Source organism: Eleginops maclovinus, chromosome 18 (assembly GCF_036324505.1).
Source record: "Eleginops maclovinus isolate JMC-PN-2008 ecotype Puerto Natales chromosome 18, JC_Emac_rtc_rv5, whole genome shotgun sequence".
Lineage (NCBI taxonomy): Eukaryota > Metazoa > Chordata > Actinopteri > Perciformes > Eleginopidae > Eleginops > Eleginops maclovinus.
Genome location: NC_086366.1, coordinates 11,436,903 through 11,673,922, shown reverse-complemented (window position 1 = coordinate 11,673,922; position 237,020 = coordinate 11,436,903). Strand labels below are relative to the sequence as shown.

Here is a 237,020-nt window from a genome sequence, read left to right as displayed (position 1 = left end):
GAAATAGAGTAGTTAAAAATGATTGGCCCATTGTTTATTTTTTCTTACGTTTTTTTCAGATATTTAGCTTTGATTGTAACTTGGTTTAACATGACCATTTTAAAGATAAATGTTGACTGTAAGTATCTTTTGAGCCATCTAGTTTTGGGTAAAATACCATACAATGAATCCTTCTTTCAAAGTTGAATTATATATTGACCCCACTTCAAGTGGGGTGTGAAAACAAAAGTATTTAACTGAACTTCTTTTCAGTAATATAGAGCTGTTTAAAATACACTCCACCTTCAGTTTAATAAGTAAGAATAAGCATTCAACACGTACAGATTTTCTTCTTTTATTATATCGCAAACAATAATGACAACCAGGTATATTGTTAACAGTTTGCTGAGTGAAGAGTGAGACCAGTGGTGGAAACATCATGAGCTCTCCTGGAGGAGCTTGTTGTGCAGTCTGAAGCTCTCGGCTGTTTCACAGGAAGGTAACAGAGGAGAGGTGAGCAAATGACCTGCAGACATCGTATCTGTCGGTCCCTTCACACCAGACCACAGCACAACAGGGATTGCTTTAGACCTGCGGATGAAGGGGATTTTCTTCAACACTTGCCTACAACAACACCAACACCAACAGCAGCAGCAGCAGCAGTAGTAGTAGTAGCAGTGTTGTAGCTTTTTCCTCTGATTCTTACAAAAGAAGCAGAACACACATCGTCCTGACCTTTAATTAACACCTTCCTTGAGTAAAACCAAGGAATTGGAAAACGTTTTTAATTTACATTGTATGGTCTGGCATGTCATAGCGTGATCCTAAGGAGAATAGCGTCATCATCAACAACAAAAGGAGGCTGATTTCTCAAGCTAAACCAGATTGTACTGACACATCTCCATTTTTGGCTTCTGCTAGAACATTTAACATATTGGCATCTTCATTAGTCATGCCAAATGTACTAAGTTAGGTCAGAGAAAAACGCTTGTAGAAAAAAAAAACCTTAAAGAGGGGGCACACATCGAAGGGAGACATGAGTTATATTCCCTGAAAGAGAGGGCTTGTCCTTTGGGACATCCTAGTCTGCCACAATCCCATTGCATTTACAGAAGAGGAGATAAACCTCCTTCAAATAGCATCACACAACAAAACCAACAAACAGAGCTGTCTGAACTCATCACGCCAGCCGAACCGGTACACAGCAATGTGAGAGGAATAGTTTGAGATTTGGAGAATCGGTTTACCCGCTTAGTTGCCAAGAGTTGGTTTTTAAGAGATAATTGATAACACTCGTTGTCACTCAAGCTTAAAAATAGTTCAAGTCGAGACATAGTCACATAAGTTTGTCAGCTTATACAATTTTATTTTATTGATGACATTCCCCACCCCTATAAATACTACCTTATGTTCACTATTTTTCTTCAAGACATTTACTTTCTGAACCTTTTGGTTTCTGTGATGGTATTCTGTGTTAACAGAGCCAGGCTAGCTGACCCATCAACATTTCAAGTAGTTGTGCTACGCTAACTGACTTCATACGTACAAGATTTTCCAGCTCAATGTCATCTGAATGTAAGGAGACCTTTCAAACGGTTTTAGGTCCACAGGTAGGTTTTTACCCCATAATCATGTAACACTTAAAAATATGTCCTCACATTTGCAGACAAGACTGTTTTCTAGACTTGATTCACTGATATGTCTAAAGCGGATGAACAGATGTTTAGCATATGTTTTTACATCAACATTTCCTCCTTTATTTTTCAATTTGAACTAAAAAGATAGCCCTCACCAATCTTCCACAATGGTGGAGTGGTATCAATAATCTTATCTAGCCAACTCTAAGCAACATACCCAATAAGCATATCTCCTTAAAATGTAGAGCTCTTTTAAGTAGTTTCTGAGCTCAGTATTCAAACCAATCGGCCTCTGATCCAGTATTTAAGCCTTTTAAAGAACATTGTTCCGACAGCTTTGCCTCTGGTGCAGATTCACATGCAGCGGTGCTACATCAACAGGTCACATTAGACTCACAGCCACTAGCAGGAGCTTTAGCAGCAGATCAACACATCCGGTAGACACAGGAAGAGGAATACGTGGCAAAGAAGCGAACATAAGGACATCAGTTAAGCAGTGGATTCTTTATTAGCCAAGAACTGCATTGGAATGAAAGGGCTAATCAGAAATTAAACGTTTATGCATTTATCAACATCATTAAATGTCATTGTTGTCTTTGATCATCATTAAAGGAGCAACGATTTAGTGAAAACAGGGATGTGCAAGATTAATGAACCACCTTGTCAGCTACAGTTAGAAGCAAGATGTTTCATTTTTCATCCTCCGAGGAGAGTGGAATGATTTTTTTCTACAGCTTGGACTGGTTCGGTTATCTTCCAGTCTTTTTAGTTACAGCTCCACAAAGATCAAAAGCTGAACATTTGAAGGAAAGCCACTTGGACAACGTTTGCATACATGTGAGATGGGTTTGTCTGCAGAGATCCTAGCTGCTCAGGCTTTAAGCATTTCCTCGATATGCAGGAGCTTCTGCTGCCTTTTTAACCAGCCAGGAGTTGTTCCCAACAATGGCGCATCAGACCGCTCTACAGACAAACACAGCATCCACATATCACTAAGCATGTCTGCTAGCGTTTCCTCACTAAACCTAAATTCCCATCCAGTTCATCCTTTAGTGCGATAATACAAAATTGCCAAATCCTAATAACAAGCTAAATTTACATTTCATATTTTCACAGAAAACTGACTTTTTTTTTTCTTTTTTTTTACTCAAAACCATTTTAATTGTTGTTATGCAGAACATATCTTTCCCCCTCAGAAATTAGAGATCTTTGCACATCCCAGATATCTAACCCAGGGGGCTCACTTTGACTCCTCGTCATGCCTTCAGGTTTCCTCTTTAGCGGGTTTACTTTACAAAAGGCTTCTGTTTGTAGGCTTCAGGTGCCTTGGGACAACTCACCATCTTCTGACTTTACATAATTCCTATGATACATCGAACCCTGCTGAGACGTAGGGGCTCAGGGGACTGGGAGTGGCCAGAGGCTTCAGTTCAACAAAAGTCTCACATGCAAGGTCACAGGAGATCTGTAGGTCTTTATCAAGTGCTGGAGATTAATCCGGAGTAATCTCTTAACTCTTCAGGTGATGCTGTGACACCGACAGCACAACACAAACAAACCTGCTCTCTACGTCGGGCTTACTGTGAAAACTAAGTGCGGTTATTCACAAAGCCACTTTTTACTTCGCTGCAGATTCATTAAATGGGATAATTTATCTAAAGCCTAGCAGTGGTTTGTTTGCCACCCTGACAAGAGTACAAAGCTTTTTTAAAGCCCCCGAGGTCCAAGGACAAAAGTTTGAAACATTCGTATATACAGCCATTAAAATATTACCTAGTTCCACATGAAGAGAAATGGTATGCACACTTGAGAAGTGATGTTATAAAGCTACAGATTATTTCAATAACAAAGCCCCACAGACAATCGCATCCTATCGCATCATATATGCCTTTTCCAGCCTCGTCTTTCCGAGGTTTCACCAAGCTAGGCACCAACAGACTACAACAGTGAAGGAGAGAAATAACAGAACAAAAATCCTAAATAAAAAAATAGACAAAAAATAAATCTTACACATAAAGACACTGTCATTTCTTAAATTATCGGTTTTTAGTGCCCTACATTTTACACCCAGTCGAAAAACATCTGCCTTCGGTTGGTCGGTAAGGCTGCGTGACCGACGGCCAGCCTCGTGGTAAACCTATGGTACTTCTAGACGTTATGTAAATTTACAGTATACAATTTTGGATTACCATGCAAGAATACTTTTTTGTGTAACATTTAATAGCTCGATCTACATCCAGGAATAATTTACATAGAAGGACAATAGTTATTGGACCAGAGAGCGCGAAGGGTAAATAACCATGGTGTAAGTGCAGCCGGAGGAGATGATGTGCGGGTTAGGTGAGGGGGGAGGGGGAGGTTGGATGAGAGAGGAGGTGGGATGGCAGGAGGAGAGGTGGGATCCAGAGGAGCTCCTGGGAAATTGGGGGTGTTGGTCCAATCCTCCAAGGTCCAAATCAGCGACACTCCCACACCTTTACTGTTTGATCTACACTCCCAGTGACCACGTAGGGAGCAGTCTTGTGGAAATCTGCGGGGGAAACAAAAGATCATCAGAATAAAGCAAAACGAGAGAAACACCTTTAAATCAACCTCTCACTGTACCATCAAAAACCAGTGGTACCCTGAGTAACAGGGTTTCCTCTACACCATAGCAAGTTAATGTTAGATTTTTTTTTGAGACCAAATTCAATTCAAAACCCGATTGTATTTTTGGTTCATACTGGCAGAATAATGCAGAAGTGAGGAATGAAAATCCTGTGCCAGTGTTTAAATGGGTCAAAATATATGGACAGATGACTATGTGTAAGAAAACACAGCATGTAATGTCTGAAAAGGCTCCAAACCTCTGAATCATTGCTCAGAGCTCATGTTTTTTCCAGCAAATAAATCAAATGGTAGTTATTGATGGCTTTTTTACAGTCTGGGACTAAATGAATGATCAGAATTTGGTAGATGTGATTAACAATGGGGAATTTATCTTTCAGAGCCAGGAAAAAAAAACCTGCGTTTATTTTAAAAAGTGCAACACGACTGTGGCGAGACTTAGGAGAAGCGCTTGGTATTGTGCTGTTTATACACACAGGACAATGCTTTGTGGAAGACAGGGGAAATAATATTTGTTTCCAATGGTTTCAAACAAAGGTGCTTTGTTTTTTCAACACTGCTCCAGAATGCATCACATCAATAGCTCACAGCGATATCCTCTGCGGTTGATGTTGGATTTAAGAGGACTGGGTTTCAAACGGCTTGCCAAGGAAAAGTTGGCGGAAGAGCTCCTCGAGAGAGTAACGGAGCCTTGATCTGCTGAAAAAGCTGCAGAACCAGGAGGGGGAGGCGGGAGAATCCTGCAGCGATGTCTACCTCTGAAAACCCGGCTGCCAGCTCCCCTCAGGACGCTCCACAGACTCAATACAGGGGCTTCCTCACAATCATTCAACCTTTGGCTAAAGCAGATATCTGTGAAACCTGCTACACTGTCCAATGAACGTGGACTCCTGTTCCTGCTGCCCCTCCGGAGACCAACTGGTTAAACAATAACAAGCATGGAGCTCATTTTTTAAAAATGTAGTAATGGAGGAGGCTGCTTACCCAGAGAGGTAACAAAGTGTTCGTGGGCACCCAGGGTTTTCATGCAGCGCTTGTTCTTGTAGTCCCAGATCCTTAAGGTCTTATCATCTGCACAGGTCACAATGAACTTGCCTCCAGGGTGGAAGAGGATACCACGCACCCAGTTATCATGGCCAACCTGTGAGGGGCGAAAACGAACTGCTAAAGACACAAGCTGCAAATTCATCTCTCCTATTGAAGCTAAAGATTCTAACTGCGGATTTAAACAAATGAAAAGGCTTAGTGTTAGACGGTCCTCACCAGTGTCATAAGGCACATGCCGATGCTAACGTCCCACATCTTGATTGTTTTGTCTCTGGAGCCGGACAGCAGGAAGGGGCCTGGCTTTCCACTCTTCTTGGTCTGCGTGGGAACAAAGAGGGAACACATTAAGCAGCAATAATGGTGCAAAACGTACATGTAGTAGATCATAAATCACTAAAAATAGAGAAATAAAGCACACTAAAAATCCACTGGGGGAAGAGAGATGAGCTAACACCGCATCATGAACCGCCAAGTACTGTGAACACAAAGATGTTTGTACGCTGTGCCGGGCAAACTGGAACTAACCGCCATTACATGCCCGATAGTTTCAACAGCATCAGTGGACACAGGCAGGCTGATGTATCCAAGCAATAGCTGGAGAAACTGTGGAGCTGTGTGTCACAGCTTTGATTAGTGCAGTGTTTTGGTGTGAAAGCAGAAATAAAGCAATGGGGAAATTGGTCATCCATTAAATGTTCTGCATCTTAATCTTCTCTATCACATGCACAAAGCAAGATCTCTTCTTTGACCAAACATAACCTTGTTTTGTGAATTAAACATCAGGATGTTTCATTTATTCCCTTTTCTAACTATTATATTCATCCTTTAAGTATGTACATTTTCATTTGTGTTTGAGCTCAAGATAATTCCAAATACTACCTGTACTAGTTGTCTTGTAATGAACATGGGGCTTTAAAGTTTATTAAAAGGAGCAAAACCAAAGAAGATACCAGTGGGTGTTTTGGGAATGTTTCTATAAACAAAACCCCAGAAATCAGCTTTTGAACAAGTGGAAGAGTTTATACTGGGCCAACTGCTACAAGGGCAAGTGTAGTGTTAATGTGACAAGGCTAAAATTGGACAGACTTGAGATCACAAGGCATGAGGAGGGAGTCTGCTGCCTAGGGGCCGCGCTGATATACGCTCAGATTATGCAAGCACTCTCATTTCAAGAGGTTCTGTTGATGTAGCGGTCAGCCTGAGCCAGGACGTATGACACTCTTCATGGATGTCATGTGACGGTGTGAACCAGCGCTCGGTTCTGTGTGAACACAGTACATGACCATAAGTTGACCTGTTGGGATGAATTAACTTTGGTATGAGCATGAGCTCTGTCACCACGCTTCTCAATCGGTTGATAAGCAGGTTAGTGTTCATGTCTTTCTACTAGTGAACGGTCAGTCAGTGCCCTTAAAATGGTCTGCTACTGGTCCGCTGCTTTAGGGAGCTAAACACACCGGACATCACCTCAGCATTAGTCTGACATTGTTACCGTGAACTCTCCAGTGTACATTTTCCCACCCTCTAAATAATACTGCGGCGAGCCTGGTGTCAGTTCATCCTTACTTATAGAATCTAATCGTGTGAAAGATGTGCAAAGACCAAGGGACCTGTACTGGGATTCCTCCAAACCCTCCCGGTGTGCAGATGTTTCAGAGGAATCAGAATCAGAACGAGGTGTGAGCGGTCCTTTACCTCGGAGCCTGTGGCCTCCTGGATGGTGGGGTAGGCGCTCTCGGGGGCCCAGGAGATGCACTCCACCACATGCTCGTGCTCCCGCAGCTCAGCCTTGCAGTCTTTGGAGGCCACGACCCACACACGCACCGTCTGGTCATTGGAGCAGCTGGCGATCAGTGTGCCGTCCTGGTTGGGCCGCACCATGCGGACCCACTCCCTGTGGCCTGTGAAGGTCTTCACACAGTAGCTGATGAACAGGAAACAGTACAGGAATTAGCATGTTGTCAGAGTGGATGTGATTCATTAAAAACACAGTGGTTTAGACGGTGCGTACCCAGTTGCCACCTCCCACATTTTTATGGTTTTGTCCCTCGAGGCAGAAACGATGTGATCTCCATTGGGCATAATGGCTACAGACGAAACATTGTGGTCGTGTCCTGGAAATCAGAAAAGACAAAAACAAGTTCTGAGTAAGAGCCAGAACCATTCAAAAGCTTTTGGAGCAACCGCTCAGCATTTAGAGCTACCGCAAAATGTCATGCATCATTTCAGATGGCAACACCCACCTGTCCTTCTTTACTTTCAACAGACAAATCACACTCAACCACAATTTTACACATCTTCAGCCACCAACAGCAGCAAAAACGATGGGTTTGGTCGTAATCAGCCAATTTAATGACAAGTGAGGCAGCCAATTTGCCGGGGTTGTCTTTGTTCCAGGGAGACTAAGAGATGCCTAATTACTTAGACGCTGGGCCATATTTAAGCTGCTAAACAGATGAAGACAACAGTAAGTGTATGCTAAAAGGCCAGCTTAACTGTATCTGTGTGTGTGTGTGTGTGTGTGTGTGTGTGTGTGTGTGTGTGTGTGTGTGTGTGTGTGTGTGTGTGTGTGTGTGTGTGTGTGTCACATGCCATCAGGCTACAATAAGGGAGGGAGCTACACAGAATCTGGAGCTGAAGAGGATAATTAAACTGCTGCCCAAATCAGCACTAATCTACTTCTCCAGTTAGTCTCTTTTTTTTTAAGATGTAAAAGTAAATGGAAAAAGGAGGGACATGGTTGATAAATGAAAGTGAATGGAGACCGACAAAGATCGGTTTAAACGAAGGCTATAGAAAGCGATCTCTGCATTCAGACATGGTTCCTGCGCAGTGTGACCACCGCTCATCTGCCAGGAGCTCACACCCTACCTCCCAACAAAGAGAGAATCTGTTGCTCACTTCCACAATATGCAGGATTTACTATACCAGCATAAAACGTAAGAATGTGCCAGAGCACCTCCTGTCTGTTCGCTAAGTAGGCTTATGTATTTCACTCGCATTCATTCATGTCTGGTTCACAGTCAGACATTAATGGGCACTTCTATCAGACTTATGAAGAGGAGAACAAAAAGCTTCATATTGTTTGGGCTGCTGCCGGCTGGTTGGTGGGGGGTCTTCCCACAATCTCAACGAGGAAAAAATCTTTAAAATCTGCAGGGGCCTGGGGGCACATGTACACTGCTGCCATCATTTACTTGGCAATTATGGTGTGAACATTGGGAGTGTAAGGAGAACACCCTGAAGATATGACCAATGTAGATAGGCTTATTATCACTCTTGAACCAATTTATTCTACAATTTAAATTACGTATTTTAGGGAGAGCTGGATTCAAGGGGAGAAATAATCTGTGGGCAGGAACAGATTCAGCCTCATCATCAGCATCAAAATGTGATAATGGACGACATGTGAGCACCTGAGCCCCTCACACATGACTAGCTACACTAATGATGCCATGGCATGGAAACGGAGCATGTTCACGTACAGTAGGTAACAAACAGCAGCAAATGGTAGCTGTGATGCGTAGCTGCAGATTTGTGCTCATCGAATTCAATCGCCATACAGAAGAACAGTTCATCTTCCTACCATGCATGGTCCTGATGCACTCGAAGCCCTGGAAGTCCCACAGCTTGATAGTCATGTCTGCAGAGCAGGAGGCTAGCAGTCTGCCGTTCTGGTCAAAAGAGATGTCCTGCACCGAGTCTGTGTGGCCCTTCAGTGTGCGCTCAAAGTCTCCTGTCTCGTAGTCCCAAACCTGGAGAAAATATTCAGACAACAGCTTTACAGACACCTGTGTAAGATAGCATAAACAATTCACTAATAGGCAGAGCTAAAATCATAAAGGGTTGTTTATCCCAACTGGATCCTTTTCAAAGCCCCAGCAAAGTCCCCAAATGTCATAACATCTGAGGCAGCATGTCTCCCGCTTCTCAGCTGAGCAATCAAGCAGTCAATAAGCTGAGGAGAAGAACCAAGCTGTCCAGAGAAGTCATATTACAAACCCATAAAAGACACACACAGGCATCAGTTTGCAGACACACACACTCTTTAAATATTGAGTTACAAAGTGTGTGTGCCATTGCTAATGGCAGGAGTGCATGAGCAGGGCTAGGGTTACAGTACGGCGAGCAGTGAGCCTTGTGTTCCAGCCTGAGAAAGCTGTTGGGTTTAGGGATCTATCTCAAACAGACAGACTGCTGTCACCGAGGGATAAACCCTCCTTGGTTCCTCTCTCGGGGAGGGGGTTTTTGGGCAGACGGTGACAGGAGACCCTCTCCTCCCCCCTTCTCCCCCAAAGAAAGCTACAGACAGTGCAGATGGCCACGAGGTGCAAAGTGCAAGGGGGGGGGCTTATCCTGGAGAGCGTCAATGCAGTCGACGTGTGAGGGTTTACACACACACACACATACTAAACAGTGTTTAGCAGCATCCAAAACACACATAATCCATCACCTACCTGTAACTGTGCGCTGCGTGCCTGGCACTCCCCCATCAATAAACACTTGCCCTATCTCATGATTATTAATGCTTTACATTCTTCCAGAGGAAAAGCCTTGGATCTTGTAATAATAATAATAATAATAATAAAAGCTTTCTGTGTATATGCCATTTGCAAAGTCAGCAGTTAGAAAGCTGACACCCCCGCTCTTTGCCTTTATCTAAATGAACCTATCCTCTGAGTGAGCAAGCTCATTTCCATACTGGGAAGCGATGGAGCTGAACTGAAGGTAACATCTTGCCATGCAAAGATCTGCCACGAGAGCAAAGAGATCGAGGGAAAAGGGGGGGGGGGGGGGGGTCAACTAAGAGAGTAAGGGTCAACATACACAGAGGAATAAGCAGGAAAGGGTTAAAAAGAATAATGGGTTGACTATGGAAAACAAAACATGTGACACTTAAGACCTTACATAAATAAGGAAAGGCAGGCAGGCTTTAGCCTTGTTCCAGAGCTCTGTCCTGGATCTGATATTAGTTCAGGCATTAAAAAAGTAAACTAGCAAGGTAACTACTCGACAACTATGAGCTACATCAAGTAGCCACAACGTGTGTGTGTCTCAGCATACAGAAATAACAAATCAAACCCTTTCTTGGACCAATTAAAGCCCTTGCTGCAGATATCAATGTTCTCATTCAACTCACAACAAAGCCAATAAGTGTTTGGCCAAATGTCAAACTACTTTTTCAAGAATACTGCTCCAGGACAAGAAAAAAAGGCTAAAATGAGCACCATGTCAGGCTGAATGAATTAATGAAACAAAATGGCAGTTCAGTGTGATTATCAGGCAGGGCAGCCTCACAGGCACGGAGATGGAGAGCCTCTCAGAGAGCGAAAGAGTAAAGAGCACAAGTTTTGCTCCTTAAAAATTTAACAGAGCTGCTCAGGAGCAGGAAAGTAGGACAGTCAGGCCAGGCCACGGAGACGAGGCAGCCAGAAAAAGAGGTGTGAGAAAGCTGGGCTGAATTTTTAACCAGAGCCCAGGCCGGCTGCGGGGTAGATGGCTCTGACGATGGGTAGCCATGGTGGGCAGCTGACGCTTTAAGTGGAAGATAAATGAGGCAGGATGTTGGGAGGCAGGGTTGCAGTTAGAGGGGGGGGGGGGGGGGGGTTGGAAAAGGAAGAAGATGCCAACACGGAGAGAAGATCCCTGCTGTGTGGGTGTAGCCGAGGAGATGTACATGTGTCCCTCATTGTCTCATGAATAAAATATACAGAACAAACAGCTCTACAGAGTATTGGCATTGTGCAGTGAGGCATGGGAGAGCGGCAGAAAGAGCCTGGAGACAGACAACAGAGTTTATATGGGGGATCTAGGGATACATAGAGAGAAAACACACATGTTATCAGGGCGTGTCCGGCAGGAAGCTGGAGCAGTGGAAGCTTCAGAGCGAGGCATAAATGATGAAGGAGGAAGAGAGGAGCAGCGTTAAGGAGAGAGAGTAGCAGCCTGTGTGCTGAGAGCTGCCATCACCCTTGCGCTAAATTAAAAAAATACCACACTCTTGATTTTGAACTGAATCCTATTATAGTGTGGAGGAAGGTGTGAAAACAAACAAACAAAGAGGACACTGCAGCCTCTAATGTGTTTATTATTGCTGACCACACCCTGTCTGAATTCATTTTGACTTGGCCTCTGTTCAAACAGGAAAATAAGAAGCACAAAAACAGGCCGACTTTTTGTCTTTGTGATCATGGACGTGCCAGCTTTAGTCCAAACATCTTCAAGGAAGCCATAAGCATTCTCAAATATTACCCATAGAGCCACAGCTGTCTGTGTAAGCCGGGCTTGTGTAGATGGAAGGCGTCACGCACTCAATAATGGTCTGTAGACATAGTTCATACACTGGTACACTCTCAGACAATTCTAGGTTATATTAGAAACACATGTTCTTCTGTCAAACAGGATGGTATGGTTGCTAACAGTAACAACAAGTTGTCTTGTGAGACTTCAGTACATAATGTGCACTGAGGCTCAAATAAAAGGTCACTGAAAGTGTTATGTGACATCATGCGGTCAGACTCTTGAATATAGCTCAGTTGCAAGAATAGCAACAGGATATTCAGCTGAATTTCTTTTCCCTGAGAAAATGTGCAGCACAGGTAAGACTATTTAGAAATAGTTTGACTTTGGTAAGAGATGAAAGAAAGGGAGACGAAATGACATCCACAGAACATGTTCACTTTGAGAGGCAGATGAATAGAAACTGACAAATACATGGAAGTCAGTTTGCCTGCTAACAGTCTGGACAACCAGTGGATCCATCAGCGGGGAACTCCAACAAGATGAGCTGATGTTTAAGAATAGTCTAATCATCAACAGCTATATCAGGGTTTTCTTTAAACCGGGTAACAGGGGCGCTGCGCCCTCTCACTTTCATCTTGCGCCCTCATACCAAAATGCTGATTTCCCTGTAACATTTTTAAGTGACGCCAGAAAATAATATTTCTGTTCGTCCAAAACGGTATAACTCCAGAAATATAAAAAACTTGTCAAATAGACCACAGAGACAGCTTTGTTTTTTAACAGAGCTCTGAATACATAGGGGATCGATGTGGCAGCAGCAGGCTTACACTGAAACTGAGATTTCTGAATTAGATTTATTTTACGGTCCTGTTTTCTGTTGAGGAAGTAAAGAAACCGTAATGCTGGATTTATTCGTTGTTTGCGATGCAATATATGACTCAGCAGCTTCAAGACATGAAGAAACTATTATTTTCTACTTCGCTGTAATGCATTATTTTGGCAGGAGTGGGAAGGCCGAAATTTAATGCAACTTTGTTCTGTTAACTATAGAGGTTAATGTGGCTATGCTAACTATAACTACACAACAACTTTACATATAATGCTTTTTTTTTAAAAGTCATACTGGGGTGAACAATATCCTAAAACCCAGATAAATGACAAAACGTTGTGTAAAGACAAAGAAATGTTTAGAGGTCAAAATGAGGAATACAGTAAAAGCTCCAAAGCCTCATTTGAAAGGCCTTTCAACTCATTCATGGTCCGACCATTGATCCCCCCCCCCCCGTGGCAGTACTGACCTTTATTGTTGCGTCCTCAGAAGCAGACACGATGACACTGAAGACTGGGTGGAAGATGACGCGGGTGACGGGACTGCGGTGGCCACTCAGCGTGTATCTCTCTGGCGGGCGTGGGATCCACTCTTTGGGGTCGCGCTTCATAGTGACGGGCCCACCGAGGGTGATCTCCTCCTTCGCTTCGTTCAGTTTGGATTCAAGCTCCATCACCTGCCGGGGGGGTGCAGGCACCGGTTAACAGTTAAAAGTAAAGAAAGACACATGGAGGTAATATCAACGGGGAGGATACGGAAAACAAAGGGTGATAAGTTAGCTGAAGTCTGTGTTTTACACTAAGTGTTTAACAGTTGGATTATTGATGAAACTTTATGTTGGTTTGAACAGTGGATTCATCAGTACCGTCATGAAGCATTCACAAGACTACAATCCCCACGAGCATCCTTTCAGGAGAAAACACCCACAAACCTTCTTTTGTAATCTGATGACTGAGGTCCATTTCTTTTCCAAAAGGCCGGCGTACTTCTTATCCAACTCCTCGTTCTGTGGAGGGGGGAAACAGAAAAAAAAGTATATCAGGCTTACATGCAAAGAAGGCTAATCAAAGTGGGGGGGCTCAGCATAGTCGTGGGGGGGGGGGGGGGCATGCTGAGGTCTTTGGCTGTAGTAAGGAGCAACAGGGAATTATTTACACACCCCTCACAGTCCAACACTGACTGCCAGACACCGCCATCCTACTGTACTACACATACATACTGCACACACCCACACACACCCTAGTCCTAATCCTTCTCACACAGGCTAATCTGCAGCAGACAAGAAAGGCTTAGGCAGCTTACAGCCACACCCCCGGTACAGGAGCCAGCGGTACAGGTTAACTTGTGGCCTGACTCCACCGGCAGGCTAACGCCACAAGCTGCCCGCTAGCTTTTACATAACAGACGGAAGGGAAGGCGTATTCAGGCCGTCTGTTGCTGCCAACACACAAAACCATGTGGAGGCATTTAATAACTGCCACTGAAAATAAACTGGGGCTGCACACTAATGATCTTTCCCTTATCAGTTTATCTGCTGATTATTTTCTCCATTTGTTGACCGGTCCTTTGTCTCCTCAAAAAGTAAACATTGTGAAAACAGCCCTTCAGCCTTTCCCAGAGCCTATGGTGTTATACTCCCTAGCTGAAAAAAAATATTTCTGGCTTATTTATGATTTAAAACAATGAATAATTGGTTAAAACACTTACCAATTCATTTTCTGTTATGATAGATAGACAAGTACTTTATTGATCCCAATTTGGGATTTGTTTTACATTGCAGCAGCATAAAATGACTTAAGATTAAAAGAAAGTCATTTTAAAAGACTCGAAAAATTCAACCAAAAAACTGTAATGAGCTTCTACTCACAAAGGTCTGGAACTCTGATTGAAAGCTGAGTGTTCACAGAGTGCTCCCTTAAAAATAATACAAACACAGGGGACCAATAATGAAAGCAAGTAAAGTGATATTCTATACCCATATACACCAATTCTAAGCGTCATGGTGGCTGTGTGTACAACACTGCCTTGAGGCTGTTCCTGATTTCAAAGCATCAAGGACCTGCACTGACAGAGACCCACGAGTGTCAGTGAGGGAGAAAATTAGTGTTGTGCTCCAATTTCACAGCTAGCTCCTCGAGCCGCGACTGGAAACAAAAGCAGTCCTGAAGGTGTGAGGGACTGCACGTACCACCGATGCTTATATTCAACACTTCTCAGTGACAACGGGCGAGTCCTCAGACTAACGGGAGGTGTATGGAGGGACAAAGACAAGAGGCACTGCAGTGAAATGGAGGAGAAAGAAAACCGAGGCAGAGAAAGAAGCCCAGTTAGGAAAAGCCTGCCATCATCTAATCTGCCATCTGCCTGGAAACTCTGCCCAACACACACAAAGATGGACACACACATTAGAAGTGCCAGAATGCAGCCTGCCAGTCTACTGACAGTGGATGGTATACGTATGTGTGTGTGTTTGACAGCATGTAGGTGTGTATGGTTTCTTTTATAGGGCCGGTAAAAGATTTAAGCATTATGACTCCCATTTATTTCTCCCACTGTGAAAATAAGATTGTGCACAGAGCGTCAGTTAGCATCCTCCTTAAACTGATACCCAAAATGCCAACAAGGGCGACGATAAAGAGGATTAAATTCCCTCTAAAGACAATCTAAACGGACCTGAAAAATGTTAAAGCACGCCGCCTCGAGGAAAATACTAAAAACGACTTGCTTGGTGTTTAGCATGGTGCTGCCAAGGTGTGTGTGTGTGTGTGTGTGTGTGTGTGTGTGTGTGTGTGTGTGTGTGTGTGTGTGTGTGTGTGTGTGTGTGTGTGTGTGTGTGGCTGAGGGCTGATACCCAACAGGGTGCACCTTTCCCTCAGTGCCATTCATCCATTATTCAGCCTGCTTCCACAGAGAAAACGTCTGGAAGAAGAACGAGTAAAGACGGAGGAGCAGGGGGTGGGGTGTCACGTGAACACAAGGTGAAAAAGGTGGTGCTATAGAGAGGCAGAGAAAAAAAGACTCTTAGATGAAAGAGTCTTAGATGAAGAGGGGTTGAGAGGGATCAGTGGTGGCATTTCAAGCAGGAGTGAGAGGTAATATATATCCAATGAGCTCCGGAGCACCTGAAACTTTGGAAGCATGGGAATCAAATTAAAGCCATTTGTTAAAATGTTCAACATTCCCAAAGCTGTTTTTGTTCTTTGGCTCTTAATTACAGACCAGGAACCATGAGGTTTAAGAGTGGACTGCTATCTTTAAAGTGTGACTGAGCGTGTTCACAGCTATATCATCAACAGCGTCAGAATCACTTTATTAATAATTTCCTACATTGTAAGACAACGGGATATCCGGGCTGAACAAAGCAGCCAATGATTCAAATGTTACCTGCCCTTAATTTGACTAAGCGTGTCTTTCAGATGCTTAAGATCCTAATGAAGTTAACAGCCTTTATACTATACTATAAGTCAACCTAGTTGTGCTTCACAGATTACAGATAGCTTCTGACTGCAAAGCATTGCATGCAAACATTAAATATATGACTCAAATATGAGTATGTATGCGTCTACAATTCATTCATAGCACTAGTTTGTACAGGGTTAACCTAATACATGTATTTCCAATATCCTTACACCTGCCAAAATGCCAACAAATCAAATCAAGAATGTAGACACAAATATAGTGCTTTTAAAAATGCCATTTTTAACAAATAAATGAAAGCAGTGGATGAATTAGCAGCAGCAGCATGTAGCATAGATCCCCGATCAGACTGGACCAACATAATTGGGCGCAGGTGCTCCCGGGCACACACGTGAACATGTTGAGTAAATGAGAAAATAAAGTGGAAATCAAGGCATATTGTTTGTACAAATTGTTCAAATTGGCTGTGCGGATGTGTGTGTCCACCCTTAATATACTCACATTATCTAATTCCGCCTCCTTCTTGAAAGTGGAATATGCTTCCTCATATCCATTGGAACGTAGGTAATCGGCTATCGCCCGATTTCTGAAACAGACAAAGAGGAGCCTAATTAGTTCTCCTGATTAACAGACAGATAGTTGTTAAACTGCCACGAGAAACCAGCAGAGTAATGCACTTGTATTTAACAGTGTAAAGACAAAGAGAGAAAATTAGCATGTTCAGGAAACGTGTCAGACATGGTGTGCATGTTACCCATTCAGACTGTTATCACGGTTCTGGCTGTAGAATAAAAATGCTTTGCATGCATAAATGTAGTCTAGCACTGACAACACACACACACACACACACACACACACACACACACGTCTGGCTTCTATAATGAGCGCTTGTTGCTTTGGGCAAATAAAAGGGAAGGGATGACTCCCCATGGTGTAGATAAGGGGGAATGAGAGTCAGTCTGTACCCCAGCATTACCTTCATAAGAGAGAGGCAGACAGGTTTTGGATAGTACTGCAACAAATGATTATTTTCACTTCATTTTAAATTATTCTGTTGATCATTTTCCAGATGAAAGTCTAAAAAATGTGTGTTTCTTAAAAGGTGATCTTTAAAGTACAATTTGATACAAACAGATAAAGGGAAATATTTCTATTTAAAAAGCTGAGAACAGCATTTTGTTTGCCTTTACAAATTATTCTTATCCATACAATGGGCTAGTATTTTCCTGTTGTTTGACTTCCAATAATGGACTTATCGTTGTAGATCTTAGAGAGGCAGGATCATCGTTGAGAATTCAGCTTCTGAGTATTTCTATTTTACTCCAATCCCTATTTTTATTTGCAGATAAACTCAGGTAGACATTTAAAAAAAGACACCACACCTTTCAGAAAGCCGACACAGACATGGCGGGGATGGGAGCAGGGGTGTGTTTCTGTCCTGCTATTTCAAATATGTGCAGAGAGATGTTGAGATAGGACAGACAATGCATGAGACAGCAGAGCTGAAGGGGAGGAGAAAGGAGGCCATCTTCACTCGCCCTCTTTTTGTCTCCTGGCCTGCCATAAGGGACAACCCACACCCACACACACACACACGAACAGGTTTTAGTGGTTTCAAGACTGCACCTCAGCAGCAGCTCAATGAATCAGGAGTTATAAGCTTTAAGTCTCAAACCCGTTCATTCCTAATTAGTTTTTTGTGAGGGGGGAGAAAAGAATCCAAAATGTTCCACTAAGTCTATAGTCTATAGTTCATGCCATCTTTAATAACTAGAGTAAGAAAATCCCTTGATTCAGGCATGCAGGGATACAAATAATCATATATCAACTTGCAGTTGAATTGAATAGATATGATTTTACAGATATATATCTGGCTACTCTTTACGGTTTACCAGTGGCTCTTCCTATTCAGGCTTGGGACATTTCTGGGCATCAAAAAGGAGCCCCCCCCTCCCCCTGTGTAAAATAGTTTTTCTTTTTAACTTGTCGTTACAGTTTTGCAGTTACATACTGGGCTTGCCCAAAAATGACTTTAAAAACACTGGAAAAGGAGGTCAAGAGCACAAATAAAGACACTGAATTCTTGAATGTTTGATACAAATGAGATTTTGACCCTATTGATTGAGCATTTCCTTGATTCCTCCTGTGTTTGCGTGCTGTAGATCCAACAACTAATGCCAGGAGGATCCAGACAAGCTGTCAGCCATGCAAGGCTTTGAGGGGCCAATAAGGAGGGGCCGGGGGGTACAATCTGTCAGCCCAGCCTGTGCCCCCTGTGCCCTCTCAGTCAGCGTTGAGCACTGAATCCCCAGTCTCCCTCTGCCCACCTGAATCCCCATGACAACAGGAGCAGGCCTTATTACAGCTCAAGGTTAGCAGGAGGTTATCTTCTCCAGTGACAGCCTGCCTGCCCCACGTCTGGAGAACCAGAGGGAAGGGCTGGGGGAGTCTGTCTGAGGAAGTGTATAAGCAGGTGAGAAAAGCTGCGGGTGAGGCAAGCTGAGGCACCGAGGCCCCTTTGATGTGGCGAGGGTGTGTCAGGAGTGTGTGTACGAGCAGGTGTGCTTCTAACAAACACAACAATGAGATGTCACACCAGCGTGTTACAGTCTAATTCAGAGGACGGGTATCAGCAAGATCACCTGGCTGCCAATATCCACAATGTCCAAACTCTCACTGCTGCCAAGATTTACAATTAGAAATTATGGAAAGTCTTTCATCGGTTCTGCTGACGTCAAGTCCTTCTACCCAGAACATGGACAGAGCAGGAAATAAAATCAGTTTTCAGGGATTTGAGGGGATGCATGTAGCTATTTGGAAAATACAAGCAAACAAAGGGAATAATTTCTACAGTTTATTGGAGGACGCAGAAAGAGAGTGCATGGTAGTAAAAAAGTTGTTTCGATGTAAGGTTCCCTCCTCACTTTCTATATTGCGTGGTGTTGTATGTAAAACACAGCGGAGCACTGTATTTACGTAGATCCAGAGGATGGGTTGTAGTCATGAATCATTTTCAAAATATTTCAAGTGTTTTTTCATGGTGCAAGAACAATACGGCTTTCACTAAATTATTATTCAGCTGAACCTCACTTCACCCTGTGTGTGGAGAAACCAAACAAAGAACACACTAATGTGCAGTTCTCAATATACCAAGTCCCCAAAGGCTGAGAGGAAAACGGGGGGAAAGAGGTGCACTAATGTCGACAGAAGGGGAGCAAACTGGCTGGTTTCCATGGTTACTGGCAGCCCACAGCTAGATGACGTGATGAGGAGATAGTGAGAAACAGAGCAGGGTGAGTACATGGACAGAGAGGACGGATCGGAGCAGGGGAAGGAACAAAAGAAAGCTTGAAAGCCCATATAGTGGCTGAAACCTCAGTCCGTTTCACTGAGGTCAAAAGGCCTTCTCGATGGGGGACTCACTATTCAAAAGTACAACGGAGAAAATAGGTGCAAGTCATGTTGTGTCATTCAATAAAGTCTAAATGAGTCTCATGTGTGTATGGATGCTAATTGTTTTTCTTACCAATAGTCGACAGAACATGTTAGGAGGGCTGCTGTGGCTGAAGCTGCAGCCATTACTGATACAAGAACAGGTTGAATCTATATATATAATTTATCGCCAGCTGCAGTTTATGGGCAAAACAACCCGTCTGGGAGTCAGCAGCACATCGGACACATGTAGGCACTTTACCAGTAAATCTCCACCACATCGAAAAGTAAGGCAGGGAGGATTTTAGCCGTGTGTCTGCCTGGAAGAGCGTTACTCTTTCAGGGTTTTTGCTGGTGAAGTTAAAGCCTGACATTATTGAAAAATCTGACAAAAGAAGTCAATAAAAAAAGAAGTTTAACAGTTATCTAATGAGTTGATGGTTCTGATTGGCTAATCATTTGTCCAGCGCAGCATTCATTGGATCAATTCCTTGTTCTACAGAGAAAACGCTGTTTCATGTGATGGAGCCAGGCGCTACAGCCGAAGAGTGAGGTGGGCAAATTCAAATGTGGGGATCCAGAGTTGCTCTCTCATGTGCTGTGAAGCCTTAATGGAGTGAGAGTGCCTGTGACACAAACAGAGGGAGAGGGCGAGACGAGGGAGAGATGCATGACCACATCGTTCTGAGAAGAGGGGTGAGTCAGCCATCCAGCATGTCTGCCAGTGACATCATTTCCTCCCTTTTCCTGCCCCATTATCATTCACTGTCAGATCCTGTTTAACGATGAGCAACACTTACTCACAGAGCCGCCAACCGTTCTTTAATTTCACTACATTCTGTATTAGGGATAAAAAAACGTGGCCAGTTTTAGTGAGTCAGAAAATAACTGTTAAGCTGTTTGAAGTGTGCGGCATGGGCTATAAATCAAGAACTCCCGTTTAGCTCAAAAACAGATTAGGCTGTACCTGGTGGTGGCTGGGCCATTCTGTTTCAGCGGTCAATGGATTATGATCACACATTAACCCATGTCTGTGGCATGGCCAACAGCACAGTCCAGTGATAACAGAACAAGATCTCAGTTGCATGGCTGTTGCTGTGTTTGCATTGAAAACAATAGAGTGTGTTGGCATCAGTCTGACAAAAGCACAACATCAGGGCTGTTACTGACAATTATTCTCCAAGTGTACATTTTTTATTAGTCATTACATAAGGTAGAAATAATATTAAACGTCCCTCTGAGATTCCCCAGACCAACAGCCTTAGCTTTGAAACCATTTCAAAGCTAAGGCAGATTTATTTTGCCTTGGTGTGAATCTCAGTCAACGCTCATTCACTTTAATGGCCTATTAATAACTATTTTTAAAAACTGGACAAAAGTCACTGTGCAACGACACTGCAAATATGTTCATGCCGAGCACCACTTACGATACATTAATTACAGTTTAGCTGGAAAGCCACCTACTCTGCCGAAGTGTACGAAAAGAGACGTAACTCTCCCCAGAGCACACAGCACTCTCATCAACTACAGACATTCCATTAATGCTCTAATAAATCAGAGAGGGAGAGATTCAGCTCGTCTGGCCAGGCCATTGCACTGTGCCATATATCTGTCTATGGCCACAAACCTTACTATTCAGTATTACTAGACCACTCGATGTTTGGGCCTGTTCAATGTTTTGAATCTGCTGATAAATGTTTATTAGGAAGAACCTGAAGTCTCTGAAAGGTCCCCTGGCACATATACAATTGTCCTTCTTATGGATTATTTCCAGACATAAACGGTTCTTTTGGTAATGCAAGGGAACTGATCTTATTGCTCAAAGTAGTAACAGAATAGCAATACTACCACCTCCAGCATCCATTCACACCTCCAGCACAGCCATGACATGGTTTACCAAAATACATGAACTTTTTCAGCAATATTATGCACTACTGCTGAGAAGGTAGAATGTGTTAAAGTTAAGAGAGACATATTTTCCAAAGTAGAGGGTGTGTTGAGAGAAGAAGCAGGACCGTGGAGAGCTGGAGAGATGATTCCTCTGTTCTAACAGCTGAGTACTGAACAGCTGATAACTTCCGAGAAGCATTCCACAAAAATCATATGACAGCATTGCATAATTGCAGAGTAACAGTTGCATCTCTGTGAAAACTGTAACTAAAACTGTAACCAATCTACCATAACTCTTGCTTGACAGAAGAGGAATTCCATGCCTTCTTTGCCGAGACATGAAGCCTGTCTCCTGAAGGTAACAACTGCCTGGATTAAGCAGACAAAGATCCCAGCATATCATTTCAAAGAGGAAAAAATGAAAGCGAAAATCTGGTCTATCCTAAATGTCGGCCCTTAACTTGATTCGGAATTTTGTCAAAGCCTCTTAGAGGGCCGATTATTCTACTGTGGTTCATTTCAATGTGAAACAGGTAGGCTGTCAGGGAAAGAAAGCAGTCTTCTCTTATACGAGTTGCGAGCACTGCAGCGGGGATCAACTCTTAAGCCAGAAAATACTTCAAAGGGGAAACTCTCCCAGGGATCCACCAAAGACTGAGCAACCCAGGACAGTCTTTGTACTGAAAGCAGAGTCGACACAACAGCAACTAGTCTCAACCAAGGATGAGTGTGCGCAGTATGGTCTCAGATCAAAACGCAGCATGGTCAACTTACAAAATACACAAAGAAGTCACACGCTTATTTCTATAATGGGCGTGAAGCATGGCATGAACACAATTTCTGTCAGATGGTGATGGAGCTTTGTTGGCCAAAGTTTGAGTAGTTGTGCGTACTTTCTTAAATCCCATCATGGTGTGTCATCTTCAAGCTTAGATAGACAGAGATACGTTCAAATAGAAAGAAATGTTTGAACCAAAACATATAACCTCTGAGGAACCATTTCTTTTCAATATCTCTGGGTAATTCTTGTCATTTGAGGCAGGGCTGCAAGTTATTACGTTTAAATAATTCATTTATCTTCCCATTAATTTAGTATTCCTTACGTTGAAAATGCAAAAAATGGTGAAATATTGCCGTTATAACAGTTTATTCTGCTAACCGTCTGAACTGAAGATTATTCAATTTATTATCCTACCGCACAAAATAAACAACATCATGACATTTATAAGCTGGTACAAGCAAATCAAGGCCATCTTTTCTTGAGAAATGACCACAGACTTTAATTGGTTATCAAAACAGTTGCCAATTCGTTCTCTGACTGCTGGAAAACACTTGCTTTAATTTGTGAACATGTTGCCAGAAAGGGGTGATGTATAGATAGAGAAAATCAGTACCCAACATACCACTAATGATGCACACAATAAAGCTGTGGATGACCGAATGCTGGATTATGGCCATTGTAAACTCCGTATTCTGTGTTCTGAGATTCAGGTCCTCTTTCTAAAACCAGGGCCTTTCCATATGTGGGACGGTGAATAATTGATATTGGATGGTGGGTCCAGAACACAGACACGGTTTCCCTGCCAATCCATCTGTCTGTCAGTCCTGAGGCACAATTCAGCTCTGTGCTGATAGACCCCCTGCAGATGCATGCAGCCGTGTTCACCACGCTGAGCACCAGCAGAGAGGCTCGGGATCTGAACACGTGAGACTAAAGCCTCGGTTATACCATCTCGCATGGACGGTGGCACGGACATTAGTTGAAAAGGAATAGCGAGTAAACATTTGATCTTTTTTACTCCCTGGTGGCTCCTTAAATTTCTCTTTTCTTCCACAGATGTGTAAAGTGAGAAAATGTTGAAGGGCCATGTCTGATGGTGTGAGACTTGGCTGCACCGACCCTTGCAGATGTGTGTGTGTGTGTGCATGCAATGGGTGTGACAGGTGTGTCCTTAAGAGGAAAGGGTCCAACTAGGGAATAGTTGATGCCATCAGTGCAAATCTTAAAAGAAGTTTAGCCTTTAATCCACAAATCTTGTAACTAACACTCAATCACCAAATTGTTGACCAGTTTAAAGCTGGAAAAAACCCTGAACAACCCTTATTTCAGAAGCTTTCCCTGTACAGTTCTATACTAGAGCTGTTCTTTGTTTGAGCAGCCTTTATGTGTTCTGAATGGTAGGAGTCTTGACATTTGACCCGTTATGTCACCACATTGACAGCCAGGGGAAGATGGACAAAAGAACAGAAAAAATAAAAATCACATGCACCATCTTGTAACATGGAAAAAGCTGTGGGGATTTTCTTTGTAAAGAAAGAGAGTTCAAAAGCAAAGGCCCATCTGCACACAGATGCCTCCAGGTCTTGCAGGGGAGCAGATAGTTTGTGTTCTGCATCTATTTTTATTTCACGCCAGCGGGGACGAGTCCCCTGACCCAAGCAAGAAAAACAAACGCGCTTTTCATTGGATATGCTCACAGAAATAGAGTTGTTGTGAGGAGGATGCTGCGCAATCACAACATCTGACTGCAGTGCTGACAACACAGAACCAATTTAGGAGAAAAACATTATTTCTCTTTTTGAAAAGGTGTGGTTTCACATTGGTGATAGAATTGTGCAATTTCTGGCTGATGTTAAAGAACAGGTCAAGGTCTATTGGAAAGACAAAAACAACAAGGAAGGATGACGCCTCTTCTCTTGTACTAATTTCATTTAGATTTATGATTTTTTTCTAGAAAAAAAGGAAAAATTAATGCCAAATAAAAATAATTGAGGGCAAACTTAACAGGAAAATGAGTGCCGGTTTCCCTTGAGTCACTTGATGACTTTAAAATGTGAAAGCAGTGACCTGAATGCAATGGAATCAAATCTATACGTTTGCTGCCTGATGGTAGACCAAAATGTGACAAAGAAAGGAGGGGTCCCAATGAAACAATCTCGTGAATAGCAGACAGTCAACTGCTCCCTGTTAACGCTGAGTTTTCAAGCTGACTTCCCAAAAAAGAGGCTGACAGTTTGAAATAATTTCTTGTAGAGGCACTTGTGCCAACAAATTCAAAGAGAGCACCCACAGAGCCAAGCGAAGAATGCAACAGATGCTTGAATGTGACTGAAGTGCTGTGAGGGTCTCACACCAGTTTCCTGCGGGCTGTGGGGCCGGAGACTTGTGTAACGGAGAAGAAAAGAGGGGTAGAGTGGGGGTCCGTGGCAGCTTCCTCTGAATAGCAAATAGCATGATAGATTAACATTCCAATAGCTCTCTCCATACCGACAGACCCCGCCCCCAGTGCTAATCTAAAAACACAGGAACATAGTGAGGAATGCTAAGAGCCCTGTCATGTGAGCGCTGAGGCATTTCTCAATGACAGCACAAGACGGGGTGCAAACATGACAAACATGGGTGTCATCTCATTTCAAGTGAGCAGCAAACACCTTCATTGTATCCGTTTTAAAGCTGTGTCATTTTGACATGGCTTGTTAAGTGGAAGGGAATTATTAAGCAGCAAAGCTCAGCAAGATGATTCCATCTCCCTCTCATGACCTTGTATCTCACAATGTGCTGCCTTAACTTTTATCCTCCACCTCAGGGGTTAATTACCAAGCCCAGACTCAGCAGAGCCAAATTACAGTTCGCTCATTATCAGTCTCTCTCACTTTCACCACTCGCTCAATATAGCACAGAGCACATGTGCAGATATTTCTTTGTCTGTCTGCCACTTTACTGGATATGACAGACAGTTTCCAGGAAGATTTTCTGAGATCGTTGGCATGTGGTTTCCCCGTGGAATCACTCTTGAGCCGTTTCCAAAAAAACAAACGCACGAAGCTTGGTACAACACTTTGGATCCTTGTTTCTTCCCGTGTGTATATTAGGGCAAAGGTGGCCCTCTAAGCTTCTCCAGAATGTCACATAGGGCAGACTGTGAATACTGAACATTTTCAGGGGTTTGTGGTGTAGATGGAGGATCAATGCATTTGTGCTCCGAGACCTCGGTGGAGCTCAGGACCCTTAAACCAGTCATTGATTCTTCCGGAGGGGTACTTGGTTGAAAAAATAAATGTCCTTATTTAAACTTATACCAGTAATCAATACACATCCTTCCCTAAAAGCCAATAAAAGAGTATTTCAAACAGAGGAGGCTTTAAATAATACTAACAAAATATCAGTGGTTTCGAAGTAGAGTTGGCTTTAGCTTAGGCACAGGTATAAAACATACCTCTTGGCACAGTCCCACATCACAGCATTAATTGAGCTGTATCATACTGTCACTAACGCTCATGTCTCTGGGCATCTTCAAGAAACATCTGGCTCAGATCAGCACAACAGCAGCTTAGCTTGTTTGACCCCCACATTTGACTGGATCAGCCAGAATAACATGCCACACGTGTCAACAAACAGAGATGTCTGTAATGAATCAATCTTTGTAGTTTACATTCTGATACAGCGTGGTAATAAAACTAAATCTTATTCTTGGAGTGCTCGAGTAAGCTCATGGCTTAAGCTGCCAGCCACCAACTACAATAACAGCAGAACATGTCTGGCAGGGTCAATGTGTCGCAATGTTCCACTTATTTCCCCGAAACTTAAATTGTAGTACATTTTAAATTGCTGGAACCCACATTTTTGTTTTCTTACATAAAATTAAATGGTGATTTGGGATTGCGAAACACTGACAGTTGTCCTAACATAATGTCTGGCTTAGAATTTAAAATGAATAAACGCTGCATTTATTATTGCATAAATGTTACTTTTTAGGAACTTGTGTATCATCTATAACTAAACCGATTCTTAGCTGCACCCCTAAAATAAATATTGCTCTTGTGAAAACATGAGTGGCTTTGAGAAAAGCAACTAACGATGTTGAAGACCATGGTTGTGCTAGGCAGCAGTGTGTGTGTGTGTGTGTGTGTGTGTGTGTGTGTGTGTGTGTGTGTGTGTGTGTGTGTGTGTGTGTGTGTGTGTGTGTGTGTGTGTGTGTGTACATGAAAGTGAATCTAGTATGCAGGGGAAAGGAGAAATGCAACAGATGTACAAATTATAAACAGTGTATACCCATTCATCCAAACACTCCAGAGATCCTCACATCTCAGCCACATGTGTGTTGGTGACTTACAGTTCATCTCGTTGCCGTTGTGACAGCACCATGGTGACGGGGCGGTGTGGGCGGGGCCGGAGGGATCAGTTGGTAGAAGGTGAGCGTTGTGCAGCTGCTCCCCTCAGTCAGGAGATGAGCTGAGCTGATCCAAGCAACACGGGCTAATGAGCTGCGTACTCCAATGGCGGGCAGTTGGTTTTGTCCAAACAAAGACTCAGACTGAGAGAAGGGGGAACGCAGGAACCGGCCCCCCAACTGGCTGACTCCAGGGACGAGAGATGTGGAGAGCCTGCAGACCAGTCACCAGCCGACTCTACACTGCATCTGCAGAGGAGAGAGAGGGAAAGTCAGCATTAGGTATGCATGACAGATAACATGAAGAGTGGGTGCAGGAGAACATGTTTATAGGTCAGGAGTGCTGCATGTCTGCACCAGCTTGCATGCAGATAAAACGGATGAAGAACCGGTCAACAAGGGAATAAATAACTCAAGCACAAGATAAGTCAGATGAGGATGTGACTCCATCAGCAGGCCCCATCAATCACACATTTTATAAAAAGCTCCTCCTTTTCATAAACCACTCCATTTGCTTTGCAGCAGATTCCTTAATTATCTTTGTCTCATGTAGGGGGGTTTGGGAAAGAAAATGGACTTGTTTACACCAACCGACAGCGTCATGTTATTGCTTTCATATATTCAACGAAAAAGTTGCAGCTTTGGATGTAAATGTGACTAATTAGCACAGTGCAACAGTTGAATGAATATAATTGGATTCAAGCCCGGGTGAGCATCGAGAAGCAGCTGGGTCATCCCTGTGAGTCCAGCCACTTGACAGCGAGGCCTGAGAGGCATTGCTTTCCATACACACCAGTGCCACCACACACGTTATACCAAATGGCGTTGTTTTCTGGAAGGGATATGAAAGAAAATCTTAACTAAAAATACTTAAACAGGCCCCCGATACATCTGGGTAATAGGCAGCATTTCCCTCTTTACCAAAACTTCAGAGTTTAGATAAATCCAGATTATTTCAGTAAAAAGTTTGTTTTGAGAATGAATTTTGAACTGAATGAATTGTGAAAAGCTTCCCATCTCGTACTGTCATGTCACCAGTCTGGTCTGAGACCTATGCTCTGTTCTTGCAGCACATTCCTTTCTCAGTGAACACAAGAGCTGACCCACATTCTCTGAGCAACGTACTTCTCCTCACAGGTCACCGACAGGAAAGAAAAACAGGACAGAGCGAGCAGGCTCGAGTAACGGCCGCTCTTGTCTAATTCCCTGACCCTGTCGCCTCATTACGATTACTCCTCATGAGCCTGCTGGCCTGACTGATGAAATCACTTCAACTGTCAGCCAAACATTTATTAGTGTTGGTGTGGAAATGTTTCTATTACCATGAGTGGAGTATTGATGTGAGGAACTATAAATGTCAACAAAATGCAATGCGGCTTAGAATAATGTGATGAAGTTTATTACAGTGCATAGTGGTCTTGAAAAGCACTTTACCAAAGCAGGTACCCCCTAGAATACTAACTGGGAAATACAATAAGCCTCTTAGTCTACTGGGATCAGCCTAAATCTCTGCCAGACCAGTTAACAAAAAGGTAAAAACAAAGCCAAGTTAACTCCTAGAGACCTGCAACAAACTGCAAAAAGGACATCCTGGCACTCATGTCGAGGCACATGTATGTGAAAGGAGAAGTGAAGGACACCTCTGGAGAAGGCACGAGGAATGGAGACACAGCAGGAAGTTGCGATGAAGGAAAATTCACACATTTCTAATTTGAGCTGATGATGCAGTAGTGAAATTACCACTGGGGAAAATTACTCATTTTCACTCTTGCTTCTGCATGCAGAAAAAGAGCATGGCATCTAAGGACGTATATGTATATAAAAACATAGCGCTCGTATATGGAATATTGAGCCCATTCAGCTGAATTTAAAAAAAGGTAAAACAGTTGCGTTTGCTCGTGTTTTTGCATGTGTGTCACTTTGACATTGTAGAGAGCAACCTCACAAAGCCGACGGCGGACCTCTGGACCTGATGTGACAGCAGTCCAAATGTCTGCTTACCTCTGACCTCCGTGTGGATCACAACGTGCAGGGGGATTCTGGCATCTGCCCAACTGCTCTGCCATGCTTCACAGCAGTACGACAACACAGTAAGACAGGGCACTGAAGCTAAAAATAGTCCTTTATAAAACTCCAAATGGAAAACATCCATTAAAAGGCCTTCAACATCAACCTGTAAAATAGCTGTGGTGTGTGAAATGAGGACACACTATATATTGATACTTCCCTCTATACTGCTGGCAGCTGTCATTGCTGTGAGTCTTCATTAATGTGTTGGACTCCACTCTCTTCAAATCTCATTTGTGGTCTCAGTACTGAGCAAAGTGTATGCTCAAACACATGATCAGGCTAACTGGCTCAGCACAAAATGCCGTTGTGTCTTGTTGGAAAGGGCTACAGGCTTGGTGCATCCATAAATCTGCCCAGTGCCAGTTAATAATGGTTATGTGTCTTCCTCCCATTGATTCTCTTGTCTTTGTGTAGCAGCAGGAACAGGGCCCCTTGCAGTAATGCAGCAGACTGCTTTGAGAGACGCCTTTTCATTTCCTGATGAGTCCCAACAGCTTATCGGTTGTTAAAATGCCACATTTAATGAATAATGAATAACGGAGAAAATCCTGTCTTTCAGTTTAAGAATGCAACAACCAAACGCCACACCCATTGTATCACTGTCTTTTGTTTGTATCTACTGAAACATGAATTGGACCACCAAATATAATTTTTTTGTCAAATCCCTCAAACCAACACACTGGAAACTTAGAAGACAAGACTAAGTGTCAGCATACTATTCCAAAAAGGGTTTTCAAGAAGAAAAAAACCTGTTAACTACTCAACACTGAAAAAAACTAAATGTGCATCTGGTCCAAGTGCTCAATATAAATAAAATGTTATTACCATGGCTCCCACAAACTGCATAGTGGTATGACAGAAGAGGTATGTGTGCAACACATGTATAAATCCTCTCTTTTAGGTCTGACACAGCAACTCACCCTTAAGGAATGAAATGAAAGAGAGAAATAAAAACACGGTCAGAGTTTGAGGTCTGACTGATAGTGTATCTCAGCAGCCCATTGCAAAACATAGCCCCAAAGCAATGCTGGAAATGCTGACAGTCACCGCCTCACCGTCACCTGTAAGTCAGTTTACTGCCAGTGTCATTATGTCAGCAAAGCATCTCAAACAGCTGGAATCTGGGGCGTCTTCATTTTTTGTCGGTGACTTCGCCTTCATGTGACTTGTGTCCTGGGAATGTCACAGAATATTTCTTGACTGTCTTTTTCAAACCAAACTATTGACCATGGGGAAAAAACAACTAAAGAAAAAGAGGCTTTGTGTGCTTTTATTGTGATGTTTGGTATCTTATGCCAGTTACTTGAATTGTCACACATGTGACAATAAAGTACCTGTAATTTAAAGTTGGTTTCAGCAGTGGCTGCAACTAGGGATGCACCGATTGCAAAAATGTCGGCCGATACCGATGTTAAGAATAACATTTTTGCCGATGTTTTACTATGTAACCTGTAATGGTAGCACAATGCAGACTAAGGCAGTCTATCCCAGAGAGAGTGGGGGATACGTGTGTGCATGTGTAAGCGAGAGAGAGGTTGAGCGAGCCATAGTAAGTTTCTGGAAGTTAACGGGGGTAGCAGCAAGTATAACAAAGTCACATATATATACGACGGCCTCCCAAGAACACTGAAGAATGGATTTAATTTACCGATCCTCCAGACACCCGGTACACGGGGCAGAAGTCCTACCTACAGTCCTACAGTCACTGTTCTAATCCTTTAAAATTATGCTAATGCGACTTCTCCCGTTCACGTAGCAAAACATAAACATCGGCGACTGCCATCGGTGATGTCACCTTATTTTACCGATGTGCTGATGGTGGTAAATAGGACTAACATCGGCCGATGTCTCACCGATGTATCGGTGCATCCCTAGCTGCAACTCTATTCAAGTTCTGAGTAAGGTAATTTTGTGGCAATAAATGTCCCTATCAAGAGACAGCAACCCACAGAGTAATTGACATGCTCTGAATGCACGTTGCTGTATCAGCCGGATGAACACGGATCATTTATTATGCCAAGCAATGAATTAGGTAATGTGCTGCCGCTCTGTCATTAGCCTGCGCTGTGTAGAGGTCTGTTCATCTCCAAATGTCCGAATTCTTAAACCACCAAACCTCTCTCACCAACGGGACTAAAAGGCTGAGTATTCTGTAAATCATCTTCGGTTTCTGTGAATGGCTGTTCTTGGTAAAAGCACTCAGACACAAATCATCCTAAGAGCTTTATCACTAACTGAGTGAACATCTGGCTCAGCTTTCAATCTGCAGCCGTTACAACCCGCTAGGTGCCCGGGACGGTTTTGAGTGTTGGTGACAATCAGATAACCTTAAATAACACAGCCAGTGACATCTTTGTTAAGAGGCTAACAGAAAAGATGGGCTATTAATCAACAACACAGCAGATCTATGGAGCTAAATCAGGGTCATAAGTTTTGATCATTCAACAAAATACTATTTATTTGAAAGTTCAAGTTTTTATCCTGAACTTTGAAAAATAAATGATGTATTCAAACAAAAAATCAGTCTTTAAATTATTTTTTCAGGTTGAATATTGTTTTGATTCAGTTCAGCAATTTTGGGGAATAAAATATTTATTTTCATAATTCACTTTGATACATATTTTGATATTTGAATCCTTATTTTTTTCAGTTGCTGATTTTACGTTTTCAGTTTCAAATCTCGTTTTTCAGGTTTTACATTTTTTTCGCCTTCAGACTGTTTTCACTTTCAGATATTTTTCTATGCTTTCAAACTTGTGGCACTTATGTTGCTTGGGGGGCGGGGCTTACCAAAGAGTTTTTGTGGCATTGTAGCACAGTTTATTGCTCTTATACCACTATTGTTGCCAACTACGATGCTCAGCAGCTTGCTTAATGGAACTTTGACGCTGGTATCAGTTTTGTTTACAACCAATCACGGGAGAATTGTGTATAGAAAGTGTTGAGTTATATTTTTCACGCTACTTAACATCCATGAAGGCAACATGACATAGGGAGGGCTGTCACTCAAAATGCCAAACTACTGTTTGGTAAGCCCCGCCCCCCCAAGCAACATCAGTGCCACAAGTTTGAAAGCCAAAAAAAAAGGATCTGAACGAGATTTGAAACTGAAAAAAGAATCGTTTTGAATCTGAAAACGTAAAATCAGCAACTGAAAATAATAAGGATTCAAATATCAAAATATGTATAAAAGTGAATTATGAAAATAAATATTTTATTCCAAAAAACATATTTCAAATACTTATTTTTTGTTTGAATACATCATTGTGTTTTCAAAGTTCAGGATAAAAACTTGAACTTTCAAATAAATTGTATTTTTTGGAATGATCAAAACTTATGACCCTGATTTAGCTCCATACAGATCACGGTAACATATGTGATCAATCTGTACCTTGTGCTTTTGCTAAATTGTTTTAAAAAACGTCCATGTCAACAGATCTTTTCATTTGTAGGATTTAATTCAGTACTCACAGCTTTGACTAATTCTCTAACACAATGGCCACCAGACAAAAAGTACCAATCCTTCATATTGACAATCCAATGTAGCCAATGAAATGATCAGGCCATCCTTAGCTTTGTTACCTGACGTAAGAGCCCTATTAGATCAGAGCCCACATCCAAACACGGAGGGGCAACAACAGACTGAATAGGAAGTCAATCTATCGCACTGCATACACAAGTGGGAAAAACACAATGTTCACTGTACATGTGAGAGTAAAGTACAAGATCAGTTCCACACAGTAACCATAATATGCAAAGACGTTACTGTTTTGAATTATTAAAACTCTCTATTTAGATAGGAGGTGAGCTTAGTCTGAATCTTGTTCATATCCAACCTTTCAATTATTCAGGCAACTATAGCAACCACTATAACTGGTTTGGGTATCATTATATTCAAAAGTCTTTAGAGTCGGTTGCCATTTACAGACGTTTTCCCACAATGCAAGCGATCATTTGTAGTTTGACTGGCAGTTGCTGCTGGCAGCGGGTCAGTAATGACCAGTCAGCTGGAGTCCAGCGGGGGTGGAAGGTCAACCTCTGGGAAGGAGAGACTGCCCTTCAGCCTACCACAATCACACTTGTGCTGATCATGTCAGTTGACACAAAATAAAGAGGCCCTCTTGGCAAAACTGTACATTCTGCTCCTTTCAGGCAACACTTCAGTTTCTACCAAGATGACATTAATGAAGAACATCCTGCACGATCTGTGGCTTTGCTTTACTCTCCTAATGTTGGACTGGCAATACGTGCTATCAAAGCAGATCTTGTGATGGCTGAAGATTCTACAATCAGTGCTGTGTGACTGTGTTTCCATTGCTGCCTGCAGTGAATAGAGACTGGCTGGTGGGATGGACTTGCTTAAATTAACCTTCGATAAGGACTGACAATGAAAGCTTTCAAGTAATATTTAAGAAGAATTAAAAATGCCTGTATTTTGTAAAGAAAGAGAGTTGCTGTAATCATATTAGCTATTTTTTCCAATAAGTCAAAAACAGATAATGGTTTTAGTAGTTCACTTGTATTTCTACATCATGCTCAGTCTGTACATTATTAAAACACATCTGGCGTTTCTCTCACAGATCACACTTCTTTTTGTATAGCTTTTTCATTTATCACTTCCTTACATTTCTAAATGAAAATGCTTTACAATTTTGTTTGCAGCAAAACCATTCATATGCTGATTGGTCAGACAGAAATAGAACTACCTTTAGTAATTACTGTTTGGATGACCTGTGTTAAGCTATATTATATACCAGGGCTAGATATATACTATGCTATTAGATTAATGAAGGCATAACCCAACATTGAAATACAGGGAAAAAGACTTGACTTACCACAGGTGGGAAGATATTCCTCAGTGATGTAAAAAATAAAGACTGCATCAGCGTTACTCCAGCAGAATACATTGAATAACCCATAAAAGCTGATTATTGATTATAGGTTGTAAATGTAGATAGCCCCAAGGATTTAAGGATCATATTCATTTTCAAGATTTGTCAGTCCAAGCCCAAATACTCTTACCTGAGAGAAAAGCACTACAGTCAACTTATTCAGTTTGAATACTGTTCAAATTATCCAATATTTCCAGTAGATCAGATCCGCTGCAAAGCAGTCCGTGCAGGCGGGGCTGGGAAAAATAAAACTCACCCAAAGATCCCTGCCCAACCGACTGCTCTAATGTTATATCCGATATCACGACACGGTTCACATTTACGAGGGGAACTCGCTAGTGGGATTCACTGCACACCCATGTGAGCCGATGATTTGCATTCATGCCCTTGGAGCACAAATGTCTGACCCGAATCACTCTATCATACATCCACACAATGAGAGAAAAGAAACGTGCAAACTGAAAACTAGGCAGGCAGTTGAGCACTGTGTAGACTCAATAAATATAAACTCATCGTCTGCGATGTGCTCCACCCTGATTTTCCAACACTGTGCCAACAAACCGCATGAAGTCGCAGAGATGATAGCAGCTACAGCTGAGCATCCACCAGTGTGACAGCGACACAGGGATCACACTCAGAAGCATGTCATGTTAGAAAACTGCAGCAGGGTTGTGTGATGTTCAGTTACACTTGTGTGCACAGCAAATACACAAACCAGATGACGGATATCATCTGATACAGCAGTTGTGCGAAGCTGTGGCGACTGCACAGTCACACAACAACATATCCACCCACAATGATGGCAACAACATATTCATCAGAGCTCACGTTAGATGCCAGTGGTACCGTCGTGTGACCCTCTTTATATTTAGTTGTCCGGGTTTTTGACAGGCTGCACCAAGGCAACCCTAAACGATGCTAATTACTGATTATTACTAACTTGCGAAGGACTCCAAATGCAGCTGTAATTTACGATGGCCCTGACATCTCATACACTGCCATGTTTTCACATCGATGCCTGCTGACAATTTTGGTCGACATGACGACGGTGCCAGCCGGTGTCTCAACGTTATCTATGGCCATTAGCTAATGTTAGCTAAAGTTAACGTTAGCTAAGTTAGCAGTCACAAAGTTAGCTCGTACATTCACTGTAACAGAAACCACAGGCTCGTAATATGCACTCACGCTCAAATGGCCACAATTACCTTACACAGCAGCTAACGTTGGTAGACAAGTGCTCAATATTGTTTGTTTATCTGGACTCAAGGATAAACTCCGCTGACAAGGTACCTGCTGCTCCAGTCCAAGCGGCCTATCCGCCATTTTGAGACATAAAAAGGAGGTGCAAAAATTACAGCCACATCGTCATTTTCCCCACCTAACGCCAGATTCCTTCGACCCTGACCGGCTTCACAAGTGAAAACTATTTGGACTCACCCTATTGTTCTTGCCTGTGAATATCCTCAGCCGTCTTTAACGGTAACACGACCCGACAGGGCGTGAAATTTCCGCTCCAAAATATGATCTTGTGATGTGGAGGTAAAGTGTGCCCGTCTTGTCTCTCCGCCGCTCCTCGCTTGTTTTTTCGTAGGCTACCGCATTCGCCTTCAGACAGGAGCGCGCACGATGGTCGCGTTCACGGTCTGACGGGAGTGCGCACGCCCTTGATAGAAGAAAAAAATATTTTCAGTTTTTAACTCCTGCATGACTTCTCAGTAGCCCTGCGTTTAGAGCAACAGAAGTGCTGTAACTCATTTTTTGGTCAACTACTGTACTGTACTTACTGCACTTTTGAGGGACTTGTACTTTACTTGTATATTTCAAATTATTGCTACTTTGTTCTTCTACCCCACTACAATTCAGAGGTGAAACGTTTGCTTTGACTCCATTACATGTATTTAATATAGCTTTAGTTACTTTGCAGATTTGGATTAATGATGTAAAATATAAATCACACTTAAGACTTCAGTTACACCTGGAGTAAAATTCACAAGCTACCCTGCAGTGTACAAAGTAATTCAATTTCAACCTGGCTTTAATAAAGTCATTCTTATCTTAATTAAAATAGGCTGCACCTTTACCAGCTTTGATAACACTGTAATGCTTCAATATTTTATCAAAACATATCATATAAATTGTTCTTAGAAGATGGGCCATCCTGAATAATGACTACTTTTACTTTTGGTACTTATGGTATATTTTGATGTCAATATTTTTCTACTTTTACTTGAGTAACATTTTGATTGCAGGACTTTTACTTTTGTACAAAATCAGAGTACTCTTTCCACTTCTGAGCTACAGACATCATTTATTATTAGGAGTAATTTAAAAGGTGGTATGACTGATTCAGAAATGTGCCATTATTGGATCTATTTCTGTACAAAGAGGCTAGTATTTTATTCTGGAAATGTACACTATGCTGAATGCAATGTACAGAAAATAATAAGGAATTTGTTTCCTGTTCAAATAGTCAATAAAATAAATGTTCAAGGAACGATTGCAAAGTATATACACTTGTTTCACAACCGGCTACTAGTATGAGTTATCAAACCCCAAACAACACTATATTCTTAGTTTTATTTTATTCATTATATATAAAAGCAGACTCAAACCAAAATATAATAAGATTACTTTGTAAAGAACAACACACATATACCGCACATCAGGGGAAGCCGGCTCAAACACTTGGCCTAAGAAGCTTTGCGCAGAAGAAATTTCAGCTGAGAAAACATATGAATTTTCTTACATTAAATGCAAAATAGTGGGCAGCAATTGGGGATAGATTCAATTATTACACTTTCTTACTCGCCACACAGACCTTTGAAAGATCTTTTACACATTAAGAACCCATTACTGAAAATGAAAAGAATAGCTTTTTTGTCTGCATTCAGTTGCCAATCTGGTTAATATGCATATTTCATACTGGCTTGTTTTCCAACATTAGGATTGCAAGTAATTGCAAATGGTTGGGAAATTATTTGTGAAAGAATACACTTAGTTTTGTCCTATGTACCATACGTTTTCTTATATTTTTTAATATCTGAAGCTAATGTCTAATAACATGAAATACCATCTCAAACAAGTTAACAGCTGAACTAGTCAAAACAGAAATCTTAAACTGAACTGTAGTGGGGTGAGCATAACTAAAGCCCTGTGTTGAAAGAGCAACAGAGAATCTCTGCAGAAAATATATACCTTAAAGTACATAAACAAATAACTTCCTGCTGTTAATACATGTATCAATAGGGTCAGATAATGTTCAACAGGTAGCATTGTTTGTAATTTTGGGACATGTGACTAATACTCTGGTGGGAAAATCCAATTACCTATTGTAGTTTGTCAAAGTCACCTGAACCCTGTGTGTATTTATATGTAACTGCACTGCAACATCTCCTGTCATTCAGGTCAGTGCATGTCCTTTGAAAAGAAACAAATGCAGGTGTGCCACCTTGTGGACTCCGTTAGTATTACTGTATAGCAAGACGTGAGCCAGGGAACTAGTAAATAAAAACAATTACCAGGAACCCCCCCCAAAAAAATCAGTAGGTATATTTTTTTATAAATTATTCAGTTATTACCCAGTATCACCCTGGTTCCATTGAGAAGCATGGAAAATAGGAACAATACACACCACGCTGTGCCATCATATTTTTCAGAGTACAAACACGATATTAGTAGTAATAACTGATTCACCCAGACTATAGAGATCACCTTTTGTTTTTAATACCACTCTTTTAGTTTCAGGTAATTCGGTTTGTACAGAAAGGAGTCCATCAGCAGTCTATCTTGCATGTCTTCTTGTGCCAAGTACAAACTGCATATTCGCAAAACATTTTGCAAAACAATCAGCTGCAGCACCATCTCTCTATTGCTTTAATCACATACATTTAGACACGGCAACAATTAAGTAACAAATTGCCATGGGAGGGAAACATTGCATGTATACAAGCGCAAACCTTTCAGTCTTTTTTTTGGTACACATTGAGGCAGCCCTTCTTTCGCCCACTTTTGGTTGTGCCGTGGAAATGATCACATATCCAAACGGCACGAGAAAGTGCACTAAATGCTGCTCAATGAACAGACACTCCTGGCTGGTTTTGATCTCAGTTACACATGAGAAGATGAGCCAATAATGGAAAACAAAAAGAACAAAACACCCAGCAACAATAAATCAGTCATTACTACCAATGCTGAGCACCTGTCTAGTGATGGTGAGTAATAATTTCAGTACCAATTCAGACATAAACAGATTTGCAACATTGGTGGCCATGAATGTTTTAAGAAAAGAGGCGTCAGCCATCCAACAGGTTTACTATGAGTAGAAAAATAAAACATTTGGAAAGCCAATGTTCGCATAACCTCTATCCAAACTATGCAGCAGCAAAAGTAGCAACAGCCTTGGCCAATAGATTTTCTGTTGGACTACACAAAGACACACACACTGTCACACATACAAACATACATGCACATATTCTTTCAATGTGTAAAAATAGAAGATTGAACACAGCTAGTATATAGTTAGATAAATGTACTGCTTAAAGGTGGACGTTTTCAAATCTGTGTTTTCCATAAACAATCAAGTACCTGTCTAAATCTGATAGATTTATACATCTTTTCTCCACTTCTATACATTTTCTATAAAACAGACATGGCTTAAATTAATTAATTATTGATGATCAACAGGCCTAAAATACCTTTGCATTTCTCCTGTGCACTTTTACAAAATCCATGATATACTAAAAAAAAAAAAAGGAAAACTGAAAAGATAAAGAATTCCAGCAAATGAAATCAAACCCGTTAAAGCTCACTACTGTCCCACTGTATTGTTTTGCTTGCTTGGAGGAACATGAACCATAGCACACAGCAGGCACCCACCTGGGATGTTGCAAGTATAAATGACAGAAGGATTAAATGTGCTAACCATCGGGGATGTGATGGGTGTCTGTTGTAAAGAGGCTCAAAGAAGCCATGAAGGGAATTTACATTCTGAAGCCCTAGTAGAAATATTTCAAATGTTGTGACTGTTTTCTGGTCTTAGTGCACAAAAATACCCCTGAGTTTTAGGACAGGGTAGATGCTTTATCATTTACAGCACCTTTGTGGGGGGTGGCTACATAACCGGGGGTCTATGAAGCTCTTTTGGGAATGGCGGGGCAAAAGAATATGGTCCTGGGCTAACAGTGCTGTGGGAATTTAGAGCTGAGAAGAAGCATTATTGGGGTTATACGGTGCGGTGGATAAGGCTCAGGTTTACAATGTCATGGTCATCCTTGGTCACCCTCCCCTGCCTGCAACCACTCTTTTATATGAGGTCATAATTCTAAAGCAGCCATTGCTTAAATGTGACTTCACATCACCAGGTTCTTGGGCTGGGGATTTTTCAGATTGCATGTTACATTGACTTTAGGTTTGTACTTTCTCCTCCTTCCATTCCTACCTTGTAGGAAAACTCCCGCTCTGTATTCCTCCTTCCTACAGTTTATACAGTTTGTTCTCTGGTCTTTTCCTGACCCTTCCCTCCCTGTTTATTTCAATGCTGATTTAGACCGCTCGGTTTCTGGGTCCACAGGCTCAGTGACATGGCTGTTGGGTCACGGCTCTCCCCGCCCCCCCATAGCAGAAAGCAGCTGTGTTGAGGGCGTTGTACATTAATCAATGGGAATTTTGTCATCCAGTTCCAGTGGCCTGTCCTCAGTGGGCTCTTCGATCTTCCCCAGCTCCTGCAGCTGCTGCCGCCTCTGCACCTCCGCCTTCAGGTTTTCCAGATCCTTTTGGCTGTAATGCAACACCGAAAAACAAAATCAATACATGACTTCCTGAAGAGGTTTTGGTCTTTTGTTTATCACCCAACTCCGATATGTTATTGCCACTTAATTCTCGAATGTATTAAACGCTTAAATTATTAGTAATTTAGAAGAACATCAATATATTATTTTATAATTGCATTTTTGTTTCAAGTAATATTTTAACGCAATTCCACTTCAGGGTCTTTAGTCTAGAGATTTAAAGTTTTCTCCTTTTTTTCAGACCACATGAGTAGTTACAGTGTTTAAGTTAGTTATTTACAGACATTACCAGTGACTTAGTAAACTTGGCCCTGGTCAAGTTCAAAATAACATTTGACAGACATTAATCATTACTGGCTGAACCGTCAAAATAAGGTATATAAAAGATATGGGAATATGATAAAATAAGATCCAATATAGAGCTGCAAAATTCCTAACTTAGTGTTTAATGTCAGATTGCTGCTGCGTTTTAAGATAATTAAAAAGGCGCTGCAGGTGTTCAGGGCATTGTGTACCTGAGCGGTATGAAGATGATGCCGTTGATAATGTTGAGCTGTTCCAAAACACTGGCCATGCTGGGAGCCGTGAACTGCAAAACAGGAGGAAATTAAAACATGACATCGCTGCTAAATGGTGGCGATGAAACAGATAGAAGCAACGAAACACGTCCCGAGTCGGTCAAATGATTTACCTTGAGTGGTGTGATGCTGGCGTTGGAGCCGTTTTTGTAGATCTCGTTCATGGTTCTCTGCAGAGCTACAGCCTGCTGGGTGAGATACTTCAGGTACTCGGAGCTCTCCTTAGTCTTCTCATGTGCCTCGCCCATCTGGGAAGAGAGGATAACAATAAGATGATATTACTTCATCACAATTTACATAAAAATGTGTGAAAGGCGATGTGTAGTTGTGTGGGGCGCACCTGGTTCTTGTAGATGGTGTAACCCTCCTTCTCATGCTGCAGTGCAGAGCGGAACTCAGCTTTGCTCTCATAAACCCTCGCAACCAAATGATGGCTGAAAAAAAAGAAGATAAAACCCGGGCCACATAAATAATCATGTCAGTATAACTACTCTATGCATACAGACGATGAATCTTTGCCCACCTGAGGGCCACTTTGAGGGACCGGGCTCCATGGTACTTTGTGTTGATAGTCAAGGCGTTCTCCAGGAATCTCAGCGATAAATCATACTCCATTACTCCGTGCAGCACCAGACCAATGTTACTCTTTGGAAGAGAGCAAAGACCAAGGAAAGCAGTCATTTTAATTATTTATTTAAAGCTTTTGTTTTTAAGGGCTGGGTTTACATTTCTTTAAACTGAACACATTTTGTCGTTGAACATTCAGTAAGGTTCATAAATCCTGAAATCAGTTTTAATGTATGTCTTTTCTGCTGGCTGTGTGAACTTTACCACAATGTCTAGACTAGTGGACACCTAAAGGCTACTGCTTTAGGCTCAATACTAAATGTATACATAACGTTTTTAGATAGCGCTCCTGGTTAGATGGTTTATTTAACATTTAGCATTTGTAAACTGAAAACCAGCTCTTGAACTCTGAGAAATTTTTCGTGTTCGGTTGGAATTATTTACTTATTCAGTATCAACTACTTTAGAAGCACTTATTTCATTCAGATCAATCTTTATATAACAGTAAAGACAGAACTCACGTCTAGCAGCGCCATCTCGGGGTGGTCTTCCCCAGAGACCACCAACATGAGGTAACGGGCACGGTAAAGCAGCTTCAGGGCGGTCGACAGCTGGCCATTGGCAAAGCAGTACAGAGCCAAGTGCATCTGGGAACAAACATATAGGTTAATGGATAATGAATCATCTTTAGCAAAGAGCTCCTAGATTTGGTGTAATAACTTACATATTCTTGAATCGTGTTGGGGTGCTCGATGCCCAGGACTCTTTCACTCATCAGAACAGCCTTCTGCTGGTTACTGAGAGCCTGTGGGTGAATATAAAAAAGTTCATTGGCGACATAAAATCAAAGGAACCCACAAAGTTAGAGTGATTATATACCAGCCTACCTCAGCATGGTCTCCCATGATGTAGTTAAGGCGTGCCAGCAGGCGCAGGCAGGCACAGATCTCCACATGCATGGCTCCGTACACATTGTTGAAAAGATTAAGAGCCTCGTTGATCAGCTCACATCCCTCCTTCAGAAAACCTGGACGTGCAAAGAACATACAGAGTTCATAAAGCCTATGTTTAAATTTGGTCAATCGGAATCAAATGTGTTACCGAGTAAGTTTACTCTAGGAATTTGCTTTAGTGAATAATGTTGCATACATAAATATATTGTAAAACTATAATATAATAAAAAGTGAAATACATTTTAATGCATGATTCCATTTTTCAAAAGAAGACGTGTCTTGATAGAAGCTTCTTTGACTTTACATGTCTTGATAAAAAGATGCTTTGATCTAAGGTTTTTCTCACGGCTCACCTTGCTGCACTTTGGCCTGGCCACTTTGGAAGAAGTGGAAGGCATCTGAGGCTTTGGGGTTCACATGCTTCACAACCGGGAAAATATTCAGGATGTCCTCCTCTGTGAAGGCAGGCTTGTGGCGGCTGTCAAAGTTATACTCCTTTATGAGAATCTAGAAGGCACATCAAAAGTAGAAGATATTTAATGAAGGCCATTTGGTAGTGCCGTCCGGGATCATATTGCACAAAGAAAATGTGACTGTTACCTGGATGCCGGTTTTGATGGAAATCTCTCTGAGCAGGGTGCTTTTCTGGAGGCCGTATTTCTCCACCACCAGATCCACACTTTCACTAAGCAACAAAAAACATTTAATTTGTTATAAATAAACTAGTGAAAAACATAACCTAAAAGAGAGTTTTCACATAAGCTTTGCATCAGAAGATAGGGCCCTCACCACTCAATGGTGAAGTGATAGTAGCTGCTGGCCTCGGAGGCGATGTTCTTCCACAGCTCGCTGGGTGTCAGGCCTGCCCACGCCGTGTTGTCTCCTCCGCCTGGGACCCTGTTGCGACGTTTGCGGCTTTTGCGGCGTGACACCAGCTCGTCAGGAGGCAGGTGGGCGACAGCGTCAGGGAAGGAGCTCAGGAAGCAGTTTAGGAAATGGCTTACAGCGGCAGACAGGGCAGACAACTCCACGCCCTGAGATGAGGAAAAATAAAATGAATTTCTCTCCTTTATTTATCACTCTGTTTTTCCTTTCTTTTGTTGGTGCACAATATATATGAAAACATTTCAATCAAAATACAAGTAGATATATCTTTTAAAGATGAATAATAACGTCAAATGTTACCAACCTGGAGGTATGTCTTGAAGATGTGTTTTGCACATCTGGTTATCAGCTCAGTGATTCCTATTCTCTAAAGTATATTAAAAAACAATACAAATATTACAATGAAAACCAACAAGAATAAAAGTAAGTGATCTTGCAGGTTAGATTAAGACTCACATAGAAGTGTTCCAGCTGGGCTTTTGCCGGGGTTTTGTCCACAAAATCCAGGACGGTGCCCAGATAGCGAATGTTGATGCCTCTCTGGTGCAAGGCCTCGGTCAGTGTGGCTCCATCCATGGGCAGAGCGCTGTGGTCCAGACAGTCTTTAACCTGGTCATAAAAAACACATTTACTGGCATAAAACTCAGATAAACAACAAAGGAAAAGAAAGCCCTTTATGAGTATCAGTGGGTGTCACTGACCAGTGATGGGATCTGACAAGAAATCAGGAAGGCTGCAGCGTCTTTGAGAAGCTGCTTCTGCTTCTGGATATCATCTGCAGCGTCCTCTGGGAAACGTACTCCTGGTTCAACAACACATGCACACATAATAAGACCTGCTATTCTCCAGTAAAAGAGTCATTAACTCATCAATTCGAAAATGGACAAAAAAATGTACATGGGCAAGGAGGGATTTAGATACTGACATAATCGACAGTTCAGGGAGTACAAACTAATGATATTAAATAGTTATCTTTGAAGGTTATACAAGTTGTTTCCTAATGTATTAAAACATCAGTTTAAATGTGAATGTAAGCATAACTTTGAATCAAATTAGATGACCAGTTCTCGGCTTAAAATACTGGTTGACTAACATATGATTATTAATCGTTGTGCTCACCTGGCGAGAAGATGTCGGGGTTGAAGCGAATGTCAAAAGATGTGTTGCTGATTGAGCCGACTGCCTTGCAGGCATTCAAGACGACCTCACGGCTTTTGGGATCTATTTTTAAATCAGGATCACGTACAAAGAAAAGATGCAAAAATGTTAAAAGTGATGACGACACATTATGACAACACAGTTTAGTCATTATAAACATGGAAACTGAGCACCTTCAGGTGATTTTCAGCAATGAATAGTGATTTAATAAGCATACTGTAGACACCGTACCCACCACCCTTTTGAAGTGATCAATAAACTCAACATATAGTAAGTACATAAGTACTCAACATATAATCAACAAATTAGGTCAGTCAGATTGATGTGATTAAGTATAAATCGATTAACAGCACACAAATTATTGAACATGAGATCATGTTTGCATTCCAGTATACTTCTTGATTAATGAACAGTTATTAATTTAATTAGGTCAAATCCCACCGCAAAGGCACGACAGGCTGGGACAATTAGAGGGGCTGATTGGGGCCAACACTCTCCCCCTGCAGGCTGAGGACAGACAGGGACAGCTAGCCTGGTGGAAAGAATTCACTATAACCCAGAGCTTGATATATGTAATGTTCTACTGCTTTATAGACACACTTATTCTGTAAAGTCAGCTGCATCAATAAAAACAGTTTTATGCTTGATTATAAGTTCTTGATCTTTTTCTATGCAATCATCCACCAGAGTAGCTATCCCTGCGTGGTCCTGGCCTTACATTTTGGGGGATTTTTAGACGTACCAATACAAGATCCATCTTCAGCAACTAAGGTCTGTGCCAGCTCTTTGGCCTGAGCTAATCCAGGAATACTTTCCTCAAGCTCCTTACCCTCCAATGGGCTCTTGCATTCCCCATTGTGGGTGGCTGCAGGCTCTAGAGGCCCGTTTGTGGTGGGCTTTGAGGACTTTTCTTCACCGTCGATTGCTGCCTGTGGAGCAGCAGCGGTGTTGTTCTCCGTCTGGCTTGGGCTGTCTGTGGAGGCCTCTGTTGCACTGGGGGACTCTGATGCTGGGGTCTGGGTTGTCTCTGCTTTTTTTTCTGTGGGCTTTTCAGCAGTTTCTGTGATGGCGGGTACATTACTCTTAGCGTCCTTGTTTGCTTTGTGTTGCATGAGCTGTAATGCGGCCATCTTCATGAAGAGAAGGTATCTGCGAAGGATGAAAAGATTGTAAACACATGTATAAACTCTGCTGATGATAGAAATGCTAGGATACCCACAAGGAGAGACGCTTACCTGTGCTCAACAAAAGCCTCGATGAGCTCTTGGCGTAGACAAGCCAGGCGGTGGCGGTGTAGGCGGGGGAAGCCCTGGCGCTTACTCTCTGGAGACAGCTCCTCTCCTTCCACAGGCAGGAAGTTGAGGTCAGGAGGGAAGGTACGGAGAAGGTCCAGGATGTAGTGTCGGCCATCATTTCCGGTAATTCCCTTACATTCGACAGAAGAGCACAGCTCCACTGCCTCGTTCTTCTCGTTCAGCACATTGTGCCTCTGGACCTAAAACATAAACCCAGCAAAATCTAATATTAACTTGTTGGAGAGACAGAGGATCTAAATACAAAGTATTGATGAGGCTTAATGTAATAAAAAACAGTCTTTAAAAGGCTGATGACATTCTACATCTCTGTAAGTGTAATCAAACTTGTGTGCCTTTCCACTTGCACAAAATATACAAGCTCTTCATTAAATATCACAGTGGTGTAACTTACCTTGAGTGGCCGGCTGGTCTTCTCCAGCAGCTCCAGGTATTTGCTGTGAGACACAACCGTCTTTCCGAAGTCGATGGAGCCGTAGATGACGCTCTGCTCCTGCTCTCGCTCCAAGATACCCGGGATGATGGACTGTGCGGTGACCCGGTAGCCTCTGTAGTCCACCACCACCGTCCCCAGAGTGTACAGACCCTCCACATCCACCGCCCCATATGCTCGGACTCCATTCAAGTCATTGGTGGGTGCAGCGTGAGCAGCAGCATCTCCACCCAGCTCACGATAGTGGTCCCGTACATCGAAGCCCAGGCTGAAGAAGATGTTGTTCCAGATAAACATCTGCATGCGCGTCTCCTCCCCTGGGTTGATGGCCATAACGTTGCCATCGATGACTGCCATGGCTCCTCGTGTGGCAGCTGCTGCAAAGTCACTGTGGACCTGCAGATGGAAAAAAACCAAAAGAGTAATTGGTAAGTGAGATAAATCTGTTACACATTACATTGAGCATTAACAGAGTGACACAGCAGTTTTTCTGTTCCAGTATCATCTGGTTGATCATGTGTTGATTGTGTACCTTGAAAATGGCCCTCTCCCTCAGCAGGCGTTCAGGCAGGTTCTTCCTGGGCAGCTCTCTGGTGGTCTGCAGCTCCTCGTTCCAATCTCTGGTCTGAAACAATCAGCACAAAAATGATTTATACTGGAAGGACTTGACATTATTTTTTATTTGCCTGATTTGGTGCCATCTTCAGATGTGCCCACCTGTCCAGGTATGTGCTCCTCGTAACCTAGACGGGAGGTGTAGGCGTCTTCAGCTCGAACACAGTCCATAGCGTGGTCTACCTGCGGAGCTGTCCAGCTGTACACCTGGAAAGGCGTTGCTATCCTCTCAAACGGATGCCTCTGGACCCTGCAACAAAAACACAGCTTAATCATTTAACAAGGCATCCTGTGTGGGCTCCTTTTGCTCTTGTTGTAGGCAGTTCTTGCATCATCACAATTGTGGCCAAATGAGTGTAATAAATGGGGTATAGTTTTTGTATAGGACTATGACCTTCAGGCCAGGCCTTAAGTGTAAACTATTTTTGTTATTTCATGGTCAAAAAGTTGATGAATGAAGATTAGAATAGAAGCACTTTGAAAAGAAAAACAACAAAAGAGGACAAAAATAAAAGAGACAGGAAAAGGAAAGAGAGGGTTAGTCACGCAGCAAAATTGTGCATATCAGACATAAAACCAGGCTTCTGCGGCAATGCGTCATCTATTAGTCATAGATACGTTTTCATCTCACAACAGGGGGTGAGCAATGACGTCCCAGTAAATTGTTGAAAATGATTCGGTATAAAGTGAAGCTATTAACTGGCAGGAGTTATACAAAGTAACAAATTAACAAGCAATAGAGTTTTTACCTTTTCTTTTGCAGGGCAGTGAAGTTCTTCTTGAAGGCAGGGCTTATCTGGCTCAGCAGCTCCACCAGAGAATGGCTCAGGAAGCTGTGGTTGGCTGGCTTAGGGTTGAAGGTATAGGTAGTAGATCTGGAAGATACACAGACACATAACCAATATTCTTCAAATTTTCATGGCTTGTAATTATGGCTTCTTTGCATAAACAGTGTTTTTTTTTTTAGCTTTAAAGGTTAAGTCTCCAGTGCAGGGAAAACATAAGATATGTATTTTGACTGACTGGTTGAGGTAGAAGCCGCGGGTCGAGGCAGTGACGCTGATGTGACGCTCCTCCACAGTCACCATGTACAGGTACATCAGGTCACCATGCATCTTCCTGTTTCCAGGGGGGGGGTTCCAGCCGCTCATGGTCAGGACTTTCAGGCACTGCATCGGCTGTGGAAGCAAAAGAAAATACACACGTGCAACATGAAGGTTTAACACACTGACACAGACTGTATCATCACAGCCACATATGCACTTTGGTGTGAAAGTTGATCAAATGTAATCCTGCGGTGATTTAATCCTTATAAACAGATGTTTTATTACACTGTAGTCAGTGAATGGGTGGCAGGAGAGAGGTCTGTGTGAACACATTTACATAAGGGTGTCAGGTCACCCTTTTGTCTTCATCCCCTCAGAGTGTAGGTGTGGGATTTCCTGCCTATATGAAGGCCTCTGGCACAGGAAGTGTTTCACAATGTATGCGAGTACATTAGCAATGTAAAACCAGATCCATTGTTAAGTGCTTCTGCATCAGCTTCGAATAAACCAAAACGTTTCGATTGTAGGAACACTTGTAGGGCAGAGCTCACTGCTTCTCACCTTCAAGTCTTTGTTCTGGGGCTGGAGGGGCACTAGGGGGCGATCTTTGCTGCCTGGCAGGATGTGCTCTGGGGGGGTGCAGTCAATCTGCTCCAGCTCGTTGCCCTTTTTCTTTCGCTTACCACTCTCTGCAGTCACAAAAAACCCAGCCATGTTAACATCTTCAGTCCGCCTACATGTTGCAACAGTCATAATACTGTACATTAAAAGAGATTATTCAGAATCATTTAAGTGGGGTGGTATGAGGTTCTCATCTCTAGTCAGTGTATTACCTACAGGAAATCACAGTCGAAGAGAGTGGGTTATTTTAGCCACCTAAAATAATCAATATCTGTTTCAGTGTAAGCTATTATAGAAAATGTTCAACGCTTTACTTTGCCATTAGGCAGCCCTTCCTTATAGGGGACTGGAGCTATTATATGTTCTCTGCAACGCATTAAAGTGAGCCTAGATGAAGGCTTACTGATCTGTTGTAACGCATTGAAAATATAGTGACAGGATGGGCCATTCTTTCAGATGTCTATAACGTGTTTTGCTTCCGACTATCAAAAACAGCTGTACTTTGCTTTAATTCTGTGCTGGTTACTCCTGTCTGTTTTTCCAGACCGGGGGGCAAGCTGACTGCCATGTACTGTAGGATTATTACCTCATAGAACCACACTCTAAACAATCCAAACTTCCCCTTTAGATATCACGATCCAGGCTGATAAACATGGCCGTTCATGCACCCTGAATGTCCCACACGGTGCCATACCTCCGAGGTCTCCATCAGTGAAGACGCTGAGAAAGGAGAGGGAGTTGCAGTCCACTCCGTTGTAGGCGTCTGACGGGTCCAGACTCTTCAGCAGGTCTCTGATGTGGCGCACATGGATGCGGGCCTCGCGCACTGTGTAAGGCTCTGGAGAAAATAGAGACACAAGAAACCAAGAGTCAGGCAGTGGCAACGCGAGGGGTTTGATAAGAAACAGAACAGGCTAATGGAGAATGTAATCCTAATTCAATTTGTTCAGCCTTTTGCCAGCAGCTGCATATCAGTATAAGTTATTTGTACAATAACTGTGATTAAAATCTCTTAAACATTCAATCAATGTAATAACAATTCAACCTTTCCAAGCTCTGAAGTCATCTTTTATTTAGCACCACAATTGTATCACAAAGCCAAGTATAAAGAAAAGTCTCTCACCTTCCACTACTTTGAGCAGTGAGCCCTCCTGCAGGCCCTCGATGGACTTGAGCTCAGCGAAGTTGTCCAGCACGTTTCCGTCGAGCTGCAGGGAGAAGCAGGTGCGATGGCAGGTGTCCTCCCGGTCCATCAACACCTGATGGATCTCCTGTACCATTTCCTGAGGAGATACCTGACGGCGGTAGGGGAGGGAGAGGAAGAGGAGTTCAGCTTCAGGAATACATGCAGCTTGAGATATACAACCTGCTTTGGAATTTTCTTCCTTGAATTCTACCTCAATGGGAAACATTGCTTGCATATTTGTATTGCTCGCGCTGCAACGTAACCCGGAGTTCAGCATGAAAACAGCTCTGAACCAGTGCAGGTGCATCTCAAACGTTATGCTACGTCCAAGATGACTTTGAAATCAAAATGTCTGACCTCTTATTAGAAAAAGTACAAAGGAATGCCACAGAAAGTCGGAATTCATTTGCATAAACTCAACTTCCTAAAAAATACCAAAGGCAGTCAAACAACAATAGAAGCATACCTTTTTAATGGCAAACAAAGAGGAAAGACCAGGTATATTTGCCTTTATTAAAGTAGTGAAACCGGTTTCGGGGGTTGGAAATTGTAACTGAAATCCTATTCCAACCTCCAAACTGTCTGGAGACTTGCATTAGATTCATGGGTTTTCTAATATAATGTGGAAGAAGAAACATGGCGTTAATTGTTTCCTTCTCTTTCGTAACAGTCGACAGGCAAAATGCAGAAAAAACCCGATTTAGTTAAAAAGTATTTTATAGAGAACACGCACATTAGGTTGAAAAAAAGTGAGAAGGAGTTTAGAGCGACAATAGCACTGAACACCTGGCGTGTTGACCGGCTACTTGAGAGGAGGTAATCCTTACCTGCAGGTCAAATGGCTCCGTTCCAGGCGCCTGGATCTTAACAGTGAAGCCCGTGTCCTGGATCACTATCACTTCCTGTTCGTTAGAATCCTCGCCTCCGTCCGCCTCGCTGTTTCCATCATGCTTTGATTCTGCCTCCTCTGCATGATCATGAGCCCCGTCACCATTCATTATGGCTGTATCTGCAGTGTGTCCTGCAATGGATAAGACACAAAGGGTTGCATGTAAACTTTACATGGTGTGATGGAGTTCAATTCAACAATCCTGACTAACAATGCAGTTTATAATATATAATATCAAAAAGCATTATTCAATCATGTTGCCTTCCTCTGAAAAATATTCACACCAGCCACAACATGTTCGGCTCTCTAATCAGCACAGTCTTGTCATACAGCATAGTATAAAAGTGTGTAGATGCTACACTTGTTAGTCACTGAAAACAATTTGGCTTAATATCTATGGTCGATATATTGTGCATCACCAGTAACAACACCAGTAAATGACCACAAGAAGGGTTTTGGAAATGTTCTACAAGTTTACCGATGACATTAGCTTGTAATCTGATTAACAAGGAGCACCACCGAGCAAGCAACCTGACCAATAGCGAGGCTGCCAGGCAGAGTCCAGAGTCTGGAGGACCCGACCATAAAACGTATAAAATATTTATGAACGACAAAGCTCAGGCATGGCTTGCTAGTTTTCTTACAAACTAATTTCACAAACTGAAGAATAAGCAAGATAGGATCTAAACTCTATTACTCTCCTCACATCAATAATCGTCAGTCCAAGAGTAACTACTCTTAAAAAGGTTCTCACTAGAAACACAAAATCACTAATGATTGTATCAAAAACATTTGTCAATTAGTAACCAGGCGTTATTTTTGAGCAGATCCAAAAGGAAACACCTACCTGCTGAAACCAACACTGTTGCGACACTGAGGGGAGTTTAGCCAGGGAGCCGTGAGGGATTGAATACTAAAGATTTCAGCATTCACAGAGGGAGTTACTGGTCACTTGCATGAGTTGCAAATTTAGTCAGCAACAAACCATTAGTGGCTGTCCTTGCACTACTATTGCATTAAACTTTCTAAACAATAGTTAAAGACTCTTTATAAACCTAAGATGATGTGAAAAACTGAGCTGTTCGATGATCTCACTATAAAATCTAAGCATTACATTTTTTCAACTTTTTCAGAGTAATAACAGTTGAGGGTGAGAGGCTCTGTGTTCCAGGGCAGAGCATGTGGATGTCTCACTGGGACACAGCTGCTGGCAGCCAGAGTGTCCTTGCTCAGCCTCAAGGGTAAACAGCGTCAGGGTCGTTGGAGAGAAGGGCCAGAGGGAGGGGTGGAGTCTCATAACTGGACCAAGACCCCGGGTAGGAATAAAAGGCACTGAAAATGGTGGAGGAGCGGGGGAGGAAGCACAGGAGAGAGGGGAGACCGGCCACGCTCTGAATAACAAACACAGCGGCTTCAGAGCAGACATGCAAGTTCATCGTGTTACAAACAACACGAGAATGTGGGCTCGCTGCTAAGAGTTTCAGTGCAGCTGTCGTTGTTTTCAGTAGCAGCACAAAAACGTTTAAGTTTTTATCAGTTCTGAACTGTTTGTATCCGAGGTTGAAACAATGTTAGTGGATTACTTAATCAGTAATTCTTCTTGTTAAACCTGCAAGCACCATGCAAGGCATTTGGTGCTGAGCAGGTCGTGCACAGTGGGTTTTTAGTGCTGCTCTGCAAAAACAGCTGCCTGGCTAAGGCCAAAACAATGCTTTGAAATTGGCAAGATTAAAACAAAACCGGGAGTGTGGGCAGGACAGCAAAACCATGGGCTGAAACTCACTATAAAGTCATCACTGTGAGCAAGCCCTTTCAAATTCTCACTAGATACAATTGTATTTAGGCTATCAGTAATCGATTAAAGCTGCTTAAAAAGACCATCTTTTTTTGTTTTGTTGACTAATTAAGGAGTTGATTTATTTGAAAACTCAGTAAAAAAAATACTTTCTCCACAACGAGTTGTGCAAAAGCGGCAAATATAAAGCCGTTTTTTTGGTAGATGTTAAGTTGCTAAAATTCACAAACAGAAAGGGGTGAGTACAAAGTGCCAGATTTCAGACTGTGATTGATGAAGCAATCCAGCAGTCAATGTGTTGCAAAACTAAAATCCTTTTGCTCCACATTAATGAAAGAAACCTTCAGTAGAAAGGAAGGGAGAGAATGGCCTGTGGATGTTTAACAGTGAACAGGACTCATCTCATGACTGCTATTGTTTCAAATGGAGGGAAGTAGAAATGCATTAAGCTTTTTCCTTGATTCATTTCCTGTTGAAATGAGACATGGTAACAGTGAGACTGAATTTTATTCTGACATTTCTGGGTATCACTTTTGATAAGGGATATAAGTGGATATCTAATGAATATTAGTTTTGTCAGGTACAATTGAGTAAGATGATAACAAGATGTTTGTCATGCCATCATACAATCAAACAATTGTGATTAGACTGAAGCCTTCCAGATTAAAAGGTGTAGGGAAACGTAAAGAATCAATGAAACAAGGACACAAAGACGGATAACGGGCAAAAACTAGCCAAAATAAATCACTACAGCAAGGGTAACACTGTAACTGACCCATTTGTCCTTTCCCTGAAATCCAACTGCCACCTCATAGCAATTACTCACATGATCTCCTTTCAGAGGATGTAACGCTTTTCTTTGGTACGCACTTCTATGGAGAAAAACAAAATGATAAATCTAGCGAGCTATCTATCCACTCTGCTACCTTTGACATGGGGACCCTGGCTGCTGCCATGGCAACATTACCCAGCCAGACAACCCTGAAAACAGCAGCAACACAACACACAAGGTCCGTCTGCAATCATGTGAGCTGCACCACAAGCTGCCAAACTCCTGGTGGACGGACAGACCCTGAGTCATGTCTCTGCAAAGGAATTAAAAGCTACAAAGGCTGAATAAAAAGTATGTTTGACATTGAAAATTAATTATTAAATTCTTCAATTTCAAGCAATGAGTGATACTAAACACATCCCTGCATGCACCTTGTGACATGGGGTTACTTGAAAATGTTCCCTCATTAAAAATAGGATAAAAATGTAAGGTACCGCTGCTACTAGGGCTGGAAAAATGAAAACGAGAAAAGCAGAAAATATTCATATTTTAGAGCTTACAGCAATTTCTGCATGAAAAATTGCTTCAAGGAACAATGGGTAACATAATGGTAACTACTCGTTGCTCTAATGCAATCCCAGGCTGTGCACGTCTTTGACATGGGGTTACAGGACGATGTACACAGTAGCCATGAGTGTGGTGGACTGGTGAGGTAGATATTTAGCCATTAGGTGTTCGTGCCAGGATGTCAGGGGGATTCCTGAGATTATCTAAGTCCCTCTTCACTCAACAGGAGCAATAAGGCCTTTGAAACCACTAAAGTGACCCTCACCTCGCCCTGTCGCTCTGCCATGTGCTGCTGGTATGTGTTGTAACAGTTTCATCTGTGCACTGAAAGTCCAGTGTATCAAACATCAATCCAGCCACTGTCTCTCATATATGAGTTTTATAGGAGGCCACAAGAAGCAGCTATCATTTTAATTATCAACTCCTCGGTTTCCTTATTAAATCACTTGGGCCATAAATGTCAATGTAAAGTGCAAGATGATGCCCTCTGGTTTATGTTTTGTGCAAGCAACACTTTAAGGCTAAACAAATAAAGTTATTATCACATCAGACAACGAAATTCTGCACAGTTGAAAAGCTGGATATCGAAAGAGAAGTTGAGGCATTTTGCTTGAAAAACTAAGCTAAACTGTTAATTTTTTAATGAATAAACAAATTGTTTAGGCTCTCCAATGCAGCATACAAGGCTCCATGTGGAATGACTTAAATACTGGACAGCACATAGCTTAAATCGGTAATCACCAAGCCAAATAAAGAGATGAATTTTTAAAAATGCATTATCTACAAAGCAGCACAAAGTCATCCTTCACAGGTAAAGCAGCGAAGCACTCATGCCTGTGTTTTCCAATTAACTAACACGGACAATTCAAGGTCCCACATGTGACACACGTAGACAATCATGCTGCAGCAGCACTGACTTTAAGTGCTCCACAAGTTGTATAACATTAACTTCACAGGCTGACAGTCTAATCTTCTTCTTTATTCGAGTGCTGCTACTCCGCTACCACTACATTTATCATCCAGTATACTCACCAGCTTACACGGCTGTTCATGTATTATTAGCGTAACCTTCCCTCACTGTACATGCACCATCATGACTTTTTTTCTACAACCACCAGCTTCCGCTTCCCGGTCAATAGAGGGACACTCGATCTGCTCTACCCCGGCAGGGAGGAGAGAGGGGCCCGCTTGAGTGTTGCGACCAACCGCTGGATACTAGTTCCAACTAACACCTCTTAACGTTTACGTTTAAAAAAACAAAAGCCGCATAAAGGTAATGCATATAACACTTAAGTTGCTGGAAACTTATATAAAGTGCCACCGTGTATATGAACCCCCCTGTGATCATACGCAGTGTGCCGCTCCACTGAAGGTGACCTTCAGTTCATTCATGCTGTTACCGAACATGTGTCGATACGAGCTAGCACAACACGAGCTGATGCCCTGTGAAACGTTGACAAATCATATGATATGCAGACTATTTTTTTTTTTATCAGAAAATAACTTGTTTTCAGGGTGTGTGCTCTTCTTCTGGGCATTAAGCGATGCGCAGACTCAAGAGAGTGACTGCTTGCTAGTTGTTAGCTAACATTAGCTGCATACTCAATGAGAAAGCTAATGCTAACATACCGGATAACTTGGGATAACCTGGTTTCCTTGCGGTGTCAGTCTGAACTTGGACTGCATGCTTACAGCTATGACCCTTGCATGATTAAAGTGTAGGATACCGAAGTTGCTAGCTGGCCGAGTACAGCACAGATGACCACCAGACAGTTTAGCAGATGCTACTAGGTGCATATCAGATGGGGAGGGGAGGGTGGGGGTTGCATCCCACAGACCACCACCTTGAATTGGGACTGAGGACTTTTAAGTCACATAACAAAGCATGTAATTAAATGTCATTAGCTTTAATGGATGCTATGCAGAGACATTCAACACGACATTTAAGGATACCACAGAAAAATCAGTTAATGCACATCTGATAATGCACAAAAATCAGATAAGGCTGGCTAAATGAAGTTGTTCTTATACTGCGTGTTATATGATGCGAGTTATCAGTGTGTATATATAATGCATGCTAGGTTCTGTAACTTGAGTAAAACAGGCTCACCACAGCCGCAGGGATCCTTCAGATGTGTCTTGCTGGCTTCTTTGCCGTCCTCCTGGGCTCCATCCCCGGCTTCATCGGCAAGATCAACCGGATTACAGTTAGGCACTGACGCCGGGATGTCATCTGTCTTGCTCACCATGGTCGGCAGTCAGTGTGGCAACAGAAACCCCCCAGCAGCTTAGCTTAAATACGTGAGTCTGTGGAAGAAAATACAAAAATCTGCTTCTCTCCGGCTATCAGCAGGCTATGTGGCTACATGCGAAGGGTACAGGCTTACAAAAACAAGTCTACCGAGGAAGGACAGTGCTGTACATGGTGCTGATGATCACACGTGGTTTTCTCCTCTCCTCCCCTTGACCTATTTGCCTTTGCGTTACAATTCCCCTCCCACAGAGCATGGCGCTACGGAAAGCCAAATGAAACAAATCGTTTTTATAAACTCATTTGATTTTTGTGGGGGAAATGTAGATTTTATCTTACGCACTTGAAGATGAAATGGCAACAATGGCTGAGTAGAAAGACAACTTTCAACAATACTATTTGTGACCATTGACAGTTGCATGTCACGAGCTGCTAGCTGTTAACCTCCATACTGTACAGTGAAATCTACAGCTCACTGACCACATTAATAAAATACAGCTGTGGATTAACCTGCTTGGGCATATATATTGTGCCCTTTGTGCAGTATGTACATATATAATAGATAAGTAGAATATAATTGTTCCCACAGAAAGTGTTTCTCTGCCTAATCCCTGCACCATAATAAGGTGAGATCAATCGATCCTTCAAAGATACATCATGTCTATTATACCCTTACACACAATGTTAACTTCAATACTTAGTAAATGAAATACTCAATATAGTTTTTACAAACTGGAAATGTTGAAGCACTTCCATCTATTTTGTCCTCCAAAAACAAACAAATAGTGTCTCCCAGAAGGCTCACATCAACATTGACCCCTTTACTTTGTTCCTATCATTATAAAATGAAACAGTACAGATAAATCCATTCCTCTCCAATGTAAAGATAAATTTGCTCATGAAACATACTTTTTGTTAATTTATTAAAGAGGACATTTTGAAGGGTGAAAATACTCCTTCGGGAGATAAAAGCTGTAAAAAAAAGTGGTAGGCTACATGTTAGATATCTTAATGGCAATAAGACCACTGAACTGCTGTAGAGAGAATGGGAAGAGCTCCATAAAATATATTTTGGTACCATTAACTTTGACGACCCATGTTTAAATCATGTAACATTATTTTGTTACGTAATTTGCATTTGTTGTTGTCCTTATGTATCCAGGTGATATAGACTCCAACTTCCTGAACTTCAGGCTCTCCAAAAAAGTCAATTAAATATCATAAGAGAAGTATTGCAATAAAATCCAGCTCGACATTAGGGCTGAAATCATTGATTGTTTGAATGGGGTTACAGCTAACATTTATTTTAATTAACTATTTATCATTTGGTCTATACAATTTCAGAAAATAGGGGAAAATGCCCCAGTGATATTTTTAAATGTTTGGTCAGTCCAAAAGATTCAAGATGAAAAGGTTTTAAAGTCAAATGCACATAAGCTACAGTGTAGAAATGGCAATGAAAATCTTAAATCCTGAGATCCTCCAACAATGCAACATAGTTATATAAGACATAAAACAATAAAAGAAATTCAAAAATAAATATTGCAAGAAAAAGTCTATATACATGTTCATATTTAATATATAGTGTAATAAACCAAAAGAGGTTAAGTTTTATAAGATAAACAACAAGGAAAAGCATTAAATCATGATTTAGAGGCTGAAAACGGATTTTTGTATGAACATTTGTTTCACTGATTAATCAAATATTGGCCGTTATATTTACGTCAGATTTCCATGAAACGTCAGATTTCAATGAAAAGGGAAATAATAAATCAATTGAACCACTTACAAAAAAAAGTTTGAATTTCTCTAAAGAAATTCAAACTTTAAAGCAACAATAACGAGCAGACAGCAAACTACACAATCCTTCATTTTAATCCAATTATGTGTACAGTAGATCACTATAAGGAAGCTAACACAGTATATGCGGTAATCAGTCAACAGTTTATGCTCACACAAGGACCAAACCACCATTCAACGACCCAGAGCAACGTCTCCATGTTGGGTGCATTATTGCTAGAGACCACATAGCATGTCAAACAAGATGCTTCATGGTGCCGCATTAAGTCCACAGAATTTTTTCTCTAAGATGCAAAATAAACTGATTGGACCTCAGCCAGGAGAGGAAGAGCTGCTGACATTTGTTAATACTATGAGGATTAGGGTTATTATAAAGGTGTTCAGAGAGATGGAAGACATTAAAAAGAAAAAATCAGGTGGTGACGATTTTCTCTATTTAGCTGAAATGTTCATGACATCCTTTTTAAGGCATCACACCCTTCGTCTTCATTTTAGTTTTCGTGTTGGGCCTCTTTGGCGCTTTAGCATTTTCCCTCAAAACAGACAAACAATTTCTGGAGCTGCATTCAGCAACCTGCATGTTGATGTTTAATCAAAGTTGTTACATAATACCAAAGTATGGCTAAAATGTGTGACATAAGGGTATGCAGGACGTAAACTTACTATGAAGAGAGGTGATTGCACAGTTAAATCTACCTGCCGTTTGTTAGGATGATGTGGAGTGAGGAAGTCTAACAGTCTCAGTTCAGTATTTCTGTTAAAATAAAATTAGTTTTCAACCAGAAAGCTTTGTACTTGTATCCCCTGCCGTCTCAATAAACTTCAGGAAGATTAGTGCACACATTCATGCTAATGGGTACCAGCTGAGAAGAGAGTGAAAACCTTTGTAACATTGGCATTTTCGCTAAAAAGCAGACAAAAACAGAGGTTTAGTAGGCTACATTTTCACCCAGGCAGTCTCATGTGGCATAAACATAAGCCCATTTGCTTAAAACGGCTGCACATGCGGCATTGATTCCTCACTTGAATATGGCTCCCATAAACTGTAACATATAAATTAATCATTAAAAGATTCAGCAGTGACAATCAACAGAAACGATCCATTTGACAATCAGAAAAATATTAAGCAACACATACTGAGCTCAACTATTACAAAATACAAAGTTAAACAATCATAAAATCTAATTTTATACCCCAAGTGTCCTTAAACTGGCTGACGTGACATACTTATAATATAGAAATATATTGATATATTGCTTTGTTGAGGTTACACTGCTTAAACATAATGCTAAACTTTTAATCAGTAGCTGCAGAAGGCGAGAAAAGCCTCACAGCAACTAAACACAACTAAATGCAGGAAGGCTCGTTCAAAGACACTGATGCTAAAGTGAGTCATGGCTCAAGAATAAATCAACTGTGACATAACTTCAAAATAACTGAGGTGCCACATTACACAGAGTAATAGAGTTTATATGCAAATCCCAAAGAGTCTTATAAAAGGGTTTCTGAAACAAAAGGGCACAATACTTTAGTACTTACAAATGTTCCACACTGCATTTCTATTATCCACAGCTCCCCTATTATAAGGCATTCATTACATAAGGATATTGAGTGGACAAAAGAAAATAAATAACATAAAAAGTATGTCCTACATTAAAATATAATAGTTTAAAGTGATCACTTGATCTTTCCTATACTGCTTTGTTTTCAAGTTGCTATTTGCCCATTGTTACGCTAGGGGCCACTATATGCATGTGTTTTGATAACACACTCACACTGCCTGCCCTCATTTACAGCATACAGTCACTGTATAGGTGTTCCTCTTGGGAACTTGTGTAAAATGTAAAAAGGAACAGAATGCCAATAGAACACGTCAAGCCCACTTTGGTTGAAAACACACCTAAACCTGCAGTCAAGCTCGTGATTATCTGTTTTGCCTGAGGTGAAAAAAGAAACCTCAACAATATAGCCTCAAACACAAACTAGTTGAAGTAGTAGTGCTGTGTGTGTTTAGTACACACACAACACCTGAGTCTAACGCATGGTCCAACACATCACAATCTGTTTATAGAAAGCAGAAAAATTAAAGCAGCGATCATGTGCCTCTGTGTGTATATTTTAATAAACAAACGGTCTAAATATTGTAAGACGTAGTTTGCACGTGGCCAAAATAACTGATTTGTCCTCTACCATCAGTATACCATGCTTACAGAAATGCAAATAAGACAGGTTTTGACAAATGATAAAAGTGATTTCTTTTTAACAGCTGCTTCACATTAAGTTGTTCAATTACTCATTTGTTTTCATTTTTCAAATAGACCTAGAGTCTTATATAAAGTATTAATTGATTTACGGGCCCACAACAACGACTGTAATAAGTAGAGTTTAAATTGTAGCAAGGGTTAGTTTAATTGCACCAAGGAAAGCTAACTGAAGCGTAATTATCTGCAGTTAAAGTTGTGAACAATGATTTTAAACAGTTTTAACTGTTGGCAGGGCTTGTGTCAAAGTCTGTTTCTACAAAAAATAGTGTTTCCTGGACTGTGCTCTTGGTTGTTGGGTAAACTTTAACTTACAGACATAGATAAATGGGCCAGGTTAGGCTAAACAACAGGTTCTGTTTCATTTTAAAAAGAACAAATTGGTTGGGGATATTGCTGACACAACACCCGAGTTGTGTCCGTATAAACAAATTGTCATGGAAACCTACCAGCAAGGTATACGTTCAATAAAGATAGAACTGATCGACTGTTTCCTTGGAAGTCATTGCTTGTAATCGACTGTCCTCTGTATTTATACTCTTAATATTATCACAGGAACACACCTCCTTTCAGTCAACATTTTTTCACAGGGAAGGCTCAAACATACCAGAACAGATATTTCAGCTGTGCCTCAGTCAGGGGCCACACAAATGTTTGGTCACATGTTTGATTTATGTTTGGCCTTGAAAGCTCACAGCTGGTTGGGCTTGTAGTCCTCCTAAAATGGCCACTCACCATCAACATAGATCCAAAAGGGGTTGATTTGAAGTAAGGCCCCACAGTATACTGAGCATGTGACGCAAGTGTAAACAGATGATTCATCTAAGACTGACTTAAAGTGACACTTTCTGAGTTTTCTTTGCAAGTTATATAAGGTTATTCAAAGTCCATTTTAAAAAAGTGTCTACAATAAGCGTAAGATAATAATTAATTAGCTAAAACCACTCGCAGTATCAATTCAGTCAAGGTGCAGAACAGTTAACAGCATTAACAGTCTCACAGGATCATACAGTGATCAAACTGCAGTTTAAAGTGCGGGTCTCAGTACTCGCTAATCTGCCTTCGTCTCAGCAGCAGGGGGCGCTGCCGCTGAAGACAGTAGTCTGGCAGCTCCACCCTGAGGCTCCACTGGCCCTTCACCACCTCCTTCCTCCTCATCCTCCCTCTCCGGCCCCAGTGGAGGCTGTCTTTGTGCCAAAGTGTGCCTGGAGCGGGCCCTGTGCCTGCGTGGGTGGAGGAAGAGTGCAGGGTCTGGCATGGCTGTGGGCTCAGCAGGGCCCGTCACTTTCTCTATGGGAACACACTCCCGGGAACGCTCCACTCTCAAAGACGACCTGACGCTCTTACGCTTGGGTTTAACCACGGGAGAGGAAGGGGAGGCTCCTGAAGGCCTCTGTGGAGAGACAGAGATCTGCTCGGCACCGTAATGTGCAGCCTGACTGTTGGCCCTGGCGAGGAGTCCCTGCCTCTGCTGCATTCGCTGGTGGTGCAGTTTCTGCCGGGCAGCATGCAGCTGGAAGGAGAGGTACGCTGCTGCCTCTGTTTGTTTCTGCAGCTCTGTGTTCAGGATGGTTGAACAGTGGCTCCGGTGTTTGAGCTCCTCCAGGAAATGGCGTTCCTTTTCCTTGAGATTGGCTCTGAGGACTCCCACCAAAGACCCTTTGTGACTCAGTTCCTGACGAAGCTCTCCTATAGTGCACTCTTCCTCGTCCAGCCGGCTTTCAACGTCCCAACACCGGTTCTCCAGCAGCTCCTCCTCCTCCTGTAATTCTGACACACAGAAGGACCAGAAATGCAAACATTTAAAAAAAACCTGTAGGTCTAAAAATAAGAGTTCCTATACGTGTGAAACTGAACATATGCCTACATTTGGGCTTACATAAATATATTCTGTACCTGTTTTTCACCAGAGCTGAACAATTACACAGGAGCAAAATAAGTTCAATGCTCTATCCACAACCTACTACATTGTACAACAAAATCATCACTTATATATACAAACCATAGACAGCAGCACATACACAGTTCAAACACTTGTGCGTTACCATGGAGCAGTAGGTTACTTATCTCCCAAAACTGAGCATTTGTCTGGCCACACAAGCTCTAATCCCCGGGACGTATTATCATAGAGGCTCAAATCAGAGATTGTCCAGATCATAGATGCCTGCTGTTCTAAAAAACAGATCTAAACGTTGGAGTCGCTGTTGACTGTCTCTGGACATTTTCAGCTAAGAGATTACTTATTTTAAATTGGAGGGAGTGTGAACCCTTGTGGAGCTGCAGAACATGGTATTGCTGTCTTTTGAATGTCTTTGCATAATGTCTGATAAAAGGGATTGTCCAGATCATATGCTGACTTTGAGTCACTCTATAAAATATAGAGTAGTTAACGAGGCCAAGTCTGAGTATTTGGGATATCACCAAATTGCTCACAGTTTGAGAAGGATGATCTAAAAATAGAAACATTTAGTTGCATAAGTGCTGGTTAGGAGCTGGAAATGACACATTTATGAAAGTGTAATCTCTATCCCACTCTAAAATGACAGACAGCTGGGCAGTATTTCATCTTAATACCCTTCATGCTTAGGGATTTGTTTTAAAAGGTGGACTCAAATGCCACAAACTCTTCTTTCAAATGAATAAAACAGTCACATTGTATCACAAATTATTTCTAAAATACTTTGGACCAACAACTCAAAAAATCCTTTCAGTTGGACTTTGCATTTCCGTTTTCAATATCTGAATAGATTTAGCATTATGCAAGGGGGCAAATGCGAAAACATAAACGTGTAAATCAGTCAACAAAGTGTAGGCATACTGCTCCAACAATCAATAAGACACCTTACTGTCTTTTATATATATATATATATCTGATACATATTACCAAATGTAAGTCCAGTCCAACTCCAAAGTCCACTGGCTTAATGCTATAACATCAACTACATTTCTCTAAATAAAAAACACCACTTTAGGCCCCCTTTACCATGAACTTCAACCTCACCAATGTCAGATTTAATGCTGAAGTCTGCTTATTATTTTTGCTTCTTTTGACAACATTTGTGCTCTCTGACAGGCAATTCCCCAGAGGAGAGGGAGGTGTGAATGTAAAGCAATCTCAGGGCTGACTTAGTGGAGGATTACATCCACAGGAGCTGGCACTGATGCTTCTGCAGATAGAAATAGGTCAGGTTTGCAGGGCAGGAGCATCCCAAATGCTGCAGGGAAGTTTGGTGAGGCATGCAGGTTGAACTATGATCCATCTTAGGATTCATACATGGATAAAAGCTTTGAGTTTGAAGCTGATTCATCTTATGCTTCATGGCATTTTCCCTTACTCTAGCTTTCTCTTATATAACTTTTTCGTTATTGTACCAAGTGTAAGTTTTTCTGTGATTTTTCTTGTATTTCCCATATCTATTCTCAATCTCCCCTTTCTCTTCCAGAATAAATCCTCTGAGGACCGATCAGTCTCAGGTTTTCTGTCACCCATCACCACACCCAGGTTGAGCTCATTTGCTAAGTATAGACTACAGTACTTAAAGTGATCTTAATATCCTTCCATACGTCTCCTCCACGTCTGCAGCTGACCGCATCCTGCCGCCTTGTCTTTTCCCCTTAATCGCCCTCTCTGCTACCTTTTAATACCACTCTCCTTCCACTTCTTCCTCTCTCCTTTCCCTGACTCTACGTCTCTCTTGTTCTCAGCAAAGTCTTGTAAATGGACCCTCCCTCTGGGACGACAAGGAAAAACGAGAGCAGGGAAAGAAAAAGAGGATGGATCAATTTGTCAGGGTGGGAGGAGAGCAGAGCGCCGTGCTGTATTGATGGATCTGGGGATAACCTGTCCTGGAAAAGGAGATGGGGTCTAATAGCTCAGTAATGCAGCCAAACACGAACCCCCCACATTAATTTCTACACACACACACCACACACACACACACACACACACACACACACACACACACACACACACACACACACACACACACACACACACACACACACACACACACACACACACACACACACACACACACACAGCCTTTTGACTTCTCTTCCCCTGCTCTGTCTCTAATTTGGTGTGACAAAATGGTGACTGCTGCTTCCCTGCATCCGAACACCACAAACAGTCTTCGCTGCTGTCTGTCTGGGTTGACTGAATTTAAGAGAGATATTGAATTATTGTGAATATTTTTGACTGATGTTGCAATTTATTTACAATATTGGGGGAACTTATATATATATAGTTTTGATTATTAACCTAATTTTCATTGAAAAAAAAAATATAAAACATATCATGATGTGTCAAAAAATCTGTACCAAACCAATTCCAGAAATTCATATAAATGTTTCCGCCCTTAACATTTTTATAGTGCTTAACCAAAGAAACACAGATACAGCCATGAGAGACAGAGACAGGGAGGCAGCGTGTGCGGAGGGAGGAGGGTGGCTGACAGGGATCTATCCCCTCGGGAATGGGAGGGTGGAGAGGACAGACGGTGGCAGAGAGGGCTGCAGCAGGCGTCGGGTTGTGGTGGATAAGGGGTTGAGGTTGAGTGCAACGAAGACAAATAAACCCAAAGAGATGCAAACATGTCTGTTTTTCTGTGTTAAGTGCAGAATTAGAGCTAATTCATGAAGGAGGTGTGTGAAGAATATATGGGCATTATAGTGGGTTTTTTAAACATACCTATTGGATTTCTTCCTGGAGGCTTCACCTCTAGATCACTTGTCAACTCTGGAAAACAAAAAACCACAGGTAGTTACATAAGACAGAAATATATAAAAAACACATGAAAAGCTTAAATGAAGACGCTGAGATGTGTTATTAAAGCTGTATGCTGATGTTTTTCTGTGTGCTGCATAACAGATGCTTAAAGCAGTTTCCAGCATATTTTTATTGGGCTCATACTTAATTTATGAAGCTAAATCTGAAACTTTACATCAAAGACTGAAGTCCTGTTAAATTACTTGTCACTGTCTGGGGGGAAATCTCACTTTACTGTAACCTCAATAAGACATACAAGCATTATTAGCATTCCTCCCTGAAATCAATATTCACTTAAATACAAACTCCTGGCTGGGCAATCTGTTTCAACATATGGATACAACTCCTAAAATGGGACTTAACTGTACTGGAATCACTTTACCTTACATTTCTTAACAAACCAATATTGTATTGCATCACAGATAGGACATCTTTTTTAGTGAAAAACAAACATTCATAAAGTCATATTTCATATGCTCCCGCATGCAGGAAAAATAAAAACAACATTATGTGAGTTTGCTCTTTCTTACATGATCATCCTGTATTTATTTGTAAAATAAGCCTCTTTTTTGTTTCTCTGCCATGATAGCTAACAACACGTTTTTTTTAAGTCACATAGGTTAGGATATTTATGTCTATCCTGATAATGGAAATTCCCCACAACTCATTTACTTTGAGTGTTTTGTATCTTAATCTGTTAAAGTCATACATCGTCCTATCCCTCATTTCTTATAACATTTGTATAAAAAGTTTGACTTTCTTTTGAATATTGTATCATGTACTTTGTGTTTCTTCTGAATAATGATGTACTGTATGTCATGCAACTATTTGTCTGAAAAACAACACTCAGCAGCTTGCTTGTCTCAAAGCTCGATTGGACAATAAATCCATGATTGTCAGACTTGTTTTTTGTAGTGCAGGAGGCAGTGAGAGAGCTCAATGAGAGATCCTCCTCCAATATGATTAGGATTATCCAAATACTAAATGATATGATATCTGGCATTCTGGCATTTTTAGATGCTGAATGGATTATATCTCATGTCAGTGCATTACATCAACTAATGGTTTAGGTTTTTTGAGAAAATAATGCAGCAGACTGGTCTATGGTGCTCAGTGTTTCGAAGGGTTAGATTGTCCTTGATAAAAAAACATTTGGCTTAAAGTCTCTGACAGGTTGTCTGACTGCTGGTCGTGACTGGCCTGTCGGTCATTTCAAATGTCATCTAGGACTGCAGGGAAAACTCTACATTCAGCATTTAGCTCACACTCAAACAACAGTGTTTCTGTGTGTGTGCTTCCAGTAACTATTAGATTAATCCAGCATGGATTAGATCATTTCAGAAACTTTAACGTTCAATAAGCCATTCAACTAATTAAACACATTCTTTCAATCTATGAATATCTACTAAATATCTTACTTAAATCAGACTCTAAAAGAGCACATGTGTTATACCCAGCATCTCTTCTCCTATTGTCACACCCTTTCTCTCTGCAGTCAGCTTTACACGCCCACCCATGCAGCTGGCATGAAGAGATGACGACAGATAGTGAAGCAAGGGCGGATAGAGGAACTCAGACAGGCGGCGCTACAAAGACAACCTGATTGCTGTTTATGTAGTGAATTGATTGCAAAATATGGGAGACTTTGAGAGTTCCCGTTATCTATCATTATTCTCTTTCATAACTGCCACATATCAATCAATCTGAAAAAACAACAGCATTCTATCGAAATAAAAATTGTAAAAATGAGAAATAACGATATAAGGACGTCAATAATTTACAGTGAGGAAAAACCAGATTACTAAAATTAAAATTCTAACTATGAAGCAAAACAGACCATACTATGCAGAGATTGACAAACAAACAAATAATGCTTTAATAGTTATTTATTAGAAAAGAAAAAAAGCTTAACATTAAGCCAGGCAAGAAATGTAGGTGTTGACTTGAGGGTGAATTAACTGCAGAAAGTCGACTACTAAGAAAAGGAGGAGCTCAGCACATCCCGAGCGTAGTATGCTTGGTGGTTCTGGCTTATCTCCTACAGCCTCACTAAGCATTCAAGGTTCTGTTTCATGGTTCAACCTTGAATGTTCAACCATATCTTGGATGATAAACACACACACACACACACACACACACACACACACACACACACACACACACACACACACACACACACACACACACACACACACACACACACACACACACACACACCTCATTGATTCCTATGATGCACAACTAACACATTATATTAAAGAAAAAGAAGGAAAAAAAATAATAGAAATTGACTTGCTTGTTGTTCAAGGAGAGAGAAGTATAAGAGCCTTTAAGTGGATGAAAAGGAGAGTTGAGGACATTATAGACAGTCAGCGGTATAGAGGCAGAGCTAATGTGCACGGCAACATGGTCAGATCAACCTTGCAGTCTCCTTCCAGGCTGCACATTATTGAGCTGGCAGCAAAAGCTGACCACACCTGCTGACTGCACTATCCTATCACAAGCACCTATAGCCCCAATACTGTCCAGCATTACCTCATTTTATATCTTGGAACTTCTTTAAACAGTAAAAAAAAGTGAGATAACTACGGGTTATATCACCATGTTCTCAAAAGTAATACATCTTCAAGTAGGCCCCTCTGGGACTTAAATGCCTAGGAATAAATACTTAATCTGGGAGAGAAAAGTGATAGGTATAGTCCAGCACTCTGAGATTTAGTCTATTCTGCCGACTGTTCTGCACGACCATCAGACCTCAACAACATCCGTGCTTAATAAGACACAAACCCAACAACCAAATGTACAATTTAAAAACGTTTAATGTGTAAAAAACATCAGCGATAAAAAGACTAATACAGTGTACACTACTTTTACAATTAAATGGTCTATGAAGTAACAGAAAGTCTCCCAAATGTTCTGGCTTCACTGTCAACTGTGAGAGAAACAGCAAAGTGCGCAAATGCACAAATTACATTGTGAAATAACAATCAGAAGTACTGAAACAAGACTTCACTGATCCACGTTAAAGAGGCCTTATAATGCTTTTTGGGGTTGCTCCTTTCATGTTGTGTGTTATTTGGGTTTTTGTTTATGCAAAAGGTCAAGAAATGCTCAAATCCCAATGCTAAAAAATTAAATGATAAAGATTAGAAAATAAATTCATGCCAGAGGAAGTTTATCTCCCACACAGGAGTTTTTACTTGGTAAAAACGTTTTAACGTTGGTAGGGTTGTAGGACAGAGGGTGTAGTATGCTGTACTAACCGCAAAGCCCCCTGAGACAAATGAGTAATTTGTGATATTAGGCTTTATAAATTCAATTTGATATGATTTGAATATATATATATTTTTAAAGGGGCAAAACACAATATACTGTGGTCATTTAATCTTAATTTGCAGGCAAAACATACACCCCCCTGCAAAAGCTTTTAACAGATAGCCATTTTGGCATGATCATTTCATAAGAAGGTTTAAAGATGCTCTGCAGAAAGAGATGTGGTGTAATGATGTCCCTGCATAAGAATCCCATAAAAACCTTTGAGGAGTGTGGAAATGAAAGGCTGTGTTAGATAGAGTGCAGATTCAGGATTTCAGCTGCTTCATGCTACAGATTTATATTTGTGTTAGAGGGATTTTTGAAAGAAATATGTTGTTTGCTACTAGGAAAATGCAGTGAACTCTCTTAAGAGATCTTTATTGATCGAAGTATTTTATTTAAAAAACAATTGTCTTTCTGAAGGTCAAATTTGGCCCCATGGAGATGATGCACTCATAAACATGGATACAAATATAAAGAATGTGTTACATCAATCTGTGTTTGTGTGTTGAGTCCCTTTCTCTCCATGCATCTATCAACACCACACACACACACACACACACACACACACACACACACACACACACACACACACACACACACACACACACACACACACACTTATTAACGTGCACAGTATTTATTATTTTTGGACCAGATGTGATTATTCAGCAAAGCTACAAAGCGATTGAGGGGGTTGTTTTCTACAAAACTGGTGACATTGGCTTTGAGCCAGCTCACCCTATCCATCTCTATCACACACACATTCAAACACAACACACACAGATACACACACACATATATATGCACACAAACCCCTTCCCCCCCTTGCAACCTACTCCCCCATGTATTTGTTAACCACAATCCTGTTCATATGGATTACTAAAGATACGGGATCTACGGATTAACAAGGATGGATATGTTTAGGTTCATCTCTCTGTGTGTGGATTGTCTGTCTTGTATGTGTGCATGCATGTGTGTTCATTTATGTTGCAATCATGGGCAGGTTTGATTTAGAATATGTGACACTAATAACAAAAGTATAAGGAAAGCATCAAGGGAATTACTTAAATGAAATAGAACATCCTCGCTATTAAAGTAAAACAAACCTGTGTGTGTGTGTGTGTGTGTGTGTATGTGTGTGTGTGTGTGTGTGTGTGTGTGTGTGTGTGTGTGTGTGTGTGTGTGTGTGTGTGTGTGTGTGTGTGTGTGTGTGTGTGTGTATGTGTGTGTGTGTGTGTGTGTGTGTGTGTGTGTGTGTGATCATATGCACTTGCTTGCTTGATTAAATGGATGACATATCCATTAGGCCAGAAACAGGAAATGATGCAATCTACAGGAATTGTACCATGACATCACCATGTAGCCATTGTTGATTGATGCTGCACAAACACACACATGCACGCGCACGCACGCACACACGTTCACACCACATACACAAACAATGAAGCCTGTAAGCAGATTTAGTTTCTCTTCTTATGAAAGTGACAAAAACTGCATTGCTGATTGTTACTAAACAGTAGCTTATTTTCCTTACAAATGTGGTCCATCAAATGAAGATGAAATAATGAATAGGATAGGAATATATCTGGTGCAGGCTTAATGGATTATGGAAAAGTGAAAAAGAAACTCATTAGAAAAGGTCAAAAAGCTGACTTCTATCTCATAATACATCAGGACTGTAATTAAAAATCTCTGTAAATCTCCCCTCAGAGGGTCAATGAGAGGTGTCCTTGCTGATTATAGTAGCAAAAAAAGACACCAAAGGAATCCTTCACTTTCATGTGGGCTCATTAGTACTGAAATTATTAGGCAATTAACTTCAAAGAATTTCAAATAAAGAGGCCAAACACTAGGTTCTGGCTTCTCAAATGTGCTCGAGTAATGCAAGTAGGTTGAACATGTCAAATTGTTGGGATTGTTTTGAACATTAATAATAGGTAGTTGCAGTCCTTGGCGGTAAATCACTTAAGATTGTTAGTTTATCCTCACAGCTTATTGTAACGCACCAATAAACAATGTAAAAATGTTTCAAATGTTTTTCTTTAATCTTTATGACAGCCAGTAGGCTAAACACCTGCGTAAGTAGGAATAAGTCATATTGAAGTACTTCAAAAACTCAACTTGCTCCCCCATTCACACACACACTAACAGCAGAAGCAGTGTGACCCTCACCTGAGCATCGCTTCTGCAGGGAGAGGATCTCCAGGTGGAGGCCGTGCAGTAAAGTGAGGTGCTCCTGTTTGAGAAACACGATGCTCCTCTCCACACTCCCGATCTGCTTTGACAGGCTGCTCTCATCCCCCATGGTCGCGTCTGTAGGAAGAGAAAATCAGAATGATAGGACTGGTAGATGTTTGTGTTACACCAGCATCCATTTCAGCTTGTCTTCAAAATACTACCTTTTCAAATTCAACAATAAACTGTAAAGCTGCTGAATGCCACATTCCCAGACTGGGAACATTGCTTATGTCAGCCACAGAGGGAAGTTCTTTATTGAGGTCATGTGGGAGCTATAAATAAGGTATTGATGATCAGAGAAATCAGCAGAAATAGGAGAAAACATGCACTCATAATCAGGATGCAGCTCAGTCGACAATTATGGAGCCTTATCATTAGCTTTATAGTCGATGCAAATATCTCTCCTTACCTTTTAATGTGTGTTAAGTGCCAAAATCGACTAAATATGGTTCGCAGCTGTTATAAGAGCGTCCTCGGATCCGGGCATGCTGGACTCCACTGCTGCTCCAAATCCAGTCGCCTGCGGCATTCACCCAAACACATGTTATCGAAAGCCTTAAAGTGCTTTTCAGCCGCATGTGACGCCGCTGCATCAGAGGACAGAGAGGCTGGAGAGCTGCGTAAAAATGCAAAACCAGCTCGCTGCATGGCACCGCGCTCCTCCGGCAAAACCGCTCCCCGCTGCAACACCGAGCAGCATCAGTAAGAGGAGGATTTCGTCGAAACACAAAAACCCAGCCGGTAAAGTGCGCAGCTCATTTTTTCCTAACAACGCGCACCTTATTCTTCTTTCTCGCCCCCAGCCTGAGACATGTACTGAGGCTGAGCTGGGAATAATGAAAACAAGGCTTTCAATAAGACCGTGAGCAGAACCCGCGAGATCATCGTACGACACAGACTAAAGACAGCTGATTGGAGGAGCAGCCCCCCCGCCATTATCTGCACCTTCACCCCGAAGAGGATCAATACAGAGCAAGGGAAATCCAATACTGTTCTAAGTCACTGGAAAACGAAGCACAGAATTAAAAGACAAAATCATACAATGTGACCTGTAAAAAACGTTTTGTTTTACTTTATTGTAATTCAGTCGATCTTTACATTCTGGCAGTGATGGAAAAAGCTAAAGTAAAAGTACAAACACTATTGACCTAAATTACTCCATGTCAAGTAAAAGTCCTGATTTCCCCAACAAATTCTTAAAGTACAAAAGTATTACCATCAAAATGTACTTATAGTACAAAGAATGTACTAATTCTGCAGAATTGAACTGTTCACATGTGGTTATAATATTATCCTGTTTTTTATTTTCATATAAGAGTGGTTTTATATGTACGAAGAAACTAGTGATATATACAGTAGTGGAATAAAAATACAACATTTGCCTCTGAAATGTAGTGGAGAAGAAGTATGAAGCAGCCTTAATGGTAAACTTTAAAAAATGACAAATAAGTCAAAAAACAAGTTATCTACAATACTGTAGTAAATGTATTTAGTTAGTTTACTATAAGGAGTATGTTTCATTTCATGGGTATGTATTATTCATACATATTTTGACTTAACTCATTACATTAACTTAAAATCTGCAGTTCTTACAGACAAATCAACTTCACTGAAAATCTTCTGTGTGTGTAAATGAAAGAAAAACACATTGTTGTTCTTGTGTTTATTTTTTGTGTGTTTACATCGAACAAAAAATATTAATACATAAACATGTAAATTGGAACTTTAATTAAAAAACAATCTGCCAAAAAAATAAAAAATAAAGCTGTTATATTTACACTTCAAGGCATCATTCAGTGACATTCAATGCTCTGAGGAAAGACGATGATTTTGCTTTCCCAACCTCAGTGGGTCTCGATTGTTTCAATATTCGGATGTTTCAGGTCTTAGGCAATGATGCACAGTGTCAATAGTCTTCACTGTTATGAATTTCCTTTTTTCATACTTAGCAATATTAGACAATATTTCACCAACTACCAGAAAGAACGTAAGAGAAGCACATAAATGAACAAGCAACAACATAAATCTGATATGATTTGTTGGGTGTGATAAAGAATCTGATTCTGGGAGATCAATGCAGTCAACATTCACTGTGTATAATGAGAAATAGGAGGGGATGTGGCAACAAAACTTCATAACTGCTGCCACTTTCTCCTAAAATGTTCTTGTATTCACTACCCACAAATACAACACCATATAATAATCCTGCGGCCTGGGCACAATCATAATTTAAGGCTCAGACTTCACTACTATATTTTATCACAACATCGTGTATAATTCCAATTAAAATACAGTTTTAACACGTTCACAAATATCAGCTCAATTGTAAAAAGGAACTTAAATTTCACCAGGTGTCTTCACTACAACAAAGTAAAGCTGCCTGAAGCATTTTGAAGAATTGAAAAAAACGAAATTGCAAATGGATATTCACAATATAATTTACAAAGGCAGTTACTTTTGATCCTAATATCAATTACTACAACAATAATCCAAGTTTAACTGTCTCCCTCTCAATCAGTGCTGTATGTTTAGTGCATTTTGTAAGCTATATTTACAATTTGGGACTTGTTTCTGAGTATAGCATGATCCTGTCTGTAATTATGTTTGTAATGTGATTGGACAGGCTGGATTAAGCGGTTTGAACATGATCAGTTCTAAATGACTTTGAGCTTCCTCCATCGGACGTTAGTTAATGTAAATATAAGACCAAAATCGGAACAGTGCCTGCGGACAACACGACTCACGCAATCATGTCAGCTTCACTATAATCAAAACATTCAATAACTTCTTTGAGTACAAATAAATTACAAAAATACCCCCAAAACAAGGATTTCACAGAAAAAACCCACTAAGCAGACAATTAATGGTTTCCTCGAGGACTGTGATGCTATGACGAGTGGTTAGAGCAGCCATGTGTGAGGTTTGCTGTAATCACAGATCTCAGACCAGGATTTTTTTCTGCATTTCTTCAGGCATATTAACAGGCAGGAGACCCACATCTACAAAGATGTTACAAAACAAAGACACCTCTGATGTTCATCAGAGGGGATGTGGAGGAGTGTGCTGTCCCCTAAAGGCCAAACGAAGAAACACATCTTCTGCCCGTCTGAAAACTCCTACTGCAAATCACTTAACCACGAATGCCATACATGCAAACTATACAAGACATTTGTGTCAGTATCTCGGATCAATTCTTATGGTCTTTAAGCTTGTTTTATTTTTATTTTACGGGTTTCAAGAGTGTGAAAAATACAGCAGACATCCTGTACACTGACTAATGCTGGACACTGATGGCCTGTTTAAGTCAACATTTCTTTGATTATATTTTAAGAATGAGGGTTGTAGTAGAAATAAGTGTATAATAACAGTAAATCCCTGCTATTTATCTTTACCGCTCACTTTTGTCTATTTTTGTGCTGCTGTAAACCCCCAAATCAATAAAGGTTTATCTTATCTACAACTTATTTTTTGCTGTTTGGTTCATGATTTCTTACTTATTATTAACATGATTTAATATAATTTGGCAAAATCATTACGATCTTAAATGTTTGGCTGCAATATAACAAGCTGAACTGCATTATGTTATCAATCCTGATCTGTTTTGTGTACACTTCAAAGTATTCACCCATAACCCTATTACTGTTTCTATGATATCCTCACAGAGAAATGCAGTTTTCCTGCTTTAAATACACAAAGAAATGACAGCAAACTTATTTGAGAATGAGGCGCATAATGTTAAAAGCCTTCTGAGGTAGCAGGCAGTTTTCTGTAGCAGTGATGTGTTGGAAAGAAAAACCTTTGCTAAGTGAGATGTCAATGATAACCCACAACAGTATCATATAATGTATAAATAAAATGATTAGATAGTTAAAATATTTGTACTTGTTTTTCATCTTTTCTATGGAAATATACGTGATTGTTGGCCGGTTTGTTTTATGAACAGTGCGTCTTCACTTCAGCTAGATTTAAGAACAGACTCAGCTTTAACACCATGTGGGAAATAAGGCGTTGGATGTTGTTTTTCAAGGCATTACATTAAAAAAACCTCCATTTACCATTAGTGAGCCACTACAGGCACTTAGAGATGATTGAACCCCACACAGATACACACGCCTACATTTTAACAACTAAATGTAGTTTTAACATAATGGCCGTGTGTTATCTGTGTTTGATGTAAGGCCATTTACTACTTGTGTGCAGTTACCTATACAGTATCAGAGATGAAAAAAGATCTCCCAGCTTTAAGTAAATTACACACAGGCTGCCGAATCTCAGCCACAGGGCGTTAACATACAGTAATGAGTCTGTGTATTTATCGTATCCTTCCCCTCTTTGCTACATGTCCTTCTCTTTCTTGTTCTCCCGGGTGCTGCTCTTCAAAAAGTCGCTCCTGAGTAGCCGACAGAACAGCACAATATTCATGACCGTCATGATGGCCATGCCGACGCTGCCCAGTGTGTAGGCCATGAGTGGCACGTTGTCCCTGTTGAGCACAAGCCAGCGGGTCATCCAGGCCAGCGTGTTGATGCGAAACACCACGTAGGTGCCCAGGTTGATGATGCTGTTGACCCGGTACAGGGTGCCCGTGGTGTTGCCGGCCATACGCAGCATTTGCCTGAGGTGGAGGAACACCGAGTTTATCTCCACCATCAGGGCCACCACGGAGAAGCCAATGTAGCGGTAGGACAGCACGGAGAGGCCGAAACAGGTGATCACCTGCGGAAGAAGAAGAAGAATAAAATGTGTTTAATTCATAACACACATACTGATAATGCATTATAATCTTTTGATAGCATATTCTTTATAACAATATAAGAAGCATTTTAAAATACAGATAATTGTTAACATACAATTGTGATACTTGATAGAAAAAGTAATAATTTATAATGAGTTATGAGTTTTCATTATATAAAAGTTAGTGATATAAGAAGGTCACAATGAATTATATGCATGTTTATGGTGCATAGTAGACATGGGCACATTAAGATGCAGGTATACTACTATTTGGAGTTTTGAAACTGACAAATTTAACTTATCATTTCTAACCTGATTCTCATAAAATATCACATGCATTTTTGTTAACAGAGAACATTGGATAAAATAAAAAAATAATCTAATATACCTAAGGAAATCGTCTTAAATTTAGTTAAAGTGGTACATTTTAATAGGGAAATCATTAATAATAATCAAATTTGAGTCATTTTTTACTTTCACTTTGACAGTATTTTATGCAATGACCAGGTGGAAGGACACCACCCACATAACTCATTTCTGCTGAGCAGTGCTTATGAAAGAGTGTGCAGAGACAGACATAAAAATCTCCACAAGATGGCAGAGGCATCGGTCAAAGGCAGTCCGACACAGAGGTAACTTCACCATCACTGTCTACTGACTTTAAACTGAGGGATCATCATGTGTGACAGAAGTGAAAGTTGCCGTCTCAAACACTCACACTGCAGCTGTGTGCACGCCTAAAATGTGGCTGACAGAAATGTGTTTACACAAAAACAGGCCGTGCAGCCAACACTTCACAGGAGACGGCACCAACTCTCCCCTAAACATTCATCAGCTTCATTCACACTCAGAGCACGCTCGCAGTGCCACAATGTACTTTTTCTACCACTTTACAGGAAGACAAAAACATCTGAGTAAAGTCAAAAGTATCCAGGATTTGTCTTTGAATGTATTTTGTTTCAAAAACTCAAATGCTTTACTATTAGATGCACAACAGCTTAGTTCCATCCAACAATGTCCCAAACATGACTTAAAAATAAAAGACAAAAAGGGTTGGAAGTAAGTAGCAGGAATAAGAAAGAGTATGTACATATAAAAGAAATACAACAGAGTGCAAAATTAAATGCTGTACAAATACTGTGTAATACACACAGGTATATGTAAGTGAAAAGTCCAAAACTCAAAGACTTTGTTTAATAGGACATAAAACAGAGAAACAGGAAGCCTCCATATGTGTGAGGATTACAACAGCAGATATTTCAAATGTATTCATTAAATGTTTTTCAGTCAGCTAATTCATTAGTAATGTAATAGTTGCAGATCTACCATCTGTGTTGCCATGTTTCAAAATCAGGGGAGTGAATTGTGGAAGTGAGGATAATGAAGAGCGTACTTGAAGGAGAGAGCAGAGGAAGTCATGTCTTTGGTTCGGTTATTAGTACGGGTCATGGGACCCACAGTGAACTTTCAGTCATGGCTCCGTTTGAGGAGCATCTTGTGTTTGTGTGTTGTGTTCGATTTCACTGGATCCCCCTCCCTAATGTCAGTCATGCGATACACTTACGTGCGACAGGTCAGTTGAGGAAAGTCAACAGTGCAATATCTTGCTACAAAGCAGTCATTCTAGTAAGATTTGTTTTGGCAACCAGTGCCTTTATTTGAGTGACAGCTATGAAAGGGGGAATACAGGCAGCACATGGTCTCGGGCCGGATTCAAACCCGGGTCCTCAGCTCTACTAACTAAGCTATACGACAGCCCCATTCTAGTCATTTTTATTTACAAAGCAACATCAACATTCACTAATATCTTCAGGGGTATTTAGAATCTGTACAGCAGATGTCACCCTCTGTCCTTACAACCCTCGCCTACACATAAATAAAAACAACAGACATCGCATTTGTTTAGCCTCATTAAAAAACATATTGTCATTGTGCATTCTTCTAATGAATAATACAAAATGTGATTTGAGGAATGGCCCTGACCCACACACACACTCAAAATAATCACACTAGCAATCAAAGCCTACACCTGTTGTCAGGTTATAATGACAGTGATGATGAACACTTCAATGAACACCTACAGTGTCGACAGTGAACGCACCACGCATTGCAAACACAAACCGGCTGCCTCATCAAAGTCAGCGTGTTGGGAGGAAAACAGTTATGTCAACAGAACATTTGGCTTTTCAAAAGACACACACACACACACACACACACACACACACACACACACACACACACACACACACACACACACACACACACACACACACACACACACACACACACACACACACACACACACACACACACACACACACACACACACACACACACACACACACACACACACACACATTCTCCTGTATCATGCACAGTGGTGGCCGTATAGGTGTCAGCATTAAAGGTGATAAAGATGCTGAGTCTGAAAAAACATGAACATGGCCATGACAAAATGAACTGGAACCTAATCACATGTCTGTTGATCTTTGCAGTCAATTAAAAAATTATTGACTGGCTTTGATTCCAAAACAATTCTTAAATAAACCAATTTGACTGATTCAACCATTTAATAATGAGTGTTCCTTGACTTTTATTTAGCTTAACCACACTAAAGAAGTTGGACCAGCAAATGTTAGTTTTTTCTTTAAAAGGTGAATATTAAACACCTGATTTGATTTGGATTGCACTGAAATTATGTAGATTAAAATCCCAGATTAACCTGCATAGCGTCAACTTTTTCTTCTCAAAGAAAATACCACCTCACACTGAATATGTGTCTAACATCTTAACAAGCAAACATAAGAGGACTGCAGACTGCTTTCCGTTTACATGCAAAATACCTGTAGTAAAAATAACGCAGGAATGAGTGGGGTGTGTTATAAAACCATCCATCCATGTTGGTTCAACCCCAAAGCAAAAACAATAACTGCATGAACTCTTAGACCCTCTTCTGTTACCCTGAACGTGCGATAACACGACCATACATCCGGGTTAACCTCTATAACATTTAACATTATTCAACCACAGCCACATCACAGTTTAGTGTGGCTCATATCAAGTGTTATCTGACCCGGGAAGATAAAAGGCGATAGAACACGGGAGTAGGAATGTCATAACTACCTCTTATTCAACGCTAAGATAAGATGATAAAGACAACTTAAGTAACAAAGGATGGGTGATACATCATAAGGAAGGAATCCAGGGAAATCACAATTACCTGTATACAAAATATAACTACTTAATAAATATGATACTATTGAGATTCCCTCTACTGAAATGTAATATTTTAAAAACAGGATCTTCTTTTTCTCTGCTCTGCACGTGTTTCTAGTTTATTGAAGGTAATGTCTCTTTTAAAGACATTTATTCGTTACCTAATCTTTGCATAAAGGCTGATAGCACTACATCTCACAGGGCCCTGCTATATAACGCACAATAAAGTTAGAGCCTTATGTCAAACACCAGTTCAGTAACATATTACCTATTCAGGGCTACCAACAATAAAATGAACAGACCATAAAATGTTATGTGGACAAAAGGGCCAACTGTGATTTAATCTGACCATACAAGGTCATCTTTAGGTAACAACGACCCAACATGGTTATGCAGACTTCAGATCCCAGCAGAAATCCTGGTTTATCTCTCTGCGAAGATACAAGAGGCCTTTATTATCGATACATTAAAGGAATATTTCACCCAAATATATATCCATTTGTATATCAACACTCATCCTCCAATTTGAAAGAAAAATAAGAAGAAATAAATTGGGAAAAAAAACGTATAGATTAAAATCAATGGGGGCCATGTTTTTCACACAATCTGGTTACAAACTCTCCAAAACCTTTTGCAGTATAACCCATGTCTCATTTATAAAATAGTATTATGAGTTATGGGCTCACTACTTCACAAATACATGCATTTTCACTAAAACCTTTTCATTAAAAACCCTTCTGCATAAACAGCATTGCACATGCGCGCTACTCAACCATGCAAGAATGGTTAATATTTAGGTGTTTTGCTCCATGATTTAAGGAAAATTGTGTAAGCAATAAAACAGCCTATATTTCTTTCCTTTCAGAAAGGTTAAGAAGGAATTTTTTATCAAAAATCAAAGAAAAGAAATCAAACATGCTTTTCGTTTAATTTAGGAAAATACAGATATGAAGACTTCAAACACTTGGCAAACCTTATCTTCTAATCTGGACTCTGAAATTATGAATGTAAACTATTCTCATGCAGCCTAGTGTCAATAAACTCATCAACCTGCTGTTACAGAGAGTAATGAGGGCGGGGCTTAGGTGGGAGAGGAGCAGTTTTGTAACCTTTGGACTGCACTTATATACCTCCTGTTTAAATTCAACAAAGCTTAATAACAAGGTGGTGTGGTGTTTGTTTCATGCTTCGTCTCCCTTTGGGCTCAATTACATGTTCTCTGCACCCTGGTCAGGGACCTGCTCGTACCACTTTCAGGGGGGAAACACTGGGCGCTAAGACAGTATGAACATAGTATGCAAGCATGCACAAGGTAGTTTAGAGATATTTCCTGTACAAACAACTAATGCGTCTCACAGAAGGAGGCTAACATGATGTGCCCATGAAGCACCTTATGTGATGAGTGCAGGCCGCAACAAGTTATCTCACATACTGTATACGGGTGGTGGTCTGTATGTGCAGGTAGCATTATGATTAGCGTCAAGGAGGTGATGGGTTTTTTTGCGCTCAGTCTGTCTGTCTGTCTGTCTGTTTGTTCGTTTGTTAGCAATATTACAAAAAACGACTAACCTGATTTTAATGACACTTGGAGCAAGTGTGTTTGCATGGACCAAAGAAGAACCCAATTTATTTCAGAGCAGAACCGTAGAACAGAAGGTATGTTTGAATTTTGTAACACTTCCAATTGGGCATTTGTGCTGCATGGATGTGCTGTCAGATAATCTGAAAAAGGTGTTCCCGACTAGGAGAATACGAAAACTCACCTGAAAGTTGTCTCAAGTTCAAACAAAAACTCAGAAACAGCCATGAATGTTTTGTTAAGCTCAGAGCAAAAACATACAACAGAACTCCTTTGTAGCATAATTTTTCTTTTCACATTATGACTTAAAGCTCATGAACGTACCAATTTCGGAAGAACATCCTCCCCACTCTGGGATCATCCAAGGAGCATGTGAATGCACCACCAGCTTTGCAAAAATCTGTGCTCTCCAAGTGCCAGTCTGATAAACATATTTTTAAAAGTATGGTAGTATGACCTCTCTGTCGGGATAGGATCCGCAGGAAGCTGCAGTCAAAGCTGAGCGTCATAAGTCGGATGTGGATTACATGTTAAACCCATACAAGGCCTTTCCTCCCTCTCCATCTCTTCCTTTCACCCCTAAGCTAAACTTTTACAGATTTTAGTTCCACACACACATTTGTACACTTCTCAAGACTACTGATGCAGTGGAAATTCACATCCCATGCATTCTTTTATAAATAGGCTTTCATATTTCAAATATAAAATTTGCTTGTCTCAATGTCACTTGCTTTTTATTCCAATAGTCAAATCAGGGACAATAAAGGTCATAAAATGACCTCAATGTGAAACTAGTTTCTCTGTCTCCGTCTGATAACTCTCCGACTCTCTTAAAGCAGAATTTCAAGATGAGCACCAGCAGCAAAGTATGTAGCTTGACATTTTTTACAATGGATAAAGGGAGTGGTGAATGATAATGGAACCAGTCTATTACAGCTTGTTTGTGTATATGTAAGGTGTTTTCAATAACTCCACCTCATATATTTCAATGCCAGCATATCCACAACCACATTTGGCAGGTGATAGTTAAAAGTATTCTTAACATTATGTACATTTGAGAGTGAATGTGTGTGTGTGTGTGTGTGTGTGTGTGTGTGTGTGTGTGTGTGTGTGTGTGTGTGTGTGTGTGTGTGTGTGTGTGTGTGTGTGTGTGTGCGTGTTTTGAGAGCACATGAGGAGCAAAACCACCAAAGATAGTATCAGCAGCAGCTTTTTGGGGGTAATTTAAGCATTAGAAAAAGCAAACCAAAAATATAAAAAGTACGTCACCATCTGCACTCATACATGTACGAGAGCATCCGTGTTTACTTTCCACCAAAGTTATTATTGTAGTACTTGAACTGGAATAAAATTGTGTCAACATGCACCCTGCATATAAAGCAACTAAAAGGCAAGAGGGTTTTTTAGATAGAATAGAAGAAAAAAAGGTGTAATAAAAGGACACCATTAGAGAGTTACATTCCCTTAAAATACAATATTGGACAAGCAGTACTTCTTTAATACAGGTCTTAAATCAATGGGAAATGACTCATGGGGAGGAAGCTAATAGGAAGCTCAATAAAGAGATAATAGCCATCTGATGATGAACAGGTCGGAATGCATTACTAAACTATATGAGAAGAAGTAGAGGAGATGATGAGAAGGCTGGAAATATGAGACAGTAATGATTGCAAGCATACAGAAAGTTTGAGGTCACACACAGACAGACAGACAGACATATACAGACAGACGGACAAACAGACACACACACAGTAGAAGGCTGAGGGATGGTGCTCATAACTTATATCATGCGACCTGCATTAACTCCCGTCAGCTGACCGCAGCACAACTGTGTCACTGTCACAAACATGTGGTCAGAAAGGTTTGCCAAACTAAGTTACATAGAGCCAATATAAGGTATTAGCATAGCATGGGGTTTTATTTGTGAGTGTACCGTAGGTCTGCTCACCCTGAGAGAGCGTTCAGCCTTACATGAGACATCAGGGAGAGGCTACGTGGTGGTAATAGGTGTGTTTAAGTGAATTGTGGTGACTTGTAGTATTCAGTCAGTGGGTGGGAAGGGAGGAGTACTGGTTTCTGTTGCGTTGTTAGACTATTATGTCTTGGCCAATATCTCACTGCTGAAAGTGGCCAAACTAACATTCCCAAATGCTCTCAAGAACAGTAAGCTCTGGAGAACTAACTAATGACTTTTCCAGCAAAAGCAAAGCTAACCAGCTGGTGGATCCAGCTACACATTTACAGATATGAGTATCACTCTTAGGCAATTATACAAAGTAATACTTTTTCGATCATAGCACTATCAAAGCCAGGATTCTAGGAACTATTGGGGTACAAATAAATGGAGGTAGCTTAGATTTTCTCTGAACCAACAGAATGAAAAAAGGACTCGGTTATGGTTAACTTCACTCATACAGATGTTCAATGTGAGGTTGTTTGTGCACTCTACTCTCATGCTTGTACGCCCGCCCACGCTGCTTTTGGATTCATACGCACATACTCTGGTATTCCCTCTGCCTCTGGATCTCAGCCAAGTTTGCTCTCTATCTTTTTTATGCTGTCGCCATCAGGTGTGTCACTCCTATGTTTCCCCACCTAGCTTTCCAATTGCGTAAACTCCCTCTGTTTTCGCAACCTGCTGATGGACGGATGCAATGACAAACAACATTCCTGGTTGTTATGCCAACTGCAAACAAATGCCAACTCATTTTTGGGGCACCCTTCCTTTCCGGCCTCTTTGGAAAGCATGTCCTGGTGTTGATGAGTTTGTAACACAACTGCTCCTTCCTTCAGTCTACTGTACCTGTCGAATGAAGACAATGTTAAATAACCTGCTCTGCTCTGTTCAGGGTGGTTGGCACCTGTATCTGAACAGTTTATTTCTACTTCACGAGGATAACCTGATATTCTTTGCCACGATAAGCACAGTGATGATATCAGAGTGTTTGCCGTTAGTGCCCCAACACACTGCCCTCTTTGAAATCCTATCAAGATTCACCAAAATCATCAGTTCCTTTGTTGATTGATCAAACTTTCATCTTTGGTTCTTCAGTCTTTACAGTCGCAAAAACGGTTTCCATTAGTCAAAGAGATATTTCTAGAAAGTGTGCAACTAAAATGGTTGCTTTATGGACTCTGAAATGCACATGGTAATTAACAAATTCAGAAATAATCCCTGTGAAACTAGCATTTATCTTCATGTATACTTTACTGCTGTATTTATTGCATCATGTCCTACATTTCCCACATGACACATCACACACACACACAGATTCTGAAAGCTCACAGCAATGTTCAGTCTTGTTATAGTCCACAGTGACTGTTGAGTGTCTCAGAGCTGGATTTTTTGTGGATGATAAAGAGTCAGGAAGCTTCCCCCATCAATCTATGCATTTTGTTTTATTTGTTTGTTTGTTGCTTTTGCTTTAGATAAGTATGGAGTGTTTCCAACACAAAAACAATGGACAATGAAACGTATCAATGTCAGATAGTACCATGAGAAAAACACAAAAACAAGATATAATACAACCAGAGCATGGAGATCCTTATTGGTTCGGAGCCATGTGAGGGGGTGGTACAAGCTGCAGAGAGTGGGTGGACGAGGGGGGATGGGGGAGATGTTTGGAGCTAATGCTACGACAGGGGGGGTTGAGAACAAGGCAGTGTGTGTGATATGGAGTGGAGCTGCTGAACAGAAATGTTTTAAGGGGGTGCACGCATTTGAGGGACCCCTCTCAGGAAGCAGGAGGTTTAGTGTGTGTGTGTGTGTGTGTGTGTGCGTGCGTGCGTGCGTGTGTGTATCTCTTGGGAGCCTGAGATTCATGTGGAGGCCAGATGTCTGTCCTCCTGTTAGGATACGCACCAAAAAGAGGGGTTTCTGGGGTTCCCCGCCCAAAAGATGAGACTTTTGAAACACACATCCAAAGTCTTGTAAACAATCACATTTTCATTTTGCAAACTTTCTCTCGTAGGCCATACTCATCCTCGCTATATGGCTTAAAAAGTGTGTCTTATTGTTCAAGGACTAACCCTAAGCCTTAATAATAACTGTATATCTTGCAAAATGTCAGCAAAAACAGCGGATGTTACACTGGAGATTCCAGAAAGCAACCCTCTTTCCACTGGCGTAACACAAGCACTTGGGGCCCCCCTGCAGGTACTTAGACTGGGGCCCCCCACCGCCAAGTGGGGGGCCCCAGTAAAAAGACACTACATTGTAGTGTCTTTCAAAATTGCGGCCGGCCGCGGCCGCTCTAGTAGAAATCTAACATGCTGTCGGCGGCCGCTTTGGGGTATAGAGGTAGGGGGCCCGTTCTCATATGAGGGGGGCCGGGGCCCCCCCGCCTCGCGGGGGCTGCGGGGGTATACTTTACGCCAGTGCCTCTTTCCGTGTGGTTTCTCGCACCAAAGCTTCAGAGCCCACAGATTGTGGATAGCTGGAAATATCTCTCTGTAGGCTGGCTAGCAAAAACAAAAACGTACTATACATACTGAATTAGGGTTGTCCCGATCCGATATTTGGATCGGATCGGCCGCCGATATTTGCAAAAAAATGCGTATCGGCCGGCATGGAAAAATGCCGATCCACAGACTCCCGATCCAGTTTTTAAAAAAAAGTCCGTGTTTTCCAGCGCACCGATTTAAATAATCCATTCCACTTTTTTCTGTGTTGTTCCCTAATATCCGCTCCGCATTTTCCAGCACACCAACACACGAGCGCATCTCCTAACCCACAGGTGTCCTAACCATTAAGACGGCCATTTGAAGTTACCGGTAAAGATGTCGGCTGTGTGGGATTACTTTACCCTAAAAGACGAAAAAGATGAAGAGGTGGAGTGCAAAACTTGCCACAATAAAGTCAAGCGTGGTGGTAGAGCTGTAAGGCATTTTAATACAACCAATCTTATTAAGCATTTGGCGAAATACCACCATAAACAGCATGAGGAGTTTTTAAAGAAAACAGAAGAAAAGAAAAAGAAAGGTCCAACACAACTTACTCTTGCACAAACGTTTGCAAAGCGTGACATACTGCCACTGAACAGTGCTAAAGCCCAGGGAATAACACGAGTCATTGCCGAGGAAATCATTCTGGATGACGAGCCATTATCTCTCGTGAGTAAAGTGGGATTTGGACGCACCATCCAGCACCTGGAACCACGGTACAACATGCCCAGCCGTCATTACATCCTTGAAAAACGATCCCCCTGATTCACAAAGATGTTACAGATTACATTACCAAACAGATAGAGAGTGCAAATTATTTGAGTTTCACAACTGATATATGGAGCTGTGATCACCGTCCTTTGTCTTTATTAAGTTTAACTGCACATTGGATTGGGCCGGATTTCACCCCAAAGAGAGCTGTTTTACATGCGCGCGAGTTTAGAGGCTCACACACAGCGAATGCCATCACAGACGCAATGGAACATATGCTACGTGCTTGGAAGATTGACAAAAAGAAGGTCCATGTAATTCAAAGAGATAACGCGGCCAATATGAAAAAGGCAATGGAACAGCTTGGAGTGCCCAGCCTGGGATGTTTTGCGCACACCTTACAACTCGTTGTCCAACACGGTCTATTGGCACAGCGAGCTGTAAGCGATGCCATCGCCAACGGGAGAAGAATTGTGACCCACTTCAAACACTCCCCCAAGGCCTACGCGGAACTCGAGGATGTTGAAGAAGAGTTGAATGTTGAACCGAAGCGTTTGCAACAGGACGTTAAAACCAGATGGAGCAGTACGAAGATGATGATCGACAGCCTTGTGCATTGTAAGCGGGCGCTGCAGGCCTATGTATCGGATAGCGACAGCAATTTGCCAGTCACATTAACAGGCAACCAATGGTCGCTGCTAGAGAAAACGGCGACAGTTCTTAAACCCTTTCAAGAGCTGACAGCCCAGGTCAGTGCAGCCTCCGCCACAGCAGCTGATGTTATCCCATTTGTCCGTGTCCTGACACGCTTTCTGGACAGTGAGAGCGAAGAACACCGAGGGATTCAAACCATGAAGGCCACATTACTCGATGCGGTTCACACACGTTTTGACCATGTGGAAACGGAACCCCTCTATGCCGTGGCAACAATGCTAGATCCACGCTACAAAGACAAGTAAGTGCTTTATAATTATTTGAGAATGTTATAAGCTTTAGTACAATATTGAAAATATTTTACTGTACAGCGGGCATTTATTTCTTTGTCAGTATTTCAGTAGCCTATTGTTTTGTAGGTGTGATGGGAATGTATTACAGTGGAAACCGCTTATAGTGGTCACGGATATAGTAATCAACCGCTTATATAGATCAAAAGGCTTGGGAAAGAATAATTTCTATACAAATGCTGTTTAAATAATTCTTATTAATCAAGAAATCCGCTTATAATGTTAATTTTTGGCCATTTTATGAATGTCAGACTTGAAAAAAAAATGCACCGGCGGCACAGCAGAGCCGACGCACAGCGCAGAATAAGTTACGTAGGCTACTGTATTTGAGTTACAGTGTCTGCGCACTGCGCAGTACTATAATTAAACTTGCATGATAATACAATTCAGTAAATGCTGAAGCTACCGTTTCATTTAATTTTTCTCATTGAAAAACGATACAAATGGCATTTAGATGATATTCTGCATAAAAAAATAAGTGAAATACCTGTAGGCCTACGTAATACAAATTTGGTTTTAGTAATCAACCGCTTATAGTGTTCAAATTGGCTCTGGACCACGTGATCACTATAAGCGGTTTCCACTGTATTATTATTAATATTATTATTATTTATGGTTATATAAGGTGATGGGAATTTATTATTATTAGTCTAGTGTTAATATTCTTATTTGTCTTCAGTTATCTGATGGGTGAGGAAATTAACATCACTGTTGATCATTTGCTGATCGTTTGTGATCTATTTTGTGTGTTACTGGTTGTCATTTACCATTAATATGTGGAGACTGACTGAAACAATATAAAATAATTGATACATCTTTATTACATTACATCCAAATGTTAAGGTTCCTCACTGCTACCAACCTGGATCAGGCAAAGGAGGCACTAAAGGTAGAGGTGATGAAAATGGAACAAGAACTGAAGACCATGCCCTCTGGGGAAGGTGTGGCTGAGGCTGAGACAGCAAGGCAAACACCAGAAATGGAGGCTGGAAGCTCAACCAGCAGCCTGGGCAGCTACTTTGACGAGATACTGGAGGAGAGCGGCACAGCAGGTCCGTCTGAGCAGCAGATCACCCCAGGGGCACTGTTTCAGTTGGAGAGCTACCTCAGTGAGCCTCCACTTGGGCGTAAGCACAATCCTTTTCAATACTGGAGAGACAATCAGGCTCGACTACCCACCCTGGCAGCAACAGCAGCCAAGTTTCTCAGTGCTCCTTGCACCAGCGTTGAGAGCGAGAGGCTTTTTAGCGCAGTCTCACTCATCATTGATGAACACAGGAGCAGGCTGACACCTGAGCATCTTGAAATGCTCGTCTTTGTAAAAAAGAATCTCCCCATCATGCTCGGACTGCAGCCAGGGCATACAGTTGAAGGGAGTGTGTAGATTGAGATGGAGCAGCAAAGTGTGGAGGAGATTGGGGAGTAGAAGTCATTTTTGTTTTTAAATAGTTCACAATATTATTTGCACTGATTGTTTTTAAAGCCTTGGTTTACACTTGTTCAAGAGCAGAGTACTGATGCTGAGTTACTAGACTATTTTCTACTCAGGTTGTTTGTGTGATTTGCTTTCTTAATACAGTTTACAGTATTATTTGTAATGTAAATGGAGACTGCTAATGAGCCTCTTTTATGTCCCTTTTCTCTCTCTGTCTCCACACTAATTCACTGATTTGGCTAATTGGTGCCCACACTCTTTCAGACCCAAACCTGTCATTACAGTGTCACTACATCACACATTTTATGTACAGGGACAGCAAATGTGTGTGTCTGTGCTCTGTCCCTTTGGTGTATGCTTGTATTTGTATGTGCTGTCCCTTTTGTGAGTTCAGCCTGTGTACCTCTCTGAGATCATTTATCTCGTCACATAAGTACAGGCACCCAACGTACATGTCTTTCACTGTATTTGTGAACGTGCATTTGCACTTTACACTGGAAGTGCACGTCTGTGTGACTGTTTGTGTTTGAGTTTGTGTTTGAGTGTTGCAGGGTGCGGGTGTTTGTATACTGTACTCTAAGAGTGTGAGTGAACTGTGTACAGTTTACAGTATTATTTGCACTTTTTACTGTTAATTGATGCCATTTCTGTTTGTTATTTATAATTTTGTCAATTTTGTGTTTATCCCTGAATAAACAGGAAAACTCTTTTCAACATGAGTCTGACAACTAAGTTAGTAGGCTAAATAACTTTAAACTTTAATACATGCTTGGATAGGCCGGTATCGGTATCGGCCGGTATCGGTATCGGATCGGAAATGCAAATACAATATCGGTATCGGATCGGAAGTGCAAAAACCTGGATCGGGACATCCCTATACTGAATGACATACTTTTATAAAATATCAAGAGACCCCAGCGGTTTTACAACACAAAACTACACTTCTATTTGACACTCAACAACATGTTTCCCAATGCTCTTGTCAATGCAAGATCAACTACTGGAGGAAGTGCAACCATGAGGAGACAGGCCAACTGAGCTTCGGATATGACAGAATAAACATTGCCACTTCAACGAAGGAGCCTTCAAACCAAACAAGGCTTTAAGGATTATAAATTTGGCAACTACAGGCTATGTGCGTGTACTGCAGCCCTTACATCTTACGTTGGTCTTTAGATAGCCAGCACCTAGTGGAATAAAGCAGCTGGAACAACGAAAAAGGAATAAGTGGAAAGGCAAAGAGACAGAAACAGGTGCACAGGATAATCAGGTTCTGCAGAGTTGAAGACAGGGAGCTCCGAGGCATTCCTTTGAGATGTGGTGTCCTCATGGCAGACAACCAAATACAGTATGTTCCTGCTGCTGAAAGTGACATTCCGTGCTGGGTATGTGAGACGGCTTGACGCTCCTTCCACAAATATCTATTTTCATGCCTGGTAAACTGACACATGTAAATCATAATATAAGAAATATGAGGAGGTCTTAAAACGGCTGCCAAGGCTTGCAGGATGTCTAAAAAGCTCCTAATAAAAAGGTGTGGCAACAAAAATATTACTGTCGCAGAAGCTTCTAGGTTTGTGCAAACAAACACATTAACCTCAGGAAATGGAAATAATAAACAGTTATGTTTTTATTTCCTGATTATTGCAAATTATGAAATAGCAGAAAGCAGATGAGAACTTTATTACTTCCCAAGGGTGTGACAGAAATTGAAATAATTTGTGTATAAGAGCCACTTGTGCCTTCAGATACACGTATTCCTTGAAAGTAATTGGAATAAGGATGATGAAATCTTACACAACTAAATCCATGTCAGTAGTGGAGAGAGCCTATTCTGCTTAAGATTTGGAGACCATGAAGATGTGATTGGTAACAACCCTGATCCAAGTATAGCTGATTAACCCCTGCAGCCCTGATCTGTTTTTAAAGGAGTGTTGTCCTTCGCCCCTTTCTGCAAGGATAATTTAATACTGCCTAATCCGATAGGGATGAGAGACATTTGAAGAAGGAAACCGCAAACATGCTGCAAAACTTCCAACCCCTTTGTTAGGGTAAAGGGAACGCAGAAGAGCAAAACTAACACTCCAAGTTTCTACTGTGTATTATTAAAATACAGATAGCTAAAAAAGTGAACATTGGACATACTGCTTTGCACATAGTTGTATTCTTCATGGAACAATTATCAGCCCTTCTGGCTAGGATCCACCTCTTCTGGCTAGTATATTTTTTATTCCAAGCTCAGTATTTCCAAGAGTCATGGGCAAACGTGGCGGAAACAGACTCAATATGGGGAATGCCTTTTTTTTTTTTTTTACAAAACTGGCAAACAAACCTTGGTTTAACATTATCCATATGCACTGTAGTAAGTACACCTCAAGCAAAATGAACACAGTTATTTTAACTTTATATTTATGTTTGACAACACATGCAATAGGTACATTTTTCTCCGATCCCTATTTCCGGCAGAACTATCAGGACTTCCTGTTTTCCAAAGGAAGCACAAGGTTGTGGCTGACAGGATCTCATCAGGCATGAGTGACTGTGGCAGGACCCACATGCTCCTCAGACAGAAATAAGAAGCTGTAATCTCCACTTCCCTCCATAAGACAGAAAAAAACGTTCTTCCATGGAATGTTTGACTTTATTATTTCTCCTCGTTGTCGACATAGGGTAAACCAAACTGCTGTTACCCCTCATGCTTTTTCACTATATGCTTTTTTAACAGAGGAAACCCTCAGTGCCAATACAAAAATGGAGATGCCGAGAAAATAATACCAATATATGCTACTGAGCAGAAAAACACTAGAGAAAGAATTGAAGAACCAACAGAGATCGAGGTCAGACGTGAGAAATATTCCTCTTCTCTTAATCCTCTAACTTTAAGGCTGCCTTATCGTAATTATCACTATTTTGTAACTGCAACTAAGATTTACAACTGGTGTAACCACAGCTGTGAAATTCAACATTATTTTTAAGCTTAAAGAGAAATAACACCTTATCAGTTTGTCAAATGATCCATAAAGTCATCAATTCTTCTCTCTTATGAAGCACCTTGTTTGTTTAGTCACACATGATGTTTGCTCAGTAAGAACATATTAATATACAGTTGTACTGTACTTTTAGTTAACCAATTCATGTCCAGTTATTGTTTCAGTCAGTGTCATGTCATGTGTCCACGCAAAAAAGTAGATTCTTCCCTTTTAATGTAAGTAAAGCAGTTTCAGGGGTGAGATGAGTTTGCGGCTGAAACAAGGATGAGATTACCTAGAGATTAACCTCTAAAGATGACCAGCACACTTACATTTGTAGCATTAAAGCCCTGGCTTGGTTCTTTTGCTTTGACATTTTAAAAAGGTTGAGCGTCATTCAGGCAGCAACCATTATAGAAAAGAATGAATGATTGTCTTGATGGTGGTACAGAAGGGAACCAAAGCAAGTATAGAGAAAGAGCGACATAGATATATAGAAAGCCATGTCAGGAAGAAGAAGTGTCTGTCCATCCCACACTCTTCAATCTGAGACCAGCTGGCCAAACCAAAGCATCCATTCAGTAGGCTTCCAGGAAGTGAAAGACGAAAAAAAACTAGATTTTAGGAAAAAAAGACAATACAACTCTCCTCTGTATTGATGCCACCAACAACTGGAAGGTTTGTGAGTTTGTTTCCACAACTAATCCTGACTGACTCTTAGCGTTTTCACCAGTGAAACAGTTGTTGCCACTCTGCAAAAAGTGATAAGGTGCATCTTAAACATTATTTAGAAACAAAGGACCCCTCATGACACTAACAGGCTACAATAATTAATCATCATCAGATTCATTTCAAGCTTTCAAGTGTCTCGCAACATTGAAAACTCAGTTTGGCGATCCATCAAGGAGGCCAAAGTCAATCATTCAAAAATGTGCTGTTTCTTGGTAAACAGCACATTTTTGAATGATTGAACAATGTACGATAATCGGCAAGACCAGGAGCTCCAGAACAGCGCCAGAGATAACTTGTTGGGGTTAAAAGATGTAGTACGTTTTTGTACAAGTTCGGTAAATCTATTACCCCAGGTACAGATTTGTGCTTGTTGAAATAGTGACAACAAGCACATTTCACGTATTAGGTCTTTTTTTTTATGTCAATGCAGTGTGTTTGTTGCAAGGAAATCAGGTCTTATGACACCACTATTAGACCACCAAAACCACTAAAAACATGCACTAGTTCATGAGATTTTTAGCCTGTTTCCTGGCAAAGTGTCAGCCTCAATTTGAATGTAAACAGCCCTCAGTGTTTGTGTGTGAAAGACATTCAAAGACATTCAAATCAGCATGAAAAATATGTACCATAGAGTTAATTTAAAATGCATAGATGTTACTCTTAAGTTTTATTTATCAGGACTCAATTTTAAAGAGTACGTTTACATAAACTGTATGTCAGCATTTTTATAAATAAAAACAACGAAGTAATTTTACCCATGTTTTAAGCATCTGGAAGTTGATGAGCCACGTCCTTCTCTATCCTAATTCTGCAGTAGAACATTTCTACATACTTTAAGTTGAAAACTAGCTTACATTAACATCAAAGCACATGCATAAATTGTGGCTGCTAAAGTACAAAACATGAAAATCTTCCAATAAAATTTAAACAAACAGCTCTCAAGAGAAGAGCAATCAATTACAATACCAAGAAGAGAGCATGGCAACAGAGAGCAATATACACCATCAGCATGGTGTTGGATGTAAGTCAATCATCCATATGCAGAGAGAGAAAATATTCATTGTAGATGTGGTTCTATATGTTCACTTCAGGTTGTTTTCCCTGATGTTCAAAGGCAGGAATGGGGGAAGGGTAAACTTATGTGACCCTGAGGGAAACAACCCCCAACAGACCAGCCTGCTGAGGTTCCCTATGTCATGAAGATGATGGGTCAAATGGGAATTTCCTACAAACTGTGGTTAAGTGGATGGCAAAACACTAAGAAATAAGGGTGCAGTTAATCTTTTTCAAGGCATGACAGAGGGTTGAATGCTTGGTGTGGGGGCTGTCACACTGAAAAAAGTGTCTCTTTGTTCCTCCCTCACTTGCCCTTTGTCACTAAACAAGAAAGACGGGTATTTAGTTTATCCAATGCATGTGCTTCAGACAGGTGTGTTGGGGTTTTGCCAGTTAATTTAACTATGCCGTGAGTACTGTGCATTGAATGCAAAGGAAGAGTAAATCAAAGTACATCGTTTCTCAGAGAGATGCAAAAGTTAAGTTTGGTCTGCTGTCAGTGATGGTCAAGGTGAAACATTGTTAGGTTTGTTTGTCTCTCAGCAAGAATACAGAACATCTATAAGCTACATTTTCATGAAACTTGGAGGAAGGGTCTAGCATGGGCCAATGGAGAACCCATCACATTTTGGAGTAGATCCTAATCAGAAAATGGGTAATGTGGCCTTGGTGGAGGTTCTAGTTCTAGTTTTGAACTGTGACAGAAATGCTTGAAAGACCTACCACAACATGGTGAAAGAGAAGCTCCCAGGAATGACTCAGCTTCTGGTTCAACACCATGTCCAGGAAATCATAGATGAAGTAGCCTGTTGGAAAGAGAGCATTTAGCCGACATTAATGACATCTTTAGATTTAGCAATTCATTTATCAGCCAAAGCATGATTAATTTGACAAAAGAAACCTCGAGCATATCAAGTCATTGGGGGGGGGCACCCTGCTTCCATGACGACAGCGACAGCAACCACCATGCGTCTTGAAGAGAGGCTATTCATATCCACCCCTTCCCCACCACCAGCCGTATCCATGGTTACAGCTATTCACAATGTTGAACAATGATGAAGTGGTGAGGAAGGGGATGAAGGGGTGAGAGGGCGCTTTGGAGGGACTGGATTTATCCTCATTGTGTTTGAAATTTGACACCAGGACCCTTTTGAAATGTTTGGATTTGTCTCACCATACATAAATGTAGTTGCTTGTAGGGAGGGAGCTCCGCGTCGAAGAGGTCTCTTTTAAATAGCTTGTTTTTTGATTACCAGAGTTTATGTTTGGGTCAAGTTTAGCAATAAACAGTCAATTGGAGCAGCATTTGACTTAAATAAAAGACTTCATAAATGAACACCTCTTTTCTTGCCATTGTGTTTTTATATGTATTTATTCATTACTGTATGACACCTTTGTATTTAAACATAAAAGGTGAAACAAATAATGACTTATTCCTAGAGCATTACTCTTTATGTACTGCGACCCAGGCACGATACCAATGTGAAGCCCCTTCTCTGCACAGCTAATGTCTACAAAGAGAACAAAGGAATTAGAAGCTACTTGACTTTCCCTTGGCTAACAAGCAAAACCTGAACAGTAAAAGTTTTCAAGTTAAATCATCCAAACTGAATACATTCAGGGTTTTTACATTAAACCAGTTCGAAAACCCGCGGGTTTCAGGCAGATACAACATAAAGTCTCTGTTGGAAAAACCCAGTAAAGTACAAGAAACAGGATAAAGAAACCCGTTTTAAGCCTGATACTGGAGTTACTGCAGCCTCGGGCTTGTAAACATCGTATCAATGTGGCTTTTTTTCATTTTCACATAAGATCATAATAATTCATCCGTTTGAGTCATTTTAAAGAAGGAAAAAACTCAAGAACATTTGATTCCCGCTTCTTAAATGTGAATTTTGACTTCTTTTTCACCTCTCTGACTGTAAAAGGTTCAAAGGTTCAAAGGTTTTATTTGTCATATGCACAGCAGATACAGTGTATATGTTGGCAATGAAAATCTTATATCCCAGGCTCCTCCAACAACTCAACATACATAGTGCAAATAAGATAAATAAAATTGGTGAGTTATGGAAAAAACAAGACATTTAAAGATGTCATTTTGGGCTTTGGGAAACAATCACACATAGTTTTTTCTGACATTTTATAAAACAAACACCTTAACAATTAACTGAGAAAAAAGATATAGCTACAGATTCCTCTACAGCAAAAAAAAGAGTTTTGGTTGAACTCTTAGTATTAAAAGTAACTTACTTTTATATTCAATGGGTAAAACACCACAATGTGTTATACAAAGCAACATGGGGAATGTGGTGAGTATTAAAGGCCCATGACAAAGGATCACACACTTCTGGGCTCTGCAAGACATTGTTCTCAGCATTGAACAAGGTCTTCATTCAACAAGTGGAAAATCATTTATGGTATGTCATTGCAAGGTTATCAGCGTGGTATCCCAGCGAGAACAGGCAGAATTCACAAAGCTGGTGAACAAAATTCCTCACTACAACTTGCTGAGGCTTCAGAATCACACCACATCTCCAGTGGGGAGGGCCGGGAGAAAAACTCCAATTGTTTTCCATGAATAACTCCCCTTTCTGTAACCACTGGCATCTGACAAGCACAACCCGCATAAATTAACTGACTTTTTGCCCAAGTTACAAGTGAGGTCACGTGACTGTACGAGGTTACACCCGGTGCCAACTAGGACTGATAATAATGCCCTCCATTGATCTTCACACATTAACACTGCCCCTTGCTTTGCCAGCTTCCAGGGCTGGGCTTCCTGAAAGAATGTCAAACATCCTGGGAATCCTCAGGGAGCTCTTGTTGACCGGCACACTTCCAATAAATGTGTAGATTTAAGAGGACCCACGTGCCACAAGATGTTTTTGAATACTTTAAGGATTAATGAGAAAAAGGTAAAAACAGGACAATTAGCTATTTTAAAAAGATGTGAGGTTGCATGCACACTTAAGTGTAAGAAATCCATTTAGACACACAAGACAAATCAGCTTCAGTAAAGTAAAAAAAAAAAAGTATAAATGAGCTCAAAGTCCAGATAAAAAGGGGGGTACACACAACCTTAAACACAGACCAGAATCATCATCTCCATCTCTAATAGCTTAGTAGATAATACAGTCAAAAGAGTTTGACTCTAGTAAACAAAGAACAGTAAACAGCAAAAAGCTAATACTTACAATATAAGTGAATTGTAGAAACAATGAACAGCCATGTGCTGACAAATGTCAGAGCACATGTCAACACTGAGGTGTAAAAAGTCTAAATGTATCTTGTTGCCATGCTTTTTCAACAGATTGATATAATAATGAATCGCTTGGTAAAGACTTGTCCTAGTCAGTTATATTAATGATTTACATGCTTTTGGACCTATAACTTCCTCTGACACCATGTGGGAAAGGAGACTACCAGGCATGGATAATGTCACTTCCTCATTTCCCCTTATGGTGGCAGCAGCACCCATAAGTGCATCTCATCTGAGCCCTTCCTTTCACCAACCCATGCGCACACAAGTGTACATTTATTATAAATATTATTTTATCAAGCTTATTTAAATAAAAAAATATCATATTCTTGAATAATACAAATGTTTTACTGATGTTATGTGCATTTTGTCTTGCATTACTTTTGTGAAAGTTGCTAAACAAATACATTGTATAAATAAACACTGCTGAAAGTCTACTTACCGATCGATAACGACACCAAGGCGTGAGAAAACACAGAGTGAGTTTCTATCAAATCTTCGGCCATCTGTGGGTGACGAAAAAAGCTGAAAAGACAAACATAATTACAAACTTTAAGTGAGAGTGATGTTTTTAACATTAATGAGCCAACTTCATATCATAAGTTATTGGTAGAGGATTTGTTAATTGGAAGCGTTTCGGTGGTGTGCAGAAGTAAACGTTAAATCATAATGTAAAACTACGTTTAGCCTAATCAAAAATCCAGGACAAATAAGAACAAAAAGCCATGGCATGGCAAAAATCTATATTAATAATGAATAATATAAATCTAAACTAAGTCAAACGTCAAAAGCTAAATATATTAAAAAGAACATTTTTAAAACAACCGCGCAAAATCCAGCATCCGTTTATGAAACCATGCTCGCATGATATGTAACCTTTTCCCCCAGTCAGCTCCTTATGTAAACAAAACAGTTTAGTGTGATTTCCCTCACCATAGCACTGCCCATATCGCAGTGATAGAGCTGTGCACGAAGGATGTAGAGATGTTTCTCCATTTCCATGCATTCCTGCAGGCAGATTCAGGCATGGGCAGTTGACTGACCCCAGCATTGACGAGACTAAAAAACCCGACCGAGCCTCCGGTGGTTAGGATCACTGAACTCAACTCCATCGCTCAAAGGTTTGTTCAATAAAGACTTCAAATGCAACACTTGTCCCAAATGTATCAAAGGACGCGTCTTCTTGTCCAGACAGAAAAAAAGACGGGACAATCAAATTAACAAACCACGGTATTCCCAATCATTTCTGACCTATCTGAGTCAAAAAAGGCTTGTGAAACGCGAAAAAAACGTGTATTTTCCACGGTTTTCGTCTAGAGAAAGAAGGCGTGAACGAGTCTGTGGATGAATGTTTGTGATATATTTTCGATGTTAATCCTAACAGAGTGAGAGGTTCAGCCACCGGTGTGCCCGGTGGAGGTGGGTGGTGAATGTCAATGTGAAGCCCTGTGTACAGTTGTGAAACCGTCCTGCTGTAAAACCTCATCCCTGCTTGTGTAACTTTTTGACATCAACAGAAACGACTTCCCCGCCCTACTACAAAGGGGCGCGGCCGAGAGCACGTTCTGTATGTTGTGTTACCTTCAAGTGCTGTCGAAAATCAGATCATCTGTTTTTTGCTAAATTGGGTGCACATTATACGCAATCTGTCGAGGTGTTTTCATGCATAACGATGATTACAATCAAACAATTTGACTACAAAATAATAACTTTTGCACAATGCCTGATTCGTATTTTTGGCACTTCCTGCTCAAAACTGTAGCCTAGCAATTATTTTTATTAATGATATATGCTTATTTTGATGTCATCTCAATAAATATACTTGACAGTAAACATTTTTCTAATTCTAATCATATTAGATGTTAGAAATAGTAAAACAATAAATCTTTTTAGAAGTATAAGTTTTGTCAATTTATGTGCCAAATATTAAACGTGTATATAACCAATTATAGTTGTTTAATGGGTATTCATAGTAAAATTAAGGTTAAAAAAAAAGTTAAGATATCCTAATATATTGATTTTGGCATGTTAGGCCTGCTGTACAGCTGCTTGAATTGTACATGCATTGTATGGTCACAAAGTATTTTAGAACATTCCAAATGCAGCCAGAAGATACCCAGACCTTGTGAACACACTCCTTTCCTAAAATGGGTTGTCCCTGACTGCAGCAGGTCTGGGATCACCGATGTAGTCAGCATAGGTTTAGAAGCCTGGTATTCCTGTTGATCAAGGGAACATACCAAATCAAACCTACCAATCCAGCCAAATCCTCTCGATTTAATTTGATTATAATTTTCAAAATGATGTCCAAAAACACAAAACAGACTTGTTTTTGGACACTCACTCAAAAAAGAGAATACATATAGTCAATTATTGTTTTGTTTTTTTAGCTTTGTGCTCCAATAAAAAAAGAGCTACCATGGTTTCGTTACGATGTACATTAATATGTCTGGCAGACATACCTGAATACACTATACATTAGCATAGGAGTGAGAAAGCTGCATAGAACGGAGAGCACTTGAAGGCAACATGCTTCTTACCCAACTCTACCGTTCACAAAACACCGTGGGTTTATGGGAATAGTAATTTATTTAACCTTCAAACAATAAACACCTATTTATTGCGCTGATGGCTACTTTAAACCAGAACAACCACTTTTATACACAAGTATTGTATACTATCATGACTAAACTTGACACCTAATGAATATTTAACGGTACACCGTTCAACCTACAGCCTGCCCATGAACGTAAGGGACTCCTGAAATATTTGGTGTCACAGCGCCACCGTCCGGTTAGAGGTTATTTAAATAACACTATTCCACTCAGTTCCCATTATTGTCAAATCATTGTTATGTCAGCATGTGAATGGTTGATTTGTCATAATAACGCATGTAAATGGAAATTGTAAGGGCCAATATTATGTGGTGTTTGCAGGACTGGGGTATTCTGGGTTAGTGTATTTTTAACCTGAAACAAACCTGCATTCTACCTCTCTATCCTTTACAGTCTCTGCCATAGGCTACTATAAATTAGTTCATGTGCTGAATACCTAGACTGTTTATATAAATGTTGTATACTTCACCATTATTCATATCTTGCCTGATAACCTTTGTGAATATGTAAAAGTTGACTATATCCCATCAGAAGTCAGAAATGTCTCTTTCCCTAAAAAAAAACCCACCGTCTACTTTAAATACAAATGTAAATGCAAAAACAAAAAGTGTGATTAAAGTATAACATTCATACCTTTAAAATGCTAGGAATAATGTTATAAGCATCCCATTACAAGTATAATAACGTTGTTTGTTTTGAACACAACTAATGATGGTGATTGTGGTGATGATTTAATTAAAAATGGCTTGGTTCATGACCATTTCTTTTACAAATGCAGTTATCCTCAAACGTATTTAATTGTTCTGTGATGCACATCACGCTATTTTCAATCCCTATATTGACTGTAATAAGGTATCACATTAAGTGTGTTGTATAAAAGTATATCTTTCATCTTTTTTTAAGTTTCAGCAATCCAAATAATTTCTTCAGTTTTAACAGTAAAAAATGAATTGGATCCATTCCCCCCCCCTTTAATGGTTTTGGCCATACTCTCCTGTGTGAGTGCTCCATCCCTCCCTGTTAGGTTTTGTTGTGGGAGGAGCTCGCGGGCAGCACATGACTCCGGCTAGATATCACGCGGGCAGTTCTCCTGTGCTCGCTATTGAATGCACGGATGTAAAACGATTGAATGACCCCCGTTTGCTCTGCGGAAAACACTGCCGAGGACCAGCTAGAAACTGATGCATCTTCTCCCTCTTTAGTCAGATCGAGGAAAACAGGTGAGCACGTCTCATGGAGGTTTGACGTTTCAGTGATTAATGTAGTTGAATTATGGACATAAATAAACAGGTATGTGCGATGCTTAGTGGTATCTTTACATCACTTGATGTATTCTGTCAGTTTCTCAGGGTAAAAACAGAAATCAGTGAGATTCTGCATGCTCATGCTTTTTTAATTTGCATATTTGCTTGTCTATGTCCTTAAAGGCTGCATAGAGTAGATTGGATTTTCACAACAAGCACAGATACCACAAAACAAAGGCATTCGAAAGTATTTAGTCGCACAAATACAGAAATAAAGCTCAACAACAATGAAGGAACGAATATCGCTATATAAGAGGCATCCATGGAATTATTAATTAAATATTGTTTTTAAAATATAAAGCAAACATCAATGACATATTGTAACTTGAAGATAAAGTACTCTAAATGAAACTCTTCAGCGCCTATACTGTGTCCCTTTCTCTACAAATGCTTATGGTCTACACCAAAGGCAAAGCCATGATCCTTATCATTAGTCATGTTTTCTTAATGGGTATTATTTTGCAGAAATGAGTCACTGCCAAGAACCAGGTGAAGTTGCAGAGCAGGTTTTGGTGACGGGGCTGGTTTGTCAGGAGGCTGACCTCAAAGATGGACAGTAAGTAACTCGATTTTTCTTTCTGGAGACATATCAGATTTTTTCTTAACTGTTTCGCATCTCCCCTCTTTTGTGTTCTGAAGGATGAAGGAGGTGAAGGTGGGGGATCAGGAGGTGCTGCTGGTCCGTAGTCAGGGTCAGTACAGTGCTGTTGGAAGCCGATGCTCTCATTACAATGCTCCTCTGATCAAAGGTAAACATTCAATCCTTTTTTACCCTAAGTTGGTTTAAGTGCTTTATAAAAAGTTTTGCATTGATTTAAGAAATTATAATTGCATGTTCTCTGATGATCCAGGAGCACTGGTTGGTGACAGGGTGAGATGTCCTTTTCATGGTGCCTGCTTTAATGTCAGAACCGGAGATATCGAGAGTATCCAGGTCTGGACTCTCTGCCCAGTTATAAGGTAAATGTGTTGGTAGGATTTGAGCTTTAATAATAACTAACCAATTGTATCAAATTAATCCAAAATAATGGATTATGGTCTCATTTGTGATGATTTACTTGAACATTATTTTCATGTAACTACTAAAAAAAATACCACTTAAAAATATGGACATGTTTGAAAACAAAGCATCTAGTTGTTATAGAGGAGAGAAGACACGAAGATGAATGATTAAATTCGACACCCACTGAGCATCTCCCAAACAGTGGACTGTTTGTCAGCTATTATCACACATTGGATGCATGCTTCCATTTTGTATGCACATTCATATTGAACACAATGTTGAGTACATGGTCTATTAATCAAAATGCTGCCAGAAAAGTGGAAATATGACTTATTCCCATTTTTCCTCATCACCAGATTTTAGTATTGTTCAGAGTCACTTTGTCAACATTTCACCTGCTGATAATCAATGTCCCAGACACAGGATTATGTTTTTCTTGACAAATTACCCCCACTGTGCTATGATCTACACTTTTGATAAATAAAGTCAAACTGAACCAAAAAATCTGTATATTTTTGGTTTCATAGGTAAAAGTTGAGGATGGCAAGGTGTATGTTTCCATCGACAAAAATGTAAGTAATGGCAGTGATAAATAGATATTATGAGGTTTCCTTTCCTTTTGTGTTTAAATATGTTATTATAAATCATATATTGCTTTTTTCTGTCCCTTAGTCTCTGAATTTGACAAAGAGGGTGAAGGAGATGTGCAGCATGGTGCCAGACATCAAACACACTATTCTGCTGATAGGAGGAGGTAAGGCCTATATGTCATAAATAGGTAGTGAATGATAAATACATTTTTGGGGGGGCTCACAAATCATTACTAGTAGGATTGTAAAACAGACTAATGCTCAAGGCAATGTATTAGTTTAGTGCTGCCTTAATCTTCTTCTCTCAACGTGACCTCTAATGAATTACACACTGGATAAGGATTTTGTTATTTCAGGCCCTGCCTCCCTGGTTTGTGCTGAGACTCTACGTCAGAACTGCTACCAGGGTCGAATCATTATGGTAACCAAAGACAACATACCTCCATTTGACAAGCCCAAACTGAGTAAGGTGAGCTCTCAATCAGAGAAAAGAGGTTTCATAGATAACTTCTGTAATTATTTGTTGACAACTTGTATCTAGATGTAAGTTTTAACAGAAATGGCCTTGCGTCTTTCAGGCTATGAATGTGGACAGCAGCAGCATCCTCCTCCGACCAAGAGACTTCTATCAGCAGTATGGGATTGAGGTGTGGACACAGAAGGAGGTGAGTACAATTTATTTGATTGATTTTGAGATATTCTTATCATCTAAAGGGAAAACTGATTTTCTCGTTGGTCTTGTTAAGGAAAGTGTTTTGTGTTGCAGGTGGTGTCGGTGGATACAGCTGATAAGGCAGTGAAGTTAAGCGATGGCACTTTGCAGCACTACGATCAACTCCTCATCTCAACTGGCTGTAGGTCAGAATCAGCATCCAGTTCCTCAAGTCTTCAATAAACGGAGGATTGTTTTTCATCACCCTGTTGTTGTTTTGTCACACTCGGGTTTCATAATGGTGACGTCCATGTGACTGCAGCAACATGCAGAACAAGTCTTTGTTTTGTTCACAGAGCGCGGCCGCTCGACTGTCTTGGATGGGACCTGAAGGGTGTGAAGTTACTGCAGAGCTATGAAGACGCCAAAGAGATTCACAACGCCTGTCTGGGCCAGAAAGCTGTCGTTATTGGAGCCTCGTTCATAGGTTACCAGATCTATTTCTCATTACGTAGTTTAAAGAAATTCAGGTATAATTAATCTTGTGCATAGCCACCTCTCTCGATATTAAATCTGCTATGTAAATATTTAACAGTACAAGATAAAGCTCCTTTAGAAAACACTAATCCACACCAATATTTCATACCACTGAAATGTTTTTCATTCACACAATAGGTATGGAGGTGGCGTCCTACTTATCAGACAAAGCTGCCAGTGTGGCCGTGGTTGGCACCTCCAGCTACCCGTTCGAGAAGTCTCTGGGGCCAGAGATTGGCAAAATGACTATGCAAGTAAGAAGTAATACAAAAAGGATATAGTGTTGCTGAATATTATAGTATTAGCTTCTATAAAAGGAAACAAAGATTAAAATGCTTTTTCTTCTTTTAAGATGTTGGAAGAACAAAATGTAAAGTTCTACATGAACGAAAGAGTCACTGAGGTCCAAGGGGAGAACGGCAAGGTAACTTTACTTTGACTTAGAAGAGCCACTAGAAAAATCTCAGGTTCAACTGTCCCATTAAGCCGTGAGAGAGTGAAAGAGAGGCGGGAAACTTTTGTTGTGCAAAGACAATAAACGGGCCTTTAAGCATTGAAGCAAATCAATGGATTCAGCCATGTCAAAATATTTTCCTGGGAAAAAAGGCTATTTTTATTGATACAACAGAAAAGTGTATCTTCTATTGAAGATCCCTAACTGATTATTTTCTTCCAGGTGAAGGGGGTGGTGCTGAAGAGTGGTCGAGTCCTGGAGGCGGATGTGGTGATCGCTGGAATTGGTAATTTTGTTATTTTTACTTCAAAGTGTTGGAGTCTATATATCAAATATATATATATATATATGATAATATTTCAACATAAATACCAAAGTTAAGGGCAATATTAAAAGTGCAGCTAAGCAAAAAATCATACACAAGACCTTTTGTCTTTCAGGTGTAATCCCCAATTCAGACCTCTTGGTGGGAAGCGAGTTGGAGTTGAACTCAGGGAAGGCTGTGGTTGTTGACAAGGTAACGGTTCAGCCAAAATTGATAGTGAGATAACTAATGAAGCAGAAAACTTGGCTTTAATTGCTTGTTTGGTCAAACATTAATATTTGATATTGTGTCCAGGTGACTGAGATGATTGGTTTTGTACACATACTGTCTGTAAATGTCTTTGTGAGCAAAATGTCAAGCTGCTTCTTTGAACTCCTTTCTCTTTTGTAATAGTTCATGATGACCAATATACCAGATATTTTTAGCGCTGGAGATGTTACCTCTTTCCCTCTGAGCATCCGAGGAGACCAAAGGGTCAACGTCGGTCACTGGCAAATGTCACTAGCTCAAGGTAAGAGACCAAACATTCATAGAATCACAGCTTCATGTTGTGCTGCAAATAGCCAATACTTTCCTGTTTAAATATTTCTGCATTGTTCTGCAATCCTTCATAATTTGATGCATGACTTTACCTCATCATGCACATATTGTTTATTGTTTTTTTCCCCCTCAGGAAGAGTAGCCGCCCTAAATATGCTAAAGAAACAAACCAAATGTGAGTCTGTTCCTTTCTTCTGGACTGTGTTACTTGGGAAGAGTATCCGGTACACAGGTAGAGTATTTTACTGAGCGAAATATCACCCCTGCAAAATAATAAAAGTAGAATGCTTTTTAATATGAAACTAATCACATTTCCCCTTTTCATTTCCTCATTCTAGGCTATGGAGAAGGCTACACAGAAATCATATTCAAAGGCAAAGTGGAAGAGAGGAAGTTCCTGGCATTTTATATTAAGTGAGCAGCGGTTCTTCTGATACGGCTTAATATACATTTATGCTATTTATGCTTAACTTCTTCAATTAATGCTTTACCAGAGATGATGAGGTGGTAGCTGCAGCCAGCCTGATGTTCGACCCCGCTGTGGCTTGTCTTGCAGAGCTGATGGCTACGGGCCACGTCTTCACAAAGGCACAGGCTCAGTGAGTGTCATCCTGCATTCGTACAAACTGGACTGTGTTTAAATACTGTATGCACATTTAACACATGAAATCACTGTGAATTCTGCAGATGCAAATGATGTATGTCATCAGAGTCAATGTTGTTTTTATTCTGGCCACTAGGAGGCAGCAAAATCATGCTGTGAATGCATCAACCTTAAGGTCATATGGCAAACCTGTGAGCAAGTGTTGCTTATTTTTGGAGTCATGTTTGCTTTCATATTGCACCTATAAGTTGACTAATCATTTTGTAGATCCACATAAAAAATGAAACTATTCTATGGTTTATTATAAATCATCCATTGAATTAATATAGACACCGTTTTTCTTGTTTGCCACTTAGTGCAGAAAGATACTTTCTTGATCCAAAATTGGTAAACTTCTTGAAAGTTATTATCCCAAATCACAGATCAACACTGGTAACCTAGATACTTCACTTTCTAAACAATTGTTTTCTCACGTCCTCAGAGCTGATGACCTGAGCTGGCTGCAGATGTAACCTGAGGCCTGCTGTATCCAGGTGAAACACATCGCAGTGACGCAGGAGGTCACCTTTCTCTTTGTTTCCTTTTTCAATGAAACAGTGCCAAATTCGATTGCTCCATTTACTGCCTTGGGGATGAAAGCCAACCAGATCTCTGCTCTTAGTCAGAGATGGAGGAAAAGCTTTTTGTACTTTGTGCAATGTGAATAATCTCGTTTTTGTGTAACAAGCTAGCATAGTTTGCTTGATATTGAAGTTTTAGTTTATTTTAACTTTTAAATACAACTGTGCACCCAATTTGAACTTTTTTTCAATATAATAATAGTAACCATATATTTCATACTATTTTATACACTTAAAACATCCTGGAAACACACAATATATTAAAATATATTTACAAGTTAGTATTTGAAAATCTAAAATACAAAAGTCATTTCAAACACAAATGGAGATATCAGTACATCTGGTTAGTTGTCACTTCAATGCTAGAATGAATCATGAATGTTTATAGCGGAGATGTAGCTTATTGTTTATTGTGTAACTTGAAATTCAAATCTACATAATAATAAAATGTAAGCACTTTGTGTAATTTCACCTTTACTTATAAAAACGCTTGTGGTACATATCTAAAGCTCAGGGATTCAAGAAATCTGTCTGTTTAATTCTTACTGTGTTTTTTTTTGTCTGGGATTGGGATATTCTTCCTGAAAATGTTTGTCCCAATGACTTTAATAAATTATCGCTAAACCTTTGCTGTTTCAGTTCATCTCAATGTTCATAGTCTGATTATTGCTTTTTAAATTGTGATAGAATAAATCACATGTAATAATCTTCATCTGCCTGTGCTGTTGTGAGTTTATCTATCATTATATAAACCACCCACTACCAGCAAGAAGGGCCACCTACCATCCCCCGTAAGTTCATCTTTTGTGTTACACAGTAACAGCTGGGCAAAAATGCTGGCATTATACTTTTATTGATATTTTACCTTATTTTGTGTACATTTAGTTTGAAATTACGCAAATATGTTAAAGCATACAAAGTTAAAACAATTACAAAATGTTTGTTTAGTGTCTGGACACTTAATTATTATATTATTTTGAAAGTGTGATAATGTTTTGTTATTCACCAAAGTAGGTAGGTAGCTAACCCTAGGTAGAGGAATCATATCACTGATTCAAAGCAAAGACAGTTCAGCTTTATTTGCTGGTTTTGGAGCATTTTGTCACAGAGGATCCCAGTTTGTCAGCCAGCAGGAATGGGTTGAGGTGGCAGTACTGAGGAAAATATAAAATAAAGTTCATGTCACTGAAACAAGTCTCCCTTCCTATCAGAGCTTTCATTGTGCAGTTGCAATGAACAGTTATTTTTTCTGTAAAACTTTTCAACCTGTGTTCATTTTGATTCCTGCAAATAAAATGTTGGTTAACTTTTCTTCCTGCATGCATTCAGTAATTAACCTTTCAAAATGTAAGGATTTCAATCAGTTTATCTAGAACCTCCTCTACCTGTGGTGTTGACGCTGAGCTGGACTCTGGTTGATCCGAAATCTGGATTATGAAATCCGAAGAGAAGCGAGATGTCTGGAGGATTGCTGCCATCTCACCGTTTACCTTCACTGCGACATCTTTCTGCATATTGCACGAAACAAAACATTGACCTAATCTTTCCAACAACTTTAATGTTTATCTCAAGAAGGATTTCTTTCTCTGAAATTAAAAAGTATGATACATATAGACCTACTTATTTTATTAATGGGACAATGAGCCAAGGTTTGTAAATGTCCATTTGTAAATTAAACATTGATAAAGGGATTAAATATTATATCATTGATCTGACTGGCCTTCTCTTGTGGAACTTTTATTGTACCTTGAAGCAGTGAGAGGAGTCAAAGTCCAGCTGATCTGGAAAATCTGCCACAGTCCCTCTGTAGGTCACTGTTGCCTCAGACATGACCGACCCTTTGGGCAGCTTAAACAGCCGATAAGTGCCTGAAGCATAGCTGATGTCACCTGCACAATGAAGAGAGGTTTCTGTTTTAGTGAACATTATTGGCACGTCATTAAAGGCTAATGTTGCTTTATTGTTACCTGCTTTTGCTTTGAGCTCACAGTTGTGGACTGCAATTTGGCTGGCTGAAACAAGGTGTGGAGTGCTGAAACCTACGCCATGTGCCAGTGAAATGAGATCCTGCCAAAACAGAGATCCACCCATTCCCTCACCTAGGACAGAAATCAAAGGTCACAGACAGAGGATATTGTGTGTCAGGGGTGCAGGTATTCTGCATTCTAACACTGAATTCTTAATAATTATGCATTTTATTTTACCCCACAGGACTGCATCTTCCTTCATGTGGTCAGGAACGACTTTGCTGGCATACATGTCACTATAGTAGAGTTCACCCCCCTCCTGTTAAAAGTGAAGGATCAGAACCATAAAAAGTGCGTTAGTGATTTTTTTACACATTCATTTTGTTGGAAGAAAATATCATGACTAACCTTTAGAACATTGTGAGCCTGCTGCAACACAGCTCTTTTATCAGGACACAAACAGAGTACACAGTTGGATCTGGATACATTGGAGAGAAAAAAGAGATTTGTTTTTGGTTTTATTGTAACATACCATAAAGTCACAGACAAAAAGGGCTTTACACGTACAGCACAACATCCATTGAGTCTTTCTGTATGCCAGCTTCATTGAGTTTCTCCATGTACCCCTGGACAAAAGTGATATTGGGTTTCTCAAAGCCGAACTTCTTCTGATGATACTCAATGTACTGACGGGAGGCTGTGATCTAAAGAAAAGCAATTTAATTCAGTGGACATCACAGAAATCAGGTGTAAAATGTTGTTCAAAGATGCACGTGTGATCACCAGCTCCTCCGTCATGTCGACCCCTGTCACATGTCCACTCGGCCCAACCAGTTTACTGAAGGCATAACAGTCTCTGCCGGAGCCGCTGCCGAGGTCAAGGACTCTGCAGCCCTCAAGCTTCGCTGGAAAGGGAAGGCCACAACCGAAGAATCTAGAGAAACATTGATGTTAAGAGTGTACAATCAATGTGAAATAATGGAAAGATGCTTTAGAGATAGTTATGTGCTGTAAAGGACGACAACAAATAATTAGAGAGTGAAACTGAGGCACTATTATATATGGATTTTTGATTGACTTGTTGATGGCTGCAGTGTAGGTTTGATTTGTATGTGCTCTGTCTGTGTTTTGTGCTTATGTCGCCACTATATAATTTAGTAGTTCTGTTACAAAACAGTTAATATTTCTCAGCAAGTATAATACAAATGAGACCACCTAGTAATATGCGTAATAAATTAAGGGGTATTGTCATTCATCTTACCTAAACTAGGACGATGCAGAAAATAAAAAGTAAGTATTAAAAAAAAAAAGGATATTATGGTCATATCTGAAAATACAGACGATATAAGATTGCACATCATACCTTTTAGTCACCTCCGGGTGAACCAGGCTCAGTGCATCAGTGACACTCCTTGTCACCGGGCGGCAGGAAAAACTGCAGGAGGCTGCACTTGTTTGCAAATCACCAGAGGACTCCAGTCGACTGCCATAGTACTTCTGCACACATACAACAGTCAGCATATTGTCAGCAACTGTCTTTACAAATGCTTTACCATTTGACTACATTATTTTACACAAGTGATTCTCAACAGGGCTCTTATTATGCAGTAACTAGAGGGTACACGTCAATACAATGATGCTCTTTTTTTTTCAGCTACAACTTTAACACTATTTGTTACAATTGAGAGTAAGTGAATAGTTGTTGGCAAGCAAGCAGAGAAGTCTATACAGTGGGCTAAGAATTAAATACATATACAATTTGTATAATTAGCTATCTAAAATTAATTAATAAATGTTTAAAAAGCAAAATGTCTCATATCTGACACTACAAAAATGCAAACTTGAACAAACCAGGCTGAGCCTTTACAGTTCGATTATTTAAAAAAAAATGCAATCACAAAAGTTTCAAACATTGACAAAATTGTATACAAAATATTGTGGATAATGTTTTACTTCCGTCAACTTAATGGCACATTCCTTTGTAAACTGACGGCAGTATTGTGTGTGGGGTGCCACCAAAACATTTTTTTTAAAACGGTGTAAAACCACACATCACTACCATTACTTTGAAATGTATCGCATACATTTATTTAGGAAAGGTCAGTATTTTGACCATGAGGAAAATATTCATGGAGCTGTCAATAAAATACGACTGAACGACCAGGCTGTTATGTAATGTTAAAAACTGAACTTTGCACTGAAGTCTGAAACAAACTGAAGTACCTTCACGTTTTCCCGCACGTCCTCACAAGTCGCCATTATGTCCGACAGCAGTACAAAACATAAAGAAGTGGGTGTATTCAATGTGAAATACAATCGCTATGTGGTATGGATAACAATTTTATGTGGTCAAACTACTGACTGTTTAAAGTGGGTCAGACCTGCCCCTACTCCAATGATCAGTCCACTCTTCCGGTTATGTTTTCACAATAAAAGTTGATTACCCAAATATTTTAATATAAAAGTAATTTAGAAACAAAAAGCAAATACTTCTGCGGCAAAATGTTTGTGTTTAAACTGTTCTTCCAATTCTAAAATGCTTGAACAAATGAAACACATCAATACTTATAAATACATTTGACACTGCATAGTTCACCTTCATATTTTAATAGCAAGAATTGTATGTTCATGTACACTGTCACAATTAGATAAACAAATCAAATAAATAATGAAAATGAAAGCCCACATAAATCAGATATGTATTCCTTCATCCATGATATTATTTTTTGTAAACTCGATTTGTAATGAACTATTCCAACAGATTAAAAATACATTATGTAAACATATCTTGAAATCTAGTTGAAATCCTGTAGGCTACCCCAACACTACAGACGGCAGTCGTGCGCCGGAAACAGGATCATCCGGGTACTTTTGAAATTGCGCTTGTCCAACGTTTGCGTAAGTTTTTGACGTAGATCTCGAGCCGTGGAGTGGGAAGAAGAACGTATATCTGGCGTACTGTTGTCTGTGAATCCCACTGAACTGCGCTCATCGTGTGGCCGCCGTCGTGTTTTATAAAGAGAGTCAACACAACAGAGCACCTGGAAAAAGGAACAATACAACGTTGAAAGTGAAATGATGTGGTAATTGATTGTCTGTGGAACACGGCTGTCTTCAACGTTAAGAAATCCCACAGGTAGTGAGGTGAGTGTTGTTTTCTTTGTGTTATATATAATGTAGTCGTTAGCTTGTGTGCTAGTGTTGGCTAACTTACCGCTTCAGACACGCATGGCCTTATAGTTGGCCAACGCAATTGTTCGGTAACTTGGTGTGTACTGTATTTTAAATAACATACATTGCATTTTGAATTGTAAAAGCCACCGAACAGAGTAATAAGTCAAGTCTGTCGGTTTTTTAAAAGTTATGCATTACGTTACAGTTTGTTCTGCACTGGAAGCCATGTTGAGCTCGCCGCTAGCTAACTAGTGGAATGAAGTGTTAGCATTTTAGATTATGTGAACGGCACTTGTTTGTCTAGCAATAAATAAGAATAATTGTAACGCAATCTATATTGATTTCTCGAATAATACATGGATTGGGGATTGTGCATCTATTGTTAGAGAACCAGAGGACTATGTGTACTGATCAGAGGTGGAGAAGTACTCGGATCTTGTAGTAAAGTAGAAGTACCAGTGAGCAGGACAACTCTGTTACAAATAAAAGTCGGGCCATCAAAATCTTACTTAAGTTAAAAAAAGTTCTGGCTTCAAAGTATACTTTAGGTACCAAAAGTACTATGCCGATTGGCCCATTTTAAGAACTGTATTATTGTTTTGATAATTATTGCTGCAACAATGTCTTTATCACAGCTGGGAAAGGTGGAACTAATTTGAATTCCTTTGGCTTTAGAGCGATAAGTTCTCATAACGTGAAAACATTGTTTATCTTGTGTCCTTGATAACAAACTTAACAAAAAATTTGTACAACACATTCAGGGTCAGAATATGTTGTTTATTGATTGAAACTGGTTGTTTTCAGGTTTGAGGCACCATGGCTGCTACCTTCCCCTACAGAGGGGTCCCTGGAGGGATGCCACCGGGTGTTCCCCCTCCTATACCTGTCCCAGACTATATGTCTGAAGAAAAACTGCAGGAGAAAGGTAGGTTGGCTCTCTATTAATACAGCGTGTCCCAGGTTAAAAACAGCAATGTTAATATTACAAGTGGAGATAATTAATTGTGTTGTCATTGTGCTTAAACCCTACAGCAAGGAAATGGCAGCACTTGCAGGCTAAGCGCTACTCAGAAAAGAGAAAGTTTGGCTTTGTGGATGCACAGAAGGAAGACATGCCTCCTGAGCATGTCCGAAAGATCATCAGGGACCATGGAGACATGACCAATAGGAAGTTTCGTCATGACAAGAGGGTCTACCTCGGGTAAGAAAGGAATCACATATTATCAAACCGGTCAATTTTTTTATATCCTCTTCTAGTGTACTCTATGCAGAAAGTAATGCACCATCAAGCTTACAACTTGTTGCGGAAGTTATTTTTTGTTAATTGGTCAGGAAGATTTACCAATACCGTAGCTTATCTTGTATCTTTGCTTTGCCTGAACAGTGCCCTCAAGTACATGCCCCACGCAGTGCTGAAGCTGCTGGAAAACATGCCTATGCCCTGGGAACAGATCAGAGACGTGCCTGTCCTCTACCACATCACCGGAGCGATTTCCTTTGTGAATGAAATCCCATGGGTCATAGAGCCGGTCTACATCGCCCAGTGGGGGTAAGTGAAAGTTTGATGCCTTACGTTATCATGTTTGTAGGACATGCTACTTAATGTTAGAGCACCTTAAGTGTATAATACTCTTTTTTTGTTACCAAACTGTTTCCAATCATTTTTGTCACGTATCTTCCCAGCACCATGTGGATCATGATGCGACGTGAGAAGCGTGATCGTCGTCACTTCAAGCGGATGCGATTTCCACCATTTGATGATGAGGAGCCGCCGCTGGATTATGCCGACAACATCCTTGATGTGGAACCACTGGAGGCGATCCAAATGGAGCTGGACAATGAGGAGGACTCTCCAGTTGCAGAGTGGCTCTATGATCACCAACCCCTCAAAGACACTCTTAAGTAAGCCATGTCATACTTTACAGAAAAACAATTCAAGTAATACATATTTAGATTATGTGTAGCAGAATTGAAATAACACACTTTTCTTCTTCAGGTTTGTGAATGGCACCACCTACCGTCGTTGGCAGTTCACACTGCCTATGATGTCCACACTGTACCGCTTGGCCAATCAGCTGCTCACAGACCTGGTGGATTTCAACTACTTCTATCTGTTTGACCTCAAGGCCTTCTTCACTTCCAAGGCTTTGAATATGGCCATCCCTGGAGGACCAAAGTTTGAGCCACTGGTCAGAGACATCAACCTCCAGTAAGGACCTCCTGCCTTATTTAATAAATGAAGATCTATAGATTTAGTACTGTTGTTTTTTTATGTGGATGTCAAGCTTACTTCACATGATCACCACATTCTGTTAGATACTTTCTTCATTCTGCTTTTAGAATATGCATGTGTCTTTCAATTATTTGACTTGTAATTCTGTTTTACCCAAAACATATATCATGTTAAATTAGATTATATGATGTAGTAATATGTATCATGCTTTATGATTTGTGCTGAAATTGATCCTTCTGTGTCTTCTGCAGGGATGAAGACTGGAATGAGTTCAATGACATCAACAAGATCATCATCCGACAGCCTATCAGGACAGAGTACAAAATCGCTTTCCCCTACTTGTACAACAACTTGCCGCACCATGTCCACCTGACCTGGTAAGAAATGAATTATTTATTTTTCATAAATGTAAAAGAAAAACCTTTTAGTAGCTTTAGTTGAATGTCCCTGATTTTGGCCTGACATTAAATTAATATTAGCTGTGAGAAATGTGTAAATACTGAAGACTTGACCTTTGCAGGTATCATACACCCAACGTGGTGTTCATCAAGACAGAGGATCCTGATCTCCCAGCATTCTACTTCGACCCACTCATCAACCCCATTTCACACAGACACTCTGTCAAGGTATGTTTGGATGATTTTGCATGATATCTAAGTTTGGCAGCAATTAAAAAAAAAAAAAGACAACCGAATCCCTCACAAAAATATCCCAAATTTAGTGTTGGAATAAAATCCTCTTACAAAGGCGCACTTGCATTGGTCTGCTTGCCTGTGCGTAAGAACTGGAGGAATATTAAAATGAATGGTGACTTTTATATTTGACCGGCTGCAGTAGCAGTTGGCCTCTTCATTGTTCAGATATTGTTTCTCATTTATTTGGGGTTCAGAGTTTAAATTGATAGGGGGTTAAACTCAAACAAAAAGTAAAATAATTGAGATCTATTTAAAAGTAAAGATTATTTAACTTACTCTTATTATAATTTCCTGCCCCTGCAGAGTCAGGAGCCTCTGCCTGATGACGACGAGGAGTTTGAGCTTCCCGAGTATGTGGAGCCCCTCCTCAAGGAGACCCCACTCTACACAGACAACACAGCCAACGGCATCGCTCTGCTGTGGGCACCGAGACCCTTCAACCTGAGATCTGGCCGCACAAGGCGCGCCATCGACATCCCCCTGATCAAGAACTGGTGAGCAAAACTCCAACATGTTGAGAGGAATGTAGGATAACTCGCAGATTGCAAACAGCTGGGTCTAATTCAGATGTCAAATATTTTATGAGAAATTCTAAATTGTTGTTATATTATTCTCCAGGTATCGTGAGCACTGCCCTGCAGGACAGCCAGTGAAAGTGCGTGTGTCCTACCAGAAACTTCTCAAATACTATGTGCTCAATGCTCTCAAACACAGACCACCCAAAGCCCAGAAGAAGAGGTGAGCATCATCGGACATTTTATTTGTATTTCCTTTCAACCCATCTTTTTAATTGAAAGGGTTTTTGCTCATCAATTAGTTTTAACAAAAGGTTTTCCTTCCGTTGTCTATCAGGTACCTGTTCCGGTCCTTCAAGGCCACCAAGTTCTTTCAGTCCACTAAGCTGGACTGGGTGGAGGTCGGTCTGCAGGTGTGCCGTCAGGGCTACAACATGCTCAATCTGCTTATCCATCGTAAGAACCTCAACTACCTGCATCTGGACTACAACTTCAACCTGAAGCCTGTCAAAACACTGACCACAAAGGTACAACCTGCAGGGCAGATCTACTTGTTGACATTGACATTGTAGGTGCCTAATGTATGTCAAGTGTTGCTCTGTTTTTTTTTTAAATACTTTTGTTGGACGCGTTACGTACACAAATATACATTTCCTACATGTGTTCCAGTGTTGATCTCCAGCTCTCAATCAATCAATGTGCCTTCTTTTCCCCTAAGTTTGTAACAAAGTCCTCTTACAAAGGCGCACTTGCATTGGTCTGCTTGCCTGTGCGTAAGAACTGGAGGAATATTAAAATGAATGGTGTTTATATCATTTATCACTGGCTGCAGCTGTAGTTTGTTCCTCACCATTCAGATATTGCTTTGGAATCATTGCTCATAACAACTTTGTGTAGGCACACTGTTGGAGGCGTACACACACAATTGTTTATAATCCACATTTTCTGCATGTGTTCCAGTTTTGATCTACAGCTGTGTTTTTGTTTTTGTCCCCCAGGAAAGAAAGAAGTCCCGATTCGGAAATGCCTTTCACCTGTGCAGAGAGGTGCTGCGTCTCAGCAAGCTGGTGGTGGACAGCCACGTGCAGTACAGGCTGGGAAATGTTGATGCCTTCCAGGTTAGTTCATCAGGAGATTATGCAAATCCAATCTGTACCTGAGCTTTACTCGCTTGCATACCTTCATCTTCTGGAAGTAAAAACGTACCTAGTTGGCTAGACAAATAGAGAGTATTAGTGTGTCTAAGTTAAAGGGAAAAATCTAATCTGCAAGGGTTAAAAGTTGAACTTAATTGCAATCCAAAACGCAAGGATTTGTTTTAATACGTTCCATGGTTTTGAGGAAGGTTTCTTCTGTTAAAACAGTGCTCGACTGTTCTTGAAAGTACGATGACTTAACATTTGTTCCGAACGTTCTTGTTATTTTGCAGTCATTTCATTATCGTCTAATCCCAGCGTTTCCCCTCTGTATTGTAGTTGTCAGATGGGCTGCAGTACATCTTCGCCCACGTTGGTCAGCTGACTGGCATGTACCGCTACAAGTACAAGTTGATGAGACAAATCCGGATGTGCAAAGATCTGAAGCATCTCATTTACTACCGGTTCAACACCGTAAGTGAACACTATGCTTTGATACTTTGTTGTCCATTTCAAATATTATTTTTGTGAAATATAATTTTTTCACCTACAAACAATTATTTTGGAATTTAACTTCATTATGATTTGATGTGTTGTATTCTTACTTGTCCTATTATATATATTTTTTTAAATCAGGGTCCTGTGGGCAAGGGCCCAGGTTGTGGCTTCTGGGCTCCCGGCTGGAGAGTGTGGCTGTTCTTCATGAGAGGGATCACTCCGCTATTGGAGAGGTGGCTGGGAAATCTGCTTGCCAGGCAGTTTGAAGGTATGCAAGAAAACTTCGTTATGTTTTTGAGGGTGGACGATATTATTTCACTGTTTGGTCAGTGATTGCCAACATCTGGATTTACTAATTATATCCTATTAATGGCAACTTTTTGTATATTTAAAACGTTTGTAATTAAGACCTCTTACAAAGGCGCACTTGCATTGGTCTGCTTGCCTGTGCGTAAGAACTAGAGGAATATTAAAATGAATGGAGGTTTCTTTACTGGCCGCAGCTGTAGTTGGTTCATCACCATTCGGATATTGCTCCTGAAAAATTGCTCATAAAAACCTAGTTTAGCAACAAAATGGTCTGATGCAAGTTTGCATCTGCGGGAATTACTGTACGTTTAAGCTACAATTGTTTTTGATTGCCTCAACAGGGCGTCACTCCAAGGGCGTAGCCAAGACCGTGACCAAACAGCGTGTGGAGTCTCACTTTGACCTGGAGTTGCGTGCCGCTGTGATGCATGACATCTTGGACATGATGCCTGAGGGCATCAAACAGAACAAAGCCAGAACCATCCTGCAGCACCTCAGTGAGTCCTGGAGGTGCTGGAAGGCAAACATCCCCTGGAAGGTGAGTGCATGACATTAGCTGGTGTCAGAGAGGTTTCTGTTCAGTATTTTCCCTCATTTTAACACACGATACAGGAAGCATTCATTTAATTGTACAGAAAGTTCACAATGATGACGGATAACAAAGATACTGGAAATGGTGTTTGCTAAAGTGTCTCAACACTTTTTTTCCACTTTTAGTTGAGCTACAATAAACCATATTAATTGTAAATATCTTCCCATCACTACAGGTGCCAGGTCTGCCCACTCCCATTGAGAACATGATCCTGCGCTACGTGAAGGCTAAAGCTGACTGGTGGACCAACACGGCTCACTACAACCGTGAGCGAATCCGCCGTGGAGCCACTGTGGATAAGACGGTGTGCAAGAAGAACCTGGGGAGACTGACCCGTCTCTACCTGAAAGCTGAGCAGGAGAGGCAGCACAACTACCTGAAGGTAACACAGGAAAACAAAGCTCAAAAAGGAAATATTGTAAAGTTACTGTACACATCTGAATTTACTAATTCTAACTATTTACTGCAGCTGAAGTTTGTATGAAGGCCTCTTACAAAGGCGCACTTGCATTGGTCTGCTTGCCTGTGCGTAAGAACTAGAGGAATATTAAAATGAATGGTGTTTTCTTTATAACTGACTGCAGCTGTAGTTGGTTCATCACCGTTCAGATATTGCATCTGAAACATTGCTCATAATGACCTAGTTTAGGAACGCTTATTCTTCCTTTTTGTGGTTAATAAAGTGTACATATTCTGTCTGTAGGATGGCCCCTACATCACAGCTGAAGAGGCAGTGGCCATTTACACCACCACTGTTCACTGGCTTGAGAGTCGGCGGTTCTCCCCCATCCCTTTCCCTCCCCTGTCCTACAAACATGACACCAAGCTGCTCATCCTGGCCCTAGAGAGGCTCAAGGAAGCTTACAGGTATGCTCAGTTTCAACATGAATAACTGTATCGGCAAATGACAGCATGTTGTTTTCAAGATATTGAGTTTGTGTCTCTGTTCCTTAGTGTGAAGTCCCGTCTGAACCAGAGTCAGAGGGAGGAGCTGGGTCTGATTGAGCAGGCTTACGACAATCCTCACGAGGCCTTGTCCAGGATCAAACGTCACTTGCTCACCCAGAGAGCCTTCAAAGAGGTCAGTACCAGGACGTGCAGATACTTAAAGTTCATTTTGTAGTTTGCGCTGACTAACAGGTGGAATTAAAGCTAAAGACAAATGGGACTGCTCATAATCATAATCGTTTTGCCCAATATTTATGATCTTTTTTTTTTACCCGTTTATCTGCTTCCTCTCAGTCTCTGAATTACTTCTTCCTTTGCAGGTTGGTATCGAGTTCATGGACTTGTACAGTCACCTGGTGCCTGTCTATGATGTTGAGCCCCTGGAGAAGATCACAGATGCCTACCTTGACCAGTACCTGTGGTATGAGGCGGACAAGAGGCGCCTGTTCCCACCCTGGATCAAACCTGCTGACACTGAACCCCCCCCACTGCTGGTCTACAAGTGGTGCCAAGGTCAGAACCATTATTAATGAAGGGTTTGCTGAAAGAAAGTATATCTAATGATTTAGTTGGGTTTCTTAGTAACCTATATCACATCTATAGATTCCTGTTAGTGGGACCTAAAGTGAAACATTGTCTGAAGGCTTTCTGTTTTTTCTCCTCAGGCATCAACAACTTGCAGGACGTGTGGGAGACGGCAGAGGGAGAGTGCAACGTGATGCTGGAGTCCCGCTACGAGAAGATGTACGAGAAGATAGATCTGACCCTGCTCAACAGACTGCTGCGTCTCATTGTTGACCACAACATCGCTGATTACATGACCGCCAAGAACAACGTGGTGATCAACTACAAGGTAACCACACTCATTCAACCCTGTATAACTTTTATAGATGACAATGACTTGCAGATGCAGTTTGTTTTTACTGGTATTTCATCTCAGTGTTTACCCTTTGTCTCTTGTCTAGGACATGAACCACACAAACTCCTACGGCATCATCAGGGGGCTGCAGTTTGCCTCATTCATTGTGCAGTACTACGGCCTGGTGATGGACCTGCTGGTGCTGGGTCTGCACCGTGCCAGTGAGATGGCCGGCCCACCTCAGATGCCGAATGATTTCCTCAGTTTCCAAGACACACCCACAGAGAGCGCCCACCCAATCAGACTGTACTGTCGCTACATCGACCGCATCCACATCTTCTTCAGGTGGGATTGAATCACCTAACTGATTGATGGTCCTAACATAGCAGAATACTTGTGTCTTTACTTTGAAAACAATCTAAATTCACACTGAATAGCTTTTACCTTTGAGGCCTAACAGTAATTTTTGAACATGCACAAAAATAATAAAATCAAAACACAAAAAATGTATGTTTTGTTGATAAATTATAAGTCCTGTGTCTTTTTCAGGTTCTCCGCTGATGAGGCCAGGGATCTGATTCAGAGGTACCTGACGGAGCATCCAGACCCCAACAATGAGAACATTGTGGGTTATAACAACAAGAAGTGCTGGCCCCGCGATGCCCGCATGAGACTGATGAAACACGACGTCAACCTGTGAGTTTCACCTCAAAATGTTGACACCCGTTGTCTGTTTTACTAAATATAATTATGTTGAACATTAACATCTTCATACCAACATTGCAGACAAAGTAATTCCCTGTCTTGATCTTCTTCTTATTCTTCCCAGGGGGCGTGCTGTTTTCTGGGACATCAAGAACCGCCTGCCCAGATCCGTCACCACGGTGCAGTGGGAGAACAGCTTCGTTTCCGTCTACAGCAAAGACAACCCCAACCTGCTCTTCAACATGTGTGGATTCGAGTGCCGTATCTTGCCAAAGTGCCGCACCAGCTACGAGGAGTTCACTCACAAGGATGGTGTGTGGAACCTGCAGAACGAGGTGAGGCGTTGTTGCCCAAAACAAGCATTATGCTGATGATTTCCCTGTGTTTTACATTAATCTAGAATTTCATCACTACTGGTGTACTTATTCAAGATTTACTTTTTATTATCAGCACTGTATCCTTGTCTAAAGTACCAATATAATATCCAAATGGGATAAAACTTTACACACAGTTAATACACTGTATGGACACTTGCATCTTATGATAGCATAACCGCTGCCTTTCATGAAATGGTCACATCTCTGTTTTTAAGTTCTCTTGTGTTTGCCTGTGTAGGTAACCAAAGAGAGGACAGCACAGTGTTTCCTGCGTGTGGATGATGAATCGATGCAGCGTTTCCACAACAGAGTGCGTCAGATCCTGATGGCCTCTGGATCCACCACATTCACCAAGGTCAGCTGACAACTTTCTCCCCAAAAGAAACTAGATCAGAAGCAGAAAAGTATTATTGTCAGAATATTTCACTTTGCCCGCTCTTGACCTCCAGATTGTGAACAAATGGAACACAGCTCTGATCGGTCTGATGACGTACTTCCGCGAGGCTGTGGTCAACACCCAGGAGCTGCTGGACCTGCTGGTGAAATGCGAGAACAAGATCCAGACTCGTATTAAGATCGGCCTGAACTCCAAAATGCCTAGTCGCTTCCCTCCTGTCGTCTTCTACACACCCAAAGAGCTGGGTGGGCTTGGCATGCTGTCCATGGGCCACGTGCTTATTCCTCAGTCCGACCTGCGGTGGGTTGGCGTGCAGACTGTTGTATGGATCTCTTTTCTGTAAATGAGATGGTTTAGCAGGTCTTTAATTCTTCTACATCTCTCTCCACCAGGTGGTCCAAGCAGACAGACGTGGGCATCACCCATTTCAGGTCTGGAATGAGCCATGAAGAGGACCAGCTGATTCCTAACTTGTATCGGTACATTCAGCCATGGGAGAGCGAGTTCATCGACTCTCAGAGGGTTTGGGCCGAGTACGCCCTCAAGAGGCAGGAGGCCATCGCCCAGAACAGGTACTGCCTCCATCAACGTTATCATGTGTTTGAGACTGGAGTCTGCCAATCTAATTGTATTTATTTATTAAATAAATGTGAACAGAAACTGGACGAGACAAATAGCAGTGTGTTTATCTCTGTTTCAGGCGTCTGACCCTGGAGGATCTGGAGGACTCATGGGACAGAGGTATCCCTCGTATCAACACACTCTTCCAGAAGGACAGACACACACTGGCTTATGACAAAGGCTGGAGAGTCAGGACAGATTTCAAACAGTACCAGGTATGATTGAGACACCAGTAATATGTCAAAGTGCGACACTGTTTTGGGACAGTCTTTTTTTTTAAATATTATTTTCTTTAAAGACCAACAATATGCCTTTTCAACTGTATTTTGCATGTTAATATACCGTAAAAGTTGCATTCAAGGGTCAACAAGCATTTATAGCAATTGATGACTCTGTCTTGATGGTTTGCAGGTACTGAAGCAGAATCCGTTCTGGTGGACCCACCAGAGGCACGATGGAAAACTGTGGAACCTGAACAACTACCGCACAGACATGATCCAGGCTCTGGGCGGAGTGGAGGGCATCCTGGAACACACACTTTTCAAAGGCACTTACTTTCCCACCTGGGAGGGTCTCTTCTGGTGAGATCACTTTGATAATTACAATGCTTATAGCGCAAGAATTTAGGATGCATAAAACTTTGACTGATTAGGGCTCAGTCTGCTCTCAACCACCAAAATACTTGTCACTGGCTGTAATTGTGGATATGTTTTATTCCGTCATTGAAACCAACCAATCGTCTCGATTTCTGGACTTTAGGGAAAAGGCCAGTGGTTTCGAGGAGTCCATGAAATGGAAGAAGCTGACCAATGCCCAGAGGTCTGGTCTGAACCAAATCCCCAACCGTCGTTTCACACTCTGGTGGTCCCCCACCATCAACAGAGCCAACGTAAGTATAAGCAACATTTGTAAACATTCCCCTAATGGATATCATTTTAGTTCCCTGGAGAATAGAAGTTTTGATGTTTGAGCCAAAGTGGTGAAAATGTCTCGGCTTACATGTTTTCCTCCTCTGTCTTTAGGTGTATGTAGGTTTCCAGGTACAACTCGATCTGACAGGAATCTTCATGCACGGCAAGATCCCCACTCTGAAGATCTCCCTCATTCAGATCTTCAGGGCTCACTTGTGGCAGAAGATTCATGAGAGCATCGTCATGGATCTCTGTCAGGTAGGGTTAATTTCTTAACTCAGTATGTGACCAGCTTTTCACTCGGCATCACAGCAAAGATGTAGCACACAGACGCTTTTCTTTAAATAGGCTTTTCTTCCTTTTTATGGTTGACCTGTGCTTTGCCTGTGACTATAACTTGAACGTTTTTGTTTGCAGGTGTTTGATCAGGAGCTGGATGCTCTTGAGATTGAGACAGTGCAGAAAGAGACCATCCATCCCAGGAAGTCATACAAGATGAACTCCTCCTGTGCAGACATCCTGTTATTTGCATCATACAAGTGGAACGTCTCTCGACCATCTCTGCTTGCTGACTCAAAGTATGAATTTAAAAGCTTTATTTAAATGACTTTGATAGACAATGAAAAGTTTCATAAACCTTTTTTTTTTCTGGAAAGAATTTTACATTTACGGTGTGTATTCTATTATATGAATTAAAATGTGCACCTCTTACAGGGACGTGATGGACAGCACCACCACACAGAAGTACTGGATCGACATCCAGCTGCGCTGGGGTGACTATGACTCCCATGACATCGAGCGCTACGCAAGGGCCAAGTTCCTGGACTACACCACGGACAACATGAGTATCTACCCCTCTCCCACTGGAGTGCTCATCGCCATCGATCTGGCTTACAACCTCCACAGGTTAGGATTGTTTATGAATCTGTTTATGAATGAGTAAATAGCAATCATGGCACATATTAACTGATTGATGTATAGTAAGCAATAATTGTGCCACATAATGATTTTGTTGCTGAGCTGTCTAAACTTGGAGTAACATGGTTGTATTTGTTACTTAAAATGAGTAAAGGGGGAAAAGTGTCATGCAAATGGTTTATGGCATTGTCTGGATTTTTGCATCCACATGTTCATTCCAACAAGTATGTTCTGCTGAAGCATTCACACTAGCTTCCTAACGTGTTTAACATAATGGTAACTGTCCACAAGAGAGAGTCACTACAGCTCGGATGGTTATGTTTAGTAGACGTTCTCTAAACTGGTCATCCACACAGGAAATGTTGATAGGGAGGAAAAAAACAAATAATCTCAAGTTCTTTTTAACTCTGTTTGTCTTTGTTACTCCTCCTTAGTGCCTATGGTAACTGGTTCCCTGGAAGCAAGCCTCTGATCCAGCAGGCCATGGCCAAGATCATGAAGGCCAACCCGGCCCTGTATGTGCTCAGAGAGCGCATCCGCAAGGGTCTGCAGCTGTACTCCTCCGAGCCCACTGAGCCCTACCTGTCCTCTCAGAACTACGGAGAACTCTTCTCCAACCAGATCATCTGGTTTGTCGACGACACCAACGTGTACAGAGTCACCATCCACAAGGTGAGGATTGACTTTTCCCCTCTTGTCATTCAATAGTCGTTGTGCACTCGCATTGTTTTGAAAGTGTCTGAATTTGTTGCTTTTGCATTTATATCAAAATTGTATCGTTTTATGTTTAGTTCAATGTATTCTCCATCTTTCTCTACAGACCTTTGAGGGTAACCTGACCACGAAGCCCATCAACGGAGCTATTTTCATCTTCAACCCCAGGACTGGTCAGCTCTTCCTCAAGATCATCCACACCTCTGTGTGGGCTGGACAGAAGCGTCTGGGTCAGGTGCGTCCGTGCTCACCTCTCCTTACTTAAATTATCAACGGCAATGCTTTTTGTATTGATACATACACATTCCTATTGATCTGAACCCTTTATTTTCTAGCACAAAATGTTTTTGAATAATGTTAGTTACATGTGTTTGTTTATGTATTTCTTGAATCACATACTGCAGCTAAGTTACAAAGACAGAAAAAAAACTCCCCTCCCCTTGACAAATTGACTACTAATACACTAAAGTTGCTCATTCCTCTATTGGATTTTTAACATTATTCCTCCTTTGTCTCTGCAGCTGGCCAAATGGAAGACAGCTGAAGAAGTGGCGGCTCTGATTCGCTCCCTCCCCGTGGAAGAGCAGCCCAAACAGATCATTGTAACCAGGAAGGGCATGCTGGACCCTCTGGAGGTGAGGATCTATTATGCTTGTCGCTTCGGTCACAATAACAAGCCTGTATAGTCTTAGTTAAATTCCTGATAGTTGGATGCATTCACTGGATCTAACTCCATGTTTTCTCTGTGCAGGTCCACTTGCTCGACTTCCCCAACATCGTGATCAAAGGTTCTGAGTTGCAGCTGCCCTTCCAGGCCTGTCTGAAGGTGGAGAAGTTTGGAGATCTGATCCTGAAGGCTACAGAGCCCCAGATGGTGCTGTTCAACCTCTACGACGACTGGCTGAAGACCATCTCGTCCTACACAGTGAGTTTCACTCTATCCCACGGGAGACTAAGACCAGAAATCAATGAACATCTTCAGATTGACGCTACTGTAGTTTTTCTCCATGGAAGTTTTAATGTAGCATTTTTGATTCCACAAGGTAATTGTAACGTAACAAGCTGTTAAGAGAGAATCTTAACTTGGATACTAAGCTAAACTCATTAATGTTTATTTATGTTGAATGACATCTACTTATCCCCTGTGTAAATAGTTTGTTTGCTGCTCTGCTCCATCTCTAGGCCTTCTCCAGGCTCATCCTGATCCTCAGAGCTCTGCATGTCAACAATGACCGCGCCAAGGTGATCCTGAAACCTGACAAGACGACCATCACCGAGCCTCATCACATCTGGCCCACGCTTACTGACGAGGAGTGGATCAAGGTGGAGGTGCAGCTGAAAGACCTCATTCTGGCAGATTACGGCAAAAAGAACAAGTGAGTATTCCTTGATGCACAGAATACTTCCTTTTTTATGGGAAACTAATGTTCTGCTCTGTGACTTAATAGCTCAGAATAAAGCCAGTCTTGTGTTTGTAGTCAATGCTTTCATTGTCTTTATCCAGTGTGAACGTGGCCTCACTGACACAGTCTGAGATCCGTGATATCATCCTGGGTATGGAGATCTCCGCTCCCTCACAGCAGCGTCAGCAGATTGCCGAGATTGAGAAGCAGACCAAAGAACAGTCGCAGCTCACGGCAACGCAGACCCGAACTGTCAACAAGCACGGTGACGAGATCATCACCTCCACCACCTCCAACTATGAGACCCAGACGTTCTCATCGAAGACCGAATGGAGAGTCAGGTAAGCTGACAGTTTTTAAAAGTTTTGAGGCATTTCCTCACTCTGAAATACATTTATAATACCAAAAGAAAAATGATATTTAGGGGGTTTTACTGGATCCTTCTCAGTTGGCTTTAATGTTTCTTGTTATTTACCATTTAGAGCCATATCTGCTGCCAACCTCCACCTCCGAACCAACCACATCTACGTGTCATCTGACGACATCAAGGAGACGGGCTACACCTACATCCTGCCCAAGAACGTCCTCAAGAAGTTCATCTGCATCTCAGATTTGCGTGCACAGGTATGCAATGGATTAATAATACTGTAATTGATAGACGTGTAACGTATTCTGTTTTCTTTCCTGATATTCATGCAAACCAGGACATCCCTACCTGAAAGTCCCTAATCATGTCTGTATGAAAATGAAATAAACTGTCTGTTTACTGACGTTACACTGTGTTCTTCCAGATTGCAGGTTACCTGTATGGTACCAGTCCACCAGATAACCCCCAGGTGAAGGAGATCCGTTGTATCGTCATGGTGCCACAGTGGGGTACTCACCAGACTGTGCACCTGCCCAACCAGCTGCCGGGTCATGAATACCTTAAAGTAAGACAAACTTGCAGTCAGAACATTTTCCAGTTCAATCTAAGTTATTTTAAATGTATTTTGTCTCAGCAATTGTTAACTTTAACTAACATAAATAACTCCTCCCCTTAAACAGGAAATGGAGCCCCTCGGATGGATCCATACCCAGCCCAATGAGTCGCCCCAGCTCTCCCCACAGGATGTCACCACGCATGCCAAGGTCATGGCTGACAACCCCTCTTGGGACGGAGAGAAGACCATCATCATTACTTGCAGGTATGTTTCACAGACAGAAAGCCATTGTTACTGGGAAGTTAACTATAAACAACTTGATATTGTTTAAGACTTGGGACAGAGAAAGGCAATCATGCATTTTAAATAAGTAATGGTCTACCTTTTTTAAGCTGATGGATGAACTACTGAAGTGGAATAATTAATCAATAAAGACATTATGGTACAAGATATGAAAAAGAAGTGGTTTTATTTTTGAAAGTGTAGTAGGAAAAAAACAATCTGTTTTCTGCATATTCAGTAAAGTTTGCTGTAAAATGGTAAACATTTTTTTTCTTCTTGCCTCTGTTTTCAGCTTCACCCCAGGCTCGTGCACACTCACAGCCTACAAGCTGACACCCAGTGGTTACGAGTGGGGTCGCCAGAACACAGATAAGGGAAACAACCCTAAAGGCTACCTGCCCTCCCACTATGAGAGAGTGCAGATGCTGCTCTCTGACCGCTTCCTCGGTTTCTTCATGGTGCCTGGCCAGGTCTCCTGGAACTACAACTTCATGGGTGAGTATCCATTCTTTCTATTTTATAAAGGGAATTGGAAAAAGTAGATTCCAACCTTAGAAATGAACAGCCTTCAAGTCTCAACAGCTACTCTGAAACACTCTGCGCCATAAAATACCATAAGTCTTATTTATAGTGTCTATCTTGTTACCATGATATGAATTGAAGCTCATGAAGCCACCAAAGACAGATAAGCAATTTTAACTCTGTTGAACATCAACCTTTTGAGGCAGGGCTGACATACTGAAGACATGCATGTCATAGCATCGGCAGAAAAAGTGATTTTAAAATAACCATCTTTGTCTTACTCCAGGTGTTCGCCATGACCCCAACATGAAGTACGACCTGCAGCTGGCCAACCCCAAGGAGTTCTACCATGAAGTCCACCGGCCCTCGCACTTCCTAAACTTTGCCTCGCTGCAGGAGGGCGAGATCTATAACGCAGATCGTGAGGACATGTACGCCTGAGGGCTGACATACTGCTCTCCGATACATTTTGTAGATAGCTCTGCAAGAATTATGTGGAGCCGGTCCTGAACAGCCCATGTAATATTTCTATTGAACATGTTGAACTGTGATGATTGGAATTTTTATGTAAAGGCTAAAGGACCTTTTTAGAAACCTGTTAAGTTTTTCTTTTTTATATTTTCTACAAATGCTTTGTTTTGTTCCCCTGTCGTACCTTCTTTATTGGAGCAAACGTTTCTTCAAAAATGCAGTTTCTGGATTTTTGTGGCTTGTGATACATCTTAGCATATGTTCATCTGTTTGTAGTCTTCTATACGCAATACTCTGGAGTAAAATTTGATATAAAAACATTGTTTCGAAAGGGTAAAGACTTATTTCCCCAAAACCCCTTTGAGAAATAAATTGAAAGTTGAATTTCCATGCCGCTGTTATACTGTACATCCTGTGACATTGTAGCTTGGATTTAAATAAAGATCACTCATTTTTTAGAAACATTTGTCATGTGATGGTGTAATGTGATGTTACTTGAATTGCTTAATAAAATTGTATGTAACCAGAAGCAAAATTGAAGCATTTATGTTTATCAACTGTGTTGCAGGTTAACTTTTACTGCTTTCTTCCCTCTTTGGAGATCACGCCTAAATGAAGCACTTAAATTTTGGTTTTAGTTGACTGATAAAACTCTTCAGAAATTTGGATACAAAGAAGGCCCGAAAAGAATTGTCCCTTCATGGCTTTCAAGTCTTGTATGAAAGTATTTTGTAGTTTGACCTGCGTGTGTGTAGGTTTCTGCTTCCATAGCCGTTAATTTGTTGTAATCGATATTATTATTACAGTTATGGGTCAGCATTTCTGACAGCAGATCCGCAGAAGAAATTCAATGTTCACGCTCTGCTGGTTGCATCAGTATGCTCGACCTGGCAGGCGAGTCCCTGCATGTAGGTGTGTGTGTGTGTGTGTGTGTGTGTGTGTGTGTGTGTACTATGAACTAGAATTACATTGGTCAGAAAAGTAGGAGGATCCTGCAGAGAGTAAACTGCAGGAGATCTGTCCAGCCTTGTTTTATCGTTCATTGCCGAGTACTCAATGTTCTTCTAATTTTTTCTTCGCGTTGTTTCAGCAAACATTAAAAAATGCGTGACGTGTTGTTTGCGGAGGAGGCAGTCAAGTCCAGGCCGGTCTGCAGCGTGGGTTTAACAATGTACGCACTTTAAACTCTACACCTGCCCTTTTATTTTGTTGGTTTGACATTTTATGTTTTTTTTTTTTTTTTTACAGCTGAATTACATGTCGCGCTGACAAGCCACTCGGTTTCGAAAGGTGTCAAAGAGCATGTGAAGGGAGTCAGAAATGGAGGCACCTGAAGCACACTCGGAGACTGAAAACACAGAGGCCTGTTTCCAAAGGACCTACTCGGCTCTAACTGTGGACAATGTTTATGAAATAGCTAAACTGATCGGCACCGAGGTGGAGAAACTTATCGATGGCTGTGGCAAAGACAGCGTCGTGGGTCTTGTACCGAAAATAGTGAAAGTGCTGGAGCTGCTGGAGAGCTTTGCTTCCAGGAACAATGCTCACAGGCTGAGGGAAGAGGAGCTGCTGAAGACTTTCGAGACCATACAGCTTCAACAGCAAAAGAGACGTGTGGTAAAGGAGAGCGACGAGGGCAGCGAGAAACAAGAAATACGGGTGAGAGACGTGGGAGTGTAAAACTCCCAGTGTTGTTTCAAAACGCATTAATGCAGTGTATTTGAACCTACACCATCGGTTAAAATGCGCGACGTGATGTTTGCAGAGGAGGCAGTCAAGTCCAGGCCGGTCTGCTGTATTCGCAGTCTTAACTAACCTCGATTTGAACTAACGTTAGTTGACGGGCAGGCGAGAGGAACCACTACTGTACATGGCCGACGGCTCCCACATGTAGAGAGAACATTAAAGATACAGAAGGCTTGTGTGTAGCGAAATAAAGTTGAATTCTTGCACTGCAGTTAGTTATTGTTCGGGCCCTGACATTGTCTGATACAAACAATAATGCGCCATGCTATTACTTATGGTGGCATGTCAGTTTAAGCAATATTAATCAACATAATGTTAAGCTGAAATACCTGCTAGGCTGCCCCTTGTCGTCAGGGCAACCGGGGAAATGACAGTTACTCCGCTAACGCTGTGTTGACATTTAAACATTGATATTTACCTTAAGATTTGTATTTATTTTCCTTTTTAATTCTCCCAAATGTGTATTTTAAACTAGGTTCCTCCACACAGCACTGATATTAGCTAGCTTTTACGGTAATATATGAGTTAGCTACTTAGCTACTAAGAAGCTAGCTAGCAGCTACGATACAGTTGTACTATTACCTACACAATCATTTTAAAAAACCTTTAGCAAATCCACTTGATATAGCACCAACTTAAAGCAGAATGGTCATGCTTTACACAACCATTCATGATGAAAACAAACCCCTAATAATTTTGTTATATTATTTAGTATGTGTTACATTAAACTACAAACAGGACAAACGAGTTTACTAGGGCGGCAGTGCAAGTGCTTTGTGAATATTTACAGACACTGGAAATAGAAAAAAGTATGTTATGAATGGTTAACGGGGCTTATGAGGGTTTATAACAGAGTTATGTAATGTAAGTTATACAGAGTGAAGTTGGCACTGTACTTCCACAGGGGGAGCCTGCCCTTATAATATAATCATGGTTGAAGAACACAACAAAGAAAGCCATTGTTGTGAAACTTTATGACAATTCCTTCTTTCAAATGGTTATGTGAAGGCAAAGCAACATTTGATATGTTTAACATAGTGACCAAGTCTGTTCGGTGCTGTTGCACTTGCTAGTAATTGCAGGGAAAGTAAGTTAAGAGGTGTGGTTCTCAGAAATAAGCATTTGCTGTTGAGAAACATTTCAACAAAACATCTGTAATGACGTAGCAAAATAGTTTGCTTGGACACAGCCTTTTTTACGAAGCTAAATTCCTACATGCACAAGAGATTTTAAGAGCACAAAGGGAAATTACATCAGGAATTGTATTTATATTCATCACCTCTCTGAGGTTGTGATTTTACAATCTGTGTCCCATCCTCTCGGTAGGAGCTGCAGCAGAAGGAGCAGCAGTGGAAGACGAGGGTTGAGGAGCTGCAGGTCCAGGTGCAGCAGCTCCAGGAGGACAGGGAAGAGCTGCAGAGTAGGCTCAAGGGCAGCCATGCACAGGAAGGTGGGTCACAGGATTTTAAAGTTAAACATAAAATATGCCCTGGGTATTTAAAAAGACGCTTTCTTAAATCACTTAACAATTTACCAACATTTCAGCATGACATATTTCAGGTCACAATGTTTGTAAGTCATATCATATTTTTTAGGTATTAGTATGTTGGCTGAGTGTGGTGAAATCATTTTCCATTACACCTTTACTCCAATCATGGTCAGCACCTCTACAGCACTTGTGTCAACCCTTCCCTCTCTCATCCAGTTAAATTATTTCCAAATCAGCTTCCAATCAGAGTACTTCATTCGAAAAGCAACTATTCACTTTTCTACACTATATATTTTTGAAGTACTGCCCCCAAAAATGTAGATGCTTCCACATTAACTTTTTGTAAAGCCTGGGGGAATCATGAGTTTTTCTTCCATCAGAGAGTGTTAACTATGCAAAACTGTAAACGCGTGAACCTTTGTGTTTTAAGGATGTCTCCCAATCCCGAGTGTGGCTTATGAGACGTTTTAGATAAAACAATACATTTGGATATATCAAAAACCTTTTAGCATTTTTTATACCTCATTGCTTGAGAATTGGATCTGAATTGTATATTATTTCCCAAAGACCCATTCTGGGTTGCCATTTGCTATTTTCTAAACAAGCAAATCCACCATGAGGCCATCAGATTATGTTGTTTCCCTACAACCGTACAAAAATGCAAATGTGTAGCAGTGGGTTAACAGTCATATGCACTGAGGCTGAAAGCAGTCAAACCGGTCCTAACAATGTTAATGGGGAAGTTATTTTGTGGATTGAAGACGCAAAAGTTGTCATATATTGGGGAAGACTCAAAAGAGGATTGTGTTAACACTGCAAACCCAACGATTATGCACTGGTGAAAAACATGTTATGAGACATACGTTATAGAATGTTATTTATATGTTTTGTGACGTCAAACTGACAATACATCATTACTTTTTCTTGTGGATCCTGCAGTAAGGTTTGCCAAGGGGTGTAGTCCCTTTGCTGATTTGTTTTCATGTACTGACTACCATAGTTATGGGATTTATTTGAGAAGAGGCAGGGTGGCAGCTGGATGAGATGTTCTGTTTCATGTTAATTATTGCACATTTTCTTGAACGAGAAAACAGCTTAATCTAGTTTGTGCTATGCTGTGAAAAATGTAGCTGTAATTGAAATTTTTCAGTTCCAGTTGCAGAATTACTATTGTCATCTTCAAGGGGACTTCTTTCATCAAGGGGAAAGGCTGAAATAAAAGTCCGGCTTTGTCTTGCAATGATGATTTTGATACTTGATGGACTATCCAACACTACGGGTCAATAAAGTGGCCTTATTATGCATCAATTATACATTATAATATAACAATATAACATTACCTATATGCACAATCTTGTAATCAATTGAGGATCCTCACCCTTATCCCCACTTAATGTATAACAATAATCCTCTAAGCAGGGATTTCAAAGGTTCCACAAGAAGCATGTATGTTTAGGGCCACAGTTCTCTTCACCTGACCCTTTGTGGTTGTTGATGTGTGCAGACCGTGTCCAGCGGCAGGAGCGAGAGGTGATGCTGAAGCTGAAAGAGGTGGTGGACAAGCAGAGAGATGAGCTGAGGGCCAAAGTCCAGGAAATAACCACCATCTCCAAAGAGGTGGAGGCGGTAAGGAATGTCAATGACAATTCTTCTGTAGTAAGGCTGTTGATCCAGACTTATTACTGTCATGCTACGTTTATATGACCTTTCACATTCAGTCAGCCTCAAAAGCAGAAATTACATTAACAATAAAGTTTGAGGGGAAAAAGGTGCAGAGAGTATCCGTAGTATTTACTGGTTGAAGATTAAGCTGCACTTCACACAAGTCTGTCCAAAGCCGTGTGTGTGTGTGTGTGTGTGTGTGTGTGTGTGTGTGTGTGTGACCTTCGACCACATGATTTAAATCATTTAACTCATGACTGTGTGTATGTTTTGTTGATGCATTGCTTTGCTTTTTGCTCCCAGTCAGTTGACATGAGATGAACAAACTGAACTAGTTTCTCTGAACTAGTCCCTCTGTTCACTAACATTGAGGCCTAGAAGAGTTTCATTCATTGCCCTAAACTTCCCCCAGACCTTTGATCCATATCCCATGCATGGGGACATTTTCAGCCCACTCTGCAATGCAGATAGATTGTGTTTGTAGTTCAGCCCTGGCTTGTTAGTTTGGGGTTTAATCATAATTACACCTGGTTGGAATATGGATACTATCTGGTGATTTAAAAATTGTAGTTAATCAGTGTATGTGTGTGCAGGTCCAGGAGCAGTTGGAGCGTTTCATGAAGATGAATGCAGAGCTGCGACATAAACAGAACGTGCTGCAGGCCCAGCTGAAGAGCGTCGTGGAGAGGAAGGCCGACATGGAGGCTGACCTGAAGGAGAAAACCAAAGAGATAGAAAACCTCCTAACACAGCTGGACAGAACCAACAGCAACAGCCCTGTATGAGTCCTATTATGTTTCCTTTATTTCATGTCCAAAAGATTCTTTGCTTTTCTTATTCAGAATGTTTTTTCTATTTACGTATGGTATTAATAATCAACTTTTACTGAGCTGGAGGTCAAAATGAATTTGGACAATAAAAATGTCTGCTGTTTGAATCATTCTATAATGTTCTGAACAGGAGCTGAAGATTCAAAAACTTTATTTAAAGCTTCCACTGCTGATCAGACTACAGCTGCTTCAAACCGGCTCCAACCAAATGCTTGGAGCTCAAGACTTGTTGACTGTAGTTTTAGGAGTCTGTTTGACCTGATTTGTCTCCTTTCTGGCATCAGTCTAGTCCGAATCAAACGGCCTCGGTTTCCAAGAAACAGTCGACAGTTGACCAGAAGGACCCAGATCCGCCATGTTTCACCAAGAAGGAGGTGCGTGACATCATTTTTGAGAGGAATGAGCTCAAAACCAACCTGTTCCTGGTGCAGGAGGAGCTCAACTACTATCAGAGGTGAGTCTGTCGTGTGTGTGGAGGTGCTTTGCCATCAATCCGAGAGAGCGCTTTAGTTGAACATGTACTGAAGTGGCACATTTTAGCAAGTTCAGTGAAAATGCGCATGGACGTTTGGGTAGGTGGGGGATACTGTTTGATAGTAAATGTAAATGAAATGATTGTATGTTTCTGCAGAGAGATCCTGAATGAGGAGAGGTGTCCAGGTTTCCTTTTAGAAGCTGTCCGCTCTACTATCAAAAAAAGAAGAAAGCTCATTAAGGCAAAGATGCTCGGGATTCCTGCAAACAATTGCAGCAGCAGGTCCGTCTGATCATTTGTTCACCTGCTTTATCCATAAACAATCGACCTGTTACCTTTCTCATTGAGAGGGATACAAATCTATCAAAAATGTTCTCGTTTTTTAATGCATTTCATTTTTTTTTAAAGCATGGAAGATAACCACAGAAACATAAACCAGTACTTCATTCGATATTTACATTTGATTTTCCCTTGCCAGTGACGAGGAGGAGAGGAGTTCTCTGTTTGGGCAGACAGAAGTAGATGGCGCTGAAGTTGAGAACACTGACAAACCAGCTGAGTCACGCATTCGAAACCTGTGAGTACACATTTACCGGGCACTGCAGTGCTCAGACTTGTTACAACAATGCCGGCCTGCAAAAGCCTGATATGATGTCCTCATTTGTAAAAAATTCAGCATAATTGATGTTTTTACTGTGAGAAAAAATGAGTTCATTTCTGTTCATGCATGACTTTGAAGTGTTGATTACCCAAAAGTAAAATGACTTTAGTGACCTGAGACAAAGCACAAGTGCTTCTCGTCAAATAAGCCAATATATTGGTTTTAATTTAGCTAGTAAATGAGCTCTTTTGTCAGGTACAGGAGAGCTCAGAATTATCGTAGTAGATTTGCTTGAAGCCTTGGAAAGAAAAAAGAAATGTCAGATGTTTCTAAAGTCCTGAGATGGATGTGAATCCTGTTGCCAGAATCTTAAGGTTATTTACAAACTGACGCATGATGCCTAACTTAGAACATATATGTTTTTTAAGTGTTTTATTTTAGTAACATGTTTGCACCAAAACTAGATTTCATTGATCTTTAGTAATGCAGTAAATCAGAAAAACACATTTCCCCTTAAATGAAGTTTGTCTTATCTGGTTCAGATAGAGGATGTTCATCCCCATCAACTCATGAAGAATAGATACTGGAAATTACCTCTACTTTGGGAAAGTAAATTTATCTCTTGTAAAAGGGAAGTCTCTTGACCGAGAATGAGATTAAGTTAAAACATTTATTGAAATACTGCTGCGACAAGATGACCTGGCTCTGGGGCTTTATTTAAAAAATCTGTTTTGCATTTTGCATTGTCCACTTCTACTGATTATTTTCAATAAAAAATGAGACACAAAAGAATATTTTTTGGAGCTGAACGTCTTTAGAGAGATATAAAAAGACAGCTTTAATTTAAAAAAACAAATGTAAAGCAAGAGCAAAGAAAACAGAGCCGGCACCATCTGTGAATCAAAGCAAGGATTTCAGCTCTCTGCTCACCCTGTCGCTGTCCTGAGAGTCTGGACTATATTTAGCTGTAATCCCTGACAACATGTCTGACCCCAGCCTGTCTTTTTTTCTGCTCTGTCGGCTGCAGCTTTGGCTTCCTGACACGGTCGGGCAATGGCTGGAGCCCCACCCACATGAGCAGCTCCGCCTCCAGCTGGGAGATCATCGGAGACTCAGAGGCTGGCGAAGAGACTGGGCAGCAGTGACTGTCCTCCTGAGTCTGGTACTCACCTCAGCATCACCCCTTCTTCCCTTAGGCAAATCTTCTTCCTCAGCTGGTAACAGAAAATGTTACCGTGGCTCATAAAAAAACTTAACAAGGACATTTGAAGGCAGCCCTTCTTCAAAAGCACTTAGTGTGAAGAAAGAGAAAGTGCAAATGTTTAAACAAACTTTATTGTTATTTGAATTCTTTCATTTCCCCTTTGGTTGATTTCCCCTCTTACACACACATCATTTCCCTTATTTTTCCAGAGTTTATAAAAAGTATATTTAGGATACTAGTACTATGGTATGTATGGTAGTGTTCCGCAGTATTAAAAGGGGTTCTTTTTAACTTGTTACAAAAAAAATGTATTTTTTCTAAGAATCCTTTTATCCTTTAGCGTAAAGGGAAAATTGGCATTACACATAAATATTTATATAGATCCTGAAACTATTTTAACAAAAACCAAAGACATTACAAGGTTAGATTTGTTCCTCTCGGTGTTGGAAAGAGTATTTTAAGTTCACCTCGGTTCCACAAGAGGGCATTATTTTCTTTTTATAAATAACAATCAAGATTTTACTATTAAGCTGTTATTTAACTTTTACCTCAGTAGGGGAGATTTTACTTATTTTTTGTCATGATTAATAGTACTTTCATGTTCAAGAATAAACAAAGAAATATGTATTCACATTACCAGTCACTTCCAGCATTGAGTCCATTTTAATCCCTTAAGCCTTAACTCAATGCTTGTATTGTTATATATATATTTTCTTAATTTCAGGCATGGCACACAGAGTCAAAGTCTTTGGCTGGTGTGTCCCTGATGCCAGTGCCATAAATGTGTGTGTATTTGTGTGAGTAAACGCATGTATTGTAGCCGCTGCAGATTGGTAATGTAAGTTAGTCGCACATTTAGTTTCCACCACCATTGGCTGATTAGTAACCCTAAAGTAACCACATCTAATCTGTCTGTTCAGTCTAAATGTGCGACCATAACAATGCTCAGATCATGACAGACCAGTGCTGTGTTTGTTCAGAGACAATATATGGCCTTCCAATCAAATCATGTTTTTTTAAAATACTGTGTGTCAATTTATTTTTGTAAGCATGTTGTTGCTGACAAAAATGTTTAATATTTTATTGATGAAATGTGTTAAGGACAAGTCAGACTGTGATAATGAACATTTAAAATGAAATTTCAATCCAATAAACAAAATTGTATTGAAAATCAAAATGATCTTCACCCATTTTTTCCCTTGCTTCAATTGATTCAATTTCCATTGTGGAAGAAATGTTGCTGCTGTTGAATGAAAGCAGAAGTGATGACCTGATTATCTTTGATCCAGACTTATAAGGAACTCACATTCTTCATCATTTCCTGAAAGATTTCAACAATAGATTCTGGGAAAAGGTGAACCATCAGGGTTGGGTTTTTGCATTTGTACGTGCCCCCGCCAGTGTGTGCGGCGAGTTTCATGTATTAGTGTTCGACCATCTTTAAAACGCTCTGTGTCTGGCTGAATAGAAGGAAGTGGCTCTGACTTCCCCAGGAAATGGGAAGAGGAAACCTGGGGGCTTTGACCTCTTTGGCTGCAGTGGAGCCACAAGACGACTCACAGGAGAGAAAAGAGCAGGGAAGGGTGGAGGGCACACAGAAAGAAAGACACTGCCTGGAAGCAGAACAAGTTTAGAGGAAAGTCAGGAACAGACTGGACATAACGAGACACAAAGACATTTGGTTCCTGGGTTTTATTTCCCGGAGTTTGTGTGGAGATGAAGCTTATCCTCGGAGCTGTGAGTGCTCTGCTCTGCTGCTTGCTGTCTTCCTCACAAACACTGGATCCTGCTGGGAGAAACGTCTGCCACAATATCAGGTACAACTTAACCTTAAAATATATTATCATTATCTCGGAACAATTCCTGTGACAAATTGGAGTTTGGGATTGTACTAGACAGCTACTTTGTGTGAAAACAGGCTACATTTGAAATCTTCTATTAATTGTTTTATCCGGCTATTGCTATTGGTTGTAGTCGGTTCTTCCTGGAAGTTTTTTAAGTTTGAGATTTGTCAGGTTGATTAACTTCTATTCAGGGACCCCTCCACCCTCGTCTGCTGCACTGGATGGCATCAAGAGGGAACAGAGTGCACCATACGTGAGTTTAATTATTCTTATCGACAGCAATCTGCGGGAGTTATTATTTTACAGCGTCCTTATTTGCTTTCCCATCCTGGTGTCTCATTCACTGGTATGCTGTGTGTGTGTGTGTAGCTGTGTGCGAGGGTAAGCAAGCCTGTCCAAAGGATGAGATCTGTGTGTATCCCGGAGTGTGTCGCTGCCCCCCTGGATACTTCGGGGCTCACTGTAAAACACGTGAGTTACAAGAGAACAACTGGGGCATTGATTTATAAATGTCTGTTTGGTTAGTTTGATTCACAATGCACTGAAAACTTCCATTTCATTTCGTACAAGTGACCATTTAGTGTGAAATATTAATATTAATACTAATTTTGTCTTTTTCTTGTGAAATTACCAGTAAATAAACCAGTAAATATCTTGTGACATGTTTCTCTCAGGGAATTGGAATATTTTCAGACCACAACATCATTGTTGCCAAATGTTAATAAAGTTAATTTCTTGTATGAAACTTATAGTAAAAGTATTCAAATCTTAACAATGTAACATATTTATTCCATGTGAAAATACCCCTCTACGACTGGAAGTCGTGAATTTGTCCTACTGTAGTTAAATGTACATAAGCATTATATGTTATTATCTATTCAATTCATCGATATTAGGTAGCACTTTTTTATGTTATTCACTAACTCTTTGCTGTTATTCTGTCCCTGTTGCATGTCCAAACTAAGCAAACATTTACACACAACAACAGGACTGAATAATACGAACATGAGAATGAAGTTTTAATGTTTAACTTCGTTTTCCTACTTCTCTATCCATTCATACTTTTATTATAGAACTGAAAAAAATAAAGAGTAACAATTTTTCAGTTTACAGACTGCTTGAAAACATGGTCTATGTATATGCCACAACATAAAGCCAGATTTAACTTGTGTCTACATTCAACTTGGTAAATTAAATCACCATAACATTGTCAGCTATTTAAACTAAACATATGAATTGAGTGGAGTAAATAATGCAATATGTATCTGTGACATGTAGAGTAGAAGTATCATAAAATCAAATTAGGTAATTTGATCCCAAGTAAACAGGGCTTGAGTAAATCCCATCACTATACAGAAGTATTTAGTGCAGTATTGGTGTTGTTATATTCTCTGTGTTTACGTCTCTAGGTTGTCCCGGGGAGTTCTGGGCTCCGGACTGTCGCCAGGTGTGTGAGTGCTTCCCTCACGGCCGCTGTCACCCCGTCACCGGAGAGTGCACCTGCAACCCTAACCGCTGGGGCCCGCAGTGCCAGTTCCCCTGCAAGTGCGCCCGGCACGGCCATTGCAACCCCGTCCACGGAAATTGTTCCTGTGACGAGGGCTGGTGGACCTCCACCTGCTCCAAGCCGTGCCAGTGCGTCAGCAACGGGTCTACGGGCCCCGGCTGCGACCAGCTGACAGGCCGCTGTCAATGCAACAGGGGCCACTGGGGGCTGAAATGTCCCGTCACCTGCAACTGCTACCGGTCCCAATGTAATCAGCGCACAGGTGTGTGTGAGTGCGAGGCAGGCTGGTGGGGGCCCGGCTGTGACCGGAGTTGTAACTGTGACTTCACACACAGCACCTGTGACCCAAGCTCCGGCCAGTGCCTGTGCGACCCGGGGTACCATGGTGTCCACTGCAACCAGCCCTGTGAAGCTGGGAAATACGGCAGTGGCTGTAAAAGGAGGCACGTACACAGTTGATGCCACATTGCAAAAAGTGATATTTCATGTCTTTTTATTTATTTTAAAACAGTTATAGGTGGTATGTTACTGCTTTTAATGAATCAATATCACTATCAATCCATGGAGCCCACAATCCAAATGCAAGGTTTTGATACCACAAGATTCAAGATACTTGACTATCATTGTATAGATACTTACATCGTATGGTATCGTGTTACTTCTAGTGAATAGCAACAAGAGAACAAGATAAAATGTATTACATAGGCAGAAAGGTGTTCCTACAGTGCTGTACTAAGCATTCCATTGCTGCAATGAAGGTGCACAGGTATGAAGAAACACATAAAACCAGAAAATGTTGGCCAATCAGAGTCGACTGGACACAAAGCATTTGATACAGTTGAAGACAGATATTTTCTGATAGACAGTATGAGATATGTCTCTCTTTTTTTAAATTACATTTATGCCAATAAACGTGTTCTAGAGACCCAAAATGCAAGTATGAACCTCATCATGAGCCTAATATGTCACCTTTAAACTCGTTTTGTTCACTCCTGTCCTCAGTTGTGGTTCCTGCAAAGACCACCAGCACTGCTCTGACACTGACGGCGCCTGCAATGCCTGTGAGCCCGGCTGGAACGGGACACGATGCGATCGGCCCTGCCCGGCTGGTTCTTATGGTGATGGCTGCCAGGAGGAGTGTCCACGCTGCAGGAACACCGAACCCTGTGACCCAAAAACTGGAAACTGTTGGAGGTGTGACCCTGGATGGACTGGACACAGGTCTGCATGAGTGTATTATATAAAACCTTTATTATTTCACAATTTTCTTGTTAAAAGTTAACAAGATGATAGTTGAATGCTTTTACATTGAGTGTGATAAAGGTTTAAGTTTGAAATGCATGTAAAATGATTATTTATGTCCTTGGTTCCTTCGCCCAGGTGCGAGGAGGCCTGCACCAACAGGACGTTTGGAGAGGCCTGTGGTTTCCTGTGTAGCCCTTGTTTCCAAGGTAACTGTCATCACGTGATAGGAAGATGTGACTGTCAGCCCGGCTTTACAGGAGAAAGGTGAGCATAATGTTCAAACTGTTTTATTCTATGTTTGGATCATGCCTGTTGAGTTATGAAACCTTAAAATATCCGTAGTGTCTGCAGATAGGTGTCTTCATTTATTTTTTATTCAAACGTTGGAGCATAGGATACATTTATGTGCAAATATTTCAACGAGACAAATCCTTACACAGTGTGAGTTTTAACCAAATGAAAACACCTAAATCAAATTGGCTGCTAATTGATACATAGACTGTACTTTTGTTTTGAAACTGTTATAAAGTTGTAAAATTGTAATTGTTATTTTACTGTATATGAAAATTAAGTTTAGAAGGTGACAACGTGCAAAACTAAAAAAAGTTATGGTCCCTTTTAATTAATCTAGCAGTATTTTTTCACTGTGCACTGAAATCGATAATGATTCAGGACTTCTTCTGGGCTGTGATGTTATTGCATGACTCTTTATATTTTCAGCTGTAACAGCAGCTGCCCCGCCCTGCAGTTTGGCATCAACTGTTCCTCCGCCTGCGACTGTGGTGAGGGTGGCGGCTGCGACCCAGTCACTGGACTCTGCCCAAACAGTAGGCCCATCCATCTCACTATCAAAATGCATCTGTGTCTGTCGTACATGGATAGGTTAAATCAAATGTTTTATTGTGTGTGTGTGTGTGTGTGTGTGTGTGTGTGTGTGTGTGTGTGTGTGTGTGTGTGTGTGTGTGTGTGTGTGTGTGTGTGTGTGTGTGTTTGTGTGTTTGTGTGTCTGTGTGTGTTTTAGGTGGCAGGGCTGCAGTGATAGCAGGTGTGCTGGTTCCTCTGCTCCTGTTGCTCCTCGCTGTGCTCTGCTGCTGTTTGTGTTGTGGAGGAGCTCCTGCCGGTGGCAAAGACAGGTCTGTACCTCACTACTCCTTATTAATAATGTGTTCACTTCACATACCACCATTGAGCCATGAGCTGTGAGCCTGTCCCTGAACAGCTCAAGGAATGAAATGGATTTAACAACAAAACTTCCAATCATAATTCTATCTGACACTATGAATGTGGTATAATACTGACATTGTAAATGGTGGAAAGTGGGGGTGTCACTATATACTTGTATTGACAATAACGGTGATGATAAAGTATAAATGAATATGCTAATAATATGCATAATGGTAACATTGTATTGGAAGGCGCAAAGCCTTTTTACTATCCATTACGGTAATTGTTCCTTTTGTACACCTTTCTCAATTATGGGAGTCTCTCCCTACACTTCAATTGGATGAACTGAAAATGAACTCACTTTCGAAGAAAGGGACAGAAAAGTAAAACATGAATTTGACTGATAGTAATAATATTTGAGTCCTTTCAAATGTTTAAAAATATTGGGATAATATTTTTACCTTGAATTATTATGGGCACAATAATGGTGTAAGAATCATGCCAGCCCTGTTGGAAAGGCATTCAGTACAACGATGGTGTTAAATCCTTACAGTATAAACATTCTTTCTTCCAGGGCGACTGTGGCTGAGGGAGGCTGGTCAGTTCGGATGAAGTATCATGTCTACAGCGTCCTGGCGAACATCAGCGCTGCCCTGCCCTGTATTTCTAACTGGTCCTCTGGCCTGCCCCGTGTCACGGGTCAGTCCTGTCGCATAGTATTTAACATTTTGTACCTCAAGGTTTAGAGACAACACGTAAATCTTGACTTATGGATCAAGTTTGTTTATACAACCCTTGGAAATCAAATCAAATAGATGAATTTATCATAAACCTTGATGCTGTTTTAAGTCAAAAGTTCAACTGTTTTTGTACACACTTTTCATTATGAGATGTTTTTTTTACATCAAACTGAAAATATAACATAAGCGCAAAAAAAGGTGTCTCTAAACTTAAAACCTTTTCGTATACTTTAAAACAAGCCATAGATGGATTCGGCTAAAATGTATTTATTTATTTCTTCCTCTCACACAGTGTCTCACCATGACCCAGATCTGACGTTCAACCACAGCTTCATTGAGCCTCCTTCGTCTGGCTGGGTGACTGAGGGCTCGTCCTTCGACAGTGATGAGGAGGAGGGGGAGGCGCTCTACTGTGTTCCTCCCAGAGAAGGTAGGAACAGGGATACACGTGACTTTACACTGCAATACTTTTGTAACGAGTAAAACATTTCCGCTTATGTCGCCCGACTTCTCTTTCTCCCTCCCTTTGGCAGACATCTCTGCGGTGGCGGGCGGCGAGTTCCACGAGATGAGCTCAAAGTGCAACATGTTCTTAGACCCCTCCGGCTTCAGCTGTGAGGACATCACCTCGCCCTTCAACATCCCTCGCACCTCCAGCATAGCCAAGTCCAAGCGGCCTTCTGTTTCTTTTGCAGAAGGCACCCGCTTCAGCCCCAAAGAGAGGCGTGGCTCCGCTCAGGACCTTGGCGCTCTCCCTGGACACCTGCGCAACAAACCCAAGTCACCCTGGGGCGTGTTGATGCTGTCCGCTCTCCAAAGTCAGGGAAGTACATCTAAAACTGCGCAGGAAGATGGAGCTGAGGACAAGGAGGGTGAAGATGATGTGGATGTGCAGGTGACAGACGATCAGGAAACTAACTGCGAGGCAGGGGACCAGGAAATAGACAGAACCTCTTCCCGGACCACCCTGCAGGTCCCTGGGGCCTCAGGACGAAGGAGGACTATGTCCAACACAGCTGCTCATAAAGGGACCCAGCTGCCGATGCCTGCCTCTGATGCTCAGGTTGGGGTCTTAAATAAGGTCACCACTGTGTATGTGACGGTGGGAAAGGCAGGGAGGCCTGTGTCCAAGACGGAGACGAGCTCTGAGGGCCCCGTTCAGGCCATGCTACGGCGCCTAGGCAGCCTCCAGAGACAGAGGGAGCAAGAGACAGGCAGGCCCAAGCCCAAAGGAGCAGAAGCAATTGTCAAACCCCCCAGGAAGAAGCTTGGAGTGCGGGCGAGCGTGTGGGAGGAGGGAGGGCCGCCGGCAGGGGAGGTTGGAATATGTAAGCCAATCAGGAGAAAGCATGCTTCTGTTAACACCTCTGACCCAGCTGGTGCGAACGACACATCCCCAGAGAGCGGCACTCCAAAAAGGCCGCTGTCGTCCATTTTGAAGAGCGTTCCAGAGCTGGCTTCAGCTGACCCAGGGTCCAATCTGAGGGCGGAGGGTGGCGACACCACCTCCGGAAACACTGAGGGCCCTTACCTGACCGTGGGAGCAGCAGGAGACACAGTGAGGCTCACTGAGGTCATCACCAACGAAGGAGCAGTGGTCAATCTGCATGATGAGCCCTGCTATGAAAACGTCATAATCAAACACACATAACCTCTGAGAAACGCTGTCAGCAGCTCTGAGTCACACAAGACTGCTTATTTATTACTCATCATAATGCTCAAGGCACGAAAGGGAAAACTCTTGAATTATTTCTCTCTAGTATTACATGAATTAAGGTTTACAAAGCATTTGTGATAAAAAATATATACCTTTACTTAGCATCCAGAATATATATTAAAACATATCAAATGTATCATTTAGATTAAAAGATGCAAAGTACAAAACAAACATTTTAAATATAACATTTTTATTTGTTATAGTACATGTTGGAACAGATGTAACAGGTTGTGAATATGCTGATCAAATGTGACTCTGAATCAGTAACAAAATACGTTGTTCAAACATCAAGGAAAAAACGCCTCAAGTAAACAAGGTTGCTTTGTCTCTGTAGTATAATGTGGTATTATATGTTGCCCTATAACACTAGCCCTTATATCAGAAAAGTATAATTGTAAGAATGTTTTCTACAACCTACGGTCAAAGTCCAATCTGCGGCTGCTCCCTAACCTTTGCAGTTCCACGATGCTGCTGTTAGGTAAAACCACATTATTGCATTTTAGGGATTTTCCTTTTAATTACTCAGGGGGAAATCTGTGTACCACTGTTATGAACCCTTGGTGGATGAAAAGTCTCATCAACCCTGTTTATATTGTGTTATTTACTGTATGCTTAAGATTAAAAAGTGGAAAATAAACATGTGTAGATACATGATTTAAAAAAAAAAGTCCCTGAATTACCATCTGTGTTAGTTTTTGAATGAACCTAACAAACTCCTTGAATATTATAAGACATGGGAACAGAACTGTGCTTCTTCAGAGTGCTAGTATCCAATCTCTTCTGGCTTTCCAAATAGAGTTTATTTTCAATATAGTTGTTTAACTAATTCGGTCAACTGATTTTGACAACAGATGAGATAACCTTAATCCACCAATTGAACTTTGGACATGCTAACACACAACAACGGTGGAGAGCAGCAGTGTGGACCCTCATTGATCTCCAATGTTTGCTAAAGTTGACAAGCAGTTCGTTTTGTGTCACATTTTACAAGAAGCCAACACTGCCAGTTTCAGGGGAAATGAATAATCAGTTATATACAAATGCAGTCCTAATGGTCATATTAAAATAACTCAAATGTTTGCAACTACTTCTCTGCCCCGGAGGTGTCTGAACAGCCGAGCCAGAACTTGGCGATAGATCTGGGATACGGAGGCGAGGCTGGGTCCACTCTCTTGGTCTTCAGGTCCACTCTGTAGTACGACTCTAGAAAACACAGAAAACAAGACATTAATTTTCCCTCTTTGGAGCAGCACATGTTCAGGCGGGGCGTGTCATTTTTGCTTGACGTAAAGTACACTTAGTTGAAATAAATCAACCCTAGCCCATCATTCATTAAATGGCTCCTTTAAGCCTGTTGTTTTTGGTGAATCATAAAACTCATCCAAGTTCTGGCAGGCAGAAAAATCTGCAGGGGATTTCTTATGTGTTTTTGTAATGCGGGCTAAGTCATAGCATGAGAAACTAGTTATCACAAACCTTCTGTGGGAAAGTTTGATTAAGTTAATTTAAGATGAGTTCCAGTGTCCTCTCTTTAACTCATCTCACACAGGTCTTCTTTCATGTGACTAGAAAAAGCCCACATTTGAACTTAGATAAGACAAAGACTATTGTGTAAGAATTCATGTTGTTAAATAGTTTTGTATGACTATTATTAACCTCAAAGTGCACCAACCTCCTCTGAAGAAGTAGACGCTCTGTATGGGTAGACTCCTGGAGACAGACCCGACGTTCCGGGAGTCTTGGTTGCCTCTGTTGTTCTGCCGGTTTCCGCCTCTCCGTCTGTCCTGGTCCCAGTCTTGATCCCATCTTCTGTTCCAGTTTCGTCCCAGTCTCTCTTCCATCTCTATCCCTCTCTCGGCCAACCTCAGACCCATGTCCATCCCCCTGTCTGCAAAGCCCTGGCCCATGTTCATCCCGTCAGCCGTGGAGCCCCAGTAGGGTGAACGGCTCTGCCTCCTATGACCCCACTGCTGTCCATACTGCTGTCCATACTGCTGGTAATTCTGTCCGTACTGCTGGTTCTGCTGGTTCCACTGCTGCTCAGGCTGGTAGTAATTGCGGCGTTGCGCAGGCCTCACAGGAGGGACGTACATCCTGCCAGCCATGACAGCATCCACTGGAGACTTGAGGCCCTTCCAGTCCTTGTCAATGAAGTGGTGTTTGTCGTGGTGCTGAGGCACTAGAGAAGATAGGAAAAAAATTAAGCTAATAAAGTAGCATCACATCTGAATCTCATGATCTGTAATTTGCCACAACTTACAGCTAGAAAAGAGCTCGCTGAAGACACGCTCATAGTTGTTGTAGTATACGTCAGTGTAGCGTCTGAACATTATGGACGGAGAGCTCTCTGACATGGTGATGCACTCCTCATGGGATGGCTGGTGCAAAAACTCGTACGTGTGATATTGATCCCCTGGAGAAACCAAAAGGATGTTTATTCAAAGATATGAACTCGATTTTTAAAGTTATTTTTTTCCATTCCATAATACATTCACAATATGTTTTCCTTTAGAGGTATGAAACTGTGATATTATTCCCTTTCCCTTTTCTTTTGGTAAATTATTGCTACCTTATTATTACTAGGAATAAGTGAGAATTTCATTTCTGGCTCTTTAGTAGAAGAAGTAGCCACAAATAGCTTTGCATGACCAAATGAAATCATATTTTAAGTAACTTTATATTACGTATATGATATACCTGGATTTATTGTTTTATTATTAGTACCTTTGAAAAAATAGACCTTCTCCCTTCCATTGTGACCAGGAGCCGGCAGAGCAAACGCTGCGTCCACATGATCGGGAATTTTGTCAAAGCCCACGCTGATATCTCGAGGATAGTCTTCATCAAGAACACCGTTATCAAACCTCCAGTATTTGTTTCCCTGATGAAGGTTTTGTGTTAATACATTATTATTATTATAATTATTATTATAGAAAAACAAAGCAAATCTGATAGAGTTTACATGATTTATTAATACAAGTTACTTTGTTACTTTGAGTCCCCACCTTAAAGATGTAGGTCTTCCCTTTACAGTTGACACGAGTGAAGGCAGCATCAATAGGCCCGCTGATGCCCCACACGTCCTTTATGAGCTTTGGATAACCAGGAAGAACGGTCTTTTTGTCCAGTTCAAAAAAGTAATCCCCTAGAAAAATAAACACAGAAGTACACAAGTGTGTTTCACCGTGACAGAGATTTGAATAGGATTCCAATAATCGTCCTGGGGTCCAACAAATTACATTACACAGTTATTGGATTAACATACATAAAATAACCTTCATACTCAGTTCAGAGCCAGTCAACACAGTAGTAAAACACTGATTACATATAGGTTATAGTTGAAAGAATGAGAATTATAAAACTTAAATGGAGCGAAACACAAATATCAAAAACAAGAACAGAGTTAAAATTCAATGCATGCCAACAAATGCATCTTCTGAATAGTGCGGTGGTGGCAAAGTCCATAGGGACTTGTCTTGCGAACTGGAAGGTCACCAGTTCATGTTCCGGAAAGACCAAGTGCTACCGAGGTGTCCCTGAGCAAGGCATGGTTCCCTACACTGCTCCCCGGGCGCTGTAAACTGCTCCTAACACTAGGATGGGTCAAATGTAGAATGTGCATTTCCCCCCTGTGGGACGATAAAGGGTATGTTCTTCTTAAACGATGGGATGATTCATTATTATTAGACAGATATAAAGGGGTTTATTTTTCCAGTATGACACAGCAGTTTTTTTTGGTTATTTTATTGAGTTAGGCCCTGGGCAGGAACAACACATGACCATTACTGTCAAATCTGGTGATGAGATATGATCTGTTTTTGAAGGAAACTAATAAAATGAGTCAATAGTACAGCTGAACAAAATGGCATGCTTAAAGTTGGATTCTTTACATTTGAATATGAAAGGATCAGTCACCTCTGAAGGCATATATTGAGCCATTTTTTTGTTGCATGAAGGAATCGAATGGCCTCCCACTGCAGACCACAGCATCTGGGTCAGGAGCTTCAGTGGTGGCTGTTGTGACGGGGCCGGTGGTGGTCTCAGCTGCTGCCTCTGTCACAGGAGGATCACTAGCCATCCGTGTAGTCTCCATGGGTGCTTTCCATGTTATAGGGGTTTTCTGAAGTATGGCATCCATCAGTCGAGGGGGTCTGGTCATTTCTAGAGTGGTTTCATGTGGTTCCTGTTGTCTGTGACCAAAGTCTGAGATGGGCTGCTTGGTGGGCTTCAGCTTTCGATTGTTAGCAGTGATGGACTGACTATGGGATGAGCGTTGATGCGAGGAAGAGGGAGTGGGAGTGGTGCTTTCAAGAAGCCCACTATCATCATCATCATCTTCCGCAAACACGAACGTGTCCCCGCGAGCTGAGAAAGTAAACATCCTTCAGAATCAGAATCTGTTTTTTTTGCCACTTAGGTTTTTAGTATACATACATATTTGCTTTGGTGTGTGATGGTTCATATATAAGATAAATAAGAAATATAAAACAAGAGCAAATAGTAATTAATGTATCTTAAAGAAACAAGCAGAGGGGTTTCTTACTCGTCGAGCCGCAGAAGACCTCGAAGTCAGAGCAGCAGCTGTTGTAATATTTGCACATTGAGTCACACTGGCATGTCTTCGTTGAGTCAAAGCCATTCTCACAGCGACTCATACACGACTCTGAAATTAAAATCGCAATGTCAAAAAAAAAAATGCAATACTTTTTTTGTATTCTTTGCACCTCTGACCAAATAAATTTGCTGTGTTGGAGATTAAACTAAATATTAGGCTTTGGCAGCATATCAATAACAAAGGCTAATGGAATATGTTGTTCTTTATCTTTTATAGTTTTTTTTCAGCTTTTTATCTCAACGTTTGAAGTGGCTTCTTGTAGTATCCTGTTTGTATTGATAATGGTTATATGTGAAGGAGTTAGTTAATTAACAGATGACAACTATTTTGAAACTGGCTAAATTGTAAAGTCAATTATCAAGCAAATATTAAATAAATATAAACATATACTGCTCTTTACAGTTTAATAAAGATAAGACAAGATATGACATTATTAATCACTGTGGGGAAATTCAGGTGTTAAAGCAGCAACAGAGTGAGAAAGAAAAACAGTACAGATTCACACAAGGATAACAAATTAAATTTTACATTTTGAATTGGGGTCCAGACAAAATTAGAAATTTGAAGAGATCAGAAGATGAAGAGATTGTGGTCCTTTTTTCCATATTTTTTCACAAGTGTCTGACATTTTTTAGACAAAACAATGAGTTGATTAATTTGAGAAATAATCATTAGATTTACTGATAATGATTTACATCTTAGTAGCAGTCTTGACTAAAGCTATACATGTGTGTAATTGTGTAGGCAGAGCACACAGAGTAGATACCTCTGATAGTAAACAAAACCTAAAAATGAAGTATTTAGTTCAATGTTAACGCTTTAAATTCACTGTGGTAAGCAGGACACACAAAGCAGGCCTAGTATTAGGTCTAACTGAAACATGAGTGACTATACAAAACAGTGAACTCCACAAGTAAGACGTCTTCCAATAAGGAATACAAACACTTCTCTGAACTTTAAACGTGATTTTTAAAGTTGTACTTACCATCAGCAGCTAAAGTCAGAGCGATCAGAGCCAGCAGCAGGAAGACCCAGAGCCTCATGTTGTCTCTGCGGAGTGAGAGGACAGAATGAAGAAATAATGAAGCACCACATGCTCGCAATCATTGGAAACATGTGTCAGTCACCCCGCTCCCTTGTTTACTCTAACCTTATTTGCAAACGTCTTTCTATTGGAGCAAATAAACAAAGAGAAGAAAGTCGATAGGGAAAAAAAAGTTTAGGCAATGTGACCTCTGACCTTGTTGCTTTTGAGTTTTCACTCAAATCTATGTCATTTAGTGATCACAGAGCCAAGGTCTATTTCTTTAGTTTGAGTAATGCTACTAAAAACATGAATGTGTTGTTTTATTACTTGCTTTCATAAAATGAAACGTGAATCTAACATGCGTGTGAGGCCTTGTGAAGACATAGAGTAAAGTACCTGCTGTACCACCTAATAAAACAGTTTAACATGCGGTTACGAGCTAGTAAACGCATTTTACAAGAGCATGACAACAGACATCTTCGTCATGCGTGATTGAACTATCATTTGTAATGTTTTAACAGCAGTTATATTTGCCTTAATGACATTTAACAATCAAAGCAATCACAGCCGCAGGCAGGATTGTTACTTAACACTTTCTACCAAGAAGAAATACGGACCAGCATCAGAAACAAAGTCTCTGAATTGTTTCATTTCTTCAGTTTAACTCCATATCCTGGATGTTACGGTCTAAATGGGGTGTTACAATTAACGGAAATTTGTGTGGGGACATAATTAATCCATTAAAGGTTTGTTTTTCAGCTAACTTCCTTCCACGTGGTATCTTCATGATTTCAATCACGTATCACAGTCCTTTGTCTGGTTTCAATTTTGTCTCACGCAACCATGGGATTTTTCTCCATGCTTCCAATTTATTTAGTCATCTTTTTCCTCTTGTACTTACTTTTAAACAAGTTATTCTTAATATTCAAACTGGGCTAAACATGCATCTTTTTTTTTATTGATTACTCGTGCGGCATTACAAATAATGAATTAAAATCTGCATCCACCTACATTTTCACAATTTCCCATCTAACAAGTTAATAATGGGACATTTACTTTTCACAAGGCCAAACTCAATGGGTACAGTTTGCATTGATTTATTGATTGAGAAAATTCTATTTATTGTGTTGGTGGTACGGCAGTTTTATCTTATAAGTATATTATTTTTTGGTTTTCCTATAAATGTATTTAACTGTACCAGTGCTCGTTATGGCACTGATTAAACCCCCCTTAATACACTTTGTATGACCTAATTTTCTTCTCGGAAATGTTGCAAAGCATTTTTTAGGAGGCGTTGATGTTTGGCTCAGAGGTTATTCTCCTCTTCCTCCAGCAGGGGGCCTGCAGTGTGTACATCCCTGAGCATACAGAGCTCTGACCCGCTGTGATGCAGGGACGAAGAGGAGGGGGTGCTTGTTTTACTGTTCATCCCGGGAAGTATCCGGAGCCGGTGGGCGGTGCAGACCCCTGAAGATACAGATAGCCTATGGATGCTGATCAGAGGATGCGATAGGTGCAGTGTGAATATACTTTGTATTTCTGCAGGGAAACAGTGCGTTAGATAAGGTGGGAGGAAAAACTGAACAGGTCTTCTTTGTCTGCAAACACAAACAACAATAGTCTGTTTTTCTTCTCCGGGGAAACAAAGAAGATTGGCTCTCCACTGTTTCAGTGTGAGGTGCAGAGGAGTTGCCTCTTTAAGGACACTTAAATTCTGTCAATGCATTAAGTCGTTTTCTGGTCGGTGTGGATAAAAGAGACAAAGCAGCAGCCGGATACTATGCGCAGGCTTATTGTGACCTGCTCAAGATCTGCTTATCAATGTTTACAGATTACTGCCAGGGGTGACATCGACAAGAGAGAGGGGATGCAAATTGGTGAAAGCTGTCACTTTTGATTTAGCCTGCATCTGAGGCCTTGGTTGACGCATCTCTGTGAGGCATCAGATCTCTCTCCGAGGCCTTTGTAAAACACTTCATCCTCTACGGACATTGGCTTGTGTCTGCTGGTAGATGCTCTTGTCTCTGACGCTCTTCCTGTGGAGGCTGTACCGACATTTCTCCATCATGTTCAGCTCAGACAGACTCACAGTCCCGGAATATGTCAGCCGGCTGCAGAGAGGGAGGGGCGGCTCCGGATCCGACCCTAAAGCAGTGTCTCCGGGCGTCAGAGCCGATGTTCAGGCAGTTCTGGACGGCACCCTCCCCGCCCTACGCTGCGCCATCAGGAGGCTCAAGTCATCGCACGAGACCTCGGATTCAGACGAGACACGAAGTGCCATCGCAGAGCTCTTCCAGCTGGTGGAGGAGGCCTGGGTTTTGCCCGCTGTAGGGCGTCAGGTGGCCGAGGAGATCTGCAACAGGATCCGGCTGGATGGAGGCCTGGAGCTGCTGCTGCAGCTTCAGCAGACTCCTGCTTTGGAGATCACCTATGAATCTGCAAAACTGCTGGAGCAGATACTGATCTCAGAGAACAGGTAGGCTACTCTTACACCTTCACAGTATAAAACAGCAGCTCTGCAAAATACAAATCAGTAATACTTACTTTCTGACGGATTTAATGTTTATTGTGTGATGAGGTTTGTGTTTTTATGTTGTTATATTTGTAATACTTAATTGGACCATATACACTCTGTTGTTGTACAGCGATTGACAACATAACACAATAATTACAATCCTGCAATGCAATAAAATAGTAGGCTGTGTTTCTGCCAACTGATTCAGCCAGTACATAACTTTATACAACCAAAGTTTAACACTATACCAAGCTGTTTTTTTTGTCTTGTACATTTTAAAGGCAGTGTTAGGGTTTTGTCTACTATTTTTAGATCTATGTTGATTCTAGGGTAAAAAAAAAAAACAGTCATAGAGGTCACAGTTAGCATGATATTAAAAACAATAGTAGCCCATCCTCACATTTGAAAAGCATACATCTGTTTGTTCAGGAGAATCCATTTATTTTTCTTAAAAAGCAGAACGCCTTGATGTCTGGTTGACTGAATCAACTTTTGTTATCATTATTTTAAACTTCTGCTGACAGGGATTATGTAGCACGTATGGGTCTGGGGGTTGTCCTCAACCTCACTCGACATCAGGAAGATGCACAGCTGGCTCGCAGTGTCTCGGGGATCCTGGAGCACATGTTCAAACACACTGAAGAGACGTCTGTCCACCTAATTTCTAACGGGGCCCTGGATGCCCTCCTATTCTGGTGCCGCAGCACAGATCCCACTGTGTTGCGCCACTGTGCTGTGGCACTAGCAAACTGTGCCATGTACGGAGGCCACCGCTGCCAGAGATGGATGATTGAGAAGCAGGCAGCCGAGTGGCTTTTCCCTCTGGCTTTTTCCAAAGAGGATGAAATCATTCGCTTCCATGCATGTCTGGCTGTGACTGTGTTAGCTGCAAACCGAGAAATTGAGACAGAGGTGGTGAAATCTGGAACCCTGGAGCTGGTGGAGCCATTTATTGCATCTTTAGATCCGGACGACTTTGCCCGAAGTTTGTTGGACAGTTCAGACAACATGCAGGGCCGGACGGCAGCTGACCTGCAGCATCTTTTGCCATTACTGGATGGCACAAGACTGGAAGGAAAGTGCATTGCAGCCTTTTACCTTTGTGTGGAGGCCAGCATCAAGTCTCGTCAGCGCAACACTAAGGTACCATCACTGTCCACATGTAGCTCAAAATTGTATCTAAAATTGTCTGGTAGCTTTATTGTGACTGAGTTTTACATGTGCTTCTCTCAAGATATTTCAAGAGATTGGAGCAGTGCAGAGCCTAAAGAAAATCGTCATGTACTCCAGTAATGGTACAGCCTGTGGCCTCGCCAAGCGGGCACTGGGCGTGATGGGGGAGGAAGTGCCAAGACGCATCCTGTCATGTGTGCCCAACTGGAAAACGTGTGAAGTGCAGACCTGGCTGCAGCAGGTTGGCTTTAGTGCCTACTGTGACAAATTCCAGGTATGTTTTATTACACAACAGAGAGATAATATAGACATTGAGATTGATGTATTATACACTATTTATGACATTTCAAACATGTTTGCTGTACAGGAGCTCCAAGTGGATGGAGACCTCCTGCTGAACATCACAGACCAGGAGCTGTGTAATGATCTTGGCATGACTGCAGGCCTCACTCGCAAAAGGCAAGTGGTACAAACCCTTCAACACATGAGCCATGTAACACCAGTCTGACAGCTGTTCTGTCTCATCCTGCAGGTTTTTGAGAGACCTGCGTGTGTTGAAGACTTATGCCAACTACTCCACATGTGACCCAAACAACATGGCTGACTGGTTAGTTGAGGTTGACCCTCGTTTCCGGCAGTACACTTACGGACTGGTCCAGTCGGGAGTGGATCGCAATAACTTCAAGAGCCTGACGGATCAGCAGCTCCAACTCGACTGCCACATAGACAACAGCGTCCACAGAGCCAAGATTCTCTCAGCTAACAGCAAGCCCTTAAAACCGTGTCAAACTGATGCTCAGCCTGCAGGGCCCGATGTCTTCATCAGCTACCGACGGACTACTGGCTCCCAGCTGGCTAGGTCAAAAATCAAACTCAAAACATTATGCATGAAAGAGTTCTTAAAACATAAGACAACTATCAAAAATAGATGGGGATTGTTTTTCTGACGTTTAACTTATCAGTTAGTCATGTAATTGTTGCAGCTCTTGTTAGATTAGACTCAGAGCGAGGACAGAAGGTACTTGCACAAAATTGACTTTCTCATTTTTGTCCCAAGTCTTCTGAAGGTGCACCTGCAGGTCCGAGGATACAGCGTCTTTATAGATGTGGAGAAGCTGGAGGCCGGAAAATTTGAAGACAAACTGATCCAGAGCGTACAGCGGGCGCGTAACTTCATTCTGGTCCTGTCCTCCAATGCACTCGACAAGTGCATGGGTGACGCTGACATGAAGGATTGGGTGCACAAGGTTGGAAGTTTTTAATTTTCTGTACTGTATCATTCATACTCCCTGCCCCCTTCCCTGTTTACATCTGTGTTTGTACATGTCTGACTATTTAGTGTTTTATAGACTCAAAGGAATTCTCATTAATCTTGCAGGAGATAGTCACCGCCCTGGCTGGGAAGAAGAACATAGTTCCTGTCACGGATAATTTTATGTGGCCTGACCCCATGTCTCTGCCCTTGGACATGAGATCAATTCTCAATTTCAACGGCATCAAGTGAGTAACTGCTTGCTCTTAAAACGTAATCAAACCAACATTTTACAGCAGAAAATGTTGTTGGTAAGCACATCTGTGTAATTGCGACAGCATTCACTCATGGATAGTTTATTTTAATACTTTACTAATAAGGAGGGGACATGCCTTTTCAACAGGTTTAACAGCTAATTTATTATATGCTATTTGTTGCTGTGTGAAACGACATAGTTCAATGCCATGATTAATACATATTTCATGAATAAAAGGCTTTTACTGTTTTTGTTGTTGTTGTTGTTGTTCACGTTTCCCTCTGTAAAACATTAATTAGAGAATTTACTTGCTTTACATGCACGTCTTAAATCTTCTCAAGGTTTTAATTGCCTGTTACCTTTTTTTTTGACACAGATGGTCCCACGAATATCAGGAAGCCACAATTGAGAAGATCCTACGATTTCTGAAAGAACAGCAAGACCAAATCGACTGTAAGGATGCACCCAAAGTGCAAAAAAAGGAATAAGTTGACATACAGTTTGATTTCAGCTACAATGACTTTAAATTATGCCAAATGTTACATAGCCTACAGCGAAAAGGCCGGCAGCTTTCCCCTGCTACAAATGCATGTGAAGTGAATTTGACTACAGTATGTTTATCCTCACTCAGAACCCCAATATAAATTGAACTAGTATACTGTAAACAATACATGGAAATCAAAAAGGGGATTTCAGATTGTATATAATAAACTATAAGCCTTTAATGATATATCCTCATTCTGCTGTATGTGTGTAATCAGGTACAGTATATGCCTTCTGTCTCTCAGGAAAATAACTGTGATGGATCAGCCGCTGTTGAACCAGCAAAATCCTCACTAGCAAAATCATCACTAGCAATTTTTGAAGCAATTACTAAACCACAATTCATATGCAATCATCTTTTCTTTATATGACCAAAGCAGGTCTCTTTGCTGACATTTGTTCTTTTATGTGCGAGATGTCATAGTAAAGAAACTTTCTAGGAGATGTGTTCAATTGATGAGAGTTTCTACGGTGGGCTCAATATAATCCGGAGGCATGAAGTATTTTACAAAAATTAAAAAGCGACATGCTGTATAACTGCATCCCTATTTTAACCAAATACAGGTTCAAGCAGTGTACAGGCAACAAGAAATACCCAGTATTTAACGATTTGTTCCTACTCTGTAATCACCCTATACACACAGAAGTCAGGAATACACCGTTGAATTCTTGAATGTGAAAAAGATCTGATCTGTTTTACAGCGTGGCTTGTAAAGTGTCGATACAACATACATTAAACTATCATGCATCACTGCTGAATTGAGGTTTCATTGATCAGTGTTAAATCCGTGAAGTAATATTTGTCTGCTTTGCATTTTTATGTTATCCCTGTTTCCTCAGTGTAATAAACAACAACAATATCTGTTAATGAAAACAGAATTTGGTCCCTTTATTTTACACATGGTGAAAAATAAGAAGTGTTGTAAAAAATTCAACAAAGAACTCCTTTATTTGATCCTCACTTTATTGTGACATGTTAACGAAACAGATTCAACCATCATATTATAAACTCTCCAAAATGATCATGTTCCATTGCAATAAATAATACCTTTGCAACTTATAATAAATATTGCACAATTAACAACAAAAGTACTAAAAACTTTTGTGGGCGAGGTTTTGTTGCCCGTACATTGAATTATGGCTTTGACAAAATAATCTAATGCTGATCAATTCACAGTAGCTGGGTTAATACTTCATTTAACCTCTTAACTTCCCTTTGAGCATTTTAAATACGATTTGGCAGCTCTTGTTCCCTCACTGTGCATAAGTCCTGACCCCGGTTTGCATGTTTGCGGTGGGCCTGTGCTCTGGGACTATCCTGTGTTGTTTGTGGTGGTGGGACTCTTCAGGAGTGTAGACTTTGGAGGGAGGGGGTCAAAGTGTAAACCAGTATTCCCTGGCTGCGGTTCCTATTTCCCTCTCACTGCTGTGGATTAATGATAGTTGGGTTGCACCCACGCTTGAAATGTTTTGGAACTAAGGAGTTTGTGGTTTTCCTCTTGGCACATTCTTTGGTACTCATTACACTGTATTTAAAATATAAAGACTAAATAAAACGTGTAAAGAATGTTGTTCTGTTAACCATTTGTATGAATGTCATGTTGAAACATTAGAAGACTGGTTTGTTTTGAGAGCAAGCGCAGATTTCACAAAACCACATCTCCAATTTGTGGAAGTTTTAAAGTCTAGTCAGTCAGGATGTTCATTCTTCCTCCTCTAGTCTTGATCCCTTTGGTGAGACTAATAAGAATCCCTTCATTGAGTTTATTATAGTCAGCTTCCCTATCACAGTGTTGAGCACCGCTGATGGACAGATGCATGTCAGAGCTGCTCACCTCATAGACTGACACCAGGACAAGCTTTAGCACTCTGAGAATTCCCTGCCCACTGCTTCTCTTCAGGTCAGGATGCTGTGGAGTCTCTGTGGTCTCTCCTCTGGTCCAAACATTGCAGGGTCCTACAAAAACACAAATGAAAATGGTTAATGACTGGGTATTATTCTTTTATCATATACTTTTTGGTAACAATTGCTTTTGTGACTACAATTCACTAATAGGAAAACCACTGAATGTTCAAAAAGGCCAATGACGCAAAAGCAACACTCACCCGATTAATCCAGCGGGGATGAAAAGGATGATGGCAGCAAAGAGGAAGGGGAAGCCCTTCATGAAGTGCAGGGTGGCTGGGTACAAGGAGTTGAAGAGGCCACTGCCGACTAGGTAACATAAGCTCTCCACACAGGCAACAGAGGCAAACAGGGCGCCTGGGGGAAGTGAAAACACTAAATGATGGCGTTGCATTAAAACACTGGTCTTATTATAACAATAGCAATTTGGTGCAATTACAAAAAGGAGAAGAAAACAATAGACTTCAATACATTCCTCACATCTTGAAATCATCGCACAGTTTGCCTTGGTAAATCTATCTGTTTCAAAACAAGAGTATTATTTGATCATGTTTAGTGACTGACCTTGTTCTGATGGGCCGACCAACTTGGACAGCTTTGACCTGAGCACTGGCGTCGTAGCCATGAAGAGGAAACACAGACCGTAACCTGGCGACAGAAACAGATTTGAACTTTGGTGCACAATAAAGACATCAAACAGGATGTCAGCTAAAAAGTTAAACTGCACATTGTGAAACGGGGACAACACATAAAGTGCTTGATAATGTTTTAAATGATGTTTCACAATGTTTTATCTATGTATTCTTGCTGTATATTCCAATTCTGTCATAAAATGGCTCGTACATTATTGTGCAACCATTTTACCACACTAGATTGCACGGGTAAACTTTCATAGATGATGTTTATTAAGGCAGGGTAAAAGCAGAGACTACAAAGTTTTATTATGGCCTAGTATCCAAGGTTGGGGGCTAACAGAAGGCCTGCCTAGTCTGTGACGTGCTGAACTGACACCATATGCCTCATAAATGTGAGATTATTTTTAAATGCAGCTGGGTAAAGCAATGCAGATTTTCAAAACCTTTTGGTAGAGCTGAAAAATACAAATAAGGAGTATAATGAAAGTAAAAGGCACATATTAAATGCCAGTTTTATGTCATTAAATAGATCATTATTGATGCAATCTACTACATGTTGGACTTAAGTACATCCTACACTTATTTTTATATTTTATGCATGCCTCTTGATTTTGCTATTTTGGGCTTTTTACTTTGCTGTAACAAGATACATTTACCCTATGTGGGACAAATAAGGTATTCTGATACTGAATCTCCTATTTTACTGTTAGGGATAACCCTAAAATGGATTTTGGATGTCTTCATGCCATGTTAAATGATAAATATGTTTGATAAATACTAATTTATTTGCTTAATAGTAGAGTAACTTGACGTCTCCTCACTTGTACTGCCTGATTTAACTGTCATTCAAGAATAGAACATAGTTTAGATAGAAAAACAAGACCAAAAACATCTCCCTCACTTCCGATTCGCTCACCTGTGAACATGAGCTGTGTGGTGTCAGCTATAGAGAACACCACCAGCCCGACGATGTTGGAAGCCAGACCCACGATAGCTACCCAGGAGTCTTCCAGGCAGCGCTGCATGATCTTCAGCCCCAGAAGACTGCTGAGGTAGGCCAGGTGCTGAGCTGCTGATCCGTAGCCAATGAGGGCTGACCCCCAGCAGAGCGGGGAGCTCAGCTCAAACAACACGTACAACTCCCTGCTGCCGAAGTGTATAGTCACCACCAGAAAGAAACACAGCATGTAAAGCCATAGCTTGCATCTGTGAAATTTCCCGCCTGCCTCACTGGTACTGCCTCCTGTTGAGAAGAGGTGCCAGACAGCTCTATAGTGGCGGGAGGTGAGGAGCTTGGCACTGGGGTCTGGCAGGACCGACTCACGGACGAACAGGTAAGCATACAGAGCCGAAGCCAAGTTGGTGGCCAGGACCAGCCAGAAGGGGTTGATGTACCTAAGAACAGATGTACAAATATAATGGAATGAAAATCAATCGAAATAGATGTGATTTGGAAAAAAAGTGATGAGTGAAGGAAACTTCTCTGTGTACTGTGACTGTGCAACAACTACAAAACAGGCCACACATTTTGCGATGATTATTAGTATAATGGAAACTCACATTATAAACCTTTTTTATTGTGTTTCTTACCCTTGTGCCCGCCTCCACTGCCCTCCAATGATGCTGGCTAGCATCCCTGAAAGTCCCAGACAAGCCTCCAAGACTGCCACCCTGATGGTGCGGGACTTTCGGTCGCTGGTATCAGCCACATATGCAAAGCAGCCTGCCAGGATGGCGTTGAAATCCCCCGAAAGACCACTAAGCAGCCTGCCAACTAGAAAGTAGCCAACAGGCAGCTTCAGGTACATCACCACCAGGTAAACCACGGCTTGGACAGCCAGGCCAAGGTTGGGGAGGATAAGGACGGATCTTCGACCAGCGAGGTCACTCCATGAGCCGAGCAGAGGAACCACAAAGAGGCCTACAGAAAATCCCCCAAGACTGATGTACAGGTTCCAGTGGGCAGTTAAGGTTTCCACCTCCTGCAGAAAAGGAAAAATGTGACCTGGTTAACCACATTTATCAGCAATCAAAGGAACTCATATAACCCATAATCACATTTCCTTTGCATCCTAATTATATTTTGTCCCTAATTAGATGGTACAACACATCATTAGTGTTCCGGTAAATACCATGTTATTTACTGCCTATATACATGCTTATTTTAAAAGTTGTTTTGGCTTCAGTGACCATTAAGTGTGACCTGTCCTGTGATTACATAGAACAATTGCATCTTGTTCTCACTTTTTGTTTTAGTTATTCCATTACTGCCTTAACTTCAGTCAATGTGAGGATTGTGTACTGCCACTATTATTAGGGAAACTTTACCATTAGGCTTAATTGTTCACAACTGGTTTGTATCTAGTTCGCATACCTCACACCAGCTGGGGCTACCAGAGAACAGATAACTTGGATACCTCGTTTACAAATCAGTTTAATTGCTTTTAAGCAATGCACTTAAATTGGAGTTTTGGCAAAAAGAAGCAGACTCATGGAATAGGATATTGAGATGTTTTACATATGAGTAACCGTTGATAGACGTTAACTACCGCTGCTGAGTTACCGTTTGCAGCGGGTTGGGGGGTACGGAGCTGTTGCTGCACCCCGACCTCTTGGAGCCGTTATAGCCGAGGTCCTCACTGATGCGGTCCCAAAGGTACTGTGTGGACAGAGGCGCCTGCAGGGCCAGCGAAAACATGGAGAGGAAAAGCACCGGCTCCACAGACACCAGGCATGTAACGCTAAAAGGTGGTCGTACGTAGGCGGTGCTTGGTACTTCGGCCTCCTGTTTTGGGCCACCAGAGTCGTCTGGTTCCTCGTCCGTGGAGTTGAGCACGTCCCCGGGAAGAATCGCGGCGGTGTCCGGCTCGTCCATGTCCAGGCAGCGTAAACATTAACCGCGGTAACGTTACTCACCTTATATTGAGAGTGTCTGTACACAAGCGAAATATCGGGTTTCCCTTTTCAGTAAGCGAGCTCCTTAGATAACTAGCTTTTAGTGCGAATGCTAGTTTGTTTATGCTGCTGGTTTCTCATAAAACTAGTGTGAAGGAAACTTGTCTACCAGCTCAGCAAAATAGAGGAAGCCGCGCTAAGGCTCCTTGAAGGCTTTAACTCAGCAGCCCCATCTGGACAAAGAGGGGAGCTACACGTTTTTCTTTATTTGCTTCTAGTGGTTTAATGTAACTAAGTAGATTTACTCTACTTAAGTACTGTATTTGAGTACCATTTTGAGGGACTTCTACTTTACTTCAGTGTTTCCATTACTCAGTATCCCACTTCAATTCAGTGGTGTATTGTGTACTGCATTTATTTTATACCTTTATTTATTTTTCAGATTTGGATTAATGATAGGACATTTAATCAACAATTAGATTTACTTTAGTTACACCTGGAGTAAATCCACAAGCTACCCTGCAGCATACAATGGAATTAGCTGCACCTTTATCAGTTTTGATAAATACTTAGATAAAGACATCAATCATTATAATCAAAATGTATAACACATGTATAATATATAGTATATATCTTAAATGGTCTAATCTGCAAAACCAGTACTTTTACTTTACTAAGTAACATTTTGAATGCAGAATTAACAGAGCATTCCACTTCCACCACAGCCTCAAAACGCTTTCATGCAACCCTGTACCTTACTTAAAATAAATAATCATTATGATGTTTAACTGCCATTAAAGATTATTACTTTCCACTTTTTCTTAAATATGATTTTCAGTCAAATATTCACAACTCTCTTCAAAACTTTAACCCTTTGGATTTCAGTTTCTTTACATTACGCCCCTGTAATTTGTTATAAAAAAACGAAAGAGAAGGGATTTCTTCACAGTTTGTGTCATTTCAATAATTAGCAACATCGTTAAAGCAATTAATTTTTTGAATGCTTGAAACCAGGAAAATTACATGTATTTGCCGCTTAGGGCCAACTTGAGAAAAATAGAAAACTACAATTTTGAAGCCAGCTCTAGATTAAAAGCTTGTTATATTATTAGTCCAGGGTAGAGATAACTTTAAATGCGCTTATAAAGCTTCCTTATAAGAAGTAGTCAGATTTGAACTTTCAAGATTTTTGTGAAATCCTCTGTTTTAACAAGTTACAGTTAAACTGCTCATGTCTTACTAAATGTCTGGAGACAATGATCGATATAATGACCGTAATCTTTTTCTGTCCTTGCAAATATAAATGTCTACAGGCAGTGTTCTTTCGAAAAACCACATACCAATTGCTTGCTACTTCAAATGCTTACGAGTCCATCTGCAGGTCTTTGAATTAATTTTACAGAAAGACCGTATAGACCATACAGTATAATACCATATATTGGAATTTCCAATGTACAGTCTTATAACCAAGCATTCACCCTTTTCAAACTCTGTCATCCTCCCTTGCCCCAAATCCCAAAATTGACTCATCAAGAAATTTGAAATTCAAATAGCTTTATTGGCTCTTAAAGATAAGATTTTTATAGATCTTTTAAGATTCTAAAACTCTTTTTAGTTTCAAACTATGCTGTCAGTCTTCCTCTCCATTGATATAATTCTTAACCTGTTGTATTTATAGAAATTGTTCATAAAACCTATGTTGTTTGAAACAGTTTTCAACAAAGGCATATTTGGCAGACTCTTAGAATCAAATGTAACTTGAACTATAGCAACCCTTACACACCCTTCTACCTCAAAGAAGCATAACTTTGTGATTCTTGGCCTGAGTTTAGTTTAGTTTTGCTGGATAAATAATTTGCATCTTGTTATAGTATGGTAACATTCAACAAATTATTTTTCGGTGCAATTACTCTACAAAACTTTTACCAATATTTAATATAAAACTTTCAACAAGTATTTTTTTTTTTTTCAAAAATGTGTTTATTGAAGTATTTCTCAAGACACAAACAACCCACAATAAAAAACACAACCAACTAACTGCAAAATAAAGGAAAGGGAGAAGGAAAAAAAACAAAATGATGGCACGCACATTGGTACAGAGGTTAAAGGGTGATATGGCTTACTTATGCCCACTGGCTTTATGGAGGGGTAGTATCACTTTAGGGCATTGAATGGGCCCTTAACAAAGTCCAAAAAGGAAGTCCACAGTTTTTCAAACAGAGTGTATTTTCCTTTCATTGAATGTTATATTTTCCATTGCTATAACTTGAACAATGTCTTCTAGCCAGCATTTCGTAGTTGGTCTTTGTGTAGATTACCAACATTTTGCAATTGTCCGTCTGGCTTGAAGTAGACTGAGGGTAACCATCTTCATGTTGGCTTTGCTGAGGATAATTTCCTGAGGTATAAGTCCCAAAACACACATTTTGGGGCACATGGGAAGATTCACCTCAGAAGAAGTTGAAAGAATATTAATAACTTCTCTCCAAAATTCTTGTAATTTTGTACAGGACCATAAACAATGGAAAAGAGTCCCTTTATGTGCATCACATTTAAAACATACATCAGGAATATTACCATTGAAATGATTCAGGACTACAGGAGTGATATATAGCCTCATAACCCACTTATATTGTAAGAGTCTGAGACCTGAATTGTATGTTTTTGCCTGAGAAATGTTACACATGGTTAGCCATTTAGGCTCAGTTAATTCTTCCTCTAGGTCAGCACACCAGGCAAGTCTCTTATCATCAGATGAATCCTGTGACCCTGACATTAGAGTCCTATAGAGAATAGAGATAAGTCTTCTCTGGGGCAGGCAAGCTACCACATTTTCTATTACTGACAGATCAGGCAAGGTGAGTCTTATAAATGAAGTTTCTAATTTGAGGTACTTGTTTAACTGGTATATCAAAGTTCTGTCTGATATGAAAAAATATCTGATATTTTACAAATACGTTTGTCTGCCCAAAGTTTGAATCCTCTGTCTTTTTCCCCTAGAGGGAAATTGTTGTTTCCCCAAATGGGTGTGAACTGGGACATTTTAAGGGAAACATTTAGGTATTTATGAACTTCATGCCATACACAGATAGTATTTGAAACAAATGGATTGCCTGTGGCTTTCCGTAGTTTTGCCAGATCACCAGAGTAAAGATACAAATGTAGAGGTAGGTGAGAAGTTTCTCTTTCAATATGCACCCAAGAGAGGAATGAAGTGGATCTAAACCAAAAAGAGGTTGTCCACAGTTGGCTTGCCCAGTAGTACCATTTGAGGATGGGGAGTTTCAGCCCACCCCTGTCATAAGGTAAGTTGCTCGTTTGTTATTCCAAATGAAATTTCTGAAAGTGTTGGTCATATTTGAAAAGAAGTTAGTTGGTGGTGGTAACGGTAAGCATTGGAATAGGTATACAAATGTAGGTAGGACATTCATTTTAAGGATATTAATTTTGCCAATCAATGAAATAGGCATTGCTGACCACCTTTTAATGAGGCTAGTCACTCCTGATATCACTGAATCATAATTAGTGGATACAAGGTCATCTGTTGTAGGTGTGATTTTGATCCCCAGATATATAAAACTTCCAACATTATTAAATGTGGTGACTACTGGGGGGTTACTTCTCTCAGAAGCCTTAAGGAAAAGGATATTTGACTTGGATTCATTAATTTTATATCCTGAAAATGACCCAAAAGTGCTTATTATCTTAAGGAGATTAGGAATAGATCTCTCAAGGTTAGTCAGAAAGAAAACTACGTCGTCCGCAAAAAGACCTATTTTGTTTTCTACCATTCCTATTGTGATGCCAGTTATCCCTCTGCATTGTCTAATTGCTATGGCAAGTGGCTCAATTGCTAATGCGAACAATAGGGGTGAAAGGGGGCACCCAGTATGTATGGGAGTGGTACAGCAATTTCACACACTTACAGAAGTACTCACCAAACCCAAATCTCCGAAGCACTTCAAAAAGGTAGTCATGCTCCACTCTATCGAACGCTTTTTCAGCGTCTAAGAAGATTATAGCTGTATCTGGACTCTCCCTCCTAGCATGAATAATATTTAGTACTCTACAAATGTTATGGAAAGCTTGGCAGCCCTTTATGAACCCGTTTTGGTCTGGAAGTATCAGAATAGGGAGATGGTTTTCAAGATGTTTTGCAAGCACTTTTGCAATGATCTTAGCATCGTAATGTATTAATGAAATTGGACGATAAGATCCACACTTTAAGTGGGGTTTATCAGGTTTTAAAATCAGTGTTATTAATGCATTGCATAAGGAGGGTGGTAAGTGCTCTGCTTTAATTGATTCGAACAACATATCAAAGAGCGGTGGTACAAGCATCTCCTTAAAGCGCTTGTAAATATCTATAGGTAATCCATCAGGACCAGATGCTTTCCCACCATTCATATAAGACAGTGCATCAAACAAATCCTCCATTGTAATAGGGGAGTCCAACTCCTCCTTTACCCCTTTTTTTTAGCACTGGAATGGTTAGCTGGTGTAGAAATGAATGGAGGTCATTAGTATATGGAGTCTCTGATGTATAAAGGTTCATAATTTTGAAAAGCTTTATTAATTTCGATTGGGTTTGTTTTTGTCCCCCCCTCAGTTTCAATCTCTGTAATAGCCCTTTCATTCTGTAGGGTTTTAATGCGCCATGGTAATAATTTTCCAGCAGATTCTCCCTGCTCATAGTATGTCTGTTTTGTTTCAATATTTGTCTCTACAAACTTAAGCAAGTCCTGATTTGGGAGCCTTTTTGGGCCAAGTCTCCACACAGTCTGCCCCCGCGTATAGGATCTTAAGCAATAGTGCAAAAATAATAGGGCATGATCTGAGATAACAATGCCACAATCCAGTATATTAGCTGTGAGGGATTTAGAAATCAAGAAATAGTCTATGCGGGACTGTGTTTGGTGTGTGTTGGAGTGGCAAGAGTATTCTCGAGTATTGGGATTTTTGATTCTCCAGATATAACATAGGTGCAGTTCTGACACAAAGTGATTTATCGCCCTGCGGGAATTAGAATGGGAGGTGTCATTTCTGGTAGACCGGTTTAAAAGTAAAAATCTCCCCCCATTATTATTTCACCTCTGAAGGAGGAAACCATCATAAACCGATTATTAAAGAATGTGGCATCATCAGTATTGGGCCCATAAATGTTTGCAAAAGTAATTTCTTGGTTCAATAATGTCCATTGACCACTACATATCTACCTGAAGAGTCTTGAATATATTTGTGAATCCTAAAAGGGACTGATTTATGGATAAGGGTTATTACTCCTCTAGCCTGTGAAGAGTAACCCGAGGCAAGAACTTGCCCTGGCCATCTCTTCCTTCCGCGTATAATCTCGTTAACTGTAAATGAGTTTCTTATAGAAACATAACTTTAGCTTGAAGGTGTTTAAGTCTGGAGAGTATTTGCTTAATTTTAACTAATTTTCTCATACCTCTAACATTCCATGAAGTAATAATTAGAAAAGGAGCATTGCTCATAACATAGCCTTAGCAATACTACATGAAGTTATTATATCAGCATCCCTCTGACCAAAGTAAAACAGTGCATCATCAAAACACAGAAGATAATAAAGAGAAAAGAAAACAAGAAACTCTCGAGAACAGCGAGAGAGAGCTCTCCTAAAACCCTGTGCCCCCTAATTGCACAGACCCCTTTCACCCTTATGCACATAATTGAAGGACCGGAACACCTACGCCTTTTATCAATAACGGAGCAGATACAAAACATTGATCAATAAAAAAGTAAACCCATGTCCGGCAGAATTAAATATGTGAAAAAACCCTATAGCCTACTGGCCCACTGCGTCATAACCAAACTAAATGACCGCATTTTAGGATGAAACAGCAATGTTTACCAATCTAAGACATAACCGAAAGTCGGGATTTCACTCCATCGAACAATCTCCTCCGTTGCTGGATCTCTGCTGAAAGGTCGGGGAAAAACATCAGTCGGGTCCCTTCGAATTCTACAGCTTTCTTCTTGCGAGCTGCCTTCATCACCCAGTCTCCCTAGTGGCGCCCCCTAGTGGCGCCCTTAAGCACACATCTTTGTTTTAACAACATTGATTAACGATTTTTTTAAAAGCATGGGATATAAAACCCTCATTGAATTAAATGGACATGCCCCAACCCATATTTCGAATGAAAATGTAATATTGCAAAATCTCAATATCGCCTAGGGCAGCCAATGGGCTAGAACCGGCCCTGGTTCAACCAGTGGTTGCCCGAAATCCATGGTCCAGAAATTTTCGTGAATCCTCCATCTATCATCATGAAGTTCCGCTGGTTGAACGACAGACAGGGCCGGTTCTAGCCCATTGGCTTCCCTAGGCGATATTGAAATTTTGCCTAAGAGCCTGAATAGCTGCTAATATCCCTTCCGTAGCATGAGAGGTTTCCGTTTCTCCTTGTGCTAATTCAGACTCAGACTCAGCCTCTACCTTCTTTTCTTTAACTTTACCGGGTTTATTCGACAGCATTCTCAGTATTTCTAACTATATAGTATGTCATATACTTCGGACACTTAGCTTAAACTGTTTTCACTTTCAAACGAGTGGGTTTACTTATCTTTTATCCAAATATTTCACCGGAGCACATGGGTACTGCGACTTCTCACGTCCACGTCATAACCGGAACTCCTTCAACAAGTATTTAATCATTAATCATCACACCATTTATGCAAACCTATGTTCCTTTACCACACACAGTAGGAGGATGATCTGGTTTATCGACATTTCAGTCTCTGTGCCAGGTTTTTCTTTGGAATTACAACACTGTTTTGGAAGTTCTGACACAAGTTGTTTACAAGGCCATAGACCTGTTATCTTTGTGACTCTGTTTTCCCAGATTGCCCTTTACTGCTTCCTTCTACACAACCTGGAGAACAGACTTATCACTTTATTAGTTACAACAAGCCGCATTTTGATGTCCTCTTTTTGTTTATTTATGGGCTAAACATCTAAATAACGTAATATGGATTTTTTTTTGCACCATAAGTTAGCATGGGATTGTAAGAGTTTGTCATTGCTGCCAGCTTTTCCTAGGTGTACTACATTGTTCAACATTAAGGAATTGTTCATGAATAACTATCCTCCTATCTAAAATAAACTGTATTAGGTGATTAAATCCACTTTAAACACTGAATTAAACTATTTAGGTACAAATCTTGTTCTTTCTGATGCTGCTTACGTTTGTTCAGCTTGTTTTTGTGACACCTCAAACATCCACATTTGTCATGACAAAAAATCCTTCATCAAGTTCAAATTAAACTAAATTAATGACAGCTTCTAGCAGACAGCCACAGGGCTGACTGACACATGCACCAAAGAGTCTACGATCACCCTTATTAATCCTGCAGTGAAATTCAGTCCATTTCTCTGGAGTTATTTTGTAATTTCAAACAGGCCTGAAATACACACACCTGCACAAACAGGATCTCATGACTAATGGAGAGTTGGCAGAGTCACACCATCACAGGGCCCAGGAGGGGAACAGGCACCTCAAGCTACCAGTCAACAATCTATAATTGTGGTCCGCTCTGGCCTTGAACCGAAGACCCTTTGTTTCTCAATCCAGGTTCCTACAGATTTAGCTACTGCCGTCCATTACTGGCAAACAAAAGGAAAGGACTTTTGCCTTCACTAAAATCATAGATTTCTCTTTGTTGCAATTGTTGGAAACTAAACAAAATGTGAAATAGTGTCAGTGTTGGCCTACTACAGTAAAGATCCCGTTTTTCATTATACACAATTATTGTTTTTTATAATAATGCATTCAATTTAAATATAATAGTGCAAAGTGCTTTTGAATATTTGAAAAAAACTTTACATAAGTTAAGAGGATCAAAAAAAATAGAGTGTCAAAAACATATACCACAAAACTTTAATCACAGATTAAAAGCAGTGATGAAAAGGTTAATATTTCTTCTGGTCATTACCTTATCTACCCCCTTTTTACCACATGGAAACACTCCCTGTACATGCAGCCCAATAACTCTAAAGTTAATTTTTAATCTTTTCACAGTGACGTATTATATATACTGATATATATATACTGTGCCTGTGTATTCTTGTACGGTGGTGCTACTTTTATTTTTTTCTATTTCTACTTTGGATGTCCATCGCACCTTGAGGCTCATGGCTGGGTTTCTCACATGCCTGTGGAAGTATAGGAATTACATTGTGATAGTCCTTACGCCTCTTTTACTTCTTCCTCTGCCCCTGATCAGCCCGACCTCGGTAAGAAAACGAAACATGTGTATTTTTATTTTAATATTGTAGGTTATATCTACAGACATTTTAGAATGAGGATCTGTTAATTAGGGGTGGCTGGCTTGTTTACTTGCGTTACTCCAAAGTTATAAAACTAGCTTGCAGAGCATATACTTCTTCTAAAACCCCTTTAACCAACCTCACTTTGCAATTATTCACTTGGGAAAAAATACATAAATTGCGACTATATTTGATTGATATCGCAATGCGTTGCAATGTTATTGCTCTGATTCAATATATTGGAGGTGTGCTGATTTTTGCACCTTTCATTTGCAATCAATATGTATTAACATTTTTTCCCCAGAATACTTAATAACAGCATTTTATTTTGATTTATGTTGTATATTGTAGCTCCTGCAGTTGCATATTAGACTAGCCTTAGACCTATTGCGTATTAACATTCCTGATTTGACGGTCTGTCCTCTATTCAAGAAAACACAGGCACAGGTCAAACATCAGAGAACAGATTTGATGATAGGACTTATGATGTGTATTATCATTTGGCCAAAGGTGTTCTGATAGTAAAAACACTTTTGAACTACCACTATCTCGATCAGCATTATGACCAATTGACGAATACCATAGATGCCCATCAAAACACCACTTAAAGTCCAGATTGACTACATGCATGCAAAATCCATCCCCAACCTTTTGTTTTTCCTTATTTGCAATCGCAACATGAGCAATAAGTCTTTTAGCTCTTTAAATTCTCCAAATCTCCAACCAGAGTAGTGCCAAATACTCTAGATTAGCTTTGGCACTCAAGCCCAGTAACAGCTAAAGCCTTTCTGCCTGTAACAGGTAAAGGTTGAAGGTTGAAGCCGCTTCAATATTATACTCAACCTTCATCTCTTGTGGATAAAATCAAGCGAAGGAAAGGACATTTGTTGCTTTACAATGTCTTCTTAGCTGCGACATGTCCATAAAAAGGCTCCAACATTGACCCTCTGCACCATGTGATAATTAAAAGTACTATGATAAATGAATCGTAATCAATGTCTTTTCCTTATTGTTTGACCTTTTGTAACCTTAAGACAATCAAGCAGCAGTCGTTGATATACTTGGTTTAGTTCCAGATATATTCAAAGTAAAAGCAGGAAGTAATTGTGTGACTGAGAAATCGATAATGTTATTTCTATTTGAGTGGCTGCAAATGTTTTAACTGCAACATTTTAACAGCAAGCAAAAGCTTTTTTCTGGAGGATTAACTCAAAATAGTTACAGAAGTTATTGGATAATGGTTAACCATGCTAACTGAACTATATTAGGTCAGCCAAGGTTGAGGAGTCTATGGGGGGTTGAAGTTCCTAACAGACTTTAACATTCATGTCGCAATCACCATCTCACTTGTACACATGTGTCAAGTGCATCACACCATTGATGTAAATAATATTACAGTTACAGTATATACTGTGTATGAACACTATTAAGCAACACAGTCATTGTCTGTCATTACAGGAGGCAAAATGTGGTTATATAATTATCCTCATGGCACTGTACTGGTGCACAGAGTGTATCCCTCTGGCTGTGACCGCCCTGCTGCCTGTCATCCTCTTCCCCATGATGGGCATCTTGGAATCAGGCGAGGTATCTCCATCTCAACAGTATTCACACATTTTAATAAACCATTTCTTGTTGGAATCGGTTCACATGGAATTGTGTTTTTTCCTCTGTTATCCAGGTTTGTATCCAGTACCTGAAAGACTCCAACATGCTCTTTATCGGTGGGCTGCTGGTGGCCATCGCTGTTGAGCAATGGAACCTGCACCGGAGAATTGCCCTTCAAGTGCTGCTTATTGTGGGGGTGAAGCCATCTTTGTAAGCGAGCTTATTTTTGTACATACATGCACATTTAAATTCATACTGCAGCCTGACCACACAGCCCTGACCTCAACAGCATCCCACACCTTTGGGATTAACTGATTAATTGTGAGCTGTATTTTCCTGTGGCCTGATCTCAGTAATGCTCTTGTGGCTGATATGGAGTATATCCCTCCAGTCGGGTACCAAATCTTGTGGAAACTCTTCCCAGAGTAGTGGAGGTTGTTAAAAATGTACTGTTTGTGAGAGTCTATATTGTTTTGGGTTTATCGTTTCATTTCTTTTCCTCTTTACTTGCTTTCATCAAACTTCAACTTTCCATCTTATCATTTGTTTTGCATCCTCTCCAGCCTGATGATTGGTTTCATGAGCACCACAGCCTTTCTGTCCATGTGGATCAGTAACACGGCCTCCACAGCCATGATGCTGCCCATCGCCAATGCTGTGCTGCAGCAGCTGTGTGACACAGAGGCCAACGCTGAAGAGAGGGACTTTAGCAAGACTGCTGCAGTGAACGGTCTAGATAACCAGGCATTTGAGATGGGTGACGCCAAAATGAGCAAAGAGAACGAATCAAGGGACAGCACCATCACTTTGGGTGTGTGGCAGTGTCCACCTCTTTGTTATTTTCTGTACTATACTATTTCTTAACTCTCTGGTTGTTATTGTTTTTGATGTTTTTGTTCTTATGATGTTTTGCAGAGGCAGATAAAGATGACCGGAACGATATAAAAGAAATGAACGAAAAAGATGTAATATCAAGTACGTTTTTTACCTTTGGCTTTGAAGTAACATTCTAGCTTAAAATGGTAAAAGGAAAAATCTAACAAAACATTGAACAGAAATAAAAGTGCCAATGTACAGGTCAAATGTATTCTTGCTGTGATTGGTATGAGGTAAAAATACAAATCTTAAGTTTTCAAAAAGTGCCGGCCCTCTTATTTGTCGAAACGTTTTCAAGTAGTTGGTTAAGTCTCCCAATATGTCAGCAAAAAGGGTTTTAATAAAGATATGTGTCAAACTAAACATTCAAAGAACTATTGAAATCCAATGCAACTTCTTCTCTGGCAATAAACAATTACAGAAACTGGTAAAGCAAGGAAAAACATTTTCTGTACTGATAAAGGTCTCTGTCTCCCCAGAGGTTTGTGAAAGAAGTGCAGAGGCCCAGCAGCGCAGACTGAAGACTGAGCATAAGTATCTGAAGCTGACGAAAGGCATGAGTCTGAGTGTGTGTTACGCTGCCAGCATCGGTGGGACAGCCACCCTCACTGGAACAACACCCAACGTCATCATGAAAGGCCAGATTGATGAGTACGACCTGCGCACAAATAACCACACAACTCACGCATATAAGGCTGCACAATATTGGAAGAAACTAGCATAGCGATATGTTTATTGCAGAGTACAGTATATACTGTAGAAAGCACTTGGAATTTACACAAGATGATGATCAAGTATTTATTTGTCATCCTTTTGGTAGCTGAAATATTTCCATTCAACATGCATCTTTATTTGCAACCAAATGTTTAGATTTGTTAAAAAAAAACGTCCTATGCCAAAAGTATACAGACCAGTTAAAAAACAACCCATCATTATTTCAAACACAACTTGCTGGCATTTGTAGGCTTGTTGCAATCACATCCAGGTGTTAGGGTGGTTCATTTTTCAGATTTTCAATGCTTTCTATCAATAGACTCTTTCCAGATAATGGAGGTGTAATCAACTTTGCAAGCTGGTTCGGTTTCTCATTCCCCAACATGGTTCTGATGCTCGCCTTGTCTTGGTTGTGGCTGCAGTTTATATTTTTAGGCTTCAAGTAAGTTTCATGTAATGTCCTCTGTCTGAGATCTCATGATTGCAACCAAAACATATGAGCAGTAATTTTAACGTTGTCTTATTGCAGCCTAAAAAGCTCGTTTGGATGTGGCACAAAGAACGATGGAGATAGGGAGGCGTACCAGGTAATCAAAAATGAGTACAGAAAGTTGGGCAGGATGAGCTTCGCTGAGGGTTGTGTGCTGTTCATCTTCACGCTGCTGGTAGTTCTGTGGTTTACCAGGGAACCTGGGTTCATACCCGGCTGGGCCACTTTGCTCTTCAACAAAGACAAACCGTGAGTAAGAAAAACGTGTCACATGGATTTTTATAAGGAAGTGAAGAGGTGAAAAGTTAACAAGGGAAGTGTGGGAGAAGGAAACAAGGAAGGAATTCAATATCAATACTCAATATTAGTCATTGGACATCAATGGTTCCTTTTGTTACTATGTGTTTAACTTTAAATGATGGTGCCTTTGTTTTCCTTTAATCTTGACGCTAGCCTAGTTTAAGAATTTTTGTTTCGTCACTAAATGACGCAGATATTTATAGACATGTTTCTCATCAGGTATGTCACAGACGGCACCGTGGCCATTTTAATGTCAGCCCTCTTCTTCTGCATCCCATCCAAATTGCCCCTATGCTGTGGGAAGTCGGAGGATGGTAGGTCAGCCGGCATGTCTCAATTCATTTGTAACATTCATTTGGTAACATTGGTATACATGTCTTAAAAAGATGTATAAACGTATTGACAACAGACCTTTCTGAGGAATACTTTTGAGCAATGACATGACAGGACTTTTTTGTCTTAAAACCAACATTTTAGTAGTTAACTTCTGTTTTACTGTTTATGCTTTCTTTTTGTCAAGCAAAGTAAATACGTTTTTAAGAGGATGATACGTTGAAACACGAAGGCATGTAACTGACCTTTTTGGGTTCCTTCTGTGCAGGTCCATACAGCACACTGGGAAGAGTTCATTCACTATTACATAACACAGAATGTTCAGTTTTATAAGCATGTCTGTCTTTTCTCTCTGTGTACTATAACAAAGATACAGTCAATGTCTTTTATTGCTTGTGACAACTTATCTCGCTGATTCAGTGTTTTCTAATAAATGTTATCCCATCTGCTTCCTGCGTTGTAGCCTGATAGCTCCGAGGTCAAGCCTGTGCAACAGTACATGCTGTGCTGTTACTTAGAGAAATGACTTTTCTATCAATTCATGTGTTTTTTTCTCCCTTTGTAACTTAAGTTAAGCGTGTCCTGCTCCTGCCTATAGGCAACAAGTGCTTTTTTACATGTCATGAATGGGAAAAGCAGTGTTTTGTACACAGAGGAGTGTGTGTTAATCATTGTGTTAGACTTTGAGGTGCCAAAGTCCACTTTCACATTTTTGAAAGAGAAAAACTGCTTAATAGAAGGAATCCAATTACAACACCACATTTTTATTATATTTTGATGGGATACCTTCTTTTAAACATCTTCTTTTTATCTTTACAGAACTCATTTATGGTCACTGCATCTTATCAGTGGGCGATAAAACCTTGGCCTTTCTGTAGTTAGATTAGATATGTAATTATTGATGACTGCCGAACCAATAGCACGAATGAAACTGTCAGCTTGAAAGATTTACTTTGATCTTCCTTGTCCCCTTGTCCTAACAGAGACCCCTTCTGAAGCCCCTTCAGCACTGCTTAATTGGGACGTTGTCCATGAAAAGATGCCTTGGAACATCCTTTTGCTTCTGGGAGGAGGTTTTGCGTTGGCACATGGAAGTGAGGTAATGTATCTGTTCATCGAGTCCACAACCTTCTGAAGGAAAACATGTTTTTTTTTTTGGACGCTAATATGTGTATTCCCAAATTGCATGAAGAAATCTGGACTATCTTTGTGGCTTGGAGAAAGTCTCATACCACTGCAGAGCATCCCTCCTTTTGCAATCTCCATCCTGCTGTGTTTGCTGGTGGCCATGTTCACTGAATGTTCCAGCAACACTGCCACCACCACTCTCTTCCTGCCGATACTGGCCTCAATGGTAAGACAGGACATCACACAATCACCCTTTTAATCGTATAGGTTGATATTTTGGGATATACCATCGTTTACTAATATCTCCGTTCAGCATCCCCATGCTTAGGATGCTATAAGATTTTCACTTTCGGAATTTGTGAATGTCTTTTTTAAATGTTATAATCCAGGCCACCGCCATCAAGATACACCCACTGTACGTCATGTTTCCCTGCACCATCTCTGCCTCGCTGGCTTTCATGCTGCCCGTAGCCACTCCACCCAACGCCATCGCCTTCTCCTACGGCAACCTTAGAGTCATGGACATGGTAAGACATTCTCAGAACGATAGAGACCCCTTAAGATTCAAGATTCAAGATATTTATTGTCATGTCATGTCAAAATCTTACTTTGCTAGTCCACCCTACGCATAAAAAAAAGCCAAAAGATACAATTTGAAACTAAACTAACAAAGCATATGTGCTAAACACGGCAACAGCAGCATAAAATGGCAGCTGAGTAGCAGCAGTTTAAAATATATTTAAATAGTATATAAGGAGTTGTATTGTACATGGTTCACAGTGTAAACTAAGTGAGCGTATTGAGATGCAGGGTGTGTGTTGGATAAAGGCTCATAGTTTTTGGGTAAGCAGCTTATATAAATCTTTATATCTGATCAGTATGATCTATTTGCACACACATAACAACCTGAATATAACCATGGAAACTAAGCTCAAGGAGATAAATTGGTATTAATACTTACTCTAATAGTTTGTTGTCAAAGCACCGTTTGGCCCCGAACCAGATCCAAATTTAAGTTTGTTTTAATTGTTTTATTTTTGGGTTTTTCCAGGCCAAAGCTGGATTCATTCTGAACATTCTTGGAGTCTTAACCATCAACATTGCCATTAACACGTGGGGGGTGGCCATGTTCGACCTGAATACCTTTCCCAGTTGGGCCAATGTCACCACAACTCCTTGAAAATGAACTCAGGGAAATGGAAATGGAAGAGAAACTGGGGGATATGAACGATGTCTGAGTATTGTAAAGGATTTCACCACTGGAGGATTTAGCAGGCAAGTGTATGATAACATGGCATTTATATTGAAAGCTCCTGTACGCTCTGGCCAACACAGTTTGATATTGAGGGGTTCTTCAGACGTATATCCTCCCTTTATATTGTGATGCTCTTCAAAAACTGACAGGTTGACAGGAAACATTAAAGAACCGTCGTGTGAGTTTAGGGCATCTGGATTAATACTCCTGTGGACTGTCATTCAAACAGATTTTAACCTGGCAGACATGACAGTTAAAAAGTGTTAAAGCAAGGCAAATGCCAGTCTTGTTTGCTGTGGGAAATTTGATATTCTGACTTGTCATTGTATCTGTAATTAGCAGTGTTACAATAAACTAAAATAAAACTATTGGAAAAAAAGTAACCAACAAAACGAGAACTTAACTAATTAATTTAGTTGCTTCTATTTGCATACTTAAATATCACTGTGTACTACTTATGACTATTTTGCTCTATGTCTGTTGTGCCATGTCTGTCTGTACATTTCTTGATGGGATGAATCTCATTAACATCCATAGGATTAGGGACACTGGGTACTTTATTGATATAAAGAGAGCCAGAGTACAGAAGGCGTAATCCCTTCAAAGGGTCAATGTGGGAGAAATACAAAAGGACAAATCAATTATAGGAAAATGATTGAAAACATTTCATTGAAATTGTTGGCAGGGGTCCACATATCTGCTGTATGTGGAAAGCAAAAAAGATTTTAAAATTCTAAAACTACAGCATACAGAGGTCAAAGGAGTAAGCATTTTTGTTTAATCTAGCAACCATTCTTTTGGTCAACACTGAAAGACAGCAGCATTCAAAGGGAAACTATCAGTCTAGTTGAACTGGTTCTCACACCAATGGAAGTTAATGAAGGTGCAATGGATGCCTGTGATCGGAGGTAAGACAACATCTTTGTGTCATGATATCTTTGTCTTTAAACACTTTTGGTCTCTCTGTCCCAATTTGTGATTTAACATTTAAATTAAAAAATGTAAAAACATTTGAAAAAGGCTGTTTAATGCTGCAGTACATTCTCTCTGCTGAAAGTTCAGGGTTTTTTTGGTTACTGAGAATGTGCAAGAGGTGTTCTTATTGAGACATGAATCTGCAGGAGGCATACAAATCTGCAATTATCATACTCTGTAAAGCTTTACCACCTGACTGTACTGATCTTCTCTGAACCTGTTTTTTATTAAAGGCCCTGAATCCGTAATGAAATGGTAATTGTGAATATAAAATAGTGAGACAATCCATTTGGGGAGACAGCTGCACATTTTATTATGAAGTATTCCTGGGACACGCAAAGTAATTGCTGAATATATATACCCTCACCCTGAAGCCAAAAAGTGAAGTATTCAGTGATAAATCTCGTCCCCTATGGGACTCTGCATGTTTTCCTTTCTGTTTTTAGAAGACACTCATAAATTACTTTTTCTGATGACGTAAATAAAAAAAGAATTACATTTTCAATTTCTTCAACATCTTCTGATTAGCAAATATTTATTTTAAAAGCAGTTAAAGTGGATCATGCCGTGAAACATGTTGCAAAACGCTTAGAAGTGGTGTGCAACTTTCAACCAGGAGTACAGTTGAGGTGTCTTAGTAGAATAAGTTTCGGTACGATTGCTGGGAACCTTTGTTGCACCAATAAGTGTATTACTCTTGTTAGTGAGAGTTCATTACATTTTGAGTCCCTGAATGATTTTCATTTTCAGGTCCCAAGATCTAAAAAACAAAAAATGTAGCAATCGGAGAAACAGGGTCACAGACCAAGATATTTAGGAAGAATAAAATACTTTACTATATTAATCACACAAAGGGAAATTCAGTTTTTAATTCTGTTGTTTTTATACAGTTGCATTTAAAATATACTCACAAAAAGGTCCTGCAAACAGTAGGTCTGAAAAACACACATACACAAATTCATATAATAACTGCAGGGTGTCGGAGCAGAGGAGCTACCCTTTATTTGGTGCATGGGAGCGGTTTGGGGTTCATTACCTTGCTCAAGGAAACTTTGACAAGGCTCACAAGGTGAACTGGCAACTCTTCAGGTACCATTCCATACTTATTTTTTTTGGTCTATGCATATGATCAAAGAATTTTGTTATGATAATTGATCACTCTTTTTTTTTTGTTTTTATATCAGCAGCATGCCCTGCAGCAGCTAAGTTATGTAATGTATTCTGGTTTAATATGTAACTATTCAAATTCAGCCTGTTTTCATTTCATTCAGATTTGTGTGAACACCAGCATGACACATTTTCCAATGGCAGTTACCTGTCACCAGGTTGTCATTATGTAACAGTGATTCATTATCACTGATTATTGCTGTGATTATAAAAAACAGTCACCACAGGAGAGGATGGTGGCAGTCAATAACACTGTAAAAAACTCTAGCAATTATTTCCCAGAAGACAATAAGTTTGTAAAGCCAGATTGCACCCATCTTCCACAGAAAGAGACTCAGGCACTAGCTCCGCTTGGCATACGCCTTGTTCTTTAACACAATAATTTATTCTATCTGTAATCCATCCTTACCTCTGTCATTCTGCCTCACCCTCTTGCTGAGGACAGAGTTTGTTCAATGTATAGCAACGAGCTACGGCTTCAAATGTTTTCCTGTTTCATGGGGAGGATAGAATAGGAATCTACATGTATTGACATACCTCAACTTGTTCTACCTCTCTCACTTTCTACTTTACTCCTCTGCCTCCCCTCCTTTTTGAGCCTCATACTGTCACTGTAAAGGTTTTCAGAGAGAAACTTAAGATTTATCAAGAAAAAAGGAAGTGCTTGACATAAATATGACCCATTGTACCGATGACAAGGGCCTGATCGATGGGTATGTCCATAAGTTATGACTTGACTTCTATTGGCTGCATCAAAAACTGACATTTCCAGATTGACTGCTTCTGTTAAAACTAGTGGCCAGTTATTTTGTTTCAGTTTGCTCACGCTTTATCTTTGTGTATGTTCTTGAATACCTCAATGGACAAACGCCTGTGTACTTGTGCACACGTTTGTGTTAAACTGCCTCTGTTAAGTGGAAACCTGATCACATTTAAGCCAGCATCTGCCATGGGTGAGCTCAGAAACCAGGGCACTGCGCCTGCTCTCGCCGCCACTGGCTCTGAACTACACTGTATCTTATGTCTCGCCAAGACAAGCAACCATTCAGTCAGGCAAAGAAAGAGAGATGTAAGGAGGAAGAGAGCGCTGCCAGCTGCCAATGACTGCAACTTGTAGATGTTATGTAACCTGTTGCTGCAGGTTTTTCTTTCTGTATATCTTCCTGCTGGGTTATAGCCTGGATAAGTGCCAAACACACACACACACACACACACACACACACACACACACACACACACACACACACACACACACACACACACACACACACACACACACACACACACACACACACACACACACACACACACACACACACACACTTAAGAATGATATTCCGAGCTGCCAAAATCTGAAACCAGCCCATCAACCAGTCCAAAACATATTTAGACAGTCAATCTAATCGCAGTGCTTCACTCACTGTGAGGGGGTGTGAGGTGCTCAGATCCACGAGGTCTAATCGGCCCAGATGTCAACAGAGTTTACCAGTGAGAAAATCTGACTGAAACTGCAAATCCACAAAGAGAGGAGGCCGGTTATTGTTTGTGAATGTTACAGTAGGTGAGTACATTTGACATTTTCAAATATGTGAATGTTGGTGTTTATATGAAAAGCTGAAACAATTGTGCTCTGATTTATACTCATTTTAACATGTTTATGTAGTAACTACTGTAAGAGAGATTAGACGTCTGCACTGATAGGGTTGGCACTGCTGTAGGTCCCATCTGCAGTTAAACCGGTGCCGTGAACTTTGAGTGGCTTCCTTCTCCTTTGATCACTTCTCATAAATGACTGCCTGTGTGAATCCTGATAATGAAAAAGACACAAGTACTTTATCTTGTCTTCTGATTACCATAGACATGAAAGAGTACTGTATAACATTTTTGTAAAGCTCGTGAAATGTGCAGCAAACTTGAGGCACTCAGATATTTTATATAGTACTACCATATTATGCAACCTGCTCTCCACTACATCTCAGCGGTCGTTTGCACTCCACAACTTTTGTATGGCAGCTGCTATTGTCACAATTATTTTTAAGATTACAATTTCATGCCCTTTTTGTCCAGTCTAAACCATTATTCGAGTTGACAATCTAATAAATATATATCAAAGAGCTCCTTATGTTGTGCCTACAGCATGGTGACTCACAAAAGAAAGCTTACATGTTTTAGAATTTAATTCAAGACACAGAAATCTGGCGCCTCAGTGTTCTTTAAAAAGCCCAAAAGGTTATTTTACACCTCTTAATGTTTTCCTTTTGACTCAATGACCATCTAGATGATAACATAAAACCACTTAAAGTTAAAACAGCATTTCCTTTATCCAGGTCACAAATTACATACATAGGCTTCTTGCGCTTCATTAATAATAATAATAATAATAATAATAATAATAATAATAATAATATGTTTCATCCATTCATCCTCGTTTACAAGGAGATATGGCATTTATGGGAACCGTTGTTTGGATTAGTGTAAAGAAGTTCTAAAATAGGTTATACATCTTTCTAATTCCGCGGCAATTTTTTTCTTTTATATGTTGAAAAATACCCAAATGTTTTAGTTTTTATGTTTTAGATTTGTGTTTGAATTATACAAAAAGCAAGAAAACACGGATCTCTCTTTTATTATGTTCCTTTTATTGACAGTAGACTTACTGTATGTATAATTTTCACTATGAATGGTTTTCAAAAGTTCCTCCATTTCTTGTACCTTATTATCATTTCTTGCATTTTAAAAAAGTTTGGTTGATTACTATTTTGGATAAAAATATATTTGATCCAAGACCGGTTATTTCCCCTGCCACATCAGCTCTGTGTGTTGTGTTTTTAAAATACAAATGGTTCGAAGATGGAAATACCTTAAATGATGTCAAATGATTTGTAAAAAGATTGCTGGAAAGACTTTTTATCGGAAATATCTCTGGGATTCAAATGTACTATTTGAGGCATGCAAACTGGGGCTACATGTGCACATGGGGGTCATCTCAGGGACTAACACTTCCTAAGCACACACACCCCTGCAGAGGTTTCTACATCTCTTTCTGTAAGTGCGTCTGTCAAGCAGATGAGAGGATTTGTTGCCACAGAGGTTAAAAAGTCAATCTCTCAGCTTTCACCTCAACACTTTAGCCTCCTTTCATGTGAACAGAAAGAGCTATGTTTGCGTCTCTCTCTCTCTCTCTCTCTCTCTCTCACACGCGCGCGCGCGCGCACACACACACACACACACACACACACACACACACACACACACACACACACACACACACACACACACACACAATGGATCCCACTCTCTCAGCATCAGCATTATTTGGCTTTATGTGATTTAACTGCCATGGTTTGTTGGCAGTTTTAATGAGCTTGGTTTATGTCAGGGTTGAAGTTACCTTTACTGGAACTTGGGCCACGTGTCTGTCATCTCCGCTGAGATCAAATAACACTTCTTTACACTCACGCTAATGATAATGTTGTAATAAACTGACACTGAAAGTGAACTGTTCTCACACCCATTGTCAAAACACATTACTGTTTGTCTTGCAGATTTACAGTGGAAACATTACTCAATGGATAAGAAGATATGATCTCAAAGGATCGGTGACAAAAAAATACTTTGTTAAAGCACATTAGATCTTGAGATACATTTCCTGTCAAGGGCCACCTGCAATATAAATCAAACAAAGAAAAAGCTTTACAGTTTCTCCAAAAAGCAATAGATACTGTATACATTTTGGGAAATGGCTGGCTTGCCTTCTTACTAATTGTAAGATCAATACCGATATCAATATCAATACACAGTAAGCTTTCTGAATGTTTTCTCATCTGTCTGAACTTTATGCTAAGCTAAGCTAACCAGCTGCTGATTAAAACTTCATATTCAGCCATACAGTACAGACATCTGAGTGGTATACAGTATATCTTCTCTTCAGACTTTTGGCAGGAAAGCAAATAATTGCATTTTCCAAAGCTATTTCTACAAGACCATAACATGAGTGTACCTTTAATTTAAATTGATGCAGCACGCAATTTAAATGACTGAAACTGTCATCCATAAGAAATTATGCAGACTTCTGTTAGGCCAGAAAATGTAATTGACTGAAGACACATAACAGTCTGTTCTCTCCCATCTCAAATGAATCCATTTCCATCTCTTCACAGGAGCAGATTTTGGTGCAAAATGTCCCATCCCCTGACATTTTCCACAGCAGTGGCAAGTTTCTAGCATCAACTGCTGAGGCCAGCCCGCACACCTGTGAGCCCTGTGGGACCTGCTGCCAGCAGATGGCAGAGTCACAGGTACTGACTGTGTTTAAACAAGTAGGATCAGTTCAAAAGGCTCTTCTCTGTGTTTACTTAGTTTGGCAGAGGAAAGGTTTTCTAGGCATTTTCTCTGGAGAAGTAATCATCCTAGCAGCTTCTTATTAGAGAAAAGGGGCAGTGGAGTGAGGTGGTAACTGCCTAGGTGCCATTGAGAAAGGCACCAAACCCTGAAACGGCTCCCTGGCGAAGGGTACCCGGCAGCCTCCCTTCTCTGCCACCTCTCTTGCATGTGGTTGCGTTTGTTCATGTCCTCTGTGTTTGTGCATGTATATCCTCCCTGTGTGTGGATTCCCCCCCCCCTGTAAGGGATCAATAAAGTACAGTATATATTCTTCTTCTTCTTCTTTATAGACATGTGGAACACACTGAACACAGCCTTGACTGTTTGTCATTAGCAAACTGTGATCTGCATCTGTAGCAATTTTCAATCCTTTTGATATGCTCAAACCACAGACTACCGAGGGCAGGAACGTCTGCTTCCCCCAGCGAGAGAGAAACACATTCAGATCGAGGACTGCAGTCGTGAACAGGAGGCACAGCACTGATGGGACCCTTGAAGGCCATGATGACTCTGACCGTTTCCATCCTTACCATCGACAGTTCAGTGATGGAGCAGTGCCGGCTGCAGGTGGCCTCCCACAGTGCTTGTCCTCTTTCAGCTGCCTGCAGGAGGTGTGCAGCACTGACCCTCATTCACACAGCTCAAGCAGTGAGGCTCCAACATCCTGGGATCAACATGACGACAGCGTGCAGGTTTCTAGATTAATGCTACCTGAAATGCACAATCATTATGCAGTCTAGATTTATTTCTTAAAACAATTTTCTTTCTTTTTTTATTTCAGAGTTCATACCCAGAACTATCAACTTTTCCTGTAGAGCCCTCCTGCTTCCTGTCTCAGAGTTACCCATCCTACACCTCATCGATCCCTCTGCAGCAGGTGAGTGTGTCAGTCAGGATTGAATCAAGGATCACTGTTTTATTGTGATGATAAATCAAATGTGAGTAAGACATGTACCTTTATGATTTAAAGGTGTCACAAATAATGAGTGAGGATAGTGCCGCCTTATTTGTTTCAAAAGCAGTGGACAGTGCGCATGACTCAGCCAACGCAAATGTAAGAAAAATGGCATGCATGATGGTTTTAAACGCAACATAATCCCTTTCATTGGTTTTGAGGTCATGATTTGTGTGTGTGTGTGTGTGTTTGTGTGTGTCATCTTCAGGTCTCTAGACTGTACCACAACAACGATCAGTTCCACATCTCAAAATATTCTCTCCAAAGTCTCTCAACTCAATCACACCAGGAGAGAAACACACAGTCCCTCTTCCCCAAGCCCATTTACTCATACAGGTAACACGCATAACATTTAAGCACAGTTTTTTGCCGACATTTGTATTTATGTCCAAAGAAACAATGCGTGAATCTAAACATTTTTCCTTTGTGAATGCAGCATCTTGATCTTCCTGGCTCTGAAGAACAGTAAAACAGGGAGCCTGCCAGTCAGTGAGATCTACAGCTTCATGACTGAACACTTCCCTTATTTCAAGGTACCACCATTTTCTATATTACACAGGTTTCTCTATCAAATGTTGAATTCAACCAACAGAAAAAACGTATCACTTTTTAAAGCAGAACAGAAAAAAAGGATGTGAAGTACGACACTAATTACGCAAATATTTTGCTTTATAAGTTTCAATCATTAGTCTTAATCATGGGGTCTGTGACCGCTTGGGGTCATCAGAGACAATGAAGGGGAGGTGGGTAAATTATAAGTATAATGAATGAAAATACTTCTGAAAATACATACAGTGGGGCAAAAAAGTATTTAGTCAGCCACCAATTGTGCAAGTTCTCCCATTTAAAAAGATGAGAGAGGCCTGTAATTTTTTATCACAGGTATACCTCAACTATGAGAGACAGAATGAGAAAAAAAAATCCAGGAAATCACATTGTAGGATTTTTAATGAATTAATTGTAAATTCCTCGGTAAAATAAGTATTTGGTCACCTACAAACAAGCAAGATTTCTGGCTCTCACAGACCTGTAACTTCTTCTTTAAGAGGCTCCTCTGTCCTCCACTCGTTACCTGTATTAATGGCACCTTTTTGAACTCGTTATCAGTATAAAAGACACCTGTCCACAACCTCAAACAGTCATACTCCAAACTCCACTATGGCCAAGACCAAAGAGCTGTCAAAGGAGACCAGATACAAAATTGTAGACCTGCACCAGGCTGGGAAAACTGAATCTGCAATAGGTAAGCAGCTTGGTGTGAAGAAATCAACTGTGGGAGCAATTATTAGAAAATGGAAGACATACAAGACCACTGCTAATCTCCCTCGATCTGGGGCTCCACGCAAGATCTCACCCCGTGGGGTCAAAATGATCACAAGAACGTTGAGCAAAAATCCCAGAACCACACGGGGGGACCTAGTGAATGACCTGCAGAGAGCTGGGACCAAAGTAACAGAGGCTACCATCAGTAACACACTACGCCGCCAGGGACTTAAATCCTGCAGTTCCAGACGTGTCCCCCTGCTTAAGCCAGTACATGTCCAGGCCCGTCTGAAGTTTGCTAGAGGGCATTTGGATGATCCAGAAGAGGATTGGGAGAATGTCATATGGTCAGATGAAACCAAAATAGAACTTTTTGGTAAAAACTCAACTCGTCGTGTTTGGAGGAGAAAGAATGCAGAGTTGCATCCAAAGAACACCATACCTACTGTGAAGCATGGGGGTGGAAACATCGTGCTTTGGGGCTGTTTTTCTGCAAAGGGACCAGGACGACTGATCCTTGTAAAGGAAAGAATGAATGGGGCCATGTATCGTGAGATTTTGAGTGAAAACCTCCTTCCATCAGCAAGGGCACTGAAGATGAAGCGCGGCTGGGTCTTTCAGCATGACAATGATCCCAAACACACCGCCAGGGCAACGAAGGAGTGGCTTCGTAAGAAGCATTTCAAGGTCCTGGAGTGGCCTAGCCAGTCTCCAGATCTCAACCCCATAGAAAATCTTTGGAGGGAGTTGAAAGTCCGTGTTGCCCAGCGACAGCCCCAAAACATCACTGCTTTAGAGGAGATCTGCATGGAGGAATGGGCCAAAATACCAGCAACAGTGTGTGGAAACCTTGTGAAGACTTACAGAAAACGTTTGACCTCTGTCATTGCCAACAAAGGGTATATAACAAAGTATTGAGATGAACTTTTGTTATTGACCAAATACTTATTTTCCACAATAATTTGAAAATAAATTCTTTAAAAATCCTATTTTACAGGCCTCTCTCATCTTTTTAAATGGGAGAACTTGCACAATTGGTGGCTGACTAAATACTTTTTTGCCCCACTGTATTAGACTAACATAGATCCTGCATATTAGCAGAGGATAAATTGGATTCTTCATACATTTAAACAAGATTGATGATAGCCTTATTGTTATGAATGAATCATTGCAATCAGATGAGCTAGCTTATCTTTGCTAAATTACTGTGTGGCATCTATCCATAATGGTGAATTAGTTAGCTAGGGTTTTGTAATATTATTTTTGATAGCTTAGTATTGTATGCACCATGAAAAAGTTGACATGGCACTTTATGCCAATCTTCACACAATTCTTCTCCAGTTTTATATGCGACTAAACTCTATACACATATAGTAACAGGTCCCTGCTGCATCTGTCTTTCAGCTAGGGTGTTTGGCCTCTAAAATGTTCAAGACCCCTGCTCTAGATCAACAGTCTTTCTGATCAGTAGTAGAAGGGTTAACATTCAGATTGGTACAAGGTTGTAATATACTGAAGTTTCAAATCTGATCATAAACCAGAGAGATATCATAATTATAAAGTTGCTGAAAAGGTCCTTGGAATATTAAACCCTCTGTGCTTTAATAATTGATAAAATGAGGCAGCTGCAGGGGGGGGGGGGCCCTCAGTTTGAACCCCCGGTCCTCACAAATATTGTACCTTCTCCAAAGGATCCCAGTTATGTACAAATCAGATAAGTTCAGACTCACATGTGGAAAGAGCTCAAAGATTTGCTGCCATTCTTATTCAAGAAGGCACCCAGAGGATGGCTGCTTTCCAAACAGCTGCCTGTAACATTAAACAGAGGCTGTAGGGCTGGAAAAACGGCAGATGATAAACGATACCTCAAGGATAGTGAACGCATTTAGCAAAAGCTGAGATTTTTTGAGACACATCTACTTTCTGAATATTGTCAAGTATCTTTAAGTTCCTTTCAGTTCAGTCATGACTTGTTATGGCATACAGATATTAAACATGCAAAAGGTGGAAAAACGAACACACATTTTAATATCGCCCTAGGAAAGGAGTTTTCTGTTCAAGGTTTCAAAAAGTTCATTAATAACATCTGGGAGTTGTTTAATTTGAAACTGTGCCATAAGGTTACCATCTCTATTTGTTCAATAGTTTGGTGTATGACCAATTTCCGTGTGCAACTGTACTTTGCGGATTTGCATATTGTAATATTTTAGCATGCTGACATGCTTTACCAAGATGGTGAACACGGTAAACATTTTAGGCTAGTTATCAGCATGCAAGCATTGTTATTGAAATCATGTTAGCATGCTTATGTTAGCATTGAGGTCAAAGCCCTGCTTAACATTTTAAAAGCTTCTAAACAAATAGTGCATAGAGCTGAAATTAATCAATTAGTCGTATAGTCATTCAACAAATGTCTTTGAATCTATTTTGATTGTCTTTTATTAACATGAACTGGCTCCAGCTACCAGCCCTTATCATGTCAGCTCATTACTTTTTGTACTTCCAAGGCAGAATTGCTGCTGCTTTACAATGTTTCCTTTGCATCTTACAAATCTTTCAACTGCTCTCTATTTTCAGTCAGCTCCTGATGGATGGAAGAACTCTGTGCGTCACAACCTCTCTCTCAACAAATGTTTTGAGAAGGTGGAGAACAAGAATGGGAACTCGTCCCGTAAAGGCTGTCTTTGGGCTCTCAATCAAGCCAAGGTGGAGAAAATGCAGGAGGAGCTGCACAAATGGCGTCGCAAGGACCCTGTCACAGTTCGCAGGAGCATGGCAAAACCAGGTAAGTCCCTCAATGATAAATAGTAATTAAATTAATAATGTTTTTCCAAAAATTGATTTGAAAGAGCATAGACCATAAACGCACCTGCAGATCTGACCTGTACTTATAGATTCTAGTTTAATTTATTTTTGTACACACTTTTCCACAGAAGACCTTGATCGTCTCCTGGGAGAGAGGCCTGATAAGTTCAGGACTTTGCCCCCTTACACCAACCCAGCTGTGATATCCAGAGTGGCCCCTCTTTACGGCAACACCTCGTCATCCTGCTCCCCAGCCCAGCTGCTGCCGTCCTGCCTTCCCAGTCGGCGCCTACAGTATTTGCATGTTCAGCCTCAGCAGCACTGCTACCCTCCTAACGCTCACCCCAGCAATTCATTTTCCCTGTACTCACCCTGTGGGCAGCAGCCTGCAGCTGGTTTCCTATCAGTCAATGGGAGCTTGCACTCCCCCATGGCTGGTAAGTTGCCCCCTGTTTACAGCGGCGCCCTGCAGGCTGAGTACAGCCCCAGGAGCATGCAGGACTTGCTGGTGGAGGGAGACGCCAGTTATGACATTGACACGCTCAATCCAAGTCTGACTGACCTGCAGCTGCAAGGTAGAGACAATATGAAGGATAGGAATAAAACAAACCACTTTTATATTGTATTGCCAGGAGAGACCATTGGGACATGCCACATTATCACATGCTTGAACACAGGAAGAGATGATACACACACACGAAGAAGGCAACTCATCCCAATCACACCAAAGTCTGATTTGCTTTACTGTACGCTAACTATAGCTATTCTCATTTATAGCATATAGTAGTTGCCTACCTCATTATTTAACTTGAATCTCAAAATGTTATATGAAGAGTTATAATACATTTGTTAATATATCATAATTGTAACTGTCTAGTGTTTTAAAGTGTTGCTTCTTCCATCACACCTTTGCATTTGTTGCTTTACATGACCTGTTTGTTAATTTGCTAAATTGTTTCTTGAAATAATAACATTATTAGTTGTTCTGTGTTTCCGTTGCCTATATATCAGATGTATTCTTACAACTAATTTACTTAAACACCAAACATATTGTTAAGAGTGACAGTGACTCTGTAACAGCTAAAAAGAATTGAGCTGCCCTTCATTTTATTATGGACACCTCTGCTTTCTGCGGTGACTGTGTCTAATGTCAAATTGTGTGTTGTTTCATGAATTAAATATACTTATTTTTTTCTCAGGCTACCTGTGGGAGGAGTTACAGGAGGACAGCCAGGTGCCCGACCCACAGGTGACCACCACCACCTCGAACATCCAGACCAGCTGCCTTCAGGCCACGTCTCCTGTCGGTCAGGTCTCAGAGTTGACTGCTGTCGCTCGGCGAAAAGCAGAGTTTGAGGATGGAAACACGGGAAGAAGCTTTGATGCTTATTTGAATGGACTGCATCCTGCGGGTTATTCAGGGGTGGAGAGCCTGGCTGGGTATCTGACCTCCTGCACTGCCTCCATATCCTAATGTAAAGACTGTTTGGGCTCTTTCACACTTTCTGACCACTATATTAACCTTTAATGAGTAAAAGTGTCATAAACAGATTAGGTTATTTAACCCACCTCTGTTTTCCAATGCATGACTGTGGAGGAAATAGGTATGTTTTTCTGTTGTGTCTTTTTCATACACATTTTTTTTTCTCCATTTATTTATTTGAAAGAGCTTCTCTCATGGTGAGTTTCTAAATGTTGAAAAGGTATTATAAAAGGGAAAAAATTGAAAGAAAACAGATGAGATATTTCAAATTCAAGCTCTGTAAACTGCTTTAATTTCAATTTATACTGTCACATTTATTTACATCTTTTTTAAACATGTTTTATTCTAACATTTCTTCATTTCTGTTGTTATTATTGTTTATTTTTGTTTATTATTATTATTATTGTTATTATTATCCTTGTTTGAATTCATCTGTCCTATGCTGTGTTTTACCCTTGTTGCTGTTGCTGCTATTTTCCTTTCGGGAATCAACAAAGGTTTATATTATCTTATCTTATCTTATCCTATTTACCTGTTGCAGACTGTATTCTACATTGTTTTTAAAAAGTCACATCATCGTTCTTTAATTAATTTACTTACGTATCATTATCATTAATGAATTGTTATATCCAATTGTTTAAAGTTAATCACATTATTGATGAGTTAAAAGTATAAAATGTTATTTTCTGCTCCCAGTGGTTTCTCAATCAAAACAGAGTTTCTGGCGTCGTACAGTAACACAGGGTCATGGGAATTCATCTTAGCAGTCAGCTTCTCCAGGTTGAATTACTGCATTGTGCAGCATTTAGGATTTTTTTCTAAGGAGGCGTATTAACCCCAAAGTCGGTTCTTCTCCAAGACAAACTCACACAAATTGTTGGAGGATGTTATCTGATTAAACAGCTTACACTGAACTTGCTGCAACCTGTAACAAATCACCAGTTTCCTGGATTATCCTACTGTGTTATGTGAACTGATTAAAACCCTTTTAATGTTTTGATAACTTTGTTTTTGATCCATTTTGTCCACCTGACATATAGTTTAGGTTTGAACCTTTTCTACTGTCTATGGTTTGAACCAATGTTATATAATGTTAATGGCAAACCTGTGAGTTGTTATTTTAATGTAACAGGCTCCACTTTGATTGGGTTCAGCATAAGAAAAGCTTTCTATACTGATGTCCAATAACAAGTGTGCCTGCTGGACGATAATAGGGGTCATTCTGATTATAATGCAGTAAGACTGTTGTCCCAAAAGATGGCAGCAAACACACTTTGTCACCTGCAGTGTGTTCAAAACGAGGGATTATTGTCTGATGTAACAGTCAAATCTTCACTGTCGTTCATTTCAGTACTTTTGTTTTCCACATTAAGTAGCCTGAAAAACAAGAGAGATAAAAACCATAGATCTTTTCCAAATCTCAGCCTTTATCTGAAAATCCACTAGGTATTTGAAAAGATACAATTTAGTTTTAACCTATTGATGGATAACATTGTCATTTAGCATAAACAATAAATAGAAGCCAGAGAAACCTGGCAAAAGACATTTATAAAATTGCAGTGTGTTTCTATTGATTCTGCTTCTTCCTTTTGATTTTGTCTGCTTTTACTTTTTTCCAGACTTTCTTCTGCAAAAAACAACAATGGATTTCAAGATTTCGAAAAATTTCCATATTTATTGCAGTGATGGAATTTCCGCTGTCAAAACTTTACATACTTTTTTCATTTTATACTTAAAACATTTATCATAATTAAAGTATACACAGTGTTCAGTACTACAGAGAACACACTGGATATCAAAATTGGTATCTGAATTTGGGCTAATGTAGGATTTCTGACACGTAAAAGTGGCTATTTATTTAAAAAATACTCCTGAATAAGTAGTACTACATAAAAACATAAAACAAATGACACATTCACATAGACAAAGTACACAGTTTCTGTTCAAATGAACAATGACAGAATGAATCAGATGTGTGCTACTAGGAATTTAAGAAACTTAGAAATGTAATGAACTCTCTATACAAACTATATAAATGTACATCTGAATGGATTATTTGTTATTAAACTTTTTTAGGGGGGAAACCTTTTTTCTGTCTTTGTTTCATGATGTATTTCTGACCCACTGTCACCTTTTTCTTTTCTTATCAATAACTATAAAATACAGTATATGTAAATGATCTTCTTATGATCAAGTGTGACCCAGAAATACAGTCTGAAATCAGCAGTATGTACAGACACTGCATGTGTTGGCTGCCCACACACTCACACACACACTCTGATGCAAATGGATGATTAAACTGGCAGAATTCAATGTTCCTGCAAAGAGGCAAAGGGAGAAATCTATTGGTCTGGCAGCTGAATACCTGAATGGAAATTTATGGAGAAGTGAGACAAGAGTGTTTAATGCCAGTGAATTGTCCATTGGTTCATCTGTTTCCGGTCCTGAAGTGGTACATGGAAAATGTCTAGAGCAGGAGGGAGTGGAAGATGGAGGGTGGCCTATGGCCCCCCACTGTAGGAATAATCTGCCTTGTTGTGCATCACCAGCTTGTTGTCCACAAAGTAAAAGCTGTCGGACTGCGTCTCGTAAGGGTGCAGTATCATCTCGCGCACTGTGAGAGAAGAGACACACACAACACTTAGGATTTTGCATCATTATATCATGTTAGATCGAATACACTTCTGTGTTAGTGTATTTGTCTCTTGTGGTCACACGTGCGTGTGGGCGTATTGTGTGTGACACTCACTGATTTCTTCGGACAGCGCTGGGAACTCGTAGATGTGCTCGCAAGTGTTCTTGCTGCTAGGCATGCAGAAGCCAAACTCGAAGTCAAAGCTCTTGAGCAGCTGATCGCGGAAGTAGTGTCTCTCAATCATGCGGAAGTTGTTGATGGGTGTGTCTCCCACTGTGAACTCAACTCTGCAAGAACACAGGAATGAAATGAATTTACCAACCTGGTAGCCAATAAAAAGGATGGTGGTTTAGTTTTGAAAAGATCTATGTTTTTTTATGTCATTTAATATACATTGGGCTTTTTTGTTAAGCCAACATTAGGAATCGGTTGGATTTAAAGACACAGAGTAGGAGTCTGGTGATGAACACCGCTCAGGAGCACTGACAAATATTTGACTCAGCCTGGCTGTTCTCTATCTTCAGATCATCGTCAGCCTGTCGTCCCACACTGATACCCACACACCTCCCACAGCCCGCATGTGTCTTCTGTCACTGCTGCTGGGTCGACCGGACATCATGCATCATTCAGATTTTTCTACACACACGTCCCTTTCTTTATCAACCAATTTAAATAAACACTGAATTTTAACTTAGGGTGAGAGTGAAGCACATAAGAAAGCTCAGAGGCAGCTGAGGTGTATTAGAAGCCAAACATATTATTGTTCCTAATTTGAAAAAGTTTGATGAGCAAGAAGAACAACAATTTCAATATGGATTCAAGATATGTTGTTAAAAAAAAGAAAGAAAATACTTACGTGGCTCCAACCTGCCGCAACTGCAGGAAGGCTGGGGTGAACTGGTATCGGACAAAACGGCCGGCGTTGGGGTCACAGTGCTTTCTGTCTCCTGCTAAAAAATGGGGTTTAAAGAAAAAAATATATAAGGAACTAAAGCTGACATTTAATTAAGTAAAAGCAAAACTACATGGTTCTTAAAATAACCCACGACAAGTAATAGTTCTGATTTCAAAATGTTACTTAAGCAAAAGTACAAATGTAAAAGTACTGGTCCTACACAATGGCCCATTTTAGAATAATAAAATGACAGCAGGTAATATATTATAATTTAAATGTACTTTTATTTTATCCAGGTTTTATACATGTAAGAGTATTTTAATGTGTGTGGTTAATTGATGTGGACCAAATATAAATATACTGGAAATACAAAATTAGATAGATTACTAGTACAGTACTGCATTATAGCATATCAGCATATCATGTGTTTTTACATGTACAAAGTAAGATACAAAGTCGTTCTGTCAGTGTTAAAACAAATTTAGTGAAATAAAAAGTATGATATTCCCCTCAAAAATGTAGTGGAATAGATGTATAAAGTATAATTACATGGAAATACTCAATATGTCCAAAAAGTACCTAAGCAAAACACTTGAGTTAAGCTACGTAGTAATGCTCCACCACTGCTACAAGGTCGTCTTAGTGTTATTGCATGATGACAAAACCTGTTTTATAGAACATTAAACATTAATGTACCTTTTCCTACCAAAAACGTTTTGCGCTGGTCAGTGAGTACATGGAAGAACGGATTGCTAGCTACATTGTTAAAATAAGTTTGAGGATCACTGATGCAGTTTCCGAGGTTCGGAGCTGACCTGGTATTGGAGGTTTAGTAATCTCAAACAGGACCGTCCCTGTTTCCATGTCACGGATCTTAAACCTTGTGAAGTCGATCATGTGGACGTTTTCTTCTGGAGAACACAGATAATCTGTAAAAGAGAAAAGACCTATCAGATTTTATTCTCTCACAAATCCTACAAACAATCACCTGTGAGTACAATACATCTTGAGCTTTAATCAGAAAATGTCTACTCTGTACTTCTCTGTCAATAAACAGTAATATAAAATAATATCTGTTAATAATAACATCTAAACGGTGTCATGGTCCTGGTTTTGTGTTAACAGTTTCCTGTTTTATTTTGAAATGTTTTCCCTCCTTGTGTCATGTTTAGTCTCACTTCCTGTCTTGAGTTTCCTTCCTGCGCCTGATTGTGTCATTGTGTTCACCTGTTATCCCTGTGTTTATCCTCCCCTCCCCAGCTGTGTCTTGTGATTACCCTTGTGTATTGAGTCTAGGTTCCCCTTTTGTTCCTTTTCCTTGTTGTCGTCGATGTTTCCTGCTGTTCCTGTCCCTGTCCGTGTAATTGCTCCGTATAACGAGTCCCCTGGTTAGTAGTTCGTTGTTTTTCCTTTGTGACCCGGTCTGGTCCCCTTTTTGTTATCAGCTTTAATTTAAATACAGTTCACTTTGTGTTTGAACCCCATACCTGCCTCCTCAGTTCGTTCTGCGCTTGGGTCCTTTCCCCCCCACACCGTGATAAACGGATCTCATTCATAAACCTGCGTAATGTTGAATAAACTCTCCTGACCCTTTTGGTATGCAATTAACTGTGACCTCACATTAAGGTCACAGACGCTATTTTCTTATGTATCGGATCTTAAACTGTGCCAACAAGAAAGCACCCTGTCAGGCAGGTTAGCGTTGTGGAACACTTTTAGTCATATACTCCAGAGAGTAATATTAACTGAACAAAGAGCCAGTCTTAATACTGCGTAAGAGAATCAGCTTGAGGAACTTTCAGAATATGAGGTAACTTTTGTTTTTTTTAAAATAAAATTCAATGTTTATTCTCAATATAAGATAGATACTAATAGTCATACTATTCCCTTGTATATTATTAATTAGACACTATGTAACAAACATTTGCATCAAAATATGTCACAACACACACGCCAAAAACCAGTGATGGATAATAACAAAATACATTCACATTACAACACCTGTACTCAAGTACAATTTTAAGGTACTTCATGGTACTTCTACTCCACTACATTTTAGAAGGCACTATTACAGTTTTTAACCTCACTTAATTTATATGACAACTTTTTAGATCCATATTATTAGCTAATACAAAATATATATCAATTATTAAATAAACATTGGCATATATTTATAGGTTAGGATATCCTGCAGCATTATAAAATAATTTAAATTAGCTCTACATGTATCGGCTGTGATAAACACACACACTTCTTATTTGCATTATTTCTTACTAGACAGTACGCTTTATACCATGTATGTTTGTTCCATGTTCACTTATTCACTTAGTCATTATTCAATTTTCTAACAGGTGTTTGTTTGCATCAACAGAGTAGTCAGGTCTATTGACTGACTGAGGACAAAAACCCAAGGTGTGTGTGTGTGTGTGTGTGGGGGGGGGGGGAATCACCCCCTCCTAAACAGGCAGGATTAGAGCTAAGAGGCTTGTTGTGTTTAACCCTCACATGGACCGACTGGTAGACACACACACACACACACACACACACACACACACACACACACACACACACACACACACACACACACACACACACACACACACACACACACACACACACACACACAATCTCATTGGGGTTACGATAAGGCCAGTAAGGGATCCATGTTTAATAAGGGTATTAATGAGAACTTCAGCAACACAGTTAAAAAGACTGTAGGTGGAAGTGGTGGAAATCAAAATGGGATAAACACACTCATGAAAGGTGTGTCAACACATACATAAACTCACACCATTGCATCCTCTACCGTGTCCGAGGGTTAGAGAGCAGATGGGCCACACAGGCTTTAGCCACCTGCTTGAAGATATTTATAGACGAGTACACCATACCTGACACCTTAAAATCTAAAAAGATCCTTCTTGTGAAACGGGACTATATACTGTCAGTTTATTGTTAAGTATAGTGGACTGCATGTTTTTAGCATGGAGGAGACTTGGATGATGACCTAGCTGAATATCAGAGACTTCATGTGACATAACTAATGAGCTTTTCTGAATAATTAAAGGAGAAATCTGAAAATGTCTGACTTTAAAACTGCATCAAACGTAATAGGTAAAATAAAGGTATTCTGATTCTGATTCTCAGATGACAGATCAGGCAGTGTCTTCTCAAGTTGTGACTGTGGCCGCTCCTCATTCTTTAATCCTTGTTGTCATTTCCCTTTTCCTAATTCCTTTTAGCTGAATGTCAGTTCTTCTGAGGTGATTGGAGGTTATTCAGCTCACCTGTTGTGCATGGCGTGGGGACTGAATAAAGAATTCAAATCAGCTTGGAGCGTTACCTGTCTTGTCCAATCACCGTGCGACAATAGCCTTTATTTATGGCTTATGAGAGGCGGGCCTTCTGCTTCTTCTGTTGACCTAATGCTAACCTCACTTGTTCAGGCTGAATATTTACTCTTTGGCCTCTTTTCTAATTCATTTTTTACATACTGTTTATTGATTTATTGTGTCCACACGTCTATCTTACTTTCCTCATAATGCAAACTGTATTTGTTCACGGACAGTATAAGTAAAACAAAAAAAAAGAAACATGCCTTATCTTATGCCTTAAATCAGAAAGAATTTGCTTTATATATGAATAAGGCTTGTTTGTTTAATTAATTTTCTGATTGAGGCATTTTGAGCATTCAGAAACCTAGCAGGAGTTAATTTAAAAAAGACCTTCCTACTGCCTGCATCAAGTTGGATTTTAGTAGTGTTTGCGCCAGTATATGCTTGCCTTACAATGACATAGTTAAAGAGAAATTGTGTCCTTATTATAATCAATGAGAGATTTTTCATTGTGGCAGCACTGTTTTTGTGGTTGGGATCTTGTTCTCGGGCTCAATCAGCTGAAATAAAGGGAATCCGTACCACTGCATTACTTTTCACAGTAAGGGTTAGATCTAGACAAATTGCCATTGACTTATTAGATCATTCAAATGCATTTGACATATGGCAAACCATGTTAGCATGTTTAAGCAACATCACATGGTGAGTGTGCTGTATTTAGTGTGCAATATTTCACAGTGCTTCAACATATGTTTCATGTGATGTTAATTAAAGAATATACATTATTCAACATGAAGCCCATTTGTAGCCCTTATAGCCGTGTCTAAATGTCATATTCCCTCCTCTTCTTTGTACATCATCATTTATCACATAACATCATGATCATCAGAGCTCTCCTCATGTGGTTCATTCTGGTCACTGTTATAAATCAAGTCTGTAAAATTCAGTGACATTTTTATGAGTTCAACATCAGAGCATTAGAGAAACATCTTTCTCTCTTTGGGGGACAAATGAATAACGAGTGGAGGAAGAAGTACTCAATGTTACACCTAAGTAAAAGTAATAATACTGCAGTGTAGAAATGCAGTCAAGTGACCATCCTGCATTCACTTTTGTTACTTAAGTATAGAAACTAAAGTATTAGCAGCAAAACATACTTAAGAAACACATCTAAAAGTCCTTATTATCCAAAGTGGTCATGCTCAGAATAATATTATATTACTGGTATAAAATTAGTCAGCTGCTGAAAGGATGAGATAACAGGAATACATTTAATAAATACTGCCAGCCATGTATACAGCATGTATAAGTATGTCTTTGAGTTACATTATTATTATTATTATTATTTTTTGTTGTATTCTATAAACTAGTGACAGGATTTGTCTGTGTTGGAATTCAACAGACACTGGAATGGGTGCTATACATGCAGAGATAAAGATTTAGGAAACATTTGGAGTGGTCTCTTAATTTTCTACGGAGCTGTATATACATTTCCATAATAGTACATCATAGTGTATTAGTTGATTAATGCAGTCACTGATGCTGTCAGATACATGTAGTAAGGTAAAAAGTACAAGATCTGCCTCTGAAATGCAGTGGAGTATAAAGTAGCATAAAAGGAAAATACTCAAGAAAAGTTTATGTTCCTCAAAAGTGTAATTGTGTACAGTACTTGGGACATTTATTTAGTGACAATCATCCACATAGTATAACCTCTTAAAAATAACGTAATTCATCATCCCTGGTTATAAAATGAACAACCTCATGTTGTGTTATTTATAAAACTAATCAGAAATAACTGATAATGCTTTTCATCAAGCATTGTGTGGATATAATGTATATGTAATCTATTTATGTATGTATGTATGTGTACTGTATATAAATGTGTATGTTTGTTTATACTTTCAGCAGCTGCATCTCTCACATTGCTGAATGCACTGGGCTCATTTATGATTTCATGTTAACACGCTGTGGATGAGAGTGGAGTGTTTCCATGGAGAACATCAAAGGACTGGTCAAGATGTTTCCATGTGAAGACCCTGTGAAGCTGCTCCGGCTCAAAGTCTTATTTCCTCTCAAACTGCAGTTAGAGGGTTAGAGCGCTGCTGTTTGATGCAGTGCCCGCTAGTGCTGGTTCATTTAATGTGAGGCGCTTATCTGCTCTGAGAATATTACTATAAGCCTGCTGTTAGTCTGGGATTGTGTTTCTTCCAAAGAAACAGCAAGGAACCACTTCCACACACTATTTATGGCACTGATCGCTGTAGAGAGTAAGTTTGAGATTTTAACTATCTTGACTACAAAAACAGATTTAAACATCTTTTAATTGTTTGATTAAAATTAAATTAAACTTTTTACTTTGTTTTACTTGATATATTTAATACGACAGCACTACAAATACCACTGTGTTGTGCGGTTTTCCAATATCAAAGTACATATTGTAATGTTATAATTAACATTCAATTAAAAAGACACATATATTACATTACATTTAGCCGAGGATTTTATCCAAAGCGACTTACAATAAGTGCAATGAATAAAGATGCAAACTGAGAACGAAGTGACACATTGTAAGTGCTGGTGCATTAGGTTTTTGTGTGTGTGTGTGTGTGTGTGTGTGTGTGTGTGTGTGTGTGTGTGTGTGTGTGTGTGTGTGTGTGTGTGTGTGTGTGTGTGTGTGTGTGTGTGTGTGTTGAGGTCGATGGCAGTTTAATATGCAGACTTTCTGCTCTCCTGATATCAATCAATAGTTATTAGCATGAGTATCCCTATTTTGTGTATTTGATGTTAAGGACTGCGACAGAATCACTTTATGTGACAACAATTTGTGAAAAAATGTGTCTGTTTTTGCTGAATGGACAAAGAAAAGCACGATAAACACAGTACTATTTATGTCCTATCTTGGTTGAAAACCTTTAAAGGCAGTTTACCCCAACCTGTAGTCTTTCAATCAAAAACATTGATGGAGATATTTGGTAAAAGGTCTGCTGCAAATGATGGAGCTTTCCTCTGATCGCTGAGACAATTAAATCATTGGAGTCCTGTAAAGATGCTAAAGGTTTCTAAAAGGTAAAATAACTATCATCCACTGAAATGTCTGTTATTTGAAAATCTGTTGGCAGAGTACTCTGAATGCAGCTCGTGCAACAGCCACTGAGCAGCTCATTCTGTGGGCAGATGACCGTTGTAGATGCATTTTGTGAATCAGAAAATGGCTTTGTGCCAAACCTGCTGAAAAAGACCAATGGAGCATTTCATCTGATCGCTCAGCCAATGACATCATTTTCCACTCAGTCCACTGCAAGTATTCAAACATATCCATGTCCCCCCCACCACACAGTCTTATTAAACCCAGAAACCATTACCGCACCACTTTGATTTCATAATCTCTAATGACTGACTATACTGTCGAAGAGGTTTGTGATAAAAATGTTCAAATGTTTAGTGACAACAAAACACAGTGTGAGTGGTGAGTAGAGAAAACCACAAAATACACAAACTGAACAATGAGGGTCATTTTCAGTTTTTGAGAGACAGAGAGGGGTATAGAGTTAACAGAGATGGAGGGTAGAGCATGTTTTAGATCTGAAATGATAATTATCTCGACCCTTAATAAATCTACCCTCTTCTACAGGCTCACACACAGTATTTATAATGAACCAGGGCTGCGTTTCATAGCAATAACACATGTCAAGGCTTGCATTTGGGAATAGTTACGCTATTCAGCTAGAAAAACCAAGCGATCCGCGTTTAAGACAAGGTCCTTGTTGAGAATAATTCATTGATAAAATACATATCGCACAGCTGTTTTCAGAGCTTCTTACTAAACAAATAAAGAGAAATGGGTGTAAAACAAAAACCCAAATCACAAAATGTGATTTATCTAACCATGTTGATACTCAAAGTACATTTCAAACACAAAATAAAGTATTTTCAGTAGAAATGTCATAAGACAGACCGTACTATAGAAACTTTTCAATATAAAAATATCTCCAGTGTTACCCGATAGCCAGAGAAACTTCCCTCTTACACCAAAGCAACACATGATTGCATGCTAGAAAACATTCAATGTAGAAAGTACTTCAGAAGCATCACAGCATAAGATCTGCAAATATGAAGAATTGACATTTACGAGTTATTTACCCTCACGAAGAATAAGCTGAAATGATTGATCCCATTAATGTCTATCCTGTCAGTATAGGGATACATATGCAACAGTCTGTTAGCTTAGGCTTAAATAGTCTGGCATATAAAATTCTGTAAATCTATAATTAACTGTTTTTACTCTATGATTGTTGTAAGCATTACACAACAAATATAACAAATACCTGAGACATGAGAGTACTTATTTTGTCATCTCTCTGCAAGTGAGTGTGTTTCCCAGAATAACTATTCCTGTAAAAAGTGGCTCTTGCAAGTAGTCCTAAAGCTGTATAAATAGGAAACCAATTAGGCATTCTTTGTTTTTCTCACAGGAAAATATGTTGTTGGACGGAAATAACCCCGACATAACTCTGCATCTTTTCAATAATGTCCAATTAAATTACTAAAATAATGACTTAACCCTGTCAAACATCAGTCAGTCAGTCAGTCAGTCAGTCAGTCAGTCAGTCAGTCAGTCAGTCAGTCAGTCAGTCAGTCAGTCAGTCAGTCAGTCAGTCAGTCATGTTACTGCTATTTAAATGAGCATGTCTTGTAACCTATGATATGAATGTTCATACCTCCATCCTTTCTTTCTATTTTTCCCATCTGTTTTGTTTTACCAACACGCACACCCACACACACACACACATGCTCCACTTCACTTCCTTCAACACCGTCACCTAGCAACGCTCCTTCTGATAGTGAGCCAGCTCGATTAGCTCGTCTCTTTCCTTCCCCTCATCCACCTGGCTGCTCCGCAACAACAAGGTGCAGCAGCAAATCAAAGCACAGCATCTCAGGTTAGGCATCAGTGGCATGCAAATGAAATGTGTCACGTCTGATAGAGGTAATATACCTGAGGCCACCTCCCATAGACTCCCGGTGCCTGGTTTTACAAGCACAGGAAGAATCAGGATGTGCAGATCTGAGGCAGAATATTAAGAGAGTGTGTGTGCCAGGAGAGGCTTCAATTACAATCTGATATGATTTATACAGTATCAATGTGATTTCTCATTAAGTGTCAGTACAGGTGATCTGCCACAATTACATATTGGTCTTTTAATTCATTGTATGGAATTTCCTTTTCACACATGTAACACACAACTAGAGATTGTCCGTTTCAGAAGCAATCTCACTTACTGTAAATGCTTTGTTTGGTATAGGCAAGAGGTGCCTTGGTAAAGCATCAAGGAGGAATGACATGACATTACATATGAGATATGAGATTACACAAACAAGCCAAAGTCCTTTGCTGTTACTTATATTTGTGTAACGGTTTCAGTGTTAACGATACTTATAGAAGTCTCCAAATCTTGTTGCACACACATTACTCACCATAAATGCCCTGGGGAACAAGCATCTCTGTTCAGAGATAACACAGCCTCGGTGCAGGGCAGGGTAAATAACACTATATCATTTTAGGGTTCCAGTCCATGTGTGAAAGGGACCTCTGTGATTTACATGTATCTAATATCATGTTTTTAACCTTACAAACAGTCAATCTAATCTTAGCGAACAGACACATTCACTTAGACTCTCAGGCCAACAGAAAGTTCTTGTTCAACATTAGAATGTTCACGCCACTGAAAATATTCATGCGGCAGCAGCCCCTCTAAAGAGAGTAAAATTAGCACTGAGTTTTGAGTCATACTGTGTTCCTGTGTTCGGATACACAGAGTCTGACACCAAAGTGGCATTCATAAAGAGCAAACAAGCTGCCATTTATAGCTTCTTAATCCCAAGGATTAGCACAGAGTTACAGACTCTCAGCCACAGGGATTGACTTCACATGCCTTATTCTTTCCACTTGATCCTGTGGCCTCTGATCAATGCAGAGACTGCGATTTGAATTAATCCCGGAACACGAGCAATAACAATTCAAACATGTTGACTTGTCTCCACGTTAAAGTAAGCCATAGCCAAAGGCAGCTGGTGACATTAGCTCTAAACCTTAACGTTCACATCATGATGTATGGTGCACCTGTGCATGGCAGGCTGTTTCATGTCTCAGGGTTTACACCACCTTTAGGCAAACTGGCAAACAGTGAGGTTCGTGGAGAGGTTGCCTTATGAGCAGCTGAATGCAGATGAGATTCATTTCTCTTATCTCTATCCGGCCTACATCACTGAGTGGAAAACTAAATTCCTCTGTTTAATGAGGACAAATACTATGATTTATGAAGGTCAGACAGACCTTGACCTTTGACCACCATATTCCGATCAGTTCATCACTGAGTCAGAGCCAAAGTTTGTGCCAAATTAGAACTAAACTCATAAGAATGGGGTAACCACAAGATCATTTGATAACATGAATTGCAAACTAAAAAGATTTGGACTTAAATACAAATAAAAACTATCAAGAACCAATGGGTTTTGTAATCCGGCTAAGGAACGCATGTAAAATCATATTTATCAAATGTTTACTTTTATTTAAAAGACATATATAGATTTGTGTTGTTCCTTCTTCAAGGTTTTATTGGTCATATGCACAGCATATACAACGTATATGTTGGCAATGAAAATCTTATGTCCCATGCTCCTCCAACAACTCAACATACATGGTGCAAATAAGATAAATAAAATAACAGACAGGAGCATTGGTTGACATTTGTTTTGCTTTGAGTGATTCACCCCATCATGATCGCTCTATTGTTGTTTGCTTAGTTTCTTGTCATTTATTCTGTGTTTCCTGTTTTATTTTGAAACTCATCTCCTCTTTTCTTTGCATATTCTTTACTTCCTGCCTCATTGTGCTTTCCCCTCCAGCTTTGATTACTGTCCCTACCTTGATTAGTTTTACCTGTTCCTCATTAGTCCTGCAGGCACCTGGCCTCCTGCTCACCTGTTCTGACTTTCCCAATCAGTCATTTACTACAGTTACCCGCCATGTTGTTTTGCCAGTTGGTGTTCTTCTTCTTTTTGCAGACCTAAAGATCTTGACTGCATGAATTATGGATTGGCCTACAATGTAGTGGACCCTTTTTAGTAAGTAAAAATGTTTCATTCTGCATGCGTTGTGTTTTTTCAAGTCTTGAATCCATTGACTGTGCTCTCCCTGATAAAATCACTAAATCGTAGGTGTGTGAAGAACAAAAGGTGTTTTATTGAATTAATGTTAAGTGGTGCTCAGAAGACTTTGTGGTGGTATCAATAGTTTCAAGAGGTTAGAAAATGAAAACATTTAAATTGTTATTAACAAAAGAGGATCTTGGAATACTGGTTGTATTCTCAGAATTCTTTAATCTCAGAACTAAACCTTTTCCTTAGTTATTCAATAGATAATCAAATGTATTGACTTAAATACATATGAGTTAAAATGCGGACAGTGGCGCAACAAAACTAATACAAAAGGATAAATGATCTGCAACAACAACCACAATCATAACATTAGAAAACAGGGAAAAATAAATAAAAAAGATGAGCGATAATCAGAAATGACTCGGCTGCTGTACCATCAATTCCTATAACTAGCTATTTTACTTCAGCTCAATAACTTTAGTTGATTAACTGGTGTTTAACAAGTGTTCATGCCTTACAAAGTTGGTGTTGTATGATACGTCGGATTTCCAATAAATGCAGAATTTGCTTATTGCGAGCCTTCAGTGCAGTCAATACGTGCAATCTCAAAAATGCCTGAAGATGGTCAAGTAAGGTTGTATTTTGAAAAAAACAACACTGTTGACTCTTGAATCTGTTCTGCACACAATAGATACAGCAAATAGGCCGATGACATCAGCATGAGGCTCAACTTCAATTCATAAACACTCATTCATACTGCTCTCTCAGTCAACAGGGATTTAAATGTAAAAGTTTATGCAACAGTCTTTCTTTGTCCCATGTGTGTGTAGGTAAAATTAAAAACAACTCAGTCAATTGGAGATGTGAGAGTTTCATTTCAGGTGACTGCAGAGCAGCAGAGATAGCTTTACAACTGAATGGTTTGAGACTTGAACAAATTAGCTGCACCTTAAAACACTGGAAATACAATGCATGAATAAGTTCTGTAAGTATAAACGATAGACATTGAATTAAATATCTTTGAGAAGTCATTTTAATAAATAAGAATTCAGTATATTGACATTGTTTTATAATATGAAAAAGTTGAATCCATGCAAGCTGCATGCTTTATTTACCGTAATAGATGTATAGATAAAGTTATAAAAATGGGTCCCAGCTGTACAGAAGAAATGGAGAACAACGTGTTTTCATTCTGGTAAGGGTCATACCTGTTTATTCTGTTTTAGATAACTTGGATATGTTGTCCTATTCAAAGATGGTGAATCTTAACCAATGTAATCATATAAAAGTAGATGAGACACAATAAAGGAGTGTTTGGTCAAGGATTAGACATGCTAATACTGTTTTTGGTATACATGTCTGGCTAAGCTTATCTTAGTCTTGTCTATAATGCATTATAAACATCATTTTAATGTATTAGATGCTCTTTGTAGCACTTTATTGTCCATTGTAAGGAATCATAAGTATTCACTATGCTTTACAACCATTATTTAAAGCATGTAATAATGATATTTGACTTATAACTTGCTCATTCACTTAATTTATAAAAATATAACCAGGATTATGAAGCATTACCAACCAATTATTGTATATCACAACTATTGGGATTATAATACACATGATCGGTGCACAGAAAATGTTAGTGAATGACAATTTTGAAGTATAATGATACTCTTATGAGTAATTAAAAAAATCGGATAACTTGGAGGTAATACGGCCAAATGTCTGTTTGAGTGCTTATACGTATAATCTTTCAGTGATATAAGTAGATAATAACACATTTTTGGTATGTTTATCATAAGTTATAGATATTTGGCATCAGTTCTGAGGTCTTTAGTTTGATTCACATTCAGAAATGTGAGAGCTAAAAGCTTCAGGTACAAATATAAGCACTAGCCAGTAAACAATGAGTTTTCGGTGTTGACCAATAAGTCTATCAAACTCTATGGGAAAATACAATCTTGCATAATACACCTTAACATGATAACAATTCTAATGTTGAATTAAATGTTCCTGTTCTGTAAACAAGCGGCTGATTCAAAGACTAGGAGAAAGCAAGAATTAAACGCAGTTTTTGGGATCGCGTTGATTACTGATGTGGATGAAACGAGCCAACTCTCTCCATGTCAAATCATTATGAAAGAGTAACCTTGTGACAGCTGTGCATGCAAGATTAAGAACCGGCTGCACCAATCAATTTTAATTAAAGCCGTATCCATTGTGTTGGCAGACATCACAGAGGGGAAATCCCGCCCGACGCAGATAAAGCACTGCTCTCTGTCCCAGACTTATTAAGGCCATATAATTGATTAGCCATTTGTGTAAAAGGAGTAAATCATTTGGGTGAGGCAAAATAAAACACAATTCTTTGATTAAAAAAAATGCCCACAGTACACTAGATCTTTTGTTTATTTTTATTTCTAATTTGATTTTGACTCACTTTTATGGAAAATAAATTGTAATGGGATCTAGCAAGACACCCAAAAACTTTAACAATTGTCAAACTTTGACGCAGGAAGTGGCAGCATTCAAACTTCTCTCTCCAGCTTTTTTCCACCTCCCATACAACATTATTATTCACTATTTGTGTGACGGATCAACACCATGAATGCAATATATTAAGACATCAGGCATTGCACCCAAAATGCATGTGGTCGGTCTGAACAGATTTAAACACAAATACCATGACAGCTCAACCATTTCATCTGAAGCTTTTTTCCCCTGCATTAAAGGATAGGTTTGCAATTATTAAAGTCTTTCTAAAAACAAGCCTGTTTTAATTATTCCTCCTCTTCATACGGTCATAGACAATTCCAAAAACGAATCCTTCTTTAAATCTCCATGTACTGTGAGTTAAGGGGGCAACTTCACTGATCAGGGCTCCTAATGTTGTTAAATTCTGTATATATTTACCGGATGTTACAATCCTGCCTGAGTATTCCGGTTTCCAGTCTTGATAAACCTTTAAACATATTAATCTGTTATTCAAACGGAACTTCCTGGATCGGATTTCACTGTCTGAATGGTTAGGTTTTTTTTAAAACCAGTCCCCCCAAACACAGACCCCTGTCTTTTTACTGTATGGCTGTTATCGAATGGTTAACACATAACAATTAGGTGTCATTTTGTAACCGAAGTATTTCTATTTTTGTATGCCTGCCTTCATATCAACGTAAATCATCCCTCATGTACGCAGTAAACTGATAATGTGCCATTTTTCATATCACTGCAGCGCTTCTCTGCCGCCTGGATTATATTTCTTCTCTCCGCCTGTGTGACAATGAAGCGCTGTGCCTCGCTTATCAGCTCCGAACCAGCGTGACAGACTGGAGCTGGGCTGCCCCAAAATGGTGGCATTTACCTCCCAAAAGCACAACTGAAAAAGGCATTTTGTCTGCAGGGTGAGGCATGCTTTGATTCCCTCTTTCTCAACGGCACTTTTTTTTTCTCTTGCAGCAGAAAATGATTGAATTGTGCAGCACACAATGCTTCTCTCTGTGGTATGGTCTGACGGTTTAAAATGATTGGGCCTTGGGGAGACATTTCTGTACTCTCATCACTAAACAGGAAACAATGAAGCATCAGTTAATTTGTATAAACCAAGCATTGGTTGTGGTTCAACAACCAACACGTATAATATATTTATATTAGAATGTGCAGCTGTGTTGAATGGGAACAGGAAAAAACTAAATGTGTAATCGAAAATTCACAATGTAAACAAATTCACTTACGCTCCAGCTCCTGGTTCATTAATTACCTGGGGTACATCACGTCATTGCTGCGTTACAACACTCCTAACATAATCCAGATTACTTGGATGTCAGTCGGGAGTGGAGATTACTGCACCACCATGAGTGATTTACGTATAATTGCACTGACCGAGACCTAGTGCTGCTTTTCCACTGAGGGTCCACCAAATGAAAACATATAAGAGGGTCTGAGAGTTGTTGTTGACATTTAGAGGGTTTTCAGGGGGAGTGGTTTAGACTTGTCAGTCCATTAAAAGTCAGATTTTTGTTTTTATGATCTAATGCAGGAATCTAAGTTGTTCTTTACATTTGTGTCGTTGTCCCCACAGCATCATTTTGTCCTATAAAGATGTTTCAGACATTTTCATAATTAATGCATGAATTATTGATTTGTGGTCAAAAATATTTTTTGGAAGGTCACACTGACTTTAACCTTTGACCCCTGAATTTCAATAAGTGAACCCTGATTCTAAGTGGATCTGTTACAAAGCCCCAAAAAAGAGCTATAAGACCTTTGAGTTTGTTTGGTTTATTTGTCAAACTAATATTAGTAAGAACTTACGTGCTCATCATAACACTTATGGACTCCATGAGTCTACATGTTGTTCTCAAACCGTAGGCCTAAGGAATCTGTAGTCTTTGTTGAGCAACCTCTGAAAAATTGCCCTTAAACCTGTGCTTCTTTTACATTTCAACTTTAGTCTTACTGCCAGTCTCACCCAAAACCGCAAAACCTTAGTAAACAACATAAATATAATAAATAAATTAACCAGTAATGCTGTATCATAAAATACAAGTTTAAAGTTTGTGAAACTTCTCTCCTATCACCTCACTCTGCTTATACAGGTGCTTGAAACCAGGCCTACTCGTATCCGTAAGCAGCATAGCATGTCCTGTTGCCATGACATAATCTGGAACATTTCCATGGTATGTTAAACAACGGGCTGATATGTTCTTTAGTCCTACTTATTTAAGCCTACTACTGTCAATATGATAGCTATATGTACAATGAATGGATCACATCCATGGCCACCTGTTACCTCAGAGCCACAGGTGTCTTAAGGTGAGGATATAGTGAGCACCAGATTATTATTATTTTTTTACAGCAGGATTAAAGAAGCAAACCAGGAAGTACATACAGTCCCCTTCTCTCTCGTGCAATGCCTTTACAGTCAGACAGGTGCAAAGGCATACAATCACACAAACGGTGTATTTTTAGTAACAAAAGTAAAATCAAAATGCTGCTTGCTCTTATCTAAGATCCAATTATAAACGATAACACATAAATCAAACACTAACTGTCCTTGGGTAGGAAATAAAACCTGAGCAGTTCAAGGGGCTACATCTTATTTAAGGCTGAAAGACACACTGAGCTCCTTTCAGACTGTCGCTGTCCATGGTATCTATGTAGTTTTTCGACAAAGCCAGTAAAGAGTGAATGAACAGAGAGCATAATGTAACATTACATAGCCTAAGGAAAAACACAATGAACAAGGAAGCAGCAGCAGATGGGTTGCACTAATCTCCTCTAAATGTGCGGCTTTAACTACTCTTTTCATCGTGCCAATTACACTTGCAGGTTACTTACTCTTGGTGATCTTCTGTAGCCCAAGCACATCGTCGGGCGTTATTACGGTATTTCTGCGCAATTCTTCTTCAGTTCTCACCGGGATCCCCATGTCTGAGTTGCAGCCTTGCTGCACTTTCATGTCCAGCAGAAGAGGGCTGATAGGTGCTCGACCTGAGAGTAGCTGAGGCTTTCTGGTGCTCTCGGCGTCGTCGCCGCAGGAGCAGATTTACTTGCGTCGCAGCCTTTGGATAATTCACGTACAGCAAACTGTGCCACTACAAGAATAACTCATTCTCCGTGCCTCCTCCCCTTCTCGATCCGGTAAAAGATAAAAATCAGCCCTTAGCTCCCTCCCCTCCCGCACTTAAGGCTCATCGGTTCTCACACAAGCTATTTAATCCAAATCCTGTGGCTTTAAACCGAGCAGTAGTGCGTAGCTGACAGTCGGCGCGCCTCGTCATCTGCCCGTACAGCAGTGCGTGCATGGCTGCTCTACTCAGAAAGAGTAACTGATTACTCTGTACTCCTTTCTCACCTCTAGAGATGAGCTCCACATCCGGGGAAGCAAAGACTCAGAGGTGTCATAAATAACATCTTGGAGATATATTTTATTGAGGTGAGCTGTTACTACTGTGTGAAAAGAGGGGGTTGCTAAACCAGCATGTGTGCCTGTGAAAAACACTTTCTGCTCTCCATTAGAAATATAATTTAAGGGTTCTCAATGTGGTTTAAATTCCCCAAAGCAACCTATGTTTCCTAAATTATACTTATTTAGAGTCAGATCTTTAGCTGCTGTACTCCAGCTTGTCTACATGTTTTAGTGATATGCTACCTACCACCACTGGAAACTATGAGTGGTGAGACTGAACCCAAATATTTAGTTAATAGGCACTTCAAACTCTTTGTAGCTGAGAGATTGAAGAGTTAGTTGATAATTATACTAACACACACACACACACACACACACACACACACACACACACACACACACACACACACACACACACACACACACACACACACACACACACACACTGCTTTAATAATAACATATTTTAAAAAACAAGGAAACAAAGTCTTTCAGCTATGTAATATCTTTATTTCATTGTTTCTTCATTGGAAAGTTGCTTTCCAGATGCCAGCATCCCTGAGAAAGTGTCAAATGTGAATCTTCTGGATAGCCCCATCCATGAGCTGGAACAGGCCAGCCAAAAGATATTCACATCTGCAAAACACAACCCTGAAAAGCCACCTTTCTCTTGGTAAATCACAGGCTGGCCAGTGCCCTCTTCAGCGAAGTGAGCATTTTGCTTTGTGATGAGGAGCTAGTGCCTCAGTATGCTCGGTGAACATACTGCAGCTGTCCATGGTAGTACTTTGTGAGGAGTTATGTGATCTTTTATCCCTTTACTCTCTTTAATCTGTGGATCCCAGGAGAGGAAAAACGCTTCGGCGAACAGGCTTATTGGCATCATGTCAGCTAGAAACACATAGGCGAGCAAATAAAAATAAAATAAAAGGGTTATAATAGCATTTTAACAAACTAATAAAAGCTATTAACTAATCCCCATTATGCCCTTTCATTATCTTGAGGTCTGTAGACAGAGAGCATTGCTACCATTTTTACCGGTGTTACAGACTCTGGAAGTCAGTCAGAATCATTCACGATGCCACATACTTCCAAATCCTACCAGTAAAAACATAACAATATTCAAAAGCCATTAGCTTTTGTGGCTAGGTGGCTGTTGAAGAATTTCCAAGGGGATGGTTTGCAGCATAGCAAGCCGACCCCTCTGCTATCCCTCCTGTTAGCCCACAGTCTGCTGGACTCCTGTTTATGCGTTCATCTCGAAGAAGCAACCCCTGCGGTGCGTCTGCATGTCCCTCACCCTGCGGATGGACTGGATCTGGGGCTGTTGGGCTCCCCACTCGTTCCAGTGCTTCATAGGTCCCATCTCAAACACATACTGGTATCCACGGTAGCCGGGGTACTGGTAACCCACCCAGCTGTGAGGGGAGGAAGAAAAAAACACTTAGGAAACAAAAAGCTCTGTTCACTTCAATTCAGATACAATTTATTACAAAATAGTTAAGTTAGGTTATTGCCAAACCTAATATGCGTTCAAACTTTTACTTAAACTGTAAATTCTTTGCACACTTTACAATGTATACATCCTAAGTTTACAATTTCTTAAATAGTAGAAGTTTGGTATTTTTTTGTGCATTCTAACTTATTCTTTATTTGTTTATGTTGTGTACTCAAACTCAATAAATATAAATCTTTCTGTTTGTAATGTGAATATATTGATTATGTGATTATTTTTGTTTTATAGCTCAAATGCATTAATTTTTACATGCTGTTGTACTAAAACTGTGTAAGAATAAAGTATATCTCATCTCATCCAAACATTTGCTACAAAGCTTGTAGCTTCTTATGGCAACAGTCAAGATACTTTGCAGCTGATATTGCTCATTGATTTCTCTCCCCACATAGGTTTCTAAGGACCAGAAAGATGGATTAATATCCATGATGAATATATCAATATTTTATTTTTCAATAAACACCTCAAATAATTATATTTCTGGCAGTACAGTAAGATGTGATATTCGTTGTTTGTGTTTGCTTTATTTTGGTTGGCCAAAGGCTGTTTTAGTTCAAAATGTTACTCTAGTAGAAAGAAATGACTTACGTTCCACCGGAGACCTGAATGCTAGCAACGCGGTCCTGGAAGCCGTAAGACCACAGGCTGGGAATATCCTCATCGCACACCTCCATCTTACGACCCTCGAAGTTCGGGCACTCATACAGGCAGATCTTGTGGTCCTGGGGATCCTGTAAGACACACGCATCACTTTTAAATCACTAACTGTTGACCACTTTTCTTACAGATGCTGGTGTAGCTCTTAGGCCTTGCTTTTAGCCAATAAAGAGATTTTTAAAACATAAATTCATTCCAAAAAGTTACGTACAAATTGATATGATTACATTTACTGTATTGTTGGTTTGAAAAGGAAGGACAGAAACACTGAATACTTGTAGGGTTTTACTCTAAACATTGTCAAAGTGATAGTGGAAAGCAAAAATACTTGCAGTGGATTGAACCTATAAATGAACTGTATCCATAGAAAATATTTGTCCTTGTATCATTAGACAATGTATAAGAGATGCAAAAGAAGCTAGATGAAAGTAACAGGCTGATTCTGACTCACCATTCTGACGGGCCTGATGGACATGAAGCAGTCACACCTGTAGCTGTTGGACCAGGTGTTCCAGCGGGGGTACTCTCCCTTCTCCAGCATGAACATCTCACCGGTCATGTTCTGCTGCTCATAACCCACCCAACTGCATGGATAGATAGATCGATATAGATAGATAGATACAAATGTTACTTTGGGAAAGGATTAACAGGGCTGTAACATTTATTTTGATGGCAGGTGTGGTGACTTACGGTCCATTCTCCACCCTGATGGAGCCGATCCTCTCGAAACCCTTCTCCAGCAGGTTGCGGTTCTCTGCAAACAGATCCATCCTACGACCTTGGAAGTTCTCAAATTCATAGAGGTAAATCTGAAAGGCAAATAAAAACTCTATGTATTTATTTCTGGAGTTAAAATGCAGTGCTTCATTTTAGGCTTAACTTTTAAGTCAATTATAAACAAACAATAGAGGTACCTTGTGATTGTGCAGACCCATGGCAGAGTGGCTGCCAATGCTACCCTGAGCACCTGAGTGAGACATGATCAGATCTAAAGAGAGAAACACAAAGTCAGTAAGTCATTTTCACATATCGCTGTGGGGCTATGAAGAGGGAAATTATTGTTTCTGGACTTCTAGAATCACTTAGGATGCCCAAGCCATTATTCATTCATCCACCATTTTTGCCTGAGGGATTAAAATAAGAACATTTTGTTTCTTGAACAGCCAATTTCAACAGTATCTATTCTGTTAACGTTCACATAACTTTAAAGTCACATAAAAAAAAAAAAGATTTCTAAATTGACCGTTATTGTTTAAAAGCTTTACTGTTGAATGGCCATTATTTTATGCCCTCAAGAACTGTCTGAATGTGCTTTCTGGTGAAGGTTTTAAGGTATCACCAGGCTGAAAGCAGCGTTTGACTGCCCTCTGTGGTTGAAAGACTGTTTAACCCCTAACCCTAATCAGAATTACTGAAGGGTACAACTGAATAAGCACCTGTAGCCCAACACAACTAGGATGTCATTGTGCACTGACAAATTCCAGAGTAACTGTACCACACCAAGTTAAAAACAATGGGGTGTTAAGTTGCTCTTCATGGGTGAAACATTTTTAATAATCATAATAGTCCGAAATGTTTATTTTTCCACTATAATATACTTAAACAGAAACCCTTAGAGCATTTCATATCATTTAAATATAACAAGCAAAATGGAGAAAAAGAAAGCAGATTGGCAGCGGTTGGAAAACCATATTGTTTTTAAATATAACTGAACTCGTGATTCACTTGCTCAAATCCATCCCAAAATCGTATTTGTTATAAGCATATATTTATACGTTTCTTCCCTTTAAAACGGAGTTTCCTCTGTATATGGATTATGCCTGAGACACAAAAACGAATCTGTTCAAACCTGCCATAATCTATTTTTTATTTAAAAAAAAGGAAAGCAGCCCCTTGTTTTTCTCATCAATCTTCCCTTAGGATGATCAACTGAACATCAAAGCAACACTGAAAAAATAAAATCATACCCTGTTGCCTTTTATGTCAATATTCCATCTACTCAAAGTGTGGGGTGCGCAGTCAGGAAACCCAAGTATCCCCCTTCACTCTCCAACAAAATACCACCAGTTATTTAAAAGTTAGAAAACGTTAGAGTGAAAACTTACAGTTACAATTGCAGGTTCAACGGACCGACCTTGGAGGAAATTGATGGACCTAGGCGATGATGGTAGGGATATATATATACATTCACAACCAGGACGAGTCTACAGAAGGCCGATTCTGACTGCTCATTGGCTGAGAGCTCTTTGGAGTACACTGCCTGGGGTCAAAGGTCACGCTGCTAGAAGCGCTGACTGGGCTGCCTGTTTTGTTTTCCAGCACCATTGTGAGGGACCGAGGACAGTCACTGCCATCAGCAGTTTGACACACACACACACACACACACACACACACACACTAAAATGGAGCAACTGTCACAAATCACAATTTCCCCTAGTATACTTAAAGGTCTGATACTGATACACAAACATCTTTTCTAATATTTTCTCTTTCAGTTTCTATATCATCTCTTTGTCTTTCAAACCCATATTCTCTCTCTTTCTCTTGATCCGTGTTACAGCCATTCCAATCCTTTGAGCCCTGTGTGTGTAATGTGCTGACTGCAGGAGATGTATCCATCTCTTTTGTTTTTGCCAGGCGTATGTTGGGCGCTCTTCAGCTTGTTATAGTGCTGGACAGACTGTATCCATATATACACATTCCACACAACCCCACCTATAGGTACCTCAGATACTATCCACAAATGCACCCTAACAGAATATTACCTTTTTTTTCTTGTGAAAATAGCTACAAATAGTAATCGTGTGACTAAACGGTCACATATATAATCAATGTCTTTTAAGTTTCAATAAGATAGTGTTTTGATAAATGCTCCTACATGTGCGGGGTATCATTTTCTGCTGATGGATCTCACATACCTGTGGCACTTTTAATTGCATACTAAATTTAATTGCAAGCAGACAGATGTATTAGAACATTGTGATTATCAACTCATATGATTTTCATGTTCTTGATGGAGCTGTTAGACTCTGGTGAAAAGCCTGTGGGCTTTTATAAAAGGAATTATTAGAGCATTGAAAAATAACCCACGGGAAATGTCATCTCTTGATCTAACAAAGGCAATATGAACACATTTAAGAATCAAACATATTTTAGATTTGTATTGTGTTTAATTCTAGAGTAAGAAGAGAGTGATCAGTTTCACTCTGATTCTAATCATCTAAACCAGGAGTGTCCAGCTTATTCCAAAAGTATAATGTAATGGCCTATATCTGAATCTTGTGCTTGACTTTATAATGTTCTTCTTAAATATATGTAAAATTATATTACAGAGTATCGATGTGTTAACAAGCCTAGTTTTTCAATCAATCTAGCCACCTAAAGTTGATAACATTTTCTAACAAATCTTAGTTCATAAAACATTTGCATAAAATGACTGAAACCTTTTTTGAATTAACACAGGGCTGTAGAGGGATATCACCATCGGGCTGAGAAGAAATCTAAAGCTTTTGTTCAATTAGCTGCCAAAAAGATTTATAATAAAATGAAAATAAGTGGAACGCTCTGACGTAGGCTTTTTTTCCTCCCGTTTAAGCATATTCAATTATCAAGGAAGATTTACTTACATTTGATTGATTTTGCTAATTTCTAGCTTAACTTAACCTCTAGTGAGTGGCCCAGCCCTTCAAATCTTTTTCTGTATGTCACCTTCAGTGAAAACCGTTTTGAGACACCTGATCAAACTAAAGTAATGCTGTAAATTCTTCTCTTACTGGTCAGTTTGACTTTATAACAGAGAAACATTCAAAGGTCCTTCCAACAACCTGTTCCTCATCCTGCTCGTACAGGCTCTTTACCTGCAGGCCTGGGGCATTTAACTCTAACTTTTATGATGGCAATTAAGATGCATTTCTAAGGCCTCTGCATTAATTTGTTTAATTGTATCTTCGCCTTTGCAAGTCATGTTACATTTACAGTAACTACGATATTAGGCTATACAGTAGATTGGTATTGATAGCTGATAGCATATACAAGGTAAACTTGTCAGAAAATGTCCACATTGTGTCTCTCATCATCTTTCTGGGTGTGACTAGAATATCTATTTAATACTTTGCTGAGACACTTAAAGTAAATAACATTTAAAAAAGCACATTTTGTATGTTAATAACATGTTGCTGTATGTAGCTGTATCAAAAAAAGTGTTATTTAAATTTTTGTTAAAGCTATTATTTGTCTACCGTTAAGTCAACTTGATTAATGGCTTTCAGGGGAGCAATTTGGAAGAATTTCAATCTTGTTAGAAAAAAGAAAGATATAAGTTACTTTTGATCCATGTTTAGGCTGGAGTGTGTTTCTATGATAAGTAATTTTCAAGAAATTAAGTGAAAAAACAATGGAAGGGTTTGATTAGATTTAAAGTCATATGTTGACTTAAGGTGTCCCTTTTTAAATGGGTGTGTAAGTGTGTGAGTTGTTGTGTGTGAGCTCTTTTGTTTGCTCTGTATGTATGTGTGACTGCATGAACAGGCATCTGTGTGCCATGACTGTGTGTGTGCATGACTGAACATGAGTGTATATAGGAGTGAGAGAAAAGGTGAAAGGACCAGACATGAGGGGTCAGTCGAGGTGGACATGTCGCACATTGGATTGGTGTAGAAAGAACACAGTAGGTACTATATTAAAATACAAATCCAACTAATTCATAAATAAACACACCTGTTACTTGAGGTTAAAAAACAAGTACCAACAAAGTTCACTTGTTCTGTCTGCATCATTTATTTTTCTCTTTACACTCACACACGCTAAATGTATTTTTCCTTTTGCACAAGAGGTACTGGCAAGACTGTCAGCATCTGTAATGATCTGTTTTCTGGGCCAAGCTGTACCAGGACTTGGTCTGGCTCACTGGGCATGGACCATTTGGAAGTTGATTATATCCGCACTGGGCACGGTGCCCTGCATTCAGTCCCAGAAAGATAAAGCCCAGCAGCTCAGTGCTAAACAATGAGTAAAACAGCAATGTGCTGACTCCTGCCCCGTCCCACAGGCCCAACAGCCTTTCAGCACCAGCATGTATAAATAGGCCTGTTAACTATTGGGTCAGGACATCGTTTTTGTGGATCCCCCTGTGAGCACTGCACTGCAATTCTTTTGGGCCGGTCAGGTAAGCCCTCCATCTTAATCCGTTCATCCTATAGACCTGTACAGACCATTGTCACTTTACATGTCTGTGCCTTTGTTGTTTCTGCTGAGCCACGTAAATGTATAAACTGCACAGGCATGCACATACTGACCTTACACGGTGGGAATGAATAGCATTGTTCCTCCATCGACAGCTGCATCATCAAGTGTATATTTTCTTTCATATAGATTTCTGCTGTATAGAACAAAAAGACTATGAAAATACCTCCAACAATTTATAATAAACAATAACTCAAAAACATACATTCAAGTTGATGTTGAGGAGGTGACAGGTCGTGTTTGAACAGTACAAGGTTTCTTTAATATTACCATAAATATAATTCTCCCTGTTCTCCACACTGAAGGTAAATCAGCACTGAGACACACATAGCATGGCTCTGAATAATCCCACCCCACTGGGACCATGGAAGGTGAGTGTGATGGCTTGCCATGCTTGATTAACAAAAGCAGATTTCTTTCTTTTTTTTATTTCATGCCTGGCCTGATGATGTCAATGATGTGTGCATGTGTCTGTACACACATCAGTGTGTGCGTTTGGCATGTGCATACTACATGTATGCATTTGTGTCCTCCACAGATCACCGTTTATGACCAGGAGAACTTCCAAGGGAAGCGTCTGGAGTTTACCTCAGCCTGCCTAAACATCATGGAGTGTGGTGTTGACAACATCCGCTCCCTGAAGGTGGAGTGTGGGGCGTAAGTCAAACTAGGAGGACAATCACAGTATACTAACATTTAATATATAGCACAATTAAAATCAGATCTTTCATTGACTTATTGGCTGATCTCTTCTATACATTTATTTTGTTTTTAGGTGACAGAAAAAAACCAAAATACAAATTTAATAAAGGACACTCATATTATTACACATTATTTAAAACTTCACCAAAAGCAAAATAACAAAGAGATAAAAAAACACAATAAAGAAACTGAACAAAGAAACAACAAATATACAGTGAAGAAAAGGAAAACATAATCAGTGTCAGATATCTGATCATGAGTTTGTTTGTTTTGTTGTGATGATCCTGTGTGTGTGTGTGTGTGTGTGTGTGTGTGTGTGTGTGGGGACAGCTGGGCAGGATATGAGCACTCCAGCTTCTGTGGACAGCAGTTTGTGTTGGAGAGGGGAGAGTATCCTCACTGGGAGTCGTGGAGCGGCAGCAACGCCTACCACATTGAGAGGATGATGTCCTTCCGCCCCATCTGCTCTGCTGTGAGTTTCTGTCTCACTGCACTGGCTTCTGTTTCACCTCCATACCACATCTTGTTAAAAAGCACATAATTTGAATCATATTGACTCACTTTCTTATGTGACAACCTTACTGAGTGACTTATGCCAGCTGCTTGGTGCCGCTAAAAAATAACTTAAAGTGCAGTGTGGTCTTATGCACTATAATGATCGGGGCCCCCCACACAAATGAGATTAGTATTTTAAATGACAATCATAATGTGTCTTTTCAGCACCACAAGGAGTCAAAGATGGTGTTGTTTGAGAAGGAGAACTTCATGGGACGGCAGTGGGACATAAATGATGACTACCCCTCCCTGCAGGCCATGGGCTGGGGCAACAACGAGATTGGATCCATGCAAGTTCAGAGTGGCTCGTAAGTTTCAACCTCTGAACTCAGATGGATCACTATTTATATGTTTCTGATGTGTGAAACCAATGTGTAAAATGTACATGGCACACTATGACAGAAGTTTGAAATTGAAATACCTTTGTTGTTTCTGCTAAGCCATCCACTAAACTGACCTCAGTCATGCATATGCATTCACACACTGATCATGCACTACATTTGATCACCTATTGATTACTTTACCTAAATGTGTAGACTGTTTTAACTTGGGAAATAAAGGTGAACAGTTCTCAATAAAGATAAATGTTCAACATTTATTAAAAGTTTGTTTTAATATAACTTGAATTAAGATTGGTACAGAGCAATATACTACATTTTATATTCTATTTATAAGAACATTTGAATGAAATCACCAATATGTTCAGTAAAAGTTGTTCTATATTACAGAAATGCAAAAATCTGTTTTGTCTAAGATCATATTTCCCATTTTCTGATTATACTCATCAAATGCAAACATTTAAAATTACAACCAGATATTTAAATTTGTTTGGTTGGGTATTTCTTACCCTTCTGCCTTCTTCTCACATAGTTTTTGTTAGTGTGGTTATTTTTCAATCATGAATCACCGCCCTCCCTCTCTTCCTCTCTCCCCCTCCAGCTGGGTTTGCTATCAGTTTCCAGGTTACCGTGGTTACCAGTACATCATGGAGTGTGATCGTCATGGCGGCGAGTACAAACATTACAGAGAGTGGGGCTCCCATGCTCAGTCCTTCCAGGTGCAGTCGCTGCGTCGAATCCAGCAATAAGACCTGCAACATCCTCCCCCAACTCTTAACCTCCTTCTCCCCCTCCTCTTCCTCCCTCTCCCCCTCTTTCTCCCCCTCCCCCCTCCTCCCCCCTTCACCCAGTCATTCCAAGCTTTAACCAGCTCCATCAGACCTTATAAACCAAGGCTGACACTCTGCTGGTGCTAAAAATCAATATGTTTTACTGCACTTTTGTTTTGTTGCCAAATGAAAATAAAGATAAATGATGAAAAGAATAAAGAAAAGAAAAAAACATTTACTTAAAGCAAGCCCCTGGCTGACACCCCCCTGAGGAGGAAAGAGGATGAAGTTAAAGCCCTCAGGGTGGAGATGTCACGCAGACGCACTGGTATTCAAGGTTAAAGATGGAGCTTGTGGGGATCAATAAAGAAGGATTCGGCAACACGAAATAAAAGGAACAACAAAAGTCTGCTGCTAACTTCCATGCTGCTCAGTTGTGATTTATTTTTAATGATTTGGTTTGGAAATTGTTACACATTAACACTATGGCTTCTCTATTCATACCAAAACATACAATTAAGCTTTCTCCAAAACTGAGCAGTGTAAACTAAGATATTGTAATTTGTATCTTGACTTCTTGCTGTATAGTGTATTCATTCGATGGAGTATTACAAAAAAAGAAATTTTGAGATGTGAAAATAATGCAGACAACATCATCATGTATTCAATGCTACTGGTTAATTATTGAAATTCAAGACAACAATTCTTTTGTGAGAAAAATCATACCCTGATATCCTAACAGAGCTCTTACCTGAATCAACAACTTAATTAAAAAACATACCTTGGATGTTCACACAATAAGAGCACTTGCATAGGTTACTGATAACAGTTATAAGCAGGATAGTACTGATATGGAAACAACACAGTAAAATTCATTTTCACTTATAACCAATATTTCTTTAGGAAACTGCAATTTATAATGCCCCATGAAATATATTGAATAGGTGCACCCCGGACAGTAAAGACTTGATTTAAAAAGGAATCATAGACTATAGCAACGTAGACAACCTGCAGTAGTAAACAACATATACTGTATAATATAGAAACATCTTTCAGAATCAACAGATGTATCAGATGGAAAAATAGTAAATCATTTGTACAATTTAAATAAATAAATAATTAACAATGAAAAAAAATACATATATATTGTTGCTAGAATTTATCGGTCATTCATGACACTGAATGACATGGCTGTTAGGTGCAGTGGTGTAAATTCAGTAGATTTACTAAAGTACTTTACTTAAGTACTATTGGAGAGACTCAAATATTTTTTTCTTGAGTATTTCAAATTTGTGCAATTCAGAGGTAAATCTTATCATATAGAATACTTTTACTCCACTAAATGTATTCAATACCTGAAGCTACTGTTTAATGATGTGATATATTATCAAAACTTAAACATGACTTTAGTTAAAACCTGGAGTCAAATTCGATAGCTACCCTACGGCATAAGCGATTACACTTTACCAGCTTTGATAAAATTATTATAATCAAAACATGTCATTTATATTCTACTAAAATGGGCTGTTATGCATAATGAGTATATTTTGATGCTTATACTTTTGTACTTTAACTCGAGTAAAATGTTAATTTCAGGACTTTGACTTGTAACAGAATTTCCCTACACTAATTTCTACTTTTACTCAAGTACAATATATAAGTGCTTCTGCCACTTCTGGTTAGGTGTTATACAACGTATTATAAATAGTGGAAATTCGTGCAGAAGGGTAAAAATAATCTACACCGGTTCACCTTAAAATGTGACGTCAGCATGTAGCTCCGCCCCTCTGCTGTTAGCGGAAGTAGATGGAAACAAGCAGGCCAGGCTCTGACAGCACTAATAATACGACTGTCGCTGGGGAGCCAAACTCTCCGGACCGGGTGTTTTTTCTTTAATTTGAACGTCCTCATGGTGTAGAAGTTGAAGATACTTCGACATGGTTCACGTTTGGGAGTGTCTCTTGACGAGGCCGAAACTCCGGGTGTCACTTCTTCTTCTCGCCTTTCTTCTCTCTCATGTTGTCTCCCCGGGTGACGCCAGGACACGGAGCGTCAGCCCCTCGACGGAGGAACCGGTAGAAACTTACAACAAATACTACCATTATGTTGACCTGACCATGCGTTTACAGTCCTTAGTGCATAAATACCCTCACATAGCTAGCCTTTCGAGCATAGGTAAGTCTGTGGGCGATAGGGAGCTGTGGGTGATGCGGATCACGAAGGACCCCAGCAGAGACACCCCGGGGAGACCCAAAGTGAAATATGTCGGTAACATGCATGGCGACGAAACCGTGTCCAGGCAGGTGTTGGTGTACCTGGTGGAGTACCTGCTGGCTGAATATGGAGAGGAACCCCGAATTACTGAGCTGGTGGACACCACGGATATTTACATCATGCCCAGTATGAACCCTGACGGCTTTGAGGAGTCCAGAGAGGGGGAATGCGATGGACAGAACATGGGTCGAAATAATGCCCTAGATGTGGACCTCAACAGAAGCTTCCCTGACCAGTATGATGAGAAGATTCTCAATCAAGATAATATCCCCGAGGTGGTGGCTATGATGAAGTGGATCAAGGAGAAAAAGTGAGTCCCTTTCCTCCATTGAACACACTGCACATGGTCACACCCAGCCAGTAATGAATTACATTTAAGTTCCAGTTTTGAGGTAGTTAGTTTACTTGAGTATTTCCATGTTCTGCTACTTGTACTTGTACCTAACTCCAAGTAGGAGGATAGGTTTAATGTTTAATATGTGAGGGTTAACTTGTATCGTCTTCTTCCCCCTGCTTTTTCCCACCTTACCTATCCTCCACTACATTCATTTAATACCTGTTGTTACTTCTCAGATAGGGATCAATGAATAAAATAAATAATCAACACTTGAATAAGACTTTAGTTGCAGCTGGATTAACATTTCAAGCTACCAGCAGTAAATAAAGTTATTCAAATCACTTCCACCGATACCAGCTGTGTCAATAATCATATTAATACATCAATAATTATAATCATAACATCCTATCTGAAACGGACCATTTATGGACCATGAGTACCTTTTTATTTTTGGCACTTTTTAAGTATATTTTGATGCCTTTAATTTAACTCCACATAAAAGCCACATTTTGAATCCAGGACTTGTAACAGAGTAAATCTACACTTTGGTATTTCTACTTTTACTTAAGATCTGAGTACTTCGTCCACCCTGCATAACCCACTGAGCTGGTCTTGTTGCCCGGCGCACAGGTTGGAATGACTTGAGTAAACTTCAATGATCTTAAACACGTTCTGGTCACTGTGAGACTCAAAGGACAGAATTTGGAGAGTGACAAACATTCCTGTCAATGAGCAACACTTTTCTTTGTCTCCTTTAAGACCTCCATGGGTAGCAGGTGTTACTCACAATAAAGTGAAACACTTTTACTTGATTGTTACCCCATAATATCCTAGTGTTTAAGACTGATGTTTACATGAGTTGAGCAAAACTGTTTTCAGAATCGATTTACTGTTTGAGCTACTTTTTCAAGCAAGAATGCAAAACAACCAGTAGTTAAAGCTTCTTAAAAGCGATTTCATTTTAATTTATTTATATGATTCGGTCTTGTGCCCCTCTATGCCATGAGCTGACTTTTTTTGTTAAATTGTTTAGTCCATAAAATGTCCGAAATTATGAAAGTGTCTATCTTTGTCTGGTCAATCCAAACCCCAAAGATATTCAATGTAATGATGAAAAAAAAATGGATTAAACAAGCAGGAAATATAGCAAATTATTGCAGCTTTAAAAAATAACATTTGATGTAAATTGACATGGCGTGGAAGACTAGACTTAAACCCTGCATGTTTACAAGTATTCCTGTAAACATGCTTTGGAAACCCTGTAAGCGAAAAACCGTTGAATGCTTATACTGACCCCCAACAGATCCTTGAGGAAGAATTCTTAACTGTGCCATTGTGTCTCAGGTTTGTACTTTCGGGGAATCTGCACGGCGGCACTGTGGTTGCCAGTTACCCTTTTGATGACTCGACCACGCACCAGCGGCAGGGCCACTACAGCCCGGCCGAGGACGACGCCCTGTTTCGATACTTGGCCCTGGTGTATTCCAAGAACCACCCTGTGATGAAGACCGGCGAGCCCAACTGTCCTGACTCCCCGACTGAAAAGTTCAAAGACGGCATCACCAATGGGGCGCAGTGGTACGACGTGCCTGGTAAGATGATCAATTATATATTGTCTTAAATGCCTGGTTTAGTGATTGAAATCAAATGATTGTTGTTGAATCTCAAGCCATGGTGACTTATGGTGTTCACATCCTGTAATATGCCTTCAGACCTTTTGTCATACAGAGATGAGTTATAACACTCAGAAGGGAGACACGTAGGCTATGTGATTCCATGGAGACGGCCAAGTGGGATTGTTGTGTTGTTTCTTTGAACTAAGAGCTAAGAGGATATTTTGTTTCCTGTGTTTGTTCTCTCAATAGCTTGATGATGTAGACAGCAGGAAAGAGAAATGTTAAGAAGCAAATATGTGTTATGGGAAACCTGTGTTGCTGCTTTTTCATCTCGTTTTCTGAAAGCTGAGATTGTAACTTACTCCCTAATGTATGTGGTTGGTATTCACAAGCTGCAAATAATTTTAAAGAGAAACATATGACTATATCCTTTACACTTGGTGACCACAGCCAAGTCTTGATCGTGATAAGGGATTTTCCCACTGCAGATCACAAAAAAGTGCAATCTTATGTGAGCGTGAGACTAGCTATGTTTACATTCCAGAAAGCAACGTGCTCATAGGCAGTATTCACCAGCTTTATCCCCTCCAAGAAAAGCTCAGTTAAACGTAAAGCAAAGTGCATAGTTAGCATTAAGAGTTGCACATTATAGCTGCATTGTGTAACCTGTTATAGAACGTTTTTTTAATAGAGCTGCAAAGAATAAAACTCTATGGTTATTCCCCCGTGAGAACCATTAATAATATCCGCTTAACAATTCAGTCATTGATGCACTGAATAGTGTGGCCTGGTTTTGAAGCTGTCTGCTATCATGCTGTACTTATCCTGTTTGCTGTGGCCTATACTTACTGAAAGAGTTAGAGCACTAAACGGGTTAACCAAGAAAATGAAACTCTGGCCATTGAGTTGTTTCCCTACCTTGTTCAGCACTCGGGTCAAGAAAAATACTCAGCGTCTCTCTGCTTTTGTTCTTTTGGGATGGGGGGGGAGGGTGGTGATGTCTGCTGCCTCAGGTTTCCGCTCGGCTATTCCTGTTAAGATGTGACTTCATTGTTGTACTTGATTCCAGGAGGATAGTGTGTCTTCCAATTGATGATTTCCCATGAATGATCATGTGTTTGCTTTGGTCAAATACGTATTCGTGGCCAAACTGTACGGTAGCTCTCCACCAGTAAAGTAAATATCTGTTAAGTGTGTTACATTTTTTATGTGTTTTTTCATGAATGTGTTTTCATAGTGTCAGCTGCAAGTACCATTACTTGCCCGCAATTACAAATGCTGAACAAATGATTGTTCAGGACAGGTTTTAGGTCAGTTTATGAATAGCTTTTAAGTTTGTGGTTTTCTAAAATAAGAGCCGTATTTCCTGTGTGTGTTAAGCGCTGCAGTACCTCCCCTCTCTCATGCACGCTGTAGCTGTCATATCATGTGACAAAACGAGAGCATGGCTGCAAGTGCGAGTGCTATTGCCGATGCGCCTCGGCTTGTTGACAAAAAAGATGCAAGAAACGATTTGGAAGTATTTTGGTTACATTTTCTGCTGACGAAAAACACGCAGCTCTACATAATCACCGCCGCAGCTCCGCTCGTTGTGACGGGACCCCTGCGTGGAGCAAAACATGTACTTCAAGTTAAACACTATCTTATATACATCTGGAACTAGCTAAACTAGTTATAAATATGTTTATCCTTCACTGTCGATTCACTCATTACTGGATCATTGAGCTGCATGAGACGGATATGACTGGCTGTCAGGACAGGGAGAGAGGGAGAGGGGAAAAGAGAGCACTCCATTTATTTCTCCCGTGTTATTATCCAAAGTTAATGTAAACTTTTGAATAATTTTGTTCATCTACTATAAGTAGTTGGTTTGACTGATTTTTTCCCCCCAGGTTTGAAATAAAGCACAATAATGACATTTAAGACAGTTTCCCCTTTTTTAAGAAAAGTATCGAAAAAGTATCGAAATCGCAATTCTTGACTTGGTATCTGTATCGAAACAAAAATGTTGGTATCGTGACAACAGTAGTAAGAAGTGTTAAACAGTGCTGCATCTGTATGACATGTCCCAGCGGATGAAATGTCACTGCTAATACTGGGCTAATGGCAGATGATGGAAACGGTCAGGACATTGTGTGACATAATGATTGGTCCAGGCAAAGAGCCAGAGCCAGAGCCAGAGCCAGGGACAGGAGAGTTTTTTGTTTGCGAGTCTGGGCTTGAAATAATGATTCAGCAAAACATGTTATCTTGACTCATAATCTTTTGACACTGGCTTCAGCGGGCGTCCTTTACTTGTAACCTTGAGCCCAAAATGAGGCCCTTCTGTTGTGGTTGTAAATTTATGTTGTGAGTTTTAAGGTTTTTATCTTACAACGTTTACTATTTCTATTTGATCTTGCAGAGTCTAAATGGTTTTAAACACATATGAGTCATTTCCTCAAAGCTGTATGCCTAGGTTTTTCTAAGATATGTCTCTGCCTTTTCAGAAATAGAGGAGAAGGAAGGCAAGAATATAATTTTACTTTATAGAAATGCAGCATTATTGATGTGATAAACTGAGGCCTGGAAAGTGCCTAAGAGGATACTTTTGCTGCCCCTTCATGCTGCTTACTGTCATATGACTGCTCATACAGTCATATGAGAGTAATGCTTTCATTATAAATACATTTCCATCTGGATTCTCCTTTTTAAATGTTTGACTGATGCATTTTTATCACTAAACCCTTAAAGTCATAAACGCCCTTGTGCCCTGCTCTTCATGTTCAGCTACCAGCTCTGTCTTTAGCTCCCTTGTCTTGCCAGTGGTTTGCTGCTCATTTCAGGGTGTGTCTCTGGATCACTTGATCCGGTACCAATACAGGATATTTGAGGTTAGGTCTGACAGTCTCTTTCTATAGTTAGCCTACTAAAGGTGTTTACTTTACGTAAATTAAACTCGATTCAGGTTTGCTCAAAGCACTCAGCGCCAACTTGTGACCGGCAGGAGAAAAAGGGTGGTGTGACATGTGGTTCAGCCACGTATGGATTTCCACACATTGTCACAGCTGGATGTAGATCTAGTGTTATTTGCTTATCATTAGTATGTGGTATTCTCTAAAGGCTACGTCTGGTTTGGTTGACATAGCACCGTGCTATCTCCGCTTCCACCACAGGGGATAAAACCTCTAATGAATTACCACGACACACCTCTAAGCACCACCACTGTCAAAATAAGCTCAGAGGGCATGGTCCCTATTGTCCTATTGTGTAAAGGTTTATACCACCCGGTTCAGTATTAATGGATTAGTCCTGGGTATACAATGGGGCTGCCCTTCCTGTCATTATTAAATGTAATCTGTTCTGTTACACCAATGCAAAATAAACAAATAAAAAACATGTTTGCATCATGTCTGTAGAGCGCTTTTATCACAAGTTGCGCTTTACAGTTTCCAGTAAATGCCAGTCACCCTCGCCAAGTTTCAAACCGCCGAACAGCTGCTGCTCGACCGGGGACGACTGGGAGGAACTTGTTTTTGTGGTGTATATTTTGGTGCGCCTGCTATCAGATCCAAGGCGTGTAACACTAAAATGCTTGCAACTTTTTGTCCTCGACTCGAAAGGGAGCATTGTAATGTTTTTTTACAGTTAGAACGATTACTTTCAAGAGGACGCTGTCATCATGCCAACAGATCAGATCATACTTACTGGGCAGTGTTATGACCGTTAAGTGCAGAAATAAATAAGATGAGGAAGGTCACACAAAGCATAGAATAAAACAGCACATGGCACTGGATATACAACTGTGGTGCTCAGAGATTGCTGAGATTGCTTCTCTCTCTTGTCCATCACAGACAGTTGTCTCTTGTTCTTTGAGACAGGTGGCAGACGGGTTGCTTTTCTGAAGTATTTCTGAAGTTATTTGTAAGTGTTAATGTTCGAGCCATTTTACTTTTGACTGTGTTCAAAGTGGTAAAAGCTGGCTGTTTCACTGGGTCCCTGCAGTCACCCAGCAGGCACTCATGGAAACGCCTCCAGCCAAAAAGCCTCCAGCTGCCTGCTGTCGCTCCGGTGGGATGGCCAGCTGAACAGCAGGCCCTCTTGTGTGGCTCTCTGTTTGCCTTACTGCAGAAGTCATGGCTTGTGGCCACAATAAACACTTCTTTAAACCGTGCCACTGAAGAGACAAAGTCGGACTCAGGCCTTTTCAGACAGAGGGTCCTTCTTTGTTAATAAAGTTGCCTCTCAGCAGAGAAGCAGAACATGTTAACTTTACAATATCCTGTTATACACATGAGTTTAAAACAATGATTCAGACACATCTTTTTCTTTTATGTCATATTCAGTTAAATGTTTTGATGCCATTTGTAGCTTAATCTTTTAATTACATGGTTTTCGTGTTTTCTAGGAGGGATGCAGGACTACAACTACCTCCATGGGAACTGTCTGGAAATCACCATGGAACTGAGCTGCTGCAAATATCCTCCTTCTTCTGAGCTCCATAAGGAATGGGATCTAAACAGGGAATCCCTACTAGCCTACATAGCACAGGTAGGACTCCTTCTTAGCTAAATAAATGAGTAATGATAAATCAGCATAAATTATACTTTTTAGTTTTGTTTATTTAAAAGGATAACGCCCCAATCTTTGGCACATCATTTCTCCAGTTTAGCATGATGCCCTTGGTGTTTACGATTACGCTGTCTTACAGGTCCATATAGGTGTTCGTGGCTTTGTGAAAGAGGCCATCAATGGCACTGCCGTCGCCGATGTCAACATTGTGGTGGCCAGCATTCGCCACAACTTGACCACAGGACCATACGGGGAATACTATCGCCTTCTACTCCCAGGAACATACAACATCACAGCTGTGGCCCCAGGGTGAGGAAAACCACTAAAGTTACTCTGCATAGCAGGTTTAAAAAGGGTTATGCACTAAAAGACAACACCTAATAATAAAATGCTAAATGTTTTTCGGGTTTTCATTGCAGTGACGGCACAGCAAGCGATTGTTGCCCAACTACAATGAACAAAGCAAACTTAGTAGACAATGAAGCTCACCCTCCATGTCCCAGACAGATTGACCCTCAAGTGCTTAACTGAAGTCATGCATGACTTACTTCCTCTAAAGGGTTACCGATTAATTAATGTCCTACTTCCTGGTAGAGAAATTTAGTACACTTCTCCGATTACTCTTTTTTGGTGTTATGTCATCTTATTTCTGCATTTCCTTTTAAGGTGGAGTAAAAATACTCAAGCATGTGTTTTTTTTCCAGCTTCACACCGATGACAGTAAACAGTGTCCAGGTTGTGGAGGGCAAAGCCACAGAACTTAACTTTACCTTGGCCCCTGTGGTCACTAAGGCTGCCGGTAGCATCACTGTGACTACAAACTCCTTGCCCTCCACCAATCATCCAAACATCTCCACCACTACTACTACTACTACCATCACCACCTCTTCTGACGCCACAAAGACCCGCTTAGTTCCTTCTAATGGAGGCAACTCCAGCCCTGCTGTACGTCCACCGGAACATCAGCCCATTCAGCCACAGGAATTTCGTCACCACAACTACGCAGACATGGAGCTGTTCTTGCGCAAATACAGCAGCGACTTCCCCTCGATTACCTATCTCTACAAGATTGGTCGCTCCGTGGAAGGCCGCGAACTCTATGTGATGGTCATCTCTGACAACCCCACTGTCCATGAGCATGGTATGTCTTATAGGGTTGATTAAAGGAGTTGGGATACTTTCTTTTCTTTACATGTCATGAAGATTTAGCCCTACAGATATATGGATTTTCACCCTGACCTTTTTTTTTTATTACTCAGGTGAGCCAGAGTTCAAGTATGTAGCCAACATGCATGGTAATGAAGTGGTAAGCCGAGAGTTGATGCTTAACCTCATCGAGTACCTGTGCCGTAACTATGGTACTGACCCGGAGGTCACTCAGCTGGTCAACAGTACCCGCATTCACATCATGCCTTCTATGAACCCTGACGGCTATGAGGTAGCAATTGAAGGTAAGGGATATATACTGGTAACCCTATCTGCACTGTATGAAGTATAAAGGGCACACATGATTCAAGCAGTAACTGAACAAAAAAAGCTTTATAGCTCTTTCTGCCAATAGCTTTTAGCACCTAGCTGCTTCTGATGTGTAACAGGAAGTAGAGTGGAGATGCAGCTGAGGTGTATCTCCTCATCAGGAGCATGGTGTGGTTACAGACACATGTAGGTTACTCATCACAAGATCTTTTTTCCCCACAGGTGATGAACAGGGCTACAATGGGCGCAACAACAGCAACAATTTCGACCTGAACCGAAACTTCCCGGACCAGTTTGTGAACATCACAGAGCCCAGACAGCCGGAGACTATAGCTGTGATGAACTGGCTGAAGAGCATCCCCTTTACCCTGTCAGCCAACCTTCATGGAGGTACCGGCTCCTTTATAAAATCTTAATGCAAGAGATTGAAATTTTTTTGCTTCAATATCATAATCTTTATGATCTTTTATTTCTATTAACATTAATTAAAGTTACTTCACTAGAGGATTACTATTCTGAATGAGCTTGGCACAAATGTAGATGTTTTCTTTGCTCTTGTCTGTGTGATGTGGAACTTAGGCTCCTTGGTGGTCAACTACCCTTACGATGATGACAAAAAGGGGACATCTGAGTACAGCCCGTCGCCTGATGACAAAGTCTTTCAGCAGATTTCTAGAGCGTACTCACAGGTAACCGGACACTGTTGGATCCGTTTTCAGTCTGGGATAATGTCTGCTTGTTGTAGTTGAAAAGTGTAGAGGCAGGACAGATAAAGGCCATTGGCTTTTTGAAAATTCTTTGCAGAGACACGGTTTTATAACCTGACCACAACAGGACTCATTGATGTATTTTCACTTGCAGCAAAATCCTTTAATGCACAATGGACACCCTTGTGAGACGCTGTACCCTGATGAATATTTTGAGGATGGCATCACCAATGGCGCACACTGGTATAATGTTCCTGGTAAGCCTACACCATTCGTCCTCCTTTGTGACTCGCTGCATTCATTTTTCTGCTACACAGGAGATTAGCCAAGTCACCCTTACGCCCAAACCTCTTTGGAGAAATCCATTTCTCATTTTAAAGCCTCAAAACAGAGGATTGATAGATGTGTTTTATTTACACATCTAATAATAAAGCTTAATTATGAATTTTTTTTTTACTCAAGGCAACAAAAAAAAATGAAGATACTGTAGTTGTAGACCTCATCATAATCATTTATTATATTAAAAGTATTGAAAGGCTATCCCTGTGTGCAGTAGATCAGAACATTTAATTAACGCCACTTTATGTGTAAAAGTTGTTTTTCTGCTGTTTGACTTTCTTCTCGAAGGGGGCATGCAGGACTGGAACTACTTAAACACCAACTGTTTTGAGGTGACCATCGAGCTGGGCTGTGTAAAGTACCCCATGGAAAAGGAACTGCCCAAACACTGGGAACAAAACAGACGATCCTTGCTTGAGTTCATACACCAGGTTGACAAATCTCAACATTTCCCAGAACCTCTTTCCCCGTTTCACTCAGCTTTGCATCCACTCATGTTTATGTGGTGTCTCTGTAGGTTCACGTTGGAGTAAAAGGAACCGTCTCTGACATAAGGGACGGCACAGGAATTCCCAATGCTACCATTACTGTGGAGGGGATAGACCACAACATCACCTCAGCTCGCACTGGAGATTACTGGAGATTGCTGTCCCCGGGGACTTACTTCATCATCGCCTCTGCTGATGGGTAAGATTTTGATTTCACAAGGAAAAACAAACAAATAATTTACCGTCAAGTTTCTCGATTTTTCTGTGCTTTTATTTACCACTGTTTTTATCTTTCTCTGTTGTCCAGTTATACATCTGTGAGGACCTACGCCACAGTCTCTATAGGTGGAACAGAGGTGGTGGACTTCAGACTGACACGTATACACTCAGACACAAAAGGCCCATCTCCCAAAGGCCCCCAACCCACGCAGAACCCATCAGATATTAAATTCCAGACCTTAATCAAGGACCTGTCCCTCGGCCAGGGTTTGGAGGATTTGGTCAAGAGTACGGCCACAGATAACAGCTTCCGCTACAGAGGCAACAAGGAGCTGTCTGGCTTTCTAAGAGGCCTCACACTTAACTTTCCCAAAATTACATCTTTACAGAGGTAATGGTACTAGCCAATATCATTTTCTTTTAGTGAACACAAATGTTTCATATCATACCTCTATTCTTCTCACTCTCTGCATACCAGAAGTCAATGCTGTCCTGACTATTTCTGTGTCTCATGACTTTGGTTACTTTTCCTGAGGGAAGACTCTGCAGGCAAAAATGTTGTTGTTTTTTAATACATTAATACTTTTTAGAAGTTTGGGCTTTTTTGTTCTGTGTTTAGACCAGTGGAAATGAAACACTCGTATCAAAAACATTTAGAGGTTTATTTTATACCATCTTTTTCTATTTGCATCTGTTGATTTCTCCTAAATTCACCAAAAATAAACATTAGATATTGCATTATTTTGGGAAACATCTAAACTTGCAATGCAAAAAACAACAGTCTTAATCTGATTAATTCACTGCTGAGTTTTCTTTGATATATATTAGTTAAAATCTTTATGTGAACAGTCTTGAAATACTCATGTGTATTGTGGTTTATCTCTTTCTATCTCCAGTTTGGGCCAAAGTGTAGAGTTTCGAACCATTTGGGCTCTGGAGATCTCCAACAAACCAGAGCAAACTGAACCATCTGAGCCTAAGATCCGCTTTGTAGCAGGGATCCACGGTAATGCCGCAGTAGGCACAGAGCTGCTGCTGGAATTTGCTGCCTTCCTGTGTATCAACTATGGCAAGAACCCAGCCATCAGCAGGGTGAGTAATGGAGTGATTCAGGAAATACAATATTTTGATAGCCTGGACTCTATCAACTGTGTACAGCATTCACATTAAGCTTTTAAAAAATTCACAAATTAGTTTTCATTCGCGGAGGAATCCACACTCATTTCATATTTGGGATTGGCTTCAGTTTGTACTGTAACCAGTTCCCTTAATGAAGCATATGATTAATCAATGACTGTAACAGTTTGTTCTGTATTTCCCTTCCCTAGCTGATCAATGAGACCCGGATTGTCATCGTGCCTTCTATCAACCCAGATGGACGAGAACAGGCCATTGAGAAGCAGTGCGCCTCCACACAGGGCTTAACCAATGCTCAGGGCAAGGATCTGGACACAGACTTCTTCGGTCAGTTGTCTGAATTTGTATGTGTGCAATTAGATTATGAGATCAGAAAAGAAAAGCATCTAAAATTTCCTGTCCATCTCATTTCCTCTTTTTCTTTTAGGCAATGCGTCACTGCGTGTGGTTGAGCCCCAACCAGAGACCCGAGCCATGATGGACCTGATCCTCGACAAGAGCTACACTCTGTCTGTAGCCCTCGATGGAGGCTCCCTTGTTGTAACATACCCATATGACAAGCCCGTCCAGTCTGGTAAAACCATGATGGAAAACACTGCTTTGTTCGAATAGATTTAAAGCAATCTGCATGATATATTTTCTAAAGTATATTTACTCATTGAGGTTTAAAATCAATTGTTGAGACAAAACCACTTCTATGATTGCCCTTTGTACCAAAGGAATGTGATTTGTGTTGCTTCGTTTTTACTCACAGCCTGCCTGCACATGAACTTGACTGTTGTAGATATAGTCATACATTGTGCAGCGAGAAATCAAAGCGATGACTTTGGCTGTTTGGTTTTATGCACTCATACTTTTTTTTTGTCAGTTGAAAATGAGGGCACATTGAAGTACTTGGCAAGAGTTTATGCCAGCAACCACCCTAAGATGCACCTCGGGGACACTGGATGTTCAAATGATGGGCCAAGTATGTCTTTCAAGTACTATGAGTAATTTGAGTTGACGTGTTGGAATTCAATCAGTCATAAATAACCTTACGAAACTTGTCTCTAATTCAGTGGGCAACATCCCAGACGGAGTCATGAGGGCAGCAGAGAGACAAAGTCACATGGGGAGCATGAAGGTGAGTCTCTCCACCCCAGTGTCTGTTGTAGCAGTTTGTTAGTACTTTCTTAAGAACTTACATTTGGAGACGTTTTGCAAAATGTTTATGTATTGACAGCTTTTTGTATATTATACTTTACTTTGAAGATATGTAAAATAAAATAATTAAAAGCAACGCCAGAAATAGGCTTCTGCCCCAGTACTGTCTCAAGTATCATTGTGTGTATTTGCGTCCTCCCAGGACTTCAGCATGGACTTTGGCCACTGTCCAGAGATCACAGTGTATAGTGGCTGCTGTTTGTTCCCTCCTGCTGAACAGCTGGCCACACTCTGGGCTGAGAACAAGAAGCCTCTCCTTAGCATGTTGGTGGAGGTATGATGCAAGATGTTATCAGAGAATCACTGCTGACTTGTTTAACATTGTATTTGTAGATTATTCACAACTTCTACACCTTTGTTTACCTTTTCTTACCTTATTTCAGTTACTTATATAATCTGAAAATGATGCAGCAGTAACTTGAAAATAATTTAGTGCTCCAGCTTTAAACAAGTGTGAGGACAAACTAAATACTCCTTAAATCAAGGATTTAAGATTTACGATTGAACTATTGAGACTGAAATTTGCCCTCCATTTTTACCCCGCCCAGGTCCATAAAGGGGTGGGTGGCGTTGTGAGGGACAAGAGTGGAAAGCCTATTGTTGGGGCGATCATTGTGCTGAATGGTGGAGTGAGGGTCTTTACTGCAGAGGGCGGCTACTTCCATGCTCTGCTGGCTCCTGGCAACCACCACATCGAAGCGGTTGCTGATGGCTACCAACAACAACGTCAAGAGGTACGCTGTTCTATAAATATACTGCATATCGCTTTTTAGGAATCTACTAGCTTTCAGGTAGATGACAAGATCTGAATAACGCCTGACAACAAGTTAACTCAGATTTAAAATGCTTAACAGGATGGCCACTAGATGGAGCCAAACTAATGGCTTGGCTTCAACTTTTAATTTCTTCAACTCAATTTATTGAACAAATATTGCAGTGGTTCTTTCTTAGTCTGCATGCTTTTCCCTAGATCTACTGCGTACTGTAGTGTGCTAATATTAAAACGAAACCTGATCCAGAACCATTCAGATGCCTTTTAGTAACTGTAAGGTTACAGGTTTTAATTATAATTTTCCGGTATGATCATTTTTTAAAAGCTTACAAAACATGTCCTGGGCCTTTGAATTAGTTAACATTATTATACATTAACTGTTTTTAGTCAAGGGATGATACTACTCAGTTAAAAATGTGCTTATAATGTCTGGTTTTGAGAACCCTGGATTAACTTTAGGCAGATAAAGACCCCCCAAAAATACAGCATTCACAGATTTTGGTTTAATTGGTCTTGCATTATTTGTCATTTTTTAAACCTCTCTGAAGAGGAGCTTTATTGTACATTTCAAACAATTGAAATGTTTTCAAAACACATTTTAGATATGATTCCAGCTGCCACAACTTTTCAAGGAAAACAAAACCTTAATAAATAAAATGTCTAAATAAAGTACCAAGAGACATAACAAGAAAAAATTGGCTCATAAATCATACAAAGGAGAATATCTCTGAGGTTCCCCATTACTGTCAATATCTATGAAAGGTGTAGGGCGGAGCACACAAAACCTCTCAGGCTACGTGCCCACGACAACGCTCTGAAGCAAAAACGCAGATGTCCGTTTTTCCCCTCCACAATTTATCTGCGTTTATCTGCGTTCTCACGAGCGTTTTGGGGGTGGATATCTGTCTATCCATGGGAACAGGGAAAACGTATAAAACTCATAATACTCGCAGTTTGCCGATGAAGTAAGCACGCCCCGGACGTAGGTGGCAGTAGCAACAATACCAAATGCCTGTTTTGTGGCTACTTCCTCCGCGTCAGTTAGAAGAAAATGGCGAAGCGCGGCGGCAATAACAGTACGCCTAGTTCAAACTTTGTTTGGACAGATGAGGAGGTCCAGTTGCTGCTAAACACAACTTTAAACTACAAAGCCAGGAAGGCAGTGGATAATGTTGATTGGGAGAGTGTCCAAAACAAATATACTGAAATATGGGAGTCGTTCATGGAGAACTACCCACTAAACGACCCAAAGTACCCTCATGCTAAGGACCAGGTTAGCAAAGGTCATGTTGCAACCAAAATTAAAGCCGTGCGCATAAAATATAGGCATGCTGTGGACACCCAGAGCCGTAGTGGGCACGGGAGGGTGGTGTCTTTGTTTTTCGAGCTATGTGATGAAATTTGGGGTACCACCCCTGCCTCCACAACAGTAGAGCATGGCCTCGAAACGGCAGACGTAAATGATGGGGCAGCAGAGCTGGGCGGTGTAGAACTAGCAGAAGCAGAAGAATCGGTGCAGGAGGACAGCTCATCTTCGGAGCCGGGCGGAGAAACTCTTTCGAGGAGGAGACACTTACTTCAGGTAAAACTATGTGTTTACGATCCTCGACACCGTAGATCTCCCCAGACCAAATGAATTTGCTGTTTTGCGGAGGCGCCCCTCATCGCTAAGATAGTACAGTGTACATGCCACCTTCTTCAGAGGCAGCACTGGCTGTCGCATATTAGTCGATTGACCCTCGATGTGAGGACGAAGTAGGTCAGTCAGGGCATAAAGGGAGTCTTTGGTCATGCGGAAATTTTCGTACCACGCTTGCTCGTCCACCACATCATTAACGAAGTTCTCCCACCACTCGGAGCTTCTCCCTGGCCTCGTCCACACTCGTCTCTCACTTCGTCGTGTCTCCTCCTCCGGTGCGTCAATAATGTCCAATATCCGTTGGTATCGTCTCCTATGGTCTAAATGACTCTCGGTAAAGAGTCTCGCCATTTGTTGGCCTGCATGCATACCATTCAACGCGGCTACTGCTACACGTTCATCCATGTTTATCAAAGGGCAGGCTCAAATTTGGCGCTAGAACGTCACTTCCAGATGCCTGTGCAAAAAAAAAACCTGTGCAAAAAACGCACTTCTGCGTTTTGAACTGTTCCTACGGCGACGAGAGACTGGAACGTTTTCAAGATCTCCACTTTGAGGGGCGTTTGCGTTTTCTCCGTTTTCAACTCCTAAAAAACGCCGTCGCCGTGTGCACGATAGGCACATCTGTCGAAATGTTCTACGTTTATCTGTCGTTACCGTTGTCGTGGGCACGGGGCCTCAGTCACCTCCACCTTTCCATTCGGCTGCTCTGAAATTTGAAGGGTAGGGTATGCCAGCTCTTGAAACAGATGGTCTTTAATGTCACAGCCCAGCTCCAGACTGTAGGCTGCGAGCTTCCCGCAAGGCCTGAAGATCCGAGGATCCACCACTGACCGATATGTCTGCTGGAACTCTGGCACTGTGAAGCCGTGGATCATCAGAGGGCCTGGCTGGTTGTTAGAGGTCCTCTCTTCTCCAGGGAGACATCTGTCGCTGTGGGGCAGATTTAGATCAGGAAGAACTGCAGCGTTCCTTATATATCTTTCATCCAGGGGTTTCTGTGGGTCTGCTTCACTCTGCTCACACAGAAAGTCCAACTCAGGACTTGGAACCACCATGTATTTCCTCTCTTTAGTTGTTACCCCATATTTCTTAGGACATCGAATACTCCTCCTTAGGCCATAGGGAGACATTTCATTCCTCTGAAGAAGTGTAGTTAGTTTTAGTGATTCAGGAGCTCCGCAGGCTTTTCTGTGCGATACTGTCTGAATACTACCAACAAAATATATTCATAATGGAAAAAAAGGATCAAGAGGTGCATTTACTTTTCAACAACAACTCTTTGAGAGTTTGTTCAGGCACTTCTGTCAGGTCTGAAAGCCCACAGTTTGAAATCCTTGTTTCTTGAGCTTTGAGCCTAGATCTCACATTTCTTTTAGCTTTAATTATATATCACTCTGAATAAATGAGTGACACTTGCAGTGGAGAAAAGTCAAGCAAGTTACAGAAAGTGAATTCTGAAATTGACCTATCAGAAGGAAGGTGTAATTTAGGATATTTACGAGCCAGCACTCCTGTCCTATTTTAGATCTACCAGACAACCTGCACCAGATTAAACTGAGCAGTCACACCTGTAAACGAGGTGGGCTAATTAGCTAATCAACCTCAGCACTTCTGTAGGGAGCTGTAGCCATTTGGAGAAGCAGCCAGATGGATGAAATGATGTGGTAGATGTTGCATTTTTAATCTTGTGAAAAGTTTTTCGAGATGTAAAGTAAGTACGAAGGTTTGTATTCAGAGGCTTCTTTGTTTTGTGTATTGCAGGTGGTGGTGTCTTCCTATGAAGCTGCTACCTTCCTCATTATTGAGTTCGACATGGACAACAGCATATTTGGCCTTCCCAGAGAGTTTGTGGTGGCCAGTGCAGGTAAGCAACAGACTTTCACCAGTGTTGACTTAAGGCATTATGTGACATGTCCACATAAAAAAATATATATGATTTTTGTATTTTGGCTACTTTAATGTGCTGAAACTGTATTCCCAACTGCAGTTCAGTGTTTCCATTCAATTTATTCCTAAAAAGGTTTTACTAGTTACCATGCCTTGTAGCTCTTTTGAAGCAACTCTTGCTAGTGATAAGTCTCAAATATTGTATGTTGTTTTTGTTGTCTTTGAAACCAACGACATACTCTTTTCTTTCTGAAATTGTTGTTGGAAGTACACTAAATCTGGTGTATAGTGGAGTCTTTTGCCTTTTTCAAATGGTATTCCAGTTAGAAACTAAATATGGTAAGCAGACATGCTGAGTATGTATTTGTCTTCCTCCTTGCAGCGGCCTCCATGACAGCATTGGTAGTGACGGCGTGCATCATCTGGTGTGTGTGCGCAGCTAAGTCTAATCGTCAAAAAGATGGCTTCCACCGCTTGCGTCAGCACCGAGATGATTATGACGATGAGATCCGGCTCACCTCCATGGGCTCCAAGAAGTCGTTGCTCGCCCACGAGTTTCAGGACGAGAGTGAAAGCGATGAGGATACACTGTACGCCAACAAAATCTGAGCACCATTGCACTAATATAGCTGTTGGCTCAGTATTTTATTTTGATCTCCCTTAAATTTAACCAACAAGGAACAGGTTGAAGTCCAGACAGCATCTGTCTCCCTGTATAAGAGTGATAAAGACACTTTGTGCCATTTTACCAACAGACTCTAAAGACTCTCTCAGTTATTAGTGCTACTAAATCATTTCTTTAAGAGCATTCTGCTGGTGTCTGGACCAAAGTGTTTGCTCCCTTTCTACGTGACTGGATCAGGACAAAAGGAAAAAGAGAAGGTGATAAAAAGAGGGTGAGAGTACTAAAGGTTTGGTCCACTGTGACCCCCGTCCGTCCTTTTCACAGATTTGAGTTTTACTGCTTTTTCATCTCCGAGCCACATGAGTAATAATTTACCACAACCTGTCCTGCCTACCTAAGGATTTCCAGCCGACAAGTCCAAATACACCCCTATTTAGATATGAAATAAATTCTGGATGGAAGTGCTTCATCTTATACAATCTCCACAATGTTTTCATGCATCACTTTCAATACTGCTTTAGCTATACAATCATAAATCATTTCTATTTTGTCAAAGACAGCATTGCCACATTAAAGTGTCCAAGCCTTTGGACACTGAATCCAACACTGTGCCTTGGCTTCTGTAAAGTGTACAGTCTGGTCGTATAATATTTGATCCATCCTATACTCAGGTGGTATGATAAGAGATCACTTAAGAATAAAAAAAAAATTGCTGAATTCCAGTGTTGCACTGTTTCTGCACAGGTGGCTCTGGGCTGCCCTTTCCTGGGTTCAGTAGTTTTGTATTTTTCCAGTGAGTCAATGTTGTGGCCAGAGCCATTACCATGGGCGATCTTCTGAAAAGCTTTTATCGCTTCAGGGAGAGTCTGTTACCGATGAAATGCTTGAATTAAACCTGCCCAGTGATTGCGGGGTGCTCTCGTGTATGCATGGAGGTCACTTGCACAAAATGGAAAGCAAAGATCGTCCCATATTATCGGCTGAGGATATCAACAATGATTCTCTATGTAATCATAAAAAAAAAGAATGTATTTTTTTTGTTCTGTGTTTTGTTTTAACTACAGGTTGTAGGATATGGACACAATACGTTGTGTGACACATTCTCACTTTATTTCATTATATGGAATATTAATTCTGTTTTCATTTTAATGTTTGTGTTTATTCCTCCACTAAACATTACTTTGGAGTGCAAAAGTCAAAGGTCTGTCCATCATTTCTGATCACTCTCTATGCATCAACATCAGGGCCAACAGTTCTGCATGTTTTAAAGTTCCAGTGCAAAGAAAATCATGTTTTCCAAACTTGTAGTCATACAAAAGTGTTTGAAAGCTGCAAAAAGGCGAGTAAATTAGTTTAGACTTTTTTGCACACAAGTTTAAACCTCCTCCGTACATACTTACCATGTGTAAATATAATATGCTGTTGGAGGTTCCCCTTCAGAACATTGTCAGGGACTCTGAAAAAGAGGCTACAAACAGACTGCCTTATTTCCGTTAAAGAACAACATAGTCTGGTGCAAAATGATAATGCAGAAAATAGATTTGTCTCATATATTGAAGAAGCTGGATGATAATATTGAATTGGGCTATATGGACTCCTCAAGGAAGCAGGTTTGTGTGCCGACATGCAAGTGGACAGTTAGTAGAAAAATGACAGTAACTTATGTGCTGAAATGCCCAACATGGCACTCTGAGATTGGTGAAGCCATGCATGTTTTCCTTTACACTTTTTTCAAAGAAACACAACCTTTTCACAAAAGAATTTGCCTTGATTCTCAGTTCGGAAGAGATTATTTCCTTCTTTACTTTTATCAGATGCAGCTGTTAGTGAAGGTTAAGCTGATGTGTGTAGAGAGACAGATTTGTATTGTTTTTCTTTCTTATAATGAGTCTTTGAATGTGTGTGTCTGATTTTTTTAAAGTTACGCCTGTCAGAGTCATGCAGTGTTGGTGTGAAGATTTTATATAGACTGGAATAAACTGTAAATAATGTTTGCAATTGTGAATGAGCAACACAAATGAATAAATTCATGTTAACCGTGAAGCTACAGCCACCAACAATAATTATAAAAATCTTTGTCTGATCATCACATGCAAACAAAAACTCAAAACACAATTAAATAATACACCTGACGTCTCTCTCGATTTTGTGTGGTATTGTACTATTCTTAACTGGGGTTTTGGGGCACGTTGTGGCTTAGAAGGTCTTAAAATGTCCTAATCTAAGATTTTTATAATGGATGAATTTAGGAGGTGGGAAGAAAGGGCCCTTACTGGGAAGGTGTGATGAATAAAAAAATCTAAATTGCGCAAGCGAATACAGTAGCATATTAAACCATGGTTATTTAAGGTTATCATTCAATCAATCGACTTTATTTGAATAGCCAATTATTACAAATTACAGAAAACTAT

General features: G+C 40.4%; 19 protein-coding genes and 1 long non-coding RNA gene across 34 annotated transcripts; 11 read left to right on the top strand and 9 right to left on the bottom strand.

The window, feature by feature from the left end:
• Nucleotides 1–2,105: 2,105 nt before the first annotated feature.
• On the bottom strand, nt 2,106–34,826 carry LOC134880070 (lissencephaly-1 homolog A). Of its 2 annotated transcripts, none has more exons than XM_063906768.1 (11): nt 34,652–34,826; nt 26,196–26,501; nt 16,261–16,345; nt 13,274–13,348; nt 12,812–13,018; nt 8,857–9,025; nt 7,282–7,384; nt 6,966–7,194; nt 5,487–5,588; nt 5,208–5,364; nt 2,106–4,146 (listed from the first exon to the last, which is right to left on the bottom strand). In XM_063906768.1, the coding sequence occupies exons 2-11, from the start codon at nt 26,225–26,227 to the stop codon at nt 4,073–4,075; spliced, it is 1,233 nt and encodes a 410-aa protein (XP_063762838.1). In that variant the 5' UTR covers nt 26,228–26,501; nt 34,652–34,826; the 3' UTR covers nt 2,106–4,072. The 2 variants fall into 2 exon arrangements, with proteins under 2 accessions (XP_063762838.1, XP_063762839.1); XM_063906769.1 differs by lacking the exon at nt 34,652–34,826 and adding an exon at nt 34,420–34,436.
• Nucleotides 34,827–35,779: 953 nt separating this feature from the next.
• On the bottom strand, nt 35,780–54,816 carry cluha (clustered mitochondria (cluA/CLU1) homolog a). Of its 3 annotated transcripts, none has more exons than XM_063906876.1 (27): nt 54,489–54,816; nt 49,183–49,376; nt 48,293–48,464; nt 47,864–48,007; nt 47,110–47,237; nt 46,526–46,680; nt 46,252–46,377; nt 45,605–45,752; nt 45,420–45,512; nt 44,849–45,283; nt 44,377–44,636; nt 43,884–44,290; nt 43,103–43,204; nt 42,685–42,785; nt 42,440–42,592; nt 42,288–42,350; nt 41,888–42,132; nt 41,699–41,783; nt 41,452–41,605; nt 41,033–41,172; nt 40,870–40,950; nt 40,667–40,792; nt 40,102–40,223; nt 39,919–40,012; nt 39,692–39,826; nt 39,516–39,589; nt 35,780–38,989 (listed from the first exon to the last, which is right to left on the bottom strand). In XM_063906876.1, the coding sequence occupies exons 1-27, from the start codon at nt 54,625–54,627 to the stop codon at nt 38,863–38,865; spliced, it is 4,203 nt and encodes a 1,400-aa protein (XP_063762946.1). In that variant the 5' UTR covers nt 54,628–54,816; the 3' UTR covers nt 35,780–38,862. The 3 variants fall into 3 exon arrangements, with proteins under 3 accessions (XP_063762946.1, XP_063762947.1, XP_063762948.1); XM_063906877.1 differs by having other exon boundaries at nt 43,971–44,290; XM_063906878.1 differs by lacking the exon at nt 54,489–54,816 and adding an exon at nt 53,411–53,476.
• Nucleotides 54,817–56,501: 1,685 nt separating this feature from the next.
• Nucleotides 56,502–69,872, bottom strand: ccdc92ba (coiled-coil domain containing 92Ba). Its single transcript, XM_063906442.1, has 4 exons — nt 69,424–69,872; nt 68,949–69,089; nt 63,381–63,428; nt 56,502–60,460 (listed from the first exon to the last, which is right to left on the bottom strand). The coding sequence occupies exons 2-4, from the start codon at nt 69,079–69,081 to the stop codon at nt 59,742–59,744; spliced, it is 900 nt and encodes a 299-aa protein (XP_063762512.1). The 5' UTR covers nt 69,082–69,089; nt 69,424–69,872; the 3' UTR covers nt 56,502–59,741.
• Nucleotides 69,873–70,662: 790 nt separating this feature from the next.
• tlcd2 (TLC domain containing 2) lies at nt 70,663–95,640 on the bottom strand. The gene is made up of 4 exons (XM_063906443.1): nt 95,086–95,640; nt 94,595–94,677; nt 91,617–91,699; nt 70,663–73,730 (listed from the first exon to the last, which is right to left on the bottom strand). The coding sequence occupies exons 1-4, from the start codon at nt 95,262–95,264 to the stop codon at nt 73,350–73,352; spliced, it is 726 nt and encodes a 241-aa protein (XP_063762513.1). The 5' UTR covers nt 95,265–95,640; the 3' UTR covers nt 70,663–73,349.
• Nucleotides 83,752–86,850, top strand: LOC134879826 (zinc finger BED domain-containing protein 4-like). Its single transcript, XM_063906352.1, has 2 exons — nt 83,752–84,652; nt 85,545–86,850. The coding sequence occupies exons 1-2, from the start codon at nt 83,964–83,966 to the stop codon at nt 86,083–86,085; spliced, it is 1,230 nt and encodes a 409-aa protein (XP_063762422.1). The 5' UTR covers nt 83,752–83,963; the 3' UTR covers nt 86,086–86,850.
• Nucleotides 95,088–104,025, top strand: aifm4 (apoptosis inducing factor mitochondria associated 4). The gene is given in 21 exon segments (XM_063906440.1): nt 95,088–95,273; nt 97,792–97,987; nt 98,537–98,627; nt 98,711–98,820; nt 98,923–98,994; nt 98,997–99,031; nt 99,602–99,646; nt 99,747–99,828; nt 100,021–100,133; nt 100,243–100,329; nt 100,431–100,522; nt 100,673–100,803; nt 100,992–101,107; nt 101,206–101,277; nt 101,530–101,593; nt 101,748–101,824; nt 102,026–102,143; nt 102,306–102,404; nt 102,511–102,586; nt 102,667–102,771; nt 103,258–104,025. Coding segments are annotated over 20 exon segments (1,707 nt in total). The 5' UTR covers nt 95,088–95,273; nt 97,792–97,896; the 3' UTR covers nt 103,289–104,025.
• zgc:153372 (uncharacterized protein LOC767695 homolog) lies at nt 103,786–107,766 on the bottom strand. Its single transcript, XM_063906441.1, has 10 exons — nt 107,587–107,766; nt 106,727–106,860; nt 106,147–106,297; nt 105,931–106,067; nt 105,772–105,841; nt 105,601–105,682; nt 105,364–105,495; nt 105,143–105,285; nt 104,782–104,904; nt 103,786–104,550 (listed from the first exon to the last, which is right to left on the bottom strand). Exons 1-10 carry the CDS (start codon nt 107,620–107,622, stop codon nt 104,473–104,475), a joined length of 1,086 nt encoding a protein of 361 aa, XP_063762511.1. The 5' UTR covers nt 107,623–107,766; the 3' UTR covers nt 103,786–104,472.
• Nucleotides 107,767–108,352: 586 nt separating this feature from the next.
• On the top strand, nt 108,353–125,028 carry prpf8 (pre-mRNA processing factor 8). The gene is made up of 43 exons (XM_063907273.1): nt 108,353–108,507; nt 109,342–109,462; nt 109,570–109,738; nt 109,922–110,086; nt 110,221–110,439; nt 110,534–110,746; nt 111,022–111,147; nt 111,291–111,396; nt 111,769–111,959; nt 112,084–112,203; nt 112,318–112,507; nt 112,979–113,098; nt 113,456–113,590; nt 113,753–113,882; nt 114,265–114,461; nt 114,691–114,897; nt 115,219–115,382; nt 115,470–115,596; nt 115,784–115,976; nt 116,129–116,316; nt 116,429–116,667; nt 116,872–117,018; nt 117,152–117,362; nt 117,643–117,759; nt 117,854–118,101; nt 118,194–118,373; nt 118,502–118,637; nt 118,834–119,003; nt 119,182–119,311; nt 119,445–119,591; nt 119,751–119,911; nt 120,048–120,239; nt 120,686–120,923; nt 121,072–121,200; nt 121,487–121,600; nt 121,717–121,890; nt 122,148–122,341; nt 122,470–122,709; nt 122,851–122,992; nt 123,160–123,300; nt 123,416–123,555; nt 123,866–124,068; nt 124,382–125,028. The coding sequence occupies exons 2-43, from the start codon at nt 109,354–109,356 to the stop codon at nt 124,534–124,536; spliced, it is 7,017 nt and encodes a 2,338-aa protein (XP_063763343.1). The 5' UTR covers nt 108,353–108,507; nt 109,342–109,353; the 3' UTR covers nt 124,537–125,028.
• A 518-nt stretch (nt 125,029–125,546) lies between these two features.
• On the top strand, nt 125,547–133,750 carry rilp (Rab interacting lysosomal protein). 3 transcript variants are annotated; one of them, XM_063907090.1, is made up of 9 exons: nt 125,547–125,737; nt 125,815–126,225; nt 127,639–127,762; nt 129,306–129,427; nt 130,057–130,242; nt 130,578–130,747; nt 130,925–131,050; nt 131,247–131,345; nt 132,397–133,750. In XM_063907090.1, exons 2-9 carry the CDS (start codon nt 125,887–125,889, stop codon nt 132,512–132,514), a joined length of 1,284 nt encoding a protein of 427 aa, XP_063763160.1. In that variant the 5' UTR covers nt 125,547–125,737; nt 125,815–125,886; the 3' UTR covers nt 132,515–133,750. The 3 variants fall into 3 exon arrangements, with proteins under 3 accessions (XP_063763160.1, XP_063763162.1, XP_063763161.1); XM_063907092.1 differs by having other exon boundaries at nt 125,564–125,723; XM_063907091.1 differs by having other exon boundaries at nt 125,600–126,225.
• Nucleotides 133,751–134,162: 412 nt separating this feature from the next.
• Nucleotides 134,163–141,457, top strand: scarf1 (scavenger receptor class F, member 1). Its single transcript, XM_063906618.1, has 11 exons — nt 134,163–134,390; nt 134,609–134,670; nt 134,787–134,888; nt 135,827–136,367; nt 136,927–137,145; nt 137,305–137,433; nt 137,890–137,996; nt 138,191–138,302; nt 138,908–139,032; nt 139,366–139,503; nt 139,607–141,457. The coding sequence occupies exons 1-11, from the start codon at nt 134,290–134,292 to the stop codon at nt 140,722–140,724; spliced, it is 2,754 nt and encodes a 917-aa protein (XP_063762688.1). The 5' UTR covers nt 134,163–134,289; the 3' UTR covers nt 140,725–141,457.
• On the bottom strand, nt 140,960–146,592 carry vtna (vitronectin a). The gene is made up of 8 exons (XM_063906620.1): nt 146,391–146,592; nt 145,334–145,453; nt 144,706–145,155; nt 143,796–143,935; nt 143,515–143,671; nt 143,051–143,203; nt 142,463–142,969; nt 140,960–141,993 (listed from the first exon to the last, which is right to left on the bottom strand). Exons 1-8 carry the CDS (start codon nt 146,446–146,448, stop codon nt 141,875–141,877), a joined length of 1,704 nt encoding a protein of 567 aa, XP_063762690.1. The 5' UTR covers nt 146,449–146,592; the 3' UTR covers nt 140,960–141,874.
• A 206-nt stretch (nt 146,593–146,798) lies between these two features.
• slc46a1 (solute carrier family 46 member 1) lies at nt 146,799–157,805 on the bottom strand. 2 transcript variants are annotated; one of them, XR_010167892.1, is made up of 7 exons: nt 157,276–157,805; nt 156,303–156,694; nt 155,629–156,107; nt 154,642–154,725; nt 154,278–154,434; nt 154,007–154,128; nt 146,799–152,053 (listed from the first exon to the last, which is right to left on the bottom strand). XR_010167892.1 is itself a non-coding variant. In XM_063906621.1 (6 exons), exons 1-6 carry the CDS (start codon nt 157,585–157,587, stop codon nt 154,074–154,076), a joined length of 1,479 nt encoding a protein of 492 aa, XP_063762691.1. In that variant the 5' UTR covers nt 157,588–157,805; the 3' UTR covers nt 153,118–154,073. The 2 variants fall into 2 exon arrangements, 1 of the variants encoding a protein (XP_063762691.1); XM_063906621.1 differs by lacking the exon at nt 146,799–152,053 and having other exon boundaries at nt 153,118–154,128.
• sarm1 (sterile alpha and TIR motif containing 1) lies at nt 147,829–153,413 on the top strand. The gene is made up of 8 exons (XM_063906619.1): nt 147,829–148,908; nt 149,472–150,090; nt 150,182–150,394; nt 150,488–150,579; nt 150,653–150,979; nt 151,178–151,367; nt 151,499–151,620; nt 152,005–153,413. Exons 1-8 carry the CDS (start codon nt 148,445–148,447, stop codon nt 152,114–152,116), a joined length of 2,139 nt encoding a protein of 712 aa, XP_063762689.1. The 5' UTR covers nt 147,829–148,444; the 3' UTR covers nt 152,117–153,413.
• Nucleotides 157,806–165,637: 7,832 nt separating the features above from the next.
• LOC134880646 (solute carrier family 13 member 2-like) lies at nt 165,638–173,861 on the top strand. Its single transcript, XM_063907655.1, has 13 exons — nt 165,638–165,861; nt 167,353–167,481; nt 167,576–167,712; nt 168,066–168,313; nt 168,418–168,477; nt 168,858–169,029; nt 169,412–169,534; nt 169,622–169,831; nt 170,102–170,196; nt 171,199–171,314; nt 171,408–171,569; nt 171,733–171,870; nt 172,395–173,861. Exons 1-13 carry the CDS (start codon nt 165,760–165,762, stop codon nt 172,521–172,523), a joined length of 1,821 nt encoding a protein of 606 aa, XP_063763725.1. The 5' UTR covers nt 165,638–165,759; the 3' UTR covers nt 172,524–173,861.
• Nucleotides 173,862–176,024: 2,163 nt separating this feature from the next.
• foxn1 (forkhead box N1) lies at nt 176,025–186,632 on the top strand. 6 transcript variants are annotated; one of them, XM_063907527.1, is made up of 11 exons: nt 176,025–176,301; nt 178,286–178,339; nt 178,901–179,038; nt 179,516–179,815; nt 179,905–180,000; nt 180,094–180,177; nt 180,287–180,414; nt 180,515–180,611; nt 183,919–184,126; nt 184,275–184,721; nt 185,346–186,632. In XM_063907527.1, exons 3-11 carry the CDS (start codon nt 179,024–179,026, stop codon nt 185,618–185,620), a joined length of 1,650 nt encoding a protein of 549 aa, XP_063763597.1. In that variant the 5' UTR covers nt 176,025–176,301; nt 178,286–178,339; nt 178,901–179,023; the 3' UTR covers nt 185,621–186,632. The 6 variants fall into 6 exon arrangements, with proteins under 6 accessions (XP_063763597.1, XP_063763594.1, XP_063763596.1 ...); XM_063907524.1 differs by lacking the exon at nt 178,286–178,339; XM_063907526.1 differs by having other exon boundaries at nt 178,286–179,038.
• A 659-nt stretch (nt 186,633–187,291) lies between these two features.
• unc119a (unc-119 homolog a (C. elegans)) lies at nt 187,292–205,399 on the bottom strand. Of its 2 annotated transcripts, none has more exons than XM_063907533.1 (5): nt 204,990–205,399; nt 189,975–190,088; nt 189,121–189,211; nt 188,379–188,551; nt 187,292–188,243 (listed from the first exon to the last, which is right to left on the bottom strand). In XM_063907533.1, exons 1-5 carry the CDS (start codon nt 205,108–205,110, stop codon nt 188,131–188,133), a joined length of 612 nt encoding a protein of 203 aa, XP_063763603.1. In that variant the 5' UTR covers nt 205,111–205,399; the 3' UTR covers nt 187,292–188,130. The 2 variants fall into 2 exon arrangements, with proteins under 2 accessions (XP_063763603.1, XP_063763602.1); XM_063907532.1 differs by having other exon boundaries at nt 189,121–189,214; nt 204,990–205,391.
• LOC134880561 (uncharacterized) lies at nt 199,493–207,560 on the top strand. Of its 3 annotated transcripts, none has more exons than XR_010167934.1 (3): nt 199,493–199,619; nt 202,885–203,053; nt 207,466–207,560. It is a non-coding gene; the product is annotated as an uncharacterized LOC134880561 (long non-coding RNA). The 3 variants fall into 3 exon arrangements; XR_010167935.1 differs by lacking the exon at nt 207,466–207,560 and adding an exon at nt 205,513–205,572; XR_010167936.1 differs by lacking the exon at nt 207,466–207,560 and adding an exon at nt 204,248–204,300.
• crybb1l3 (crystallin, beta B1, like 3) lies at nt 206,050–209,940 on the bottom strand. The gene is made up of 6 exons (XM_063907531.1): nt 209,836–209,940; nt 208,645–208,718; nt 208,421–208,539; nt 208,182–208,314; nt 207,662–207,804; nt 206,050–206,978 (listed from the first exon to the last, which is right to left on the bottom strand). The coding sequence occupies exons 2-6, from the start codon at nt 208,708–208,710 to the stop codon at nt 206,807–206,809; spliced, it is 633 nt and encodes a 210-aa protein (XP_063763601.1). The 5' UTR covers nt 208,711–208,718; nt 209,836–209,940; the 3' UTR covers nt 206,050–206,806.
• Nucleotides 209,941–212,706: 2,766 nt separating this feature from the next.
• On the top strand, nt 212,707–215,758 carry cryba1a (crystallin, beta A1a). The gene is made up of 6 exons (XM_063906332.1): nt 212,707–212,894; nt 213,277–213,342; nt 213,510–213,628; nt 214,004–214,145; nt 214,394–214,536; nt 215,168–215,758. Exons 2-6 carry the CDS (start codon nt 213,304–213,306, stop codon nt 215,313–215,315), a joined length of 591 nt encoding a protein of 196 aa, XP_063762402.1. The 5' UTR covers nt 212,707–212,894; nt 213,277–213,303; the 3' UTR covers nt 215,316–215,758.
• A 1,390-nt stretch (nt 215,759–217,148) lies between these two features.
• cpda (carboxypeptidase D, a) lies at nt 217,149–236,739 on the top strand. The gene is made up of 21 exons (XM_063906582.1): nt 217,149–217,920; nt 219,292–219,539; nt 223,951–224,093; nt 224,254–224,423; nt 224,819–225,255; nt 225,374–225,565; nt 225,813–225,980; nt 226,170–226,279; nt 226,452–226,554; nt 226,925–227,067; nt 227,154–227,323; nt 227,432–227,734; nt 228,240–228,435; nt 228,672–228,807; nt 228,908–229,054; nt 229,349–229,447; nt 229,539–229,603; nt 229,826–229,957; nt 230,232–230,417; nt 233,859–233,961; nt 234,367–236,739. The coding sequence occupies exons 1-21, from the start codon at nt 217,274–217,276 to the stop codon at nt 234,591–234,593; spliced, it is 4,125 nt and encodes a 1,374-aa protein (XP_063762652.1). The 5' UTR covers nt 217,149–217,273; the 3' UTR covers nt 234,594–236,739.
• The last annotated feature ends 281 nt before the right edge of the window (nt 236,740–237,020 follow it).

What these genes read in the sequence shown, in the direction of transcription:
- sarm1 (XM_063906619.1), top strand. Translation starts at nt 148,445, where the DNA reads ATGCTCTTGTCTCTGACGCTCTTCCTGTGGAGGCTGTACCGACATTTC. An exon ending in ATACTGATCTCAGAGAACAG is followed by an intron (nt 148,909 to 149,471) that starts GTAGGCTACTCT and finishes TTCTGCTGACAG; the next exon opens with GGATTATGTAGCACGTATGG. An exon ending in GCAGGCCTCACTCGCAAAAG is followed by an intron (nt 150,580 to 150,652) that starts GCAAGTGGTACA and finishes CTCATCCTGCAG; the next exon opens with GTTTTTGAGAGACCTGCGTG.
- crybb1l3 (XM_063907531.1), bottom strand. Translation starts at nt 208,710, where the DNA reads ATGTCTCACTCAGGTGCTCAGGGTAGCATTGGCAGCCACTCTGCCATG. An exon ending in TGGGTCTGCACAATCACAAG is followed by an intron (nt 208,540 to 208,644) that starts GTACCTCTATTG and finishes TTTGCCTTTCAG; the next exon opens with ATTTACCTCTATGAATTTGA. An exon ending in CCATCAGGCCCGTCAGAATG is followed by an intron (nt 207,805 to 208,181) that starts GTGAGTCAGAAT and finishes TGTGTCTTACAG; the next exon opens with GATCCCCAGGACCACAAGAT.
- LOC134880646 (XM_063907655.1), top strand. Translation starts at nt 165,760, where the DNA reads ATGGCTGGGTTTCTCACATGCCTGTGGAAGTATAGGAATTACATTGTG. An exon ending in ATGAAAGGCCAGATTGATGA is followed by an intron (nt 169,030 to 169,411) that starts GTACGACCTGCG and finishes TTCTATCAATAG; the next exon opens with ACTCTTTCCAGATAATGGAG. An exon ending in CTCTTCAACAAAGACAAACC is followed by an intron (nt 169,832 to 170,101) that starts GTGAGTAAGAAA and finishes GTTTCTCATCAG; the next exon opens with GTATGTCACAGACGGCACCG.
- cluha (XM_063906876.1), bottom strand. Translation starts at nt 54,627, where the DNA reads ATGGTGAGCAAGACAGATGACATCCCGGCGTCAGTGCCTAACTGTAAT. An exon ending in GGGAGAGGGCCATTTTCAAG is followed by an intron (nt 45,284 to 45,419) that starts GTACACAATCAA and finishes TTCCATCTGCAG; the next exon opens with GTCCACAGTGACTTTGCAGC. An exon ending in CCCAGCTGGAACACTTCTAT is followed by an intron (nt 42,351 to 42,439) that starts GTGAGTCTTAAT and finishes AATATACTTTAG; the next exon opens with AGAATAGGAATCACTGAGCT.
- tlcd2 (XM_063906443.1), bottom strand. Translation starts at nt 95,264, where the DNA reads ATGGAGTTGAGTTCAGTGATCCTAACCACCGGAGGCTCGGTCGGGTTT. An exon ending in GCGATATGGGCAGTGCTATG is followed by an intron (nt 94,678 to 95,085) that starts GTGAGGGAAATC and finishes TTGTCTTTTCAG; the next exon opens with CTTTTTTCGTCACCCACAGA. An exon ending in TTCTCTTTCACCATGTTGTG is followed by an intron (nt 73,731 to 91,616) that starts GTAGGTCTTTCA and finishes CTTCTTCCGCAG; the next exon opens with GTGATCACCTGTTTCGGCCT.
- rilp (XM_063907090.1), top strand. Translation starts at nt 125,887, where the DNA reads ATGGAGGCACCTGAAGCACACTCGGAGACTGAAAACACAGAGGCCTGT. An exon ending in GGGCAGCCATGCACAGGAAG is followed by an intron (nt 127,763 to 129,305) that starts GTGGGTCACAGG and finishes TGATGTGTGCAG; the next exon opens with ACCGTGTCCAGCGGCAGGAG. An exon ending in GAGCTCAACTACTATCAGAG is followed by an intron (nt 130,748 to 130,924) that starts GTGAGTCTGTCG and finishes ATGTTTCTGCAG; the next exon opens with AGAGATCCTGAATGAGGAGA.
- scarf1 (XM_063906618.1), top strand. Translation starts at nt 134,290, where the DNA reads ATGAAGCTTATCCTCGGAGCTGTGAGTGCTCTGCTCTGCTGCTTGCTG. An exon ending in CACTGGACTCTGCCCAAACA is followed by an intron (nt 137,997 to 138,190) that starts GTAGGCCCATCC and finishes TGTGTGTTTTAG; the next exon opens with GTGGCAGGGCTGCAGTGATA. An exon ending in TGGCCTGCCCCGTGTCACGG is followed by an intron (nt 139,033 to 139,365) that starts GTCAGTCCTGTC and finishes CCTCTCACACAG; the next exon opens with TGTCTCACCATGACCCAGAT.
- zgc:153372 (XM_063906441.1), bottom strand. Translation starts at nt 107,622, where the DNA reads ATGGCGACTTGTGAGGACGTGCGGGAAAACGTGAAG. An exon ending in CACCCGGAGGTGACTAAAAG is followed by an intron (nt 106,298 to 106,726) that starts GTATGATGTGCA and finishes ATGTTTCTCTAG; the next exon opens with ATTCTTCGGTTGTGGCCTTC. An exon ending in GACTCAATGGATGTTGTGCT is followed by an intron (nt 105,842 to 105,930) that starts GTACGTGTAAAG and finishes CAATGTATCCAG; the next exon opens with ATCCAACTGTGTACTCTGTT.
- slc46a1 (XM_063906621.1), bottom strand. Translation starts at nt 157,587, where the DNA reads ATGGACGAGCCGGACACCGCCGCGATTCTTCCCGGGGACGTGCTCAAC. An exon ending in CACACAGCTCATGTTCACAG is followed by an intron (nt 154,726 to 155,628) that starts GTGAGCGAATCG and finishes TTCTGTCGCCAG; the next exon opens with GTTACGGTCTGTGTTTCCTC. An exon ending in ATCCCCGCTGGATTAATCGG is followed by an intron (nt 154,129 to 154,277) that starts GTGAGTGTTGCT and finishes GTGTTTTTGTAG; the next exon opens with GACCCTGCAATGTTTGGACC.
- cryba1a (XM_063906332.1), top strand. Translation starts at nt 213,304, where the DNA reads ATGGCTCTGAATAATCCCACCCCACTGGGACCATGGAAG. An exon ending in CCCCACTGGGACCATGGAAG is followed by an intron (nt 213,343 to 213,509) that starts GTGAGTGTGATG and finishes TGTCCTCCACAG; the next exon opens with ATCACCGTTTATGACCAGGA. An exon ending in TCCGCCCCATCTGCTCTGCT is followed by an intron (nt 214,146 to 214,393) that starts GTGAGTTTCTGT and finishes GTGTCTTTTCAG; the next exon opens with CACCACAAGGAGTCAAAGAT.
- LOC134879826 (XM_063906352.1), top strand. Translation starts at nt 83,964, where the DNA reads ATGGAACATATGCTACGTGCTTGGAAGATTGACAAAAAGAAGGTCCAT. An exon ending in GATCCACGCTACAAAGACAA is followed by an intron (nt 84,653 to 85,544) that starts GTAAGTGCTTTA and finishes CCAAATGTTAAG; the next exon opens with GTTCCTCACTGCTACCAACC.
- ccdc92ba (XM_063906442.1), bottom strand. Translation starts at nt 69,081, where the DNA reads ATGGGGGATGAGAGCAGCCTGTCAAAGCAGATCGGGAGTGTGGAGAGG. An exon ending in CCTGCAGAAGCGATGCTCAG is followed by an intron (nt 63,429 to 68,948) that starts GTGAGGGTCACA and finishes TTTGTTTTCCAG; the next exon opens with AGTTGACAAGTGATCTAGAG. An exon ending in TCCAGGAAGAAATCCAATAG is followed by an intron (nt 60,461 to 63,380) that starts GTATGTTTAAAA and finishes TCTGTGTGTCAG; the next exon opens with AATTACAGGAGGAGGAGGAG.
- prpf8 (XM_063907273.1), top strand. Translation starts at nt 109,354, where the DNA reads ATGGCTGCTACCTTCCCCTACAGAGGGGTCCCTGGAGGGATGCCACCG. An exon ending in AGACCATCTCGTCCTACACA is followed by an intron (nt 121,891 to 122,147) that starts GTGAGTTTCACT and finishes CTCCATCTCTAG; the next exon opens with GCCTTCTCCAGGCTCATCCT. An exon ending in CGGGTCATGAATACCTTAAA is followed by an intron (nt 123,301 to 123,415) that starts GTAAGACAAACT and finishes CCCCTTAAACAG; the next exon opens with GAAATGGAGCCCCTCGGATG.
- LOC134880070 (XM_063906768.1), bottom strand. Translation starts at nt 26,227, where the DNA reads ATGGTGCTGTCACAACGGCAACGAGATGAACT. An exon ending in AGGAGGCGGAATTAGATAAT is followed by an intron (nt 13,349 to 16,260) that starts GTGAGTATATTA and finishes CCCCCTCCACAG; the next exon opens with AACGAGGAGTTGGATAAGAA. An exon ending in GTGCATCAGGACCATGCATG is followed by an intron (nt 7,385 to 8,856) that starts GTAGGAAGATGA and finishes TCTGATTTCCAG; the next exon opens with GACACGACCACAATGTTTCG.
- cpda (XM_063906582.1), top strand. Translation starts at nt 217,274, where the DNA reads ATGGTTCACGTTTGGGAGTGTCTCTTGACGAGGCCGAAACTCCGGGTG. An exon ending in ATCACAGCTGTGGCCCCAGG is followed by an intron (nt 224,424 to 224,818) that starts GTGAGGAAAACC and finishes TTTTTTTTCCAG; the next exon opens with CTTCACACCGATGACAGTAA. An exon ending in ACCAACAACAACGTCAAGAG is followed by an intron (nt 230,418 to 233,858) that starts GTACGCTGTTCT and finishes TGTGTATTGCAG; the next exon opens with GTGGTGGTGTCTTCCTATGA.
- unc119a (XM_063907532.1), bottom strand. Translation starts at nt 205,110, where the DNA reads ATGAAAGTGCAGCAAGGCTGCAACTCAGACATGGGGATCCCGGTGAGA. An exon ending in TTGCGGCAGGTTGGAGCCAC is followed by an intron (nt 188,552 to 189,120) that starts GTAAGTATTTTC and finishes GTGTTCTTGCAG; the next exon opens with AGTTGAGTTCACAGTGGGAG. An exon ending in AGCGCTGTCCGAAGAAATCA is followed by an intron (nt 188,244 to 188,378) that starts GTGAGTGTCACA and finishes CTTCTCTCACAG; the next exon opens with TGCGCGAGATGATACTGCAC.
- vtna (XM_063906620.1), bottom strand. Translation starts at nt 146,448, where the DNA reads ATGAGGCTCTGGGTCTTCCTGCTGCTGGCTCTGATCGCTCTGACTTTA. An exon ending in GGAAGACCTACATCTTTAAG is followed by an intron (nt 143,672 to 143,795) that starts GTGGGGACTCAA and finishes AACCTTCATCAG; the next exon opens with GGAAACAAATACTGGAGGTT. An exon ending in CGTCTACTTCTTCAGAGGAG is followed by an intron (nt 141,994 to 142,462) that starts GTTGGTGCACTT and finishes TGTGTTTTCTAG; the next exon opens with AGTCGTACTACAGAGTGGAC.
- foxn1 (XM_063907524.1), top strand. An exon ending in CATCGATCCCTCTGCAGCAG is followed by an intron (nt 180,001 to 180,093) that starts GTGAGTGTGTCA and finishes TATGATTTAAAG; the next exon opens with GTGTCACAAATAATGAGTGA. An exon ending in ATGACTCAGCCAACGCAAAT is followed by an intron (nt 180,178 to 180,286) that starts GTAAGAAAAATG and finishes TGTCATCTTCAG; the next exon opens with GTCTCTAGACTGTACCACAA.